The sequence below is a fragment of the Ovis canadensis genome, chromosome 1, assembly GCF_042477335.2.
Source record: "Ovis canadensis isolate MfBH-ARS-UI-01 breed Bighorn chromosome 1, ARS-UI_OviCan_v2, whole genome shotgun sequence".
NCBI lineage: Eukaryota > Metazoa > Chordata > Mammalia > Artiodactyla > Bovidae > Ovis > Ovis canadensis.
Window position 1 is genome coordinate 187,898,795 of NC_091245.1, and position 288,358 is coordinate 188,187,152.

Genomic DNA, 288,358 nt, shown 5'->3' on the forward strand with positions numbered 1-288,358 from the left:
CAGGCTTTGTTAAAACACAAATAAAAAATATGTGTCTAAAAATTAAGAGGACTTTAAAAAAAGGACACAACATGTTGCTAGAAAGAAGGTGCAGTCTTCTGCCTTGCTGGAATGAACACATGATATTTCAAAAATAGCAAGCTTTGGTTTGGTAAAGTTTTTTTTTTTTTTTTTTTTTCTTCTACTTGAGACATCTTATATGGAGTACTTGGAGGCAAAACAAGTAATTTTGATTTTTTTTTTCTTTCAAAAAAGGCCTTCATGATGGGCACACAGTAAGAAACAGATTTTTTAAAAAGATAAATTAAAATGACATTTCATTGAACAGGGGTAGAGGTGACAGGGGGGAGGAAAGTTCCCTTGTGAAAACAACAGTCCCCACCGCGCAGGCGGCAATCGTGCAGCGGCCGCTAGTAATTGCACCACAGCATTTTAGACCACTCGTGTATCAAAACCGATACAAGTATTAAGAAACATCGATTTACAAAAACCAGTTCTCTCTCTCTCTTTTTTCTCTCATTTGGGAGGGAAGTAGATGAAATGGAGAGAGAGAGAGAGAGAGAGGGCAGAAGGCTCCCGGAATCTGCTGTTTGTAAGACCCATGGTTAGGGTTTGGGGGAAGAGACGAGCAAAATCTACTCTATCCCATATTCTCCGGCTCGAGGGCTCCCTGGCACTACACTAAGTCCCTGGGTGAAATGGAACTGGTCACTGCTACTGAGGAGGAAACAGATGTTCAGAACCAAAACAAAGGTAGGGCTTGAATGAAATGAGATTATGAAAATGATTATGGTTTCCTCTTTCCACTCCTGAGCATGGTAACTGTGGAAGGGGCAAAGACACTGTTATGAGTGAGCCATTATTTCAAAGGGAAGGGGGTGGGACAGGGAGACATGGATATTGAGACCAATTAGTATCTGCAAAATGAAAAACAGAAACGAAAAAACACACACATGGAAGCGAAGGCACTCCAAACTATATAGATACACTATACATTGCTAGAGTTATTGTTACAATAATACAGGCCGGTACCTGCTGTACAGAGTTAAAACTATATGGCTTTAAAAAGCTCGTCTACAATTTGTCTGATTATTAAACAGAATCACTGCCCTGAACAGTAACTTTTTGCTCATTAATAACAGTTCCTGGGTCCACATATTTACATACAAAACAATAGAACTTAAATTTAAAAACATTGAAAGAAAATATAATGTACAAGCTTGAATTTGGTGAGGAGCTTTTATTATTATTATTTACAAAAAACATTATTCAGAGACCTGGATCCCACTTGTATAAGAGTTCTGTGATCCCACCATGATCCTTGAGAAAGAAAAATCACGAACCTCAGCCCTCACACATACACAATTAAAATGAGAGAAAAACTTGACTTTTCTCTCTTCTCTTATCCCATTTACAGCGGGAAGTGTTTCCTAAAAGAAGCACAGATTTTTGCATTCTCCAGCAAGTATATCAGTTCAGAGCACTGTCTGTGTCCACATGTCTGGCTGGGTAGTTTGGTCTCAAAGTAGGTCCACTTCTCTGTCACAGACCTGCCATCCAGCTTCTTTATCAACCCTTTCTGAAATGGTCTATCAAAGCCATTCCCTTTAAGAATTAATGCTGTCAAATACTTTGATTCAGACTTCTTTCAAATCTTAATTTGCTCTCAGAAGCTCATTACGAAAAGTAAAATGCAATTTGTTTGATTTGGTTTGAGTGAGTGTGTTTCCTTTCTCATGAACTCTGATATAACCAGAGGTTGGAGAAACCCTTCTGTGGCTTAAGAGCTTAGCTAGACAGTGAGTGAAAACCAGGATGGCTCACAGGTGCCTCTCTGGGTACTGGTTCACGTCAGCAGGCAGTACGACTCTCTTGGAGAGTCACACACACTTGGTTAAGAAGCAGGACAGGGTGCTGGGACCTGCGTGAGGGCTGCCAAGAGACTCCACTTCCGAATCACCTGGAGGGCAACGCCCCTAACATGACCTAAGGTGACAACAAGGAGGGTGAAAGGTTACAGTCTGGGGCTCAGCTCTGCAGCCCAACAGTTATCAGCTAACCTTGGAAAGGTGTGTGGGGAAGGAAGGTAGGCGGGAAAGGCGGCCATCACTCAAGTGATCTTTAAATGTAAAGTACAACTGATTGTGCCTTAAAGATTCATAGGTCAAGTAATGGCCCATAAGCACCAAGGTGTCTAAGGTTCATTTTAGAGTATATAAGGCCCACATAGATGTCAACCTTAAAAATATAAAACAAACCAGCTGTGAAAATCTATTTCCTTACTGCCAACGTAATCCTTCAATTCTCCTTGCTTTCCAAGGAATATTGCTTTTTCTTCAAAAACAGAGACTGAGTCTTACACTGTTCACTGATTATATGAAGAAAACAAAAACTCTTAACTAGGTGTAGGGGGAAACATCCTCATGCTTCAACTAGTCAATTTTGATATTGTGGACAAAAACAGAAAGACAGAACAAAACAAAAAAACCCCAAACAAAAGGCAGCACTGAATCTATGTATATAACACATATACACACATTTATATAATCAGCTTTCCTATAAAGTCAGCAGGTACAAGTGACTGTTTATGTCATTTTCATGTGTAGTTTTTAATATTCCTACCATCTAAAATCATCACGGCCTATCTCACATGCATCAATAAATAAAATTTAAAAAGCTTGAGGTTAAAAAAGCTGAAATTAAATACAGATTCTGGATTTGGAGTTAAAATTAGAACTATATGCAGAATGTGGCAATTTCTGCAAGCTCAATTTGCAATTAAAAAATACGAAAAATAAACCAGTAGACTGTTACAATTCACATTATTTAACTACAATGTCCTCTCAAGTGTATCTTTCCAAGGGAAGCAACTTTAGAAAATAAAATCTGGACAAATTCATTCACAGTGGTGAGATCTGCCCGGCCCACCCTTCTCCTCCAGGTTTATCAGCTTTTGACCTCTGCAGCCAGAGTGGCCAGCTCAACACCCTTCTCAGTCTTCTCCTAGGTCACGAGATTAAAACTGTACTAAGTTTTATAGAGAACCTTTGGTCAGGCAAACAAAGACCCACACAAAGAGCACACACGCTTCTCCCCTGACAGCTTCGGAAGTTTCTTTACCTACAGAAGTTTCTTCACTACTAGCACTGATTAAGAGTAAAATAAAACCTTGACATTAATTAAGAATTTTCCCCATATAGATTCAAACTTTATTGACCTCCTGGGTTACAAATGACACACATTTCCTTTGTCTGCCACACCTGCCATTGACATGCCAAAGGCAAGTCTTCAAGTACCCGAGGATATGGATTAATTTTACAAGTGACATTTAAGTCCCCAATGAGTTACACCTGCTAAGCTCCCAACCAATTTCAAGCTGTGCACTATACCCAAGTCTTACACTTGACTTTAAAAGAAAACAAAGTTCAAAAAAACTTCAGCACAGAACAAAGTCTTCTTTTGTGGAAGGGGCATGAGGCAGGAGTCCTGTTTTTAAAGTATACAACAGCAGACTTTTGATAAAAAAAGATTGTCGTGGGAGAGAGATTGTGTGTTCTAGTGCTCCGCTTTCCCCCTCCCCACAACCCCTCCCACCCCCTGGATCTCCCTCAAGTGAGAATACAATGAAACTGGTTTGTATTTATAGATATTTTACAAGGTTAAATAAGAACAACAATAATAATAAAAAAATTGAACACTAAAATGAATAGGTTTTTTTTTCTCTTTTTAATTTTCTTTCCAATCGTGACCAGTGTTGCTGAGTGACACTCAAGTAAACTGGTGGTTGTTCCTGTGCAGCTGGCTGCTCGGGACTGTTCAGGAGGAGTCGGAAGCTGATGCAGAAGCGGCATTATTGGTCTGTCCACGGTCTCCAGCATTAGCATCTGCAAATTGAAAGCCCCAAGAGAGAGCATGAACAGTGCTGTAATACACCAGAGAGAAAAGAATGTGGCCTCAACTGTGGACTGAGAGCAGTATCTGGAATGCTGTTTTAAATATGGCCAATACTATGATATTTCAGTCCCTCTGCTGGATCCTCAGGTTGGGAAATCTGTTGTGGGCCCTAGAACTTTTGCAGCAGTGCGAGAACTTCTTTGGTATAATTGTTCTCCAGTTTGTGGGTTGTCTGCTAGGCAGTCTACGGTGGGGCTAATGGTGACCTCCTCCAAGAGGATTTATGCCACATGCTGCACCTCCCAGGTCTGCTGTAGCCAGAGTCCCTCTCTCTGTGGCAGGCCACTGCTGACCCGTGACTCCACAAGAGGCGCTCAGACACTCAAAGACAGGTCTGGCTCAGTCTCTTGTGGAAAATTCTTAAAGAGTTGGGAATACCAGACCACCTTACCTGCCTCCTGGGAAACCTGTATGCAGGTCAAGAAGCAACAGTTAGAACCAGACAAGGAGCAATGGACTGGTTCCAAATTGGGAAAGGAGTACGTCAAGGCTATACATTGTCACCCTGCTTATTTAACTTATATGCAGAGTACACCATGCGAAATGCAGGGCTGGATGAAGCACAAGCTGGAATCAAGACTGCTGGGAGAAATATCAATAACCTCAGATAAGCAGATAACACCACCCTATGGCAGAAAGTAAACAGGAACTAAAGAGCCTCTTGATGAAGAAAAGAGTGAAAAAGCTGGCTTAAAACTCAACATTCAAAAAAATTAAGATTATGGTATCCGGTCCCATCACTTCATGGCAAAGAGATGGGGAAACAATGCAGTGACAGACTTTCTTTTCTTGGGCTCCAAAATCACCGTGGACAGTGACTACAGCCGTGAGATTAAAGGACATTTGCTCCTTGGAAGAAAATGATAAACCTCAACAGCATATTAAAAAGCAGAGATGTTACTTTGCCAACAAAGTTACGTCTAGTCATAGTTATGGGTCATAGTTTTTCCAGTAGTCATGTATGGATGTGAGAGTTGAGATATAGAAGGCTGAGCACTGAAGAATTGATGCTTTTAAACTGCAGTGTTGGAGAAGACTCTTGAGAGTCCCTTGGACTGCAAGGAGATCAAACCAGTCCATCCTAAAGGAATCAGTCCTGAACATTCATTGGCAGGACGGATGCTAAAGCTGAAGCTCCAATACTTTGGCCACCTGAAGTGAAGTGTTGACTCACTGGAAAAGACCCTGTGCTGGGAAAGACTGAAGGCAAGAGGAGAAGGGGACAACAGAGAAGATGGTTGGATGCCATCACTGACTTGATGGACACAGCTCCAGGAGATGGTGAAGGACAGGGAAGCTTGGCATATTGCCATCCACGGGGTTGCAAAGAGTCGGAGTCACGACTGAGTAACTGAATGACAACAACAATGCTATGAAATATGAATTTCTTTCTGCATAGATCTAAGTATGTGCCTTGGATGAGTCTCAGTGCAGGGAAGATGGTGCCTCTGCATAAGCTACAGACTTATGCCAGAGAACATTTCTATCAAAGCTCTTGCCATAGCTGGGATTAGCACAGGATGAATATGCAATTGGAATCCAGCTTACCTGAAAATAAATGAACAGTGCACAGCTTGGAAAGCTTGCTAGAAATTCTGAATGGTGTTATAATATGCCATCTGCTTAAGTGGGTGAATGAGTGGAGGCAATGAAAGCAATATGGGTCAGTGTTGACAGGCAGAAGCACTAAGCGTAAATCAAACTCAACTGCTTGCTTTCTAAGTATAGTCCTTCTCCATTATTCACAGAAATGGAAGACACAACCAGCAAAGAAATAGCCACTGAAGGACCAATTTCATTATTCAATTCAATAAAGCATCTTAGAGTGAAACGTCAGAGAACTTGAGCTTACTTTGCCTAATACTCTGGGAATACATATATCTTTACTACTTAATCCACGCCCTCCCCCCAACACATATACTTTTTAAGCTTCACTATTATTTCATAGCCTCCAGTAACATTTAAAAAGGTATTTAACTGTGTCCAGATTGGCTCTCCATCGTGGGTAGGCAACATACTGCTGTTTCAGTGGCTAGTCAAGTTGCGTCTGTCTTACACACATGACTGGGATATATGGCTAGGCAAATTTCCTCTCAAAAACTTCACACTAAACCCTGATCAAGATGAGAGGTGGCCTGACTGAGATGGGCAACTTCCAAGAGCCACCATCCTAGAAGTCCGCCACTCTTGGCCATTCAGGCTGGTGACACCAACAAAACAGACTCGAAGTTCTATCTCCCTCTGGAGACTGTAGCTCTCTTGTATCCTGAGTAAATTTTATGGCAGAATGCAACATTTGGTCCTTGAATCTTTCTACTTTGAATTTTTTAGCTGAACAGGAAACGGACCCCAAGGACACACAGCAATTCTAGCTTAAGGAACTCTTGCTGTTCAGTTGCCCAGTCGTGTCTGACTCTGCGACCCCACGGACTGCAGCACACCAGGCCTCCCTGTCCCTCACCATCTCCTAAAGTTTGCCCAAGTTCATGTCCACTGGATCGGTGATACCATCTTGCCATCTCATCCTCTGACACCCTCTTCTGCCCTTAATCTTTCCCAGCAATAGGGACTTTTTCAGTAAGCTGCTCCCATCAGGTGACTAAAATACTGGAACTCTTAAGGATTAGATACTCAGCTTATCATTTTGATAGCTACTCTTTAAAAACTATACTTCCTTCCAAAGTATCTGATTATTCCTTTAAACAATCTGCCCTTAAACTTAACTCAACCTTTGGGGAAGAAATGTTTCCATCTCTTAATATGAATGGTTGTGTCCATTCGTTTTATTTCCTTCAAAACAGCTTCTAATCCTCTTTTCATGCAAGTAAGTGCAGGCATTATGACATGAGGGTCCATCCATTAGGTCCACATTGCCCATGGCATGGCATCACATTAATTTATCTGTATGGCTCAAGGACAGGTGGGCAAGAAAGGATACATCTTATTTAACGTAGAACCTATGTTCCAAAGGCAGGTAAACAGTCTCTCACATTAACCAGTTAGTAACTGTACCTAATACTTCATTCATAACCCCTGTTTTTTCTTGTACATGCCCTGTTTATCAGGAGTTTTGTTCTCAATGATCATTCAAATTCTGTGTCTCAATAACCTAACATCAATTCCTATTCAGGCCACAGGTTCCTATAAGGCTTCTGCAGGAAAAATGTTTGTTTTCATAATTTAGGCACAGGCTGTGTTAAAAACTCCTGAGAAAGCCTGGAAGGCACGAACGTATGTCAGAACATAACGCTCCTCACAAGCCCTGCCATTGCAGCATCTCTCATGCTCTGGACGGCACTCAGAGCCTATGCATGATTGTCATCAAACAGAACTTCTCTCTCCTTTTTAACATGTAAGGGTGACAGGTGAAACTGTCAGATTACGGTCTTCCTCAGGTCTTCGAGATCCACCAGTCATCGGTAATTTATCAGCACACATACTAGCATCGTCACACCCCTGGCCATGCTGGTCATTAGCTATCGGCCAGCACTCACCAGGACTCATCCACGTTTCCAGCCAGCCCATTATTACTCTTTGGCAATATCCTATTTAGCTACTAATCTGCCAATGACCTTGCATTAGCTATTACCTATGACTTTATGACATTCCCAAAACTAGTCTCCTCTTCCTTGGATAAATCCAAAGACCTGCTGAAATGATTATAATAAAAAGCACAAGCCTTTTAAGTGGACATATAATCAGAAACAAAATCACCTTCTGAATGATAAAATTTAAGACATTCATATTCCTCAGGTTTGTAATTTAATGATCTCTTATTTTTCTTTGAGTCATTTCCAAATCATCTGATAAGTAAAATTTTAACAGCTAATTACTTTGATTAAATTATTCCTGATATCTAAAATCACAGCACTGAATTCATTCATCAAAAACAAAACCGAAAAAAACCCCCAAAATCTTGGCCCAGTGCAATGAACTCTACTTAAAACCAGGTTATAAAAGTCTTTGCTGAGAAAAAGAACAGAGTTCTCTATTATTCAGAGGGATATAAAACAAACATAGGGAGGAGAAAAGCAAAACAAAAAAACGATGTGAACTTCCGTAAACTCAACAGTAGCTCCAACAGATTGTCTGGTTTATTGAATTAGCAAAGCTATGTTTTTAAAGTTCTTCTTGGTATATGCTTATTTTGATCCCACTGTCAGTTTTGTATATTTGTTTACAGAGTTGAATCTGAATTAACATGGACCCTCTATAATTTAAATGTTCATTAATTTAAAATTCTGATAAACGGTCACTAGACTTTGTTTACTGAAATTTCTATAACTTTTCAAACATTTAAATAGTAACTATTTTTTTATATTCTTTTCTAAAAATATTCTTTTCCACTATGTTTAATCACCGGATACTGAATATAGTTTCCTGCGCTGTGCAGGAGGACCCTCTTGTTTGTCTGTCCTGTGAAAGAGTTTACATGTGCTAATCCAAAACTCCCAGTCCTTCCCTCCCCTCCCCTCTTCCGCTATGGCAACCGCAAGTCTGCTCTCTATGTCTAAACAGCAACTCTTTAAAAGCAACAAAACTCATCTTGATTCTTCATTCCCTTCCCTTTACATATGTACTGATAAAAGTGATGAAATCTGGCATTATGATTTTAAAAAAGGCTAAGATTGTTTATCTTCCTTAAGTCGTATCCAATTTCACAAATGTTTTTTCACAAATATTTACTAAGTATGAAACTCCACTGTACAACTTAATAGCTGTGTGATTATGGAACAAGTTATTTAACCTCTCTACCCACAATTTCCCCATATGTAAAATGGTGATAATACTACCGTCTATGTAATAAGGCCTAAGAAGTGCTTAGTAATTGTGCAATAAATGGAAAGATAAAAGAGACATCTAGAAATACACAAATGTGTAATTTAGTGTGACTGCAATAACCACCACCATCACCACAGCATCAGTGATGGCAGCTGCTGACATCTGGGTGCTTATCAATGTGCCAGATACCATACCAAGTGCATGGCAAACATGTCATTCAGCCCACACTATAAGAAATAGGCACAACTGTTGCACTCATTTTGAAAACGGGAAAACCGAATGCACAAAGAAATGATATAATTTGCCCAAGGTTACAGAGGTAACAAAACTGGGAGAGCAGAGCACAGAGGGAACAGAGGAACAGAATGATTACCTTTAAGGGCTGTAGGAGACAAGCAGAAAAGATTTCCTATCAAAGGGAGAAGAGAGGGCTTTTATTCAGACCTAACCCCTATGTAATCCAATATAATTTACAGAGTCTACTTCTATTAACCAAAGGGTTATTACATTAAAATAGATCAGTGAATTTATAATAATAAAAATCACCAGTATGGTTATTTTATTATCTAATTTTCAAATAGTTTGAATAGGATACACAGAGATAAAGGTGTTTTGTAAACTATAAGTGCAGTCACTCACTCTTTGTGACCCCATGGACTGTTGCCTACAAGGTTCCTCTGTCCATGGAATTCTCTAGGCAAGAATGGGTTGCCATTTCCTTCTCCAGGGAATCTTCCCAACCCAGGGATCAAACCTGGATATCCCACATTGTAGGCAGACACTTTACTGTCTGAGCCACTAGGGAAGATTATTTACTGATTTCCAACATTCCTAGAAACCAATGCTCATGACCAGCCCTCTGATATACCATAAACCAACAAACCAATGATGGATTTAAGGGTGAAAGGTGAGAACAGTCAGCTTTGGGGGAAGAAGGGATAAGATCATTCTTTTTACACTGTGGTAGCCACCCTCCAAGATAGCTTCAATGAGGCATGCACCTCTTGATATCTATATCCTCATGTAATCCCTTCCTCTAATAAATAGGGCCGGCCTATGTAACATACAGGATATCAAAGAAATAATGGTGTGTGACTTCCAAAAGTCTGGACATAAAAGACACTGTGGCCTCCACCTTGTCCTCCTTGGATCACTTGGTCTAGGGGAAGCCAGCTGCCACAACATTAGAAACTTGTATAGTGCTATAGAGAGGTTCACACAATGACGGGCTGGGCCTTCTGCAAATGCCAGCACAGATTCACTCCCCACAGGAATGAGTCATCCTGGAAGTAAAGCTTCCAACTCCAGGCAACAATCCTTCAGATGCCTGCAGTCCTGGTCAACATTTTGGCTACAACCTCATGAGAAACCCTCACCCAGAATTTCACAGCTAGGCTGCACAAAAGCTGTGTGAGATAATAAATGTTTACTGTTAAGCTGCTAAATTTGGGGGTATCTTGATACATGGCAGTAGATAACTAATGAATACATTTTCACAAGCCAATGAGAGCACTACCAAGCAAGTTCCTCTATATTTGGTATGCTCCTGATAAACTGTTCAAGACACGAAGACTGCACCAGTTGTTCATTTGGTTTTCCCCTAATCCTGAGAAGAGTCTATGGTTCTATGGCTCTGGTACTGGGTATGGCAAAGGGAGCTTGTACATGTATTGAGACCCATTTTATTCTGTATGACCTCAGAGGTAAAAATGACAAGTTGGGCAATCCTATAGTGAAACTAAGGGCAAAGCTCTAAAGTATTAGGTTCCCCCAAGAGTACACCAGGCTGTGACTTTTGTCCTAGAGTAGATTTTTATGTACAGAATTCCATATCTGATATACATATTTTCCAGGAGAGGAGTCACAGTTTTATTTTCAGAGTCTTAAGAGATCTGTAAGAGCTGCTAGATAATTGAGTCATGGATTTGATGGGCAGCTGTCTCAATACTGAGGAAACTGCACCATCTGGTTGCTTAGGTGGTAAACCAAAAGTTCTCACTGTGATCCTTTACTCTTACACTCCTGCCAACGCATCACCAAGTCCTGTCCATTCTCCCTCCAAATGTGTCTGATCAAATGTGTAAAATGGGGAGGGGAAGGAGTGTGAAGGGAAGGTCCCACATTTATAAACGGGCCAAAAGGTTTAAACAGAAAAGCAGAAAATCAAGGAACAGGTCAGGTGGAAAAGGACGGAGAACAAACAAGGGAGCTGGGGTTCCAAAGGTTCAATATTCCAGAACTATAAGTCTATAAAAGTTAAACCTAACTGATACAAGTGTTCACTGTCTGGCCCAACAGTAATAATGGAAATGTTCTATCTGTACTCTCAAATAGGATGACTGCAAGCTACATTTCGTTATTTAAATTTAACTGAAATTAAATAAAAATAAAACAAAGTTCCTTATTTACTCTAAACATGTTTTCAGTTTCTCAAAAGCTATAAAATCATTATTGGCATATCAGTGAAAGAGCATATTTCAGATATATCAAATCCTTTTTTGTGCTTTATGTGTAAAATATACTTGGGAACTTTAAGTATACTTTACTTACTTTATTATGCTCTCCTAAGCCCATTTTGTGCATTTCTATTCATGAGCCATCCTAGTTTTATAATTTAGAACTGGCTCATGACAGCTCAACTCCTCTAAAAGATAAAGTTTTGGAGCCTTGGGCTATGTTGTATGTACTGTTTACACCCTAAGATCCTAAGCCTCTTGATGAAAGTGAAAGAGGAGAGTGAAAAAGTTGGCTTAAAGCTCAACATTCAGAAAATGAAGATCATGGCATCTGGTCCCATCACTTCATGGCAAATAGATGGGGACAGTGGAAACAGTGTCAGACTTTATTTTTGGAGGCTCCAAAATCACTGCAGATGGTGACTGCAGCCATGAAATTAAAAGACACTTACTCCTTGGAAGGAAAGTTATGACCAACCTAGATAGCATATTCAAAAGCAGAGACATTACTTTGTCAACAAAGGTCTAATCTAGTCAAGGCTATGGTTTTTCCAGTATGGATGTGAGAGTTGGACTGTGAAGAAAGCTGAATGCCGAAGAATTGATGCTTTTGAACTGTGGTGTTGGAGAAGACTCTTGAGAGTCCCGTGGACTGCAAGGAGATCCAACCAGTCCATTCTAAAGATCAGTCCTGGGTGTTCTTTGGAAGGTATGATGCTAAAGCTGAAACTCCAGTACTTTGGCTACCTCATGCGAAGAGTTGACTCACTGGGAAAGACTGATGCTGGGAGGGATTGGGGGCAGGAGGAGAAGGGGACGACAGAGGATGAGATGGCTGGATGGCATCACTGACTCGATGGACATGAGTTTGAGTGAACTCTGGGAGTTGGTGATGGACAGGGAGGCGTGGCGTACTGCAATTCATGGGGTCGCAAAGAGTCAGACATGACTGAGTGACTGAACTGATAAGGTCCTAATCTTAGATGTTCCCATTCAAGCCTGTTCCAAGTGGAAATGCCTCTACTTAAAACTAGGTCTCACATTAGTGTTATTAACTGACACATGAACAAGCAACACTGTTACTCACAAAGAAAGGTATATCCCAATGTTACATTTAAACTAAAATCATACTCTACACTAATGAAATCAAAGTATCAGCAGTAAGGAAAAGGATTTGATTTTTGTTTTTTCTCTTTATAATGTCTATCATGATTTTGATAATTTTGTGTGTATCATAATGAGGAAGCACTTCTCAGCAAAATTATCAGCACCTCTCTTATCATAATAATATTACAAGGAAAAGGTGTGGCATGAGATACCATGGTGCATCCAGTCATTTAAAAAACAGAACCGAAATTCAGGAACCAGTGAGGCAATCAATCTAGCAGCAAACCTGGAGGGCTTATCAACAATACTGTTTATACTTGGTCAGCTGGCAGCAGAGAGATCTTAACTGCTGTTGTGTTCAGGGGCAGAACACTTAATTAGGAGGCTTGGTTGTTCAAGGTAAAAAACTGAAAGCCATGGAGACAAAGGATGTGTTTTCTATCTTTTAAGTTAAAAAACTTAGTTGAGGAATGAAGAATAAGAAAAGGCATATGAATATAAACAGGTGACTTCAAGTAAGGAACTGAGGAACACTGGAAGAATACCCAGAAGAATGTCTGATAGGATATTCACCAACTCAATCAAGATTTTACAATACTTTTGGAGGAAGGAGGAAAAACCCAGGTAAAAGTTTTGACTTAACAGGAAACAACATGTTTTACATTAAAATAAGCAATTTCCTAGAAGTGATACTTAGTACTGCTGTGGTGAAAATAATACCAAGATGGTATGACTCTAGGTATCTATATGCAAACTCAGTAAGTGAACTTGAAATCCTAACAGAGGGTAGATACAGTCTTAGATACAGTCTCATCAGTGTCAGTGACATATGGATGGAAGTCTATACTTCAAAACTTCAAACACAGAGCCAATAGGAGGAAATGGGCATAGAACTGTCCCTAACAAAGATACCCACCTTCTTCATCTACTAAGTTGGAAATGCATAAAAATACAGATGTGCTCATGTACATGCTGTCCTCCCACCTCCCTCACCCTGCCCCCCACCACTCTGGGCCGGCTAGTGCTGAAGTAATGGAGAAATGAAAAAATATGTGCATTACCAGTATAAAATGGGACAAGCTTTCTGGACGACAATTTGACAGTATGTACTAAAAATTTTAAACTTCCTTACACCTTTTGACTTAGGAATTCCTCTAAAAACTGAGGCACAACTCAAATGTCCATTAAGGAATTAGTTAAATAAATTATGGTATAGGCTTAGAATACTAGCTGAATACTGTAAAGTCATATATCACCTTCCTCCATATACTATAAGCCCATTAAAAAAAAAAAAGCCAGTCTCTGTCCACTCATAACTAGACTAAAATATACAATATAGTGTTACCTTTGATTTTCTTTGGAAGTGAGAATATGGAGAGTCTTATTTTCTACAATAACTAGATATTATGGGTTTTTTTTCATACATAACTAGACACTATGTTTTTAATAGAGAAAAATCCTTACATTCAGATTAAGATAAAGCGAAAACAGACAGGAAGAGTTCCGAAGACCACTACCTGAGGGCATGCACTGTGGATTCCACAACTAGACAGGAGATGGGTGCAGCTTTCCCAGTGCACATTAGGAAAGTGCCACAGGCCGCGATACTTGGGGAGGGGGTGAGGGGAGGGGACTGTCACTTCAGAAAAGTAGATATTCAATACACTGACTCAACGTAACACTTTATTTGTCAAATGCAGTGGAGACAAACAATCGGAGAAATTATTCTGGGTTTAATTCTGTCCAGCTAGAAAAAAACTGGCTGGTGATGGAGAAGGTGGCAAGGTGACAGGAATTCTGTGGTAAAAAATAAGTGTAACAGAAAAAGGGACCACTAGTCCTGGCTAAATCTGAACCATGACTTTAGCAAAATGCATTTCAAAAAGTTCAGGGAACAGATAAGTATGATTTTGTAGTTAGAATCTTCAAAAGGGGCTAATACCTGACAGGAAATAGAAAATTATAAAAAACAAAATTCTGACCAACCAAATAACTGCATACACTCTCTCTGCAAAGTAAAACGAGAAGGACCAAAGAACCCAAATAAAAGGGTTTTTCTTGATGAGCTCATAATTTATAAAGTAGGGCACACATCCCAGGAAGAATAGAAAAATAAAACTGTGAACCTGTCAGAACAAGCCAAATTCAGTTTAAATGAGGTTAACAGTAAAAGGTTTTCAAAGCAAGACCAAGAAAAGTTAAGCCCCCTGACCAGGTAAAAAGACAGAGAAGACAGACCTTGTCCAACTCTTATCATGATTCCCTTTTCTGTTAGAAGGGTTTTCAACCTGGAAAGGATATAACAAAAATCCTAATAAACAAAATGCAGCCCAAGGAAGGTGAGGGAAATCTATACATTTTAAATGTCTTTAAACCCAGAATCTATAGTCTAAAAACACATTCTAAAACGAATTACAGAAATTCAATTTACAAATATTTAAGCACTAGAAATTCCCTGTAAGTCTTCAACAAAATTTTTTCATTTCCATCTTTGACACAGTTTCTTTCTTGATGGAAAAAAATCTGAAAGTTTTCTTGACAAAAACAAAGATTTTTTTTACTAATTTCCATAACATTAGTATATAAATGAATATTGTACAGTTGGTCTCTAGTTAAGCAAACAACAAGAAGGGTAATTTAGAGTTATTTACAGAGCATTAGAAGAATAATCCCTAGTAAGCCTTGTCTAGTCCCATTTAACATCAGTAACCTTGGTAAAGGCAAAAAAAAAAAAAAAAAATCTAGTAGGCTCTACCTTGTCCTCTTTGATATATTTTATTAGTTGCTTAGAGACAGGCCAAAAATTGGTATGTTTATAAAAATGTGCAGATGACAAATAACTATATAGAAAATCTAACATTCTGATATTTTAGAACATATTCAGGATTAGGATTTAAAATTCTCATTAGTATGGAGAAGATGCTAGCCATAGCCATTATTAAAATCTGAAGGACTTTTGCAAATAAGAATTGGGTTGGTTTTCTATAATGCCAGAGTAGGATCATTGAGTGGAAGAGATATATATAAGGGAATAAATTTCTAACAAAGTGATATAAAGATCGAATGTGCTACTGAATATTCTAGTTTCTGAATATATACAAGTATGGGACACTAGCTTTCAGTAGATAATAAGGAGAGTAAAATGAAGTCAGTGGTTTTCAAATTTCTTTTAATAGCAGAACCAATGCACTGGAAGAAACCTTACCCAGAGGACTAATACGAAACAGAGAGAAAATTGCTTCAGCTGAAATTCCCAACTACATCTTACACTCATCTGGCACTGGATCAGATGATCTCTAAAGTAATTCATATATGATCAGTAAAACTATAACTCCTGAAGATTTACTATTCTACAGGGTCCAGATGAATGGTCTCCCAAATGGAATGAATGGGAGGATCTGTTGGGGGTGTGGAGAAAAATCAGATAGATACAAACACTGAAATCAGAAATTATACCTTATGGTCTGAGAACAGTGTGTACACTTTTCAGAAGTTTCTTGTGTCAGTCAGAGCCATGGTCAGATATAATGCCCCCAGGAACTGACATGTTTTAAAAACGATTTAAACAATGAAAGTTTTTGAGAAAAAAACCACCTCCATATCCACTGATTAACCACAACTGTTTTAATATTTGTATATTTCTATCTAGTCCTATCCACATGCAAATACACATTTAAGTCCAGTTACCAACATGGTACGTAGGATTTTAAACTTTTCTCCACATAATTTAAGATGAATACTTCCACAAATCTAAGTTTTATGATAACTGTCTTTTATAGTTACATAAAAATGGAGATTTCATAATGTATTGAATCATTTTCCTACTGCTGACCACTCAGGTCATATTTGCTCTCCTTTTTGTTATTATGTAACTTGTTTACTCACTAAGTCTGACTCTTGCAACCCCATGGACTGCAGTGTGTGTCCCATGTCGGTAACTGCCTAAACATATATTTGCATGTGGACAGGACTGGATAGAACTAACTACTCTTATTTAGTTAGAGGTACATATTGCAATTCATTCACCCAAATGTGAATTACTGTGATGCTGTAACTAGGGTGGGTGATTAGAAATTCTAATTTTGAAAATTCCAAATTAGAAAAACTTCCAGGTTCAGATTTTCAAGGTCAGAGGCTTTGGAGTTTTTTTTTTTTTCCCATGGCTTTGGAGTTTAATATTTCACTTCTTCATACCTTGGAGCAGACCTGGAAATGCTTTGTCATGTCGGCAGGCATTCACTTCCTCCCTGCTTGGGTGGAGATGGGATGTCCATTTATTCAGGTGAAGCGAGTCATATATTCTTTTGTCATAAAAGGATGGATGTCAACCCTGTCTTTCACATGGTTGGTTTTTAACATTTACGAATCTGTCCTTACTTGGCAATAACAATAAAATGGTGTTAACAGTTTCCTTTCACTGAAGGCCCACCATGTGACCAGGCAAAGTGTTAAGCAGTTTGTACACTTTATATCTTACTTCTCATAACTCTATGTGGTGGCTATTTACTATTCCTATTGTACAGATAAAGAAATTGATGCTAAGAGAGACAGCAAACAACATGTATATTTTAAGATCTTACTAAAGAATGTAACTTATACTACCAAATACTTATTTAAAATATGTATACATGCACATACATATGTATTTACTTAAATCTGGGCCATTAAGGCCATTCAGTCAACCCCTTCATCTAGATGAGCATTTCCTAAGTTATGTTAGGTGACATTACTTGGCTCCCATAACTTTGGCCCCAAAGAAAACTGTTTTGCTTTAACCATATTGTAGTGTTGTGCCTTTAGCTCATACTGAGGGGCATTTAAAAGTTTCCAAATGGAGTCACCATTACATTTACTGCTGAAATAGTGACAAGAGTTTCATTTACTCTCTCTTGTGTGTGCACATGCTCAGTCGTGTCCAATTCTCTGAGACCCGGTGAACTCTAGCCCACCAAGCTGTTCTAGCCATGGAGATTTCCAGGCAAGAATACTGGAGCGGGTTGCCATTTCCTCTTCCAGGGGATCTTCCTGACCCAGGGATTGAACTTATACCGCTTTCGTCTCCTGATTGGCAGGCGGATTCTTTACTACTAGCTTATAGTACCAAATTTGCAGCCCTAAAGGAGAACTACTTCTCAAACAGCAGGGTCAGAAATACTGTGCTTCTCCTAAGCCACCAGTGTGCTTTTCATCTAATGAAATATATGGGAAATTTTAAACAGATAACACTTTTTTATTTAGCCACTAGGAAGCTTACTGAAATATCTGAAATCCTTCCTGGTATTAAGATACACAAGGCATGTATTTCTTTAAACTAATTTTAGCTCTGCCCTTAGTCTACTATTCCTATAAAATTCCTCATATCCTGATCTACTTCAACTTTAAAGTAAACCCTCAGGATCAAAGCCCAATGCCAGTTTCCATATTTATGTTGAAATCTGATTTCAACAGCTATAAAAATGTATATACAGCAGTAAAATTATTTTTTGATGACTGCTGTAACTTGTATCAAAGCAACATCAAAATCAGATTATACTACGCTCCTACCAGGCAGACAATTTGCCCCAAATCTTAGCTATAATCATTAACTAGTATTTCACATTAAGAAAATGATTTAAAATTACCCAAAACTTACCAATCATAATTCTTATTGTATTCATAGTCTAAAACAATTCCTATAAACTAGCTCAACAAGTCAATGTGCTAGTTTGGGATTAGGGCCTATTCAATGTTTTAAATAATCAACACAATCTATAACCTAGGCCAGTGATTTAAGTTGATTAATAGCTCACTGAAGTAATTCTGTTTTCCTTCTAAATACAGGTCATAGTTAAAAGCAAAACAAAAAACCTCTATTTTTTCATTTAAAAACTTCAAAGCATATTTCAGTACATATTTGATTTGTACCATATTACTTGAGGAGAGCATTGCCACTCACTTTATAGATTGAGAAAATGAACAGGATATTACTAAAATTAATGAAGTTCAAATGACTTTCTCAAGGTAGCATGTGCTGATGAAACTAGAACTAGAAAAGAGACCTTTTTTCCTAGACTTTTTCTGGAATGAAGATGGGCCACAGATTAGAATGAAATGTTGTCAATCTTTATTAGCAACATTCAAAAGATTGGATAGGAACAAACAACTCTGTCAGACAACAGGAGGTAGATTTTGACTTCACTGTTGAATGCTAAGAACTAGTAAAAGTGAAGTGGCTCAGTCGTGTCTGATTCTTTGCAACCCCATGGACTGTAGCCCATCAGACTCCTCCATCCATGGAATTTTCTAGGCAAGAGTACTGGAGTGGGTTACCATTTCCTTCTCCAGGGGATCTTCCTAACCTAGGGATTGAACCCGGGTCTCCTGCATTGCAGGTAGATGCTTTACCATCTGAGCCACCAGGGAAGCCGTAAGAACTAGTTAATGCAAGGTTTTATTTCCTGGAGCATAAATGCCCCTGGGCAAACATTAATCTGATCCAACTAGGTTAAATGCAACAGATGATTAAGTAAAAATGGAGTCAGCTCCTGACATCTGCATTTTGGAGGCTGTGGGGGGAGTCCAATTGTGCTACCTATTTCTAACTTCATTTTAGCTGTCCTTCGGAGGACCTTCAGTTCACTCAAGGGTTGAGTATTTTCAGAACATTGTAATGCGAGTAATTTTAATTAAATGAGGTCCCAACATGAACCAGCTCCAGGACCAGCAGTATGCTGCTGCTGCTGCAGTATACCTGAGCTCTAACCTGGGAGATCATTTGGGTATTTTTGGGGGGCAGGGGATAGAAAAGATTTAGTCATATTCTGATCTAAGTCTTAGCTAAATGAATTTGCATTGCAGTTTCAGCCCTTTAAATGATTAAATTACACCAATCTACATTCCAATTTCTTGAACATTTGCCTCTTTAGTATATTAATATAATTTACATTCAGGGTAATGGAATTAAAGTGAATTATCTTCAATAAGATTACATTTCTGAAGACCATTTTCTGCTATAAGCATCTCATTTAATATATTAATCAAGAAATTATACAGAAAGCATGACTTTTAAAATAACAAAGTGACATCACTTATATTATAATAAGATATTTATACCTTATATATAAAGCATTTATGGGGTCCTTTCAGCTTTTTGGAAATTAAAGCAACACTTTATTCACATTTAATCATTTGGCTATGCTATGTTTTTGATAGCTGAAAGGTACTAAACATTCACATTCAACAAATGAGATAAAATGGAGACAAAACCAAATCATGTGTTTTTAGAAGAGACTTCTGTGTCCTCACCTGAGGCTGCTGTGGTATTTGAAGGAGTTGAAGCAGCTGCTTGAATCCGAGCATGAGGAGGAATAAGGATGGTAGCTAGAGGTGGATTACTTGACAGTTCTAGAGAAAAGGTAAAACATATGTGTTAGAGTCCATTCTTAACCCTGTTGTGAAACTATTTTATTGGTATCACTAAACAGAAGACACGGCATTACAACACTGGCTTAACAGAAAAAGACACGGTAAACCTGCATCGGAAACTGAATCATGAGCTAGTAATTGGCCTATAGAGAAAGGCCACCAGTATGTTGTGATACACGACAAAAGCACTGTCTGCTAAAATATCCGTGTATCTCTGAGAACTAAAGATAGGCTGGGGGAAGATATTGGCCAGAAGTCTGAGGATAAGCGTATTAATAAGCTATATTTCCATCGTTCATTAACTTAAATATACTAGGTTTCCCCCCGCTACTCTAACAATATTTGACTGCAGGAGTTGACAGTGACAGGGTCACAGAAAAGAAAATATAACTGCAGTCTGTACACTGGCATGCACAGACCAACTTACTTGATGGCAGGTATGATTTATCCAAACAGTAGTGGAAACAGGATTTAAGAAACATGTTAATACTCATTGCTTTTATTGAAAACAAAAATGTCTACTGAATCCTATTTTGCTTTTTAACTTACTGAGACTGTTACTTTTTAAAAGTTAAAAGTAGGCTTTTATCTGCATGTGAAAGTCTTTGTCAACTGTGTACAAACTGGCTTTCTTTAAAGAATCAAGTGCTGTATATGAATCTTGAGAAATAATTTTAAGATGATATTTGATCTAATAATGTAAACAGTTACTGAGATGTGGTGGTGAGCTTGTACATAAAAGCATCTGGTGTTAATTTCAGGTAACATGATTGTTCTTCCAGTCTGCCTGGGATAACCCTGGTTTGTTCTGGCATTTAACTAGTGAGCGCTCATTTCTACTCTAGTAAGTGTTATTATAAACAATTCTACCTATTATTCTAATAATTTAAAGGAATAATTATACAACCATACTAGCTACAGGAAGGTGTTATCCTCTGAGCTACAAGTAATAATTACAGCATGAACTAAAAAAGTTAGGAAATAGTGTTTTCTTTAAAGCAAAATTCATAGAATAGAATTAATAATTTTAAAGTATATAATTTTGTTGCCAACCAGTCCATCCTAAAGAAGATCAGTTCTGGGTGTTCACTGGAAGGACTGATGTTGAAACTGAAATTCCAATACTTTGGCCACCTGATGCGAAGAGCTGACTCAACGGAAAAGACCCTGATGCTGGGAAAGATTGGGGGCAGGAGGAGAAGGGGACGACAGAGGATGAGATGGTTGGATGGCATCACCGACTCAATGGACATGGGTCTGAGTGGACTCCAGGGGTTGGTGATGGACAGGGAGGCCTGGTGTGCTGCAGTTCATGGGGTCGCAAAGAGACAGACACGACTCAGCAACTGAACTGAAATGAACTGAATTTTGTGGCATTCAGTACATTCACAATGTTGTACAACCATCACCTCTACCTAGTTTCAAAAAATTTTTATCACCCTAAAGGGAAACCTTTAAGCAATTACTCACCATTCATCCCTCCCGCCAGCACCTAACAAGGGGAATATCATTTTAATGCAGAACTTTAAAAATGTTCTGGTACAAAGTCCCTGGAAATATTGACTTATTCAACTTGGTGCCTAAATATCTAAATTTTGTACTAAATCTGATACTCAGATTCTGGTAAAAAGAAGCAACATGCTGATGTCAAGATATACGGAAAATGAATGGCAGGAAAAGCTCAAAACTGAGAGAAGACTATTCATTATCTTTTCCCCTTCAAAGAGAAGACTTAGGTCATCTCATCAAATAATAACCTTCTCTGAGTTGGAAAACCACTGCCTTAATGATCAGGTTTGAAGAAATGCTGTTTTTCTCATAATCAGCTGTAGTAGCTATTTCACTTCTCACTGAGATACAGAAAGAAGCTATGTAGTTTTACTTAAATCAGTCCAATTTTAATGCATCTCACACCTACAAAAACAGGAGAATCCCTGATAATTGTCGGGGCTGATGACTTTACGGTTCTAGGAACAGAAATTAGTGCAAGATGTGGTAATTACTCTTTGGTAATCTAAAAGACAGTCAGACTTACCATCCCAATTAAGACTAAAATTTCCTAAAATAGCTTCTTTAAAGTCCACCCATCCATCTACCCACCCACACCCTCATCCAACTAACAATACTGAGCATGAAAGACTGTTAGGTCCTGGATAAACAGATAAAAAGATAGTTGTCTCTGTCTATTCAACAGAAATAGAAAAATGGAAGGACAATTATACAAATAAGCTGGCAAGAAAGGTACTGAATCAATTCAAGACAGGTGCACTTTTAAATTAAGAGATCCCTATGGCCATGTACCCAACATCTAAAAGAAAATCCAGGGACTTCCCTGGTGGCCCAGTTGCTAAGACTTCATGCTCCCAGTGCAGGGAGCACAGGTCTGATCCCTGGCCATCAGGGAATTAGATCCCACATGCCACAACTAAGACTTTACACGCCGCAAGTAAAGATCCCACCTTTCGCAAAGAAGACCGAAAATCCTGTGTGCCACAACTAGGACACAGCACAGCCAAGTAAAAACATTAAGAAAAAATAAGAAACCATATTATCTTCATTTAAATATTTTTAAAAAGCATATACAGCCTTTTAATTACAGTCCTGTTGTTGACTTTGGGGCACAGATGCTGTGAGGCTATTTTCTTCCTTTTGTAAAAGTATTTAAATTTATTTACTTTTAATTGGAGGACAGTCGCTTTACAGTATTGTGTTGGTTTCTGCCGTATATCAGTATGAATCAGCCAGAGGCATATGTATGTCCCTCCACTCAAGCAAAACATTTGAAAAAAAGTAAATGCAAAAAAAGAAAAGATGACCAGATATTTTAAGAGCTACTGTTGAGATAATCTTTAAAATAAATTGAATATAAGTGGTTTGTGGTCACACACTGCCCACTTTCTCCCATTCACTCACTCATTTACCAAATCATCTATTCTTGTGTATATGCATATCCAATTGAGGGCCATGGTGGTTCTGCATCTAATTCTGGGTAAGGGTGTATATATGCGTGTATGTGTACACACATACATGTGCAAGGCTTGAGAAAAACAATCTTCTTTTTCTCTAGATAATATAGGAAACAAGGAAGCCCATAATAGTACAGTGGGGCTAGCCATGGAGAAGAAGTGGGAAGAATGAGACTGTGTTATCCCAGAGACATGGATCAAAACAAAATGGAAACAGGTTCCAGAAGGTTTTAGAAAACTTAATGTGTGATAAGGATTTCTTCAACCAACTAAAGATGCCATAAAACTACTCATTTAAAAAAATCACATAGTTTATCAGTAAACATTATGAATGCTTTGACGGTGAATTAATCATTATATGGTCCACCATCAAAACACAATGCACAATTTGAGCAAGATCAAAATGAATTTAAAGATAGCTATCAATAAGCCAACCAAGATAGGTATCAACTGACCAAAAAGATAACCAAACTCATTTAACTAAAATTGGCTGCACAGTTTATATTAAAAACTATAGAAGAAAAATTCCCATGAAAAGACCACCATTAAGTTAAGCAATCTTTTTAAATGTTAAAAACAACAAAACCTAAATCTAGTTGCTGATAAAACCTGAAGTTTTCCTTAAAGTCTCATTTCATCTAAATGTAAGATTTCCAAATTTATTGATAAGGCCAGGTTTTTTATTTTTAATTTAAATTTTCAGGGGTAAGGGGTAGGAGTAGGTGTAGGAAGAGGTAACATATATATGTTCAAACTGTGTTGAATGAAAACTGAGGATAAATTTGAGAACAGTAATCAATGTAGAAACCAGAAGGAAGAAATCAACCCTTTAGTAACTAAACCTACTCTTACAGTAATAATAAAATACCAGGCATAGGGTAGAAGGGGATCTTCTTTCTTTGTTAACTTTGAAAGGGCTCAACCTGCAAACCCCCAGAAAGAGTCACTAAGAGAGGCAAATTTTCTTTTTCCTCTACAAAGAATTTGAGGCTTTCATGTGTGTATGAGGTCTCTTAAGTATAGATGAAAATGGCCAGTGGTTGTCTATATAGTCAAAACTGCGATTTTTTTTTCTATTCACAAAAAGGTTTAAATGATTTAACAATGGCATGCACATTTTATTTGTACTTTTCTGAGGGGTAATTCAAATGTTAGGATGGTACACTTTGATCTTACACATAATGAATTCTAATGTTGCTTATCTGAATATATACTGTTTAGATGAACAAGTAACTCCATCACAACTGCTTCTCTCCTAACAATTGTGCCCAGGAAACCTCTCAGGTTTCTGTTATTGATGACATACTCCACACTCACCCAGAAAAGTAAACACTAAACTAAACAGAGGATCAGACAAATAGTCAACAAACTGCAAAGCCTGCTCCTGATGCTTGATAATACTGGCAATGTTTCATAAGCGGACTACATGATAGCTGTATAATCCCATGACTACTTTGCCTTGGAACTGCCCAAGAGGGAGGGTCACAATTTATACTAGTCATCCAAATATGTGTGAATGTATTTTGTACTAAATTAATAGTAATGATTCACTTAGAAGTTATCTGGCAAAATGTTAGTATTTTTAAAGTCCTGGTGATTAAAAAGAATAAGCTTTAGTAACCTGAAAATGTTATATTCAGAACCCCATTCTTTTTCTTTTTAATTAGAGGATAATTGCTTTACAAGGCTGTGTTGGTTTCTACTGTACAACAATGTGAAGAAGCCATGTGTATATATAAATCCCTTCCCTCTTGAGCCTCCTCCCTCACATCCCATCCCTCTCGGTTGTCCCAGAGCATCGAGTTGAGCTCCCTGTGTACACAGCAGCTTCCCACTAGCTCTTTCACACATGGTAATGTATATATGTCAATGCTTCTCTCTAGAGAATGGACCCATCCATGGGCACAGTGGGGGAAGGAGAAGGTGGGACAAATGGAAAGAGTAGCAGAACTCATTCTTAATGAAATGTAATTAATGTAACATTACTGTAAGTTCTTTTATCCAACTAAATATAACCTTTTTGAGCATTTAATAATACCAGGTACTGCTAATACGTTGAATTCTATAGGAATTATCTTTCTTTGGTATCCATTTATACCATAATTTTACATATCACATGCTTTCAAGCTCTGTGTTTTTAGCTTCATTTCTCATTTTTTCCTTTGTCTTTCTGGAGTCAATTCATTTTTATAATCAGAATTCTGGAGCTATAAGTGTACTTAAATATCTTTTAATCCAACTACCTTATTTTTGTTAAATCAGGAAACTCAGAAATAGTGCATGGCCGAGGTCTGCACCTAGAGAGAGACTAGGAAGGAGACTTTAGGTCTGACTTATTCTATATGCAATACTGCATCTCTTTATTATTGCATCTTTATTACCTTGGCTATAAATCACATACCACTAATATTCTGATCTTCCTGGAAGTGTATCTGTCCAAACTACCCACAGAACTTTAAGTCAAGATATTAGTCTTTCACCGTTTGTTCCTACACCATTCCACATTCTCTCTAGTAGTACAGTTAAGGCAGCAGAGCCACTCAAACTTCTGGGAAAGAGAAAACAATTCTTACAAATAGTTTGATAATTTAGATCCTAAAATTCTGAGTACATTCAACGTTATACATCAGTAATACTCTGGCTGCCGCTGCTGCTAAGTCACTTCAGTTGTGTCCGACTCTGGGCGACCCCAGAACTAAAACTAACTTGCCCACCTTTAGCAGCACTCATGACTTTCCTAGGCATTCCCTGCAGTGTATTTCCTTGGTTTAGTTTTTAATAACCTAGAAGAGTATAGCTTACCTAGAAATTTTACTCTTCTAAATTGACTCTTACTCTAAATTTTACTCTTCTCTTCTTTAGCTATAGAGTATGAAAGAATAATTCTGACACCAAATCCTCTGATAAGTATAAACAGCTCTTATCAGAATATCCACTTATACCCAGATTTCCTGAAGTCCATTTATAAAGATCTTTTATAGATATTTTTCGTCCAAAAGACCACAACAGAGAAACAGGGATAGTCACATTAAAAGTCTATAGTTTATTTATTTTTAAAAAGGGACTTCCCTGGTGGTGCAGTGGATAAGAATCCACCTGCCAATGTGTCAATGGAGGCAACACAGGTTCAATTCCTGGTCCAGGAAGATACTACATGTCGTGCAGCAACTAAGCCTTTGTGCTACAATTACTGAGCCGATGTGATTCAACCACTGAGCCCACGCCCCACAACAAGAGAAGTCACCACAAGAGAAGCCTGCACACTGCAATGAAGAGTAGCCCCTGCTCGCTGTAACTAGAGAAAAGCCTGTGTGCAGCGATGATGATCCAGCACAACCAAAATATTAAAAATAAATATTTTTTAAAAATTAAAAAAAAAATTTTTTTAAGGAGGGGCATTGTAAGTTAAAGCAGTGCATGAGTTTCTGTTCAGGATTTGATTTATTTGTTGTTGTTTAGTCTAAGTTGTGGCCGACTCATCTGTGACCCCATGGACTGTAGTTGGCCAGGCTCCTCTGTCCATGGGATTTTCCAGGCAAGAATTACTGGAGTGGGTTGCCATTTCCTTCTCCAGGGGATCTTCCTGTCCCAGGGATCGAACCCACGTCTCCTGCATTGGCACGGGGATTCTCTACCACTGGACCACCAAGGTAGTCCCATTTGACTCATATCCCACATATTAATATAAATCAAGAGCCCCTATCTTATGTAGACTTATTCTTGCTATTATCAGTTCAGTTCAGTTCAGTTACTCAGTCATGTCCGACTCTCTGCGACCCCATGAACTGCAGCACGCCAGGCCTCCCTGTCCATCACCATCTCCCGTGTTCACCCAAACTCACGTCCATCGAGTAGGTGATGCCATCCAGCCATCTCATCCTCTGTCATCCACTTTTCCTCCTGCCCCTAATCCCTCCCAGCATCAGTCTTTTCCAATGAGTCAACTCTTCACACGAGGTGGCCAAAGTACTGGAGTTTCAGCTTTAGCATCATTCCTTCCAAAGAACACCCAGGGCTGATCTCCTTTAGAATGGACTGGTTGGATCTCCTTGCAGTCCAAGGGACTCTCAAGAGTCTTCAACAAATAAATCTAACCCCCAAAAGCCCCTACTCGACGTAAGAATATCAGAAGACATTTTACAATCTCAAGGTGGTTGAAGTACTATATCTACACTTTAGATGTGGCCTAGGATAAAGTAGGCTAGAAGAAAATGCCCAGGATATAGAAAACCTGATAAGCAGGCGGGCTGATGGTATTTCTGTGTATCTCTATTTCATAACAGAAAAACTGATTTAAAAATCATTGCCTTAAAGATATGGAGCCTCCAAATCATCAATAATGAGTCACAATAGATTTTATCAACAAGGAGTCTACTACTCTCAAATGAAGAAGCGCAGCACTCTCGTAAGCTGGCCTTCTCTAACACTTGCTGTGTTGCTACCTCTAACATGTCCTCAGCCCCCTGCTTTCATCACTTCCTTTAACACAATCCTGCACTCATCTAAGACATCTTTCTTTGATCCCTTCCCCATTTCCTTTTGTTTTCTGTCACTCTTCCTTTACTGTCCTTTTTTTATTTGTCCTGGAACTCGTCTGCTATCTCATCATCGCTTTCCTCATGTCTGGACACTCCTGTTCCTGTATTCAAAGACATCCGCAGCCTGCCTGAGTTTCATGTTGCTTTCCAGATGCTCCAAATATCCTGCTTTAACTTGCATTTAAGCAGCTGCCCCTTCTTCTGGTCTAACCAATAAGCCACTATTCCTCCTACTTCCCCACAAATCCATCCCCTCAGATAATCCAGCTAATTGGTAGAGTGGTAGATTCTTCAAACTAAGTCACACTAATGTAAACAGTTGATAATCTTTACTTGTATCTGCCCAACACCCATCCTATGATATGACCTTGGAGGGAGCAGGGAGACAATGTTTTACTGGATAAAAATCTCATAAAAATTGGACAGAAAATTTGAATTGAGGATGTGTGTGGTGGAATTAGTTGGAAACTCATCTTTAAACACACAAAATCACCTATTTCCCTATACATTTCAGCCTTGGAATAGTAAAGAATTGGTAAACAAAGAAAATTGATTTCTGTTGGGAATTCCTGATTCTATTTGCTTCCTAAGGTCTTACTCAGTCATGTCCAACCTTTGAGATCCCAATGACTGAGGGAAAGCAAGAGAATGGTTACTTTACAGTATGCTGAAGGTCTGTGCTGGCCTCCAAGTCCTGGAAGTAGATAACACAGTCAGTCAGGGGATCCTAGTACACTGAAGCCCTAGTTCTAGAAAAAAGAGAGGTGTAAGAGTCTACGAGTTATAGATCCAGAAGGTCAGAAAGATCTCAAAGTTTTTTTGTCTGGTATCTGTTCACCTCTCTTCTCCCTCTAGTTAATTACAGAAACACTTGTTTTGATTATATGAAAGTAATATTAATTACCATTTATGGCTATTTACTTATGGCACAGTAACAAACATCAAATTGTAGTTAGCTATAAGCTTGACTATATTTTGGGGCTTCCCTTGTAGCTCAGTTGGTAAAGAATCTGCCTGTAATACAGATCAGGGTTTGATTCCTAGGTCAGGAAGATCCTCTGAAGAAGGAAATGGCAACCGACTCCAATATTCTTGCCTGGAGAATTACATGGACAGAGGAGCCTGGCAGGCTACAGCCCATGAACTCGCAAGAGTTGGACACGACTTAGCGACCAAACTACTACCAACTTACTATATTTTACTCAAATGTTTGATCTTTGTAGTTCTGTTCATATGGTAGTTTGCTTTACTAATTAAAACAACAGTTCCAACAAGAAAAAGGAAAATTAGAAATGCCCAACAAGTACTGGCTGAATGGATTAATAAATATTGTGTATATTTAAAGTGGGTATCAACTGCTCAAACATTGAGCAACTAGTATATGTAGATCAGGGACTACCTTTGGTTCATCTGGGGAAAGTAGTACAGACTTCACTGAAAATTTGCTGAGGATAGAGAACGGTTTTATTCTACCTACAGTAGGATACCCACTAATGACACCCACCATCCCTCTATTCTCTCTAGCTATACAACCAACTGGAAAGTTAGTTCTCTTTCTTTAACGTCTTATTCTGATCATCCATTAATTGTTATTCGTATGATTCAGTAATACCCCCCAAACTGAAAACGTGTAATCAAATGAATTCATACTTGTACACAATAGTCATAGGAGAACTATTCACAATAGCTGGAAGGTAGTGACAAACCAAATGTCAATCAACAGATGAATGGATAAACAAAATGTGGCATATCCCTATACGGCATATTCCATGGACTGAATGTTTGTGTCCCCCATGCAAAGAGTTGACTCATTGGAAAAGACTTTGATGCTGGGAGGGATTGGGGGCAGGAGGAGAAGGGGAGGACAGAGGATGAGATGGCTGGATGGCATCACTGACGCAATGGACGTGAATCTGAGTGAACTCCGGCAGTTGGTGATGGACAGGGAGGCCTGGCGTGCTGCGACTCATGGGGTCGCAAAGAGTCGGACACAACTGAGCGACTGAACTGAACTGAACTGAAATGAAAACTTCATATGCTAAAGCCTAAATCCCCAATGTGACGGTATTTGAAGGTGGAACCTTTGGGAGGAAATTAGGTCATGAATAGGATTAGTAAGAAGAGACACAAAAGAGGTGATCTGTCTCCACCATATGAGCAAGAAAAGTAGCTGTCTGCAAACCAGGAAGCAGCCCTCATCAAACACTGAATTTGTCAGCATCTTGATCTTGATGTTCCCAGCCTCCAGAACTGTGAGAAATAAATGTTTGTTGTTTAGTCACCCAGTTCATGGGTGTTAGAGTTGCCTGAACTAATTAAGACATGATATAATGAAAATTATATTTGTTGTTGCTTAGTCACTAAGCTGGGTGACTCTTTTGCAACCACATGGATTGTAGCCCACTAGGCTCCCGTCCATGGGATTTCCCAGGCAAGGATACTGGAGTGGGTTGCCATTTCCTTCTCAAGGGGATCGTCCTGACCCAGGGATCAAACCTATGTCTCCTGCGTTGGCAAGTGGGTTCTTTACCACTGAGCCACCTGGGAAGCCCATAATGAAATATTATTCTGCCATAAAAAGGAATGAAATACTGATACATGCTACAACATGGATAAACCCTGAAAACATGCTAACTGAAAGAAGCCAGACACAAAAGGTCACATATTATGTGGTTCCATTATATGAAATATCCAGAAGAGGTAAATCCATAGAGACAGAAAGCAGACTGGTGGCTGCCAAGGGTCAAAAAAGGAGATAGTGGAGACTGAATGCTTAATGGGTATGGAGTTTTCTTCATGAGCAATGAAAATGTGGAATCTGAGAGAGCTGATAGCTGTATAACACTGTGAATGTATTAAACACCACTGGATTGTTTACTGTAAAATGGTTTATCTTATGCTACATGAATTTTATCTCAGTTTTTAAAAAAGCTTAGAAATTCATAAAATAACTTAGTTGTTTTAAACTTTATTTTCTTTAGTAATAATGGAAAATTATTAGTGAGTGACTAAAGAATCAAATGTGATTACTTAAGAAATGATGTATGTGAACAGCGAGACAATCTTGATTTTTAAAATCTGAACAAATACAAGGTTTAAGCAGTATCTCAGTTGCAATGAATACAAACAGGTGTACACACTCATTGAAGAGTATGGATCAAAATATGTCTCAATTTAAGGAGAATTATTTTCCAAAATATATCCATCACAAATATCACAAGATGCACCATGTGTATGCATCTGAGTTTCTACCAAGTTGTTTACTTAACAAGGGGCTGTCTTGATTTGTACATTTTGAGAAACAAAGTGCTTGCTGGAGGAAATCCTTACCGTGGGAAAAAAAAGATCAAGATACCCTTTAAACTTTGGGAAACTTTAGTTATCTGACAGAAATGGTAAAAAATGAGGCCAAAAAAAAAAAAATCTAGCACTGACTTAGTAGTTTCTCATTTCAAGATCCACGGTTTTACTGGATGTCACCGTATTCAAATGAAATGCAGTGAGTGCAAACCCAGTGCTCTATGACAACCTAGAGGAGTGGGATGGGGTGGGAGGTGGGAGGGAAGTTGAAGAGGGAGGGGACATATGAATGCCTAGGGCTGATTCATGCTGATGTATGGCAAAAACCAACACAATATTGTAAAGCAAATATCCTCCAATTAAAAATAAATAAAAATTAAAAAAAATCTCATAGATACTACTTTATAAAGCAATCCACTAGTTATATTATGCATAACATGATACATTTATGTAAATAAATAAATGTAGATTTTCCAACGGTGGTCTGAGATTCAAAAAGAGCTTCATATCAAAAAATTTAGGTAATATAAATAAAAAACTATATAGATGGTTCAAAAAGTAGCTCTACTGATTACAAAGACACAGATGTGAAAGATGCATATAGAGTTTGAAAAAAATTGTTCTATAAAATTTGAGATATAAAAAACAATTCTTAAAGTACTGTGTGTGTGCTCAGTCTGACTCTTTGTGACCAACCCCATGGACTATAGCCCACCAGACTCCTCTGTCCATGGATTCTCCAGGCAAGAATACTGGAGTGGGTTGCCATTTTGTTCTCCAGGGGATCTTCATGACCCAGGGATCTCTTGCCTCTCCTTCACTGACAGGTGGATTCTTTACCACTGAGCCATTTGGGAAGCCCAAACTAATATTAACTTTGTATAATATATAATTTAAATCTATTTGAATTAACAGAAAGAACCCTTCTGGGATCTTCTAAATGGGAAAACAGAAGATCACTTTATATTCAAGGGTTATCAGCATTAGCATTAGAAAAGAGCTACACGATAAAATCATAAAGTGATTTTGAAAGCTAAAAGTAATTCTTTCAGGACTGTGATTGATTAAAATTTCTCTACACTTCCTCTATATTTTAAACATTTTCTTCCATCTAAACGTATCACTCTTGATTAAAACAAAAGCAGTTAAGAATTAAAAATAAAATTTATTTTAAGATCTCTAAAATTTTTATGACACAGAATTAATGAATTTCTGTTGTGGAAGAGAACAACAGTCTCCCAGTCAAACCTTCTGCCAAACTGGAATAATCTTACCTACAATATTTGACATCACCCAGCTTTTCCCTGATATACAGATCAGTATTTTGAAAACATCTTGTTCCACTATTATCAGTTGAAAACATCTTTATTGATTCCTAAATATTTATTTAGTCTCTCTTTATTTGAGGTATTTTTCTCAGGAGTCCCTTAAGTCTTCACTTTCCAGGCTCTATATTTAATTCTGCCCCTTTGCATACTCTACCTGGTGTTCATTAACATCTTAGAGGCACAGCCAGGACTTAAAACAACATTCCAAATGATTTCTGATCAGCCCAAGTTAAAATTAACAGTCGCAGGAAACCTGCAGATTTTCTTTGATGAATGAGATTACATAAGCATTGTTAGTAGCTACATAATATTGACAGTTAAGATTATAGTCAACTGAACCATCCTATAGTCAACGGAATCATCCAAATCTAGTCTACTAGCAACTCACATCTTCCACATCTAAAGTTTAAGAAATGCATTTTCCCACAGTTTTAGAAAAGCTTAAAAGGGGAAAATTTTTTACTTTATAATAAAGTAAATTATATTTATTTCCTGATCACAGAAAGCTTTCTATCCCCCTTCTATATTTTTAGCTTGACTAATTAATCAAAACAAGCAATCTATTTACTCCTTGTTTTATCCATAGGGAACTGTACATGTTTAATGTTCATCTAAGGAAGAAAACCACAGCATCAGAGGCAAGTGTGGCTGATGAATGAATGAAAAATGACCATCCCTGGGCTTTTTAGAAATCACCAATACACAAACTCAGTTTTCTTATCAGTGTTTTCTTAGCAGCAGCAATGATGCCAAAGCTCAAAAGGGAAGAAAATTTCTCTTCTGTATCCCTTATATAAGTGCTAAGATGGGCTTTATAAGACTTCAGTTTTCTCTGTCTGTATGGCATCTAAAATTACACAAATATAGCTACCAATTTACTTCCGGGTTAAGAAAACTTGATATACATCCTTGGGAAGCAAGAAATTTTAACATTCTAGACACAAATCTGAAGATTAAATTGTACGTCAATCTTATTATTAAACCTTACTCAGGGAAATCTCTGTAACTTCTCCAGTACCAAGATTTATCAGAACCTGCTAAAAATTAGAGACGCTATGCCTATTTGAAAAATTTAATCTGCTTTTATTTTGTTCAAAACCATGTAAGTGTGGTAGCCTAGTAAGTGGTTATATAGGATGCTCCCTTCCTGTATAAGTACTTAATATGCCTACTTTTACCCTACAAAGATTTAATAGAAAATTAAAGCTACACATGGGTAACTTTCCCAGAAAATGGTAAAAGGATTAAGTGTTAGGAGCTACCTTGAGTGGTGAAGTTGAAGAGTGCAGGTGTGTCTCGCCCATTTGGTAGTTTGACATTTGGGTCCCGTAATTCATCAAAAAATGAATGTGCACAAGCTTCCAGTGGTGTCAGTCGGGCAGTTGGTGTATACTCCAGCAGACGGCTACAAAGTGCAATCGCCTCGGGTGGAGTTCGGGGTCGGAAGACCTACAGAATACAAAAAAAAAAGAGAGAGAGAGAAAGTACAGTTAATGTTTCATGTAAGAATCTTTGCAAATTATCGTCTGAGTACTGAGTTAATTCCCACCATGTACAAAAACATGGTTGCATTTGTGAAAGAAACCTTTTAGAATGAAAGGAGTTAACTGCATACAATTTACCACATTGGGGTGAACTGCTAATTAAAGACTATATGAAAAAGGCTCAGAGAAAAAACTGGGGAAAATAGGGGGGAAAAATCTATACAAGCTAATCATAAGGCAGTACAATCAAACATGCACACAAAATATGACGAGCACAAAAGAAAGTCTCGTTTCTGGGAGCAGTCACAACTAGAAGAATGCGAAGTTAATGTTAAAGTTTTGACTGCTGTGGTAATAGTTATAAAGTTTGCCTCTTTGGTGTGACTTTTCTTTTTAGCAGAACAATTGTTGATAATCAACAGCACTGTACAAACCTGGCAATTAATATCTTTTAAAAAGGAAAAGCTGTTTATTCTTCATGATTTGGTATTAACTTTTCAATAAACAGAGCCTATTATTATTTGAAGAAATTCTTGAATATCCAGAACTTCTCAAAATGTCCAAAATTGTTTTCTCAGGTAGCTGTTATCTTAACACGGCCAGTTTACCCCTCATTTGAATAAATATTCTAGGGTTTTAATCAGGAATAGAGAAACTTATTTTTCATTAAGAACATTAACTCACAGAAAAAGTAAACTGAAAGCTATAATGAGGCAAAATGCAAATAAATAAACTTATTTAAAGGAATAGAAAGCTTTCTACTCATCTATGTCTTAAAACTCTGAATAAATACACAGAACTATGAAAAATATACTTTGTTCTAAATTATGGATAGTTAAAGAATAAAAGCAGAAAGGGAAAAACAGAAATAAACATAAACATCTTGGCAGAAAGCTTTTGAAATGAAAGAAAAATGAAATACATATCCCTTGACAGAAGAACACAGACTCAAATAGAAGGTTAGTAGTGGCAATGGTGGAAGTTGACAGACACAAAAAGGAAAACAGAGGCATAAAAATGGAGGGAGAGAGACCTACAGGTGAGGAAAGGACATGCAGACTGTGACAAGGCACAGAGGCGTCTGAGAGGCTTAGGTTTCCTAATGAGAAAGGCTCATATAACATTTGGCTATCCACCTAGGCTGAAAGCAGGAGAACTGGTTACTACTACAGAGCTCATTCGATTATGAGACTATTTGTAAGAGTACTTTCTACACTGAAAATCCTTTTTTCATTCTGAAACAAAGTTTATTATTAACAAAGATATTTTCCTTGGAAATTGAGAAATTTTGGCTTGAGTAGGATATTAGAAATTTATTTCTGAACATTAAAGATCTTAGTTAATTTATTTGGTTGTGTTAGAAAACCCTGTCCACAGTTACAAGTTGCTTTATCTTTATTCTTTTGAATAATCTGACTTGCCTCAGTCAAAGAGCTAACATACTGTATTATTTGAAATGTTTAGATCTTTCACTGTTTGTGGTCATTTCCCCCGTCTCTTGCTTCCCAGCCAGAACCATAATCAAACTCAAAATGTAGAAGAAAATAATCAGTGGAAATATTTAGAAAAAATTTTATGAAAATACTAAGCACTACTGACTTTCCCCTGAGGGAAATTTGTATTTATTTGACAGCATATGGATTTATTTTGTTAGCTAGTCTAATAAAAATGCCTCTGACCAATATGGGAGCACAGAAGTAGAATTAAAAGTACCACCACCAAAAGTGGAAACAAGAATCTTTTAACATTCAAATGTAGGATAGGTGGACAGTGAGTATATTTTAAATGAAAAAATTCTGTGTTACGTCTATTAATAAACCACTATTGTAAGCTTACTTCCGATTACTAAGAAGAAAATCATCCACATCTTTTTTGATTTCTCACTGACTAAAAGTCACCATCCATGTTGGTACTAAGATACATAATAGCTTATTCTGCCAGGGAACCCTAACTCACAGAATCAAAGAGTTAGAAAAATAAGGATAAGAATTCATTTTAAGAACCTACATTAAAATCAAGACTTAACCTGCCTTTTAAAAAAGTACCCATTATTATTTCTAATCCTTGAGAGATTCCTGATGAGAAAAGCCTTGGTTCTGTAATATACAGATAAAGGTTAAGAAAATTATGTGGGTCAAATCCCAGCATACCCAAAGTCCAGATTTCTGACTGTAAGACAGGGTGTGGTAGCATGCAACTTTCAAAAATTGTAGGCCAAACTAGAAAAAGGTTTTCTGAATTATCTTTGTGTCTAAAGAAAAGGAAAACAATAACTACTGTCACTTGGCTTTTAATAATGACGTTTCTACTGCTTTTCATTCCATACCAAATTGTTTAACACTCGAAATCTTGGGTTCTGTGGGGTTTTGTCAATATTTATTCTTGTAAAAATACTTTTCAAACCCCACTCCTAAACTTCAGCTTAGTTATCAATAAATCATTCAAGAAACTGAGAGTCTAAATATATACCACAAGCAAAACCTATACCACACAGCTACCTACTTTGTTTTTATCATTAATTTCAAGAATGAATAACTCAGCTTTTCAAAAAAGTTTTCCCCCCGAGTTTTATCGACCTGCCCTGAAATTTTGGGAAAAAAAAATTAAGTACATACCCGCACTCCTGAGGTGAAATGTCCTGTTCCTGACGAATCCTAAAGATGAGAATGCAGTGAAATAATCCAAACAGGGGAAGTCAATCCAAAAGAGAATAGTCCAGCAAGGAAAAATATATCCAATGTTATAAGAAATCCATGGTGTGGAGGGGGGGACATAGAAAATGTTTATACAGTTATAAACTTTAAACATCAGTCTGCACAGTAGCAAGTCCAAGTTTTAAAAATTATTTCACCACAGTGTATGCAAAAAAAATTTGATTGCGCAATGGTGAGGCACAGTAAAGAAATTAAATTTTAATTTAATTATGTTCCAATGCCAGTGCATTTATTAAAAAAATACAAAACCAAAAAAAGTTAAAATCAAAATGAAATCTAGAAGTAAAATTCCCAAAGTAAAGTGTTTGGTCTTCTACGACCTGGATTCATTGTCCATTGACATGGCTGGGAGGGGGCGTATCAGCCTGCTTGTCAAGATGTGAGTTCCCAATATGCTAATATTTCTCTATTAATGAATTCCAGTAACACAGTATAAACATTTTTGCTAAATTATTAGTGATGAGAGTAAAGTGATAAATTTATTTAATTTATAGATTTCAAGCCAGATATTTTAAATTTGTGTGAGCTAAGAAGGATCAGGCCACCGCGGATTATTCTCCATTTTGGATTGACTTCCCTGATAAAAGATATTTACTGACATTCTCATTATCTTAGGACTCTTCAAGAAACTGACATATCACCTCAGAAGTGCGGGTATAAACTTACTTTTTCTACTGTGGGCTTTGCCCCCTCATACCCGTTCCTTTTTGGAAAAACTCACTGAAAAAAATTCTGTACCTCTGAGCACTATAAATTCAACACAGTTCCATCTGCAAATATGCCCAATTCACCCACCAAAAGCTAAACAAAAATATATACAATGAACAATACAACTAAGGGACAGTCACAGTTATAGGTGACATGCATAGTAAGTAATGTAAACCAACACCTAGGCACAACGGAGCCAAATATGCAAAAGGGAGGTAGCAGGGTCTATTATGTCTAGGTATTGAGAACAAAAAATGGCAGAACTCACCAGTAGCTGTGAATTCCCTTGGCTATTCTAAGAGAATTTAACATTCTTTTAGGATAGTTTCCAGTGGGGGAATTAAATATTTTGCAAAAATAAATAATCCGCGGATTACTTTTAGTCTGCAGACTAAAATTTAGTTCACGGATTAAAATCCGGCCCATCAGGATAAAAATCTCTCATGAACTTAAAACACAACCAGGTGGACAAAAATAGAAAACCAGACTAAAAAAAATGAGAGCACAAAGTAAGACTCAACTGGGCCAACTAACAATTAGTGCGCAGACTAAATATGGCCAGCCAAGAATGTTAGCAAGGCCATGAAGAGCCCGCCCAAAACACTCCCTGTAAAAACTAAAACCAGAAGTAAATAAATAAAACAAAACAGAACAAAGCAAAAAATAAAGAAACAAACAAAAGGAAGAAAGAAAACAAAAGAGAAAAGAAAAACTGAAAAGAACCAAAACACTGACATGAACTTTTAGGTGATTCAACTTCTACCTCACCTGTGCAGCAACTCATTTTCTTAAATTGCAACAAACTCTTATCACAAATACTAGTCTAGAGAAGAAACTAGGAGGAAAAATAATTTTTTCCCCCAAAAATAAAGTCTCTGTGGTACTGAACAAATGCAAATGAGTTCTTAACGGAAGAATTATTCAAAATAAATTTGCATTTGGATAACTCAGAAAGGACACAGGCCATTTTCTCCTTCACATGTCCTATAATAGACTTTTGCCATCAGACATCAAATTTCAACCTGGAGCTAACTGTCATGACTGAATCTTAAGCCCCTTAAAATTACCATTTATATACCACATCAAGGCTTATGGTTGATTTTCATAGCATCAGCTCTCAACAATTCCACTATATTAAACAGCCAACCAGAGCAATGTAAAAATGCCTATGGGGCAATGCTAATTAATCTAAGTAGAATGGAGAACAAGTACTGTGCCTTGTTCAGTAGCTCAAACAGCTATTCCTCTTCAAGTTTTCATTGTGATAAATGTTCAGTACAGACACTGTTCGCTGGTCATACACAAAATACACAAGCATTCAATGTTAAAAACCGATAAACCATGAACACTTCTGAAGAGCAACCCCAGTATATAAAATTATTTGCAATTTGTAAGGCTATATGCAGGACTAAAAGTGAGACAATGTCATGGATTTGCTGACTAGTTAATTAACTGAGTTAATTAACTAAGAAAAGAATTTAAGTCTACTGAAGCGCTCATGTACAGCACATAATTCATAAGAAACACAAACACCCTTTCCTTAGCCACAATTCAATAAATTTTAGCTTCACTAATTAAAATACACATAAGAAATATAATGTTGGTATCAGCATTAAACTATGCCACAAATTCCTCCCTCTAATCTCATTTGCTCATAAAATACTACAGAAGTATGATTTACCAAATGTCTACTTATCTAACTTAATCTTTCATTGTTCATAAAATGGTTACTATAGTCAGGTTGATCTCCCTAAGAATATAGAAATATTTCCTTTTCATCCATACCTCCTTATCTTAAGGGATAGTCCCCTAAGCTACAATTCCTAACTTTAGCAGCACCTAAGCAAACCCAAGGGCTTCCCAGGTGTAAAGAATCCACCTGTTAATGCAGGAGACACAAGAGACGTGGGTTTGATCCCTGAGTCAGGAAGATCCCATGGAGCAGGAAATGGTAACCCACTCCAGTATCCTCGCCTGGAAAATTCCATGGACAGAGGAGCTTGGTGGGCTCTAGTCCATGGGGTTACAAAGAGTGCGACACGATTAAGCAACTGAGCACACAGGCACACAAGCAAATCTAGACTGTCTGTCAAAAGGACCCACCCTCATCCACCAGTCCTATCGCCTTTAAAGGAGGCCCCTTTTCTCCTCCACCACCCACACTGAAGATCCTCCCAATGATACCTATAGTACGTGAAACACCTTGGAACACCAACCGCACATAATCAAGGATATGGTTATTATTCAGTACTTGCTTCAACTGACTCAGATATATATCACCCTTAAGTGTTTCAAAGACGGAGACTAAATATTTCAGGCGTTTTTTTTTTTGGTATCCTTTATGGTGTCTAGCACAGCACTGATACACAGGAGGTTAAGTGTTTTAAAGAACAAATGTTAAGTCACAAATTTTTTCCTTCTTTTTTAATTCACCCTCAACCCTATCCTCTGCTCCCCACAAGTGATCCATTCTTTCCTTTTTACCTTATTCTTCTCACATATAGATTCACCACCTTAGTAGTTGGATTTTAATGTGCAATAGTTTCCAAAGAAGTAGGGTAAAGCCAGTATAAACAGAAAAGTGAGGAGGTCTATTCACATAGCAAAATAGTTGTTAGAGAAGAAGTGATTATTCTAGCACTAATGAAGATGGAGGTAGAAAATTCAGTAGGGAACACAGTGCATTTATGAGACAAGTGATAATGTACTAGTTGGCAGATGGGTTGAATAGTAATATTGAAATTGATTACCTGAACAGCAGACAAAACAGACAAATGACAAACTTAGGAACCAACAGAAATCCCCAACATAGTTTCATGCTTCCTGGAATACATGAGCAAAACAAGGCAGAAAGGCCAGAAAAGGTAGAGTGGATCAGCAAAGCAACAACAAAATGTTTGACAGGGATTTTTGCTTTGTGCTAAGACCTTTTGAGAAGGCAATGGCACCCCACTCCAGTACTCTTGCCTGGAAAATCCCATGGATGGAGGAGCCTGGTGGGCTATAGTCCATGGGGTTGCTAAGAGTCAGACACGACTGAGTGACTTCACTTTCACTTTACACTTTCATGCACTGGAGAAGGAAATGGCAACCCACTCCAGTATTCTTGCCTGGAGAATCCCAGGGACGGGGGAGCCTGGTGGGCTGTCATCTATGGGGTCGCACAGAGTTGGACATGACTGAAGCGACTTAGCAGCAGCAGCAGCAGCAAGACCCTTTGAACGTATTTTTGGTAATGGATGAAACTAGTTAAAACAGGTAAGTTTACCAAATGAAAATTCATCTTCTAGTCAAAGACTCAGGAAAAAACATGAAGAAAGTCATTAAAAAAAATTATAGTGCACCTTTTGGTTTAGCTTTAAGCATAGCGAATAATACATGTAATAACTAATTCAGCTAGTCTGATTCCTTTGATGGCTGAAATGACCTCAATTTTTTGCTTACTCTGTTAGCTAGTTAGAAACACTAGTATTCACTCATTTCACAGCATGTGGACTGTGTTCTAAGAAATCAAGTATGTAAGGATTGATTTTTGTGGATAATGGTTTCTGGGATACTTAAATCAATGATCTAAGGTCCCTGCATATCCTACGGACAATTAGCTATTAATCATGTATACCCAAGTCTCAGCAACAAACATTTTGAGGTAACATATTCATTTTATTATTAACAGAAGAGAAATGAGAAGCTGCTATGGTACATATACGGTATGACTTAGAAGGTACTACAGGAGTTATACGGTAGGAATAATCACGTAAGAGCTTGGATAATTAGATGTTTCATGGGAGAAGGAGATCTGAAGTCTTGACAAAGGTCAAGACTTAGTAAGCAGAGAGAAAGAACAACACTCTAAGTGTTCACTAGTAAGAGGTAGAAATGAATGTGGTTTTTCCGGGGAACAATCAGGAGAACAGTTTGATCAGATCAAGAAATTCAGCATGACTGCATGATCCCTTCAAAGTGAGCAGGACAACACTCTCACATGTAGCTAAGTTATTAAACTACTCAGTCAGTTGAAAGAAACCAAGGCCCTTGGGATTCTAATCTACTTCCTCTGCTAACTAGATATGAATTTCATTACTCTGAAAGAATATACAGACATCTGCGTTACCTAACTCAGGGGTCCCCAACCTCCAAGATGTAATGCCTGATGATCTGAGGTGGCGCTGATGTAATAATAGAAATAAATTGCACAGTAAATGTAATGCGTCTGAATCATCCTGAAACCATCCCACCCCTGGTCCATGGTCTTCTCTGAAACCGGTCCCAGGTGCCAAAACGGCTGGGTACTGCTGATCTAACTGACCTCACAGGATTATTTAATACTGGAATAATATAGGGGACTATCTGCTTTAACTTTAACAGAAAGTTAGCACAATCAGATACTCAAAACAGGGAATAAACATATACAACCATTACAATGTTAACTTTATTAGAAATCCTTAATCTATCCTAACCGAACACTAAACTTTTAAATTCACTGCCTAATTACATGCATTTAAGGGTGAGGGAGCTGGAGAACTTGGGAAAGATTAGGTTTAACTGACTAAATGCCTCAGGAAAGGTTAAGAGCAGGACAAAGAACTAAATTTCTCGTTTTTCTGGAAAGAGAAGCAGAAATAATTAGGAAGAGAGTGACTGGATAATCATCTGAACTGGGACAGTGAAGAGTGTGAAGAACATGCCATTAATAATCATATTGGGCAAACATAAATTGGGACATATAAGCACTCTTCTCATTATATGTATGGCATATAAAATTTTTCCTATAGGCAAAGAGGAATCAGCAATTTCAAACAAGAGAGACAGTATCACATGTGCTTTAAGGAAGATGACTTTGACAGCAGTGAGGATGTGAAAGATATAAAGGGGGGAAATCAGGAGGTAGGAGGTTGTTTCAGCAGTTCTATGACATGATGTTGGGCTAAAGTCAGGGCAGTGGAGATAGAGAAGATAAATCCTCTATATGCATATTTGTTTTCAAAAGAACCTGAAGAAAAGACACAACAGCTAACTGCTTTCCTACAAAAGCAAAAAATAACATGAGGGACAAAGAATGGGAGCAATGCTTATACTAGATCCTTACTTCATACCTAAATAGACTGTCATTTACCCAAATCTCCATGTACCAAATGCAGAATTTCAGCTTCTTCTCTTCTTCCAACCGACCTCCACCTCTATGTAATTCTCAATTTGCTTTCGCTATCATTTCCTTTTGTGTCCCATCTGGCTTTTATTCTTTTAACTGTATAACATACACCAAAAAGCAAGTATTTATCTTCCCCACCATCACTCTCAATACTGGTCCTCTTTTCAAAACATTACTATATATATATATTTCCTTTCCAACTTAAGTCACAAATGCTTATTCAATGAATTAGGTTGTTCTGACTATCAGGGAATAGTCAAGAGTATCTTACAGGATTTCTGAATTCTCAAGATCCCTGCAATATATCACACTAGGATTATTTCATTGTTTTGTTCTTCTGTTTGCTATCTTTCTTATACATCTGAATACCCTCACTCAGTGCTTCCAAGGAAGACATTTTCTCCCTTTAACTTTTTGTCTGCCTACTTTTTTTGAGAACAGGAGCTCCCAGTTCTGAGGATATAGCTGTACTACACTATAACATGGTAGGAAAAAAAAAAGGGTTTCAGCAAATGGGGCTAAAGTAGGTTTTAACAGAAGACTTCGATAAAGGCAAAGCAGATTTTGTTTCCAGACTCCCGTTTACCTGCCTTCCAAAGGCAAAAAGCTTTTTCCTTTAGAGAACAACATTATGTACATTAAAAAAAAAAAAACAAAAAAACCCAAAAAACTCCACTGGCTGCCTAGCATAAAAGAGTATTTCTCAAGCTGACATTCACTATCACAAAGGGGGAGACTTTCCTCTAGAAATTTAAAATTTTGTATTCTTATTTTGACAATAACCTACTCTTAATAATCAATGTAAATATATTCTGGATCATCTGCAAGACAGAGTACTGCCACGGAATTTCTATGTCTGAATTTGGTTTTGTGTTTACAACCACAGTAACAGCAACCTAATGGTGTGCACTAATGAGAAATTAATGTAAGTGTCCTATTATATAATAAATGCATTTGTACCAAGTGAGAACCAAATTATGGCACATATATGAGTGAAGAATTCACAAGAGTGTGAAGACACAAAATAGGTGGGAGAATTGAATTATTATTCTATATATGGTACAAGAATGGAAGCCTAAATAAAACAAAAGGGCTTTGTGTATATTATTCAAGTTGGAAAAGCATCAGTGTGAGCTACAGAAACATCTGGAATTCACAAGGGTAAAAGATGTAAAGTATGCAAATTCACCATTAATCTTCTATTGCTCGCATGGTAATTATAATGAATCATTCCTCACATTCCATCCTGGCTAATACTTGAAGAGATATAATCAAGGGGAAAACGTACAGAATATGACACACACTAATACTGGTGGCAGTCTTGATTTAAAAGAAAAACGAGGACAAGGACTACTAAATAAGATCTCATGACCTCATTTCAGCACTGTATTGCTTAGAAACTCTATACACAGGATGAACACTTAGAACAGATTTGACCAAAAAGAATTTTACTTTTCTTTCTACCTTAACATGCTTATTAAAAAAAAAAATATGGAAATGCAGAACAAAGAAAATAAAATCACCTATACTCTTCTTATTCAAACTACCATTAGCATTTTGGAATACTTCCCTGTATTAATCCAATACACAGAATTCTCTTTGCTTCTTGTTCTTTAACATGGCTGAAATCATAGTATACTACAAATCACTTATTACACTGTAACTTGGAATGACTTTGTGGATTCAAACTGCAGCTCGATTCTAAATCCAAATAGGGCACCTACGATTCTCTGAGTTTAGTGAGAGAACCTAAATATCTTCTGACTCAGATTCAAAATTAACTTTAAATACCAAGACCAAAGGATGACTTATCTCAGAACATTTAGTGTTTACTGAAAACTTAAAAAGAGGGTAGGGGAGAGAGCAATATCTTGGTCAGTGAAAGCTACAACTTATAATTCTGGCAGTAAAATTATTACTGAGGTCTTTGTTTTTAAATAATGAATAATTGGTAATAAGAGGATTTTCTGAAGTGAAGAGATGTGAAGATATTTGACGAGTTGAAGTAAAGAAACTTGAATAATACAACTTAGCAAGAGACCTACTTTGAATCTGGAAATGTAAATTATTTCACTTAAATTACTTTACCTCTTATTATAAAAGATATATAACCAATTAAATGAACTTGTTAATGTTCAAAACAAACTGTTCTATGTACATTTTTAAATATACAAGATCTCTGATTGAAATATGTATTAAAAAGTTGAATATGTCCAACCCACAAAATATATAATGAAATATAAGAATAAACTGGGAAGGGGGATATATAGATGGCACATAACTAGAAGGTTAAAAAACTTGGTATTAAACACACACACACACACACATACACACACACACAGAGAAGAAGCTTAATCCTGACTTTGTCAGTCACACATGGAAACATGGATAAATCATTTGGCATGTTTAGCTAGAGTTTCAGAATCTATAAAACAAAAGAGTCACTCTAGCTCTAAGCCTTATTGAGATTTTTTTCCCCTCTGCATACAATCTCACAAATCAGACATGAAAAAAACTTAATAAAATCTCTCTACAATCATTTCAATTAACTATCAAAACAAAAGCTAAAGTCTTCTCATAAGTTAGTACTTATGCTCTTAGAATGGGCTCCAACTAAAAGTTGAAGTTAGGCTTTTCCAATGGCTAGTGACATCCTGTGAGTATTATCAACTGCTTTCAATGTATACTATTCATGAGACCAAATCTTCATTTTACTATTGCTCCCAAAACACCAACAGGAAAGTAAACAAGAGAAGAACACAAAATATAATCTATATATTAGTAGTTTAAAAAGAATAAAAATATATGTGATACTGAATGCTATATGATACTGAATGTATGTAAGTACCCCTAACTATGTAAAGAAATTACTTCTGAATTTTAAAGAGTAAAAATTTACATATAAGATCCTGCACTTAACGAAATTCTTTATTTGAATACTATGCATATGTACTGTCCTCATCCTACAAATAAAAACCCAGACTGGAAACTTTCTACAGGAAATCAGTGGGAATGAAGCTATTTACAATCAGTGAAACACTGATGTATAATTATCCAATTATTTTTACATGCAGAAGTCCTGTTGTACTTTGTATTCTAATAGCCACCTAGTCTCAAAATAGTTTAGTTCAAGAACAATGAGAAATCCAACTTCTAATTAACTACTGGTTAATGTATTTTTTAAAAAACTCTTTTTGACTCACCTTAGTCCAAGGATGTGCCTTAATTTGAGGGAATTTGAATTCCGTGTAGTTTGGGTTCATTTCTCTAATTTGCTCCCTTGTTGGTGTTCCCAGGACCTAGATAAAGAAAGAAAGAAATTGCCGTAATTTTCTATATACTTATAAATATAGTCTTTATGTTTTAATGTACTGGTTTCACTGGAAAAAGGAATTCCAAAGTTATAAAATATGTAACTCATTAAACAGAGCAGACTTTATAAAAAACTTCAATTTCTGACTAGAGGACCCAAGCTATAGGTAGTATACAGACTGTTATGGTAACAGTCATCAAGTTTGTATAAGAAAGGTCACTCAAAAATATTCAACTAAAAATCAGGCATCTTCGTTCTGTCTAGAAAAACAATCTATTGTGATGGCATCTGAAATGAGAGTATCTTTTATTCATTTATTCATCAGTAAAGTAAGACAAAGGTTTTATTATCAAAAAGCTAATTAGGAGAACCTTAGTCAAACATGGTCATCAATAATTCCATTCAATCACTGAATATTAAGTGAATGTCCCCGTGTACTAGGAACTATATGAAGAATACTAAGAACAAGAGAGATTCTAACTATGAGAAACTTACATATTTGTGTGCAAAAAAGTATAATACAAGATGAAATTATATTGAGCACTTCATTACCTCCAGAGCTGTATTAGGCATCAAAAGAAGGAAAGTATACGGATTTGACTGCATAAGACAGATGATGGGAAGAGACATTAAGTACTAAAAGGAGTACTTTGAAGAAAAATGACACTTATTACGTATCTTTATAACTCTAGTACCCAATATAAAACAAGTCTGTTGAAATAAAATGTTAATCCATTTAATTCAAGGACAGTTGCACAGAGGAGCAGAATGTAAAGTACTTGACCAGTGGTGAACAAACAGGGCAAACTAAGAATTTCAGGTGTTTGTTGTTATTGTTTCTAATTCTCTACTTCATTAAAACTTTCAGAACTTAGGCAAATTTTTTAAAGTTTTATTCTTCAAAAGACACTCATATGAAAACAAAACGTAAGCTAGACTGAATAGGTACTGTATAATTTAATTAATATAGAATTCTAGAACATCTTCTGCCTACAGTGACAGAAGATTCATGGTTGTGAGGAGCTGGAACAAAGTATTACAAAGAGGTACTAGGAAATTATTAGGGGTAATAAATATAATACAACTTCCTTTCCTTCCTGTAGTAGAATTCCAGCTTTACAAGAAACAAAGAGTATTGAGAAGGAAAATATCTGGTCTTTGTAACTGTAGCTATCAGATTATTTGTAAATTGGACTCTTGATGAAGGGTGTGTATGTGTACATGTATGGGAAAAAGGGGAAAGAGTGAAAAAGAAGAGAGAGTGAACTTATTGATAATTCTGCCTTCCAAATCCAACTCCTCTGGATTTTTTTAAATGCTAAAGAAAAACAACAGCAATGTTAAAAAATGAGTATTTAAAATGCATCCTTTTAGTGATGCTACAATCCACTAATTTCATTTTAAGACATATACTCTAATCTAGAGAAACTCTTTATAATGTATATTAGTCTGTAATAGGGGCCTCCCTGATGGCTCAAGCAGTAAAGAATCTGCCTGCAATGAAGGAGACATAGGAAACGGGGGTTTGATTCCTGGGTCGGGAAGATTCCCTGGAGGAGGGCTTGGCAACCCACTCTAGTCTTCTTCCCAGGAAAACACCATGGATAGAGGAGCCCCGTGGCTAAGGTCCACGGGGTCACAAAGTGTAGGACACAACTGAAGCGACTGAGCACACACACAGTCTGTAATAATACAGCACTGCAGGCAAAAGCAAAAATCCAAAAGTGGAATTAATAAATAAAGTGTGGCACAGTCATACAATGATATACTAACTGGCAACGAAAATAAATGAACTAGAGCAACACATACCTTATTGGATGAATTTCACACAGTGGTGAATTTTCACTCAAGAATAGCTTTATGTAAAGTTTAAAAACTGGAAACACTAAACTATGTTTTAATTTACATGAAAGTGAAAGGGAAGTGAAGTGAAAGTTGCTCAACCATGTTTGACTCTGCGAATCCATGAATTCCATACACTCCATGGAATTCTCCAGGCCAGAACACTGGAGAAGGTAGCTGTTCCCTTCTCCAGGGGATCTTCCCAACCCAGGGATCAGACCCAGATCTCCCACACTGCAGGCAGATTCTTTAACCAGCTGAGCCACTAGGGAAGCCCAAGAATACGGCAGTGGGTAGCTTATCCCTTCTCCAGGAGATCTTCCCAACCCAGGAATTGAACTGGGGTCTCCTGCATTGCAGGTGGATTCTTTACCAGCTGAGTTACCAGGGAATCCTTTAGTTTACATAGTTAAACTAAATCAAAAGCATGGGAATATTCACTAGAAAAATCAAGTATAGATTATTTAGCTTACTAGAAATAATAGAGGAGGAGGGACTATGCCTGGGGTGGGCATAAGTAGTTCTCTAATTCTAATTCTTAGTATGAGTGGTACTTACATGGATAGTCATTTTATTATTATGCTTTAAACTTAATACATTTTTATATATTTCTGTATTATGATATATTTCACAATAAATAATAATGACACTTAAGAAATGCCCACTCTCAAATCAGTATTTTTTGTGCAGTCTCCCCTTATTTATTCAGCACTTTGTTAGCACAAGGCACAGTCCTAACTCCCTACAAGCTGGTAGAAATGCCAAAAGAAATGAAGGGTTGTATATAGACCATCAGTAAATCCATCTTTTTACTGTATGAACATAGACCATATGAATTTATCGGCTATTTGGCTGACTTTTCCATATTGCATAATGGAAAATGTATAATACTGTATAATGAAAAAGGCAGGATGCTCCTTGAAGTGAATGTTTCAATTTGTATATGCTTTTTATTATAACCTAAGAATATTCCTGGTGGAAGTAAATCTGTGAAATACACAACAAACATGTGTGAGAAACACATGACATGAACACAAGGTTTGCTTAAATAAACATATGTTACAATAACTTATTTTATGTGAAAGCAAGAAAGTATATTATATGTGTGCATATGTGAAGTCACTCCCATATTCTCCCTAAACTGTCTCACAGCCACTTAGATCTAAACATTTATCCCAAATTTTATATGTGAAAAATTTCACATATGAAAAAGCTGCATCTTTTTTAAAACAGTGAAAATGTCTTCCCTTTATACTACCAATTCTCTAATATTTTTCAATACTACATTTGTTTCATCACATTTCCACTCCTCCATGCATATATCAATCCACTTTATTTTCTGATGCATCTGAATATCAGTTGCAGACATTTAATTATGTAGTATATATATAATTAACTAAGGTTCAGTATTTCTGACCTTTTCATCTAAGCATTTTTTATATAACTAGAATTCTCACTCAATATATACCAGTGCATGGATGTGGAAAAAATCTTTTATCACAATGGGAGATTATCTGCTTAGATGAATAGTTATGATACAAAAAAGATTCTTAATTATACTTCTGATTGATGGTCAGAGTTTGTGTTCTTTATCTTTAAACTGTGGATATTTGTGACTTTTAAGAAACTTAATTACTATTAACATCTAGTAAATGGAATCATTGATATATTCACTATTAATTACTTAAAAGCAATTAACCAAATAAACTAGCATATCACCACAAAATGGCAAAGGGTATCTTATTATTGTTACAGCCACATGACCTTGAATCACTAGAGCTATTTGATGGACAAAGTGAAATTCCAATGTAGTTATCTGTTTTATGTTTAATTTCTCCTGTCAAATATACAACTATTGTAATAATTTTTCTATTCTTTTTCTTGTCATCTTGAAAAGCACATTCTCCCCAGGCTAGCTAATAGAGATGAAAAGTAGATGGGAGATCCAGGGATTAGCCAACTTTTTTTAAGGGCCAGAAAGTAAATACCTTAGGCTTTGTGGGCCAGAGAGCCTCTATTACTAGTCACTTCCACTACTGTAGCACATGTGATTATTTCACATGTAGAATTTTGATTGGAATGTTAAATGGCAGGAAGTCCTATGGATGTGCACATTGTAAGTAATGTATTGCCTAGAATTTTTAAACTCAGGGCCTAAGTTGTAGAACATCCTTGTTATAGAATTACTTTGTGTATAAATACTGTGCTAACTAACAGCCTTACATAATAAAGTATAATTCTGTATAAGTTGGCATCAGTAGCTCAATAAATCTGGAATATCATGCAAAAGTTTGCATTATTTTAAAAAAAGACATCTCTTTTTAGTAATTGCTAAGTAACTGATATTAGAATTATTCTCTACAGTAAAACAATTAGAAAACTGACTGACAAAATATTCTTTAAAGGAGAAGGTAAATATGATTCAAAAGAAGGGAGTAGGAAACTCGTCAACAAATATAGGTACAAAAATGACAAAGGGCAGAATTGACAAATGAGGGCATAAAACAGCTATTATAATGAGGAGACAAACAGAGGATTAAAAAAGAAATACAGTAACTGCACAGTTGAAAAGTATGATATGTGAAGTTAAAATTTTCCTGGAGGTCTAACAACAGATGAGACATCACAGAAGATAATCAGTGAACTTAAAAAACAAAACAAAACAACAGAAACAATCAAAGCTGAAGCATGGAGGTACAACAAGCTAGAAAAACATAGGTACATGTGACTGGAGTCTAAGAAGGGGCTTGGGGGAACAGATGTCAAAAAAATATTTGAAGAAATAGTGGCCAGCATTTTCCCAAATTTGATGAAAATGCCATGAAATCTAAACAGTATAAAAGCCACTGATAAAGGGAAAGTTTTCACCAAAGCAAAGAGATACATTTTATACAGTCAACAATAATACCAGCCAACTTATCAGAATCAATGCAAGCCAGAAGAAAACAGAGACCCCTCTCAAAAAAAAAAAAAAAAAAGAAAGAAAGAAATGAGAAACTGGAAACCAAGAAATTCCATATCCAGTAAAAATATCCTTCAAAAGAATGACGGGAACAGAACCAAGATGTCTTGATTTCCAGTTCTCTCCATCAATCAAACCACATAATAAAACTCAGGGCTACTTCTCTCCTTGAAACAGTGAAAAAAATAAAATAAGACATTGTTAAGCGAACAAAAGCTAAGAGAGTTTGTCTCCAGATTTTCACTACAAGAAAATACTTTAGGATGAAAGAAAACGAATGGTCATTCCTATCTACACTAAGGAATAAAGACCACCAAAAATTATAAATATGGACTATATGTATGACATTTCCCTTTTGCTTTTATTTTTTTGAGTTGGTCACTACTGTATTCATTTGTTTTTTATTTTTAATTGAAGGGTAATTGCTTTACAGTATTGCATTGGTTTCTACCAAACATCATCATGAATCTCCCCCTTGCTTTTAAACTGGTTTAGAAGAAAACAGTGTTTAAAGCAAAATAAAGTATTATAGAAGTAAAATGTATGACAACAAGAGCACAATGGACAGGAAGGGGAAATGGAAATACACTATTGTAAGGTTCTTACTTTATATGCAAAGTGGTATATCTGTATACTGTGGTATATTTGTAGACTGTATCTGATAGAGTAGGATGCCTATGTTCAATCTCAGAACAAATTTTAAAAAATGTAACATGGCAATCAATATAGCTTAAAAAGCCAACAGGGAAAATGAAAAACACTCATTATAAGCTACAAGATAGCAGTAAAAAGGGAGAGGAAGAAACAAACAACAAAAAGAAAACAATTACCAAGGTGGAATACTTAAACCCAACCATATTAATAATTACACTGAGTGTAAATGGTCCAAACACTCCAATTAAAGGCAAAAATGATCAGACTCAATGCAATATCAGGAAACTGTAGACTTCAGTACAAGGAAATTAAACAAAAATAAAAAGGGACATTTCCTAATGATAAAGGCAAGTTTAAGACTAAATTTAAAATTATTATAAATACTGTATGTTGATGAAAATGTAAAACACTGAAACTCTTATACACTGCTGGTGGAAGTGCAGAACAGTGAAACTGCTCTGGAAAACAGTTTGATGATTTCTTACAAAGTTTACACACATTTATCATACGACAGCAATTTCAGTCCTGTTCTTTATTGAAGAGAAATGTAAACACAGGTTTGTTTAGACAAAAAGAGAAGCTTTACTCATAACAGCCAAAACAGAAACAAGTCAAACACTAATCCACAGGTAAATGGATAAACAACTCTTAGAATAGGTAATACAAAGATGGAAAAATCACAAAAACATGATGTTGAACTAAAAAAGCCAGATACAAAACACACACACACACACACGAAACCATTCATATGAAATTCTAGAACAGGAAAAACTAACCTGCAGTGACAGAAAGCAGACTAATGGTAACCTGAAACAAAAGATGGGAGACTGCAAAGGTACACAAACAGGGTGATCAACTGTCCCAGCTTACCTGGGACTATCCTGGCAGATCCCTCAGTCTTGAGACATTTGGTTACCCTAGGTTGTACACAAGAACATGTTTGGGGATGACGGAAATGTTCTAAATCTTGACCAGGACAGTAGATATGTCTGTCAAAACTCATTAAACTGTACACTTAAAATTGTTATATTTTATTGTATGTAAACTATATCACTATGAAATTAATTTAAAAAGTAAAAAACAGACCATTATGTAATTCGTGATGCCATTACTATACTAAATACAACCATGTTTATCTTTCTTCTGTTGCTATTTTAAGCCTAGCATTAAAAGTATCAGAGTCTGCCAAACCTTAAAATCAGAATTATTTTATATACAGTACACAGTCTTTAAGAAAGCAAAGATGTGAGTTAAGATGCAAAGGAATGTAAGGATGCAAAGGTAAGACATAATTGAAAGGCATTAAAAAATTTTTTTCAGTCTAAGTCACTCCACTCAATAAAAATATTTACTGAGTGCCCTTGCTCAAGGAACTATAGGGCAGAAAGACTTGTACATTATAGTTAGTTGTTCAGTCATATCTGACTCTTTGCGACCCCATGGACTGTAGCCCTCCAGGCTCCTCTATCCATAGAATTCTCCAGGCAAGAATACCCACTGGAGTGGGTAGCCATTCCCTTCTTCAAGGGATCTTCCCAACCCAGGGACTGAATCTGCGTTTCCTACATTGCAGGCAGATTCTTTACCACCTGAGCCAACAGGGAACCCCCGTACATTATAAATCAACTTCAAACAGCCAAGATCAGTACAACAAAATAAGCACAGACATCTATGAGGTGAAAGTGCTACAATGAACTGGAGTAAGAAAAAGTTTCAGGAAAGGATGCTGGAAAGAGAGACAAGAGCTAATTTTACTAAAGGAATCTAGGAAGCAAATGAATCAGATGCACGTTCTATGCACTCTAGATATGAGGTAGGAAATAGCATGATTTGGGTAACTGTATCAGTTGAGTGTTGACAGAGAATAAGGATTAGATAATGGATGAATGGCAACATTAAAGTCTTAAAGGTTAACAAGTGAAAGATTATGAAGAGCAAAGATTCTGAATGCATCATAATCTGCAATCAATAATAAACTACTACAACAAAAAACAAGTCAACTATCCCATTTCTACTTCTGAGTATATCTTTCATATATTAAGCTTCTACTAGGTTCAGAGTATATTTCTACTTGATTTATTTCAGCTGATTTATATTTGGAAACCCTGAAATCATATACTTAAAACTTTTCCATTTTACAGATTAAAAAAAAAAATGAATGTTTGACATGGACCTTAACACTTCAGACACAAAACAAGTCTCAGGGTTCCCTCAAATTTTAAGAGATGGAAGCTTAGTTTTTCCCCAGAAACTTTTAAGACTAAAGGTACATTTAAAAAATAATTATTATTTCTGGACTTTCTAAAAACTGAGTGCCCACAACTTAAAGGAAATGAAACTGCACATAATAGTTTTACGTACTTTTCTATAATTATGGTATCTCTTACATAGTAAAAGGAGGGGGATGTTCAAAATAATCACACTATTGGAAAGAGTATGTACTCTGAGTTATCTGCTAATTAGAATATGATCTTTCCATTTATTGCAAAAAAGCATTTTTTAAGTCTACTATCCTAGAACGTCAAGGGGGGTAGGTGGTGCAAAGACTCAAAGATCAGAGATTAGCCTGTCACAACCCTTTGGGAAGTTGCTCATCTTTTATGATTAAATCAATTATTCCAGTCCCATCACATTTGTTGTACCATTTTTTTTCATTCATTTAGCTTCAAGTTTATCTAGACACCAATAAATATCAAGTGATGAATTACGATTCATGTCTTCAAAGAAATAAAGCCAAGAATCATCTGACAAAAGCTCTGAAATACATTTCTTTCACAGCTTTGCGTTTTAATAGCCCAACACCAGAGGTCGCCAAACTTCAGCAATAGAACTTCACATGTGGCCTTTAAAACAAACGTGAAGCCAAAGAAATTCTATTAGAAATCTCTGTTACTCCTCTGCTTAAAATCCTTCAGTGGCTTCCAAGTGCTTACAGGCTAAGTGAATGAAAAAAAATGGTACAACACAATAGACCTGACTTCACTAAGCATCCTTGTCCAAATTAGCATGTACGCCCTCCATTCCCTTCCTTTCTCTCAATGGTGAGTATCTTTGCATGTTTCAAGATTCAGTTCAAGAATTTCCTCTTAAATGAAATCTTTCCAGATAGGATTCTCTTCGAATAGCATACTTCTGCCTCTGTACTCTGATCGGACTTCTGGGGTCAGACCTGCCTTACCTCCCCTCAATAAGTCTCTGAACTCCTTGAGGGCAAATAGGCCCAAATGGTTCACTAAATCAACATGCTGTTAACGTGATGTACCCTGAAAGACTGAAAGGATACATGGCCATAATGAACTAAATCAAAGCTTTTAAAATAAGCAGATAAAAAATTGTATAACAGAGGCAAGAGGGATTTCTGCATAAAAGAAATGTTTATTCAAATTGGATAACTGTCAGGTTGACTGTCTATATCGTAAATGTGACAATGTGAAAATCAAAAAACATGTCACTGAGCTACTCTATTTCAAAATATCAGTACTCTACTGACATTCCTGGAATCACCACATTTTCACTTCCAAAGGACTGATATGATATATTATGCTCTCTGGTATATCCCTACAAGTTACAGGTTTTAAACTTGTTAAATACACTATAGGTAGGCAGCTAAAATCCATCAAAACAAGACAAGTGAAGTCGCTCAGTCGTGTCCGACTCCTCGCAACCCATGGACTGTAGCCTACCAGGTCCTCCAACCCATGGGATTTTCCAGGCTAGAGTACTGGAGTTGGTTGCCATTTCCTTCTCCAGGGGATCTTCCCAACCTAGGAATCGAGCCTGGGTCTCCCACATTGCAGGCAGATGCTTACATGCAGATTTTATACAGTTTCTATCGACCTCTCCTATAATAAATGAGTGAGATTTTGGTATAAGGATTTTTTTGTGAGGTTTGCAATGTTTCTTTCTCAGGGTTTTCCTCTGATTTCCAAAAGGCAAGGAACCCCCCCCCCCCCCCACCCAACCCATCCCCAAAGCTATAGCAGCAGCAGCAGCACAATCATTAAAATCCCATTAGGAATATCAGTGAAGAAAAGAACATCAAGCTGTCATGTTATTTTGAATACAACAAAAGTATCTGAATAAATTATTCAAAAGTATTTGAATAAATACTTTTGGCTAAAGTATTTATTCAACCGAAACTAGTACAGGAGGGTCCCTTTGTGTGTCCATGATTTACTCTATTTACCCCCATGCCACCTGTCACTTAACTGGATCTGAGTGCTTTGCAAAGCTATGGTCAGTTTACTGCCTTTCTTAAAATATGGTGGAAACAGCAACACACCCTTATTGGAAGTTCTGCAGGTAGATGTCTTCAAGCTTGTCTTAAAAAACAAAGCTTTGAGATTTACACCCCTCTACAGAACTTCCTTCTTTTTTAGTATATTCAGTGCTGTACAACCATCAACTGCTATCTGATTTCAGAACATGTTTTCATCCCCAAATTAAACCCTGAACCCATGAGCAGTCACTTCCATTTCTACTCTCCCCAATTACTGACGACCATTAATCTACTTTCTGTCTCTACAGATGTGCTTATTCTGGACATTTCATATAAATGGAATCACATTAACATGTGTTCTTTTGTGTTTGATATTTTCTGTGATAGTGTCTGTATCTGACACTTTTCATTCATCAGCTGATGGACAACTGAAATGTTTATACTTTTTTGGCTATAAATAATACTGCACAAACCTTTATGTATAAGTTTTTTTTGCAGATAAATGTTTTCAAATTCCTATGAAGGGAATTGCTGGGTTGTGTGGTAACCCTATTATTTTGAGGAAGTGCAAAACCATTTTTTGTTTATAACATTTTACAATCCCTCGGGCAATGTATCAAAGTTTCAACTTCTCCACATCCTTTGGTAAGGGTTCCCAGGTGGCTCAGAGGGTAAAGATTCCGCCTGCAACGCAGGAGACGCAGATTGAATCCCTGGGTTGGGAAGATCCACTGGAGGAGGGCATGGCAACGCACTCCAGTAATCTTGCCTAGAGAATCCCATGACAGAGAAGCCTGGTAGGCTACAGCCCATAAGGTTGCAAAGAGTCAGACACAACTGAAAAACTAAGCACGCACAGTACCAATACCAGTCATTGTGGGTCTTTCCAATACCAGTCATTGTGGGTCTGTATCTTGGCCACCCTAATAAATATGACCTAGTACTCACTGTGGATCTGACTTGCGTTTCCCTAATGACCAACAACGTTGAGCATCTTTTTGTGTGTGTCCTCACTGGTCACCTGTATGTCTTCTTTCGAGAAATGTTAATTCGGATCTTTTGCCCATTTTTCTCTTGGGCTGTCTTTTTATGGTTGAGTTGTAAGAGTTTCTTATCCTAGATACAAAGTCCTTATCAACAACATTCTGTGTATTGTCTTTTAATTTTCTGGATGGTAGCCTTTGGGAAACAAATTTTTAAATTTTGATGGAGTTCAATATGCACATTTTTTCTATTGTCACTTGTGCTTTTGGTTTTGTATCTAAAAAAAAAATCATTTACACTTATGTTTCTTTCTAAGAGTTTTACAATCTTGGCTCTAGGCCTATACATTTTGAGTTAATTTGTGTACATGGTGTGAGACGTAGGGGTCCAACTTCATTCTTTTGCATATGGATATCCAGTTGCCCAAATATAATTTGTTAAAAAACTACTGTTTCCCCATTGAACTGCCCTGAAACCCTTGTCAAAGGTCATCTGACCATAAACATAAAGATTTATTTGTAGACATTCAATTGTACTGCATTGACCTACATGCCTACACTCATGTCGGGACTAAACATTCTTACCCCCCTTTCTTGAGGTTTAACTGACAAAACTGTAAGACATACTAAATGAACACAGTGGTGATTTTATATACATACACATTGTGAAAGTATACTTATCATCTAGTTAATTAACATATTCATCACCTCACACTTTTCTTTCTTCTCTTCCTTCTTCTGGTGAGAACATTTAGGTCAACAGTGTTATCAACTATAACCACCATGTTTTACATCAGATTCTCAGACCTCATTCATCTTAGAAAATCTGTCCTCTTTACCAACCTCTCCTCATTTCCTCCACTCCGTAAACCCCAGGGACAGCCACTTTTCTACTCTCCATGATTGACTTTTTTCCTTTTCCTTTTAGAATCTACATACAGGTAGATGCCATGGAGTAGTTGTCTTTCTCTGTCTGGCTCATTTCATTTAGTATAATGCCCTAAGGTCCATCCATCCATGTTATCAAAAATGGCAGAATTTCCTTCCTTCTAGTGGCTTAATAATATTCCACTGTAGATGCACTATCTTGATTACTGCAGCTATAAAATGAGTTTCAAAAGTGGGAAGTATGACTTTTCTTCCCTAATAAAATTTTATATTTGGCAACAAGTACTTTCCTTCCCCCAAAAAGTTGATTACTGTTTCGATTATGCAAATTATTCACCATAAAGTAAAATAAAGTCATTCTTGGTTAATACATATTCATGGTGGTCATTTTTTTTCCCCCTAGGTGAATGACAGCTATAGTTGTATGTTCAAGGTAAGGGTATAGAACAAAAAGAGGGGTGGCAGATGGGATGAGAATCCCTTGGGTTAAAAAAAACAAACACCTCACTATATTTTCCAAACTTGTAAAAAAAAACATCACACTCCCGTTTGAGACACGTAAACATTTTATACACACATCCCCCAGCTCTTGCTTCCTCTGAGAATCACTAACACTATAGTTCTTAGTGTTATAGCTTTTGTGGTGGTACAGCACCACAAGCCAAGATTTTCTTTGTGTTTTCCTTCTATTATACTTATCAATAAAATAATAAGAATTATGTTTTTTAAATATGAAATATCAATCAGTATGCTTTTAACAAAATAAATGCCCCTCTACAAGAGTCCAGTGTTTCTTTATATTGAACCCTGAAAATAAACAAATATACAGAGGAACTCAAATTGCCACCATGGAGAAGAATCTACAGTTGGTAAGTAAAGTGTATTATATTCCTCAAAGAGTAATTTTGTGGATGGTCTTCTGACTCAGGTTCTAAAATCTAACTATTAACACAACAGTTTTGAGGTGACAATGTCATGAAACTTAGGTTTATGAGAAAAAAGTTTCTTTGAATAAATAAAACATATTCTGGCAACTTAGTAAATCATTTTATACACTTATTTTGGGTAAATTAATTTCAAATGAATGTCATTATTCTCAAGTCAAAAGCTAACTAGATCACATTGCCATGACACCACTTTTTCATGCCTGGGCACACTTACATAGAAGCATATAGCGATTTAACCAAGTATGAGTAAGTTACTACAGAGTCAGTAAAGTTTCATAGTAGCAACATAAAATTGATGTTTCTTCTGGCCTATATACAACATATTAATGTAAAGATGCAGTTGAGAAATTTTACATTAAAATGATTTTTCTAACACTCATTTACTTATTTTTAAAATGTTGACATTATGTGTGTAGTATTTATACTGCAGGAAGTTACTATAAACTGTAACCATTATCCTTTGCACTAGTATAGGGATATTTAATCTAGATATTAGAGATGAGCTTCAGGAAGTCCAAGGGTCACCTAATATCATATGCCAAATTTGGCATATATGTTTTTCTGGGGGAGAGTCCATTGCTATGAAAGATTTTCAAAGAGGTCCATGATGCAAAAGTGACTAAAAGTCACTGCTCCAGTCAGTAATAAACACAGAAAAATGTAAACAATAAAACAAGAATGAAAAAAGCAATAAAATATTTACATATATATTGCATATTATATATTACAAGTAAAAATCTGTACCATGTGGTATGCTTACTAGTTCTGGGGAGTGGAAAAGGAAGAGAGAACTAAGTTTAATATGTTGTCCCTGTAGTCTGTTAACAAGAAGAGCTCTATGACAACAAAAGAAATACCATCAGGTAACATATGCTGCTGCTGCTGCTGCTGCTCCAAATACATGTTAGCAAAGATACATCATGGATCCATCAAAAAACTTGGGAAGAAAAGTATTTTATACTTATTAAATTCTCATTAAATTAGTCTCTTAGACCTCTCTCTGAAAGACTATTTGATGGTGAAAATGTCAAGCCAGGAGACAGGGCATACACAGGTGCTAAACAATCCATAATATGGAGATAACGGAAAGCTAGTGTTTGCAAAGCAAAGTGATGAAGATAACACTGAGCTGTACTTGAAAGCAAAGGAATCCACTTTTACAACCTTGATTAATTTAGATGAAGTACAATTAAACAATCCAAAGACATCATAAACTGATTTAGTATATTCATTACAATAGGATTTAGGAGCATTATCCTTTATTTTGTGGTCACACTTGAAAAACACTAAATTAAGTGGGTTCTAGATAATAAGCTGACATTAAGTATTATATTGTTTCTCCTAGAGCTACAAAATTCCATGAATAGAGGACACCAACTTAGCTAAAGATGAATCAGACAGGATTTTCCTACCACCCAACCCTTCCCAGATATGGCAGTCATAATATTCATCTTCATCATCATCATCACCTTGCTAGGATTAAACGGTTAAATGTGTAATATGTGTAAAGTGCTGAGGTCAGTGCCTGGTGCAGAGGAAGTTCTCACTGAGTAGCAGCTTTTATGATTAGCAGTATTTTACCAATATTTGAAAATGCAGACTTCTGAGGGGGCAGATAATCACTCATCTATTTGTCTAAATTATCCTGCAAAGCCCCTGGTGGCTCAGACAGTAAAGAATCTGCCTGCAATGCAGAAGACCTGAGTTTGATCCCTGGGTTGGGAAGGTTCCTTGGAGAAGGCAATGGCAACCCACTCCAATATTCTTGCCTGGAGAATTCCATGGACAGAGAAGCCTGGCAGGCTATAGTCCATGGGGTTGCAAAGAGTCACAGAGGACTGAGTGACTAACACATACTGCAAAGAGCCATCAGTCAAATCGAAAGACCAGGAAAACAATGATTTAGATAGATATTTGTAATAAAATGCAGCCCTCTTAACTCTATGTAACTGTATTTATTTGTTTACTAACAAAAGATTCTGGCATAAAACAACTGAAAACATCTATTTTTTTCAGTTCCTGGGATTACAAAAAGATGATTTTTTTTTTTAATCAGTATCACAGAACAGTAAAAAATGAACCCCCCGACTCTCTTTTAAAAATAATTTTATTTGTTTTTGGCTGTGCTTGGTCTTCACTGCTACATGCAGGCTACTCTAGCTGCAGCGCATGGGCTTCTCACTGTGGTGCTTCTTCTGCTGCAAAGCATCGGCTCTAGGGTGCATGGGCTCAGTAGTTGTAGAGCACAGGCTTAGTTGCCCTGTGGCGTGTGGAATCTTCCCAGATCAGGGATTGAACCTAATCCCCTGCACTGGCAGGTAAGACTCTTAACCACTGAACCACCAGGGAAGTCCCTCTCTCTCTTTAATCTCACTCTCCACTGCTAAATCTTTTTCTTTCTCAAGCTTTTTAGGTACCACAAGAAATGAAGTTCACCTACTTAACTATAATAAAATAATCAAAAGATTATTTGGATCTCACTGTTTTCCAGAAACTTTCAAATTCCTAAAGTTTCTGCTAGAGGTAAGATTCTGCTAGTTCTTACCTGTCTAAGAACCATTTATGTAAATATCTAAAATGAGATTTAATTACTACTAAGAGAAAAGTATGACATGAACTTATTTACCAAAGAGAAACAAACTCACAGACTTTGAAAACAAACGTATGGTTACCAAAGAGGCAAAGGACAGGGGAGGGATAAATTAGGAGTTTGAGTTTTGAGATTAGCAGATACAAACTACTATTATATATAAAATGACATACAGCAAAGTCCTACTGCATAGCACCGGGAATGATATTCACTATCCTGTAATAAACTATAATGGAAAAGAATACACACCCACACACACCCACCCGAATCACTTTGTCCTACCGGGAACGATATTCACACACATACCCACACACACACACACATCCACACACACCCACACCCAAATCACTTTGTCCTACCGGGAACGATATTCACACCCCCCCCCCAATCACTCTGTCCTACCGGGAATGATATTCACACACACACACACACCTGAATCACTTTGTCCTACCGGGAACGATATTCACACACACACACACCCCACCCGAATCACTTTGTCCTACTGCATAGCACCGGGAACGATATTCACTATCCTGTAATAAACTATAATGGAAAAGAATACACACACACACACCCCCACCGGGAACGATATTCACACACACACACACACACACACACACCCCCGAATCACTTTGCCCTACTGCATAGCACTGGGAACAATATTCACTATCCTGTAATAAACTATAATGGAAAAGAACACACACACACACACACACACACACACACACACACACCGGGAACGATATTCACACACACACACCCCCATATCACTTTGTCCTACTGCATAGCACTGGGACACACACACACACCCACACCCACACACCCAAATCACTTTGTCCTACTGCATAGCACCGGGAACGATATTCACTGTCCTGTAATAAACTATAATGGAAAAGAATACACACACACACACACACACACACACACACCCCAGAATCACTTTGCAGTACATCATAAACTGACACAATGTTGTAAATCAACTATACTTCAACAAAAATTTTTTAAAAGCATCTACATGCTCAATGTCATGTTTTTCTAAAAGACATCTATCCAAATCTAAAAGGCTAGTTACTATAGCTATGAAGGCTATAGAGAAAGTCTATTATCAGAGAGGTGTACTCTAACTACTTCTGCCTTTAAAACTTCCATTAATTAGAAAGAAATGGTCAACTTATTACAAAGCGTAAGTAAATATTTATGAAATAAATTATATCTCTAGGAACATTTATACATTTAAAATTAGAAATTCTACAAAATGACTGGTTTCTATCAAACATTCAGTTCTGTGATATTTTAATCCCAAAACTGAACTCTAGACTGAAGCTCACCTTTCCTTACTTGAAATTTGTGTTTTAAAATTTGGAGGGGGAAAAGAAACTATTAGTAAAAACTACAGCAGTCCCAGTTCCAGAATTTCTAGACTGCATCATCTTCAGTTCATCTGGGGAATTTGAGGGACATCTTACATTTATGTAAGGAGTTAATCAAATCTTTGAGAAGCTAAATATATAATTTTTTTAAAGCAATCATTTATCACTGTACTTTCACATTATTCTTCTCAGAATCAATTATGTAATTCAGAATAGAATCTACAGTCAAATCCATGCAGTCAAAAAAAAAATCATTTCGTCAACATGCACTTCTTCACATGAGAAATACAATTAATTATTTAGTAAAACAAAAAAGTCCACAAAACAGATGGCACTTTTGTTTCATCGTACATATGCACAGAAAAGAGTATAAAAATATTCATAGAAGTTATTTTTCATGATGTACTAGAACAGTGATTACTTTTGTTCTTCTTGTATTTGTGTCTGGGTATGTTTTCTGCATTGAGCACATAAAATTATAGCATACATAATGATAAAAAAAGCAATCAACATAAAAAAAAATACTACCTTCTTTAAATCTTCAGAAGACTTTTTCTAAATAACCCCATTGGTATGACTGACGACAGAGGTGCCAATGGACAATGCTATATCACTGAACCTATGCTTGTGAAATTTCTGACAGATTCTCCCAAAATGTTTTATTTTCCCCAGGTATCTGAAACCACATCAGATATTTCTTAAGATTATTTTAACTAGTATGTTAAGGAATAATTTAAGAAATCTTATTATCTGAGCCTTCCCAAACAAAATCTCTCTTATCTACAAAAGCTTTGAAAAGTTAAGAACTTTTTGATACTCGGAGATTAAAAGGTAAATGAGATTCTAATTTGATAAGCCTCTGTATGAAATCAATCTCAGAAAGCTAGGTGTTTTTCATGCTTAAAAATGATTTTTCATGACTTTCAATGCCATATTGCCCTATACTTCAAATTTACTCTGAAGATATTTTAATTTTACTCTTAATATTCTGCAAAAGCGTTGTTTGAGGATAGACAGGGAGAAGACTTAAAGGTTATGCTAAGTTAGCTCAGTTTATAATACTCTATGTTACTTATTCTATGAATTATTGGCATTGACATCCAAGTCAATGAAGTTTAATAAACAACATATACAATAACAATCACACTAACTTTTCTTATGAATTCCTAGATAATTCCAAATTCATGGATGAACACTAATCTAGCAGCTTAATTTAGCTTAAATATTCCTTCAAAACTATTGTGGTGCCTCTGGATATTAAAATGTAACAATAAAAGAAAGTTCCTGCTCAGAAAGTTTGTCGTTCAGTCACTAAGTCATGTCTGACTCTTCGTGACCCCATGGACTGCAGCACGCCAGGCTTCCCTGTCCTTCACTATCTCCTGAAGTTTGCTCACACTCATGTCCATTGATTGAGTCAATGATGCTATCCAATCATCTCATCCTCTATGGCCACTTTCTCCTCCTGCCCTCAATCTTTCCCAGCATCAAGGTCTTTTCCAATGAGTCAGTTTCTCACATCAGATTAGAGCTTCAGCTTCAGTTCAGAAAGTTTATAATTAGGCAATTCTATGACTTATAAAATTTATAAGTATGATTGTTCCTTTTCTGAATAAACTCAAATTCAAAGAAAAGAGTGACTATTTTATGGGCTTGGGGGTATATCAGCTACCTCCAGATACTCAAGAGGAATATGCTCATGAGGTTTTCAAGAAAGAAAATGGACAGAGAGCAGAGAAGAACAGTAACATAGATTCCCTTGTTTTCAAAAGAACTAAGGGCTCATGACTAATATCTCAGAAAAACTGAGACTGGAGTTGGGCACCTGAGAGATCACTTTTCACAGAAAACTCAGATTTATTCTTGAAGTCCTGATTAGCAGAAATGGCAATATTTGCTTAAAATATGAAACGTCTTAATAACATTTAACTTTGAAAGCTAACCTATACAACTCTTTTCTGACATACAACTTAGATCAGGAAAACTGGAACAGTTACATTAGAATTAGTTATGCATTCTTATTTCAATGAAACATCATAGATATTCAATATGTAAAGTACAAATGTACAGATAGGATCAACAAGATTTAGAGCTATATTAAACACATAAAATTACACACACAAAATTCCTACAATGTTTATTAACTTCCATGCAGTAAGATTTAAGAGCTATACTACAATGTTTATTAACCTCCATGCAGTAAGATTTAAGAGCTATACTACACACACACCACACCCTTACAATGTCTATTAATTAACTTCAATGAAATGTATAACTTCAGGTCACCAAATGGGTGGTAATTAATACTGATATTTTATCTACTCTGGGTGGTATTGCTTAAAAACTGTAAAAAGGGCTGAGAAGTTTGATATTTCAAACTGCCCTGGGATGTTGTTTAACATCCATTATAACACCTTCGAAGTATCTATAGATAGTGATCTTGGAACTTATCTAGGTGATGACAATGTATAAGTGCAAGATGACAAGATAATATATAAATGAGAAGTGTTTTGTTTTAGAGTTGTCCTACTACAACAAATTAATCATGGACAACCTGCAACAAATAAGCCCTAAATAAAAATGAAGTCATAAACCATCAATAACAAACTGACAGTGTCTACTAAAATTAAATAAGAACAGATATTAGTAGAAAACAGAATTAGGAAGGCTGACAAAAAGTGGTAAAATAAGATTTGGACTTAAAGGTTTGTAAGATATGATGGCAAGCATGAAATATATGACTTGTCACAGTTATCCAGCTTAGCTTCTAAGCAATTTCATCTGTGTTAATCTCATGTATGAATTCATCAAAATTAGTGACAAAGAATAAACCATCACACGGTTCTAAACTATAACTGGTAGAGAAATGACACAGTTCTAATAAGCTAAATATAAATGCCAAATTGAATGGTGATATGTACAGAGAACTGCAGTGTGGTAAATTCAAATACATCAAACTGAAAGCCTAGGGATAGAAGAAATGCTGATTAGTTGTGCTGACTTGATTGGTCAGTAAACTATGGCCCAATCCTGTTTACATAGGACCCATGGCTGTGTGGACCACAATAAATTGTGGAAGATTCTGAAAGAGATGGGCATACCAGACCACCTGACCTGCCTCTTGAGAAACCTATATGCAGGTCAGGAAGCAACAGTTAGAACTGGACATGAACAACAGACTGGTTCCAAATAGGAAAAGGAGTACGTCAAGGCTGGATATTGTCACTCTGCTTATTTAACTTATATGCACAGTACATCATGAGAAACACTGGGCTGAAAGAAGCACAAGCTGGAATCAAGACTGCCAGAGAAATATCAATAACCTCAGATATGCAGATGACACCACCCTTATGGCAGAAAGTGAAGAAGAGCTAAAGAGCCTCTTGATGAAAGTGAAAGAGGAGAGTGAAAAAGTTGGCTTAAAGCTCAACATTCAGAAAACTAAGATCATGGCATCTGGTCCCATCACTTCATGGCAATTAGATGGGGAAGCAGTGGAAATAGCGGCTGCCTTTATTTTTGGGGGCTCACTGCAGATGGTGATTGCAGCCATGAAATTAAAAGACGCTTACTCCTTGGAAGGAAAGTTATGACCAACCTAGACAGCATATTAAAAAGCAGAGACATTACTTTGCCAACAAAGGTCCGTCTAATCAAGGCTATGGTTTTTCCAGTAGTCATGTATGGATGTGAGAGCTGGACTATAAAGATAGCTGAGCACCGAAGAATTGATGCTTTTGAACTGTGGTGTTGGAGAAGACGCTTGAGAGTCCCTTGGACTGCAAAGAGATCCAACCAGCCCATCCTAAAGGAGATCAGTCCCGGGTGTTCATTGGAAAGGCTGATGTTGAGGCTTAAACTTCAACACTTTGGCCACCTGATGCAAAGAGCTGACTCATTTAAAAAGACCCTGATGCTGGGAAAGATTGAGGGAGGGAGGAGAAGGGGATAACAGAGCATGAGATGGCTGGATGGCATCACCGACTCAATGGACATGGATTTGGGTGGACTCTAGGAGTTGGTGATGGACAGGGAGGCCTGGCGTGCTGCAGTTCATGGGGTTGCAAAGAGTCAGACACAACTGAGCGAATGAAATAACATGAACTAAGAACTGATTTTAAAGATAAACATTTGCCATCAATTCGAGGCTATGAAACACTGACTTTGAACCATGATTAAGAGAAATTTCACAGGCTCCTCAAAAGAAATTCATTCTTCTATCAGTAGACTTGCATTACTCAATTATTACATTAATTTGAATTTCATCAATGAAAAATTTATGAAAATTTGTTTTTGTTTTCTGTTCTGTATCTCAGACATCCTTGACTTCCATTTTTGCCGACAAAGCCTAAAACGTTTTATCTAGCCCTTTACAGAAAGTTTGCCAACTCCTGTATTAGAATACTAATTTGAATAGTAACAAAGAATACAAAGGCTTTTAGGAAACAAGAAAATCAAACTATCTGAACTTAGATCTGAGTGTAGTGTAGGCATCAGAAAGGAAGCAGATCTGCTGAACTAAGCTGAAAGCTTCAATTTGAAACTGAAAGATGAGTTACTGAAAAAAGACGGCAAATACCAGTGATCTCAGGTTCAAATCATAAGAAACTATATGGATAGTAAGGAAGATTCTTGATCACACATGGTGTTTTCAATCACACTTGCACAGAGTGATACCTAGCAAAATCATTTTTTCAAAAATATTTTTGCAAATCAGGTACAAGGATTTTAAAACAACTTAATCACAGTCCAGGGAATAACTAGCAAAAGTTAAAAAGAACCAACAAGGACATACTGTACAATACAGGGAAATTTGTTCAATATGCTGTAATAACCTAAATGGAAAAAGAATTTGAAAAAGAATGGATACATGTATATGTATAACTGAATCACTGTACCCGGAAATCAATGCAACAGTGTTAATCAACCACATGCCAACATAAAATAAAATTTTTTTAATAAAAAAAATAAATACATAAAAACAAAAACTTCTGAGGCTCACTCAGCACAATAAAAACTAAATTCAAGCTGTCCAGATACAGAACAGGCTGCATTCCAAAACAATGCTATGATGCTTGAAGTATTCAAGAAAACACTGAAACACCACCTCCCAGGAATGTAACTAAGTAGGTTCTTTCAATGGATAGAGAATTGGAACTATAAAACTGCTAAGGAGATTTTCAATTTTCCACTTCCATGAAACATTTGGAAAATCAAGACTAAAACCCAATAGAAGGTAGGTGTTGCTTTAGACAAATTAAGCTTATAATCAACCATCTAGTGGTCTAAATATAGAAACACTGCTGCTGCTAAGTCACTTCAGTCGTGTCCGACTCTGTGCGACCCCACAGGTGGCAGCCCACCAGGCTCTCCCGTCTCTGGGATTCTCCAGGCAAGAACACTGGAGTGGGTTGCCATTTCCTTCTCCAATGCATGAAATTGAAAAGTGAAAGTGAAGTCGCTCAGTCATGTCCGACCCCCAGCGACCCCATGGACTGCAGCCTTCCAGGCTCCTCTGTCCATGGGACTCTCCAGGCAAGAGTGGGTGCCATTGCCTTCTCCAAATATAGAAACACTAGATATTTCTAAAGGGGGAGGTTTAAGAACTTATTTAAGATATCAATATTAAAAGCTTTAAAATCTTAGTGCTGGTATTAAGAGATAATATCCAATATCCAAGATAATAATACTTTGCTATGATGTTGTTAACAAAGGTTTTGATAGACCTAATAAATAAAATTATATTAAACCCATATGTAAAAATTCTGCTTCTATCAAGTGGTCTAGTAATACATACTCATTTTTTCATTTTATAAATATTTAAATACTGACTAAATATAAGCATCTCCTATGTGCTCAGCAGAGTATTACGAGCAGAGCACATGATGAACAAAAACAGAAAACAGACAGTTTCTCACCTTGATTATTTCCACCAATTGATCCACACCACTGTCTCCTGGAAATATTGGCTGTCCTAGCAACAGCTCAGCCAACACACAGCCTGCAGACCATACATCTGAAGAGAAAAGAAAATAAGAGCTTATTAATATTATACTTTGTAGTTTACATTGTGTTAAAAACTGTTTGATACATTTTTAAATTTTACTTTGATCAGAGTAAATACCATAAGGAAAAGACGGTATAACCCAAAGCAGAGGGGAAAAGTCATCAAATAATAGATTTTAAGACTGTGTTCAACTTACTAAACAGGAAACAGGGCAATAAGAATATTTTAATAAAGGGTAATATCTTTATTATATGTAATATCTACATTAATTATCCAGTATGAGATGTTCAAGTCTTCAACAACCAAGACAGAGATTATAGTATGAAAGCATAGAGCATGATTATTTACTCATTATACTTGAAAATAAGTTAAAGTAATACAATCTCTGCACATTAGCAGGTGCTTATAGAGAGTAGCAAGAAGGGTTCAATCTCCTATACACAGGAGAGTAAGCCAAATGCACATTTCAGAAAAAGAAAATTTTAATATTTTAAATGGCTAACTTTTGTCTTATAACTGACAGAAAATGTGCTTAAATATATGAATATTTTAAAATGCAAAGACAGAAGAATACATTGCATTTTACAAATTATAAAATATAATTCACTTCTGAGTCAACAAGAAACCTCAATCTTGACAGAAAACTTAAATAAATGAATTTTAATGATTTATAAATAAATTTACAAAAGGAAAAAATAAAGCATATATCCTGGCTTACCCACAACAGTCAGTCCTGGTCTAGATGACTTCCTGATAATAATGAAGAGCATCCCCTTTATCTCTTAAAAGTATTACCAAATGGAAAGATACATTTTATGGGCACTTTATTTAGAGCCCACTACTTAAGAGTTCCTGCCAAAAAAAAAAAGCTAATTTTCTGGATTCCTCGGTTTTATATGAACCAACAAACATGGCTTTAGGGAGATGAACATAAATCGTCGCTGGGCTTTCCATCTATCACTAGGGAGGGAGAAAAATGACTAATGGCATGCGTGACAACAAATAATTTAATCAGTTTAATGCAACAAGATGCACTATCATGAAGAATTGGAAGCTAACACAATAATGTAAATCAGCTATCCTCCAATATAAAAAAAAAAAGAATTGGAAATCCTTGCTCCAATAACTACTTTTTACTGGCCTAGACAAATAATGACACAAAATTCATTTAAGAAATTTAAGTTGATTTTGCCCAGCAACTCTTTTAACATCATTGTTAAAAAATATTTCTAAAATGTATTTGTATTAGTACACTTTTAAATATCTTTTTGTTTATTTACAAATCTTTCAGAGTCTTAAGAAGCAAGTATCCTAAATCTAAACAGGGAGGCCAAATCTTGGCTTGAGAGGGTTCAATGGCCCCAGCTGCGTCAGGAGACTATGGGGAATCCTAAATTTAGCAAGTCAGAATCTGGTTTTAGGAGATTTACTTTACTTTAGACAAGTAAATGTGAAGGTGACTGCTGGAAAGCAGGTACTCATCCAAAAAATGGATTCCTAATAGAGAAAACACACTACACTGGCCCTTCTTCTGTGAGAAGATTCCCAAAGAACTGCTAAGCACATGGACATTTACAGAAGTAATAAACTCTTAAGAGGGTCAAAGGTTTATATAAACATGCCTTAATACGTCAGATGATACTGTCATGACTTTTTAGAAAGAAGCAAACCACATTTATTTTAGGTGAGGTTGGCAAAACTCACCCCAGTATGAATCTCATTCCTGGTATGCAGATGATTAATTTCATATATGCGAATAAAACATAAAGCATCTAGAAAATCCAAAGACTGTCCAAAGATAAAGGGCTGAAATTTGCTCTTTGGGAAGAGTCAAGTTAATAAATACCACAAAAAGAACACCACTTTTTCTACAGTACTTTCACTAACATTTTATTTAATCCTCACGGCCACTCAGAAAGGTAAGCAAAACTGTTACTAATCTCTTTTACAGTTTAGCTAAGTAGTAATAAACCTGGAATTCAAATTCAGGTCTCCTCTTAACCAAAATATCCCTTTCACTATTTCTCATTTGTTCCTGAACAGAATAGGCCATATAACATAGCCATGATGAAACTCTAAGCATTATAAACAACACACACTCTCTCTCTCTCTCTCATATTCTCTATCCAGGGGAGCGGGACACACAAATACTCACTCACTCTATTATACTCTCTATCCAGTGCAGCAGGTCTCAAAGTATGATCTGCAGAGCCCTGAACCTCCTGGACTTTTTCAGAGCTACTGAGGGCAAAGTTATTTTCATAAGAATACTCAGATGTTATATCTTTTTCACTATGCTGACATTTGCACTGATGGTGCAAAAGAAATGGTGGGTAAAACTGCTGCCTCTTGGCACAAATCAAATTGTTCCTTGGCATTTAGCCCTTTGGCAAAAAAAAAAAAAAAAAGGTAATATTAGTAATATATATTTCTGTGTAGAGGTCTTTGTTCATATTAGAGAATTTTAACTTGTATAAAAGACAAATGGTCCAAGTTTTGATTTTTCCTTGACTTTCTGTTATTATGGGTTTTTTAAAAAATTTTTTGTTTGGTCTTTGTATGCTTTGTTTGTTTTTAGACTAAGGAATTCTCTTCAAAAACAACATATAACAATAAGGTAAACTACCTGCATGCCTAAGATTGTTCCTTTCTTAGCTTCTTATTCACATCCAACTGTTCACACTCTGTATGTTCACTCCTACTAGTGGGCTAAAATGAGGTAGAAGAGGTGATCAACAAAGAATGAAGCAAACTGTCTCTATTCAATGCCTTCTATCCTTAAAGATCTTTTGTGACAACTGCTGCAGAATCTGAATTTATTCAAACCACTAATGAAAAAATTAGTGAATTTTTCAAAGCTGACTTAAAATTAAATAATCAATTGAGTCAGCACAGTATGAGTGTCAGTAATATCATAATCCTATCACTTTAATCATAAACTTAATGGATGAAAATTCTCCAACTGGTGATCAAGCTCAGAGAGAACTATTTCAGGGGAATTTTTTAAGTGAAGAAAAGGTATACTTAGAATTTATTTAAAATTTTAAGTTTAAAATAACTGTAATCTTAAATCATACAATCACAGAAGAGTAGCTTTATTATTCTCTCATAATCCAAGAAACCTAAAAGTAGAATAGTAAATATATTTTAAATTCTGTATATTTTTACAGAATAAATCTTCAGGAAGAAACATATTTCAGGGCATATTTATCTTTATATTTAAGTATAGATTGGTACTACTAAATTACTAAAAACAAGATATAATGCATAATTATAAGCTATTATATTCAGATACAGTACTTACCTATACTAGAGGTATAATCAGTGGCTCCAAAGATCAACTCTGGTGCCCTATAGTACCGAGAACAGATATACGAAACATTGGGTTCTCCACGGACCAGCTGCTTTGCACTAATAAAAAAAAAATCAAAAGCAGAAATTCCTTAAATTAAATCTAAACCATTAAAGAATCTTAACTGCTATCATTTGCAATACAATATTTAATCTAAGAGTCTCATAATTCTAATCATGCAATATATAAGAAAAGAAAATATGAGCCATAACTCTCTTATAACAAAAGAAACATAATTTTAACATATCACTCCGAAAAAAGAATAGGAACTTTTAAAGAATGCATTTGTCAACTATCACTTGAAGAAAGAGTTTAAAAAAAGTTTAAAAATGATAAATGTTGAATTTCTTCTGCTATTTTCCCCTGAATTTCACTCTAAAATACAAAGAAGGAAGGTCAGAAATATAAGAGGTACCTTCCCTCACCAAAAAGCACTATAATTGATTATAAGAATGAATATTGCTTACCCAATATGTTTTTTAAATGGGTAAGAAATTGGCCACTATTAAAATTTGACTTCTGATTCACAGCGAGTATCCCATGGCTTGCAGACCCAACCTACTTTATTTTTTCCACCATTTGGTCAATTTATTAGCTGTCTTAACATCTGCTATCCAATAAAAAAGATAGGTCCTTTCCTGTAGGGCAGAGATAATTCACAGCCTATGAATTCTAATTCCATTGTTGTAAATTATTAACAAATCACATATTCTCTAATTCAACGTTCCTTTCCAAATATTTTGTGGCATGTATTTTAAATATTAAATTAAAATTAGTTTCTTTTGAAATGTCTCAAAATAACTTAAAGATACACTGAAATAAACTGCTATAGAAGCTAATCATTTTGACATACAATAACAGGGAAGATAAATACAGCAAATAAATACAAACAACAAAATTAAAATAGTAAAAAATAAAGTAACAAAACAAGTAAAAAAAAATCTTTTTAGGTAAAGGTACACGAAAATCAGAGTAGAGGCAGATGAAAATAGTCACAAAGGTTTCAGTTTGGGCGTTCTTTTCTTCCATTTATTTCTGTTCACTGATAACGCTGACCATAACCTGATCTTTCTTCATCACAAGTTTTGAAGGTGGGAGACAGTTTATCCACATACAGCAACCACTTCATAAATTAATAAATACTAATCCCTGTTTTAGGCTGTATGAAAATTAAGACACTTTCATAGCATAACTGATAAAAGTTTCTACCTTATAAAGGATTTATTAAATTAACAAGACAGATTCCAATTACATTGTCAGAAAATTCACTATAAGATAAAGGTAATATTAGAAATACCACAGCCTACAGATTTTTTTCACTACTTGATGAAGCTGCCTTCAAAGTGTGTCCCAAACTCTACTTGCTCAAATCAGACGTTAACAACAAAACAGTAGCTCTGTTATCAGAGCCATTAAAAGTGAACTCTTCTTACCACAGAAATGAAATCCCTATTCCAAACATATTAAAACAAAGTGATGTCTATGTCCCAATAAAAATCCCATAGCAACAGTGTTCTAAAACTATGGTGAGAACAGAAACTCCACTAACTTGGTATCTCAAAAGCATTTTTACAGTGCACACAAGTCACTCTCAAGCAGGGGAAAGACATCCCATAACAATAAAATTCATCTGATTCGGGCGTTTTATCCTACAGATGCTCGTTTCAAGCACCAAATAAAGAGTTTTTGATTTAAAATCCTTTACCCATTTCTTACAGTCGAAGGAACAGTTAAGAGCCCTGCAAAATGAGTTGGATCCTGTGATAGATGTCTGAAATTAGAAAACTGTGAAAAGGAGATGATCTAAAAGGACACTTTTGTGAGACTAAGAATTAACTCATGACAAAACAGATGTGTATTTTTTTTAAAGACTTTTCCCCAAGAGACAACCTGTGGAAAATATATACTGTAATAAAACCAAAATTTAATCTGTGGGTTGACATAAAAAGCATTACAAAGAAGGAATACCAATATTAGCAGGTGTGGGTCAACATTTATAAGCAGCTGAGATAGAAAGCAAGAATTTGTGAGGATAAAAAACTGGTGAGAATTCAAGGCATATGATGTCTTGGGGATTACAAGAAGAGAGAGTGCTAAAGGTAATTACACTAGAGAGGAAGTGAAAGTTTAACTGCCTGAGTTACATGTGGATACAGGCTTGATTTCATGTTGAAAAGTCAGATCAGAGAGGCACAAAATGCTCAATACTATAAAGATGAAAAAGATTAATTCTTATTACACTGTATATTTTACCAAGCAATACATTTAAGAAGACAGAAAGAAAACTGTAACCTGCAATAAAGAAGAGAAAAATAAACTAAATTGTAGAGGAAAAGGAAGAACACACAGCTACTAAGCCTTTTACCTAATCTCTAAATTGAGGTTAACTCAATAGAGAGTAAGGTATAATAATATTTTTTAAAAAATTAGTTCTTACAGAAAAAGGAATATATACACATGATAAATGGGAACAATTTCTAGGAGTTAAATTGCTGGGTGAAAGACTATATACATGTATAATTCTGAGAGAATTTACCAAAACTATCCTCACAAGAACTGAACTAGTTGATACTCCCTAAGTAAGTATAACAAAAGGTAACTGAAAGAACAGATAGGGTAGAAGGGTGGGGTTGAAGATTACAGAAAGGAAAAGAGAGCTAGTTTACCTTCCAAAGTCACAGAGTTTCAAGACAGCTGTATCAGGATCCAACAAGAGGTTCTGTGGTTTAATATCCCGATGGCAGATTCCAAAGGAATGGATATAGGCTAAACTTCGGAACAGCTGATACATATACAACTGGAATAGAGAGTAAACATTAAATGAATATTTATTTTCTATCCCAAACAACTCAGAATCCTTAAGCAGGAAACAAAGTATTCCAGAAAAGAATAAGTGAAATGCTGGGGATTGTTAGCACTCACTCTTTCTTTAACAAGCTTCATGGCATTTCTCTATCAACTAGCTAATTATAGTTTAGTTACCCAATGTTATATTTGTAACATTTATATAAAACATCTTCTAACAAGTTAAAAAAGGACATTTTACAATTTGCTTTCATAATTTTTTATTTTACTAACCACAAGACTGTTTTTTTCCCCCTAAGCACAAATTTAAAAACTCACAGGGATATTTCAAATCATATGACTACTAAGTAACAATTAGATCATAAGCTAGTCTTCTGTTTTGTTTTGTTTTCCAATTTATCATCCTTTGTCAGGCCCAGAGGTTATTGACACAGAGGTCTGGGAAAATTCATAAGTGAACTGAGAAAATTTATAATCAATGATCTATTAAAGACATCAGTAAATCTATTAAGAGCATCACCACTCTTCTGCTAATATCCTTCAGAATTAGGTAGACTTCAAAATGCCATTTAAAAGCATATCTGAGATGACAACTGACATCAGTCAAAAAAAAAGTCAATTTTATTACAAAACAAGATACACCGAAAAACTGGGTCTGTGTAAAAGAAAGAATTAAGACTCTTGACTGGTGAAAAGGGGGTTTTTGTGTAAAGCATGTGAGTGTCTCTTAAACTTTCTATTTGTTTCAAGGTCAGTGTTTTGATTCACTTATAAATTTTTCTGACTACTCACCTTCTGACTTCTAACCCAAAGTTATATACCATGAAAAGAACTTTGACATGATTCAAATCAAAGATACCAGTGTCTTGGTGAAAAATAACAAAAGACAGTTAAAGGTAAGATAAAGCACTGAAATAAGGTATCATCTATAAATGAAATGTTCTGACTTCTACTAAAATATATCTCATCACCAATTAACATGAAATACTTAGGACAGAGGAACATACTAACAATACTATAGTAATCTCATCAGAAAAATCCATTTTATTATTATAAAGCTTAAACTGTAACTACTAAGTGAATCTTTTGATACTCAAAACATTTACAGTCAATGCCATATAATTTTCTAGAGTTATTTGTATAAAAGGTAAAATGCAAAAAATTGTACTTAAGATATCTGAACTTTTAAACTTAGTGAAAGTCACTCAGTCGTGTCCGACTCTTTACAGTCCACAGAATTCTCCAGGCCAGAATACTGGAGTGGCTAGGCTTTCCCTTCTCCAGGGTTTAAACTTAAACTCCTAGTTAATTTTCACAATGTCATAGTTAAACAAATAATAATCTGTTTCTAATAATCTACTACAACTTCATAATTCAGTTCAGTTCAGTCGCTCAGTTGTGTCTGACTGTTTGCGACCCCATGGACTGCAGCACGCCAGGTCTCCCTGTCCATCACCACTCCTGCAGTTCACTCAAACTCATGTCCACTGAATCAGTGATGCCATCCAGCCATCTCATCCTCTGCTGTCCGCTTCTCTGTCCCCTCCAACCATCTCATCCTCTGTTGTCCGCTTCTCTGTCCCCTTCTCCTCCTGCCTTCAATCATTCCCAGCATCAGGGACTTTTCAAATGAGTCAGCTCTTCGCATCAGATGGCCAAAGTATTGGAGTTTTAGCTTCAACATCAGTCCTTCCAATGAATATTCAGGACTGATTTCCTTTAGGATGGACTGGTTGGATTTCCTTGCAGTCCAAGGGACTCTCAAGAGTCTTCTCCAGTACCACAGTTCAAAAGCATCAATTCTTCAGCGCTCAGCTTTCTTTATAGTTCAACTCTCACATCCACTCATGACTACTGGAAAAACCATAGCCTTAACTAGAGAGACCTTTGTTGGCAAAGTAATGGCTCTGCTTTTAATATGCTGTCTAAGTTGGGGATAACTTTTCTCCCAAGGAGTAAGCATCTTTTAATTTCATGGTCGCAGTCACGATCTGCAGTGATTTTGGAGGCCCCAAAATAAAGTCTGTCACTGTTTCCACTGTGTCCCCATCTATTTGCCATGAAGTGATGGGACTGGATGCCATGATCTTAGTTTTCTGAATGTTGAGCTTTAAGCCAACTTTTTCACTCTCTTCTTTCACTTTCATCAACTAAAGAGGCTCTTTAGTTTTTCACTTTCTGCCATAAGGGTGGTGTCATCTGCATATCTGAGGGTATTGATATTTCTCCCTGCAATCTTGATTTCAGCTTGTACTTCATCCAGCCCAGCAATTTGCATTATCTATTTGGCATATAAATTATATATATATTGATATTTCTCCCAGCAACAACTTCATAATTATGCTGGATCAATTACCAGCCACTCTTAACATGGGTTGTAGGCTTCCCAGGTGGTTCAGTGGTAAAAGAATCCGCCTGCCAATGCAGGAGACCCGGAGACATAGGTTTGATCCCTGGGATGGGAAGTTCCCCAAGAGGAGGAAATGGCAACCCACTCCACTATTCTTGCCTGAAAAATTCCATGGACAGAGCAGCCTGGCAGGCTACAGTCCATGGGATCACAAAGAGTTGGACATAACTAACCATAAGCACTATTAACATGAGTTACAGCAAAGAAATAAGATTAATATTGTTATCAGGTCCCCCAAATTAAATAACACCTCAACAAAGTCTCTGCATATTTAAAATCACCAAAAGTTTAAACTTTAGCTAAAGACACACTAATCTATAAATGGCAATAAAACACTGAATTTATTAATGTTTATAACCATATTTTTATAATTTTATATGATATGCTTGCTCTGCACAATAAGGGATTTAAGAAATTAAATAAAAAGGTACTATGGGTATCTAAATTAAAATCCATAATTATCTGTGAAAAAATTCATTTCTCAGAAAGATTACAAGTATTTTTAGTACCTGGGTCATGAAAGTTTAAAAGGTAAAAGCTTCACACTTAAACTGTAAACAATTATAATGAAACTCTAGAAATACCTACTTTGCAGCTTTCTCCCCTCAGTATGATGCAATAATATAGTTAAAACACACCCAGCACTCTCCTCTGCTCATAATAAATACCTCTAAAATGGGAAACTGCTCCATTTTTACATACCTTGACATAGATCACAGGGAGCGTCTGTTTGGCTCGACTATAGTGTCTGGCAACTCTGTAGACTGTTTCCGGAACGTAGTCCAGCACCAGATTAAGATAGACCTCATCTTTCTGAAAGAGTTTATTAAAAACAAACCAAAGAAACAAAATTAGGAACTAGTCTTTAAATATTCAAATTAGAGTAAATTCTCTACACATTCACTTATTTGGATTTTTAAAGCAAAGATTTATGTGGTCAATTTTAATTATAAAAAATAAATTCAGAATATAACCATAATAGCAAAAACAAATCTACTACATTTTTTTAAACTAACAATTTCATGGCAAAAACACAGTCATTTCAATACTGGTACAATTTCTAATCACATTTAAACTATTATTTTGGTTATACGATTTTAGAAGGTATCATCTGTCATAAAATTTAGTATTTTCTAGTTTGAGAATCATGGCCCTCACCTCATCCTATCAGGAAAGGTGTCACGGTAGGAGAGCAAGCACAGACCGGGGATCTAAGAGATGTGCACTGCTGCCCTCACTCTGCTGACTGACGCATCAGTGCAGTGCAGTCCAGTCGCTCAGTTGCATCCACTCTTTGCGACCCCATGAATCGCAGCACGCCAGGCCTCCCTGTCCATCACTATCTCCCGGAGTCCACTCAGACTCACGTCCATCGAGTCCATGATGCCATCTAGCCATCTCATCCTCTGTCGTCCCCTTCTCCTCCTGCCCCCAATCCCTCCCAGCATCAGGGTCTTTTCCAATGAGTCAACTCTTCGCATGAGGTGGCCAAAGTACTGATGCATGCAAGGCATTTAATCTGTATATGCTTCCATTTCTTCAACTACAACATGAAAAGCGGGACTTCAAAATTTCTTTACCCTTACAAAAAGATTTTATAGTTATCTGTAGCCTGTAATTAGTAAAATAACCACTTGTATTCTACAATTAACTGAACAAAAAGTAAAGAATAACTTATAAGGCACTGAGTTACCATACTCACAAGAATACTACAAGTCTTAATGTTTAAACATCCATTCACAGCAGCATAAAGACACCAACCCAAGAGCAGGGGAAAGAAAGAAGGGAATTCCAACTAAGCACCAAGGAGGAAAGAAGAACAGAGTGCTACCTTCACCATGTTCATGTGAATATCAGATAAGAAAACTGAAGCAGAACACAAAGCTGAGAATCCCTGTGTTCAAGTCTAGAACTGGTTACTGAGTGGGTAAATCTGGAGGCAAAACTTCACAATCGTCCCAGTTTGAAGTCATCTTATCTAACAAACTAAATTGGAGAATTTCAATTTTCAGCATTTATTATGGCAGCAGTCACTGCAGAGGAAGTAAGGAAGTAAGTTCAGTTCAGTTCAGTTGCTCAGTCCTATCTGACTCTTTGCAACACCATGAATCACAGCACGCCAGGCCTCCCTGTCCATCACCAACTCCCGGAGTTCACTCACACTCAGGTCCATCAAGTCAGTGATGCCATCCAGCCATCTCATCCTCTGTCGTCCCCTTCTCCTCCTGCCCCCAATCCCGCCCAGCATCAGAGTCTTTTCCAATGAGTCAACTCTTCCCATGAGGTGGCCAAAGTACTGGAGTTTCAGCTTTAGCATCATTCCTTCCAAAGAACACCCAGGGCTGATCTCCTTCAGAATGGACTGGTTGGATCTCCTTGCAGTCCAAAGGACTCTCAAGAGTCTTCTCCAACACCACAGCTCAAAAGCATCAATTCTTCGGCGCTCAGCCTTCTTCACAGTCCAACTCTCACATCCATACATGACCACAGGAAAAACCATAGCCTTGACTAGATGGACCTTAGTCAGCAAAGTAATGTCTCTGCTTTTGAATATGCTATCTAGGTTGGTCGTAACTTTTCTCCCAAGGAGTAAGCGTCTTTTAATTTCATGGCTGTAGTCACCATCTGCAGTGATTTTGAAGCCCCCCAAAATAAAGTCTGACACTGTTTCTACTGTTTCCCCATCTATTTTCCATGAAGTGATGGGACCGGATGCCACGATCTTCGTCTTCTGAATGTTGAGCTTTAAGCCAACTTTTTCACTCTCCTCTTTCACTTTCATCAAGAGGCTTTTTAGTTCCTCTTCACTTTCTGCCATAAGGGTGGTGTCATCTGCATATCAGAGGTTATTGATGTGTCTCCCGGAAAACTTGATTCCAGCTTGTGTTTCTTCCAGCCCAGAGTTTCTCATGACGTACACTGCATATAACTTAAATAAGCAGAGTGACAACATACAGCCTTGAGGTACTCCTTTTCCTATTTGGAACCAGTCTGTTTTTCCATGTCCAGTTCTAATTGTTGCTTCCTGAGCAGCATAAAGATTTCTCAAGAGGTAGGTCAGGTGGTGTAGTATTCCCATCTTTTTCAGACTTTTCCAGTACCCAGCTGTTGATGTGACTGGTGATAGAAGCAAGGAAGTAGGGTACAGGTAAAAGACATATCATCTAAAGTCAGTATGAAAGGGCATTTCAGTTCAGTTCAGTCGCTCAGTTTTGTCCGACTCTTTGCATCCTCATGAACTGCAAGCACGCCAGGCCTCCCTGTCCATCACCAACACCCGGAGTTCATCCAAACCCATGTCCATCGAGTTGGTCATGCCATCTAACCATCTCATCCTCTGTCATCCCCTTCTCCTACCCTCAATCTTTCCCAGCATCAGGGTCCTTTCCAATGAGTAAGTTTTTCGCATCAGATGGCCAAAGTATTGGAGTTTCAGCCTCAACATCAGTCTTTCCAATGAACACCCAGGACTGATCTCCTTTAGGATGGACTGGTTGGATCTCCTTGCAGTCCAAGGGACTTTCAAGAGTCTTCTCCAGCACCACAGTCCAAATGCATCAATTCTTCGGCTCTCAGCTTTCTTCACAGTCCAACTCTCACAGCCATACATGACCACTGGAAAAACCATAGCCTTGACTAGACGGACCTTTGTTGGCAAAGTAACGTCTCTGCTTTTTAATATGCTATCTGCTGCTACTGCTAAGTTGCTTCAGTCGTGTCCAACTCTGTGCAACCCCACAGACAGCAGTCCAACAGGCTCCCCCATCCCTGGGATTCTCCAGGCAAAGAACACTGGAGTGGGTTGCTATTTCCTTCTCCAAATATGCTATCTAGGTTGGTCATAACTTTCCTTCTAAGGAGTAAGCATCTTTTAATTTCATGGCTGCAATCACCATCTGCAGTGATTTTGGAGCCCCAAACATAAAGTCTGCCGCTGTCTCCACTATTTCCCCATCTAACTGCCATGAAGTGATGGAACCAGATGCCATGATCTTCGTTTTCTGAATGTTGAGCTTTAAGCCAACATTTTCACTCTCCTCTTTCACCTTCATCAAGAGGCTCTTTAGTTCCTCTTTTCTTTCTGCCATAAGGGTGGTGTCATCAAGACAGAAAACTACATTCAAGATGTGTGCATCAAAGAACACAGCAGATGTCAGCAAACAGTTATTAAGACAGGATGCCATTGACGCTACTACCTTTACACTTTTCCCCAGTCTTTCATGGTCTCCTCTCCTTCCTCCATACCTAGCTTAAATTCCCCGATCCAGAATTACCCTCACTTTCTAACAAGGGATTTGGTAAAGAACAGCAAAGCCCTGCTCCCTGTTTTTATAACTCTTTTTTCATCCTCACCCTCAGTTTGTAACCTTGCTTGCACCACTACATGTACCCATTTTCCAGCTTCTGTCCCTATATACTTTTCTTCACTACTCTAAGTAGAGATATGCTGACCAAGCCCCTTTCTAAGCCAAACTCTACTGCATGTAAACAAACTACTCTGCTCTTCCTACTCATACTCATGGCTTTAGTAATTTTTTTTTCTGTTGATTATTTTCTTTTTCTGAGAGCATTATGTGCTATTATTTCGATAAAACAAACAAACAAACTCTAATCACCCTGATAACCACCATCCTATTTTCTGGCACCTTTTAACAGCAAAATTCTTCAGAAAAGGGGTCTAAATTGACTTCCTCCAATACCTTGTTCTTCTCCTTCTCTATAAAACTTACTCCAGTAGAATTTCACCACCACTATTCCCTCAGAATTATTCATTAAGGTCAATAATCTCCTTGTTGCTGTATTCAATGCCAATTTTCAGACATCATCTTTCCCCTCTCTTATACCTGACTTAGCAATGATCTGAAATAATCAATCATGTTCCCTTCTTTGAAATACTTGCTTCAGTTGGATTTTAGGACACTACGCTCTTTTGGCTTTCGTCCTATCTTAAGGACAGTTCTCTGGCTCTCTATTTCTTCTATGCTTTATCTCTTAAGGAACAGAAGATTCTAAGGCTCAGTCCTCAGATCTCTGTTCTCTGTGTAAGCCCACTCATCCAGTCTAATGGCTCGGTATTACTAAACACTGATGACTTCCAAATTCATATGTATCCTGGATCTCTGCCTTTAAGGATATACTCTCCAGGCTAGTATATCCAATATGCACTTGACACTGTTCAGGCGAAAAAGCTTAGAATCATCATTTCTTCTCCACTCTCTTTCTCCCAAACATATACATACATTCCCATATCAAAAGAGTCTAATAGTTCCATCTGTAAAATTTATCCAGGATCCAGCCACTACTTACCATCTTCACTGCTCCAACCCTGGTCTGAGCTACTCTGAACTCTCACCTGGATTACTGCAATATCCTCCTAAACAGTCTCCCTGCTTCCAACTCCAGTCCTTTACAATCCAACATCAATAAAATATAAAGTAGCTTGTATCTCTTCTACTCCACTTCATTAAGATTTATTCTTACAGATAAATGGTCTACAAACTCCTACACATACACTTCCTTACTTCCCTCTGCTCACTCCTCTCTGGAGACAAGAGCGTCCTGCTGTTTGTTGAACACATTTGGCAGGCTCTGGCATTCAGGGACTCTGAACTGATCAGTCTTTCAGTCTGGAATGTTATTCCCCAGATATACACACAGCTCACTCTATTCAACTCCTTCAAATTTTTGCTCTAGTGTGACTTTTAGAGTGGCTTTCCCTAGTTCTCCCATTCCAAATTGTAACCCATTCCTCTACCCCCAGTTCCCATCAGCATTCATCATTTTCCCAGGGATACGTATCACGTTCTAACCAGAGTTTACTTTTTATTGTTGGCTTCTGCCCCATGAGGACTGAGCTCCACGAAGGAAAACTTTTTTTTTTGTTTTGTCCTCTGCTCTATTTTCAACTAGAATAGTGTCCAGCACACAGTAGGTATTCAAAAAACACTTGCTGAATTAATGAAGATCAGAGGGAATGGATACTACCTAAAAATTAGGATGATGGTCTGCCAAGTTTTAACTAAACAACACTATGAAAAGTGGCTATGGAGAAGAGGGAAATTGGGAAAATGAGAATCAAAGTAGCATGAGCAGCTGGAAACCTATAAGAATCCAAGGCCTGGACCAGGACATAGGCAATAAGGATTTTTTAAAAATGAGCCATGGGGCAGGTATACTGTATACTGGCTAGTTAAATCAGACAGTAATAGAGAACCTGGGAAACAAAGAAGTTTGGATTAATTTAGCAGTCTCTAAACTTGGGCAATTAGGTAGGTAATGAGACAAGGAACATAGAAAGAGCAAAAAGGTGTGAGGGGGAAAAAGTTAGTTGAACTTTTACTTAATGAATATGAGGACATTTTAGGTAGCTATGTTTTGTAGGTGACTGGAAATACCTAGATGGTTGGTCAAGTCAAATTCAGGAAACTAGAGTAGAGCATAGTTAGAGACTCAGGCAGTAGCTGAAACTATAAGAACAGAACCATTCACTTAAAAGCGAGGAAAGGAGTATAAGAGCCTTGAAATTTAAGAAGCAGGAGGCCTTAGGGGGAAAACTCAGCAACAAGAACTAAGAGAAATAAAGGTGTAAGGGACGACTAGCACAGAAAGACCCAAAGCTGAGTTTTAATAATCTTGAGATGGGGAATGGCAAAGTGTTTCAACAGCAGGAAGGATGCAACTGAAAAGGCTTCTGAATCTGGTATGAAGTGGTTCAGTGATGGTGCTGGAAAGAGTAGTTTCAGTCCATGGTGCCAGCAGCAACCAACCTGTACTGAGTTCAAGAGTGAGCAGATGGCAGGTGAGAAATAGGAGGCAGTTAATCTAGTTTGTTCTTACAAAATCCCTAATAGTACAAGTAAGGAGAGAACTGGTAACTTGAGGGGAAATAGAAGTCAAATTAAAAAAAAGTTAATGTGCTTTTTGTTTGTACTTTTTAATGGCTAAGAGAACCAAATTTATTCGTAAGATAAAAATAGAATAAAGTTTTAAGAAAGGAAAGGGATAACTGATGAACCAAGGTTCTAGAACATGACAAGAAGAGGAAATCAAAAACGCAGAGAAGGTATACTCTGTAGTAATTAAGAGGCAAGGTTAGCATGAGTCACACGAATTACACAGAAGTCCCAACTCTGCTACTACCAGTTATGTGACCACAGCAGGTTACTTTACCGCTTGAAGCCACAGTCCACTGTAACACAGTACTGCTAATGATACATACTTTAAAAGACTGTCATGAAATTGTAAGATATGATCCATATACAACTCTTGAAGCATATTACCTGGTACAGAATAAAGATTTAGCTTTAACTATCAATTTTAAAAAGAAACAATACCGTATTTTTTTCTGTACATCTAAAATAAGTGATTAGGTGTTAGGCAGAATACGTAAAATGAATGCTATGTCTGATGACCCCATTTCTTATAAAAAGGTGATTAATACAGATGTCAAAATTATCCTTTTTTAACTATTATATGATTACAGGTTTCTTGATTTAAAAAAAATCTTTTGACAAAGCTAATCACAATGAGTGACCTGGAAATATGTATGGTAATTTAATTCATTTGCTAAATAATCATACCAAAAGTGAAGAACAAACAGACTAAAAAATGAATACCAAGTTCAAGGAAGATTGAACTTGGAGGGTCCAATTAGATTTGGAGCAATAGTTTACAGATTAATATAAGTCTATTTTTGTACATGTTTTCCTTTATTAAGGGTTGCAAAAGCCTAAGCAACACATGTAGATGTGTGAAGCCAAAATGTTTAACACAGTAAGAGGTGGTAGCTGGTAAAAATAGATTAGATTAAGATATAATTAAAAGCATGTTACTTAAAAAAAAAAATGTGCCTGTCAAATAAAACATATCAGGGGATGGATCTGGCAGTCAATTTATAATTTACTGACTTTAACAAACCACCTAATATCGCCACAAACCTAGGGAAAATGCCTTAAAATGGAAGACCAAATTAGAATTTAAAGACGCTAGTAGTCTAGAATGCTAAGCCAAATCAACAATAAAAAATTTAAGAAAGATAAATACAAAACCCTATGATTAAAATGAAAGTATCAATTCATTACATAAAAAGATAAGACTTGATAGTAATTCATCTGGAAAATAAATGATAGGTGTAACTGAATAGAGCTCAAAAGGAATCAACATTGAGATGTAGCTAATGAAAAAATTTGACGCAATATTAGGTGTTATAGAAGTACCGTGTTCAGATCAACAAAGATAATTCCACTCTACTTTGCATAATTCAGGCTTTATTTGATGTATGAATGATATCCATTTTTAGGCGCTATATTTTATTCATAATATTAACAAAATACCACAAAGGAAGGTTACTAAAACCAGGTCAACTGTTTTCATTTATTACACTCTGAGAAATATGGAGATTCAAATTATATTTGTAGTAGTACTTTGCAGATTAATACGTCTATCTTTTTGCTCAAATAAATTCTATTTATTCACTCTATTAATTAATCAAAAGCTTGTCAGTTTTCTTTAGAACCACAGTGGAGGTCTGTCCATTTTTTGTAGGTATAGTGTTAACTGTCCCTTGACATTCAAAAGTTCTTGTTTTAACTATCTTCATTTTCTGAGACACAGGAGGTATCTTATATTCAAAGGCTCTTTGAACAACCTTTCACTTTTCATGCTTATATTCAAATCAAATCCACTTTAAAAAATGTATATGTAACTGGGTCCTAAGACTAAAACAAACAAAAAAACAAACCAAGAAATACTACCACCAATAGTGTTTTGAAATAAATGGGCTCAAAATCATATTCTTTAAATGCTCTTGTTACACCTGGAGATGTTCTGCCATAAATTAAACAACCTCAGGAATAATCCTCCCTGAGGGGAAAGTGCCCATTCCTAGGAAATGTCATCACAGCAGAGATATAATATTTTCATGTTCCCGAAGTAGTTTTGTAGCAGTTATCTTTTTATCAAAAGATAATTTAAGAGACTGAGGATACTTAATATTTGAAGAAGAAAGAAAGACCAGGATTCCGCATTCCTATCATTTCTAATTTTTTGGAAAATCTCAGGCCTGTTGTTTTCTTAACACAATGTCTTTTGAGTTATCAAACAGAATGCCTGAATATTCATAGATTAGCAGAAAATTTTAAAAATAAGTGCAAAACACAACATATAAAGAGTATCATTTAGCTGGAGACACTGAAAACAGTCTCCTAACATAATAAGAAAGTAGATTTCAAAAAACAGTTACTAGGCTTCCAAACTACATGATGTATAATTCTAAGAATATTTCTCTCCATGGTTCAGTTATCATTTTTGTTAACAGAGTATTAACAGAATACTCTAACCAGTCAATCCTAAAGGAAATCAACCCTGAATATTCACTGGAAGGACTGATGCTGAAGCTGAAGGTCCAAGACTTTAGCCACCTGATGCAAAGAGCCGACTCACTGGAAAAGACTCTGATGCTAGGAAAGATTGAGGGCAGGAGAAGGGGGCAACGGGGATGAGATGGTTAGATGGCATCACCAACCCAATGAACATGAGTTTGAGCAAACTCTGGGAGACAGCGAAGGACAGGGAGGCTTGGCGTGCTGCAGTCCATGTCACGTCCAGTTAAGAGTCATGTCTGACTCTTTGCTTGAGTCGCAAAGAATCGGACATGACTTAGTGACTGAACAACAACAAACTGCTGATAGCTCCTCCTCTATGAGCTCCACTCTAAAAGTGTTCACTTTTAAGTTAAGAAATTTAGATGACAAAATCTCTGCAAAAGCTGGGATAATTTCGTCCACTGGAAAACAGATACAACTTACTATGATGCTCTTACCCCAAGTTTTCAACTTGAGCAAACAAAGTTGCTTGAAGATGCAGTTGTAAGTAGAACTGCATTATCATTCTAAAAATTTGATGGGATGCAAGAACCCAGTAAAAAAGCATCCAGCAAACTATCATGGTGACCCAGGGTTCTCCTCAGAGTTGAGTTTAGGGTACCTGCACTGCAGAAAAATCTTCAAAGCAGATGCTTTTCCTCTGATGAATGTGCCAGGCTGGTTAAAGATGGAAATAATACTAACAGGAAACGGTATGGATTAGGAAAAAGAGAAATATTCTTTTGCCTGGGAGACTGGGGGAGGGGATGGGGAAGGTGCTGAGCACCTAGCATACAACAATGATTAAGGCAAGCTTCATCTTTATCTCACTCCTTCAAAGAAAAGAAATACTAAAATGATACAAAATCTTGAAAAAAACTGTACCAGAAGAAAAAAAATATGTGTGTTTGCAAATACTGGAGGACAAAATATTTATATGCTATTAAGGAAAACAATGCCAATCTGACTACATAAAAATGTAAAGCTTAAAAAGAAACAGAACCAAATAAAAATATGACAATTTGGGGAAAAAACTGTTTACACATCGTAAAGAGCTTACTTGTTTTTGTTTAAAATACAAATAGCTCCTGTACATCAGTAAGAAAAGACTAACATTCTAATAGAAGAAAATGGAAAGGGGCACAAATATATGGCCATACAAATGGCAAACAAAAATGTAGAAAGATGCTCACTCTCATTCATAATTAAAGAAAGGCCATAAGATAACAATGAGCTACCGTTTCTTACATATCAAATTGGAAAAGAAATTAAACCTGAGAAAACTAAGTATTGGAAAGCTGTCTGTCCAAAATGCACCATTATACACTTCTGGTGAAAGCCCCAATTCTTGCAATCTTTGGGGAAGTCAGTGGGCTAAAATATTCACCCCAAAGTGAAGATGAACAGACACATCCAATTTGACTCAGCAATGCCATGTCTAGGAATGAAGTCTATGAAAACAATTCTGTGCCTGTGCCTCTGTGTATGTACATGCACACACACAAAGATGACTAAAGATTTGTGAAAAGAAATTTAAAATAATCTACATGCCAGAAAGTAAAGACATGTTCAAAATCCAAAACCAAAGCAAAACTGAAGCCCACAGTAATTGAGTTATGACAAAGGAAAACAGACGGTTAGCCACAAAGAGCTGCCAACGACCAAAGCAGGAGCATTTGATTAATAATAATAATAAAAATAGAATGTTTAAAATTATGAATGAGACTGAGCATCTTTCTACAATTTTTTTTAAATTTTTCTAATACTACAAAAAAGTACTATTACATTACGCTGCTGCTACTGCTGCTAAGTCACGTCAGTCGTGTCGGACTCTGTGTGACCCCATAGACAGCAACCCACCAGGCTCCTCTGTCCCTATTACATTATAACTCAAAGTATAAAGTAAATATGCATGAGTCCACACTGATATAAACAACAGCTTAATAAAGAAACAATCATCACCCAAAAGAAATCCAAATAATTTACACAGCGACTTTACCCTTAAGGAAAATAACTGCCCTCTTCTTAGGTGTGGGCTGTGGATAGCGACTTCCTTTCAAAGGATACAGCATGGAAGAGGGGAGAGAGTAACTTTACAGTAGAGAAAACTGAAAAATACAAGGTCAGCCAGGTGATGAAGATTAATAGCAAATCGTGTTGACAGCACATACCCTTGATGTGATATGCTGAAAATGGCACTCTGTGGTCTTTTTCCAAATAACCTATAGCTCTAGTTTCTTATGAGAAAAATTCCAATAGTGAGGCAGTCTACAAAATATCTACCTACCACTACTCAAAACCGCCAATGTCATCAGAAACAAAGGAAGTCTGAGAAACTGTCATGGCCAAGCGGAACCTAGGGCACATAGTAACTAAATGCACTAAGATAGCTTCAATGGGGTTATGGAAGAGAAAAAAGACATTAGGTAAAAACTAAGGAAACCTGAATAAACTTTGGACATTAGTTAGTAATTATCTATCAGTAATGGTTCATTAATTGTAATAAATGTACCATACTGATATTACATGTTAACAATAAAGGAAATTGGGTGCAGGGTCTAGGCACACAGACATAAAAGGCCATATTATTATGCTATTATGGTAACATATGCTATGCTGCTGCTGCTGCTAAGTCGCTTTAGTCGTGTCCAGCTCTGTGCGATCCCACAGACGGCAACCCAGCACGCTCCTCCAGCCCTGGGATTCTCCAGGCAAGAATACTGGAGTGGGTTGCCATGTCCTTCTCCTACATATGACATATGTGCTCATATATGCACATAGGAAATTTGCCTATGTGGAAAGAGATTTGGGGATTTTAAGGATTAGGGTTAACATCTTATTTTTGTCTTCTACCCCTCTGTTATTTCAATTTTTTTTTTTTATAGTATGAATGTAGAAATATTTTAGTTTCACTAAAATATTATGATAACATAAAAACAAGGTGATAATTAATAATAAAAAGGAACTTATAGATTCACATTTTCAAGCAGATGATAGTCGGCATCTTACTGCTGTAAATAACATTTATAACTCAAGAGGAGGTCTAGATAATTCATCCACTTCAGGGAGTTTTACATTACCTATATATTTATTCTTTAGGTCACACTCCAACAAAAATGTCAGCATTTCTTCACTAAAAGTTTCATCGGATTATCTATTTCTATTATACTGTAAGATAAATCACCATGAAACTTAAAGAAAGATACAAAACTGGTCTTATTTAGGCAACCTCTCTATTTCAGTGAATAAAATTCTTGTTATCAATCATTTTCACACAGTAAAAAGGTGAGAATGAAAAAAGCCAGAGGCATTAATTTTGTAAACTTGACTACATATATACTTAGCCACAACTCTGTATAACATTTCTGCATGTATGTCATTTCTGTAACAGGATTTCATTTAATTTAAAACGGCAACACACCAAAAAATCCTTTTCTTATAGGGAAGTTGACAAACAATTATGAAACTACTTTTACTTTCTCAGCTTCACATCCCACTACTGGCCCCATAACTCCCTACTTTATATATCTGAAATATTGAAATACCTGTATCTCCTCTACATAGACTATGCTGTTTAACTCCAACAAACTTTCCAAAAATCCTGTACTTCTAAACTTGACACATACCTATTCTGCACTATATATCAAAATAGCTCTTATTTGGGCTTCAAACCCTGAATAACCATCACCTCTCCTATGTAATTCATTTGCTGATCCCTCTGTATAATTTATTACTTTCCTCCATACTGTTTCTACTCCTAATACAAGTAAGTGTCATTCCATGTATCATTTTGCAGTATATTTCCCTCCTGTCCTCCTTCAAATTCAAGATTTTACACTTTGTACCTAAAACACTATACAATGCAGGCAAATTGAAGTAAGTTTTACAATTTGAAAAGAATAGGTGGTTGGAAAGAAAACACACTTTACAGCTGAAGAATCTACGTTTGAAAATGGTTCCTATGATTACTAACTATACAACACCAGGCAAATTCTTTAATCACACAAGACTTCCATTTTTCCAATGATAAAACTAACAAAATAGAATATTAGCTATCTAGTAGTACTACATGATGGAGAAGGAAATGGCAACCCACTCCAGTATTCTTGCTTGGAGAATCCCAGGGACGGGGGATCCTGGTGGGCTGCCGTCTACGGGGTCGCACAGAGTCGGACACGACTAGAGTGACTTAGCAGCAGTACTACATGATTTTTAAATGAGAAAAATGTATTCCAAAAGCAGTTTATAAATCATAAAATATTAAGAAAAATTGCATATTTAAGATTTAAGACATTATGTAATTCCAGTTAACCAAATGAATATCTCTAGGAATTTGAATTTGATTAAATTATACATAAAGTGTATTTATCTAATATTTTAAAATATTTATTTTTGTATATGTTTAATAAAGTATTAGTAAAATGGTGCTAATTTTTTGTGTTTGCTTAAACTTAAAATTAATGAGGTAAAAAGACATAAGATGATTAGCATATGCTCAGTCATTACTTTTTAAATTTATCCCTCTACAATACAGTATGCACCCACTACAGTTGGAGGCCTCTATTTTATTAAACGTTTCTACCTAGAATAACAATTTCACTAAGTAGTCCACAAAGTGAGGAAAACAATAAGAGGGGGAGCAAGACTTCTGGAACAGCAGTACAAGGAGTGTAGATCTTCTCCTCAGCAAAGCAAAATGATAAAATGCTTAGCCAGCAACTGTGAAATGTCTGGAAATTGTTCTAAGGGCACACAGCAAGTAAGAAACAAATCTTGATAACAACTGCAGGAATCTATGGCATTTTAGCAAAGACCTGCACCTTTACCCTGTCATCCTATCTCCATGTATGGGAAGCTCTATTCAGGACTCTCTCTGCGAAAGAGTTGAACATGACTGAGCGATTGAACAACAACAATCCAGCACTCTACTCCAGACAGCACTCTCTCCTCTCAGCTCCTAGTCAAGGACTACGGTTTCACCCCAGGAGGGACAAGCTGCACCCCAAGTTGCAAAAGATTTATCCTAGCCAAGAGAACTGTCTCTCCCTTCCCCCACTCAGCCCCCACAAGTAAGTCAGAGAAGCCCTACTCCAGGCATAGCAGGCTGAAGCCCTTGACAGTCTCATCCTCAATTTGCTCACAGGAACAGCTACCATGCTGGGAGGGCCAACTTGTGAAGACTAGGGGGTGCAATCGCTACTGCCCCTCTTTCGGTGCCTTCTCATACAGTGGGAGTGTAACTCTGGGAAAAGTGAATCCTCATCCAGTTCTAGGGTATGAGCGCAGGGGTTCTATCCAGGGAGAAAGGCAGGCTATGTGCTCTATTGCAAGACATTAACTATTTGTAATACAGAAGAAAGAACTCTAGCCTATAACTGTTGCCTGAAACCAACGGAGATCTTTGCTGTTGTTCAGTTGCCCAGTCATTGTCTGACTCTTTGTGACCCCATGGACTGCAGCACACCAGGCCTCCTTGTCCCTCATCATCTCCTGAAATTTGCCCAAGTTCATGTCCATTGCATCCATCCATGGGGATGCCATCCAGCCATCTCATTCTCTGATGCCCTCTTCTCTTTCTGCCCTCAATCTTTCCCCTTCATGGATCACTGCCTTGTCGTGGCAAAGGGGCTTGCATAACTCAATGAAGCTATGAGACATGCCATGCAGGGCCATCCAATATGGACAGGTTGTAACAGAGAGTTCTGACAAATGTGATCCACTAGAGGAAGGAATGGCAAACTATCCCAGCATATTTGCCGTGAGAACCTCATGAACTGTATAAAAGGAGATCTTTGTAGACAGCAATTAAGAGGAGGCTGGTAGGCTCATGGCACAAACAAGGCAAGGCATCATTAAGTTTAATAGAAAGAACCAAGGGAAAATATAGTCAAGAAGAGCCTACTTGGAATTACAGTCATCTCTGTAAGTTGATAAGGACGTGCACAGCTGCTAGCTGAGCAGGATGTGGGACAAACCTGAAGCACTCCCTGAGTTGCCCAGATACATCAACATACAGCAGAAGTACTATTGCCACAAGTGGCTTACAACCTCTGACCATACACTTGAGTAAACAATAAGCCACTCTGAGGCAACAGCAACTCCCAGGAAGTAAAATCACATTCATCCTGGCAGAGAAAAAGACTGAGTGTCCAAGGCTATAGCCTCTCAGGAGCAATGAGAGGGGAAATTCCGATCTATCAGTCCCTAGTTCAACATGTGGCAAACAAATAATGAACTTCCTGAACTATGACAACAGCATTCAAGCCAATCACACATCCAATGGTAAAGGATAAAAATATAACTATGTTTCAAGTCATAGCCTTTGACCAATATATGACATTTAAAAGAGGAATGATCTCTAATCAATCTCTAATCAAACTGATCTCTAATCAATAACCTTAACTTCTACTTGAAAAATTAGGGGGAAAAAAGGGCAAAATAAAACCATAGGAAGGAAATAATGAAGACTAGAACAGCAATAAATACACTGGAGAACAGAAAAGCAATTAAAAAATTAATGAAACCAAAAGTTGGTTCATTGGGGAAAAAAAATCAACAAAATTGATAGGCCTTTAGCTGACTGACCAAGAAAAAAAAAGAGAGAAGACTCAAATTATCAAACCAGGAATGAAAGCAGAGACATCACAACTGACCTTACAGAAACAAAAATAATTCTAAGGGAAAAGTATTAACTTTATGTCAATATATAAGACAATTTAGATGAAATGAAAAAATCACCAAAATGGACAAAAGAAGAAATGAAAAATCTAAGTATACTTATTACAAGCAGAGTAAGTGAATTAGTAATTTTAAATTTACCACAATAAGTCATCTGTTGTAAATGGCTTCACTGGAGAAATCTGCCAAACTTTCAAAGAAACAATACCAATTCTTCAGGAAATTTTTCAAAAAAATAGAAGAGGAAAACACTTTCTAACTTATTCTATGAGGCCAGTATTACTCTGATACCAAAACCAGACAAAGTCATCATGAACTGGGAAAAGAAAGAAAGATGGCTAAAGAACATGAATAAAGATGCAAAAATCCAGAGAGAGTACTCTATCCCAAAACAGAAGAATACTTATTCTTCTCAAGTGCACATGGGATATTATCCAGAATAGGTCATATATTAGGCCATGAGACAAATCTCAGTAAGTTTTAAAAGACTAAAATTATACAAAGCATCTTCTCTAACCACAATGAAATTAAAACCAGAAATTAAAAAATTCAAAACGTGTGGAAATTTTAGCACAGTGTTACAGCAAACTGTTACAGCAAACTTTTAGCACACTGTTAACAACCAAATGGCCAAAGAGGAAATAAAGCGAACACATCTTTAAACAAGAAAAATCAGAAAACACTTAAGAGATAAATGAAAACAAAAACAAAAACTCAATGGAGGCAGCAAAGCAGTACTCGGGAATATACAGAGAGAAGATCTTAAATCAATAACCTAACTTTATACACTAAAGAACAGAAAAAGAAGAGAAACTAAACCTAAAGCTACCAGAAGAAAGAAAATAATAAAGATTAAACCAGAAATAGGTAGCTCAGTGGTAAAAGAATCTGCCTGCCAATGCTAGAGACACAGGTTTGATCCCTAGGTTGGGAAGATCCCCTAGAGGTGTGGAAATGGTAACCCACTCCAGGATTCTTGCCTGGAGAACCCCACAGACAGAGGGAGCCTGGAGGACGACAGTCCACTGTGCTGCAAAGAGTTGGACACGGCTGAGCGCACACCTAAAGTAAGAGAACAGAAAAAACAACAGGTTTGAGGAAACCAAAAGTTGGTTCTTTGAAAAGATCAACAAAACTGACAAACTTTCAGTTAGACTGACAAAGAAAAAAGAGAGAAGACACAAAAAACTAAATCAGAAATGAAAGTAAGGATATTACTATCGACCTTACAGATATAAGGACTATAACAGAATATGGTGAATAAACTGTATACCAACAAATTCGATAATGTAGATGAAACTGATAAATTACTAGAAACACACCAATCGATAAAGTGACTCAAGATGAAATACAAAATCTCAACAAACTTATTTAACAAAAGAGTCAATCAGTGGTCAAAAACTTCCCCAAAAGTAAAGGCCAGTGCCGAATGGTTTCAATGATAAATTCTAACAAACATTTAAAGAAGAATTAAGAACAACCCTCTCAAAAACTCTTCCAAAAATACAGAAAAGAAAAAAACTGCCAAGTGTTTAGGTTAATTCCTATCATATAGTAAGCACCATGTAAGTCTGGGCTATTATTACTATTTATTTACTATTACTATTATTATTATTGGGCTTTCCCAGTCACACATTGGTAAAGAATCCGCCTGCAATGCAGGAGATGCATGTTTGATTCTGGGGTCAAGATGATCCCTTGGAGAAGGAAATGGCAGCCCACTCCAGTATTCTTGCCTGGGAAATCCCATGGACAAAGAAGCCTGGTGGGCTACAGTCCATGGAATCACAAAGAGTCAGACACAACTGAATGAGCACATATACACTATTATTATCATACAGCAAAAGGCTGCTGCTAAGCTGCTAAGTCACTTCAGTCGTGTCTGACTCTGTGCGACCCCATAGACAGCAGCCCACCAGGCTCCGCCATCCCTGGGATTCTCCAGGCAAGAACACTGGAGTGGGTTGCCATTGCCTTCTCCGAGCAAAAGGCTATTTGCTTCTAAAGGTTCCCCAAAGTAGACACTAAATAATCTCCCCTTGCCCAACGATCATTACTAAGATACACTGCTTCTAGTGCTAAACTGTATAGCAATAATACACAAAATCTGGAGACAGACTGTGGAGTTGACTCCTAATTTTGCCACTCCGTAGCTGTATGAGTCTTAGGTCATACAGCTTACTTAACTCTGACTGCCTTAATTTCTTCTTCTATAAAACAGGAAAAGTAACCCATTCTTTACTGGGTTACAGTAAGGGTGAAGTGAGGTATAAAGTATGTGTAAAAGGGCTTAGAGCAATGTCTGGACACACAGCAAGTGCAATATATATTTGCTATTACTTAGTAATTTGTAAGCTAATGTGTTAATTATATACCATGTGCTACGATAAGCACTTATATTACATTTTTTTCCTTGCAAAATCCCTACTATACAGATGACAAGGGTTGAAAAGGGCTTTCAAAGGTAATACTACCTGTCATACTGCTATGAAGTGACGGAAACAGGATGCAAACCCAAGTATTTCTGGATACAAAGCCAGAGCTCTTTACTTTTCATAATGGATTCACCTCAACCGTTTTCTCGCCAGGGCTAGTGACAAACAGGCAAAATCAAGCATACCATTCTTCTCCCTGATCCCAGAAGAAGTTGTACAAACCTCCCTTTCGGAACACAGCCCTCTGCACAGTTACTATCGATAGCAAAGTTGGTATGAGGAATAATATCAACTGGACGTCCTCGCTATTTATAAACCGTCTCTCATACAAAAAGAGGGGGAGTCTTATTTAAGGAAGATAGCTTTTATTACTCCATAATCAAACTATGATGAACCACAGGTAAAACAATTTTATATGTAAGGTTAGAGAAATATTTCTTAAAGAAAACTATTACTTGATTTAAATAAAATCTAAGTCTCTTGTAAAAACAAAAAACGGTTTCCATACTTCTGCAGAGTCCCAGGCTTCTACAAACATGAGCTGCAACTCAGAGAAGGCAAAGTCAGTTGCCTCATACTCCAGTTTCAATCAGGAACAACTTTGCTTTTTATCTTTTCTACCGGTAGAACAGAGGTTCTTCATAAATTTCATTTAGGAGGGAAAGGTTTCTACTGCTGAATACTGACACTAAGAAACACTATTCTATAAGATACTTGGAATTCACTAAAGTATTATAAACCCAGAGTTTCAAAACATTGAAAAAATGTTTCTCTATGATCAAGGACAAAGTACTATTTATTCTGAACTAAATCAGAGTCAATAAAATCTATTGGGTAACTTGGAGTATAATAACTGACTACATGATGCTCCAATTACTGAATACTAATAATTCCAACCAGAAGACTATCTGCCAGAGACTAATCTGGTCACATCTCTAGTCCCTGTCCTGACTTAATTCCTCCTTCTAGTTATATTGGCTACTCTCTTCCACTACCATAGGCTAAAAGTATATTCTGTTTAACTCCCAAAGACAGCTTTTAAAATGGCAGGGTGGCACAAAGAGACAAGGTCACCAAGATGGCTATTTCTATAACCATTCAGTCAAACTATGGTCAGTGGAAATATCTGTCAAACAAAATAACCACCCTACTTGAACTTTACCCAGAACTAGAAAGTGCTTATGGACAAAAATTATGATACAGTCTTTGGGTAGCTTAACTATATTCTCAAAAATAATAATAGGGGAACAGTTAAGAATATTATGTAATACAAAAACTCAGTGGAATATTACATAACCAATAACTAAAAATATTATGAGGCAACAAGGGAAAGCTTTTGAAATTCTGAATTCTTAATAAGGTTATAATTAATTATTCATACAACTATGTAGAACGTGAACATACAGAATAATATATGTAGTACTGAAGTAAAACGCCAGGATAGTGAGTGAAAATTTTTCCTTCTTTAAAAATTTCCCCCAAAGTAGTAAAGGCTCAGAGAGAAGAGACTCCAAGAAAGAGAGAAAAAGAAAACGGCTCAGGACGGATGGAAATCCACACAAAAATTTAGAAATGATCAAATATTCAAAGAGAGTAGGATGAGTAGAAATCCAACGAACGATGGGTACACAAACCCAGAGAAAGAGGTTGAAATCCACAGAGTAACCAACAGAGAGAGAAACGGACCAACAGACACCAGAGTTATAAAGGGAAAATAAATTTGAGGGGTTGCCAGACAGGTAAGCCTTTGGGTGTTACCATAAAAGGTTTGTTTGAAAGATTTGTTCTTCCCTTTCTGCTCTTTATCTTTGTGAGAAGTAGATGAGTTAGTATTTGTAAAACACTAAAACAGTGCCTGGCATATAGGGAAAGCTATATATATATATATATATATATAATTTTTTCTTTTCAATTATGGTTTATTAGTAGGATATTGAATGTAGTTTCCCGAGCTATACAACAGGACCTTGTTGATTATTCAGGGAAAGCTACATCAATTAAGCAATCAAAAGATGTTCAAGGGGTTTTGTAGGGAGGCCTGTGCAAATGAATCCCCACGCAATTCAGTGGTTCATGGAACAAATAATCCTGACCTTTATTTATTCTCCTCTGTGGGGTATAATAATGTCTAGCATCTAATAACAAAACCCATAGGGATGCAAAATTCCATTATAATGGTGCTGTGAACATAACAGATGCTCCATAATTTTATTTGGAAAGGGGCAGGAAAAAGAAATGACATGTCAAAACAGGTAAGATCAAAGATGTAACAGGCAGTTTGTAGGTTAAAAAAAAAAAAGGTAGCATGAACCAAGTAAAGGGCTTAGGAAATAAAAGAGCTCAAATACTTACGAGGGCTTATAATCCCTAAAACAAGCAAATGGATCATTTAAACTTGGGGGAAAAAATTGAGAAAACACCTAAGAAATGAGAGTCACTAAAGGGCCAATTTGCTAATTATGGTTGTTAAAACCTTAGCTATGACACACACACACACATACATACATACACATGTAACAATTATATATCTGTAGGTATGTACATCACAATCCTGGCTTAATACACAGGTACTTTCCCATATTATAGGCTCTGTCATGGAAAAAAAAAGATTTCTAAGGAAATAATCTAAATAAAATTCAATGGAAAATAACTAAATGGTACACTAGGAAATACGTGAAGTAAAAAAGAACTGGGCTAGAAATCAAGAGGTATTATGAATCGAAGGAATTTGGGAAGTATATGCATGGTATGTGGGCTTCCCTGGTAGCTCAGAGAGTAGAGAATCTGCCTGCAATGCAGGAGACCTGGGCTGGATTCCTGGAAGATCCTCTGGAGAAGGGAATAGCTACCCACTCCAGTATTCTTGCCTGGAGAATTCCATGGACAAAGGAACCCGATAGGCTACGGTCCATAGCGTCTCACATGACTGAGTGACTCAAACACACATGAAGAAACACATACACGGAAGGGTCTAAAATATTAAATGAACTTATTCAAAGTGATGTTAATTTAGCCAAAGAGTTTAAGTGCTTATTACTTGTCTTCCCTCTTCACCCAAACCAGTGAAGGAAGAATGTAAAGAAAAGACTGAATCTGGGAAGGAGGAACAGTGAACAGACAGAAAGAAAAAGACCATGGCAAAACTGAGGAAAACGATTTTCTATGATTCCAACTCCAGTGAGTATAAGGTATTAGTCACTGTATCTTTTAAAGAGAAAATCCAAGGGTAGGAGGCTAAGGGGAGTTCAAAGCAGATCTTCTTTCCTTATCCTTTGCTTTTACTAAATTAAATGTGATAATAAATAGTGATCACTTACAAGAAGTTCTGTAATATTACATCTTTTCCAACTTTTTAATGCAATCTATCCCTAGAACAGGTTAAACTTGCTCCTAATGTTTAAGTCTCATTCCGGTCCAAAGTCTTCCTGCTTCCTATTCCCCTGCAATACTTCCAACTTCAACAAACTGACATCATTTTCCTCCCTCCAACAAACACGTAAACTATCACGGGCTCTGGGAGCACGTAAGAAAGACGAAAGTTTTTGAAATATAGAACTTTAGAGCTAAAGAAGAAAATTCTTAAAAATTATTCCCCTCTATCATTTCATTAGGGATTTCCCTTGTGGCTCAGTGGTAAAGAATCCATCTGCCAATGCAGGAGACATGGGCTCGATGCCTGGGTCTGGAAGATCCCCTGGAGAAGGAAATAACAACCCACTCCAGTATTCTTGCCTGGGAAATCCCATGGACAGAGGAGCTGACGGGCTACACTCCATGGGGTCACAAAAGAGTCAGACATGACCTAGTGACTAAACAACGACATCATTTCATGAACATTTTCCTGTAAAGATATTCAATAATCATATTGTGAAGTTAGAAAAACTAGGACATGTGTTTTGGAATTCTTCCATTCAATAAGCAAAGCTGTTTTGATGGGAGGACAGGATACAAACTTTTCCTAGAAGACTATCAAGTCAATCACAATATTCGGTAAACACATCCTAAAGACCTACCTTTTCACCACTTGAGTAGAAGAAATAACGCAATCGGACTATGTTACAGTGATCTAGCTTTCTCATGATCTGGAGCTCTCGGTTCTGAAAAGGAAACACATGAAAATATTTTTTAAAGGCTACCTGCTATTCATATTGACTAAGATACTTCTGAAATAACATTAAGCACTTCAAAAAGCAGGCCACAAATATGTTACTAAAAGGTAACATCCATATATTACTAAAAAGTATCACCAGTCGGACCATTGCTCTGCAGTAAGATAAATACAGAAATAGAAAATAAGTGTTCAGAATCTTTTATTGCAATTTGAAAGAACAATTTTACAACCATGAGTCTTGCAGTTAAAAGTAGGGCCTATATTTCCCTAAGTTTCACTTTTCTCATAATTCATTTTTATTGTATTGCATAAAAATACCAATCGTCAATGAACTGAAAAATTTTAAAACTGTTACCTCACTACAAATAGCTTTAGAAGGACTGGTTTATGTATGCAAGAGATATTTGAAATGAGTTGTTATTACCATAATTTTCTGCAACTATAATAATAATCAATTTCTCATCAAACAAATGAGTAATGGGTACAAAGAAAACTCTCACATGCCCTGTTTTCCAAAATGCAGTGAAAAATCTAAGTTAGCCCTATTAGAAGGGCTCAGTTGCTAGAGTTAAAATATGATATACTAGAAGGTGTACAGTCTGGAAAATTTATAGATAACACAAATAATTTTTCCTTTGGGGAGTTTCAAAGTTATGCTTCAAGAAAATAAAACATTAAACAATATGACAACTTTCCCAACACAGCAACACAAATTTGAGGAGTACATATTAATATATATATATATAAATAAAGACATTAACTGTCAGAAATCTAGTTAACAAAGTCCAAAATATATAACACAGAAAAAGAATACCAAAATACTAGCTAAATGGACAGAAATATAAAATCTCTGTTAAAACGATGATTTAGAAGAACTACAATCATAAAGTACATACCTGGGAATTTGGAAGGTAAATGCTATTATGTTTAGAAAATAAGGCCAAAATAAAGGGGCTGGGGATGTATTATAGCCAAAAGGTCCAATAAGCAGAACTGTCTTAGAGCAGAGTGGGCTCCAGCTCTTGGAAGATGACAGTACAAATAAACAAACATTCCTCTTCCCTAGAAACTTTCAGTAAACTTCATGATGGTTCTAGCATGTTCTCTAAAAGGAAATAGGAAACTTAAGATGACTCTCCTTCTGACTCTTTAAACAGAGTACAAGAGCTGGGCTTATGTATACAGTGATACTTAAAATACTTTTTATAAAACATCAATCTTTCATTCCATTACTTGTTACGTTTATAGCTGAAAGCAATAAGCAAAGAAACTCAAGACAGTGCAGGATACTCACTTTAACAAGGATAACACATAGTATCAGACTCTGAGTTCTATTATAGATGACAGAAAATTTTACAAATTTCAAAACTGTCCATTTTCTATTCCAATTGAGCTGTTTTTTGAAGTATGTCTATACTCTGTCAATTCACATCTAGGTAGCTACTTTTGTGGGAGAACTGCTACTAAGTTAAGACTCCTCTCAGATATTGTTTTTTTAACATCGACGGATATATTAAAATAAGCTATTTTCCCAGACCCAGTAACCAAGGTAACAGAGAACTATTAAATGAAATTTCCACGTAATGGAATTTGTATTAAGACTATGCATATAGGGCTTCCCCGGTGGCTAAGCAGTAAAGAATCCGCCTGCAATGCAGGAGATGCAAGAGACGTGGGTTCCATCCCTGGGTTGGGAAGATCCCCTGGTGGAGGGCACGGCAACCCACTAGAGTATTTTTGCCTGGAGAATCCCATGGACGGAGGATCCTGGTGGGCTACAATCTAAAGGGTCACAGATAATTAGACACAACTGAAGTGACTGAGCGTGTACACATATACTATGTATATGATCCTTTATCCAAAAGAATATAACTGAAGAAAGTATAAGGACTCAAATATTTATCTACCCTTACTTCCTGTTCATATTCTACTATTTTTGAAAGGAGGCTTAAATTTTCTCATTTTACAATTGCACTCATCTCACATGCTAGTCAAGTAATGCTCAAAATTATCCAAGCCAGGCTTCAGCAATAATGAACCATGAACTTCCAGATGTTCAAGCTGGTTTTAGAAAAGGCAGAGGAACCAGAGATCAAATTGCCAACATCCACTGGATCATGGAAAAAGCAAGCGAGTTCCAGAAAAACATCTATTTCTGCTTTATTGACTATGCCAAAGCCTTTGACTGTGTGGATCACAGTAAACTGTGGAAAATTCTGAAAGAGATGGGAATACCAGACCACCTGACCTGCCTCTTGAGAAACCTGTATGCAGGTCAGGAAGCAACAGTTAGAACTGGACATGGAACAACAGACTGGTTCCAAACAGGAAAAGGAGTACGTCAAGGCTGTATATTGTCACCCTGCTTATTTACCTAATATGCAGAGTACATCATGAGAAACACTGGGCTGGAGGAAGCACAAGCTGGAATCAAGACTGCCGGAAGAAATATCAATAACCTCAGATATGCAGATGACACCACCCTTATGGCAGAAAGTGAAGAACTAAACAGCCTCTTGATGAAAGTGAAAGAGGAGAGTGAAAAAGTTGGCTTAAAGCTCAACATTCAGAAAACGAAGATCATGGCTTCCAGTCCCATCACTTCATGGCAAGTAGATGGGGAAACAGTGGAGACAGCGGCAGACTTTATTTTTCTGGGCTCAAAAATAACTGCAGATGGTGACTGCAGCCTTGAAATTAACAGATGCTTGCTCCTTGGAAGGAAAGTTATGACCAACCTAGACAGCATATTAAAAAGCAGAGACATTACTTTGCCAGCAAAGGTCCATCTAGTCAAAGCTACGGTTTTTCCAGTAGTCATGTATGGATGTGAGAGTTGGGCTATAAAGAAAGCTGAGTGCCAGAGAACTGATGCTTTTGAACTTTGGTGTTGGTGAAGACTCTTGAGAGTCCCTTGAACTGTGAGGAGATCCAACCAGTCCATCCTAAAGGAAATCAGTCCTGAATATTCACTGGAAGGATGGATGCTGAAGCTGAAAACTCCAATACTTTGGCTACCTTCTGTGAAGAACTGACTCATTTGAAAAGATCCTAATGCTGAGAAAGACTGAAGGCAGGAGGAGAAGGGGATGACAGAGGATGAGATGACTGGATGGCAACACCGACTCAATGGACATGAGTTTGAGTAAACTCTGGGAGTTGGTGATGGACAAGGAGGCCTGGTGTGCTGCAGTCCATGGGGTTGCAAAGAGTCAGACATGACTGAGCGACTGAACTGAACTGAACTGTCCTCCATAGGCTGAAAGTTTCATGAGGTTAAAAACTTTGCTATTCTTATTCACTGCCATATCCTTAATATTGCAAATGATGCTTGGCACAGAAAAGGTACACTATATTTATAGAATAAATTTTTTCTGTAGAATTAGGATGTCATCATACACTAATAAAGAATGACTCAGTAAAAAGTTAGGCTTGGGATAGTTGTGTATTAAATGTATCTTAGGCATAAGGTTTGTCTAATATTGGCTTGATTAATACTTTAAAAATTGCTCTGTGAAATTTATCTTTTGGATCTTTTCAGTTCAGTCACTCAGTCATGAAGTAATGGGACCAGATGCCAGGGAGGAATAAACAATATATTTTCATGTAAAGTAAAAGGACAGATCATGATAGAGAGAAGGGGCTATTATTTTAGATAGGAAAGTCAGAGCAGATCTCACAAAGAAGGTTAAGATCTAAAGACAAATCTGAATCATATGAAGATGAGAACCATGTGAGGCTATTGGGGGGAAGCATTACAGTTATAGGGAACTTCAAACACAAATGCCCAGAGGTGGGCTTGAAAGTGAAAGTCACGTAGTCGTGTCCGACTCTTTGCGACCCCTGGACTATACAGTCTATGGAATTTTCTAGGCCAGAATACTGGAGTGGGTAGCCTTTCCCTTCTCCAGGGGCTCTTCCCAACCCAGGGATTGAACCCAGGTCTCCCACATTGCAGGCAGATTCTTTACCAGCTGAGCCACAAGAGAAGACCAGAGGTGAACTTGGCATATTCAAAAATAGCTAGAAGAATAATGTGATTTCACCACTGAGTAAAGGAAGAGGCAGGAAACAAGTACGGAGAGACAGGCAGGACAGTATGTCATATTAACTCTAATGAAACTGAATTCTAAACTAAATGAAAGGAAAGCCAAAGCGGGCAAGCAAATGACATAATCTAATTCACCTTTTTAAATGATCATTTTAAAACTAAAAATAAATTTGGGGGAGAAAGTGGATCACAAGTTGTTTTTTGTTTGACAGTGTATCAAGAGTTCTATTTGAAATCCTAATATTAGACATCCAAGTAACAATACTGAGGCTCAAGGCAGAAATCTGAGCTGGAAATCTGTGTCTAGGAATCATTTGTATAAAGGGGACTCAAAGCAAGAGGACCTAATAACATCACCTAGGGAAGAAGTTTAGACAAATACACACACACACTCATATATCTGTATCTCTCTGCCAACCTATCTATCCATCTATCCATCCATCCATAGGTATGAAAAGGAGTATATCAAGTGGAGCAATCGATAAAGTAGTATAAAAAACAAGAGGTTACCATACAGGCCAAATGAAATAAGTTTTCAGAAAAAGGCACTGACCATTTATAGCAAAAGCTGCTAAATAAGAAATTAAGATGAAAACATGACAAATGGATATGGCAAATGCAGGATGTTAGTGACTCTTACAAGTGTGATTTCAGTGGTGATAAAAGTCTGACTAGAGTGAATTAAATTGGGGTTGGGAAGGAGACACAGGGAAATAACTAAAAAGTCAGAAGGTTCAAAAAGAAATGATTTTCAGCTCTAGCAGAATGAACAGATCAGCAAATTTGCTCCCAAAACACATATAAAAAGAACTGTATTGTAGAAAACAATCATTTCAGGGCTCTGGAAACCAACCAAAAGCAACAACAAATCAAGAAGCATTTATTCAAGAAACATAGCTAAGACACTGGAGTTAAGACAGTGGGGTCCGGTGATCTTCTTGCTAGTGACCTCCCCTCTCAATCACCTCTCAGCTCAGCTACAGCTCTGCTACCCTGAGAATGCAACACCAGGTGGGGAAAATGACAGACTGGCAGAACATTAAGGAATACAAAGGGAGATCTTAGAAATGAAAGAGGCTAAATAAACTCTCTACATAGCCCTGTGCTGATTTACAGGCTGTGCACACATGGGAGATCCAAGAGGGCCTTCAAGAAAGTAAATGCTGAGGCTGACTTAAAAACTGTCTGAATTTCAAATGTATTTCCCAACCCATGAACAGAATCATCTAATAAATGATGGAAGCTTTATAAATTCAAAATATTTGAACACAATCTCTAACCAATAACTGGCTGGTCACTAAGCAATGCAGACAAAGAGTCAAATCCTAAGAAATCAGGCTAAAAAATGAAAACTTGAATAAAAATTTAACACAGATTTCAGGGGTTTCAAACTGGCAGAAAACGAGTCTAGATTAGATGCAGGTAAATTGCAAAAAAAAAAAAAAAAAAAAAGGAAAAGAAAGAAAACTCCCAAAACAACAAGTTTCAGGAGGATAAAAAAAATGTTAACAGAATCCAGAGTTCTACAATATATTATCTAAAATTTTTCACTGTCTAAAAAAATTGTGAGACATGCAAACAATAGGGAAAGCTGATTTATACTCAAGTTAAGAAAGAAAAGGAGCCAATAGACATTGACTCTGGGTGGACACAGCCATTGGATTTAGCAGACAAGAATAAAAAACTGTTATTATGTTCAAAGAATATTAAGCTTCTCAACACTAGACTAGCCTTGACAATGAGTTTTTATATTTGACACCAAAAGCAAAGGCAATAAAAACAAAAGTAAGCAAATGGGACTATCTCAAATTAAAAAACTTCTGCAGAACAAAGGAAATCATCAACAAAATGAAAAGACAACCTATGAAATGGGATAAAACATTTGCAAATCATGTATTAGATAAGGGGTTAATATTCAAAATGTAAAGAACTCATACAACTTAATAGAAAAAAAAAACTTCAAATAATCTAATTTTAAAATGGTTAAAGGACTTGAACAGACATTTTCCCAAAAAAGACATACAGATGGCCAACAAAACATGAAAAGATGGCTTAACATCACTAATTATCAGGGAATGTGAATCAAAACCCCACCTGTTAGAATGGATATTATTAAAAAGGGGCAAGAAATAACCAATGTTGGTTAGAATGTACAGAAAGAGAACCCTGGAAATGTACACTGGTGCAGCATCTATAGAAAATAATAGTACACTGGTGGACGTACTATTGGTAGAAATGTACACTGGTGCAACCACTATGGAAAACAGTATGGAAGTTTCTCAAAGTACTAAAAATAGAACTACCATAGGATCCGGCAATTCCATTACTGGGTATATACCCAAAGAAAATGAAATGACTAACTCACAGAGATACCCGTATTCCAAAGTGAACTGCAGTTATTATTTACAATAGCCAAGACATAGAAATAATCTAAGCATGCATCAACAATTGAGTGGATAAAGAAAATATGGTGTGTGTGCGCACACACATATATGTGTGAGAGAGAGGACTATGCCACAATTAAAAAGGATACCATGCCACCTGCAGCAACATGGATGGATTTTGAGTGCATCATGCTAAATGAAATAAGTCATACAGAGAAAGACAAATATTGTATGATAACACTTAAATGTGGAATCTAAAAAAGCCCAACTCATATAAACAGACTAGAAAGGTGGCTACCAGAGGCTGGAGATTGGGGAAAAGGGGGAGGTGATCGAAGAATATAAACTTCAAATTATAACAGAAACAAGTTCTGAGAATTTCATAGTATGGTGACTACAGTTAATAAGTCTATACTGTATATGTGAAGGCTGCTGAAATAGTAGACCTTAAATGTTCTCACTACAAAAAAGTAATAATAATTACAAGCTGTGATATGTTAGCAGATGCTATGATGTTAATCATTTTGCAGTACAAAACTGCATGAAATCAAAATGTTAACCTTAAAGTTACACAATATTATACATCAACTATATCTCAATAAAGCTGAAAAAATTAATATATACTAAATAAATATGTTCAAAGAATTAAAGAAATTGTCGATGACCACCTCACAACAAGTAGAAAATTTCAGTAAAGAAATATTAATATTGAAAACCTGGAAATACTAGAGCTGAAAAGTGTAGTAACAGAAGTAAAGGACTCACTACGGGCTCATAAGATTTAAGGTAACATTTTAAAATATCACACCTACTGAACAATCTAGAAATATGTATAAAGTTAATCAAAAAAAGACCTACCAAAAAACGGATACAGGCAATATCATCAGAAGAGAGGAAAAAATAAAAGAAAATATATTTGAAGAAGTAATTGTTGATAAGTTACCAAATCTGATGAAAAGCACTAATCTACTGAACCATAAAGCTTAATGAACTCCCAATAGGATAAATACAGAAAGATTCACACTGAGGAACACCCCTTTTGAACTGAAACCACAAAGGAAAAATAATGAAAGCAATAACAAAAAATGATTCATCATATACATGCAGAAAACAATATAATTAACAGCAGACTAATCATCAGCTTAACAGAGGGAAAAAAAGCAGTAAAATTAAAAAAAATTCAAAATGCAGAAAGAAAAAAAAAAGCTGTCAACCAAGAATGCTATATACAGAAAAATTACTTTTTAAATAGGAAAAGATTTTTTTTTAAATTTCAGGCTAAAAGAAAAAGACACCAGAAGGTATTTCAAATACACAAGCACAAACAGGACCACTAGAAATGTTAAATATAAATGGGAAAATAGAAAAGATTATACATTTTCTCATTTCATCAAAGACACAAACTGTATGAAACAATTATGATAATAGTGTGTTATTACGCTTATAACAGAAATATGACAATAACAGCAGGAAGGAGAGAAGAGAAAATGAAGCTATATTGGAAAAAAAAAGTACTATATTACTCTGGAATTAAGTCAGTAACTAACCAGAAGCAGACCGTAATACATTGAAATGTACATTGCAATTCCTAAAGCAGCCACTAAGAAAATAATTATTTTAATATTAAAAATCAACACTGGACCCAAAATGGTACACTAAAAAACTTGTTCAACACAAAAGGAGGAAATAAATGAGAATGGAGGAACAAGAACAACGTGAGAGGACTTCCCTGGCAGTGCAGTGGATAAGAATCTCCTAAGCCATTGCAACGAGAAGCAACGAGAAGGCTACTGCAACAAAGAGTAGCCTTGCTTGCTGCAACTAGAGAAAGCCCGCCCAGAGCAACAAAGACCCAGCACAGCCAAACATAAATAAATAAATAAATAAATTTTAAAAATACATGAGAGATAGAGAAAACAAAAAGCAACATGGCAGGGGCAATTTCTTTCTATTTTTTGGAGGCTAATTACTTTACAATATTGTATTGGTTTTGCCATACACTGACATGGATCCACCAGGGGTGTACTTGTGTTTCCCATCCTGAACCCCCCTCCCCATCTCATCCCTCTGGGTCATCCCAGTGCACCAGCCCCAAGCACCATGTCTCACGCATCGAACCTGGACTGGCAAACCATTTCACATATGATAATATACATGTTTCTCCCAAACCATCCCACCCTTGCCCTCTTCCAGAGTCCAAAAAACTGTTCTATACATCTGTGTCTCTTTTGGTGTCTCGCATACAGGGTTATCGTTACCATCTTTCTAAATTCCATATATATGCGTTAGCATACACTTTGGTGTTCTTCTTTCTGGCTTACTTCACTCAGTATAATAGGCTCCAGTTTCATCCACCTCATTAGAACTGATTCAAATGCATTCTTTTTAATGGCTGAGTAATATTCCATTGTGTATATGCACTACCGCTTTCTTATTCATCTGTCTGCTGATGGACATCTAGGTTGCTTCCATGTCCTGCCTATTATAAACAGTGTTGCAATGAACATTTTGGGGTACACGTGTCTCTTTTGATTCTGGTTTCCTCAGTGTATATGCCCAGCAGTGGGATTGCTGGGTCATATGGCAGTTGTATTTCCAGTTTTTTAAAAAATCTCCACACTGTTCTCCATAGTGGTTGTACTAATTTACATTCCTACAAACAGTATAAGAGTGTTCCCTTTTCTCCACACCCTCTCCAGCATTTACTGCTTGTAAACTTTTGGATCGCAGCCATTCTGACTGGTATGAAATGGTACCTGATTGTGCTTTTGATTTGCATTTCTCTAATAATGAGTGATGTGAGCATCTTTTCATGTGTTTGTTAGCTATCTGTATGTCTTCTTTGGAGAAATGTTGGTTTAGTTCTTTGGCCTATTTTTTTATTGGGTCATTTATTTTTCTGGAATTGAGCTGCAGGAGTTTGTATATTTTTCAGATTAATTTTTTGTCAGGTGCTTCGTTGGCTATTATTCTCTCCCATTCTGAAGACTGTCTTTTCACCTTGTTTATAGTTTCCTTTGTTGTGCAAAAGCTTTTAATTTTAATTAGGTCCCTTTTGTTTATTTTTGCTTTTATTCCCAATATTCTGAGAGGTGGGTCATAGGGGATCCTGCTGTGATTTATGTCAGAGAGTGTTTTGCCTATGGTTTCTTTCCTCTAATACTTTTAGCTTCTGGCCTTATGTTTAGATCTTTAATCCATTATGAGTTTATTCTTGCATATGGTGTTAGAAAGTGTTCTAGTTTCATTTTTTTTACAAGTCGTTGACCAGTTTTCCCAGCACCACTTGTTAAAAAGATTGTCTTTTCTCCATTGCATATTCTTGCCTTCTTTGTCAAAGATAAGGTGTCCACAGGTGCGTGGATTTATCTCTGGGCTTTCTGTTTTGTTCCATTGACCTATATTTCTGTCTTTGTGCCAGTACCATACTGTCTTGATGACTGTGGCTTTGTAGGAGAGCCTGAAGTCAAGCAGGTTGATTCCTCCTGTTCCAGTCTTCTTTCTCAAGATTGCTTTGGCTGTTTGAGGTTTTTTGTATTTCTATACAAATTCTGAAATTATTTGTTTTAGCTCTGTGAAAAATACCATTGGTAGCTTGATAAGGATCACATTGAATCTATAGATTGCTTTTGGTAGTATAGTCATTTTCACTATATTGATTCTTCAGATCTATGAACACGGTATATTTCTCCATCTATTTGTGTCTTCTTTGATTTCTTTCACCACTGTTTTACAGTTTTCTATATATAGGTCTTTTGTTTCTTTAGGGAGATAAATTCCTAAATATTTTATTCTTTTCATTGCAATGATGAATGGAATTGTTTCCTTAATTTCTCTGCCTTCTGTTAGTGTATAGGAATACAAGGGATTTCTGTGTGTTGATTTTATATCCTGCAAATTTACTATATTGATTGATTAGCTCTAGTAATTTTCTGGTGGAGTCTTTAGGGTTTTCTATGTATAGGATCACATCATCTGCAAACAGAGTTTTACTTCTTTTCCAATCCAGATTCCTTTCATTTCTTTTTCTGCTCTGACTGCTATGGCCAAAACTTCTAAAACTATGTTGAATAGCAGTGGTGAGAGTGGGCACCTTTGTCTTGTTCCAAACTTCAGGGGAAATGCTTTCAATTTTTCACCATTGAGGATAATGTTTGCTGTGGGTTTATCATATGTGGTTTTTATTATGTTATATTCTTTCTATTCCTGCTTTCTGAAGGGTTTTTTTAAAAAAAATCATGAATGGATGTTGAATTTTGTCAAAGGCTTTCTCTGCATCTATTGAGATAGTCATACGGCTTTTATTTTTCAATTTGTTAATGTGGTGTATTACATTGATTGATTTGCAGATATTGAAGAATCCTTGCATCCTTGGGATTAAGCCCACTTGGTCATGATGTATCATCTTTCTAATATGTTGATGGCTTCTGTTTGCTAGAATTTTGTTAAGAATTTTTGCATCTATGTTCATCAGTGATATTGGCCTGTAGTTTTCTTTTTTTGTGGCATCTTTGTCAAGTTTTGGTATTAGGGTGATGGTGGCCTCGTAGAATGAGTTTGGAAGTTTACCTTCCTCTACAATTTTCTGGAAGAGTTTGAGTAAGATAGGAGTTAGGTCTTCTCTAAATTTTTGGTAGAATTCAGCTGTGAAGCCATCTGGACCTGGGCTTTTGTTTGCTTGGAAGATTTCTGATTGAAAGTGAAGTCGCTCAGTCGTGTCTAACTCACTGCGACCCAGTGGACTGTAGCCCATCATGCTCCTCTGTCCATGGGATTTTCCAGGCAAGAGTATTGGAGTGGGTTGCCATTTCCTTCTCCAGAGGATGTTCCCGACCCAGGGATCAAACCCAGGTCTCCCGCATTGTAAGCAAGACGCTTTACCGTCTGAGCCACCAGGGAAGTCCTGGTTACAGTTTCAATTTACGTGCTTGTGACAGACATATAGATCAACGGAACAAAATAGGAAGCCCAGAGATAAATCCACACACATATGGACACCTTATCTTTGACAAAGGAGGCAAGAATATACAATGGAGTAAAGACAATCTCTTTAACAAGTGGTGCTGGGAAAACTGGTCAAATACTTGTAAAAGAATGAAACTAGATCACTTTCTAACACCCCACACAAAAATAAACTCAAAATGGATTAAAGATCTAAATGTAAGACCAGAAACTATAAAACTCCTAGAGGAGAACATAGGCAAAACACTCTCAGACATAAATCACAGCAGGATCCTCTATGATCCACCTCCCAGAATTCTGGAAATAAAAGCAAAAATAAACAAATGGGATCTAATTAAAATTAAAAGCTTCTGCACAACAAAGGAAAATATAAGCAAGGTGAAAAGACAGCCTTCTGAATGGGAGAAAATAATAGCAAATGAAGCAACTGACAAACAACTAATCTCAAAAATATACAAGCAACTTATGCAGCTCAACTCCAGAAAAATAAACGACCCAATCAAAAAATGGGCCAAAGAACTAAATAGACATTTCTCCAAAGAAGACATACGGATGGCTAACAAACACATGAAAAGATGCTCAACATCACTCATTATTAGAGAAATGCAAATCAAAACCACAATGAGGTACCACTTCACACCAGTCAGAATGGCTGCGATCCAAAAATCTGCAAGCAATAAGTGCTGGGGAGGGTGTGGGGAAAAGGGAACCTTCCTACACTGTTGGTGGGATTGCAAACTAGTACAGCCACTATGGAGAACAGTGTGGAGATTCCTTTAAAAATTGCAAATAGAACTACCTTATGACCCAGCAATCCCACTGCTGGGCATACACACCGAGGAAACCAGAATTGAAAGAGACACATGTACCCCAATGTTCATTGCAGCACTGTTTATAATAGCCAGGACATGGAAACAACCTAGATGTCCATCAGCAGATGAATGGATAAGAAAGCTGTGGTACATATACACAATGGAGTATTACTCAGCCGTTAAAAAGAATTCATTTGAATCAGTTCTGATGAGATGGATGAAACTGGAGCCAATTATACAGAGTGAAGTAAGCCAGAAAGAAAAACACCAATACAGTATACTAACACATATATATGGAATTTAGGAAGATGGCAATGACGACCCTGTATGCAAGACAGGGAAAGAGACACAGATGTGTATAACGGACTTTTGGACTCAGAGGGAGAGGGAGAGGGTGGGATGATTTGGGAGAATGACATTCTAACATGTATACTATCATGTGAATTGAATCGCCAGTCTATGTCTGACGCAGGATGCAGCATGCTTGGGGCTGGTGCATGGGGATGACCCAGAAAGATATTATGGGGAGGGAGGTGGGAGGGGGGTTCATGTTTGGGAACACATGTAAGAATTAAAGATTTTAAAATTAAAAAAATAAAAAACTAATCTTAAAAAAAAAAAATTGACGTGCTTGTGATGGGTCTGTTAAGATTTTTCATTTCTTCCTGGTTCAGTTTTGGAAAGTTGCACTTTTCTAAGAATTTGTCCATTTCTTCCAAGCTATCCATTTTATTGGCATATAGTTGCTGATAGTAGTCTCTTATGATCCTTTGCATTTCTGTGTTGTCTGTTGTGATCTCTTCATTTTCATTTCTAATTTTGTTGACTTGATTTTTTTCCCTTTGTTTCTTGATGAGTCTGGCTAATGGTTTGTCAATTTTATTTATCCTTTCAAAGAACCAGCTTTTGGCTTTGTTGATTTTTGCTATGGTCTCTTTTGTTTCTTTTGCATTTATTTCTGCCCTAATTTTTAAGATTTCTTTCCTTCTACTAACACTGGGGTTCTTCATTTCTTCCTTTTCTAGTTGCTTTAGGTGTAGAGTTAGGTTATTTATTTGACTTTTTCCTTGTTTCTTGAGGTATGCCTGTATTGCTATAAACCTTCTCCTTAGCATTGCTTTTACAGTGTCCCATAGGTTTTGGGTTGTTGTGTTTTCATTTTCATTCATTTCTATGCATATTTTGATTTCTTTTTTGATCTGTTCTATGATTTGTTGGTTATTCAGCAGCATGTTGTTCAGCCTCCATATGTTGGAATTTTTAATACTTTTTCTCCTGTAATTGACATCTAATCTTACTGTACTGTGGTCAGAAAAGATGCCTGGAATGATTTCAATTTTTTTTAATTTACCAAGGCTAGATTTATTGCCCAGGATGTGATCTATCCTGGAGAAGGTTCCATGTGCACTTGAGAAAAAGGTGAAATTCATTGTTTTGGGGTGAAATGTCCTATAGATATCAATTAGGTCTAACTGGTCTATTGTATCATTTAAAGTTTGTGTTTCCTTATTAATTTTCTGTTTAGTTGATCTATCCATAGGTGTGAGTAGGGTATTAATGTCTCCTACTATTAGTGTTATTATTAATTTCCCCTTTCATACTTGTTAGGGGTGCTCCTATGTTGCATGCATATATATTTCCAGCCCTTCACTTTCAGTCTGTTGTGTCCCTTATTTCGAGGTGGGTCTCTTGTAGACAACATATATAGGGGTCTTGTTTTTGTATCCATTCAGCCAGTCTTTGTCTTTTGGTTGGAGCATTCAGCCCATTTACATTTAAGGTAATTATTGGTAAGTATGATCCCATAGCCATTTACTTTGTTTTGGGTTCGAGTTTACACACCCTTTCTGTGTTTCCTGTCTAGAGAAGATCCTTTAGCATTTGTTGGAGAGCTGGTTTGGTGGTGTTGAGTTCTCTCAGCTTTTGCTTGTCTGTAAAGCTTTTGATTGCTTCTTCATATTTGAATGAGATCCTTGCTGGGTACAGTAATCTGGGCTGTAGGTTATTTTCTTCCATCACTTTAAGTATGTCCTGCCATTCCCTTCTGGCCTGAAGAGTTTCTATTGAAAGACCAGCTGCTCTCCTTATGGGAATCCCCTTGTGTGTTATTTGTTGTTTTTCCCTTGCTGCTTTTAATATTTGTTCTTTGTGTTTGATCTTTGTTAATTTGATTTATATGTATCTTAGGGTGTTTTGCCTTGGGTTTATCCTATTTGGGACTCTGGGTTTCTTGGACTTGGGTGACTATTTCCTTCCCATTTTAGGAAAGTTTTCAAGCATTATCTTCTCAAGTATTTTCTCATGACCTTTTTTTTGTCTTCTTCTTCTGGGACGCCTATGATTCGAATGTTGGGGTGTTTAACATTGTCCCAGAGGTCTCTGAGGTTGTCCTCATTTCTTTTAATTCTTTTTTCTTCTCTGCTTCATTGATTTCTACCATTCTACCTCACTAATCCTATATTCTGCCTCCATTATTCTACTGTTGGTTCCCTCCAGAGTGTTTCTGATCTCATTTATTGCATTATTCATTATATAGTGACTCTTTTTTATTTCTTTCAGGTCCTTGTTAAAACATTTCTAGCATCTTTTCGATCCTTGTCTCCAGGCTATTTATCTGTAACTCCATTTTGTTTTCAAGATTTTGGATCATTTTCATATCATTATTTGGAATTCTTTATCAGGTAGATTCCCTATCTCTTCCTCTTTTGTTTGGTTTGGTGGGCATTTATCCTGTTCCTTTACCTGCTGGGTATTTCTCTGCCTTTTAATCTTGTTTATATTGCTGTGTTTGGAGTGGCCTTTATCTTCCCTGTGTTGTTGGAGCATTTACATGGCATGTCTTTCTCTGGAACTTGTTGGCCCTTGGGTGGTGCTTGGTTTCAGTGTAGGTATGGAGGCATTTGATGAGCTCCTATCGATTAATATTCCCTGGAGTCAGGAGTTCTGTGGTGTTCTCAGGATTTGGACTTAAGCCTCCTGCCTCTGGTTTTCAGTCTTATTCTTACAGTAGCCTCAAGACTTCTCCATCTATACAGCACCGATGATAAAACATCTAGGTTAATGATGAAAAGTTTCTCCACAGTGAGGGACACCCGGAGAGGTACACAGAGTTACATGGAGAAAAGAGGGAAGAAGGAGATAGAAGTGACCAGGAGGAGAAGAGGGGGAATCAAAAGGGGCGAGAGTAAGCTAGCCAGTAATCACTTCCCTACGTGCTCTCCACAGTCTGGATCCCTCAGAGATGTTCATGGAGTTACACAGAGAAAAGAAGAGGGAGGAAGGAGACAGAGGTGGCCAGGAGGATAAAAGGGGGAATCAAAAGGAGCCAGACAGATCCAGTCAATAGTCAGTTCCCTAGGTGTTCTCCATAACCCGGAACACACAAAGAGATTCAGAGTTGGGTAGAGAAGAGAAGGGGGAGGGAAGAGATAGAGGAGACCTGATGGAGAAAAGGGAGAGTCAAAGCGGGAGAGAGCAATCCAGCCAGTAATCTCACTCCCAAGTAAAAATGTGTACTGAAGATTAGGTTCTTAAAGGTACAAAATTGATAACAAATATCAAAAAGCAAAGATTAAAGATCTAGAGTAGAGGTTCAGTTCAGTTCAGTTCAGTTCAGTCGCTCAGTCATGTCTGACTCTTTGCGACCCCATGAGTCGCAGCACGCCAGGCCTCCCTGTTCATCACCATCTCCTGGAGTTCACTGAGACTCATGTCCATCGAGTCCATGATGCCATCCAGCCATCTCATCCTCGGTCGTCCCTTTCTCCTCCTGCCCCCAATCCCCCCCAGCATCAGAGTCTTTTCCAATGAGTCAACTCTTCCCATGAGGTGCCCAAAGTACTGGACTTTCAGCTTTAGCATCATTCCTTCCAAAGAACACCCAGGGCTGATCTCCTTCAGAATGGACTGGTTGGATCTCCTTGCAGTCCAAGGGACTCTCAAGAGTCTTCTCCAACACCACAGCTCAAAAGCATCGATTCTTTGGCGCTCAGCCTTCTTCACAGTCCAACTCTCACATCCATACATGACCACAGGAAAAACCATAGCCTTGACTAGATGGACCTTAGTCGGCAAAGTAATGTCTCTGTTTTTGTATATGCTATCTAGGTTGGTCATAACTTTTCTTCCAAGGAGTAAGCGTCTTTTAATTTCATGGCTGCAGTCACCATCTGCGGTGATTTTGGAGCCCCAAAAAATAAACTCTGACACTGTTTCCACTGTTTCCCCGTCTATTTCCCATGAAGTGATGGGACCGGATGCCATGATCTTCATTTTGTGAATGTTGAGCTTTAAGCCAACTTTTTCACTCTCCAACATTCTCAAAAATACAATATTAAAGGAAAAAACAAAGTCACAAACATTATAAAATATATATCTATGAAGTTTTTGCTTTAAAAACTGGGTCTTTTTTTTTCTGCAAAGTAATAGTAGGTTATAAAAATGAAAATTAAAGGAGTAATAGTTAGTGACTAAGTGAAGTCGCTCAGTCATATCCAACTCTTTGCAACCCCATGGACTGGTAGCCTACCATGATCCTCCATCCATGGGATTTTCCAGGCAAGAGTACTGGAGTGGGTTGCCATTTCCTTCTCCAGAGGATCTTCCCGACCCAGGGATCGAACCCGGGTCTCCCGCATTGTAGGCAGACACTTTACCATCTGAGCCACAAGGGAATAGAGGACTTTAAAATAAAAATTAAAAATTTTTTGATTAAAAAAATGACGATAGTAAAAATACATCTAGGACTTTCTCTGGTGTTGTTGTGGACAGTGTGGGGTCAGTTCATTTTCAGATAGTTCCTTGATCTGGCTTACTCTTCTGCAGGGGCAATTCCAATCAAATGAAAAACTATATAAAATACGATTAAACATACAATCAAAGGCAGGTTGTCGCACTAGATTAAGAAAAAGCAGCAAGCTCCAACTATATTCTTTTGGTAACAGGCATGCTTCATATTCAGATTCAAAGACAACAGCTTGAGCATAAAAATATGGGAAAAGATATATCATGCAAACAGCAACAAATGAGATCTGGAATGGCAATGTTATTAGCAGACAAAGTAAATTTTAAGAGAGCTAGAAATATTCCCATTTCTTGTAAGATAAAGCCTAAATCACTTCATAATCCAATCCCTCTTTATCAACTCAATCTTTTCCTCCATTCAAGGCCAATGTGGTAACTAGATCCCACTTCTCACTCTCTGAGTGTATCATTTCACTCCCAGTTCTAAGCCACTCATCACATTTAGCATGACTGGAATGTCTCTACCCTCCCTCCCTCCTACACACATGCTATCCATCCTTTAAGTTCCTATTAAACTCCCATCTCTTTCACAAGGCCATCTCCAGCTGCCCTGACTCACACTAATCTTTTCCAACATCTAAATTACTTAGCACCTAAGAATTATTTTGGAATTTATTATATATAATCTCTTGGCTTTGTTTTACTTTACAACCATAGTTCAATACTATTATATAACATACTGCTTTTCTAAAAGTAGCTTATGAAAATCAGATATTATATCACTGGAGACATACACACAACTTGCCCAACTAGCTTACTCTAAGTGCCTGTAGAGCAAAATATGAATTTTGTCTCTATTAATACATCACCCACAGGGCTCTCAAGGCCTGGCCAAATTCACCTTATTTTCTAGACAGTGAAGTAGCCAGGGCTTCGTCTCTCACCTCTTTTCAGCTATCTCAATTACCTCTTCCAGTGTCAGGGCTTCAAGGCTGATGACTCCCAGTGCTATACTGCCAGACCAGACCATCTCTCCTGCGTACTCCAAAATCTTTGAGCCAACTGCCTACTTGACAGTTCCTCTAATGCACATCGTAATGTGACCCAGCATGAGCAGAATCCCTCATCTTCCTTAAACCCGTTCAACCGGTCTTGGTGTTGACAACTCTACCATTCCAGCTGTGCAGGCCCAAAATTCTGAAGTCGTGATTCTTCTCTCTCTCTCTCTGACCTCACCTTCAATTTGTCAAGAAATACTGTTGACTTCACCTACAAAATATATTCAAGATCACAACAACTGTAGTCTGAAGCATTTAACATAAATGGAAATTTACATTTACACAAAAACCCTGCAGCTGAATGTTCACAGTTTTATTCAATAGCTACCAGATGTCTTTCAATGGGTGAATGGATAAACAAATTACGGTAAACCCATACTATGGAATACCAGTTAGTAATTAAAAAAAAAGAGAACTAACCATCGACACATGCAACAGCTTTAGTGAATCTATAGAGAATTATGCTGAGCAAACAAAGCCAATCTCAATAGGCTGTATATTGTATATGATTTCATTTATACAGCACTCTTGAAATAACATTAGAGAAATGGGGTACGGGTCACTGATCGTTGCACGGGGTTAAACTAGAGTTTAGGAGTGGAGAGATGGTGGGAGAGAAATGAGTATGGTCATGAAAGGGCAGAACAGGGTCCTTGGTGGAATTGTTCCGTATCTTGACGTCGGTAAATACACAAACCTACACATATAATAAAACTGGGTAGAATTAAATACACACACACACATACAAAGTAGTATACGAAAATATGGAGAATGTGAACATTCTCCATATGGAGACTGCTGGATCACACTAATATCAATAATCCTGGTTGATACTGCACTATAGTTTTGCAAGATGTTATCAAATGAGTAAAACTGGGAAAGAGGTACAGTACTGTCTTAGTATTAACTGCATGGTTATCTACAACTATCTCAATATAAAAACTATGTATGTATGTGTACCTCCAGGATTTGATCATTTCTCAACACCTCCCTAGTGCAAGTCTATTTGGAGTCTTTTGCTTAAATTACTAAATAACTTCCTAAATGCTCTTTCAACCTCCTGTTACCTTCCATATGCTCAACAAAGTAGGCAGAGTGATCTTATATTCTAAAATGTAAGGTAGGGGATTTCCCTGGTGGTCTAGTGGTTTAGAATCTGCCTGCCAGTGCAGGGCACACAAGTTCGATTCCTGACCTGGAAATATTACATGTGACATGAGGCAACTAATAAGCCCATGCACCAGAATCCACAAGCTCTAGCTACTGAAGCCTGCACACCTAGAGCCTGCACTCTGCAATGAGAGAAGCCACCAAAATGTGAAGCCCACGCACTGCAATTAGAGAGTAGCCCCTGCTCACCACATCTACAGAAACCCGGAGCACAGCAAAGATCTAAGTCAGACAGTGGTATCTCTCTGATTAAAATCTCCAGTAGCTCCCCAGTCTGAACAGAGTGAAAGCCCAAAATCCTTACTATGGCTAACAAGGCTCCTACCAACTGCCCCCTCACACCCCTCACTATCCTCACTCAGTGACTTCACTGCTTGATGCTCCCTCATGCCCCACCTACTATACTGTCTCCCTGTTCCTCATGTACTTTAGAAACCCTGTAAGTTTTTGTATTTGCTATTCCCTCCATGTGGAACCACCTGCTCCTTAGTATCTAAATATCTAGTCCCTTTCACAGACTTCACTGTTTCCTCAAATACCACGTTGTTACACCTTAAGTACTCATTCTTAGCATTCCTTCTCTTTGCTTTTCCTCCTCTCCAGAACAGCAAACCATTGAAAGTATTATATCTATTTCAGATATTTATTCATTATTGTCCACCTCTTCCCATTAATAGATTTTTGTTTTATACAATATTGTCTTATCCCCCAAACCTAGAATAAGACCCAAGACAGAAGAGGTACTCAATAATCAACTGTTGAATGATTTAAATTGATGACATAAAATAATACCTCTACTGACAAAAATGATACATCACAATGATGCAATTCATTGTAAGAAATTTCACGGCCAGTCAAAATAATGAAGGAGGAACTACAAAGATGAGTAAATTCTCAAATTATGAACCCCTCAACCCCTCACATCACAAAGACTCCGTCCCAATTCAGGAGGAAAAAGCTGTGATATCTACCTTCTTTAAAAATCACTCACCAACTTAACATTCAAGACAAGACATAGTAAAGGACCCCATACTCAAAGGGCAATGATGCAGGCCTGAAAATAAGCCCATTCGGCCAGGCTCTAGCCCATGAAAAAGTATATACATATTTCTTCATTGACATATACTCAATGAAAAAATATACTTATGTGTCAATGAAAGAAATATTCTTAAGAGTATATGTCAACAAAAGAACTCAGGAAGCTACAATTACCTTAATAAAGCCTTGCAAGATGCACTAATGTGCATGGAATTCTCCAGGCAAGAATACTGGAGTGGGTTGCCATGCCCTCATCCAGGGCTCTTCTCGACCCAGGATTGAACCTGGCTCTCTTGCAGTACAGGCAGACTCTTTTTACTGTCTGAGCCACCAGGGAAGGATGAGGTTAGAACTGGTTATTTCCCCTTCCTCTACTTGGAATTCTAGAGAAGGGTAGAGGTGGGCATTTTTTTCCTCCCAGTTCAGTTAGCTCTGATAGAATAGTTTTTGGTTTTTTTTTTTTTTTTAAGGGAAGTCTTAAGGAGAAGAGGGCTCTAGGTCCATTTTTAAATTACTACTTTTTTCTTCATCCTGCTTCCAGCAGATATTTTGTAGCTCTTCACTGGGAGAACCTGGTAGGTCTCTCGGAGGTAAAACTGAAAAAAGTGTGATGGTGGCACAGAAATCTCTGTGACCCTGGGTTAGGCAAAGATTCTTAGGTATTAACACCAGAGTGCACGCACGCACGCACACACACACACACACACACACACACACACAGAAAAATTAGATAAATTGGGTTTCATCAAAATGAAAAACACATGTGCTTCAAAGGAAACTATCAAGAAAGTTGAAAGACAACCTACAAACTGAAGAAAACATTTGTAAATTATACACCTGTAAAGAAAGGGCCAGTATCCAGAATTAAGAACTCTATTCAACAATGAAGAGATAAATAAATCTATTCTTAAATAAGCAAAGGAAGGACTTCTGGTCTCCAGTTTGGCATAGAAGCTTGGAATTTGTCTCTCCCACCTTCACAAGAGCGGAACAAACTGAAAACCAAAGCTCTTCTTAATTCCATCAGAGAATTGATGTCACAGGCAAGCTGCTTCCCTAAAAGCTGCAGACAAACAGGCAGAGATAATCACAGCTTATTGGAGGAGAAGCCCAGGAGCAGAAATTGCCTGTGGAACCACTCCAGCCCAGGAAACCTTTAACTGTATTGGACAGAGGTGCAAGTGTGAACAAAACTCAGAGTTTAAAAACTCCAGTGGGTAGACCACACTTTCTTTAGTTTTATCTTCAGGACACCTAGACAGTGTATTAAAAAGCAAAGATATTACTGTGCTGACAAAGGTCCATATAGTCAAAGCTATGGCTTTTCTAGTGGTATGGATGACAGAGTTGGACCATAAAAAGGCTGAGCATCAAATAACTGATGCCTTCAAACCATGGTGCTAGAGAAGGCTCTTCAGTGTCCTGTGGATTGCAAGGAGATCAAACCTGTCAATCCTAAAGGAAATCAACCTTGAATGTTCATTGGAAGGACTGATGCTAAAGCTCCAATATTTGGTCACTTGATGCAAAGAGTCGACTTATTGGAAAAGACCCTGATGCTGGGAAAGACTGAAGGCAAAAGGAGAAGAGGGTGGCAGTGGATGAGATGGTTAGATAGCATAACTGACTCAATGAACATGAATCTGAGCAAACTCCAGAAGACACTGAAGATGAGCGAAGCCCATGCTGTACCCCACAGGGTCACAAAGACTTGGTCACAACTTAACAACTGAACAACAATATGATAGCAGAGAAATATAATGAAGAGACATGCATGCCTCAAGCTTTATTTAAGAATTTTCTAAGGAAACCCAAAGAAAAAAGGAGAGACAAAATAAAAGACACCAGAAAAAATTTTAACTTCTGACACCTATAGCTATAGTAAACAATAATAATAAATCTAACTCAGGCCAGATAAACACAAATTCTCATGCTAAAGGTCTATTTACTTAAGTGACTTTTACTCAGTATATCATGTTCAGTTTTCATTATAACATTGCAAAGAATACTAAAAGACAAAAATCAGTGTGACTACATAGAGAGTAGGCATTAGAACCAAACAACAGAGATTTTGGAATTATCAGACTAAGAATTTAAAACAACTATGAGTATTATGCTTAGGGCTTTAATTTAAAAAGTAGATAATACACAAGAACAGGTGAGTAATGTACACAGAGAAATTTAGAAACCCTAAGGAAGATTCAAAAGAAATAAAAATGTCTGTAACAGAAATTAACAATGCCTTTGATGAGTTCATCATATACTGGACATGGCCAAGTAAGGAATCAGTGGGCTTGAAGAAATGTCAATGGAAACTCACAAATATGAAATGCAAAGAGAAAAAAGAATGAAAAAGACAGAACAGAATATCAAAGTACAATGCAGGACGATTACAAAAGGTATAGCATATGCGTAATAGAAATAACACAGGGAGGAAAAACAGATGAAAAAAGTTATCTGAAGGGATAAATTGAGACTTTCTCAAAAATTAATGTCAGAAACTAAACCACAGATGCAGAAAGAGGACAAATACCAAAAAATCTACACCGAGGTATATCATATTTAAAATGCAAAAGATCAAAGACAAAGGGGAAATCTTGAGAGAAGCCAGAGGAGGGGAAAGAAAACCTCACCTATTGACAAGCAAAGATAAAAATCACACTGAACTTCTCTTCAAAAGTCATGCAAATAAGAGTAAAGTAAAATATTAAAAGTGTTGAAAGGAAAAAAAAAACCCACAGGAATAATTTTGCTTTGTACCCAGGAAAATTATTCTTCAAAAAGGATAAATAAAGATTTTTCTCAAAAAAACAAAAATTGACATAATGTGTCAACAGTAGACGTGTCATCCAGGAAAGGTTAAAATACAAAATTCATCAGAAAGAAAAATGACACAGGTAAGATAGGGTCTGCAAAAAGAAAGAGCAATAGAAAAAGTTGATCTTTTCACCTGTTAGTTGATCTAACAAGTAACCATTTGTTCAAACAAATAATAGTAACAATGCATTCAGTGATGCTATCTTATAAACGAGTGATATTAATGACAGCAATGTCATAAGGAATGGAGAGGAGGAATTAGGAATACTGTGCCATCAGGTACTTTCACTATCTGTGCAGCAATATGGTGTTGATTGAAAATGGATGTCAAAAGGTGTAACATGTACAACTGCAGACTCAAGTATAACCATGAAAAAAGGTTTAAAAGTATAAAAAATATGCTGAGGGGAGAAAGAATTGTATAAAATGCTCAGTTAAAAACAGAGTAAGAAAAAAAAGACAAAAGAATAAACAAAGAACTAACTTCAATGAATAGAAACAGTAACAAATATAACAAAAATATGATTCAACTATATTAATAATCTCTTTAAACATCAGTGCCATAAATGTACCACATGAAAGACAAGAGACTGTAAGTGGATTGAAAAAAAGCAAAAACAGAAAAACATTTAAGTTGCACAACTAGCTATAAATCAATTATACCACAAATTTAAAACATAAAAAAAGTTTTTAAAAGCCCCAATTCTATATTAATCAGAAAGAAATCCATTTAAAATTCACTAATTTTAAACGACAGAGATACATTAAAAGTAGAGATGGAGGGCTTCCCTGGGGGCTCAGTGGTAACGAACCTACCTGCCAACACAGGAGACACGAGTTTGATCACTGATCTGGGAAGATCCCATATGCCAAAGAGCAACTAAGTCCATGTACCACAACTACTGAACCTGTGCTCTGAAGCTGGGGAGCCACAACCACTGGGCCCACGTGCTGCAACTACTGAAGCGCATACATCCTAGAGCTCATGCTCCACAAGAGAAGTCACTGTAATGAGAAGCCCACCCACTGCAACAAGAGAGGAGCCCCTGCTCACCAAAACTAGAGAAAAGCCCATGCAGCAACAGAGACCCAAGACAGCCAAAAATAAATTAACTCATTAATTCCTTTAAAACAGCAGGGATGGAAACATCAAGAAAAGTTCAGACCAACATTGCTGGCAGATACTGATGCAAAAACTGTCAATAAAATGCTAGCAAACAAAACTCTAAAACTCACTGAAAGGATTATATACCATTACCAAAATTTTAAAACTTTTTATTTTATATTGGAATACACTTAATTAACAATGTTGTGATAGTTTCAGCTGTATAGCAAAATGATTCAGAAGATCTTGTACGTCTTTGTCATTTTTGGTATTAGTGCTTGGAGCACAGACTTGGATTACTGTGATCCTGAATGGTTTGCCTTGGAAAGGAACCAAGATTATTCTGTTGTTTTTGAGAATTACACCCAAGAACTGCATTTCGGACTCTTTTGTTGAATATTAGGGCTACTCCTTTTCTTCTAAGAGATTCTTGCCTGCAGTAGTAGATACAATGGTCATCTTAATTAAACGTACCCATTCTCGTCCATTTTAGTTTCAGTTCAGTTGCTCAGTCGTATTCAACACTTTGTGACCCATGGACTGCAGCACGCCAGGCTTCCCTGTCCATCACCAGCTCCTGGAGCTTGCTCAAACTCATGTCCATCCAGTCAGTGATGCCATCCAACCATCTCATCCTCTGTCGTCCTCTTCTCCTCCCACCTTCAGTCTTTCCCAGTATCAGAGTCTTTTCCAATGAGTCAGTTTATTGTATCAGGTGGCCGAAGTATTGGGAGTTTCAGCTTCAGCATCAGTCCTTCCAATGAATATTCAGGACTGACTTCCTTTAGGATTGATTGATTTGATCTCCTTGCAGTCCAAGGGACTCTCAAGAGTATTCTCCAACACCACAATTCAAAAACATCAATTTGTCGGTGCTCAGCTTTCTTTATAGTCCAACTCTCACATCCATACATGACTCCTGGAAAAACCATAGCTTTCACTAAAGGGCCCACTGTTGGTAATGCCTCTGCTTTTAATATGCTGTCTAGGTTGGTCATAACTTCTCTTCCAAGAAGCAAGCATCTTTTCATCTCCTGGCTGCAGTCACCATCTGCAGTGATTATGGAGCCCAAGAAAATAAAGTCTGTTACTGTTACCACTGTGTCCCCATCTGTTTGCCATGAACTGATGGGACCAGATGCCACGATCTTAGTTTTCTGAATGTTGGGTTTTAAGCCAACTTTTTCACTCTCCTCCTTCACTTTCATCAAGAGGCTCTTTAGTTCTTCTTTGCTTTCTGCCATAAGAGTGGAGAAGGCAATGACACTCCAGTACTCTTGCCTGGAAAATCCCATGGACGGAGGAGCCTGGTGGGCTGCAGTCCATGGGGTCGCTAGGAGTCGGACAAGACTGAGCGACTTCACTTTCACTTTCCACTTTAATGCACGGAGAAGGAAATGGCAACCCACTCCAGTGTTCTCGTCTGGAGAATCCCAGGGATGGGCGAGCGTGGTGGGCTGCTGTCTATGGGGTTGCACAGAGTCGGACACGACTGAAGTGACTTAGCAGCAGCAGCAGCAGCGTGAGAGTGGTGTCATCTGCATATCTGAGGTTATTGATACTTCTCCCAGCAGTCTTGATTCCAGCTTGTGCTTCATCCATCCTGGCATTTTGCATGATGTACTCTGTGTAGAAGTTAAATAAAAAAGGTGACAATTCACAGCCTTGACGTGCTCCTTTCCCAATTTGGAACCAACCTGTTGCTCCATGTCTAGTTCTAACTGTTGCTTCTTGACCTGCATACAGATTTCTTAGGAGGCAGGAAAGGTGGTCTGGTATTCCCATCTCTTTCAGAATTTTCCACAGTTTGTTGTGACACACAAAATGTTTAGCATAGTCAATGAAATAGAAGTAGATGCTTTTTTGGAATTCCCTTGCTTTTTTGATGATCCAACGGATGCTGGCAATTTGATCTCTGGTTCCTCTGCCTTTTCTAAATCTAGCTTGAACATCTGGAAGTTCTTGATTCATGTACTGTTGAAGTCTAGCTTGGAGAATTTTCAGCATTACCTTGCTAGGGTGTGAGATGAGTACAACTGTGTGGTAGTCTGAACATTCTTTGGCACTCCCTTTCTTTGGGATTGGAATGAAAAGTGACCATTTCCCATCCTGTGGCCACTGCTGAGTTTTCCAAATTTGCTGGCATATTGAGTGCAGCACTTTCATAGCATCATCTTTGAGGATATGAAATAGCTCAACTGGAATTCCATCACCTTCCACTAGCTTTGTTCATAGTGATTCTTCCTAAGGCCCACTTGACTTCCCACTCCAGGATGTCTGGCTCTAGGTTAGTGATCACACAGTCATGGTTATCTGGGTCATGAAGATCTTTTTTGCATAGTTCTTTTTTTTGGGGGGGGGGTTTAATTTATTTATTTTTTTACTTTACAATACTGTATTGGTTTTGCCTTTTTTTTTTTACTTTACAATACTGTATTGGTTTTGCCTGCATAGTTCTTCTGTGTATTCTTGCCATCTTGTATCCTTGTATCTTTTGCTTCTGTTAGGTCCATACCATTTCTGTCCTTTATTGAGCCCATTTTTGCATGAAATATTCCCTGAGTATCTCTAATTTTCTTGAAGAGATCTCGAGTCTTTCCCATTCTACTGTTTTCCTCTATTTCTTTGCATTGATCACTGAGAAAGGCTTTCTTCTCTCTCCTTGCTATGCTTTGGAACTCTGCATTCAGATGGATATATCGTTCCTTTTCTCCTTTGCCTTTCACTTCTCTTCTCAGCTTTTGGAAGGCCTCTTCAGACCACCATTTTACCTTTTTGCATTTCTTGGGGACGGTTTGATCACCGCCTCTTGTACAATGTTAGGAACTTCTGTCCACAGTTCTTCACGCACTCTATCAGATCTAATCCCTTGAATCTATTTGTCATTTCCACTGTACAATCGTAAGGGATTTTATTTAGGTCATACCTGAATGGAGTAGTGGTTTTCCCTATTTTCTTCAATTTAAGTCTGAATTTTGCAAGTTCACTAATTCCTAAGATGGTGATGTTCACTCTTGCCATCTCCTGCTTGACCACGTCCAATTTACCTTGATTCATGGACCTAACATTCTAGGTTCCTATGTAATACTGTTCTTTACAGCAACAGACCTTACTTTCACCATCAGACACATCCTCAACTGAGTGTTGTTTCCACCCAAAAATCATCTTCATCTACAGGTTCAATCCAAATCCCTATCAAAATCCCAATATGGCATTTTTTTTGCAGTAATAGAAAAGAAAAACCCCAAAATCTATAGATAGTCCCAAAATACCCCAAAGATTCAAATCTATCTTGAAAAAGGAGAACAAAATCTCACACTTTCTGATTTGAAAACAAGCTACAAAGCAACAGTAATCAAGACAGTAAATCTAGCATAAACACAGAATAGAGAAATTAGAAATAAGCCCTTTTGTATACTTTAAACAAGAGTGACAGGACTACACAATGGGAAAAGAATGCTTTCTGAAGCAAAAGGTGTTGGGAAAATAGGATGTTCACAGGCAGCCACCCTCACACACATAAAATACAACAATATCTCAAGATGGATCCTTACGGTACACCACACACAAAAATTTAACTCAAAATACATCAAAGCCCTAAACATAAGACCTAAAACTACAAATATCCTAGAAGAAAACACAGGAGAAACAATTCATGGCATCAGCATTGGCAACATACTTGACATTTGGTGACTAGCTTATTTCACTCAGCATATTTTTTGAAGCTCATTCATGCTGTGGCAGGTAACAGAATTTCTTTTTATTGATGACACCAAAAAGCTCAAGTGACTAAAGCAAAAACAGTGACTATATCAAACTTTAAAACTTCTAAGTGTCAAAGAAAATTAAAGCATAAGCTAACTTGTATGTGAAATCAAAATTAAACTCAAATCAAAGAGAGTAGAATGATGGTTACAATGGGTTGGGGTGTGGGAGAAATAAAAAGACACTGATCAAAGGTACTTATGTTTAGTCATGAGATGACATAGTTTTGGGGATCTGATGTACACCATGGTTATTAACAGTACCGTACTGTATACTTGGAATTTGCTAACAGAGTAGATCTCAAGTGTTCCTGCCATGCCCATATTAAAAAGGTAATTATGTGAGGTGATGAATATATTAACTTATTAGGGCAATCATTTCACGATTTATACATATAATTGATTATAACACATTGACCACTTCAAATATATACAATTTTGTCAATTTATACTCAATAAAACTGGGGAGAAAAAAGAGCAAAAAACAATAATAGTTAAGTACAGAAGTTTAATGTTACTTTTTTAATAAAATAAAGAAAAGTAAAAGGATGGAGAACAATATACCATACTAAGACTAATCAAAAGCTGAAGTAGTTACATTAATTTTGGACAAAGAAGACTACACAGCAAGAATAATTATGACGGATAAAGACTGGCATTACATAATGAAAAAGGACAACTCTTAATGGGTATGCACCTAACAACAGAGTATCAAAATTTTTTGAGGCAAAAACTAACAGAATCACAAGGAGGAGACAGATTTACTACTTAAGAGATTTTGACACCCTTTCATTAGTTATCAGTTACTGAAAGTTACAGTAACTAATATCCAGATAACTTAACTGATATCTGGAGCCAAAAACCAGTAAGGACATAACAGAACTGAATACTATTAATCAACTGGATCTAACATATTTACATAAAATTTCATCCAACAGCAGCTGAATACATATTTTCCTCAAGCTCATATAGAACATTCATCAAGATAGACCTAATTCTGGGCCATCTAAGCAAATTAAAAAGAGCAGATATTACAGAAAATATGCTCTCAAACCATAGTGAAATTAGACTAGAAATCAGTAACAGAAAAAAACGCAAAATATTTGGAGCATAAACAACATACTTTTAAATAACATTTTGGTCAAAGAAGTCTCAAGAAAAAAATAAAAAGTATTTTGAGCTAAATCAAAATTTGTGGATGCTGTGAAGCCAGTGTCTAGTGGGAAATTTACAGCAGTGACTGCATATATTAAATAAGAAAATTCAAAATCAATCTTTAGCCTGCAACTTAGAAAACCAGAGAAAGAACACATTAAATTCAAAGCAAGCAGGGGAAAAAATCTAAAGCAGAGACCAAACTGAAAAAAGAAAATCAATAGAGAAAAATCAGAAAACTCAAAAGATAGTTCTTCGAAAGATCAATAAAACTGATAAGCTTCTAGCCAGGTTAACTGAAAAAAGGAGAGAGTAGACAGAAATTACTAGCATCAAAAGCAAAAAGATCCCATCACCACAGATCTCATGGATATTAACAGAAAAAATAAATGGATATGATGATAAACTCCATACTTACAAATCTAATAACCTAGATAAATGGACCAATTTCTTGAAAAATACAATATACCAGAGCACACACAAGGAGAACTAAATAAACTGAACAAGCCTGTATCTGTTAAACAACTTGACATACAATTAATCATCTTCCAAAATAGAAAACACCACACTTAGATGGGTTCACTGGTGAATTTCACCAATCACTTAAGAAAGAAATTGTATCAGTTCTCTAGAGTCTTCTCTAGAAGACAAAAGCAAAGGGAATATAGTCCAATTCATTCTATGAGACCAGCATTATCCTAATACCTAAGACAGATGTATTACAATGAAAACTACAAACCAATATCTCAGCAAACTAATTCCAGCAATGTACAAAAATAAGATACACCAAGACCATGTGGGATTTATCCTAGCTATGAAAAGCTGGTTCAACATTTAAAATTAATTAATACAATTCATCTCATCAACTGGCTACAGAATTATCTGACCATATCTATAGAGGTAGAAAATGTATTTGACAAAATTCAACATCTATTCATGATTAAAAAAAAAAAAACCTCTTGGCAAACTAGGAATAGAGGGGAACATCTTCATCTTGATTAAGAACATCTACAAAATATTCTACAGCTAACTACGTACTTCATGAGGAGAAATTGTTTGCTGCTGATATCAAAAACAAGCCAAGAAAAACTAGACTCTCACCACTCCTATTCAATACTTCATATGCATTAAAACAACCCCCCTCAAAAATAAAGTGTATACAGATTGGGAAAGAAGAAGTAAAACTATCTTTATTCACAGATGACATGATTGTTCACATAAAAAAATCCCAAGTCATCAAAAACGGAAAACAACCACCATAGCAAGATTGCAGGATATAACATTAAGGTACAAAAGTCAACTTCCTTTTTACATACCAGCAATGAACAATTTATATTTGAAACTAAAAAACACAATACAATTTACATTAGCACTCAAAAAAGAAAAATAGAAATACTCAGGTACAAAGCAAATAAACTATATACAAGATTTATAGGAGGACAACTATAAAATTCTGAAGTAAGAAATCAAAGATCTAAATAAATGAAAACATATTTTATGCATTAATACATGGACAGTACTGCATATTGTCGAGATGCCAGTTTTTCAACATAAAATATAAATTTAAAGCAGTTCCAATCAAAATACCAGCAAGTTATTTTGTGGATATGGATTAGTCAACACAATATTGAAGAATAGTCAAAAGACTGATACCAACTGATTTCAAGACATACTGTAAAGCTAGAGTAAAAACAGACAATGTTAACAAATGGTGCTGGGAAAACTGGTCAACCACTTGTAAAAGAATGAAATTAGAACACTTTCTAACACCACACACAAAAATAAACTCAAAATGGATTAAAGATCTAAACGTAAGACCAGAAACTATAAAACTCCTAGAGAACAGGCAAAACACTCCCCGACATAAATCACAGCAGGATCCTCTATGACCCACCTCCCAGAATATTGGAAATAAAAGCAAAAATAAACAAACAGGACCTAGTAAAAAAGCTTCTGCACAACAAAGGAAACTATAAGCAAGGTGAAAAGACAGCTTTCAGAATGGGAGAAAATAATGACAAATGAAGCAACTGACAAAGGACTAATCTCAAAAATATACAAGCAACTCCTGCAGCTCAATTCCAGAGAAATAAACAACCCAATCAAAAATGGGCCAAAGACCTAAATAGACATTTCTCCAAAGAAGACATACAGATGGCTAACAAACACATGAAAAGATGCTCAACATCACTCATTATCACTGAAATGCAAATCAAAACCACAATGAGGTACCATTTCACACCAGTCAGAATGGTTGCGATCCAAAAGTCTACAAGCAATAAATGCTGGAGAGGGTGTGGAGAAAAGGGAACCCTCCTACACTGTTGGTGGGAATGCAAACTAGTACAGTCACTATGGAGAACAGTGTGGAGATGCCTTAAAAAACTGGAAATAGAACTGTCATATGACCCAGCAATCCCACTGCTGGGCATACACACTGAGGAAACCAGAACTGAAAGAGACACATGTACCCCAATGTTCATCACAGCACTGTTTATAATAGCCAGGACATGGAAGCACCCTAGATGTCCATCAGTAGACGAATGGATAAGAAGGCTGTGGTACATATACACAATGGAGTATTACTCAGCCATTAAAAACAATACATTTGAATCAGTTCTAATGAGGTGGATGAAACTGGAGCCTATTATACAGAGTGAAATAAGCCAGAAAGAAAAACACCAATACAGGATACTAACGCATATATATGGAATTTAGAAAGATGGTAATGATAACCCTGTATGCGAGACACCAAAGAGACACAGATGTACTGAACAGTCTTTGGACTCTGTGGGAAAGGGAGAGGGTGGGATGATTTGGGAGAGTGGCATTGAAACATGTATAATATCATATATGAAACAAATCGCCAGTCCAGGTTCGATGCATGATACAGGATGCTCGGGGCTGGTGCACTGGGATGACCCAGAGGGATGGTACAGGGAGGGAGGTGGGAAGGGGGTTCAGGATGGGGAACACATGTATACCTGTGGCAGATTCATGTTGATGTATGGCAAAACCAATACAATATTGTAAAGTAATTAACCTCCAATTAAAATAAATAAATTTATATTAAAAAAAAATAAATAAAAGAGTGCTGCCAAAAAAAAAAAAAACAGACAACGTGATATTAGAGAAAGAAACAAACAGATCACTGGAAGAGAACAGTAAGCCCAGAAATAGCCACCAGATATAATCAACTGAACTTTGTCAAAGGAAGAAAGGCATTTCAAAGGAGAAAGTATAGTCTTTTCAACAAACAGTGCTGCAACAACTGAAAAACAAAGAAATTAATCTAGATACAGATCTTACATCTTTTTCAAAAATTAACTCAAATGGATCACAGACTTAAATGTAAGAGAAAAAACTATAAACACTACAAGATAACATGGAAGAAAATTTAGGCATCCTTGGATTTGACAGCGTCCTTAGTTTTTTAGATCCAACAGCCAAAGCACAATCCATGAAAGAAAAAAATTATAAATTGGACTATTCATGAAAATTAAAAATTTCTGCTCTAAGACACTAATGAAAACACAAGTCACAAACTGGGAGAAAATCTCTGTAAAACACTTATCTGATAAAGAATTTTTATCCAAAATATACAAAGAACCCTTAAAACTCAACTGCAAGAAAACACTCAACCATTTGAAATGGGCAAAAGACTTGAAAAGACACCACACCAAAGAAGATATACTAATATGGGCATATTAACAGATGCTCAACATGGTATTTCATCAGGGAACTGCAAATGTAAACAACAGTGAGATATTACTGCTCAGACTAGACATTAATGTCTCACTGTTCAGTCAGAATTACTTTGCCAACAAAGATCCGTTCAGTCAAAGCTATAGTTTTACAACAGTCATGTACGGATGTGAGAGTTGGCATAAAGAAAGCTGAGCACTGAAAAATTGATGCTTCTGAACTGTGGTGTTGGAGAAGACTGTTGAGAGTTCCTTGGATAGCAAGGAGATCCAACCAGTCAATCATAAAGGAAATCAACCCTGATATTCATTGGAAAGACTGATGCTCAAGCTGAAGCTCCAACACTTTGGCCACCTGATGAGAAGAGCCAACTCAGTAGAAAAGACCCTGATGCTGGGAAAGATTGAAGGCAGGAGGAAAAGGGGATGACAGAAGATGAGATGGTTGGATGGCATCACCGACTCAATGGACATGAATTTGAGCAAATTCCGGGAGATGGTGAAGAACAGGGAAGCTTGGCTTGCTTCAGTCCATGGGGTTGCTAAGAGTCAGACACAAATAAGTGACTGAACAACAACTGCTCAGATGGCAAAGAATCTGCCTGCAATACAGAAGACCTGGGTTTGATCCCTGGGTCAGGAAGATCCCCTGGAGAACGGAATGGTAATCCATTCCAGTATTCTTGCTGGAGAATTCCATGGACAGAGGAGCCTGGTACATCCCATGGGGTCTCAAATAATCTGAAAGGCTGAGCAATTAACACTTTCACTTCCACTGCACTCCTCTCAAAATGGCCAAACCCCCAAACACTGACACCACCAAAGGCTGGTGAGGATGCAGAGCAACAGGAACTCTCATCAATGCTAATGAGAATATAAAATTATTTTGCACTGCCAAGTCAGAATATAGATGGGCAGTTTCCTGCAAAACTGAACCATACTCTTACCATACAATCTAGCAACAATCTAGCAATTGTGCTACTTAATATTTACCCAAATCAACTGAAAACTTATAGTCACACAAAAACCTGTACAGGAATGTCTAGAAGAAACTTTATTTATAACTGCAAGAACCTGGAAGCAACCAAGATGTCCTTCAATAAGCAAATAAAAGAACAAAACGTAGTATATGCATACAGAGGTATTTGTTCTGAGAGAAAAAGAAATGAGCTATCATGCCAAGAAAAGCTAAGCAAGTACATTAAGTGCACACTGCTAAGTGAAAAAGTCAATCTGAAAAGGCTGCAGTGTATGATTCCAAGCATATGACATTCTAGAATAGACAAAACTGTGGAAACTTTTTTTTTTTATAATCAATGGTTGCAAGGGTTGGGGTGAAGGAGGGAGAGATGAATAGGTGGAGCTCAGGGAATTTTTAGGACACTGAAACTATGCCACATGACACTGTAATGATGGAAACATGTCATTATACATTTGCCAAAGCCCACAGATTATACAACACAAATAATGAACAATAATGAAAACTACTACTAGTTTAGGACTATTACTAGGACTTTACTACTAACACATCAATACTGCTTCAACTTTAACAAATCTACATTCATCCAAACGTGCTACATTAATAGCAGGGGGGACTGATGAGAAGAAGAGTACATATAAAAACACTGTACTTTTCATTCATTGCTCTGTAGAACTAAAACTTCTTCACAGTTATCTGTTAAAAAAGGAAAATTTTAAAGTTTTAGTGGGCGAAGAAATTCAACAGAAATTTCTTCAAAGAATACACACTAAAGGTCAATAAAAGAGAAGATGAAATGATGTTCAACCTCATTAGCCATCAGGAAAGGTGAAACAGTTCACTCTCAGACAGATATCATCAAAACTCAGATAATAACAAGTACTGGCAACAATGTGGAGAAACTGCAGTGTTTATCCAGTGCTCACAGACTAAAATGGTACAGTGGCTCTGGAAAGCAAGTTAGTACTTTCTCAAAATGTTAATCCCAGAGTCACCATAGGATCCACAACACTTCTAAGTATATACCCAAGAGGGGAAAGTACCCGCAAAAACTTGTATGCAAGTAATGTTCACAGCAGCATCATTCATTATAGCCAAAATGTAACGACAACGCAAATGTTCATCAACTAGTGAGCTGATTAACAAAATGCAGTATATCCACAAAACGTAGTATCATTCAGCCACAAAAAGGACTGAAATACTGAGACATGATAAACATGGATGAACTTTGAATATTTTTTCCAAGTGAAACAAGACAGAAACAAAAAGGTCATATATTATTATTCCATTTATATGAAACGTCCAGATGGGCAAATCCATGAAGATAGAAAGCAGGTTAGTGATTGCCAGGGCATAGGTGAAGAGGAGGATGGGAAGAGACTGTTAATAAGAATTTAATAGAGCACTATTTAAAAGTTTCTTTCTGAGGTGATGAAAATATTCTAGAATTAGTAGTGACCGCTACACAACTCTGTGATTATATTAAAACCAATGGGTTGTATACTGTAATAAAAGTGTGAAATTCATGTTATAGACATTATATCTCAATGAAGCTCTCATATAAAAACAATCAAGCAGCTGACCATCCACAAAAACTGCAAAGGCTTTAGAGAAACCAGTCAAAAAAGCAAACCTAACTCCTAATGCTAAACACTTATTTGGAACTTACCACAGACATACAGGATTTTAAAAGGTATAAACATAATAATATAAAAATTATTATAATATAAAAATATAACTAAAGATAATAAAAACTTTTTAAAAAGTAAGAAAATTTAGAAGCGTACTGTGACTCATATTGAGGTTTTTGTTTTGCTTTTTCACCCACTTCCCCTATTTCTCCCACCTCCTGTTTTCTGTATTTACAAGTTTGTTCTTTGTTGTTGCTGAGGGTAGGATTTCATACATAAGAGAGAGCATGTGCATTTGTGTTTTTCTGTCTGGCTTATTTCACTTAGCATAATACGTTCAAGGTCTAGCCACGTAGCCACGATATCAGGATAATCTTCTCTTATAGCTGAATAATGTTCCATCACACACACATACACACACACACACACACACACATACTCACTCACTCACTCACTCCACGATTTCTTTATCCACTCATCCATTGATAAATTCTTAGACTGTTTCTGCTGCTGCTAAGTCACTTCAGTCGTGTCCGACTCTGTGCGACCCCATAGACGGCAGCCCACCAGGCTCCCCCGTCTCTGGGATTCTCCAGGCAAGAATAATGGAGTTGGTTGCCATTTCCTTCTCCAGTGCATGAAAGTGAAAAGTGAAAGGGAAGTCGCTCAGTCGTATCCGACTCTTAGCGACCCCATGGACTGCAGCCTATCAGGCTCCTTCGTTCATAGGATTTTTGAGGCAAGAGTACTGGAGTGGGGTGCTATTGCCTTCTCCGTAGGCTGTTTCTATATCTTAACTAGCACAAATAATTCTGCAATGAGCGTGGGGTACATATATCTTTTTGAGTTAGTACTTTGATTTCTTTTGATAAATACCCCGAAGTAGAACTGATGGATCGTATGTGTTAGTTGCTCAGTTGTGTCCAACTCTTTGCAACCCCATGGATTGTAGCCCACCAGTCTCCTCTGTCAGTGGAATTTCCCAGGCAATACTGGAGTGGGTTGACATTTCCTTCTCCAGGGGATCTTCCCAACCCAGGGATCGAACCTGGGTCTCCTGCATTGCAGGTAGACACTTTACTGTATGCTAGTTCTATTTTTAATATTTTGAGGAACTTCCATACTGTTTTCCACAGTGCCTGCACCAATCTACATTCCCACAAACAGCACACAAAGATTCTCTTTCTCCACTTCCTTGCCAACACTTGTGACTTTTTGCCTTATGAAAAATCAGCCATTCTAAAAGGTATGAGGTGATACCTCATTCTGTATTGTTTTTTTTTTTTTTTTTTGCTGTATCAGGTCTTAGATGTGGCACATGGGATCTTTGTTGTGTCATGCAGGATCTTTCATTGTAGCACCTGGATGCCCTAGTTATGGCACATGAGCTCAGTAGTTGCAACATATAGGCTTAGTTGCACATGGCATGTGGGATCTTGCAATGCAGGTCACCAGGGATTGAACCCACATCCCTTGTACTGCAAGGAATATTCTTAACCACCGGACCACCACGGAAATCCTTTGTTGTGGTTTTGATTTCCATTCCCTGATAATTTGTGATGTTGAGCATCTTTTCAAGGACTTGTTGGCCACCTGCATGTCTTCCTCAGAAAAATGTTCAGGTCCTATGCCCATTTTTAAACTAGAATGTTGGGGGTTTTGATATTAGCCCCTTACCAGATACGTGATTCACAAATATTTTATCCCATTCAATGCGTTGCCTTTTCATTTTGTAGATGGTTTTCTTTACTGTGCAGAAGCTTTTTAATTTGATAAGTCCCACTTGTTTATTTTTGCTTCTGGTGCTTTTTAAAATCTGGTCAGATTTAAAAAATCATTGCCGAGACCTATGTCAAAGCATTTACCATTTACATTTTCTTCTAAGAGTTTTATGCTTTCAGGTCTTACATTCAGATCTTTAATCCATCTAGAGTTAATTTCTGTGTACAGTGTAAGACAGTTGTTGAGTTTATTTTTTTGCATGTGCTATCCAGTTTTCCCAATACCATTTATTGAAAAGGCTGTCCTTTCCCCCCTGTATATTCTTGTCTCCTTTGTTGTAAATTAACTGACCATAAATGCATAAGTTTATCTCTGGGCTGTCTATTCTGTCTCACTGATCTATGTGTCTGCTTTTATGTCAGTACCATACTGCTTTAATTACTGTAGCTCTCTAATATAGTTTGAAATCACGACGCATTATGTCTCTGACTTGGTTCTTTTGTTTTGACTATTTGAAATTTTTTGTCATTCCATACAAATTTTAGTGCTATTTGTTCTATTTCTTTGAAAAATTTCTTTGAATTATTAGAATTTTGATAGGAATTGTAGTGAATCTGTAGGTTGTTTTGGGTAGTATGGATGTTTTAATAATATTGATTCAGTCATGATTCATCCAATAGCATCTTTTCATCTATTTGTGTCTTCATCAATTTCTTTCATTAATGGCTTTCATCTATAGGTCTTCATCTCCTTGGTCAAATGCATTCCTAGATAATTCTTTTCAGGGTAACATTAATGCGGTTGTTTTTTTTTCTCTTTCTGTAGTTTGTTTCAAGTGTATAGAAATGCAAGAGATTTGTGTACACTGATATGTATCTTGCAACTTTGCTGAATTGGTTTTTCTAACATTTTTTAAAAACGGAGTCTAGGATTTTCCATACATATCATGTCATCTAACATATAAAATAGTGACAGTTTTATTTCTTCCTTTCCAATTTCGATGGCTTTTTATTTTTCTTGCCTAATTGCTCTTGCTACCTTCTATTAAGTTTTATTTCTCCTTCTCTCAAGCCATTCAAGTCACTGAGAAGCAGAACGGAGGCATTCAGGACCACAAACATCATGCCACCATATTTCTTCTCTCTGGAATAATAGAGGTAATAAAACTATATATAATTGTAAAAGCAAAATCAAATAGAATCCTTACTCACTAACCTCTGTACAGTCTTTGAAAGTTTAATCCAGTTAAAAGTAACATTTTACCAGTCATTCTACATGGCTTGGAAAGGTAGCATAAAACAGTCTGTATCCTTAGGAAGTTTGGCATGTTAACTATGAAAATGTTCCTCTCAGATAACCCACTGCAGGAAACATTATTGACCAGGGGTCCTAGCTGCTGAGCTCTCAAAACCATTTTCTTCTTTGGTGATAAGCCAAGCTTCCCATGAACTGTTCCCTGCCAATGACTCAGCACAGCATGGCAGACATATTTAATGAAGCCCTTTTCCCAGGAGACTACTGGACTCTTCTGATGGTTCAACCTTGGACTGATGATTCTCTGTTGGTTTTTCTGTAACTTTCTTAGAGCTACACTGAAGTACAAGGCTTTTCCTACTCAGCATGCCATTGTCCTAACCTCCTTCCCCCACAGCGGTTAAGCCTTGGTTTTTACCTTCCACTTGATAATTACAAGTTTTCATGACTCAAAGAAATAGTTCCATATGACATAACTAAAGATTAATATTTATTTTAAGCTGTCTATAAGTTTTATCTAGAATAGATTTTCCACAATGACTTAAAACAGCTATGTAAGTACAAATAATTAGGTATCTCAGAATAAGACTACCAAATAAAAGAGGAAGCAAACAAAAGAGGAAGCAAAACAAAAAGGTGGAGAAGGAAATGGCAACCCACTCCAGTATTCCCGCCTGGAGAATCCCAGGGACAGGGGAGCCTGGTGGGCTGCCGTCTATGGGGTCGCACAGAGTCGGACACGACTGAAGCGACTTAGCAGTAGCAGCAAAACAAAACGGAAGAAATCCAAAGTAAATAGCAGTTTGTAGTAATTCAGATCTAAAATTAAAACCAATAGAATTTAATTATAAAGAGTTTTAAAATTTACTGGATGTTCTCATATTGTTTCATTTGATTCACACAACCTTGGAGTAAAAAGAAAGCACAATACTTACTGAGTTCCTTTACACACCAAACACTGGACTGGGGTACCACTGTAATAACCGTATTTCCATCTTACACATGATGAAATTGAAGCTCATAAAGTTAATGGATATACTTAAGCTCACAAAACTACTAACAGTGGACCAAGGTCTTATTTCCCCTATGTCGTCTCCAAAATATCATATAGAGAATAATCATATCCCTAAAGATTGAGCCCATACATTTATCCCTTCTCACTCTCCAAAACAGTATATATTAAAAGCAGGGCTCAAAAATCACTCTCCATCCACAACAGAGCAGGAGTGACACTTCACTTCTCTACTCTCACATTCTAGCGACAGAAAAAGTGAAACCAAGCAGGACACCTGAAACCTATGACTTAGTTCAAAGGAGAACTGAAATTAATAGTTAATGAAGCTAAGATCACTAATTAATTTAAAATGTAGCTTACTGATTTTCAACTTGGAAAAGCCACCCTCAACAACGATCAGTATTGGGATTGATTCATCTTCCTGATCTAAGACCAAAGGTATCCTACATAAGGTACCTAGCTGGACTCTACTGTTAGTACCACAACAGCATTTTCTATCACCAGCACATCCAAACTGGCCAGTTGAGGTTAGTTTAATTTTAGTATGATGAGTACAGAGGGAAAAAGGCATTCAAATTGTAGGTAAAACACCATTGAAACTTGTTGTACCAGAAACAACTTGAAAATATACAGTTTTTAGGACTAATGAGCAGGGGTAATTAGTTACTCTTGGTATTCTTCCTGTCTCTAACCATTCTTTCTCTTCTTATTTTTTCACCAAAACAAACTGCCTCTCACTGACACCAGTAGGTTTAGCATGCTGGTTTACAAAACAATGCAAGGAGAAGACCCTATTCTAACTTCTAAAAATATATCATTATTTAATGCAAAATACATCCTTGGTAGCAGTGATGTAAAAATTACAAATGTGAATAGAATTTTAAGTTGTCAGAAAAATGCCTATTTTATCACCATCAAAGGAAATGGTCAATACATCAATTTTTTTTTTAATAGCTAACATTTAGCAAGGAGAACAAAGAATACTGAAGTTTCACAAAGAAAAGGTGATATAATGGAAAGAACTGAACTTTGTCTAAGACAGCCTGCCACTTTTCAGCACTTTTAGGAGAAAAAATAAAAATAAAAACAAAATTATGTAATAGCTACAAAAACAATTAAAATACTTAGGAATAAGCTTAACAAGAAATGTCAAATCTATATAAGTAAAACTCCTGAAAGTTTACAAAAGTAAACTTGAACAAATGGAAAGCTATCTCCTATTTCTGGATAAGGTAACTCAACATCATGGAGAGTTAATTAACTCCTTATAAAGTTGATGAAATTCCAATTAAAAATAAACAAGTTTTCTCAAGGAGTTAGTCAAAATGATACCAAAATTAATAGTGAAAAATATACATCCAAACATAGCTAGAGTAACATGAAAAAGAAAAGCTACAAGGGCAGACTAGCCCTACCAGACACTGAAACATATTACAAAATGAAATTAGAACAGTGTGGTTACTGACTTAGGAACATGCAAATGACCCAGCAGAACAGAACAGAAAGTCCAGAAATAGACCAAATTCCATGTGGAAATTTAGCATATAATAACAATAGCATCTCAAATCATTCTAACATAGACTATTTAAAAAACTGTATTAAGACAAATGATTAATGCTTTAGAATGGATAAAATTAGATCAATAACTCATACTATACATAGTTATAAATAAACTCCACACACAGGAATAAACTTCAAATGGATCAGGGGTCTAAATGTACAAAGGGAAACCTTACAACTGCAAGAAAATATGAATGAATTTCTCTTTAACTTGAGGAAAAGGCTTTCTAATCACAACTAAAATCTAGATAGGATAAAAAATGGAAAGTGAACACATGAAAAAATATAAATTAAAACTATAATGAGATACCATTTCTCCCCTATCAGATTGACAAAAATTGAAAAAGTAAATCAATTCATGTTATCAATGTGAATAAATAGGCATTCATATATTACTGGAGAGAATATAAATCTATATAAGCTCTTGTGCAGAGGAATTTAGCAATATCATATAAAACTTCATGTGTTTCTGTTTTGATTCAGCAGTCCTATCTAGTTCTCTTAGTTTATATGAATATACCCATCTAATAAAAAATACTTATGCACAAAGGTTTTCATACCAGCCCGCTGGGAGATTACTAAATATTGAAAAGTAATTCCATATCCATATATAGAAGAGTGGTTGGAATCAATGCTGAAATACTATGAAATTCTAAAAAGGATGAGAAAAATCTCTGAACTGATATGCAGTGACTTTCAGGAACTATAGTTAACAGGAAAAGCAAAGTATAAAGAGTATCTCTCCCTGTTATATTTTGTGTAAGAAAGAAATCAAGAAAATTACAGTTACCCTCTGTGTCCCTGGGTTCCACAGCCAGGGATTCAACCAAGCTGGAATCAAAAATACACAGGGGAGAAAAGCTCCAGAAAGTTTCAAACATCAAAACGCCACATCATCAACTATTTACATAGTATTTAAGTTGTATTTACAACTATTCACATAGCATCAACACTGTATTAGGTATTATAAGCTATCTAGAAATGATTTAAAGTATATGGGAGACTTAGTTATATGGAAATACCATGCCATTTTATACATGGGACTTGAGCACCTGCAAACTTTGGTATCTACTACAGGTCCTGGAACCAGTCCCCTGTGGATAACAAGAGATGATTATACACTGACTGTTCATTTGAGCAAAAGAAACCCAGAAAAAGTAAAGTACAACATAAAGAGATTGGCTATCCAGAGGGAGTGAGAGAGAATAAGACAGAGGGAATGACATCTGTTGTATCTGACCTTTAGAACCACATTACACAGACTGAAAATACAATTTTTTCAAAAAATTCAAAAAGAATGGAGATACAGCTCTATGAAGGGATACGAGCAAAAATAGATGAACCAAACTGTATTTCAGATGAGTAACTATGATAAAGGAAAAGATTAAAACTTTTTTAAAAAGCAAGGAAAAGAACTCACCCAAGTATCTACTGGACAGAATGTACTGGTTCGATACAGCAATGACAAACTGTAATAAAGCACTCTGAAGTCAGACTGCTTGGATTCAAATACCTGACCATCTAACCACTTGCTAACTGTGTGACTTTGGACAAGTTAATTTATAATCTCTTTGTTGTGTAGGTTTCCTTATCTAAATAATAACAGTATCAATATCACAGTACTAACAGGAAAACTCCTATAAAACTGCTCACATAAAAACTTTAGATTACTGATGATATTTTCAGGATTTGATAAGTATCTGTTATCGTGCATGCGTGCTAATTTGCTTCAGTCATCTCCAACTTTTTGCAACCCTGTGGACTGAAGCCTGTCAGGCTCCTCTGTCCATGGGATTCTCTAGGCAAGAATATTGGAGTGGACTGCGATGCCCTCCTTCAGAGGATCTTCCCAACCCAGGGATCAACCCTCATCTCTTATGTCTCCTGCACTGGCAGGTGGGGTCTTTACCACTAGCACCACCTGGGAAGGATATTAATTTGAAAACACATTAAGTGTGTGGATATCAGGAGACACACATAATAAAAATCCAGTTCTTATGAAAGAAAATCAGAGAGACCATAACACCAGTATGTCTCAAATATAGTGATACAAAAGGATTATAAAAATTAAGTATTTGGAAAGAAGGCAAGACTATGGAAGCTCCTGAATGCACAATTAAAACTGGGCAGGCTTTATTTTCTAGACTATGAGGAACCACAGAAGACGTGTGTGTAGTAGAAACAATATGACCAAAATGAGCTATGGGATTATTCTAAAGTTGGAATGCAAGATTTTAAGAAGATCAGATGTAGAGTTACTAGTGATAAAGCCAAATAATGACAAAGGTCTGGCTAGAACAGTAGTGATGAGAAAAGGAAATGGTGGTGGGGGGGGGGGGGGGCAGCAGGCAGCACAAAATTAACCAAGTTTGGTAATGACTAGATATGAGGTATGAGAGAACAGAAGAATATGGATGACAGTGAATGAGAAAACCGTTAGAAGGGAAGAACAAGAAGGAATGGGAACCAACAGAAAGAATTTCCTTTAAGACTGACAGTTAAGTCAGAGTTACATAAGAAGACGTGTCAATTGGAAAATAACGGTATCTGCAGATATCAAGACTGAGTGGGCGTTTGGCAACATGGGACTAGTGCTCAGAAGAGAATAAACTGAAGACAAAAACTTTAGATTTTTTTTTTTTAAACCTCTTTAGAATGTTCAATGTTGGAGAAGGAAATGGCAACCCACTCCAGTGTTCTTGCCTGGAGAATCCCAGGGACGGGGGAGCCTCGTGGGCTTCCATCTATGGGGTCACACAAAGTAGGACACAACTGAAGTGACTTAGCAGCAGCAGTAGCAGCAGAATGTTCAAAACATCCTTCAGCATACAGACACCAGAATGTGTGCTATTTCAGAGCAGTGATAACCTCTTAATTTTTCATTCCTTAATGTTAAGCACAGTTCCTAGAACACAGGAGACTCTCAGTAGAATGCTGCAGAGGTGGGCAGAGTAGAGAAGGGAACAGAGCTGCATGGCCTGTTAATGGCAGAGGCTCGACGAGAGCCCAGGTCTCCTGACTCTCCACTGTATCGTGATGAAGAGATGACCTCTGATTAGCCATACACAGGACACTTTAAGGGGATCTTGTAAGAAAAAAAAATGAACTGTGGGAATTATCGCTTTCAAGGGGCAGATGGAAGGGAGATATAAGAATATAGCAGGAAAGAAATTTCAGTTATGGAGGAAAAAAAATGACAGTGTTGTATCATAGACTCGAAGGAAATTTTTCAAGAAAGGAAGCATAGTCAACTGTATCAAACGAACATATGCTACAGGCACTGTTTCTCTGGTCTCCTATAACAACGAGACCCAAGGCAGAGAGAGGGCACATTTTAAAGTAAGGAACTAATAAATTTTAATCTATCTTTCACAACATTTTAAATACATATATCACTCTTAGCTACAGTTCAAAAAAAATCTTCAGTAAATTTTATCTCCACATGATACACAATGCAAAGGTCACTACAGCAGTTGAGCTGAACAAACGCTTGTGCAATAAATGAAATCTGAAGCAAAAGGAAATGCCTGAGAAAGTGTATTGGCAGCAACAAAAACATATGAACTACTGAAGGTCTTACCTTAAATCTCTTGTCCTGCAATACTTTCTTGATGGCAACCAGTTCTCCTGAATCACAAAGTTTGGCTTGATACACCACACCAAATGACCCATTTCCAATCACTTTAGTGTCTGTATAGCTGACTTCTTGTGGCCTGTCTGGACCCTGCCCAGGAGTTGCCACCACTGTGGTTACCTTGCTGCCATCTTTGTCTCCTAAAAGAAAAAAGGGATAGAAAAATGAGAACTGCAAAGAATTCAACCAAGAAAATCGCCAAGTATACCAAGTAAACTAGGTGCGTTTTAAGCCCCTTCAGTTGTGCCCGACTCTTTGTGACCCTATGGACTGTAGCCACCAGGCTCCTCTGCCTATGGGATTCTCCAGGTAAGAATAATGGAGTGGGTTGCCATACCCTCCTCCAGGGGATCTTCTCAACCCAGAGATCGAACCTGCATCTCATGTCTCCTGCACTGGCAGGCGGGTTCCTTACCACTAGCGCCACCTGGGAAGCCCAAGTATTCTATAATTATTTTTAAATGCTCAGGTTAGTTTATCATAACTATCATCACAGAATTATTTCAACTATTTGTTTCAATTATAAGTAATTATTTTAACCACCATTTATTCAGTCACTCTATAGAGCAGGCACCATACTTAGTTTATATCCATGACTTCATTTAATGAAAAAAATCCCATGAAGTAGATAGACTGTTCCTATATAAACATAATAAGAAAAATGCTAAATTTGTCCAGTCAAAAAGCAAATGATGGACTCACCAAAGAATCCTTATCTGTCCAACTCTAAAAGCCCTAATTTTTTCCTCAGGCTTTCTTCTTGTACTTGAAAATAAGATACGTGCAACTGAAAACATCTAATTCTGTTTCTATTCAGACCACTCTTCCTTTAGGAAGGTAAAGCTTTAAGTTTTTGCTTCTCCACATCTTATTTCTTCTTAAGAAAATAGTGATACATTTCCAAGAAAAGTCAGATGGAAAAAAGAAACAGGGGAATGTTAATTTGGGGGTAAGAGACACAAACCTTATAAGAAAAATCAAACCCATTCTGAACTGAGCCTCATTCATAACTAGCTCACCAGCACTAGGGTCTCTGCCCACTCATGGCCATCTCCTTATTTCTTCTGCCTTCATTTCCCACCAGTAACAATCCAAAGACTATTTCCAAGTTCAAGAGCCACCTCCTTTCTTGACTAAACAATCACCTTACTCTCTGAATTCTTAAGCTATTTGAAATCATTCTATACCACTGAGCACTCGATTTTAAAAAGCTTTAAACTGTTCCTTTAGTGATTTCAGAACACACACAGATTCTAGCGACTACAATCTTTGCAAAGCAGCAATTATGACTTGTACTTCTTTTCTCTTTGCTGCCATTTCTAAAACCAGTTCTCACTGACAAAACTGCACATTTGTTCTAACTGACAAAACTGCACATTGCTTTTTTTCTCTCATACTCTTCCATTATAGCAATTTTAAGATGTTAGTTGAATTCCTTTGGCCACCTCATGCAAAAAGTTGACTCACTGGAAAAGACTTTGATGCTGGGAGGGATTGGGGGCAGGAGAAGGGGACGACAGAGGATGAGATGGCTGGATGGCAGCACTGACTCGATGGACGTGAGTCTGAGTGAACTCCGGGAGTTGGTGATGGACAGGGAGGCCTGGCGTGCTGCGATTCATGGGGTCACAAAGAGTCGGACACGACTGAGCGACTGAACTGAACCTCATAAAAGAAAAATGATGCAATATTTAAACCCAAATCCCAAACCAAGATGATGAAATATGTATTCATTTGTCTTGCATATTAAAATATATATATAATAATCTGATTTTCCAATGGTTTGAGACTTTCCTCTACTCAATTTAAGACTGCCAGAAAAACGAATACCAAATGTTAGTGGTATATTGTAAACAATATTTACAGCCATTTAAGCTCACAGAGTTAATATATACAAAAGCCAAAAAGCAGTATCTGCAACTGATTAACTCTCTTGTGTGTAAGGCAGCCTTCATGACAGATACGAAAACAATGCATGATTCCTACATACAACAGCTAGGTGGATTATAGGCAGTCTATACTGTATCACAGCCAGCTATCTGAAACGCATATGTCTTTAGTTTTAAGGTGAAACACCCGAACAGATATGATTTAGTTAGCAAAAATCCGATATGACTTGTAGAAAGAATAAATCAAATATTGTCAATACCATGATTTTATTTCCAACAGTTTTATATATGCTTTAAATGTACATAAACTTCAGCACAAGACAACAACATACATAAGTTTCCTCTCACCTCTAGTTATCTAGTAAAACAGATCTTAAACATACATGCTAAAAACTTAATTAAATCTAATCTGAGTACTAAATGATCATGCCTCACTCCCCCTAAATATCCCACAGAACTCATTTTTGATCATGTTAATCAACCTGTATGCAGATCAAGAAACAATCAGAACCAGACGTGGAACAAGGGACTAGCCGAACACTGGGAAAGGAGTACAACAAAGCTATATACTGTCACCCTACTTATTTAACTTATATACAGAGAACGTCATGCAAAATCCTGGGCTGGGTGAATCACAAGCTGTAATCAAGATTGCCAAGAGAAATATCAATAATCTGAGATATGCAAATGATACCACTCTAATAGCAGAAAGTGAAGAGGAACTGAAGAGCCTATTGATGAGGGTGAAAGATGAGAGTGAGAAAGCTGGCTTAAAACTCAATATTCAAAAAAACTAAGATCAGGGCATCTGGTCCCATCACTTCATGGCAAATAGATAGGGAAAAAATGGAAACAAAAACCATCTGGGCATAACCAAAAATCATGATTTCCTACTCTATAATCATATTTCAGGCTGCCCAGGTGGCCCAGTTGTAAAGAATCCACCTGCCAATACAAGAGACATAAGAGATCCAAGTTCGATTCCTGGGTTGGGAAGACTCCCCTGGAGAACGAAATGGCAACACACTTCAGTATTCTTGCCTGGAAAACTCCATGGACAGAGGAGCATGGCAGGCTACAGTCCACGGAGCCACAAAGAGTTGGACACGACTGAGGGACTGAGCACCATCTACTACTGTTAAACTTGTAAATGTTTATCCCAACATTATGATTTGCCTACAGAAAGAGGCACAAATAAGAAGGTAATTCTACAGAAATATTAAAAGCAGACTTGAAAGATCAACAGGTCCTACAGAGGCTATAGCTGAAAGAGAGTCTTGAAGCCTCAATTTTAAACTGAATGGATGTGGACAGAGACCAATCTTTTCACCCTCTTACACATCTAGTAAAAACAACAACAAAAAAAACCCTGCTTACTATCTTAGCAAAAATTAAAAGGTTTACTCTCTTCTCTTTTGAGCAGTGAGAGAAACCGCTGAGAACTCTTACAGGCTAACAGGAATTCTTCCTCCACTAGCAGGAAATCCTGGGTATACAAGCAACAATGAATGGCTCTAAGACCTTTTGCCCAAGCATCCTGGAATTTTTATTCAAAAATCATTCAAGCTCTTCAAGACTGTTCCATCAGATACCTGAAATAGCAGAGCTGTAGAGAATGGCACGATAACACTGGCGGTGACTTCGTATGAGCATCAGTAGTGCATGGGACGGTCAGCAGCTAGTGCGCCAGGGAAAAGCATGTCACCATTTGGCACTGCAATTTGCTGACTCGGCAATAAGGTAACAGCTGTATAAAATTTCACTGTACAAAAAGAACTTTCTGATTCATTGTTTCATCTACTCTAATATGATAAATGGAGGGAACATATTTATTATGCTTCAAATGCAAATAAGAAAAATAAGAGAAGCAGACTTGTCCAATATAACAGAGCTTTAGGTGACAGAACTCTTCACTCGCCTCAGGCTGCCTCTGCCATATTTTACAACCTTCCCACTACTACTGAGAGGCCAACTTCATATACCATCACCCACTCCATCCCGTCCCGACCAAAGGAGGAGATGCTTCTGAAAATACAATGTGAAAAGGTCAGCTCCAGACTAACAAAAGAACAAATAAGTAATCTTCTGTAGTTCAGTCCTCAAACATTCATTTATTAATAGCTGAAGAGCTATTTCCAAAGATGCTTTGGCAACATTAAGAGTTTGAAATTTATCCTAATTGGAAACCAAAATATGGAAAGCAAAAATGTAAAACAACTGATTCTGTGATGTTCAATTTAGAAATTGGTTAACTTTGAATCTTAACAATAGAGCATCATTTTAAACACTACTACCAAAAATCCTCATGAAAAGCCAGAATTCATAACAAATGTGCCTTAAAAAAAAAAAAACCCACCACTTTGTCCAATATTAAATTTCCCAGAATGCAGGGTATCATGAGTCTCACATCAACTACAATAAAATTGTCTCCAAAAAATGCCACTTTATCTCAGCAGCAACAACAGCAGAGCAGTGGGAGCAGCTCAGGTTCAGGCCTCTCTTCTGGCCAGAGAATTCCTAGGATCCTCTATTGCAATCAAAATTCACTCAAGTAGTATGAATGTCCCATTCTAATTAAACATAGAATTAAACTCCCTACTCTTCACCACAATGGTCAAATCTTAAAAATACAAACCATAAAACAGTCCTCATGAAGCAATGCAAAGGTGGTATGCAACAGAACAACCACTTTCCATTGAAGGCTGTTAAATATAGAATACAATTTTACAAAAGCCTTACATGTATCCATAATATGTGCAGCCTAGTTCTCAATCTCTCAAAGTTGTACCTATAAACTATATCTTGTGGTTACATTTTTTTCATCTTCTGAAATCAATCCTCAGAATGGACCCTGAGATGAACAAATGTTACAGGGTAACACAATCCATGTCTAAAGTGTGGACTGAGCAGCCAAAACCCAAAAGGCCACTTCAGGGGTACATAAAGATGTTGGAGGTATCTGACACTGATACTCTAATGTTTCTTAAGATTCAGAGCTCAGAGGACGCAACAACTGTGATACTGCTTAACTGGGAGGCTTTTAGAGATGTCAGTAAGTCATACTAACATAAACTGAGCAAAGTTAGCAATGACTGCTGCTGCTGCTGCTGCTAAGGTGCTTCAGTCATGTCCAACTCTGTGCGACCCCATAGACGGCAGCCCACCAGGCTCCCCTGTTCCTGGGATTCTCCAGGCAAGAACACGGGAGTGGGTTGCCATTTCCTTCTTCAATGCATGAAACTAACTCTATAAAATCTCCCTTTACCTCAAAAATAACACCTCCATGTAGAAATAACAGAAAAAATCAAGTCTATAAATTCCAGAGAAACCAGCACATCAGGTATGATACAAGATACAAGGTATTTTTTATGAAGCTTTTCAATCTAACAATAAGGATTTGTAGGGAAACTAGCTCACACTATTGCTTCTCATACAGAGAAATAACATCTATTTTTTATGGATGCCCAATAGCAATATAACACTCTATTGAAAAATATTACATAAATTTTTAAAAGAACAACAACAAAAAAATCACCTTATCAAGCATGTAAGATAGTCTGAAAGGGAACCACTGACACTGTCAAATTTTCAGGTTTTTAAATTAAAGTTCAAACAACTCTTTATCCTAAGTAAATGGCTAAGAAACTTCTATTAACTTCAATATACTTCCAAAATAAACACAACTTAGAAACATGAAAACAATACAAAAATAAGTTAAAAAAAAAAAAAGCAATGAACTGAGGTCCACAGAAAATCAGACACAAATTCTAAAATAAACTCATTGCTGTCATGAAATAGGGGCTTTACTCAATGATGTGGAAGCTCTAGCAAGAGTACAATTGCTCTCATACCTTGAAGTAAAACTATTAACAAAGCAAAGGAACGCCAACTAAGCACCTCAATCAGTCACCTCAAGCCGAATGGTCAATAGCCTCATTAAAATTTTTAGGGCGATTTCTATGTAAACTTGTGGTAAAAATATTTCCAGCAGAGTCTTTTCCCTTAGATGTCTATCTAAAAGACTGGACACACAAAACAAAAAATTACTAAATTCCCTTTGGGGATAGGAAAAGTAAACAAAAGGAGAAGCAGGGAAAACAAAATGGACAGATGTCATACATGAGCTAGCCGGGGGAGATGTTTTCCTGTATTTCACTTCTAGAAATAAAAGGAAAACACATGGTGATAGAGGATAACAATGAGACAGGAAAGATTCTAGAGTCCTGGACAGCACAATAATACCACACTTTCAATCACAGGCAGATACCACCCCAGTATTCACAAGCGTTGATTCTGAAGAACCATAAAATAACCTTAAGAAAAAAAGAAACCAGTCAAGGGCTTGTCCTTAGATGCAGAATGGTGTTAATATTTAAGTACATGCCACACAGTGAGTGCTCAACAAATTAGATTCTCTGAACTTGAATTATTGGCAGTGGCAACAGTTTACAAACAACAACAACAACAACACATTCTTCTGTTCTGCTATGCTCTTTTACCACCAGGTACATACCCTACTACAGTGCCTACTGCAATGTCTGATAACTATTAAGAGCCCAAGCCCCTCACTTGACTATGAGCTCTTAGGAAAGCCAGACATTATTAAATTATTAAATTCATTTCCCTAGTGCTTATTAGCAGAGGGTTCAGCATAACGCAGGTGGTCAGCAAATGTCTAGTCTTGAATTTATATAAAAGTCAATCAAGCAGAATTATTAGTATTTGGGAATTGACTCCTCCCTGCTAAACATTTAGCAGTGTTTTCACTTCTTATGCTTGCCATTGATCAGATACAAAGCCCTAGGATAAGGTATGCAGAAGCCTTACAAATAGCAAAGCAGAATGGTGGGTTTACTGAAAACAAGGCAACAACAAGTAGCCAAAACAAAAAACACAATTTGCCACATGTGAATCTATTTACAGGTAGAATTACTCTACTTCATAATCCTTTTCCAACTAATTCTGGTTTCTCTGGGGCATCAATATGTAGCAATGGATAAGAAATGGACAGGGACATCGCTGAGGTCTTAAGTTTAATTTACATCAATATATATGTAAGTGTATTTCTTACCTACTATTTTATGTAAGCACCACTCAAACAGTGGACTTAGTTATCTAGGAGAGTTTATTAAAAATAAAGATTCTAGAATCTCACCATAGAAAGACTCAGTAGATCTGCAGTAAAGCCCAGGAAACTGTATTTCTAATAAGCCACCCACGTGCTTCTTAATGCAGTTTCAACTTCCATACACTGAGAATCATCAGTTCAGTTCAGTTGCTCAGTCATATCCGACTCTTTGTGACCCCATGAATCGCAGCACGCCAGGCCTCCCTGTCCATCACCAACTCCCGGCGTTTACCCAAACTCACGTCCATTGAGTCGGTGATGCCATCCAGCCATCTCATCCTCTGTCGTCCCCTTCTCCTCCTGCCCTCAATCCCTCCCAGCATCAGGGTCTTTTCCAACGAGTCAACTCTTCTCATGAGGTGGCCGAAGTATTGGAATTTCAGCATCAGCATCAGTTCTTCCAATGAATACCCAGGACTGATCTCCTTTAGGATGGACTCGTTAGATCTCCAAGCAGTCCAAGGGACTCTCAAGAGTCTTCTCCAACACCACAGTTCAAAAGCATCAATTCTTCAGGGCTCAGCTTTCTTCACAGACCAACTCTCACATCTATACATGACCACAGGAAAAACCACAGCCTTGACTAGACGGACCTTAGTCGGCAAAGTAATGTCTCTGCTTTTGAATATGCTGTCTAGGTTGGTCATAACTTTCTTTCCAAGGAGTAAGCGACTTTAATTTCATGGCTGCAGTCACCATCTGCAGTGATTTTCGAGACCCCAAAATAAAGTCTGACACTGTTTCCACTGTTTCCCCATCTATTTCCCATGAAGTGATGGGACCAGATGCCATGATCTTCGTTTTCTGAATGTTGAGCTTTAAGCCAACTTTTTCACTCTCCTCTTTCACTTTCATCAAGAGGCTTTTTAGTTCCTCTTCACTTTCTGCTACAAAGGTGGTGTCATCTGCATATCTGAAGTTATTGATATTTCTCCCTGCAATCTTGATTCCAGCTTGTGCTTCTTCTAGCCCAGTGTTTCTCGTGATGAACTCTGCATATAAGTTAAATAAGCAGGGTGACCATATACAGCCTTGAAGGACTCCTTTTCCTATTTGGAACCAGTCTGTTTTTCCATGGCCAGTTCTAACTGTTGCTTCCTGACCTGCATAATACCACTTAATTCATACAACAACTCTGTGATGTACTCATAATAATCACTTAACAAATGAGTGAAACTAAGATGTTTGAAAGGTTTACTGGCAATATGCCCAAAGTAACCTCTTCAATAAAGTGTACCCATGGGATTCAGATCTAACCATTTACTCTAAAACTTGTACCCTACTACACTACATTGCTTAAGACTATGCCTTGAAAATAATACATAGGGGTCAAGGTCCTAAAATCAACCTTCTATTTTCAGCAAAATTGAAAATTTTAAATACTTTACAGAAGGTTCTGATGCAAAATTCTTACTCTAAAATATCTAGTCTCCTTTGAACTAATTTTAATTGACTCTATTTTAAAATCTTGTCTTAAAACCCAAATTTTACTTTAAGCCAAAAACTAGAATGAACCATGCTAACTTTCAAACGTCTGAACCTAAATATTATTTTACTCCTGGTCCTTTCTTCTAACTTGAGTGAACTGGAATAAAATCAAACCAAAACCAAAATGAATAAATATTTTACTTGGTCTTAAGCCCTCACTTGAAACACTATCAAGATGTATTTTAGAAACAGGTTTATTTCCCATAAAAGTAAAAGGCTTGCAGCATGTGTGTAAAGAGCTTTGGCTTTCAGGAATTAACATCAGAATGTAAGTCTTAAACATGCTTATCTGTTTGATTTACCAAAACTACTTGACATGGGCAGGGAGAAAGTAGACAAATACACCAAATTTTTCTTAATGAAGAGGTTTACCATATCACCAAAGAAAAGAGTACGCCACACACAAGTATAAAGAATAAATGCTAGACAGACTTAAGAAACAGACGTGTCTGTGTGTTCTCAGTCCCTCAGTCATGTCCAACTGTTTGCAACCCCATGGACTGCAGCCCGCCAGGTTCCTCTGTCCATGGGATTCTCCAGGCAAGAATACTGGAGTGGGTTGCCAAGCCCTTCTCCAGGGGATCATCCCGACCCAGGGATCGAACCCAGGTCTTCTGCATCGCACGCGGATTCTTTACCATCTGAGCCACCCCAAAGAAACAAATAATTACTTTAAAAACACAATGACTCACTGATCAGGGCTCACACTTGTGGCAACTTCAATCTTGAGCCATCGTGAATCCTCAAAAAATAGCTCTCACAAAGCTGATATATTTTACTCTAGCTTTTAGTGAGTATAATGTTAAAATTAAGACTTGACAATTTTTTTTAATGGATTTCAACTGTTCCTGGCCTGATATACATCCCCCTCAATCCTCTCAATACTACCTTCTGACAACCCAAATCTATGCAGTGGGACAGCTGATTCATCAGTCTTGCTTTCCCCTGAATTACTCACCAAAGTTATCACCACTCCTAAATCCACACTGCTTTTCCAATATCACAGCGTACAAACTGACATACATTTTACATGCATTTCAAAGTGGAGGTTATTAACCTATCATTTTCTGCTATATTTCAAACAGTAGTAAAGGAGAGAACGGGAAGGATGGGATCTGTTTTATCCCATTAGACCTGCTTACTCTAGGTTGACCCCGTATGCTTTATTAGTTACAATTTAACAACTAATATCCAATCCATGAGGGCAACCATGACATTTATCACACATTTATTGCGGTAGCTCATTTTATGCCTATGCACATAGCAGGCTGTAAAATATCTGCTCTTGTAAGTGAACAACTTCCTCTAGGACTCCTCTAAACACTGAAGACTGGTAAAAGTCTTAAGGTCACTAAAACAAGTACCTCTAACATGATACAATACCATGTAATCTCAAAAGGGCTGAGTCACTCGAGAGACTGAAAAGAAAACGCAAAGACAAAACTCAGTGATTTGACAGTCTTCCCGAGGCCAGCTTTGATCACCACACAACATTATCAACAATAACATATTTGTGGAGCACTTCTTAGTTTACAAACATGTTTAGACCCATAACCTCACTTTATCTAGGCAACAGTCCTACAAGCAAGGTAGAACCAATAATGAACTGTAGAACTGAAGCTCAAAGGTAAGCAAAACTGCTCAAGATTACAGTAATATTGAAACTACAACCCTGGGTCATCCAATATCCAAGTTCAATACACTTTCTGATGCCTAAGAAAAAAAAAAAGTTAACCAATCCATTTCCTTCTATTCCAAAATAAATCCATAAAAATAATTCTGCCAAGAGAAACATACATTTTAATATAAACTGCAAAAATACTTTTAATAAAAAAATTGCTTCATTTTGCCTGAGCTATAAAGCTACCTGAGAGACAAATCATCTAAAATGAGTAAAATAAGTGAATATTCCCCTGAGGAAAATCAAATCAGTGACCTGACAGCAAACATTTATGTATTTGAACAGATTTATCACAAAATAACCATCCAGTGATTAGCAATAGCTGCTACTTTAGCAGGAACACATTTCCTGCCCTTTTTGTTTTTCTTTTGCGGGGTGTGTGTACAGGGACAAGGGGACTGGTTAATTCTAAATAAGAAACCTACTGGGGACAGAGAAAGCAGGGAAGCATGAGTTTTCCAATCAAGAAACAAAAAAGAAATATGAAGACTACAGCTCTCTACATACACAGCTTTAGGAATCTCCTACTGACCTGGCTGAACTATAGTATGTTGCTTTTATATGATTTTTTATGTGCCAGGTTTTAGCTGTGGCACTTGGGTTCTTCAGCTGCAGCATATGGGATCTAGTGGCAGATTCCCAGGTGGCGGAGTGGTAAAGAATCTGCCTGCCACTGCAGGAGACACAAGACAAACAGGCTCCATCCCTGGGTTGGGACGATCCCCTGGAGTAGGAAATGGCAAACCACTCCAGTATTCTTGCCTGGAAAATTCCATGGAGAGAAGGAATCTGGTAGGCTACAGTTGATTGGGTCACTAAGAGCCGGACATGACTGAGCGACTAAACACACACACGGGCTCTAGTTCCCAAAAGAAAGAAAGAAAGCGCTAAGTTGTGTCCGACTCTTTCAATCCCATGAACTGCAGCGTGCCAGGCTCCTCTATCCATAGGATTCTCCAGGCAAGAATACTGGAGTGGGCTGCCATTTCCTTCTCCAGGGAAACTTCCCAACCCAGGAACTGAACCCAACTTTACTGACTGAACTACACGAGAAGCCCCAACCAATGATTAAACCTGAGCCCCTTGCATTGGAGGCACAGAATCTTAGCCACTGGACCACCAGGGAAGTCCCCAGTATTTTAGTTTTCATAAATATAAAGATAACATATTTCCTTGATAATAATTTAATTTATGGGAAGATGCACCCATTTGAATGCAGAATTCCAAAGAACAGTAGGGAGAGATAAGAAAGCCCTCCTCCGTGATCAATGCAAAGAAACAGAGGAAAACAACAGAACGGGAAAGACTAGAGATCTCTTCAAGAAAATTCAAGATACCAAGGGAACATTCCATGCAAAGATGGGCACAATAAAGGACAGAAATGGTATGGACCTAACAGAAACAGAAGATATTAAGAAGAGGTGGCAAGAATACACAGAATTACACAAAGAAGATTTTCATGCCCCAGAGAACCACAGTGGTGTGATCACTCACCTAGAGCCAGACATCAAGTGAAGTCAAGTGGGCCTTAGGAAGCATCACTACGAACAAAGCTAGTAGAAATGATGAATTCCAGTTGAGCTATTTCAAATCCTAAAAGATGCTGCTGCTAAAGTGCTGTATTCAAAATGCCATCAAATGTGGAAAACTCAGCAATGGTCACAGGACTGCAAAAGGTCAGTTTTCATTCCAATCCCAAAGAAAAGCAGTGCCAAAGAATGTTCAAACTACCGCACAATTGCACTCATCTCACAAAGTAAAGCTTATATTGCCAACATTCGCTGGATCATTGAAAAAGCAAGATGGTTCCAGAAAAACATCTATTTCTGCTTTATTGACTATGCCAAAGCCTTTGACTGTGTGGATCACAACAAACTGTGGAAAATTCTTAAAGAAATGGGAATAACAGACCACCTTACCTGCCTCCTGAGAAATCTGTATGCAGGTCAAGAAACAACAGTTAGAATTGAACATGGAATAACAGACTGGTTCCAAATCAGGAAAGGAGTACATTAAGGCGGTATATTGTCATCCTGCTTATTTAACTTATATGCAGAGCACATCATGTGAAATGCCAGGATGGATGAAGCACAAGCTAGAATCAAAATTGATGGGAGAAATATCAGTAACCTCAGATATGCAGATGATACCACCCTTAGGGCAGAAAGCGAAGAAGACTTACTAAAGAGCCTCTTGATGAAAGTGAAGGAGGAAAGTGAAAAAGTTGGCTTAAAACTCAACATTCAAAAAACTGAGATCATGGCATCTGGTCCCATCATATCATGGCAAATAGATGGGGAAACAATGAAAACAGTGAGAGATTTTATTTTGGGGGGTTCCAAAATCACTGCAGATGGTGACTGCAGCCATGAAATTAAAAGACACTTGCTCCTTGGAAGAAAAGCTATGACCAACCTAGACAGCATATTAAAAAACAGAGATATTCCTTTGCCAACAAAGGTCCGTGTAGTCAAAGCTATGATTTTTCCAGTAGTCATGTACGGATGTTGAGAGTTGGACTATAAAGAAGGCTGAGTGCCAAAGAACTGATGCTTTTCAACCGTGGTATTGGAGAAGACTCTTGAGAGTCCCTTGGACAGCAAGGAGATCAAACCAGTCAATCCTAAAGGGAATCAGTCCTGAATATTCATTGGAAGGACTGATGCTGAAGCTGATACTCTGATACTTTGGCCACCTCATGCGAAGGGTCTTTAAAAAGACCGTGATGCTGGGAAAGATTTAAGACAGGAGGAGAAGGGGACAACAGAGGATGAGATATGGTTGGATGGCATCACTGACTCTATGGACATGAGTTTGAGTAAGCTCTGGGAGTTGGTGATGGACAGGGAAGCCTGGCATGCTGCAGTCCATATGGTCGCAAAGAGTCAGACACAACTGAGCGACTGAACTAAGTTTATTTTTAAAAATACCCCAAATGTGTATAATATTTGGTTGGTAGATGCTGAAATATGTACATATATAAATAGTAAATTAGCCACTGTTTCTCATTCCCAGTTCTAAACAGCTTCCGAAGATATTCAGCACCAGCCACTAATTAACACAGGGATGTCTAACTTAATACAGTATCTTATCATCACCTTCTCTCTCGTGGAAAAGGAATCATCCACATTGTTATGCTCTCCTCCACTCTGTTAAACTTGGATTATTCTTTGGACAATTAAATCCACCTCAGACGACAGACATTCTAAGTTACTTTGCCTTTTTCTTTTAAATTGTAGTTAACAGAAGAAACTTTCTCTCCCTTTCTTTTCCTTATCACTTCATTCCATTCAAAAACTAAAAGAAGCAACCTTAACCACAGCTGGTAAGCAAAAGGAGAGCACTTTTGTGCTTACACCAGTGTCAATAGAAAATAAAGCCATGAGCTAAAAAGCCAATTCTATCAACCTATTAAACTCCTGAAACTACCCAGAAAGATTTGTCAGCCTCCTATAGTCTCTATTTACTCCTTATCTCCCTCAGATTAAATCCCTCTATCAATCTAGTAATACCAGAATTCGGAAGAAATTTTTGACACTAATTAGAGGGGGGTTTAAGTTTTGCTTACTCTTAGTAGTAATATAAAATGATACGTAGAAAATATTATTATTCTCTATTATTTTTCACTGTAGTATGTAGATATTTGAGTTAATTATGGATTTTGTAGAAAAGCCTAGGAATCTAATTATTATAGTACATATTTGCAAAATTTTCAACGGAAAATCATGTTCTCAGTTCCAAAACTACCGATGAAATTTAAGAACACAATCTGTTTTTATGGGATAAGGCTATTCTGTATAACCTGGGAGGAAAAGAAACATAAAATATTACAGTTTTTTAACTTCTTACACTGGGGGTACCTCCTAAAACCTTTAATAATTAGGTAATAAGAGTTCTGTCAATTTCATTCCTATAAGGAACACCACACACTTTCAACTAGTGATTTTTACTTTACATTTATAACTACATGAGAAATGACACTATATTTAGCTCAGACAGTAAAGAATCTGCCTGCAATGCAGAGACCCAGGTTCGATTCCTAGGTTGGGAAGATCTCCCTGGAGAAGCGAATGATGATCCACTTCAGTATTCTTTCCTAGAGAATTCCACAGATAGAGGAGCCTGACGGGCTACAGTCCATGGGGTGGGAGTTGGACATGACCGAGCCATTTCACTTTCACTTTGTCCTGCCTAAGAGAAAAATACATTAAAACAGTATTGTACCAACTTCAGTTCAGTTCAGTCGCTCAGTCGTGTCCGACTCTTTACGACCCCATGAATCACAGCACGCCAGGCCTCCCTGTCCATCACCAACTCCCGGAGTTCACTCAGACTCACGTCCATCGAGTCCGTGATGACATCCAGCCATCTCATCCTCTGTTGTCCCCTTCTCCTCCTGCCCTCAATCCCTCCCAGCATCAGAATCTTTTCCAATGAGTCAACTCTTCCCATGAGGTGGCCAAAGTACTGGAGTTTCAGCTTTAGCATCATTCCTTCCAAAGAACACCCAGGGTTGATCTCCTTCAGAATGGACTGGTTGGATCCCCTTGCAGTCCAAGGGACTCTCAAGAGTCTTCTCCAACACCACAGTTCAAAAGCATCAATTCTCCAGCGCTCAGCTTTCTTCACAGTCCAACGCTCACATCCATACATGACCACAGGAAAAACCATAGCCTTGACTAGACGGACCTTAGTCGGCAAAGTAATGTCTCTGCTTTTGAATATGCTATCTAGGTTGGTCATAACTTTTCTTCCAAGGAGTAAGCGTCTTTTAATTTCATGGCTACAGTTACCATCTGCAGTAATTTTGGAGCCCAAAAAAATAAAGTCTAGCACTGTTTCCCCATCTATTTTCCATGAAGTGATAGGACCAGATGCCATGATCTTAGTTTTCTGAATGTTGAGCTTTAAGCCAACTTTTTCACTCTCCTCTTTCATCAAGAGGCTTTTGAATTCCTCTTCACTTTCTGCCATAAGGGTGGTGTCATCTGCATATCTGAAGTTATTGATATTTCTCCCTGCAATCTTGATTCCAGCCAACTTCAGTTACTTGAATTTAAATCCATATTGGTTTTTACTTTTGCCCTTTCCTCCTTTCTCTAAGAGCTGACATCCCCCAAAACTCTCCCCACAAAAATAAACTTCACAGAATTGAGCAATGCCATTCAGATATGACAGGCCCAGACCCATCTCTCCATGGAGAAGAGCACTGATAGACCAACTGGGTGAACTCACAGAGCAGAGTCTGCTTTGCCTTTCTTCTGACGAAACTGAGCTACAAGGGAAGCTAACTGGACCCTGTTAAATAGAGAGCCCTGGAATGACAGTCCAATACTCACAGTGGGACTACAGTAAGACTTGGCTCCAACTGCTACTGCCTAAGAAGTAGGGCTGATCCTCTTCTAGCGTCATAAAGAGCATGCTTGGACACCCCCATTCCAGGGGAAAGTAATTCTCATACTGTTAGCTGATAACTTATAATGTAAGAAGCGTTCTGCTGTTGTTGTACAGTTGCTAAATCGTGACCCTTTGTGACCCCATGGACTACAGAAGACCATGTTTCCCTGTCACTCACTATTTCCCGGAGTTTGCTCAGATTCATATCCAATGAGTCAGTGATGCTATCTAACCTTCTTATCCTCTGTGGTCTTCCTTTTCCTTTTGCCTTCAATATTTCCCAGAATCAGGGTCTTTTCTCATGAGTTGACTCTTCACATCATGTGGCCAAAGTATCGGAGCTTCAGCTTCAGCATCAGTTCTTTCAGTGAATATTCAGGTTGATTTCCTTTAGGACTAACTGGTTTGATCTCCTTGTAAGTCCAGGGGATTCTCAAGAGTCTTCTCCAGCACTCCAATTTGAAAGCATCAATTCTTTGGCACTCAGTCTTCTTTATGGTCCAATTCTCACATCCGTACATGATTACTGAAAAAAACATGGTTTGACTATAAGGACATTTGCTGCCTAAGTAATGTCTCTGCTTTTTAATATGCTCTAGGTTGGTCATAGCTTTTCTTCCAAGGAGCAAGCATCTTTTAATTTCATGGTTGCAGTCATCATGTTGGAGTGGTGATGTTGGAGCCCAAGAAAGTAATCTATCACTGCTTCCACTTTTCCCCCTTCTATTTGCCATGAAGTGATGGGACCAGATGCCATGATCTTAATTTTTTTGAATGCTGAGTTTTAAGACAGCTTTTTCACTCTCCTCTTTCACCTCCATCAAGAGGCTATTCAGTTCCTCTTCACTTTCTGCCACTAAAGTGGTATCTATGTATCTGAGGTTGTTGATATTTCTCCTGGAAATCTTGATTCTAGCTTGTCCAGTTCAGCATTTCGCATGATGTACTCTGCATATAAGTTAAGCAAGCAGGGTGACAATACCTTTCCCAACTGTGAACCAGTCCATTGTTTCATGTCTGGTTCTAACTGCTGCTTCTTGATCCGCATACAGGTTTCTCGGGAGACAGGTAAGGGAGTCTGGCACTTTGTTGTGATATACACAGCCAAAGCTTTTAGCGTAGTCAATGAAGCAGAAGTAGATGGTTCCCTGGAATTTCCTTGTTTTCTCCACGACCCACCAAACATTGACAATTTGATCTCTGGTTCATCTTTTCTAAATCTAGCTTACACATCTGGAATTCCTTGGTTCACATACTGCTAAAGTCTAGACTGAAGGATTTTAAGTGTTACTTTGCTAGCATGTGAAATGAGTGCAATTGTATAGTAGTTAGAAAATTCTTTGGCATTGCCCTTCTTTGGGATTAGAATGAAAACTGACCTTTTCCAGTCCTGTGGCCACTGCTGTTTTCCAAATTCACTGGCAAATTGAGTGCAACACTCTTAACAGCATCATCTTTTAAGATTTGAAATAACTCACCTGGAATTTCATCACCTCCACTAGCTTTGATCTCAGTTATGAATCCCAGGGACAGAGGTGCCTGGTGGGCTACCGTCTATGGGGTCACACAGAATTGGAAACGACTGAAGCAACTTAGCAGCAGCAGCATGCTTCCTAAGGCCCACTTGACTTCACACTCCAGGAGGCCTGGCCCAAGGTGAGTGACTGCACCACCATGATTATCCAAGTCATTAAGACCTTTTCTGTATAGTTTTTCTGTGTATTCTTGCCAACTCTTCTTTATCTTTTGCTTGTTAGTTCTTTATCATGTCCATTCTTGCATGAAATGTTCCCTTGATAGCTTCAATTTTCTTGAAGAGATCTCTAGTCTTCCCCCATTCTATTGTTTTCCTCTTCTTTGAACTGCTCATTTAAGAAGGTCTTCTTATCTCCTTGCTATTCTCTGGAACTCTGTATTCAGTTGGATATATTTTTCCCCTTCTCCTTTGCCTTTCACTTTTCTTCTTTCCTCAGATATTCATAAAGCCTCCTCAGAAAAGCACTTTGCCTTCTTTCTTTGGGGGGATGCTTTTGGTCACCACCTCCTGCACAATGTTACAAACTTCTGTTCATAGTTCAGCAGGTACTCTGTCTACCAGATCTATTTATTACCTCTGCTATATAATCATAAGGAATTTGATTTAGGTCATACCTCAATGGTTTTTCCCTACTTTATTCAATTAAATGCCTAAATTTTGCAATACGAAGCTCCTGATCTGAGCCACATTCAGCCCCTGGTCTTGTTTTTGCTGACTTCATAGAGATTTGCCATCTTCGGGTGCAAAGACTATAATCAATCTGATTTTGGTATTAACCATTTGGTGATATCCATGTGTAGAGTCATCTCTTGGGTTACTGGAAGAGGGTGTTTGCTACAACTAGTGTGTTCTCTTGACAAAACTGTTAGCCTTTGCCCTGCTTCATTTTGTACTCCAAGGCCAAATTTGCCTGTTACTCCAGGTATCTCTTGACTTCCTCCTTTTGCATTCCAGTCCCCTGTGATGAGGAGATACACACACACACACACACACACACACACTTTTGGTGTTAGTTCTAGAAGTTCTTGTAGGTCTTCACAGACCGGTCAATTTCAGCTTCTTCAGCATCACTGGTTAGGGTACAGACTTGAATTACTGTGATAATGAATGGTTTGCCTTGGAAACGAACCAAGATCCTTCTGTCGTTTTTTTTAGATTGCACCCAAGTACTGCATTTCAGACTCTTTTGTTGACTATGAAGGCTACTCCATGTCTTCTAAGGGATTCTTGCATACAGTAGTAGATATAATGGTCATCTGAATTAAATTCATCCATTCCCATCCATTTTAGTTCACTGATTCCTAAAATGTCAATGTTCACTCTTGCCATCTCCCGTCTGACCATGTCCAAGAAGCCTAAGAGGCCTTAAAAAGAACTCTCATTCTTGGGAAACACCCACCTTATGGTCTTTGTCATCTCCTAGTTTTACCTACTTGACCCGACGATAAAGAAGGGTGGAACCAGCTTAAGTCTGTTAACAGTAACTGCTGGACAAGTCCCTTTTTATACCACACCGCCAAAATCTGCAGAAGCACTGGAACACATACGCTAAAGTCAGTGCAAAAGTTTGCTCCATTTAAAATAACAGCAAGAGAGAGAGAGAGAAATGCAATCCTGTACTTCAAGTACTTGTATTTTAATAAATATCTGGGTGTGGTTTTATAAAATACTAACTCTCATATGTGTTTATGCTATATGCATCCTTTCTATTTTGTAAGTATTCTCATACTAATGGCACACAGTAGTCTATCTGTACAAAGTCTCAAAAATCTTGAGAACAAAAAAAGAAGATACAGTTGAAATTTTGGTTCAAATACACTATTACTAATGAATTCATTACATGCTTAATAAGCATTATCTGTGTATTAAACAGTTACTGTGCTAAGAAATGGAGTCCCCCAAAATGAAAAAGATAAGCAAGAACCCTTCCTTGATGGAGCTTTCTGTCAAAGAGAATTTATTTATTAATGAAATCTCGATACAATATGTATTCAAAATCTGAGTTCAGTATTTCCTATAACATAATAGAGCCAAATACCTCACTATTAACATTCTTAATAATAATATATATGAGCATGTAATCTATATAATAATATAATTATATATTATTATATAATATTATATAATAATCTTACTTAATATTAATCCTATGAAAGGTATGAAATTACTTTCACCTCACAGATGAAGGAACTGTGCCTCCAGGAAATCAGAGATTCACTGGAAATCACAAACTATTAAAAGAGGCCACATTAAAACTGCTATACTAACTCCAAGTAATGACTCTGTTATTACTATAATCAATCTGCTTCTAAGAAAAGGCCAACAGGAAAAGGTACTACTGGCTGCCCAGATTATGAAATTAACTTTAACTAGAGACAATGTTCTAAAAATCTTTAAAAACATTCTGGTGCAAATATATACAAATTAACAGGACCAAGACTGCACTGAAGACTTCTCTAAGTTGATTCCCTCTAAGACTCCATCCAATGTAATCATCTAGTATATGTACACTCATGCTTCACTGATGAAATATATTGTAATAGTAATTATAAAATATATATGTGTAGAAACATCATACTTTCTCACCAGTCTCCATTATAAAAAGTGAAACTATGTAATCACAGAAGGGCTTAACAGTAGAGTTTAAAGTTTCAGAGATTTTATCTGGTGAACACTCCTGTGCTACTTGTGATCTGGTAGATCAACAAGGTCAACCAGAAGTCATGTGAACTACTACTTTTAAAATGTTACTTTAAATCTTATCAAGAAGAACTATACCATGTCCCCTATTTTTGAGACACCAGTACATACAACCCATAGTCACATATCTTTCTCCCAGATCCCTGCATTATCCAAAAGGAGCAAGTAAACCTTAAGGGAGAAAAGAACAAATGTACCAAACAATCCACGTAACAAGAAAAATAGAGGAAAAACAGTGGACCTCAGAGACCAGTAAAAGCCGTTGAATCCAAATTCATTAATACATCCATCAAAGCAAGTGAAGCAATACCCTCCTGCCACAAACTCTTTCCCAAGTAGACAACAGAACTCATAACTTTGGAAAACTGAAATGTATGAATTCAAATTTTATTTAGTTGGGTTATTCCACTTGTAGAGTAGGATAAATAGTCCAGACAATCTTGTCAACAACATGCATGGGCTCCAGAAATTAACCAACCACTGACATCTTAAGTTTTCCTTCAGTGATAAATTTTCTGGAGTCGTATTTCTGACAGAGTGTACTAAACAATTCTTATGTCCAAAACATATACATCAAGTCTAATTTATCACAAATTTTGTAATTTTTCATCTTACATTTTCAACTACAAGTAGTGTTCTTACATTAAGAGTTAATACATACAATTAATTAATACCCTCTCACTCTTCTCTAAAAACTTCTCCCCTCCCACTGGGTTGAGCAAAGTATTCATCCATAAATAAGTACTTAAATAAGCCCATAAATAAGTACTTATTTATTCCTAGACAGTGGAAAATCAACAATAAACTCCATCCTGTCATGGACCTAGAGCTTAGTGAGGAAAGCAAAAATTATTTATACAAATAATTGCCCTGCTATATGAGGTGAGGGTACATAAAAGAAAATTACAGGATGCAAGAACCTAATTGGGGTTGGGTCACCTAGAGAAAGTGATATATTCTGGTTTAAATTTGAAAAGCATGAAGACGGGAGGGGACAGCTGGATGGGAAAAGCAAATAAAGCCTTGTCAAAAGACACTGAAGGAGTTCAGGAACACAGGAATAAAAGAAGGGGGTGTGTGCTTGGTTCCTAAGTCATATCCAACTCTTGTGACCCCCTGGACTATACCTCACCAGGCCTCTCTGTCCATGGGATTTGCCAGGAAGGATACTGGAGTGGGTTGCCATCTCCTTCTCCAGGGGATCTTCCCAACCCAGGGATCAAACCTACATCTCTTGCATTGTGGGCAGATCATTTATCGCTGAGCCACCAGGGAAGCCCTCTTACCTTTGAGGTTTCAGCTTAAGTATCACCTTCTTAGACAAGCTTACTCTAGGACCATCCTAACAAAGTATTTTCCTTTGTTATTATCCTCCCAATGTAATCACCTCTTTTCCTTTAAAGCAATTATCACAACTTGTAAATACACAAAAAATGTCCTGATCACATTAAGTATCCAAACTAAGTCTTTCAAATGAATTAAAAATCAGTGAATGCATGGACTTAGCCACAGCCATATAGCTAACACACAGGAGAGCAAGATCTGCACAACCTAAATCCATTGTTCAAGATACAATAAAAATGTCACTACAACTCATCTCAAACTTGACATAACTTTAAAATTAAACTAGATTTAATAATACTTGGGCTTCCCAGGTGGCTCAGTGGTAAAGAATATGCCTGCCCAATTCAGGAGATGCACGTTCAATCCCTGAGTCAAGAAGATCCCCTGGAGAAGGAAATGGCACCCCACTCCAGTGTTCTTGCCTAGAAAATCTCACGTACAGAGAAGCCTGGTGGGCTACAGTCCAAGGGGCCACAAAGAGTTCGACACAACTTAGCAACTGCTGCTGCTGTTGCTAAGTCGCTTCAGTCGTGTCTGACTGTGCGACCCCATAGATGGCAGCCTACCAGGCTCCCCTGTCCCTGGGATTCTCCAGGCAAGAACACTGGAATGGGTTGCCATTCCCTTCTCCAATGCAGGAAAGTAAAAAGTCAAAGTGAAGACACTCAGTTGTGTCCGACTCTTCGCAACCCCATGGACTGCAGCCTACCAGGCTCCTCCGCCCATGGGATTTTCCAGGCAAGAATACTGGAGTGGGGTGCCATCGCCTTCTCCAAATTAGCAACTAAACAACAACAAATAATACTTCCTGTAATAAAAAAAAGAAAGGTATTTATAAGTTTCTAGATATCTTAAAATGTAAAAATTACAAAGACCAAAGTGCTCAGAAATGTAATGGGAAGTCTGAATTTGTGAAAAAGTAATAAAATAGTTTTACTTTAATACTTCTCAAAATATTTCTAAAAGACTATCTGAATAAGCAAGAGACTTTAATGAATTCAGCAGATAGAACTTCAAATTTTCAATAATAGAACAACTGCTTGGAATGAAACACAGATTAAAATTTCCAGAAAAAGCAATAATTTATATTCTTAATTCAGTACACAAAAGAATATTTAACACTGGTTAAACAGACACCGGGCTTCCCTGGTGCCTCAGACAGTGAAAGAATCTGCCTGCAATGCTAGGAGACCTGAGTTTGAGCTCTAGGTTTGGAAGATCCCCTGGAGAAGGGAATGGCAACCCACTCCACTACTCTTGCCTGGAGAATTCAATGGACAGAGGAGCCTGGCGGGCTATAGTCCACAGTGTCACAGAGAGTCAGACACAACTGAGTGACTAACACTTTTAAACACCTTTCTGACAAAGGTTCGTATAGTCAAAGCTATGGTTTTTCCAGAAGTCATGTACAGATGTGAGAGTTGGACCAATAAGAAGGCTGAGCTCCGAAGAATTGATGGTTTCGAACTGCAGTGCTTAAGACTTGTGAGAGTCCCTTGAACAGCAAGGAGATCAAATCAGTAATCCTAAAGGAAATCAACCCTGGGTATTCAATGGAAGGACTAATGCTGAAGCTGAAGCTCTAATATTTTAGCCACCTGATGTATAGAGTCAACTCACTGAAAAAGACCCTGATGCTGGGAAAGACTGAGGGAAGGAGGAGAAGGGGACGACAGAGGATGAGACGGTTGGATGGCATCACTGACTCAATGGACACGAGTTTGGGCAAAGTCCAGGAGATAGTGAAGGACAGGGAATCCTGAAGTGACGCAGTCCACAGGGTTGCAAAGAGTCAGACATGACTTACTGACCGAAAAACAAAACAAACCTTATACTAATAGTACAAAGCTGAGTTCTGTTCCCCAAAAGCAGGACCATGTAGTGAAAGAAGGTTGAGGATAAATGAAGGGAAGAGCTCATCAAAGTCCCTGGGTAGCCTACTTGTTTTCTGACTGCCATCTCCTAACCTTCTTTTCCCCATGCCCTGATGCATGCATTCAACAAGGGACACAGGATGAAGTGAGAGGAAATAGAAGAGCAGTATCTATTAAATATTTGACAACAAGTACAGTATTGGGCATATCGTATTTCACTTATTCCCACCAACCCCCACAATGCACTTATCATCATTCTTTGTTTCACGGGAAATAATTAAGTCTATATTCTTTCTACTATCTACTTCTTAAACTATTCTAATAAAATAATTGTATAATTAACTGTTTAATGTACTATCCACAAGGAGATGAGACAGGTCTGCATTTTATACCAGCTTTCATAAACAGTAAGAGCTCAAAATTACTTGGACAAATAAATGAATCGATAAATAAATAAATGAGCAAAATAAACTAAAACTCCATCTCCTCCGAGATCTGCCCTAACCATTCTAAACTACAATGATTATTCCTCCTCTGGAGTCATACTGAGTGTCTCTACCTATGCTGTCCAACCCAACAGTCACCAGCTCTATGAAACTATCGAACACTAGAAACTGGTTAGTCTGAACTGAAACAGGCTGCCAATAATAACACAATTTGAAGACTCAGTATAAAAAATAGAATGTAAAATCTCTCAAAAACTTTTATATGTATTACATGTTAAAATGTTAGTATCTTTATATACTGGGTTAAATAAGATATATTACTACAATTAATTCCATTTGTTTTTTTTAATTGGAATTGACCATTAGAATTTTTTATTATACATGTGCCTTACAACATATTTTTACTGAACAACACTGGTAACTTACATATTTCTATTTTATAGCATCTCGTTATGTTACAGAAGATGAGATGGCTGGATGGCATCACTGACTCAAAGGACATGAGTTTGACTGAACTCCAGGAGTCGGTGATGGACAGGGAGGCCTGGCGTGCTGCAGTCCATGGTTCGCAAAGAGTTGGACGCAACTGAGCGACTGAACTTAACTTTATGTTATTTAAACAGTTATATGTGATGTTTCCTTACAATGAAGTGCCCCTAGCTTTATAAAATGACAGTAGGAACTGGAATGCACTTTTTAAAACCGTTTTATTAAACTGTACTTTACATACACATAATTCACCCACTTACAGTGTACGGTTCTGTGACTTCTAGCATATTTACAGGCTTCGGCATCCATCATCTCAATTTCAGAACATTTTCATCCCATCAAAAAGAAACTGTACACCCCTTAGCTGTCCTCCTCCAGTCCCTCCATCTCTACTAGTCCTAGGAAAATATTAACCTACTTTCTATCTCTACAGATTTGCCTCTTCTAAACATGCCATACCAATGGAATCATGTGGTCTTTTCTGACTGGCTTCTTTCACTTTCAGTGTTTTCCAAGTTCTTCCATGTTGAGGTACTTTGATTTACGTATATATATACATTTTTTATTACTGAATACTATTCCATGTTATGGGTATTCTCCATTTTGTCTGTCCATTCATCAGTGGATGAAAATTTGGGTGTTTCTACTTTTGGCTACTATGAATAGCAAAGCTATGAATATTCATATACATGAACATATGGGTATATATTTGTTTAATGTCTACTGAGGAGTGGAACTGCTAGAGCATATGGTAACTCTGGGCTTCCCTAGTGGCTCAAACAGTAAAGAATCTGCCTGTAATGAAGGAGACCCAGGTTCAATTCCTAGGTCTGGAAGATACCCTGGAGAAGGGAATTGCTACCCACTCCAGTATTCCTGCCTGGAGCATTCCATGGACAGAGGAGCCTGGCAGGCTACAGTACATGGGGTTTCAAAGAGTAGGTATTTTGAAGCATAAATGTTTGTTTTTAATAATGTTCAATTTATTTATTTTCTCTTTTGTTCCTTGTGCTCTTGATATCATATCTAAGAAGTCACCGCCTAATTCAAAGTCACAAAGAGTTACTCCTGCTTTATTATCCTAAAAGTGTCACAGTTTTAACCCTTGCAGAGGTTTGTAATTTATCTTGAGACAATTTTTACATTGGTGTGAGGTAGAAATTCCACTTTACTCTTTTTACATGCAGTTATCCAGTTGTCTTAGACCATCTCTCAAAAATACAATTCTTGTCAAAATCAACCGACCACAGATATAGGGGTTTATTTCTAAACTCTCAAATCTATTATACTGATGTACATGTCAATCATTATGCCAGTACCATGATGTGTAAATTATTGTACCTTTGTAGTAAGTTTTGAAATTGGGACGTCCTCCAACTTTGTTCTTTCTCTTTTCAAGATATTTTTGGTTATTGAGGGGCTGTTATGCACTGAATTGAATCCGCCCCACAAAAGACACGGGACAGACTGCGAAAGAAAGAGAAGCCTGGCGTGCTGTCATTCACCGGGTCACAAAGAGTTGGACACAACTGAGCAACTGAACAACAACAAAAGACGTACAGAAGTTCTAACCCTCAATACCTCAAAATGTGACTTTACAGAGAGGGATTTTACAGAAGTAATCACATTAAAATGAGGTGATTCTCATGGCCCCTAATCAGTCCCCTCTAGGGACTGGTGTCCTTATAAAAGAACTGAATTTCAGAAACAGAAATGAACACATACAGGGCAGACAATGTGAAGACTCACACGGAGAAGACATGCAGGTGAACCGAGTGATTCATCTGCAAGCCAAGGAATGCAGAGGATCGTCAGCAAACGCCAGAAACCACAACAGTCAGGGGGGATTCTCCCAAGAGCTGCCACAGAGCATGGCCCAGCCAGCATCTTGATTTTGGACTTTTAGCTTCTGGAACGTGAGACAATAAATTTCTGTTCTTTTAAGCCACCTGGCTTTTGGTACTTTGTTATGGAAGCCATACAACACTAATGCAAGATCACTTGCATTTCCACTGAATTTTAGGGTCAGTTCATCAATTTTTACACAGAAAAGCAGTTTTGATAGGGATTGCACTGAATCTGCAAATCAATTAGGAGTACTGTCACCTAAACAAAATTAAGTCTTCCAATCCACGAACATGGAATGTCTTTCCATTTATGTCTTTTTTAATTTCTTTCAACAGTGGTTTCTAATTTCCAGAGTGTAAGTTTTATATTTCTTTTGCTAAATTTGTTAAATAATTCATTAAATTTACTGTTAAACTTACAGGTATTTTAATTCTTTTGATGTTATTGTAAATGAAATTGTTTTCTTAATTTCATTTTCAGTTCACTCGTTTCTACTGCACAGAAATACAACTTACTTTTATACAGTGATTCTCTGTCTTGCTAACAAACTCATTTATTAGCTATAATAGCAGATTAACAGTGGATTTCTCAGGACTTCCCCTAAAGGTGAGCAGTAAAGAAACTGCCTGCAAAGCAGGAGACACAGGTTTGATCCCTGGGTCAGGAAGACCCCCTGTAGGAGGAAATGGCAACCCATTCCAGTATTCTTGACTGAAGAATCCCATGGACACAGAAGCCTGGTGGGCTACAGTCCATAGGGTTGCAAAGAGTCCCACGCAACTGAACATACACAGTGGATTTCCTGGACTTTCTGTACCCATCTGATCTGCAAATGGAGACAGTTTGACTTCTTCCTTGCCAATCTGAATGCCTTTGATTTTTTTTTACTTGCTGAACTGCCCTTGTTAGAACCTCCAATACAATGTCAAATAGAAATGACAAGAGTGGACTTTCTTACCTTGCTCCAGATGTTAAGGGAAAGCATTCAGTCTTTCACCAATAGGCATAATGTTAGCTCATGGTTTTTTCACAGATACTCTTTATGTGGTTGAAAGAGTTCCTTCTTATTCCTGATTTGCTGAGTATTTGTATCATGAATAAAATTTTACATTTAAAAGTCTCTATATTTCACACAACATGTAGCTCACTGGTGCTCTATGATATACTGAATGACTGAAAGTGGTATCAAGTACAACTTGCCAAAAAAAAGGTCTTGTTTTTTAACATATAGCAGAAAAATACAAATACTACCTTATTCTGATAATTCAGAAGATATCCTTATGAAGAAAATATATATTAAACTAAATCCAATCGTAATTTTGCTGTTTTTCTTTTTTTTTTTTTCAAACATCCTCAGTATATTCCCAATTAATGTATTCTAAGATAAGGGGTTGTTGTTGTTTAGTAATTAAGTCCTGTCGGACTCTTTTGAGACCTCATGGACTATAGCCTGCCAGGCTCCTCTGTCCATGGGATTCCGCAGGCAAGAATACCAGAGTGGGCTGCCATTTCCTTCTCCAGGGGATCTTCTGGACTCAGGGATGGAACTCAAGTCTCCTGCATTACAGGCAGATTCTTTACCACTAAGCCACTGGGGAACCAAGACTCATTTAACTGCCAAATGACTCTGAGAATAAAGATTTAATTTCAAAAGCAAGTCTATGCCATGTAGCAGTTTTAGGAAAGGATATAGTTACAGAAAGATCAAAGTAATAGTATGTCTTAATAAAAGTTTATAAGTTTAGGACACATTTACAAATTCCTTATCATAGAAACAAAGTTAACCTAAAAATCAAATCTCCTTTAATCAACAAAACTTAAAACTTTATGGTAACTCAGCAGGAGAGCAATTTCTATCAGTGCATTAAACAATTATCATCCCAGTATCTTGTTTAGTTACTAAACATAGAATAATGTTTAATATGGTAGTATAGAAATACTCATCATCACTAGAAATTACTTGCATCAATAAAAAACTTCATGGTTTTTACTCAAGGTATTACCCTAAAGAATTCTTATTTATGCCTCTAGTTGATCCAGTCAAAACTTTAAAAACAGGCAAGCATTTCTTAATTATACTGTAAATGGTTCCTTCATCCACGTTTTGGAATAAATGATCAAATCATAAGAAAAAAGGTAAAAATATTTTAGAAGTAACAGCTTACCCACCACAATTAAGAAACATATACTCTATCCAGAAGTTTCATAACATTGAAGAGCTAAAGATGCATTACCTTAAGGAACTTGTACTCCTCTTAGAAAGATTAAATTAAACATAGGCTAAAATAAATCATTCCAAATATATAAGCAAGCAGACAGTGTGTAATACATCATATACAAAGTAGTTATGTTTTCATAAACACTACAGCTTTTGTTTCAACATCACCTTTTACATGTAACTTACTTCTGAGCAGTTGAGTATTTACTGAGTTTAGAAAACACTGAGCTTATAGAATGAAGCACCCAGTTTTTTATACTTTATGCACTTTAAATGATGATTATACTAGGTCAATCATTAAACTCCCTTATGTAAACCTGCTTCTGCCAGAAAGTCATCAGCAACAACAGAAACAGCCCAAGTATAATGTTTATTCTCACCCAGATTAACACATCATTTCCCTAGAATACCCTATAGGAAATAAAGTAACAGATTAGTAAATTAAAAGTATGTAAAGAATTTGGGGATTCCTTATTATTATGAATAACCTTCTATAACTACAATATAGGCAACATACTGTACTGTTTTATATTAGTATTTTTCATTTAGTGTAAGAATAGTTTTTATACATGAGGATACTGAGGTACAGTTAAGTAACTTGTCCAAGGTCACGGCTAGTAAATGGCACATTCAGAATCTGAATAAAAGAACTGACTGTCTTAGAGCCAAGCTCTTACTCAATATGCTACTACCTCCTAAACGATTTTTAAGCTCTATAAATCAAAATAACGATGATAATCTCAAGTTTCTTATTTTAATAATCGTAATTCACACGAGCACGGTTTCATGGAAAGAGGACATAAAAAAGGCATGACAGGTTTTCAAAAACTTGTGGTAGATCAATTAGACATCTACATGCAAAAAAACTGAATATAAACTGAACTTACACCTTTCAAAATATGAACTTAAAATGGATCACAGATCTAAAGTAAAAGTATGAAACTTTTAAGAAATGTAGGTGACCATAGGTCTGGTGATGACTTTTTAGATACAACACCAGTATTAAATTCCATGAAGGAAAAACTGGTAAGTTGACTTCTGCTCAACAAAAGATGAAAAGCCAAAAGCTGGGAGAAAATATCTGCAAAACACATATCTAATAAAGAGTATGTACCCAAAATGTATGAAGCGTTCTTAAAATTCAATAGTAAGAAAACAATCCAATTAAAAACAAGCAAAAGACTTAGACACCGCAGCAAAGAAGATATACAGATGGAAAATAAACTATGGAAATACGCTCAACATCGTATGTTATCAGGGAATTGCAAGATTAAAATAAAGATACTACTACAAATCTATTAGGATGGCTAAAATCCTACAAGATTTTAGATTGAAAGATTGAAGGCAGGAGGAGAAGGGGATGACAGAGGATCAGATGCTTGGATGGCATCACCGATGCCATGGATGTGAGTTTGAGCAAGCTTCAGGAGCTGTTGATGGACAGGGAAGCCTGGCGTGCTGCAGTCCATGGGGTCGCAAAGAGCCTGACACGACTAAGGTGACTGAACTGAACTGAAAACCCTAAATACTGACAACACCAAAGGCTGTTGAGGCTATAACAGGAAATTTCGTTAATTGCAATGTTAACTGCAGTAACGAATTGAGAATGCAAAACTGTACAGCTACTTTAAAAGACAATTTGGCATCTTCCTATGGAACATATTCATATCATACATTCCAGCAACTGCATTCAAAGATATTTACCCAAATGAGTTGAAAACATGTCCACTCGGAAACCTGCACACAACTATTTACAGCAACTTTATTTATATTCACCAAAATGTGGACAATAGAACCAAGATGTCCTTCGATAGGTGAACAGATAAATCTAGGTATAATCAATACAATGGAACAGTACTGAGCAACAAAGATACATGAGCAATGAAAGCCACCGAAGACATGGAGGAACTTAAGGTGAATATTGCTGTGTCAAAGAAAGAAGTCTACAAAGACCACAATACTATATGATTCCAACTACATGGCATTCTGGAAAAGACAAAACTGTAGAGATAGCAAGATCTGCTGGAGAAGGAAATGGCAATCCACTCCAGTACTATTGCCTGGAAAATGCCATGGATAGAGGAGCCTGGTAGGCTACAGTCCATGGGGTCACAAAGAGTCGGACACGAATGAGCAACTTCACTTACTTACTTACTTAGGAGTTAACAGAAGAGCTCAAACTAAAGGCAGTGAAACTATTCTGTATGATCAAGTAATGGTGGATGCATGACATTATGCATTTGTCAAAAACCACAGAACTATCCAACAATAAGAGCAGGCCCTAATGGCAATTATGAATAATGAACTATGGATTCTGCTTAATAATAATGAATAATAATGTGTCAATATTGGTTCATCAATCTTAACAATGCAAGATGTTAATAATGGGAAATTGTGGGTGTGGGCAGGAGTATATGAGAATTCTCTGTACCTCCTCTGTACAGAATTCTTCTGAAAACCTGAAACCACTCTAAGAAATAAAATCTATTAATGTTTTTAAAAAGGCATCACAACACAATGGTTCTAAGCCAACAGAGCATGTATTGCTTGGAAAATTTATTCTTTATTAAAAATTTGAGGCAACAGAGTGGTTTGAGTTTTTGTTTGCTTTGTTTTGTTACCTTATTACACATGCCTGGTACCTATCCCAAATCTAATAAAAACTAAAAGCTTTTGGGAGTAGAACCCTAACATGTTTACATTTATAAAACTCCCCCAAGTGATTCTATTAATATGATGCAAAAGAACTGGGAATTTTGAGTTAAACAGACCAGTCTGACTGTGGCTTTGTACTGAACTAGCAGGAACGTAACTTCTGTGCACCCCATTTCCTCAAATGTAAAATGAGAGGATTAAATCTGACAAACGAGTATGAACCAGAACACTAGGGTCACTTTCAGCTCAAAACTTCCTTCTCCTCTACATGAACATAAGTTTGAACTAAAATGATTTCTAAACTACGTACTCCTTATCTTAATCAAGATAGACAATTTTTATTGTTTTAACTGAAATAATACAAAACACCTATAAACTACACCTACACTGCCTTACCTGATCAAATAAACCAATGCTTTTTCTATCCCAATTCTCTCCCTACAAGAATAAGAGCATTTAGTCTCCTGCAACTGTATGGGGTATTCAAAAAGATCATCAAGAGTGTAAGTTAAGAATTCGAGATAATGAGATAACTAAGAAATCAGATACTGTCAAGAAGGCAATCCAAGAGATAGACCGCCATTATCTCTCACTGGTAGCAAATTTCCCATATTCCCTAACATTCACAAGAGCAAAGACAAGCACACTATATTCAATGTCACCACGGTTCAATTTCTTTGTTTTAAAACACTGGCCTAAGTATTGCACTGTACATCAAAATCCTCTTCCGAGAAAACAAAAGGACTTTCTCAGGTGGCTCAGCGGTAAAGAATCCGCCTGCCAAAGCTGGAGACCTGCATTCAAGTTGATACCCTGGGTTGAAGACCAGCTGGAAAAGGAAATGGCAACCACGCCAGTATTCTTGCCTGGGAAATCCCCCGGAGAGAGCAACCAGGTGGGCTACAGTCCAGGGGGTAACGAAAGAGTCAGAAATGACTTAGCGACTAAACAACAACAAAGGAAACTGAAACTTATCATCTACCCTCAGCAGTAAGTGTAAACAGCACCTGTGTGCCATATAATACACACACAGTTAACAATAATGTATTTTTCAATTTACAGTTAGCAAATACTTGTTGAACATTTACGATATATCAGGCACAATGAACGGAACAGCGAGCAAAATCAAGTCTCTGCTCTTGTGAAGTTTACACTCTAAGTAGAGGCCAAGCAGTAATAACTCCAATGTTTAAAAACAAAGCAAGGTAATGGACGGGGCATTTATTGACTGGGAGGGGCCACAAGAGTTTTATGGAATGATGAGGAAAATGCTGTGTTCTGCACTTGATCTCTGTGGTAGCATATTCACTGAATTGTACACTTAGGCTCTGAGTAACCTGCATCTCCAGGTGGGTTTTCTTTGTTTTTAAGCCTGCTAAAAGCAACACCTAGGAGACCAACTTTGCCAAGCTCCAATGATGATTTCCTCTTGATCACCACAATTATGAATGTATTTCCAGGTTGAAGGACTACATATACTCAGCTAAATAAAATTATACTTCCTACAGCTACATACCTGAATTTGTTTCATGATATATAAACACAATCATTTAGTAAGCACTTATTGTACATATACAAGGGTTCTGCTTTCGTTGTTGAGTCACTCAGTCATGTCCAACTCTTTTGTGATCCCATGGACTATAGCCCACCAGGTTCCTCTGTCCATGAGATTTCCCAGGCAAGAATACTGGAGTGGGACGCCATTTCCTTCTCCGGGGGATCTTCCCAACTCAGGGATCAAACCTGAATCTCTCCATCTCCTGCACTGCAGGTGGATTCTACACCACTGAGCCACCAGGGAAGCATCCACACCAGTTAAGCCAAAACAAAACCAAACTCTTGCCTCAACTTCCAGAAAAGGCAAAAGCGATTCTACAACTAATTATGATAATATAAAATAGGATATACATGTCCTTTTTAAAGAACGATTTTTAACCATTTAGTACTTCCTCCTCTCCCCATTAGCCCCAAATCCTAGAATTTTGTTTTAAAGAGGAAGGCAATGTACACAAGAATTGTGCACTCAAATCATTCCACGATCCATAAGAAAAAGTCCAGCATACTGACCAAGAGCACCTAGTCTGGGGCCAGAGGGCTGGGGTTAAATTCTGGCTTCATCATTTATTAGCTGTATTATCTGAGCCACGTTTATTTGTGTCATTTTCCTGTGCCTCAGGCCCCTCATCTGTAAAATCAGGGTAACAATTTAATTCACAGGTTATAAATGAGCTAATTTATACACGTGCTTAGAACAGTTACTGATACATAGAAAGTATTAGACAGGCGTCAACAATCACAACTCTGACTCCTTCTCCTCTTTCTACTTCTACTGGTAGGAATCTTACCAGGACCAGCACCCAGGTCCCACAAACAGGTATTGATCTAGAAAAGAAAAAGTTTAAAGATAGCTAACAGCAAACGGCAACAGTAACACATTCCATTTCTGCTCCCGTCTACACCCAGGCTAACTTAGTACTTTTAGAATGACTTTGTCCTGTAATAATGCATCTACTGAGCAAATTCTAATAACCCTACTATGCAAAACAGACCATATAAATGCTTAATTAATGGCCCAAAATATTAAATTAAAATCTATTAAATTCCCCAGAAGAAGAAAAACATGCCAATAGAAGAAAAGGGGGAGAAGTTAGTAATTAGAGCAAATCAAGTCCCCTTTTAATGGGTTTAGCCAGATAGCCTCTCTTTGATAATGTCCATTCTCTCCAATGGACTTTCCTTGTGGCTCAGACAGTAAAGAATCCGCCTGCAATGCAGGAGACCTGAGTTTGATTCCTGGGTCAGGAAGTTTCCTTGGAGAAGGGATAGGCTATCCACTCCAGTATGCTTGCCCAGAGAATCCCCATGGACAGAGGAGCCTGGTGGGCTACAGTCCACGGGGTCTCAAAGAATCGGACACGACTGAGCAACGAAGCACAGCACATTCTCTCCAAAAGGAATCTTTTGATTCATCACTTTATCTAGATGACAATTAAAATCAAGAATTTAACCGAGGACTTTCCTGGTAGTGCAATGGTTAAGAATCTGCCTGCCAATGCAGGGACACAGGTTCGATTCCTGGTCCAAAAAGACCCCACATACAGTGGAGCAACTAAGCCTACACCCCACAACTACAGAGCCTGCACACCACACTACTGAAGTCCAAGCCTAGAGCTCCTGGTCCACAACAAGAGAGAGCACCACAATGAGAAGCCCAGCGCCACAACTAGAGTATATAAGCCCATGCATAGCAATGAAGACCCAGAGCAGCCATAAATGAATCAATCTTTTAAAAAATTACTTAGAGCCTTATGGTCCCCAGAAAGCAAAATATTTAAGAAAAAAAGAATTTACCAATAATTGTACCGTAACACTTCTCTAGATATAATCAGAGGTCATAAAACTTAAGATATAATTCCTGCCAGGACAGACTAGTGAGGAAAAATTTAAGACAAAAGCAATCAATTCATTTCGTCAACAGACACTTCTTGAAGAAGTGATTCAATATCTGGCTCCAGGCCTGGCCCTGGGATGGTTTTAAAGTCTACTAGAGGAATACTGACAAACTGAGATAGCAGGTTGAAAAGCAGAGACATCACTTTGCAGACAAAAGTTCATATAGTCAAAGCTATGGTTTTTCTAGTAGTCATGTAGGGATCTGAGTGTTGGACCAGAAAAAAGGCTGATTGCAGAAGAACTAATGTTTTCAACTGTGGTGCTGAAGAAGACTCTTGAGAGTCCTATGGACTGCAAGGAGATCAAACCAATCAATCCTGAAGGAAATTCATTGGACTGATGTTGAAGCTCCAATACTTTGGCCACCTGTTGTTAAGAAAGACCCACTGGAAAAGACCCTGATACTGGGAAAGACCGAACGCAACGTGAGAAGCGGGTAACAGAGGATGAGATGGTTAGACAGCATCACCGACTCAACGGACATGAATTTGAGTAAACTCTGGGAGACAGTGGAGGACAGAGGAGCCTGGCGTGCTGCAGTCCATGGAGTCGCAAAGAGTAGGACATGACTTAGCAACTGAACAGCAACAGGAAAGCTGTAACCATGGAGAAAATAATATAAAAGCTGTTTGGAGGTACAGCACAGCTACTCAGTGGAGTGGGCATGTGCTTTATCACTAACAATGGCTAAAAAGTATATGACTGGGTAATTAAAAAAGATCACTATACTGTATGTGGGAGATTTTTTAAAACTGGAGTACAGCTGATTAAATGAGGGAGACTGATTGCAAAAGTTCCCCCAGTTTTCCAGGTCTCCCTACATTACACACTTCACAACATTACTTTGTAGTCTCTCCCCACCTCTTGAATTGGAATTGGACTAATGACATGCTTTGGCAATTAGTGAAAGTCGCTCTGTCATGTCCGACTCTTTGAGACCCCACAGACTATACAGTCCATGGAATTCTCCAGGCCAGAATATTGGAATGGGTAGCCTTTCCCTTCTCCAGGGGATCTTCCCAACCCAGGGATAGAACCCAGGTCTCCTGCACTGCAGGTGGATTCTTTACTAGCTGAGCCACAATAGACGGCAAAAAAAATGACAGTCTGCCAGTTTTAAGCCTAGGTCTCAACAATTCCTGCATGTTTCCATATCTCTCTCTTGAAAATATGCTCTACCACAGTGAAACAAGCCTAAGCCAGCCTGCTGGATATCTAAAACATGTGGCCCAGTCACCCTGTTACCCCAGCTGAAATGCAGCCAACCAACCACCAGACATAAGTAAGACTACACTAGAAAAGTTATTCTTAGCCAATCTACTGGGTATGTTATGAGAAATATGAGCAAGCCCATGTAACATACTTAAGCCTGGCCTAGATTAGCAGAACTACGTAGCTGATCGAAAGACTCACAGAAAATAACAAATGGTAATTCTTTTAAACCAAGTTTTCAGTGATTTGTTATACGTCAATAGCTAATATACACTGAACATAGCAGTGATGACATTAAAGGCCATTAATCTTGTGTAAAAACTAGATTTATGTCATCAAATATTCATTTGTTCCTTGTGGTTTAGGTTTTCTAGATATATAACCTACATTTTAAAGAGAAAAAGAAAATCTACCTATTAAGTTTTTACAATTACTTTGTGATTGGGAATCTGAAAACCAATCCACTAAGCCACCACCAATCTTTTCCCTAAAATTTTAGCAACTTAAAACCATTAAAAACATAATGCAATTTTTGATAACATGACATGTGTTTGGAAAACAACTAACACATAATGGCCTCTGACTGAAATTAGAGGGGAGGTATTTTGGCTAAGTGAAATTGGAGTTTTTTTCCTCTTGTTTAAGTAAGGAAATTCTCCAAGAGTTTCTAAATTTTCCAGAAGAACTGTATCATGAGAGCAACTTTTTAATGCAAGACAGTTAAATCTTACTTTGACAAGTCAAAAATACTAAACCTTTTTAATCCAATACCTCCCACAAATGGTACAACAGTTTTCCCAACAGGCAAGCCCCTAACCCATTTCAGCAGAGGACAGAGAGCTCATCTCCCCTTCAATGAAAAGGCAGCAGTGCTTCAATGGTCAAGTCACTGACCCAGCACTGCCAGCGCCAACAAGCCCTACCTACTGCCCAGAGTTAACTTTACACACAAAGCAAGAACCAAGGCACTCATGATTCATTTGGTATGACTGCAGATATGGAGAGACTTGCAAATAGGAAGTACCTTTTTTTGAAAAAGCAATGAAACCTTTAACAATTTCTTAAATCATTCCTGAATTTAACAGTCTTTTTACTAAGCCAGTTATCAATAAAAATAAAACTTGTTTTTATGGCTTTTAGCAAAGTGAAAATTTCTGTGTGGGTTCAGCAGCTTTAAATTTTCAACTCTATTAACACATCCAGAGATATTCTCAGAAGGCAACAATTTAGTTTACTATTTTTAAACATCATAAATGCTCCTCTCCTTTATAAAGGCGGTCTGTGGGTGTGAGAGAAGTTCAATGGCGAGAGCTACCTTACATGCATACTTGTACATTCACCAAAGCTAAAAAACAGGATTTTCCATCCATCAGAATCTATACCAAAAAAGGTATAGGTTCTCAAAAGAACTCTTAAATGTTTAAAAGAATAGTACAATGTATGTGACAGAGGTAAGAAAAGAATGACTAAACTGACGGATATAAATATTGGATAATTTCATTTTCTGTCTCTTTTAAGAGCTCAAGTCTCATATAAAAAAGGTGAATAGACACTTTCTCAGACCAAGGCACAAACTGTAACTTCCTGCCCTCCAAGGATTGCCCTGGGTTAAATTACAGGTTACCCAGTAGTTTTGATACTAAGCCTGCAATATTCACAAGTCTCACCAGGTTACATTAACTTCCTGCCCTAAAATAGCAACCTACAACAACCCCTGTTCTACACAAAGACACACACACTCTCTTTCCAAGTAAAATACCCCATAACATAATTCCAGGTCATTCTTAACTCCTTTCTCATTTTAAAATACTTTTTAGTATCCGATTCAAAAATAAATAAATAAATAAAATTACAGAACCAATTTAGAGGTATACAGAGTTTCAAATATGTCTAAGAACAACTTGCCCTGAACAGGTATAACAAGCAACCTATCTCAGGATATAACCCTTCTTGTTTATATATGCTGCAAATTCTCATTGCCTTCCCAGACACATAAAATCTACATTATGACTCTATTTTAACCTATCTTCTTTTTAAATAAGTAACACCCTTCTAATCAAGATGTTCAGAAACGTCAAGCTTAGAGAATAAAAACTCTGGAGACAAGAGAAAATAATTACTAACAGCTAACAATTGCTGAATCTACCTGCTCTGAAACAAGCTGTGTTTATCATACATTATATCATTTATCTTTCATAATGGTTCTGTAAGTACTATTATCATCATTTTAAAAATAAAGTCAAATTTTGAAAGCTTTTTGTTCAAGTCCGGAGTTAGTAACTGTTGGAGTTGGCATTCTAAAGCAAACTAACTATAGAGCTCCACATCTGTTAAGTGAAATAGCAGTAGAAAACCTTGCTATATAGATAAGTGAAACAGCAGTAGAAAACCTTGATAAACAGATAAATTAAGTCACAGATTAAGGGAGCTTTTATGGACGCAACCTCCAGATCTTCCTTGCAATCTACTAAAATCAGTAATCTCATTCAAAGCACAATTTTTAACTATTGATTAATAGATTTTCCATTCCAGCTACTTAGGAACAAGTGGTATTACTGCCAGCACCAGTCATATTAATGAGTTGAGGGGAGTGGACACATAAACATGCAAGGAAAAGATGAAATTAACCATCAAAAAGCTACATGATTATATTAAATGGCCCTAAGCTACTATATTTTAGAATGCAGTTCTAAGTCCTTCAGTAGAACAGAAGATTAACTCATATTCATGACAACTGAACTATCATAAAAAGGTATCAGAAACCACAGTATTATCTAAAATATATATTTTAGAACAATTTTAACAAAATAGCAAAATGTTTAAAATAATTTCTCTACAAAGCTTAAGACCACTGTACTTCCCCAGCTCTTAGTTCAATCTTATTCTCTCCTCTCTTCTTCCTTAGAACATAAACACTCTCAAATCCGTTTTTGTCCACTTCTAATTCACACTCCCCTAGCTTCATAGGCAAGCTTCTCAAAGAGCAGCCAACACTATCTTCCACGTCTTCACCTTTACCCTCTTTGCTATAACTTCTGTTCCTAGCACCCCAGTTAAGCTGGTTTTGCTTTAGTCAATAATGCTTCCTTATTCCTAAACCTAATGAACCGTTTTCAGTCTTATCTGTCCTTTTTAAATCAGGATTTAACATTTCAGATCCCCTTCTCTCCTACCCTCATCCTTCTTTAAATTCTGGTCAGGTGCAGTCTACACCACCAACTCTTCCATTTCCTCCTCTTCTGACTACTTTTTGCTGGATTCATTTTCCTCTGCATCTCTCAAATGTTGGAGGGTCCCTATCCTTCTCTTTTCCTGTTAAGAAGTCTCAAAGGATGATCTTAATCCTCATTCAACCACTTACGCTACACTGCCAACTCTAGCCCACACACTCTCCTAGCAGCTTTCCAATGCCTCCCACACCTCTTCACCTGAATATTTCCTGGCCTAACAAGGCCACGATTGAACTCATCTTGGAAAGCAAGAGAACAGAGCCTTGGAAAGTGCAGAGGTGCTGGGAGTTTTATTTTATTGGGAGCAGAGTATACTCCCTATTTTAGTAAACATCAGTATCCACCCTGTCTTTCAAGCCAAAGAGCCGGGAGTCACTCTTTTGATTCCTAGCTTCTCTGGACCCAGACAGTCAAACAAACCATCAAATACTAAAGAAAGATTACACAACCTTAATCTTTTCAAGATCACTCCCTACTCTTCACTTTCTCATTATTTTTCAACAGCTTGCTTAGGTTCTCCCATAATATTCATAATTGCTTATAGCTATAATAATACTTATATAATGTTTATTATTTCATTAACCTGCAAACTTAGTGACAGAGGAAACAATGCCTTGTTCTTTTTATCCAAAGTACCTAAGAATACACAAAAAGTAATATACGTAAGTCTGGTGAGCAAGGGATTCCAAGAAGCTAAGCAGCACATCAAAAGATGTTCAATTTATTAAGAGTGGAAGAAGAATTTATGTATAGTTCAACTTGCTAGCATTTTTCAATACTGAAGTAATTTTCATTACAGGACAGCAATAATAACACGTCTGCAGCGCTCTGCATATTCAAAGCAACAGAATATTCTTTTCTTGTTTATGCTTCCAACGCACAGTTCAGATTTCCTACAAGGATTATACATCACTTTCATAACTGGTAAGCAAACAATACTATTTAGAGCAATATGCCACAATCGCTGACAGAAATAAAAAGTTTTAGGACAATATGTGCGAAATGGAAAGTTGAGGTTGGGAGAATGCATCGGGAACCTAGGAGAATACACCGAAATAGAGATACAACACTAAGCAAAGATTGCGAAGGACTACAGTTTTTGATCCACAGTTAAGCTCACGTAGTAACATCTGAGACAGGTGGACAGGTTTACAGCTTCATTCCAGGCAGTCAGTCAAAGATTTACAAGAAAATGGGACTTTCAAAAGATGTTGACTAACAGCTAACGGCCTGGGGTGGAGGCAGGGGTGGGGGGTTAGGGATGGGGACGGGGGTGGTTTTAATCAAATTCATTCCAGATTAAAATTGGGTCATAAAAATACAAATAATAATAATAATAATTGAATACTTATATCAGCAGTTCTCAAAGTGTAGTCCACATCTCTGGATTTTTCAGGGGGTCCATGAGGCCAAAATTATTTTCATAACAATAATATTTCACATAACAATGCCTTTTTCATTCTCACTCTCGTTGCAAAGAGATTTGCAAAAATGTAAAATTTCTCAATTTTCTGATTTGATTTTATTAAAACATTACTGCTAAATTTAATTAATTTAATTTTTAATTTCTCAATTTTTAATTTAATTATTAAAAATGGTGTTATGTTAACATGTAAAGGATTTACTGTTTCCTAATATTTCATGAGTTTCTCAGTTTTCTAATGTGGCAAATATCTATAGATGTAATTCACATGAACAAGAGCTCTTCGGTGTCCTCAATCGTTTTTAAGAATTTAAAGGGGTCCAAAAAGGGCTGATTTATATAGTCTGGGGGAAAGGTAAGCTTCTCTAATAATGACCCCAAAGCTAGGAGACCAACAGATATGTCGACATAATTATTTCAAACGTTCATACACTCAAACATAAACATAAATAAAATGACAAGAAAAATTGAACTGGGGGGAAACAACATAAAATGAGTTCACAGTATTCATATACAAACAGCTCTTTCACATCACTAAGGAAAAGACAAATAAATGCCCTACAAACAAGCATGAGGACAAGGAAACTAATGAATTAACAGTGTAATAACCAAGGAGCCAATATGCACGCAGGAAAAAAAACCCTCAAAGTTATTAGTATCAAAGCTATGTAAAAATTAAACCTGATCAGATCAACAATGTTGTTTTAAATTTATAATATCTAATTTAGTAAGAGTGCAGGAAAAAACATAAATAGTTACAACCTCTCCAGAAGGCAATACAGCAACATGGATCAGAAACTACCTGTACATATTCCTCTCAACCTCCAACTCTAAAGAAATAAAAATACACACAAAGGTGTCCTACAAGAGTATTTATTGAGGCATTATTTATAATCGCAAAAGAGAAAATTAGAAACATTGACCAAGAAGGACGTAGCTGAATATATTATAGCATCTTATTGTGTGAATTAATCAGTATCTAATGATTTAAAATGTTTGTGCTTTATATGAAAAGATATCTCTGATATATTAGGTTTTTAAAAAGGCAGTTATAATTTTTTGGTGATTCATTTCAGTAGGAGATAGTATATCTCTGTGCAAAAGAGCTAGAATGTGCCTGGAATTATAGGTATGTGTTAAGAATCTCTCATGCGTTAAATCTTCACAACTGTATGTGCAGGCTGCCCTCTCTAAACTTCAACTCTTTCATCTGCAAAACTGAAATAATTACCTTCAAACCATGAAAGTCTCAAATCACAAAACTATTAGATGGCAGAGCCCAGAAACTCTGGAACCCAAATCACACTATGTTAAACATCACCTGTACACTGAAATGTTATGGCTTCCCAGGTGGCTCAGTGGAATCTGCCTGCCAGTGCAGGAGACACAGGCGACAGGGGTTCAATCCCAGGGAAGACACCCTAGAGGAGGAAATGTCAACCTACCCCAGTACTTCTTACCAGGATAACCCCATGGACAGAGGAGCCTGGTGGGCTACGGTCCACAGGGTCGCAAAGAGCTGGACACTCCTGAAGGACCGAGCACACACGCATGAGCACACACACATGCGCAAGCATGCACGCACACCTGAAGGCCAACAACGGACTGACAGCACTGCTCTCCCCATCCCAGCTAGCTTTCTTCTTTCTGTCTTTTCACTTCTCTGTAGTAGTGTATTTTTTGCCATAATGAGTATGTTTTATTTTTTAATAAGAAAAGCAAAGGATTTTATTTTGAAATACTCTGACTGAAAAGGCAGAGATTTGAGAGAAAAAATTTGTGGAAGAGCTTACAAATTTAGTACATTTTTTTAATTTTACATTACTGACATCCCCCTTTCCTGCCCTGCCCTCCTCCTCCCCCCTCCAAAAAAAAGCACATTCCTCCGGGGAAGTGTAAGTTTATGGACTTCAACACCAATGGGCCTGGTTGAAAATCCACAACTTATAAGCTATGAACCCTAAGCAAATGACTTAACCTCTCTGAAACTCAATCTTCTTATTTGTAAAATACTGATAATAACTCCTATCTCCCAGGATTGTTATAAAGACATTAAAAGAATAAAGCAGGTAAAAAGTATGCAATAAATTATAATACCTTCAAAAAGACATTACATTTATACAAAGTCTAGCTCAACAGCAAATTGATATTAGAATTATGCTGTGATTACACATCTCTTCTCAATACTAGTTAATGCCTCAGTTTCTATTTCAATTTAAATCAAAACCAAAAATACCCAAGAAACTAAATCTCCTGCTCTTGGGAAACCTCACACCTAGGAGAAGCACTATGAAACAAACATTTCTACTGTCTCCTCATTATCTGTATGCTCAGTAGTTTCACAGAGTGCCCAGAATATAGCTGACCTTAAGTGTTGGATGAATAAATGGAACACCTTATACTCTCTAATAATGAGTCTCATTATCACACAAGTCTAAAAGCCTTCACACAAAGCTGTGGTGCTAATTAACATTCAGCAACAGTTTTGATTTCAAAAAAGCAATCATGCAGCAGTTTCATCCAACTCCTCTCCTCACAACTTGTTACTTCCAAAGAAATAACTAAAAACACAAAATCCCTGGGATGAATCTCAAAGTCAAAGAGAGAGCTAGCAAGAAAGCTCTTAGACTTCAGTCCAGTTTCCTCATAAGGACCAAAAAGACCAGACATTCACCACAAATGAAAACGTTTTTTTCCCTACTCGTTAGCCTTTTTGGTATTCATTTCCCTGGTGGTTCAAAAGGTAAAGAATCTGCCTGTGATGCAAAAGACCAGGGTTGGATCCCTGGGTGGGGAAGATCTCCTGGAGAAGGGAATGGCAACCCCCTCCAGAATTCTTATCTGGAAAATTCCATGGACAGAGGAGCCTGGTGTGCTAGAGTCCATGGGGTTGCAAAGAGTTGGACATGACTGAGCAACTAACACTAGCAATAGTTAGTAAACAATATCATAAAGTTAAATTAATAATTAAAGAATAATCCCTGTTCTGGAATTATTCAGAATTCAGAAATTTCAACTTGTCTATAAATTTATTTATTACTAGACTGACAATGAAGCAACCACACTATAAAACAACTATGAAATCCTAATCTTTAAACACTTAGAATTTCACCTCCATCAACTAAACAGAACATTCAATCGTTCTACAAATACAGAGTACTCTCTATTCATTGTTCAATACATACTGTATTTACTGAAATTCTATTATCCAGGCATTGCTCTGAGCTCTGGAAATACACAAAGCACTGAAGAAACAAAAATCTCATACTCACTGTAACATATTTTAAACAGGGGAGGAGAGAAGAGTAGACACAAACAAAACAAATCACATATAATAAGGTGATAAATGCTATTTTTTAAAAGTGCAGAGAAGGGGAATGCAAAGTGCAGAACTGTGGAGTGGCTACAATTTTCACAATAAGGGTCAAAGAAGACTTGACTGAGAAAAACATTTAAATAAGGTCTTCAAGATGAAACCAAGTAAAACTAGCACAAGCTCTAGTCCTACACACATCAGATGCATCAGCAGCAATGTGGTGAACTAATTTTCTCAAGTCCTCAAAAGAGTGGGAACAAGACTGAAACTATAAGACTTGGATGATTTCAAAGAAACCAGTACTTAAGAAGAAGAAGCAAAAATTATAAGAATTACTAAATTCCTACTGGGAAAGAGTATATTCCAGATTATAATACCACGAAAACATAGCTAGTCTCTTTCTATTTCCTTCCTTCTTTCCTTATTTCTCCCCTCCTCCCTTCCTTCTTTCATTATTTATGGTAAAGCTTCACTGCCAGCAACCACAAAACTAACATTTAAAAAACTTTGTCATTAGGCCATTGTCAGGTTTCAAATTTTATTTGCTTCTGTTACAATAACTCTCTACTCTTTCCATTTCTAATCCCCAGAAAACATCAGCAAATTAACAGAAATCAAAAGACGAAGCTTCATTTTGATTTCTATTTTATGTGTTCACCAGAAGTAAGTTACAGATTTAAACTGTTACTAATGGATTTCTATGTAGAGAATTTACTGTTCAGGAACCCTGAATTAAACTCTTCTGTAAAATCAAAGAATATTTTAAAAATAACAGGTTTCATGGTAGACAATATATATTCTCTGTAAAGAGAAACTTAGAAAAATTAAGATTAGCAAAAAGAATAAAAGTGACATATTTGAACAGGATTCTAATTGTCTTATAAATCAAATAAATGATTACAAGCATAAATATTTGGAGAATATTCAGTTTTCTCTATTTTGTTGCAGTTAATGCAATCACACTGCATATACTCCTTTGCAATGCATTATTTTCACTCATTCCTATTATGAAAGCATTGCTATGTTAAATGTTCTTGTACATCATCATTTTTAATCCTATTTTATAAATACTATAGGATTGCTGAGACAAGTAAATAAATGTATGGCATGGATGAAGCACTATTTAGGTAGTATTACTGTTACTAATACTGGGATTAAATTTTTCATAAACATTCATATATATCTAAATTTACAAGCATAGCCTTAATTTTTTCCTTAAGTCTCAGAATTAGAACTTCTGAAACTCTCCAAACAGCCCTCCAAAAAGAATATATAAATTTACTTTCCCTCAGCAAAACATCTCCCAAAACCACTGTCACCAACTAAATATTATATTTCTAATCTTTGCCAATTTCAATGGGGAGGAAAGGGTACAATTTTGTCTCTATTTTGTGTTTCATCAGCATACTATATTGAACACTTTTTTCACACACTAACTTTTTATTTCTCACTATGTGAATTGCTTATCAAAATCTTTTGAAGTGACTGAATTTAATATTCATGATCAAAACACTCGGATCTGTTTAAAGCATGTTAACTCACACTGGCATTCTCCATAAATATTTGCTTATGTTATGTTTTAAGAAAGGGAGTTATACACGTTCATTCCAGTCATCATAATCCTCTACCTGGTATCTTTCAGTAATATCTGAAAAACAGAACACCAGTATCAAAGTCTGGGTGGTGAGGAGAGGTCAAATGAAAAACTACCTAATTATGTAATATATAGTAGCCCCATTAAAGCATTCATTTAAAAGAATGAAGTAGATACTTAAATACTGACAAGGAAAAGTTCTATGATATATTAACATATGAAAAAAGGATACAGAACATGATCCATTTATAATTCATGGCAAAACAAAACAAGTACAGAGTAAGAATACCAGGTAACCAGTTGCTGTCCGAGGTGCTAAGGACCCAGTGATGAACAAGATAGGCTTTCCCCCCCATTTTTACAAAGATCACTAGCTGTTAGCAGATACTTAAATTTCCTTTTAGTGTTAAGCCACAATAGAATACAATAAAATTTTTTCTCAATATCTTTCCAAACATAAGTTTGAGGGGTATATAGCTACACAAACTACACACCTTCTGGATTTTAGAGCAGAATTAACAACACAAAAAATTTAATAAGCTATATATATACAGGATCCCTGGTAGCTCAGAGGTTAAAGCATCGGCCTGCAACGCGGGAGACCTGGGTTCGATTCCTGGGTCGGGAAGATCCCCTGGAGAAGGAAATGGCAATCCACTCCAGTATTCTTGCCTGGAGAATCCCATGGACGGAGGAGCCTGGCGGGCTACAGTCCATGGGGTTGCAAAGAATCAGACACGACTGAGTGACTTCACTTTCACTTTCTTTCACTTCATATATATATATACATACACACAAAATATATTATTGCCTAGTGTTAATGAAAGAAAAAAGTCACAAATCATTTTTGTCTTATACTCCTGAGTCTTCTTCACTATCCAAATTAAAAGTTCAATTGATAATATTACACTAAAAAAAATCAAGTTACAAAATATTCATGACACGATCCCAATTTTGTCTGAAAAGTGTTCATAGTATATTAAATCCTATACACTTCTATAAAAATATCTTGAACTCACTCACTAGTAGTAATTTCTGGAGACAGGAATAAAGGGAAAGTGAGCAGATGGGAAACAAATTGTACATATTTTATTGTGTACACTTCTATACTGTTCTGATTATATGTGGTAAAATAGTATCTTTATTTCACAAATAAAATACTTTATAAAGTTTCACTACCATATGAAGAACCAGGAACCTGGGTCCCATCAAAATTTCTCTATGTAATATATTAATGTCATCAATATGGAACTGCTTAAATTAAAATATCAGAGTGTTAGACAGGTATAGAAAGCAGTAAGGGAGAGCACTCTATACTATGAGTGATTTCTGGGATTTTCATTAAGCAAAAAAAAAAAAAACACAAGGTGCAAAACTTTATCTAAGAAGGAAAGAGAAATATGACTAAGTATTATACATTTTTTTGGTTAAAAAAAAAGATCAACTACAGGGAAGGAGAAGATAGAACTTGATTTTTCTGACTATACTTCATACTGTAGCTTTGGAGCCATGAAAATGTTTTATATAACAAAAGTAATCAAAAGTAAATCAAAATGAAAATATTATTCCCAATAACTGACAGTAAAATGAATAAACCAAACTAGTATCAAAAGGGCAGCTTAAACCTGAAGAAAAATCATTTCAAATGACTTTTAAAACATGACTATAAAAAAAAAAGACTGTAAATGTCTAGTAGAATTTGTATTAATTATAAGAATTCTTAGACTGTTTTTGCCATTTTCTAAAATAGGCTCAAAATAATAACATTAAGAAGCATATGTATACATAAAATAACATAGCAAGTAATTCACTATTCTCCAATACTTGCAGCTTAAAAGAGCTATAAATTTAAATAAAGTTAAAGGGAAAATATTATAATCCTAAGTGCTTAAATTTGCAACAAAATCTTATTTGAAAATATTGGTATGAACTCATGGTGTATTTTCTCATATTTAAATGAGAAATAACAGGACAAATATAGTCAAGTTGTAGAATATAAGATCAACACAAAATTCATTTGCATTTTTACACACTAAGCAATGAACACTCAAAAAAGAGTATCAGGAAACAGCTCAGTCCACAATAGCATGAAAAAATTTAATTTAATAGTATGAAATACTATTTATGAATAAATTTAACCAAAGAGGTACAAGACCTGAAAACTACAAAACGTTACTGAAAGAAATTAGATAACACTTAAATAAATAGAAAGAAATGCCATGTTCATAGATCAAAAGACTTATTAAAATGTCAATACTACCCAAAGCAATCTACAGAAGATTGCAAAATTCAAATGAAACTGCAAAGGACTCTGAATAGCCCAAACAACCTTTCTAAAAACATAAGACTACCTAAACTTTCCAATATCAAGACTTATTACAAAGCTATAGTAATCAAGAGTGTGCATACACGCTAAGTCACTTCAGTTGTGACCCTCTGCGACCCTATGGAATGTAGCCCGCCAGGCTCCTCTGTCCATGGGATTCTCCACGCAAGAATACTGAAGTGGGTTGCCATGCTCTCCTCCAAGGAAATATTCAGTCCCAAGGATTGAACCCATATCTCTTATGTCTCCTGCAATGGCAGGTGGGTTCTTTACCACTAGCACCACCTGGGAAGCCCCCAAGACAGTACAGTACCTAAAGACAGAAATATAGAGCAGTGGAACAGAACTGAGAGTCCACAAATAAACCCATGAATCTATAGCCAACTGATCATCAACAAGGGTGCCAAGACTTCAATAGGAAAAGAACAGGCTCTTCAACAAATGAAATTTTGTTATGACCCAGCAATCCCACTGCTGGGCATACACACCGAGGAAACCAGAATTGAAAGAGACACGTACCCCAATGTTCATCGCAGCACTGTTTATAATAGCCAGGACATGGAAACAACCTAGATGTCCATCAGCAGATGAATGGATAAGAAAGCTGTGGTACATATACACAATGGAGTATTACTCAGCCGTTAAAAAGAATACATTTGAATCAGTTCTGATGAGATGGATGAAACTGGAGCCGATTATACAGAGTGAAGTAAGCTAGAAAGGAAAACACCAATACAGTATACTAACACATACATATGGAATTTAGAAAGATGGCAATGACGACCCTGTATGCAAGACAGCAAAAAAGACACAGATGTGTATAACGGACTTTTGGACTCAGAGGGAGAGGGAGAGGGTGGGATGATTTGGGAGAATGGCATTGTAACATGTATACTATCATGTAAGAATTGAATCGCCAGTCTATGTCCGATGCAGGATACAGCATGCTTGGGGCTGGTGCACGGTGATGACCCAGAGAGACGTTATGGGGAGGGAGGCGGGAGGGGGGTTCATGTTTGGGAACGCATGTACACCCGTGGTGGATTCATGTCAATGTATGGCAAAACCAATACAGTATTGTAAATTAAAATAAAGGAAAAAAAATTAAAAAATAAAATGCAAAAAAAAAAAATGAAATTTTGGACAACTAGACCCTTACACCTCATACCATATATAAAAATATACTCAAAAATGGTTCAGGGGCCAAAAATAAGAGAAAAGATTATTAAATCCTTAGAAAAAAACATGGGTAAATGTAGATCTTCATGATTTGGGATTTGGGAATACTTTTTCAGGTATGACACCTGAAGCATAAGGAAGAAAGAAGTGGTATATTCAACTTGATCAAAATGTAATACTTTTGTGCATTTAAATACATTGTCAAGAGTGTGAAAAGATTATTCATAGATGACAGAATTTATTTTCAAATCATGTATATGATAAAAGTCTAGTATCCAGAATATTAAAGAAGCTTTGCAACTCAACAACAAAAAGACAAATTCAATTTAAAAATGGGAAAAGAAGTTAAATAGACATTCCTCCAAAGAAGATATACCAATGATAGCAAGCCTACTAAAAGATGGTGAACATCATTAATTGTTAGGGAAATGCAAATCAAAATCACAATGAGATATCACTTCACACTAACTAGGACGGCCATTACCAAAACATGGAGAATAAAAATGCTGCACAAGATGTAGGAAAATTAGCACCCTTATACACTGCTGGTGGAAATGTAAAATGATGCACCCACTACGGAAAACTGGCAGTTCCTCAGTTAAATACCCAAGAAAACTGACAAGTGTTCAGAAATGATCTGTACACAAATGTTCACAGCAGCAGTATTCACAATAGCCAAAATCTGGAAACAACCCAAACCTCCATCAGCTGAATAAACAAAATATGGTACATCCATACAATGGAATGTAATTCAACCCTAAGAAGGAATGAAGTATGGATACTTGCTACATGTATGAACCTTGAAAACATTATGCTAAGTGAAAGAGGCCAGACACAAAGACCACATGTTACATGAACACACTTATGAACGGTCCAGAACAAGCAAGTCCACAATCAGAAAGCAGATTAGCGCCAGTGTCTTGCAGGGTGGCAGGGAAGGAATGCAGAGTGACTACTTTGCAGAGTTTCTTTCGGGATGTGAAAAAGTTCTGGAACTAGATAGTGGTGATGGACACACAACACTGTAAACGTCCTTAATGTCAAGGAATTGTATACTTTAAAATACAAATGTTCAATTTACATTGTTTATTTTACCACAAAAAGAAAAATCACTCACACATACATATCCTGGCTCTGTCCAATAAAAGGGCCTACAAAAAACTCAACAGTAGCAACAAAGATAATGGTCTTTAAATATTATTTTATACTATAAAGAATCAGAAACCCCTTAGAGAAATAACTGGCTCTAGATCTGAGGCAGGTGATGTACAAGATAAGCCTGGAATACCTTTCTATACTAGAAAACAAGGTTATCAACTGTGGTTTTATGGAGGAATACAGGAGCCAAAAGGAAGGGGCTCCCATTAGATGGGACAATTTGAGAATTTAAAAGAGCAATCACAATGGATTAAAACAAACACATTCAAAATCAGGTGTTCATATTCATACTAAAAAACAAAAACCCACCTCACTGGCCACTGCCTGCCTGCGTCAGATACTGGGAAAAGAAAGGGCATTTATTCTGCTGTACCTCAGAATAATCATACAATTGACTGAGGTAAAGAAGTTCTTTTCTACAGAAAAACTCCAGCAAATAAAACAGAAGGAATAATAAAATATCACCACTATCAGATACTGTGATCTATTAATAGATCAGGGTCAGCAAACTTTTTCAATGCCAATAAAGAACTAAGTGGAAGGGAAAGGGAGAAGAGGAGAATACGAGAAAGGAACCTATGACTCATTCTTCCCTTCCTTCAGCCTAGTTAGTGACAAGGCAGTGAGGTGCTGCTACCAGCTGTTTCTTTAAAAATGTCCTGGCAAGGACAAAGAGGATTTTATTTTATAAAAAAAGGTTTCCCAAGAAAATTACTCTGCCTCAAGCTGTGAAAACTATTTGGTGTTCTTAGAGCCCCCAAGGATCTTGGCTATTTCAAAGCAGGAAATAAAAAGCTAGGAAAACAAAAAAATTTTCAGGGTGGGGTGGGGATGGGGAGGCTTTCTCCCTCATTTCCTCAGAACTGGAGGAGGAATAAAAATTGAAGGAGGAAAAAAAAAAATCTCTCCTTAACGTAATCCACTGTTAATAGTCTTGGTGGTTTTCAATGGTTCTAAACAGTTATCCAGATTTTCAGAGGATACTTCACACTATTTAACTCTACTGAACAAGACCATTAGACATTCAAGTTGGAAGAAAAACATCTTCACGTTCCATAGTAATCTGGTCTTTCCATCACAGTTAAACATTTAGCAACTGATGATCAAATACAAACCAAAGTGTCACCACATACAAACTAGCCTGAAAACAGTTTTCAAGAGAAAAATAAGCAGTATAAAAAGACTGAATCACAGACATCAGATCTACTCAAAATACATATCTCGTATTAAAAACAAATGGAAAACTTTATGGACATTAAGTCAACACCTGCTAATTAAACAGTACTCACTAAAAAAAGTGCCGCAGATCCCTAACAGGAATTGTAGCTGTCTTAATGCCCTGTATATTCAAGATTCCATTACAGACATACCTCGGAGGCTACTGCAGGCTCAGTTCCAGATCATCACAATAAAGTGAATATTGCAAAACAGTGAGTCAGATGAAATTCTGGTTTCTCAGCACACATAGAAGTTATGCTTACACTGTACTGTAGTCTATTAAGTATGTAATACCCTTATGTCTTTAAAAATTGTATATACCTTAATTAAAAATACTTTATTGTTAAAAATGCTAACCATCATCTGACAATACAAGGTTGCCACAAATCACCAGGCTGAAAAGAAAAAAAAAAAAAAAGGTATCTGCAAAATGCAATAAAGCAAAGTGCAGTAAGGTACAACTGTACTTTATAAAGGCATCTGATGATTTTTCCTCAAATAAGTTTAAAGAAAGACTGGAGGCTTTCCTTATGACCACCCTACACATACTCATTAAAAAACAAAACAAAAAAACAGAACAGAGAGGTAACCTACACCTAAACATTACTTATTTTTATTAATACTAATAGCAGCTAAGGTTACTCTGTGCCAGACACTGTCAAGCACCCTACATGCATAATCACCTCCTTTAAGCATCACAATTACACAAAGGTTGGTATTAATATCACCATGTCCAGATTATGAAAATGAAGCTATAAAAAGTTAGTAATTAAGCCCACTATAGCTGATCAAAGAGGGGGTCCTGGTCTTATAATCCCAAAAATAGACATAAAGACTACAGGTAACTAAAGTGAAAGAAAGTGAAGTCGCTTAGTTGTGTCCGACTCTTTGTGACCCCATGGACTGTAGCCTACCAGGCTCTTCTGTCCATGGGATTCTCCAGGCAAGAATACTGGAGTGGCTAAAGATATTATCAAATCTCACTCCAAAAGCACTTTAATCTACCCAGTATTCTCTGAAGCTTCCCCTCTGGAGCATCGAGTTAGCAAAGAACACACGTCATGTGTCAAGTAGTAAATTTATTATCCTTTCTTTCTTCCCTAAGTCGGGCACAGCTTTAGTCTCTTTCCTAGTATTACTGCTAAACTGCTGCTTCTAAAGTGTAAAACCCAAGTAGGTAGTTCATTACAATTATACAGTAGCACAGTAAAGTCAAAAGAGGAAAGATATAGGAATCAGATTAAAGACCCATTCCTAGTTTTGCCCTGCTACCAGTTTTGTGTTCTTAATCCTCCAGAAGGGCCTCAGGTTCCTTGTCTGTTAAATGGAGATATCACCTAGGTTCTACAAAGTAATGTTCTTTAAATGTTGGCTCCGCTCCCTTCTCTGCTAATATAAAAGCAAGGTACAAATACCTTAGGCAAAGACTCCAAAGCGTGATTCAAGGAATACAAACCCTTAAGAGGGATCCAGTAAATAGCATTTCCTAAAATTCTATAGTCACAGAACAGTTATTACAGTTTAACACTGATTAGAGTGACTAGTGTAGGAAATGTTGACCAAAGGACCTTTATGTAGGTTAAAAAACAAAATGACACTTTGCTTCAGATTCTGTGATAGCTCTTTTGGGTCTTCAGTGTTCATTTTTATCCACAATCTAGTTCCTGCCTGCATTCTGGATAGTTGAGCTGGCAGGTAAGTGTCCTGTGCATATACGAATATTCCAACTTGAAGTGATGCAGTCCATGGGTCGCAAAGAGTCAGCTATGACTTACTTATTGAACAACAAAAATTTATAAACTACTATACATTAAAACCCAGACATCTTCTTATAAGTGTGGTCTGAAAAATACAACAGAGCCTGTTCCTGCAATGTTAACAAAAAAATAAAACAGTTTTCCACTCGTCTTCCAGTTATAGAGTAGAGGGGACAGGGAATAAAAAGTTCATTTACCAGAATTATAGGAAAAAAACCCTAAATTATTACAAACAATGTATACCTAACTTCATCTGTAGAGATAAAAAGCAGTAGAGAGAATGGGAGCCAATTATACTGTATCTGAGTTTTGTATCATCAAAGGATTTTATTGTAATCTGACACTTAAAAGACAACTAACAGAAGTTCCTCAGAAGCACAGAAAATTTACTCCAAGTCATGAAAACTGTAAATCAACCTTTAAAAATAATATTTGCTGCTGCTGCTAAGTTGCTTCATTCATGTCTGACTGTGTGCGACCCCACAGACAGTAGCCCACCAGGGTCTCCAGTCTCTGGGATTCTCCAGGCAAGAACACTGGAGTGGGTAAAAATAATATTTAACTACCCTCAAAAGCTAGAAAAATATTCCTTAGTAAAACATGATTATGAACTGATGTAATAAAATCTGGTCTCTATGTTCAAGATTCAACACTTTATATTTCTGATTTTTCAACATTCAACATTTACTTAAGCACCAACTAGATGAAGAGGATCTTCATGTGCAAGAATAATGAAAAGAAACAACAAAAATTATTGAGACAAGTGATCTTAGGAAACAATAAAGACTGAAACAGGTGGCTGAACTCTAATGCCTGTCTTGAGTCAAGCTACAATGCGTTAAACTAGAAATTGGTGTCTTCAAGTTACCGGAGGTAGCAAGGCTCCATTTCTGCACATCATTCACATTCACTTAGGACAGTAAAGTAGTTAATAAGAGCTCAAGATTAAATTACCTTGGTTGGAATCCAAGCTCTGCCATCTGCTGGTTATGAAATCTTGGCAAAGTGACCTACCCTGTCTAAGCCTCAATTTCCTCAGTGATAATGGGATCTGGCTTATAACTGACTTTGCAATATGGATTTCAACCAAATTTGTTACCCATCTCTTATAGCCACTAATTCATAGACAGCTTGTATTAATTTTAAAGCAAGGTATTTGCTCTTAAAAGTTTTACTTCAAAAGGATACAACAATTTACTTATATATGACTGACAATTTACTTTCTCCTTGGTAAGCAAAATTAACAAAAAGTAAAAGTGTCAACACCTTACCCTAGGAAACCTTAGTACAACCAATTCCCCAGAATTTTCCTATTCTCTTTCCAAATTATAAACAGCATACAGAGCAGCAGTTAAAAGTATAAATTCAAAGTATGACTACAATATTTCCTGGCTGCGTAAGGCCCTCTAAGCCTCAGTTTCCTCATTTGTAAATTATATTTGCCTTTCCAAATTGTGGTAAAGATGAAATAAGATAGTAATGAATTGTTTAGTATAGTGTACTGACCTACCAAGTACTGAAAAACTTTTTGTCTTTCACTTAAATGTCTGGTGGCCTGAGTTCAACATGCTGAAACTATTGCCTACTAGCTGTGAGTTTCGGAATAACTCAAATAAAGTGTTTTTAACTCCATTATCCATTAAATGAAGAGACTGTTACCTCAAAACATATGAAAGTTAAATGAAGTAATAGTGCTTGGCACACAGTAAACACGCAAAGGGTAGCTGAATCTGAATTATTCTAGTTCTAAGATCTGAGCTACCATCATTAGCATTTAGGGATGCTAGATGCTACTGAGTTAGCTAATGCTAACTCAATACTCGTCATTACCATAAACTTTTTTCTATTAACTTCTTCCCCAACTCTCACTCCTATGGTCAAACGCAGCATTTAAAGTACACAGACTTTCCCAAGTATATGTGAGAAACAAAAATATGTTGTTGTTGTTAATTGGGACACAAAGTAAAGATACAATTTTAAACAATATCTTACTCTCAAATTAACATGATAGTTGAAAAGCTGTATACTTTACACTGATGTCATATAAAGACAATGGGATCAGAGATCCTCTGCCTCTGGGGATCTTTCTTCTCTAAGGACCCCAGGAACTGGCCCACCTGCTCCTACTTTAGAAATCATACCATTTGTTTCTTACTAAGTACTCATTCACCACTATGGCTGAAATATAATACTAGAACATTTCCTCTATCCTTTGAAAGTGCAGAACCATTCTTTAATTTTCTATAACTTAACAGGAGGTAAACATATACTGTAAAGTCTCAAAACCCTCCCAATAAAGGTTATCCCTGATATTCAACTGAATTTAAATTATTCTTTCTTCATTAGTAACTCCTACTCTTAGATTTCAATGGCACAGCAAACATTTGGTACTTACAGAGAAAACAGAATCTCTTCCAAGAATCATGCCCTAGTCAGCCAAATATCTCACAATGTATACAACCAGTCAAAGAAGCAGATAGAATGTTGATCAGTAAAAACCAAATTATTACCCTGACAACATGCTTTCTCAAAACTCAATATAGACAGCTAAAATTTACAGCTATTTAAGAACTGGATTATTTAGTAAAGAAAGCCCAAATTGTTTACTAATATTTCTTACTTTCTCTGGGAAAGCTCTTCAATTGATATACTAATAAACACTAGCATATCAGACAAAAAAATTACTGAGAGACATAAAAAGAGGCCCTGTAAAAATTAAAGTTTTCATAAATCCCTACAAGATAATTACATGTCCAAGTATACCTAGGGTGAAAGGGCCGGTTCATATATAAATAGGCCTGTTTACTTACTTTGTCTATTTACTTTGTCTCTCACAGAATAAACTATTTGGTAAAAATAAGGAAACTGACATCACTTTTCATCACTCTAAATCTCTCTTCTACCCTCACCCACTCCAAATAAAATTCTGGAAGGCTTGGGGGTACTGCACTAGCTGGACAAGCTCAATGTTTCTAAGGTATTATGGTGATCAACCAGTGCAACCAAGCACCTGAGCTCTTTCATTCACTCCATCCAGAATTCACACTCCTCTTGTACTAAGCACATAGTATAAAACAGTGTCTATCTCTCTCTTTTCTTTCCTTACTATTGCTCCTTTGTGCTTAAACAAAAACCTAGGTTTAACTTCATAAACTAATTTCTTATATCAAAGCTTTAAAATGTGTCTAAAAACCTCAGTGATCGTTTGATGATTTAGAAACTCTAACATCATGTAACTAGCATGTATAGTATTCAGGTAACTATCACAACAAATTGCCTTCAACTCAAAATATGTGTTAACTAAACTACTATAGAAAGCACTGTGTTCCACACTGAGGAAATACAAAAGTGACTAAAATACTGTTACTGCCATACTCAAATTTATACTGACCTGGGAAAGACAAAACAAGGAAAGTAGATAAAGCAGAACACAAGAAAAGTGTGCCATAGGAGGTACATGCAACTGACTGCATTTCATGCTCTGGGGTAAAATGTGTGGAAAACTAAGTAGCTGAGGTGGTATATGGAACTCTGAACGCTGAGTGAGTCTCCAAAACAGCAAGAGGAGAGAATTTATGCCAAAGAATATTTAGACAAATAAGAACCCACTGGGACCAGGTCAATCATGGCAGTATATCTAGCAAGTATATCAATAACAGTTTTAACATACATTTTAAGTGTACCAAAATAAGGGGAAAAAATCATTACCTCCTACACCAAGCAACTTTCTGAAGAACATAAATCTCTCAACCTCTTTAATGTGGCATAAAATTTCAAAAATCTGAAGACATGACTAAAAACAAAACAAAGCAATTAGACAAATCAATGAAGTGTTTTTAAACTACATATATATATCTTATCTATTCCTTATTTATTCCTTTAGAATAAGTAGACTATACACATATATATGTATTTGAATATATGATTAGACAGATTGACAACAATATTATACAATAACATAATTCCTGAAAAATTCTAAACTGCTCAACCTGTGGCTACTAAGCACTTAAAATGTGACTACTCCAAATCAGGATGTGCTGTAAGAGTAAAATACCCACTAGGTTGTGAAGTCAGCAAAAACAAGACCAGGAGCTGACTTTGGCTCACACCATTTTCCTTATTGCAAAATTCAGACTTAAATTGAAGAAAGTAGGGAAAACCACTAGACCATTCAGGTATGACCTAAATCAAATCCCTCACGAATATACAGTGGAAGTGACAAATAGATTCAAGGGATTAGACCTGATAGAGTGCCTGAAGAACTATGGACAGAGGTTCGTGACGTTGTACAGGAGGCAGTGACCAAGACCATCCCCCAAAAAAGAAATGCAAAAAGGCAAAACGGTTGTCTGAGGAGGCCTTACAAACAGCTGAGAAAAGAAGAGAAGCTAAAGGCAAAGAAGTTGTGGGGAGGGAGGTGGGAGGGGGGTTCATGTTTGGGAACGCATGTAAGAATTAAAGATTTTAAAATTTAAAAAATAAAAAACTAAAAAAAAAAAAGAAAAGGAAAGATATACCCATCTGAATGCAGAGTTCAAAACAATAGCAAGGAGAGATAAGAAAGACTTCCTCTATGATCAATGCAAAGACCAATGGAACAAGATAGAAAGCCAATAAATAAACCCATGCACCTTCGGGTAACCTTAGTTTTGACAAAGGAGGCAAGAATATACCACGGGGCAAAGACAGTCTCTTCAATAAATGGTGCTCGAAAAACTGGACAGCTACATGTAACAGAATGAAATTAGAACACTTCCTAACACCATACACAAAGATGAACTCAAAATGGATTAAAGACCTAAACGTAAGACCAGGAACTATAAAACTCAAAACATAGGCAGAACACTCGACGACATAAATCAAAGCAAGATCCTCTATGACTCAACTCCTAGAGTAATGGAAGTAAAAAAGTGGGACCTGATTAAACCTAAAAAGCTTTGGCACAGCCAAGGAAACTATAAGCAAGGTGAAAATGCAACCCTCAGAATGGGAGAAAATAATAGCAAATGAAACAACTGGCAAAGGGTTAATTTCCAAAATATACAAGCAGCTCATACAACTCAATACCAGAAAAACAAACAACCCAATCAAAAAGTGGGAAAAAGATCTAAACAGACATTTCTCCAGCGAAGACACATAGATGGCTAACACATGAAAAGATGCTCAACATCACTTATTATTAGAGAAATACAAATTAAAACTTCAATGAGATATCACCTCACACAAGTCAGAATGGCCATTATCAAAAAGTTCACAAACAATAAACGCTGGAGAGGGTGTGGAGAAATGGGAACACTCTTGCACTGTTGATGGGAATGTAAACTGATACAGCCACTATGGGAGACTGTATGGACATTCCTTTAAAACTAGGAATAAAACCACCATATGACCCAGCAATCCCACTTCTAGGTATATACGCTGAGGAAACCAAACTGAAAAAGAATGTATCCCATTGTTCACTGCAGCACTATTTACAATAGCTAGAACATGGAAGCAACCTAGATGTCCATCGACAGATGAATAGATAAAGAAGCTGTGGTACATATACACAATGGAATATTATTCAGCGATAAAAAGGAATGCATTTGAGACAGTTCTAACGAGGTGGATGAATCTAGAACCTATCATACAGAGTGAAGTAAGTCAGAAAGAGAAAGACAAATATCATATTCTAACATGTATATTGGAGAAGGCAATGGCAACCCACTCCAGTACTCTTGCCTGGAAAATCCCATGGATGGAAGAGCCTGGTAGGCTGTAGTCCATGAGGTTGCTAAGAGTCGGACACAACTGAGCAACTTCACTTTTACTTTTCACTTTCATGCATTGGAGAAGGAAATGGCAACCCACTCCAGTGTTCTTGCCTGGAGAATCCCAGGGACAGAGGAGCCAGGTAGGAGGCCGTCTGTGGGGTTACACAGAGTCAGACACGACTGAAGTGACTTAGCAGCAATGCATATATACAGAATCTAGACAAATGGTACTGAAACATTTATTTACAGGGTAGTAATGGAGAAACAGACATAGAGAATAGACTTATGGGCACGGGGAGAGGTGAGGAGACGGTGAGATGTGTGGAAAGAGTACCATGGAAACTTACATTGCCATTCGTAAAATCGATAGCCAATGGGAATTTGCTATATGGCTCAGGAAACTCAAACAGGGGCTCTGTATCAGCCTGGAAGGGTAGGATGGGGAGAAGATGGAAGGGAGGTTCAAAAGGGAGGGGATATACGTATACCTATGGCTGATTCATGTTGAGGTTTGACAGAAAACAACAAAATTCCGTAAAGCAATTAGCCTTCAATTAACACAAAATGCAAAGAAATAAAGGAAAACAACAGAATGGGAAAGACTAGAGATCTCAAGAAAATTAGCGATACCAGGGAACATTTCATGCAAAGATGGGCACAATAAAGGACAGAAATAGTATGGACCTAACAGAAGTAGAAGATATTAAGAAGAGGTGGCAAGAATACACAGAAGAACTATTAAAAAAAAGATCTTCACGACCCAGATAACCATGACTGTGTGATCACTCACCTAGAGCCAGACATCCTAGAGTGTGAAGTCAAGTGGGCCTTAGGGAAGCATCACTATGAACAAAGTTGGTGGAGGTGATGGAATTCCAGTTGAGCTATTTCAAATCCTAAAAGATGATGCTATGAAAGTGCTGCACTCAATATGCCAGCAAATTTGGAAAACTCAGCAGTGGCCAAAGGACTGGAAAAGGTCACTTTTCATTCCAATCTCAAAGAAAAGCAATGCCAAAGAATGTTCAAACTATCACACAATTGCACTCATCTCACACGCTAGCTAAGTAATGCTCAAAATTCTCCAAAGCAGGCTTCAATAGTACATGAACTAAGAACTTGCAGGTGTTCAAGCTGGTTTTAGAAAAGGCACAGGAACCAGAGATCAAATTGCCAATATCCATTGGATCGTAGAAAAAGCAAGAGAGTTGTAGAAAAACATCTACTTCTGTGTTACTGACTATGCCAAAGCCTTTGTGACTGTGTGGATCACAACTGGAAAATTCTTAAAGAAATGAGAATACCAGACCACCTGACGTGACTCCTGAGAAATCTGTATGAAGGTCAAGAAGCAACAGTTAGAACCGGATGTGGAACAATGGACTGGTTCCAAATGGGGAAAGGAGTACGTCAAGGCTGTATACTGTCAACCTGCTTATTTAACTTACATGCAGAGTACATCATGCAAAATGCCAGGCTGGATGAAGCCTGGCATCAGATTCCAGCTTGAAGACTGGCAGGAGAAATATCAAAAACTTCAGATATGCAGATAACATCACCATTATGGCAGAAGAACTGAAGAGCTTCTTGATGAAAGTGAAAGAGGAGACTGAAAAAGTTGGCTTAAAGCTCAACATTCAAAAACTGAGATCATGGCATCCGGTCCCATCACTTCATGGCAAATAGATGGGGAAACAATGGAAACAGTAACAAGACTTTATTCTCTCAGGCTCCAAAATCACCGCAGACAGTGACAGCAGTCATGAAATTAAAAGATGCTTGCTCCTTGGAAGAAAAGTTATGATCAACCTAGACAACATATTAAAAAGCAGAGACATTACCTTGCCAACAAAGGTCAGTCTAGAAAGCTGTGGTTTTTCCAGTGGTCATGTATGGATGTGCGAGTTGGACTATAAGGAAAGCTGAGCGCTGAAGAATTGATGCTTTTGATCTGCGGTGTTGGAGAAGACTCTTGAGAGTCTCTTGGACTGCAAAGAGATCCAACCAGCCCATCCTAAAGGAAATCAGTCCTGAATATTCATTAGAAGGACTGATGCTGAAGCTCCAATACTTTGGCTACTTGATGTGAAGAACTGACTTCCCTATAAAAGACCCTGATGCTGGGAAAGACTGAAGGCAGGAGGAGAAGGAGATGACAGAGGATAAGACTCGATGGACATAAGTTTGAACAAGCTCCAGAAGTTGGTGATGGACAGGGAAGCCTGGCGTGCTGCAGTCCATGGTGTCACAAAGAGTCAGACACAACTGAGCAACTGAACTGAACTGAGGTTGTGAAGATTTAGTACCAAATAAAGAATGCAAAATTTATCATTAGTAAATTACATGTTGAAATAATACTTTGGGGATACACTACTCTTAAATAAAATATACTCTTAAAATTAAGTTCACCTGTCTTTTTAACTCTTTTTTTTAAGTGGCTCCTAGAAAATTTTAAATCACACATGTGATTCACATTTGTGTCTTGCATTATATTTCTGTTGAAGAGGTCTGGTTTAAACAACTACTTAACATTTATATTGTTCTGTACTTGCTTCATATTGTTCCTTCATGTTGGCATAGTAATCACTTGATCGTGATACAAATAACCTTCCAAACATCTATGCCTCAATGTCTAGACACTAAAATGATGAGACACCTGCCAAAAGAGTGTGTCAGTTTCTTAACTACTCTTTTGGAGCAAATGCGAAAAAAACAACTATAAACTTTTCCAGATACATTTACCAAACAGTTAATACTCCAGGCACTGCTGGCTGATGTCATGAAACTATGTTAGGCAAGAACTGCTCAGAGATGCAAAGACATGGGATCCAGGAAATAAAGAGCCACGAAAGAAGTTAGAGGATGACAGCTGTACAGCAGGGGCCTGGAGAGGAACCAGGCCAGATCCCAGTAGGAGAGGACTCTAGGAAAAGGGACACTCCAGGAAAAGAAAGTAGGGTAGGGCAGTCTAGACAATGCTTAAAAAATTTGAGGGGGAAAAAAAACCAAAACCAAGTCTGTGATCTTTGCCAAGCTGTGCAAGAATAAGAAAATGTCAACCAAAAAGTATATTTAAACAGTGAAAGAAAACAAAGGAAATGTGATTGTCATTCAAAAACAACATAACTCTTTAAAATGTTAAACAGAGTTCCCATACCTTAGCAATCCCACTCCTAGGTATATACCCCAAAGATCTGAAAACATGTCCACACAAAAACTTGTTCACAAATGTTCATTTCAGTATTATTCATAATAGCCAAAAAGCAGAAACTATCCAAATGTTCACTGATGAATGGATAAACAAATATATGCATATTATTCAGCAATAAAAAGTAATGGAATAACAATAAATGCTATAACACAGATCAACCTAGCAGACATTATGAAAAGTAAAAGAAACCAGTCACAAAAGGCCACATATTTTATGATTCAATTTATAAGAAATATCAAGAACAGGGAAATTCACAGACAGAGAGTAGATTAATGGTCGCCTAGAACTGGGAGGAAGGGAAATATGACTACTACTGGATACAGGGTTTCTTTTGGAGCTGATTAAAAATATTCTAAAATTAGATTGTGGTGACAGTTTCATCACTCTGTGAGTACTGGATACCACTGAGCTGTATACCTTAAATTAATAAATTTTATGGTATGTGAATTACATCTCAATAATGCATTTTTAAAAAGGAAACGTAATCACTGTACACTGTTCACTTTTGCAAAGAATACTGCTTGATGTCTAGATAGAGTATTAATCATTTAATGATTTAAATAAAATAACTAAAAATGGTGGTATAGTTATGTTAGTAAGATAATAAGAGGAACAATGGAAAAGGCAATGGCACCCCACTCCAGTACTCTTGCCTGGAAAATCCCATGGACGGAAGAGCCTGGTAGGGTGCAGTCCATGGGGTTGCTTAGAGTCAGACACGACTGAGCGACTTCACTTTCAATTTTCACTTTCATGCATTGGAGAAGGAAATGGCAACCCACTCCAGTGTTCTTGCCTAGAGAATCCCAGGGATAGGGGAGCCTGGTGGGCTGCCGTCTACGGGGTCGCACAGAGTCGGAAACGACTGAAGCGACTTAGCAGCAGCAGCAGGGATGACAATGAATAATATCAAGAATAGTTTTAAGAAGCAGAGAAATATCATACTATTAAAATTATGATAAAATTACTAGAGGCAATAGTTATCATAGCTAAGAGTGCCTCTAAGAAACAGAAATGAAGTTAAAATTCCATAATAAGACTTTCTGCACTATTTGATTTTTTAAATCATATGATACAGTGGATTACTGAATAAAAACATTTTAATTTTTTAAGACTAAGGAATGCTTGGTTTAGAAGCAGAATGAAACCGTGCGCTCTTAAAGAGGTAAAAGGCACAGGCTTCATTGACATTGACGCACTCTGCGCCTCTGATCTCTCAAGAGAACAGGTTTACTCATCTAAGATGTTCAAAAAATGGCAAGTTAAAGGAAGAGTATCAATTACCTTTTGTCTTTTTCTTTACCATGAAACAACTATTTCCAGCAAGAAAACATATAACATCTATATGACACTATAGATCACTTCTCAAATACACACAGAGTAGCAAATAATTTAAATGTGCCGCTAAGTATTCACGGGTCATGACTATTATTTCACCTCTTATGAAGAGAAGCACTCTCTCGTTTTTGTATTTACTCTCCATCTAACTCATACTCAGAAAAATTAGAGTTTGGTGATCTACTAGAATGAAAAACAATGCTAATTTTCTAGAATAACTGATTTAAAGTTTAACATCTTATGCTAAAGGAAACGTTACTTTAGGTCTGTATACACAAAATATAATTCCATAGCAGAAATAACCTGTAAAAGTGGCTCAGCTGGTAAAGAATCTGCCCGCAATGCGGGAGACCTGGATTCAATCCCTGGGTTGGGAAGACTCCCTGGAGAAGGGAAAGGCTACCCATTCCAGTATTCTGGCCTGGAGAATTCCATGGACTATATAGTCCATAGGGTTGCAAAGAGTCTGAGCGACTTTCACTTTCACATGGAAGGATACCTAAGAAATTGGAAGGCTGACTCTCTAGGAAAGAGAACTGATAGTTCCTTACAGAGCAGGAGGAGGAGAAAGACATCACTAAATACTTTTAAAATTTTGAATCATGTGAGTAAATCCCATTTTTAAATGCAAAATATGTAAATAAGACAAGCATGGAATTGTCTATCATACAGCATCCAATTAATACTATTATTGTGGTTGTTACTATACATTATGTAAATATGAAATACATATACATATTATTGTTAAAACCCTACAAACTCAAAGTTTCCCTCTTTCCTTCAGAGTTTAAATACTGTGTAAAATGTGAAAGCTTTGAAATTCCAATGAGATACCAAATGCACCCACAATACTGTCAGTCTGGTGCCAAAAGCATAAATAACTCCAGCACTTCTTTAGGTGCTGCCTCTACAGACTCAAAAGTCTAGTAGTAGCAATTTGACTCAGCTCAATAACTTCCACACAGATCATGAAGACAGTGCTTAATCAATTAAAAAGAATTAGCTGATTTTATGGAATAAGGGAAGTAGAGGGAGCTACATTTTTAAAACATAGGTTAGCCTGCCTTGGAAAGAAATCTGAAACATCTTCTCACTTATATTAGTCAATTAAGCCCTTAAGAATTTCTTCCCTTATAGCTCAGATGGTAAAGAATTTCTTAGACCTTCAAAAGAGAAAAAAGTACTTGATCATGACTGTTCTTTTTCTTCAAGTTAACAACTAAGATATCCACCTTTTCAATTCCAAAAGTGTGTTTGGTAAAATTACTCTAACAGCCAATCATAAGAAAGATTACATGACTCTATGCAGTGCTTTCTAAGTATTCCACAAGGATCAACAGAAGGTATGAGCATATCAAAATCCTAACAGCAACTCCATATATACAAAAGAAAAAATAAGACAACAAATCTTAAATCACATAAAATTCTGTTGCTGAGAAATAATATATAGATGGACAATGGAAGAAAGAGCAGGACATGATAGTCTGGGGTAGCATACTGAAAACTTCAGTATCTTTAGCCGTATCACTGAAAATCAACCAGAGTTGGTCAACCAGACAGAGATGATCGAGTTCTCTTCCTCATCACGTCAGTAAAAAGAAATGAGAGGCTGTTTAATGCAGTGAGAACTTATTAGAGAACCCCAGCTAACCAGAAGAGACTTTTCTGCCTTTCGTCCTTTTAAAAGAGTGAAGTTACTATAATGTGACCTTCTTGAAATCAAAATTTTGAACAATTATCAGAGTGATCTCCCCAAAGTTTTATAAGGCTACACCAAGTAATCCCAATAGTCTAAACTTTTCAGGTGTAATGCTTAATACCAGTGTAATTCATTCCCTTCTAATTTGCACTTAAAAAAAAAAAGACAACTGAATGATTCAGAACTATGTGTTAAATGAAAAATGAACTCAAAATAAAAGCCGAAAAATAACTTATAAGGAAAAGTGCATGCACCATTTGTGGGAGGCTTTTCACTGCTCAGGAACCTTTTTGGTTCACTTCCTGACTGTAAAATACCAAACAATTCCAACAAGGTGATACTCCAAATAACCCAACTGAACACTGATGCATAGCTGTTATTCTTTAATAACAATAACAAACTGTGAAGGTTCACAGTTCCAGACAAAACAAGTGTCCAATTGATACTTGAATAATTGGTTGTGTACATACAATAATAAAAAAAGTCCTCAAGTTTGCTGTCAAATATTAAAAGGACGAGTAGAACACTTCACAATCTATAGGAAGAGATGGAGAGAAATAATAATCCTTAATAATGGCTAATTTGGAGAATCACATTTTAATATTACCTGGAAACATCAAATTTACTGTGGACAATCAGTACTTTTCAATAAAAACTAGTGCTCCAACTGAACATTAAACAAAAAATATACATATACACTACTTATTTTTCTTTTTGTGCTGCCATAAGCCTTAACATTTTCAATTCAACCTTTGTCTTAACAAGTTTTCCCTGAAATCTTAAAAGAATTGAGAGGTTTTTTCCCCAATATAAGTATTGAAGTACTATATTTGCTAACAGGCATGCCCGAAACTAATTTCAACAGCATTACTAATCATGTAAGTCTTACACAATCACTGCTAAATTATCAATGAAAGACTATCCTAAAAGCAAAGGTAGCTTATCTCTGGAATCCAAGTGTTAACATAACCGCAATCCATTCTCTATAAAATATACAATAAAGGAAAATCTAGAATCAGAATGCTTATATTTGAATTCCATTATAACAGAAAAATTTTCCGGCGAGGTAATCTTGGACAAGTTGCTTCCCCTCCCTAAATCTCATTTACCTATCTATAAAGTGAGAATAAAGGTACTAGCTACTTTTTGAGTTGTAATGATTAAAGTGAGCAGCTGCATTTGGTAGAGTGCTTATTAGCACATAATAAACATTCAATAGGCATATCACATGTCAATCATGTATTATTCATGGCCCCTTTTAATTAAAGCAACCTAGTTATTTTTGGCTTCCTGAGACAAGGAATTCAACATGATACAATTAATGGTAATGAAAAATGAAGTACTACTGTTAATGCTTTGCACCAATGTTACTAATATTTTTGCCTGCCTTCCTACCTACCATCTCTTTGGCTTTAGGGCATACTTATTCAATACTAGGCCTGTAAATTCATTTAAATTATATCACCATCTAAAATGTAAGTTCTGTGGGAGCTCCCTGGTGGCCCTAGCAGTAAGAATTCTGGGCTGTTACTGTCATGGCCCAGGTTCAATCCCTGGTCCAGGAACTGAGATCCGGCAAGCTACACAGAGCAGCCAAAAAAAAAAAAAAAGGTTTAATTTAAAAATAAAATACAAATTTCTAGGAAAATAATATGTCCTTCGTCAGGAATGTTTACTTTTCATTATTAAACTGATCTGAAAGTACAATCAAGAAATTAACAACTCCAGACTATGTTAATAAGGGAAATGTTAAAGGTTCATATTTGTGCCATTGTTGGTCATGGTATCCTGAAGACATGGAAAAGGAAAAGTTGGTTTGACAAAATTAGTTTCAAAATAACCAAAACATCACTGCCTTAATACAACCAAATTAAAATGCTTCTAAGGAAAGTATTTAATCCAAAAATATAAGATACAACCATTTATGGAATTTCAACTTGCATTTCAACTTTGAAACTAGACCTTTCTCCCCAAAACATAAGCACAAGTGAGAAAAGCGACTGTAAATTAAGAATCCAAATCTACAAAGTTATGTCCTTGTATCTTAGGCCAGACCAAGTATACTACATACATAGATATAAACTGAAATAATTTACTGAATGTCCATTGTGTGCTGACTATTAACTCATTTAAAAAAAAACCTAGAATAAAAACTGTAATAATAAATAGAAATAAACACCGATTTTTATCAATTTAATGATAAGAAACTTCTGGGGAAACAAATTGTTCTCCTTTATGTCAGGTTTTCCTTGCTTTTCTATTCACATGAGAGTATGTGCTCAGTCCTGTCTGACTCTTTGGGACCCCATGGACTGCAGCCCACCAGGCTCCTCCGTCCATGGACTTCTCCAGGCAAGAGTGCTGGAGTGGGCTGCCGTGCCCTCCTCCAGGGGATCCTGCAGACTCAAGAGATGAACCTGTGTCCCTTGCACTGCAGGCAGATTCTTTACCATCTGAGTCACCAGGGAAGCTCTCTATTCACATAGGTCTTCACATAAATAAACATTTCTATATCACACTCAACCGAAGTCAAAGACAATTATATAACTAAGGATGATTTGTACAACCCAAGATAGAAGCAAAGATTGCAACCTCTACTTTAAAATCAATGAACCATGAAAACATTTCTATCCTCGCAATCATGCAAGATTTCCCTCCTCTCCACACCACTCCCTTCAACTGCCCCCCCCCTCAAAATAGGCTACAAAAATGATGCTAAACATACCAATAAATTTATTTACTCATGGTGATTATGTTCTTAGTAGAACAATATCTGGGAAATCAGGTTGGTCCTGTTAGTAGCAGATATAATCCCATCACACCCACATGCTCTGCCCCTCCATTCTCCTCTTGCAGGGTGGAGCATCACAAGAGACTCCACAGTCCCACAGCCTGCCCACTATCCCATGAGTGTTAAGCATGGAACTGTGGCACAGCCTTCTCTATACATAAAGAAAAAACACACACAAAAGCAGACCTCCCCTGATCTCAGAATCTGCTGCTGACACTTAAGCTGGCTTCCCCAGCCTGCCTGTCTCTCCAAAACAGTGTCTCACACTGGCAACCCAAGTCCACAACACGGGGCAGACAGCACAGGGTACAAGTATGTGATGATTTCCAGCTGAAGCACACAAATGAAATGAGAAGATGTCACCTCGTTTTCTAAACGCAATTCCCAATCAGTCGTGAATTGATTTATGAATCTCTGGGTTCCCTTGTGCCTTTAAGTCATTTCACAATTAGCACTCTAGGGGTACATTTAACAAGACAGCATGCAATTCTTATACGAGGGTCTAGTTTTTTAACAACTCTGGAAAGGTCTGGTTGGGAAGGGAATGAAATTTTAACGAAGATAAAATTCTGGTTTTCAGTTTCACACATGAGCTCTCTTTCACATTGGAAAATCTAGAAACTAGTGAAATTCTAATAACCTGATTTTTATATGACACAAAGAGATTAAACTCTCTCAGGAATAGAGTAACTCTAAGTTGCCACCTACTCTTTGGCTTTAGCCACCATGCAACTAAATACTGCACAGCAATATGCAACTACTATTATTCTCTTCACTAAAGAAATTTGATATAAAAAATCCTGTATGAGGAAATAACTTCTCATGACTTAGCTAGGCAACTAGCTAAATTTTCACTAACAGTTTATCAAAAAGACTTATTACTAATATTTTAATAAAAAAATCACCATAGCACCTTACTGCCTCCATTTTGAGTAAAATATCATGTGACTCTACAGAAGAACTGTCTAGCTATTAACATTTATCTAATAACACTTGAATATGAATGCAGACCAAAAAAAAAAAAAATAGTTACACAACATTGAGGTTTAAAAAAAAAAATCAAATATACTCTTCTAAACCGGATGAACACTTAGCACAACCAAAACAAAACACAAAAAGTAAATAAATGAATAAATCAACTTTTAATTTCTGCTGAAGTCTGCATATTAACATTATTTTAAACAGCAAGGTTTACCTAAAATAACCATTATTTATGAAACTAGTTTTAAGAATGTACCAAAGATTGAAGGCTGTATAAAATACCTAAAATGCTTATGTTACAGCTTAGTCCAAAAAATATTTTCATTGTTTTCAAATAAATTACCATCGGGTTATTATAACTAGGTTTCAAGTATGAGGTCTTTTGAATTTACATTAAAAATTATTTTCTTTTTGAGAAATGGAAAGAATATAAATAAAAACTTTCAGTTTACTACTCCTGAAAATAAATCCAGCATTTCTAGACATAGAAAAATTAGAGACAGTGCAATAAACAAACTGTTAAGTTAAATACGATAGCCAGTAACCAACTGCTGTCTGCTGAATTTCAAGAAAATCTAAATATTAAATTTTTAAAAAGTGAACTCATCTATCCTCCCATCTCAGCACTTTCTCAACTTTCCCATTACAATCAACAATATAACTTGGCGGTCAAATCTTCCAGACCAGTAACATCAGAATTTATTTTTAACTCCTGACTCCTTCCCAAATACTCCCCCCTTCAATCCAATCCAAAGTCCTACCAGTTCATTCACGCTGTCTCTCAAATGTGTTCTTTTCATCCGATTTTCAATTTTGCTTTATATTGCCTCACTATTCACAACATACTCTACTACTCCCTAAAAGGGCTCTGACGTCTGGTTTCTAATTCATCAACTTTGCTGCCCAAACCATCTTCAAATATTTTGTTCAGCAACCTATAGTAAATTCCAAACTCTCTTGAATCTCAACCATAATCATAAGCCCCCTCTGCTTTCCATCAGTTAACATATTTCTCAAATTCCATCTCTTCTTATTTTCCTATTTAGGCCCCTTTTATTCAGATTTACTAACCTGCTTTATAAATACAAAAATACAAAAGTCACCATCTCTGTGCCTCTGTCCATTCTGTCCACCTAGAATCCTTTATGCTTCTCAATATAAGTTACTGCCTCCTTTAACACCTGCCTTAAAACATACCTCTGTAAGAAGTCTTCTCTCCAAGCCATCTACCTCATGCCTTTATTTTTTGTTCCTCTGAACAAAGTATTCTATTTGCATTTATAATCTTGCAGTCATCATATTACTGTTTTCACGTTTTGTCCCATAATCTGCCTCAAAAACTGATAAGCTTTTCAAGGCAAGGACTATAATTTCTTATCGCTTAAACAGGGGTCCCTTAGAACACCAGCATTCCAACAAAGGCTTTCTTCCAAAATGCATTTAAAGTTACGGTTGTCAAAAACACGTAGTCAACACTGAACTCCAATCTTTTAAATGTTAAGCTGACCTATATGGTAACAGAAAAGTCAACATTTTCACCTGCACTTTGCAAGAGTTACTCCATCTTCAGTCAACATCCACAAAGGATTCATAGAAAATCCTGTGAACTAAATGAAAAGTCCCCAAATTTAATATTATTAGGTATCCCATTCTGCTCTCTGAATAAACTAATCACCTAAAATTGATTTCAAGTGGTCTTTAAACCAAGATGAAAAACATCCTAACACTCCAGTACCACAAGAGGCTCTTAAGGAGCTATTATAAGATTTGCTTCATCATAGCTGAAAATTACCCCAGAATTTTAAAATATTCCTCTCAAATGACCCCATGAAGTGCTTAGAAAGCTTGACCATTCCCTGAAAGATGCATCATCAGCTTCCCTCTTCACATACTCTGCATTCTGAACTAGCTAGTCACCAAAAAAAAAATTTAACTCTCAAAAATAATCTCCCATTCAGCTATTACCTTAGACTACCCTGTTTCAGACAAGTTCCAAAAGCCACCATGAACTGAAATCCTGAGTTCAAGTAAGAGTGTTCATTTTATAATCAATTTCACATAACAGCATATACCTTTTTTAAAAAAATCTCAATTCAATTCTCTCCTTCTTCTAAGCAGTAAAACAGTTTTTCTTTGCCCTCATTCATGCCCCTTTCTGAAGGAATAAGGAAACTATAATAGATATTTTTGTCTAATTCTTTAAGTATATTTAAATAAACTGACATTAAATATCACATAAACATATCCATAACTAGAGATACGTTAAAACACTGGATACTGAGTATACCAAACACTCAAAATAGACTTTTTGAGCACAAATCTGGGAAGAGAGTATAGACGTCTAGCAACAGCCTTGAACAAAGCCCAAATACCTCTATTAAATCTGGGACCACAACCTTCTGCAAAACCTATGATGATAAAGTCTAAATCCGTATTCTTCTAACTTCATAGCCTTATCTGAATTCGAAAGGAAAACAATGCGAGAGTATTGTAAGCAGTCCTAAGAAGGAACATCTGAACTCTAGATCATTTAGCAAGTACTGAAAGCAATGGCACCCCAAAGCTGAACTTTAATGATGAGTCAGTGACAATTAACATTCAACTTACTATTTAGCAACATGACAATATAAGCCCCATTCAAAACTCGGACCTACTTTCAAGTTACCTTTTGATTAAACATTAACTCTATAGTGGTAGATTGGCAATGTCAAAACGGTAAGGTTAAGAGATAACATATTAAACCGCGTATCCAATTTAGAACAATGCATGTTGAGATACTACTGCTACTGAGTATCTATCAGCGGTACCCGTCCCTTCTAAAGAGACAAATCAAAGCTCGCCTTCCAACCGAAATGTGGTTACTTAGCGAGTTCATCTCTGGATTAAGAACAAACACTTTGTATAGTCACACAAGTAAGAAAGAAATGTTAGGAGACGGTGACATTCACCTCTTCCATTAAGTATACAAAACTATGGTAACCCTCGAGACCTGAGCGAACTAAACTATCCCTCATTCCAAAAGACACACTCTGGAAAAGCACATAATGGTTTATGAGTCTTGTCCTTCGCTTTAATCAAAAGGATGAGCAAGTAAACACTTCCATCACTATTTTAAGGTGGAAACACTCAACCACTTAATAAAGCTGACTATCAATTGCTAGAAAACTGTAAGAAAAGAACTAAGTTTCAGACAGAATCATCTAAATAAAAATCCCATTCCCCCGATTCAAGGTTAATGAGACCGGAGAAGGGATATGGGAGGAGGAAAAAAGGAAGCTGCCTCATCCTTGACTGAAGACAGGTTTTTGCCCTTTCCCATTACCTCTGTTTTATCAGCAGGTCTCGTATTTTAAGATCCTGGTATTTCAAAGTCTCTTATTCAAAGGGGAGGTGGAGAAGGGGTGTAAAATAAAATCAATACTCACTGCTAACTTTCATGCTGCCAAAAGCTGAAGGCTGCTGCACTGGCTTGCAGCTCTCCGCAAAGGAGGTGGTTCTGGGCCGCCCTGACATGATCACTCTTTTACCGAATCACCTTTTTTCCTTCCTTCCTCCTTTTCTTCCTTTTGTTTTATGTTGGGGTGTTAGGTTAATGATAAATGCAGCATTAAGTTTTCCCACAGGAAAAAGACTTCGTCCTCTTGCCTTTTCACTCCTTTTGTACAGCTATTTAAAAAAGCGAGCGATGTATTTCTCCTTGAAGACAGATCAGTACGGATATTTAACATATAGACGATCCGGGGCTGGGAAAAAAATACAATTCTTTCCCCTCCTTTTCCTTGGAGGGCAGAAATGGGTGGGAGATCCTAAAAAATATATATCACGTGAAACGGGGACAAATACTGGATTGAAAATAAGTACTCTGAATATTATATTTTCCTCGGGGATTTTTTTTCCGAGTCAATGAAGAAGGGAAGCGGCGGAAGGATCACGAGTCTCACGCTTGAAAAGAAGGGGGGATGGGAAGGAGGGAGGGAGAGAGAGGGAGGGGTGGCTCGGAGATGCGTCGGGAAACGCTGCGGCTCCGGCAGCGGCAAGGATCCGGCGGGCTGACGGTGGGGGCCCGGCGAACTGGAAGGCGGCGGAGTCGCGAGTCAGTCAGAGTCGGGCGGTGGCGGCGGCTCTTCCCCTCATTGCGCCAGGAGCAGCTGCAGGCGGCGGCTGGATCCAGCGGCCATGGCGGCGGCGGCGGCGGAGGCAGCTCCCTTCAGACCCCAGGCAGCGGCTCCTCGACTGCTCCCCATACGCCGGGGACATGGGAACCCGGCAACCGCTTCCGTCCCTCGGGGGCCCCCTCCCCCGTCCAAGGCACCAGCGCGGCCGCCCTCCCGCCCCTCGCTTCTGCACAGTCCCGCTCAGGAAGTGTCCGCGCTTTGCCCCCAGTCCGGAGCCCTGTCAGCGGCTGCGGGGTCGGCTCCTCCTCGCTTCCTTCCTTCCTTCCTTTGTCACTCGGCCCGGGCGGCGGCGGCGGCGGCGGCGGCGGCAGCAGCAGCAGCAGCAGCAGCAGCACGAGCCCGCATTCGCCCGGGTCGGGGGCTGCTCTCTATGAGGAGTGCCGTCTGCGCAGCCGCCTAGCTCTTCCCCACTCCCCCTCCCCCCTCCTACTCGTCCTCCGCCTCCTTCCTCCCCCACCCAGCCTTACACCGCCCAGCGCCCCGCCGCCCGCGTAAGAGGCGTCTGGGAATCGCCGGCCGAGCGGGGCGTCCGCCCCCTTCGACAGGGGAGCCGAAACCCGAGCGGAACCAATCACGGATGTCGTTTGTTTGCGGATCCTCCCGGAAAAAGCCGATCGACCTGAAGAGCCAATCAGAAAGTGTCGCTGGAAATTCACGCCCAAGGACGGAAAATGCCGAAGATAGCCGACCGAGGAAAAGGTGGGTTCGCCTTGTTCTGTGGCTGGCTGGAGGAGAAATTCGGCAGTGACCAATCAGAGTCGCTGGCCCTCAGGAAAAGCTTGAAGAGTTAAGGACAGTGAAGCCCGGAGTCGCTGGCGAAACCGCACGGCTGGGCGCCGTGGCCGCCTTGTAATTGGCCGAAACTCCGCTGGGAGTGCAGCACCCTCGGTGATTGGTGAAGGGAATGGGGCTTCCGAGGACAGTCTGGCCAGTCAGGACGCCTCCTCCCTCGCCGAGGTGGGGAGAAGTAGAGAGCGAAGGGAGGGCGTCTATAAAGCGCTTTTTCATTGGCCTGAAGCTCAGGAGCTGGAATGGGGGCAAAAGGGAAAGGGAGGGAGGCCGAAACTCGTAGCAGTAGCCAATCTGCACTCGCTGCTGTCTAATCGCAAGACCTAGCTGCAGTATGATTGGCCTTCAGCCTCCGGCGGCAGTCCTAGGAGCGGGGAGAAGCGCGACTGGGGTCGTGGCGGACGGTCTGACGGCCTCGCCTGCGGCTACTCGCAGCTGGTGTGGAAACCGCATATAGGGAGCGCGAGGCGGTGCGAAACTGGTGTGGTCGGTGGCGCTGGGTCCCTCGCTCCAACAAACTGATTGAGGGGCTTTCCCCACCCACTGGAGGCTCTCGGTGGGGCGGGGCTAATTCTGCGCGCCCGGGGTTCCCCTCCGCCCGGGAGAGCGCATCCCGAGTACGGGCGTCTTTCCCGAAACGGTCAGACAGATCCAGGGCGCTTCTCAGGCCGAGTGCGAGTTTTCAGACATTAAACTGAGAACAAAGCTTCTAGAGAGGCAGCGCCCCTGGGCGACCGCGCCCCGCCCAGTCGCGGAGGCCATTGATAAGAGTGAGGGCGACTGCGCCTCGTGCGCGCTGCCAAGCCCAGCCTTCCAGAAAGGCCCCTGAGAAATGAGCTCATGCTGGCTGAGCGCCCTTCTGGGGTGCGACCAGTCGGCGCAGAACGGCCCCCGAAAGCAGGTGAGGGGAAGTGCAGTCAGGCCGGATATCCCGAAGCCTCTGAGGCAACGGGGAGCCAGAATAGCCCTTGATAGTTTTTAGTTTTTTGGAACGAGGGTGATCTATAAAAGTACTATTTAAGTAGGTTTCGCACATAGGCCAGTGTTCAGATTCCTGGGGTGTGCCCAAGGACAGTGAGTTACGGTTACAGAAAAAGTAAAATGAACAGTTGCCATCCTAATTGTAATCCCATGGTGCCTGTAATTTCCACCTGCAGAGTCATCCCTTTCTATTCAGATACCATCTGTAGCGAGCACATATAAAAATTACTTGATCAGGTTAACTAGCTATTGCTTTGGAAAACTGATGAGGAACTTAGGACAGAACAGAGTAACCTTTGATGGAGGACAGGAAAGGTCTAGATAGGGTTTGCAAACTCAAATGTTTTTAGGGGCCAGAAAAGTAAAGTAAATGAGTGAAACTGGCCTGGTGTAGACAATGGGGAGTGACAAGCAACGTGGCAAATTGGAGTGTCTGTGCTGTAACTGAAAGGAGCAGCTGTTCGGCTCCAGCAGATTGTTGCCCTGAAGAATGTGGATACAGTGGTCTGAGATATTCTGTCCCCTTCCCCCCATCCCCGCCAGGAGAAACCCTTATAAAGCACGATTTTTGTATGAAATCTCTCGATTTTTACACCAATATTTCCAAACTCTGCAGGCCAAACTAAAAACATTCCAGGGTAGATGTGACCAACCTGCAATCAATTTGTAATCTCAAATCTGGACATAGGTTTTTGATAGTCCAGGAGTGGTAGAAGCTCTTGTTCTTTGCAGTGAAGACAGAACATGAGGTCTCTGGATGTCATGGAGAAGGGTAAAGAATGTTGAAAGCAAACTCAGTGCATGGCACCTTTGTCAAATGATTGTTGCCTCTCCCTGCAAACTACCATGTAGACCTTTGCCACTAGTCCCTAAACTGCTGTGAGGTAAAGCTAGAAATCCTGCCTTTACTCCCCATCTCAACTCCCAGTTATACTGGCAGGAAGCTGAATGACAAATGTTTAGGTTATACAAATTGGAAACAGCTATTCTATTTTATATAATAAAGTACAAAAATAGTCTACCTTGAGGTTATGATTAGTAGCTCTACTGTTGCTGCCTTCAAATATTTTGAACTGACACTTAAAAAAAATCTGATCGGGAGATAGGGTGGGGAGGTGAGTCTTATAGGAAAACAAAAAGTAGTTCAATTTAGAACTAGGACATAAGGAGGGGAGAAATTTATGAGAAAATACAGTATCACTGAAAGTAACATTCAATGATTCTCTGACCTTTCAAACTTACTCTGCCTTCTCACTTGCTGTTAACCACTTATCAGTTTATAGTAATTTTAATATTTAGGTGTTTATAATGTGCCAGACACTGTTCTTAAGTGTTTCACACATGCTATCTCAGGTTATAATCATACAGTATAAGTACTGTTATCACCTCCACTTTAAGGAAACTAAAGGTCAGAAATATATACTGACTTACCTAAGGTCCACAGAGCTAAAGTAAGCAGACCTAGGATTCAGGTTCCTTGTACTTCTCTCAAACACAGTCCTCACCTTCCCTGGTCTTGCTTTATCTTAAAGTCTAAGCCTTATGTCTTCAACTGTGTGTGCTTTGGGTTCTGTTAGGGCTCATCAGTTGGTCCCTTGGAGAGATCAGTGATTCCGAGCCAAAGTAACCAGAGGGCTAGAAAAAGACAAGAAAGCTGAGTGACACAGAACAGGTGAGTATTGTAGTTGGGGGAAGGAGGTGGGTAAGCCTGTCCAAAGGATAAAATGCACAATGAACTGGGTTCTAGAGTAATAATAAGTATTTGTATAATATGTTAAGTTTACAGAGTACCATTATGGAACTATTATTCTGTTTTTACAGATGAGGAAACTACAGATGTCTTGCTCAGAATAAGTTAGCTACATTTTTAACTGAAACTAGAAGAAAGTATAGGCAGGTGTAATAGGAGGATAGCAAATAGAATATGAGATGCTGTTTATTTAGATGAACCCAGGGCCTGTCAGTTCACACACAAGCCCACAAGCAAACTCCTAGGATCTCCTTTACTTAGCCAATGTATATTAAATACCTAAATGATGTTGGGTGCTGGTTTTCAAAATTTAATAAGTATGGTCTCTGCTCTAGATACTTGTACTCAGATACTATGAGATACAGAAGTTGTTTAGTAATAAACCCTAGGAAAGCCTTCCAGTATCAAGGTCAATGTGAAGATTAAGAGGAAGGAAAAATAAATGTGCATTTACTGAATGCCTGTTCAGTGCTTCCCTAAACCTCAAGAGACAGGCATTATTAACTCCTGTTAACAGATGTGGGGTAAATGAGCAATAGATACGTTGCACAAGGTCACACAATTAAAAAATGGCAGCACTGGGATGAAATCTATAGCCAAGTATATTTGATCCAGCCTCTTTCTATTAATACTAGATCTCTGTCTTCCATCAACAAATAACATTGTTTATCCCAATTATGTAAAACGGCATGTGTGTGTGTGTCTGCCCACACACAGAAGTCTAGAAATACTAATTTTGATGGCATTTTGGATGATGCTTATTGTATTAATGCTTGCCAGTATTTTCTTCATTTTCCACCTTTACATAAGAAACAAAATACTTAAAAAGAGAAAACAAAGATAAGACTGCAAAAGAATCAAAGAAAAGAAGTAGCAGTGTGAAACTACTCAGTGTGGTTAAATCAATTTGATTTACAGGATGCTGTGCCAAATTTTAGGAATATGGGAGTGTGAGGATGAATAAAAGTCATTCAGAGATGACTGTCTTGCTCCAGTCTTAGAGGAGCTCTTATAGAGTGGAGATGTGTAAACAGAGAACACCATAATGTCATCTGAACAACTATGGAAGAATAGTGGCCCAGAGATCATTTTCCAAGCTGGATTTAAATGACTGGTCTCCAAAGTTGACTGTATATACCCAGAGGTTATATAGGATGATCATTTGGAATGCTGGAACTACTAGATCTTATTTTTACCTTTAAAAGTAAGAAATTACCTTTCTAATGGTTAATTTACTGGTAGACACTAATGCCCTCTCCTCAGTCCCTACATCAAAGGAAGAGGTGTCACATGGTCCATAATACAGGGAAACAATACAGGAGATGAATCCACAGCCTAGAAGGGACTGTGAATATGATGTATGCTCCTGCTTTTTAAATTTTTCAGCAACATATGACACTTTGCTGCTGCTGCTGCTAAGTCACTTCAGTCGTGTCCGACTCTGTGCGACCCCATAGACGGCAGCCCACCAGGCTCCACTTGTGCTTAATTAATTGGATTTCAAGTCCTGTTATTTGACTTTTAACTAACTTGACTCTCATGCATCGAAAATGATTTTCTACAATAAAGTATAGATAAGTGAACATACAAAAAGCAAAGCTGACATTCTACTGTCAGTAGGAACTCTATATCAGTCGCATCAATAAAGTCATTAGGTTAAAATCAATAATGAGCTAATCAAATCTGACAAGATACAGGCCTGAAATTTTTGGAATTCTCAAGAATTTTTGAAATATGAAGATACTATCCACTGATTTTGAGTCAAAGGCTACCCTAAGTATGAGGTGTAGCTAATGCTGATGTGAAGTTACATATATATTATTATAATATAGTAATAATGACAATATTTTAAAACAATTCTTACTTTATTTAAGGCCCTAAACTTTTTATTCTTCTAACACCCTCACCCCACCGTCAAATTATTAACTCTCCAAGAGTTAATAATTACCAATGTTTTGGTAATTGTGAAGATGTCACACTGGCATAAGCTACATCTCAATCATACTTAGGGTAACCTTTGACAAAAACGAGTGGATAGTAACTTCATATTTCAAAAATTCCTGAGACCAAAAATTTCAGGTCTATATCTTATCAAAGTTCACAATCAATAATGATTGATTTTAACCTATTGATGTGAAATGCCAGGCTGGATGAATCACAAGCTGCAATCAAAATTGCCAAGTGAAATATCAGCAACCTCAGATCTGCAGATGATACGACTCCGGTGGCAGAAAACAGAGGACTAAAGAGCCTCTTGATGAGGGTGAAAGAAGACAGTGGGAAAAGCTGTTTAAAACTCAGAATTCGTGGGGAACACATGTACACCCATGGCTGTACATGTCAATGTATGGCAAAAACCACTACAATATTGTAACTAGCCTCCAATTAAAATAAATAATTTTTTTTAAAAACTCAAAATTCAGAAAACTAAGATCATGGCATCCAGTCCCATCACTGCATGGCAAATAGAAGAGGAAAAAGTGGAAACAGTGACAGGTTTTATTTTCTTGGGATTCAAAATCACTGCAGACAGTGACTGCAGTCACAAAATTAAAAGATTCTTACTCTTCAAAAAGAAAGCTATGACAAACCTAGACCGCATATTAAAAAGCAGAGACATCACTTTGCCAACAAAGGTCCATATAGTTAAAGCTGTGGTTTTTCCACTAGACATTACAGATGTGAGAGTTGGACCATAAAAAAGTATGAGTGCTGAAGAATTGATGCTTTCGAACTGTGGTGCTGGAGAAGACCAGATGTTTTATAAATCTGTTTTGTGGTGCTGGAGAGGACCACATGTTTTATAAATAGGCATAATATTTGAGGGCTGATATTAAAATATTTTGCTAGTAGAGTAGAAGAACAAAAAAGTTTGTAGACCACTGTTCTAAACAAAAATTCGTTTTTTTAGATGATGGAAGGGAAGAACATTCTAGGCAAAAAGAAATTATGCAGTGGCAGAAATGTATGTATCAAGGTATTCAGGGAGCTGGAGTAGTTTGAAATTATGTGGCAGAAAAGATCTGGATGAACAGAAAGGGAAACAGTTTCAGATAGTAAAGGTATAGTTAAGTAAATTACGTTCTATGAAATCCATATTATGCAACCAGAAAAAAGAATAAATACAAAGACTAGGAGCAACTCAAACAATACTAATTTTTAAATATAGAACTTCAGATTGTATGTTACCATATTTCCAATTCTGCAAAATATATGAACATTTTGGTCAAGATTGAGAAGGAAGACAAAAATTAGAATAATTTTGTTAATACATTGGCATATTTAATTATAAATGAAAATATTCACTTTAAATGTTTTCATTTCATTTTTACAATAAATTTTCTACAGTTACTGTGATCCACACAGTCAAAAGCTTTGACATAGTCAATAAAGCAGAAGTAGATGTTTTTCCAGAACTCTCTTGGTTTTTTCAATGATCCAACAGATGTTGGCAGTTTGATCTCTGGTTCCTTTGCCTTTTCTAAAACCAGCTTGAACAACTGGAAGTTCATCTTTCACGTACTGTTGAACCCTGGCTTGGAGAATTTTAAGCATTACTTTGCTAGTGTGTGAGATGAGTGCAGTTGTGCAGTAGTTTGAACATTCTTTGGCATTACCTTCTTTGGGATAAGAATGGGATTGGAATGAAAAGTGACCTTTACCAGTTCTGTGGCCACTGCTGCATTTTCCAAATTTGCAACACTTTTCACAGCATCATCTTTTAGGATTTGAAATAGCTCAACTGGAATTCCCTCTACTAGCTTTGTTCATAGTGATGAACAAAGGCCCACTTGACTTTGCATCCCAGGATGTATGGCTCTAGGTGAGCGATCACACCATCATGATTATCTGGATTATGAAGACCTTCTGTGTATTCTTGCCACCTCTTAATGTCTTCTGCTTCTGTTAGGTCCATACCATTTCTATCCTTTATTGTGCCCATCTTTGCATGAAATGTTCCCTTGGTATCTCTCATTTTCTTGAAGACATCTCTAGTTTTTTCCATTCTATTGTTTTCCTCTATTTCTTTGCATTGCACTTTAGGAATGCTTTCTTATTTCTTTTTGCTATTCTTTGGAGCTCTGCATTCAGATAGGTATATCTTTCCTTTTCTCTTGTCTTTTGCTTCTCTTCTTTTCTCAGCTATTTGTAAGGCCTCCTCAGACAACCATTTTGCTTTTCTGCATTTCTTTTTCTTGGGGATGGTCTTGATCACTGCCTCCTGTACAGTGTTACAAACCTGCATCCACAGTTCTTCAGGCACTCTTTCAGATCTAATCCCAAGAATCTATTTGTCACTTCTGCTGTATAATCGTTAGAGATTTGATGTAGGTCATAGAATGGTCTAGTGCTTTTCTCTACTTTCTTCAATTTAAGTCTGGATTTTGCAATAAGGAGTCCATGATGTGAGCCACAGTCAGTTCCTGGTCTTGTTTTTGCTGACTGTATAGAGCTTTTCCTGTTTGACTGCAAAGAATATGATCAATCTGATTTTGGTACTGACCATCTGGTGATGTCCATGTATAGAGTCTTCTCCTGTGTTGTTGCAAGAGGGTGTTTGCTATAACCAGTGTGTTTTCTTGGCAAAACTCTTAGCTTTTGACCTGCTTCATTTTATATTCCAAGGCCAAACTTGCCTGTTACTCCAGGTGTTTCTTGACTACTTCTTTTGCTTTCCAGTCCGCTATAATGAAAAGGACATCTTTTTTGGGTGTTAGTTCTAGAAGGTCTTGTAGGTCTTAGAACTATTCAACTTCAGCTTCTTCATCATTACTGGTCAGGGGGTAGACTTGGATTACTGTGATATTGAATTGTTTGCCTTAGAAACAAACAGAAATCTTCTTTCATTTTTGAGATTGTATCTAATTACTGCATTTTGGACTCTTTTGTTGACTATGATGGCTACTCCATTTCTTCCAAGGGAGCTTGCCCACAGTAGTAGATACAGTGGTCATCTGAGTTAAATTCACCCATTCCAGTCCATTTTAGTTCACTGATTCCTAAAATGTCAATGTTCACTCTTGTCATCTCCTGTTTGACTACTTCCAATTAGCCTTGATTCATGGACCTAACATTCCAGGTTCCTACGCAATATTGCTCTTTACAGCATCAGACTTTAGTTCCATCACCAGTCACATCCACTACTGGGCGTTGTTGTTGCTCTGGCTCGTCATACTTTGTGGAGTTATTTCTCCACTGATCTCCAATAGCATATTGGGCACTTACTGACCCAGGGAGTTCATCTTTCAGTGTCCTATCGTTTTGCCTTTTCATGCTGTTCATGGGGTTTTCAAGGCAAGAATACTGAAGTGGTTTGCTATTCCCTTCTCCAGTGGACCACATTTTGTCAGAACTGTGCACATTTTGTCACAACTTTCCACTGTGAAAAATTCTTAAAGAGATGGGAATACCAGACCGCCTAACCTGCCTCCTGAGAAATCCACATGCAGGTCAAGAAGCAACAGTTAGAACTGGACATGGAACAACAGACTGGTTCCAAGTCAGGAAAGGAGTTTGTCGAGGCTGTATATTGTCACCTTGCTTATTTAACTGATATGCAGGGTACATTATGTGAAATTCCAGCACAAGCTGGAATCAAAATTTCTGGGAGAAGTTATCAATAACCTCAGATATGCAGATGATACCACCCTTATGGCAGAAAGCAAAGAAGAACTAAAGAGCCTCTTGATGAAAGTGAAAGAGGAGAGTGAAAAAGTTGGCTTAAAGCTCAACATTCAGAAAACGAAGATCATGACATCCAGTCCCATCACTTCATGGAAATTAGATGGGGAAACAGTGAGAGACTTTATTTTTATGGGCTCCAAAATCACTGCAGATGGTGACTGCAGCCATGAAATTAAAAGACGCTTGCTCCTTGGGAGAAAAGTTATGACCAACCTAGACAGCATATTAAAAAGCAGAGGCATTACTTTGCCAACAAAGGTCCGTCTAGTCAAAACTATGGTTTTTCCAGTAATCATGTATGGATGGGAGAGTGGGACTATAAAGAAAGCTGAGCATCAAAAAATTGATGCTTTTGAACTGTGGTGTTGGAGAACACTCTTGAGGGTCCCTTGGACTGCAAGGAGATCCAACCAGTCAATTCTAAAGGAAATCAGTCCTAAATGTTCGTTGGAAGGACTGATGCTAAAGCTCCAATACTTTGGCCACCTGATGCAAAGAACTGACTCATTTGAAAAGATGCTGATGCTGGGAAAGACTGAAGGTAGGAAGAGAAGGGGACGACAAAGGATGAGATGGTCCGACTCTATGAACTTGAGTTTGAGCAAGGTCTGGGATTTGGTGATGGACAGGGAAGCCTGGCATGCTGCAGTCCAAGGGGTTGCAAAGAGTCTGACATGACTGAGCAACTGAGCTGAAATTAATCTTTATTTGGTTTTAAAAATACATTGTGCTTGCTGAGTCACTTCAGTTGCGTCCCAACTGTCTGCCACCCCATGGGCTGTAGCCTTCCAGGTTCCTCTGTCCATGGGATTCTCCAGGCAAAAATAGTAGAGTAGGTTGTCATGCCCTCCTCCAGGGGATCTTCCTGGCCCAGGGATTGAACCCACGTCTCTTATGCTCCTGCATTGGCAGGTGGGTTCTTTACCACTAGCACCACCTGGGAAGCCCTTAAAAGGAAATTGGCTCCCCAGTAACTCATTTCTTCACTGTGATTCACATATTCCTCAGAAAGTCTCTCTTTATATGGAATTCTTAACAAAAATTCCAAATTTCTCAGCAACCGTTTCAACACTAAACATTTTTACTGATAATCCTTTGTAGTATGAGTTAAACTGTATTAATAAGACTAGGCAATATTCATTATATGCAAGACATCTGCTAGGCACCTGATATGAAGTACATGAGCCACCTGAGTGGCTCTGTGCCCTTAAGGAGCTTATCCTCTGGTGAAACAACCTCATGAAAAGCTAAAAAATAATTATTTTAGATAACACTTGAGTCCATTAAAAAAAAGGCAGAACTTAATTTGCTAATATAACTGTTGTTTGGGAGGTGAGTGCATGCTCTGTCATGTCTGACTCTTTGTGACCCAATGGACTATAGCCCACTAGGCTCCTCTGTCCATGGGATTTTCCAGGCAAGAGTATTGAAGTGGGTTGCCATTTCCTCCTCCAGGGGATCTTCCCAACCCAAGGATCGAATCTGCATCTCTTGCATCTCCTGCACTGGCAGGCAGATTCTTTACCACTGCACCACCTGGGAAGCAATATGGTTGTTACTTGAGGCTCAATGAATTGCTCATGCTGTTCTAAATATAACAGGTAAACGAAGGACACTTTGATCTAAAGTGAAACTTAAAGGATGAGTAGTAAGATTTGGAAATGAAATAGAGAGGAAGTAAATTATTTTCTACCACTTCATCTCCAACCCATCAGACAAAGCCCCTTCTTAGTAAATGTAAGTTGGTCAAGGTGTCAGAGCAATTAAGGACAATGTAAGTCTCTTCATTTGACTTTAGGAAAACCAGTTTGGCTAAAAGAGAAGCTGATAGAGGAGGATAATGAAAGATAAAGCTTAATAGGTGGTTTGGGGCCAGATTTGAAAAAGCATTGAATGTTACACCAGGAAATTTGAGCTTTGTCTTGTAGATATTGCAGAATAATGGGAGGTATTTAAGCAGGTATAAGACATTGTCACTGCAGGAGAGCCTCTGAGATAACACACATTGTTGTTTTTTTCCATTGCTTAAAATGTGCCCATGGTAACAAGACAGCATATTTGGTCATGCTTCTTATAACCAACAAGAGAGTGATAGTTGCTCAGTTGTATCCGACTCTGGGACCCCATGGACTATAGCCTGACAGGCTCCTGTGTCCATAGGATTCTCCAGTCAAGAATACTGGAGTGGGCTGCCATTTCCTTCTCCAGGAGATCTTTCTGACGCTGGGATTGAACATGGGTCTCCTGCATTGCAGGCAGATTCTTTACCACCTGAGCCAGCAGGGAAGCCTTTATAACCAATGAGGTATGTCCTAAAGGGAAAATAGAGGACTACTTGAAAAGGTACAGTTTTTGAAACATTGCCACTATGAAGTAGACTCTGGTTGTATTATAAGTTTCATGATCAAGCCTTTGGTAGATCATGTAAATAATTTTAACATGTAAAGGAACATACTATTAAAAAGGAAGAAAACTCTCAGTGAATGCTTTTAGTTTTTTATGCTTGTCATACTTTTGCTCCAGAGAGGGTATAATCATGTGATTAATACATTATAACTGATTAGATTACTTTGGGCTGTTTCAGTTTTCTTTCTTGCACTCCATTTCTATTCACAATCTTAAGAAAGAGCTTCTTTAGACAAGAGGGTAAATATTTCCACATTGAATTGGGTAAGTGAATTCACATGAATTGAAAATAATATGTATTGATCGAATTCTTTGACTTAAGTATACCTCTTTACAATGTTCTAGGTAATTCAACCTTGTGCATTAAATGTATTAAATAAGGGTCTGCAAAATTCTCAGTTGAAGCAAATACTTTAAGAACTCATTGTCGTTCAGTCGGTAAGTTGTGCCGACTCTTTGCGACCCTATGAACTGCCTCTTGCCAGCTTCCCTGTCCTTCATTAGCCAGCAGTAAATAAAAAATGGGTCATACTTTCTTTTTCACATAGAAATAGGACTCACATCTCAGAATACAACAAAAATCGTTAGTTCTTTATATCTGGTTGATGGTGAGTGTGAAAGTTACAAGAAAATTGTCCTTCTGTTTCTTGGCTATTGAATAGCTTAACTTGGAATAGAGGGAAAGACTTGAAGAGAAATCAAGTCCTGTGGATTATTTAAGAAGGAATCCAGAATGCAGAGAGAGCCTGTTCCTCAGGCCACAGTTTTTATCTGAGTTGTGGCCATCAAGATGCATCATTGTTCTTACTTCATTCCTGTGTCCTGTGGGGTGGAATTCTGAAAGGGGATGGGAGAGAATGCACAAAGCGCTTAAGTATGTGTGTCCCTGTATAACATCCAGATCAGACAGTAGTAGGAAGTACCACAAATCAGACCAGCAAGGATTCTTGGCAGAGAGGACTTATAGCTCAGTTTTTTAAATCCATTAATATTTCACTGTGCCTGTTGTTCATTATTGTTATAATTTATATTGTATATGCATTGGTAGTACCCAGTAGTTGAAGATAAAAGTAATAACTTAGGAAGAAGAACCCTAAATCTTACTTTTTTAGGAAGGTCAATAACACAGATTTTTTTCCCTTTTTAAGGAATCATCATGTCTGAGACAGCTGAGTACCTCCTCTTATCAGTACTCTTCTACTTTCTCAAATTATTTCTTTACAATCTGAGTACAGTTTTCACATAAAACTGTAAATTCCTATCAAAAGTGATCCACTTACTCCAAATTTTATCATAAATACTTTGACTGTGGTTCTATAAAATTTTTATAAATCTTGTTTATTTGTGTCAGAAAACAAATGAAAGGCAATACTGAATATCCTGATTCCATTACTATGTACCCAGCTGAGCTATTTCAAGTCCAAAAAGATGATGCTGTTAAGTGCTACACTTAACATGCCAGCAAATTTGAAAAACTCAGAAGTAGCCACAGGAATGGAAAAGGTCACTTTTCATTCCAATCCCAAAGAAAGCAATGCTAAACAATGTTCAAACTACCGCATAATTGCACTCATCTCACACGCTAGCAAAGTAATGCTCAAAATTCTCCAAGCTAGGCTTCAACAGTACGTGAACCAAGAACTTCCAGATGTTCAAGCTGGATTTAGAAATGGCAGAGGAATGAGAAATCAAATTGCCAGTGTCCACTGGATCATAAAAAAGCAAGAGAGTTCCAGAAAAAAAAATCTATTTCTGCTTTATTGACTACACCAAAGCCTTTGGTCATAGCAAACACCTTTTTCCAACAACACAAGAGAAGACTGTGCACATGGACATCACCAGATGGTCAACACTGAAATCAGATTGATTATATTCTTTGCAGCCAAAGATGGAGAAGCTCTATACGGTCAGCAGAAACAAGACTGGGAGCTGACTGTGGCTCAGATCATGAATTCCTTGCTGCCAAATTCAGACTTAAATTGAAGAAAGTAGGGAAAAGTACTGGACCATTCAAGTATGACCTAAATCAAATCCCTAACAATTATACAGTGAAAGTGACAAATAAATTTGAGGGACTAGATCTGATAGAGTGCCTGAAAAACTATGCACGGAGGTTCGTGACATTGTACAGGAGACAGGGAGCAAAACCATCCCCAAGAAAAAATGCAAAAAAGGCAAAATGGCTGTCTGAGGAGGTCTTACAAATAGCTGTGAAAAGAAGAGGAGCAAAAAGCAAAGGAGAAAAGGAAAGATATACCCATTTGAATGCAGAGTTCCAAAGAATAGCAAGGAGAGATAAGAAAGCCTTCCTCGGTGATCATTGCAAAGAAATAGAGGAAAACAATAGAATGGAAAAGACTAGAGATCTTTTCAAGAAAATTAGAAATACCAAGGGAACATTTCATACGAAGATGGGCTCAATAAAGGACAGAAATGGTATGGACCTAACAGAAGCAGAAGATATTAAGAAGAGGTGGCAAGAATACACAGAATTGTACAAAAAACGTCTTCATGACCCAGATAATCACGACGGTGTGATCACTCACCTAGAGCCAGACATCTTGGAATGTGAAGTCAAGTGGGGCTTGGGAAGCATCACTACGAACAAAACTAGTGGAGGTGATGGAATTCCAGTTGAGCTATTTCAAATCCTGAAAGATGATGCTGTGAAAGTGCTTCACTCAATATGCCAGCAAATTTGGAAAACTCAGCAGTGGCCGCAGAACTAGTAAAGGTCACTTATCATTCTAATCCCTAAGAAAGGCAATACCAAAAAATGCTCAAACTACCACACAATTGCACTCATCTCACATGCTAGTAAAGTCATGCTCAAAATTCTCCAAGCCAGGCTTCAACAATACATGAACTGTAAACTTCCAGATGTTCAAGCTGGTTTTAGAAAAGGCAGCGGAACTAAAGATCAAATCCAGCCAACATCCACTGGATCACTGAAAAACGAAGAGTTCCAGAAAACATCTATTTCTGCTTTATTGACTATGCCAAATCGTTTGTGTGGATCACAATAAACTGTGGAAAATTCTTAAAGAGATGGGAATACCAGACCACCTGACCTGCCTCTTGAGAAATCTGTATGCAGGTCAGGAAGCAACAGTTAGAACTGGACATGAAACAACAGACTGGTTCCAAATAGGAAAAGGAGTACGTCAAGGCTGTATATTGTCACCCTGCTTATTTAACTTATATGCAGAGTACATCATGAGAAATGCTGGGCTGGATGAAGCACAGGCTGGAATCAAGATTGCCGGGAGAAATATCAGTAACCTCAGATATGCAAATAGCACCACACTTAGCAGAAAGCAAAGAAGAACTGAAGAACCTCTTGTTGAAAGTGAAAGAAGAGAGTGAAAAAGCTGGCTTAAAACTCAACATTCAAAAAACAAAGATCATGGCATCTGGTCCCATCACTTCATGGCAAATGGATGAGGAAACAATGGAAACGGTGACAGACTTTATTTTCTTGGGCTCCAAGATCACTGCAGATGGTGACTGCAGCCATGAAATAGACACTTGCTCCTTGGAAGAAAAGCTATGACCAACCTAGACAGCATATTAAAAAGCAGAGTCATTTCTTTGCCAACAAAGGTCCACATAGTCAAAGCTATGGTTTTTCCAGTAGTCATGTATGGATGTGAGAATTGGACTCTAAAGAAAGCTGAGCACCAAAGAATTGATGCTTTTGGACTGTGGTGTTGGCAAAGACTCTTAAGAGTCCCTTGGACAGCAAGGAGCTTCTAAACCAGTCAATCCTTAAGGAAATCAATATTCATTGGAAGGACTGATGCTGAAGCTCCAGTACACTGACCACCTGATGCAAAGAACTGACTCATTTGAAAAGATGCTGATGTTGGGAAAGATTGAAGGTGGGAGGAGAAGGGGATGACAGAGGATGAGATGATTGGATGGCATCACCGACTCAAAGGATATGAGTCTGAGCAAGCTCTGAGAGTTGGTGATGAACAGGGAAGCCTGGCGTGCTGCAGTCCATGGGGTTGCAAAGAGTCAAATACGACTGAGGGACTGAACTGAAACGTGTGCCCAGAACTACCAGATACGGTGGGAAACCGCTTCCCATGTTTTTAAAACTAGCTATGTTCTGTTTAAGTGCATTTTAAAATATATTTTCAAGGACAAAGGTTATGGGTTCCTTCAGAATTTAAAACAAATCTCTTATAGGGTCAAGTCAGCTGGAACTCTATGTAAGTAAGCTATTCTGTGGAGGTTAAGCTTTTAATCTAGCATGAGAGGAGTTAAAGTAAAGTACTTCTAAGCACCAGGGGAATGATCAAGTGAAAAATTCATCAACAGGAGTTGCCAGAAGACAGACAGTTTACCTTTATATCTTTCTTTCCACTTCAGTGAATTATGTGAAAATGTAAAGCATTTCTCTTGATATCAGTTGATGCTGTGCACATAATAGGAACTTGCTAAAGACTCTTGAGAGTCCCTTAGACTGCAAGGAGATCCAACCAATCCATTCTGAAGGAGATCAGCCCTGGGATTTCTTTGGAAGGAATGATGGTAAAACTGAAACTCCAGTACTTTGGCTACCTCATGCAAAGATTGACTCTGGAAAAGACTCTGATGCTGGGAGGGATTGGGGGCAGGAGGAGAAGGAGACGACAGAGGATGAGATGGCTGGATGGCATCACTGACTCAATGGCCATGAGCCTGAGGAACTCCGGGAGTTGGTGATGGACAGGGAGGCCTGGCGTGCTGGGATTCATGGGGTCGCAAAGAGTCGGACACGACTGAGGAACTAAACTGAACTGAAATGCTGGCAAAATGAGCAATATGATTACAACTGTTAAAGTGAAACCTAATTATAACCATTAAAATTACAACTTTATATTTGCATGTGGTGAAGGACGCTGAGGAATTGTCAGAATAAAAACATTTGTTTTATTCATTTGTTGGTTTTCTGAAAGTTTTTTCTTACATTAAATTTTCCATTATTGTTGCTGGAATATTACTTTGGTATCAAATTTTATAAAGATATTCAGATATTTAACAGAGTCACAGCTTGAGACAAACTTTTCTGTCCACCAGTGGGATTCAAACATATCTTGGCATATCTGGCAAATTAGGTTTATACTGCCAAGATGGTGATTTACTGAAGGGTTTTGGCAGAAAGATTGTCAAGAAGTACAGGTACCATCAAGGAGAAGGGTTGGCGCCAGGCTACTTTTTTGATCACTTTGCACTGTTAGAATGTACTAGCCAGTATTTCAGAAGGTTACTCTTGGATTGAGTGGACAAAGCTTACCTATCTTAAAGATCCATATTCTAATGCAGTCTTGTGGACTCCTGGAAAATACCATAACCAGGAATAGGAGTGCACTAAAATCTTCATTACATCAAAAAATACAATTTAGAGATGAGTAAATGGGCCTTGTTTCTACCTCTGCAGGAAATATATATAATTAGCTTTTCTGGCTCAACTTTACCACATTGATCGGTAAATATTCACTGAGTAGTCACAGTTGTATGACATTCCACTATGTTCTTGGAATAACACTTTTTTAAGGCATGAAGGTATTCTTTGAGCAGGCAAGAGAAGTCACTCATAAAATGAAAGTAGTATGTAACCTGATATTCTTTAAAAAATTTTTTCATGGGCCTTCTTTTTCTCATTGGTCTGTTTACTCCCTTTATGTGTTATGGTAAATTGGTGGCTTTTTTAAGAAAAAAATATTTTAATGTATTTATTTTTAATTGGAGGATAATTGCTTTACAATCTCATGTTGGTTTCTGCCATATATCAACATGAATCAGCCATAAGTATATTTGAACCTACTTTCTACCTCCCATCCCATCCCACCCAGTAATTGGTGTTTAGTAACTGCATAAAAATAAACAGACACCTTGAAAGCCAGTACTCTAAGAGTTCAGAAGAATATTCATGGATCAACCATGTGAATCAGAGATTTTTTTTTTTTAAGGAAAGATGTACGTGCAGAGTTCTACCAGATTTGAAATACGGTTTCAATTGGAGTTTAACTAGTGAATACACTAAATACTATGTATAAAGTACTTTTCTTAATGAGAGTAAATCAAGAAGATGAGACATGACCACTGCCTTTGGTAATTTTTAATCTGGCTAGGAAGGGATGAGACAGATATATAGAAAATAAATAGATGAACAAAGTCCTATTGTACACCACAGGGAACTATATTCGCTATCATACAAAAACCCATAGTGGAAAAGAATATGAAAACAAATATATGAAAAAAATGAATCACTATAATATATCAGAAACTAACACATGAAAAAAGCCTCAATAAATATTTGCTGAATGGATACGTGCTAAGATAATGAGAGAATGTCATAAATATATATATACATATATTCAGTGACAGTTGAACTTGGAGAATGGAATACTCTACTGATCAGACCCATCTTGCATATTCACTCCTGCATACATAAAGTTTCCACGAGAGAAAGAAAAATTCTCTTGTCAAAAACTTTTAAGTTAAAAGGCTAGAACAGCACACTGACGAAACTATAGTTACCCCTAGTCACTATAATCATATTACATTTAAAATTTTCAATAGGATATTTGCCATACCCAGAAAAGAAGCCAGAGGTGTAAGGCCAGCATCTAGAAGGAAATCTGGACATATCAAGAGAACAAGGGATTATCCACTGACTCTAGGATGAGTGAAGCATCTGAAAAACAGTAGAATTCGAGAACAGAGTTGAGATGCTGACTCATATTTAAGGATTACAAAGGTATGGAAATAGTAGAACAGTTCAAGAGGATAAGCACTAGACCGTTATATCATTTTTTTAAAAGAATGCAAAATGATATATTTATCATTAGAAAGTCATTAGAGTCCTTTATAACTAGAGTCAGAATTATGGAGGTGAAGTCAAGTTGCAGATTAATTTTGAATAAATGAAAGAATAAGCTAAGGAAATCAGGGAATAGAGGCAAATTAAGAGTATACTAAGAAGATATAAAGATACTAATATTTATCTTGGAAGCAAAAGAGAAACTATCCTGATACCAGGAGTGTCTCAGAGGAGCAACTTGAGATCAGCATGATCACTCTAGAAGCCACGAGTCGGCCCACAGACAGGTGGTCTTCTGAGTCAAGATTTGCATTACTTGCTAATACAATGGAAAATTGAGCATAGTTTGGAATCTCCTTCATGGAAAAGAGTACAATTTTAGATAATCCACATTGATATTTTGTACATTTGCAGGGAACTTAATACTCTATAGGATTTGTGAAAGTGAAAGTCTCTCAGTTGTGTCCGATTCTTTGCAACCCCATGGACTATACAGTCCATGGAATTCTTCAGGTCAGAATACTGGAGTGGGTAGCCTTTCCCTTCTCCAGGGGATCTTCCCAACCCAGGGATCAAAGCCAGGTCTCCTGAATTGCGGGCGGATTCTTTACCAGCTGAGCCACAAGGGAAGCCTGGATTTTGGGAAAAGGACACACTAAAATTTATCTCCAAAGTGAGTGAGTCAAAAGTTGCAAATTTTAGAGACTGGCTAAAGCATCATCAAGCATTTCGATAGATTTTTTTTTTTTCTTTTGGAAAGTGGCTCAGGACCCAGTGAATCTGGGGACAAACTTGAGTGCTTTTGCCAGGTGTCCATTTAAAAGACCAGTAGCTCTCCTTGAACTTCAATGTTAAGGCCATAACATTGGCATTCAAATGACAACTTATGAAAGAGGCCTCCTCATGCTGCCTAAAGAAACAACGTGTTCCCTGCCAAAATTAGGATTACCTTGTTTTAGGAAGAGGGTGCATTCTATGCTGACAGCCAAAGGATGATTTGCCAAAAATATCAAACTGCCATCATGGATGGCAAAGGAGCCTCATATAACCCAGAAAGGAGAGAGCCTTAGGGACTGGTCTTCCAGACAGTTGATAAGGGACTGTCTGAGGCCTGTGCTGAAAGCAAAATAGTCATAACTGGGCATGGTGCTAACTTAATGACCTGGCAAATCAAAAACTACATTGGTAAAGGTAAATCATTGAGCAGGGATTTTAAGCCCCAAGAGTTAAGGCCTAGGGCAGGCATAGCAAAAATGAGGACCTGTGGCACAACTTATTCCATTTCGATACATGTGGAAGACATGGATGATGGGTAACTGAGTCTCAGGGTCCTTCTCAATAGATACAGCATTCTATTTAAGTAGGCACTGCCTGCTAGTAGGAACTGTCAGGTCATTTGAAACCTACTTCCTTGCCTCTGAATTGCTCCCATATGACAGATGCCTGGTCTACCCTTAGATGAGAGGACAACAGTCCCCAAATGCAGTTGGCTGTGGGAGGGGCTTTCATCTACCAAGAGGTTGGACAACACAGCCTAGTGAATGTCTACTCATGAGGATGTCCAGGAGCTCAGGGATACTCAGTGGACCCCAGGAGGTAAACTGCCATGTCTCATTACTTATGGCCCACTGCCCAAGAATACCTGCTCTGAGTAGACATCAGCTGAGCAAACCTTTCCATAAAGAAACACTAATGAAGGGAATGACTACCCACTCTAGTATTCTTCCTGGAGAATTCCATGGACCTTGGAGGGCTACATTCAAGTGAATGGCAAAGAATCACACACACACACACACACACACACACACACACACGGACCTTGGAGGGCTACATTCAAGTGAATGGCAAAGAATCACACACACACACACACACACACTACAGCCAGGTTGCCTAAAGTCTCTGGTTGGTTTCTTCTTGGCTTTGGCTGAGGACTGCTTCTGTTGTTGGGAAATACTTGGTTTTTAACAGGGATGAAATGTAATGGTACCTGTGAAAATATTTTGAAAACTTTAAAGGCCTGAATTCAAGTAGGGAATGTGGGTGAGGATGTTTATTAGAAGATAACAAAAAGTTAAGCCCAGAATTTTTCTTCAGTTCAGTTCAGTTCAGTCGCTCAGTCGTGTCTGACTCTTTGCGACCCCATGAATCACAGCACAGGTTTGCTATTTCTTTCTTATTAGTTCTTTTCCACAAGACAGGAGTGGAATCTTTTCCCTTCTGGGAGGCAAAAATAATTGGATGAATGCTTGATTTTGTTATTATTGTGTATGTGTCGTGTCTTGTCTTGTTCAGTCACTCAATCATGTCTGACTCTTGGAGACCCCATGGATGGCAATACACCTGGCTTCCCTGTCCTTCACCATCTCCTAGAGTTTGCTCAAACTCATGTCCATTAAGTCGATGTTGCCATCCAACCATCTCGTCCTCTGCCATCCCCTTCTCCTCATGCCTTCACTCTTTCCCAGCATCAGGGTCTTTTCCAGTGACTCGGCTCTTCGTATCAGGTGGAAAAGTCTTGGAGCTTCTTTAGCATCAGTCCTTCCAATGAATACTCAGGGTTGATTTTCTGTAGAATTGACTAGTTAGATTTCCTTGCAGTCCAAGGAACTCTCAAGAGTTTTCTCCAACATCATAGTTCAAAAGCATCAGTTCTTTAGCAGTCAGCCTTCTTTATGGTCCAGCTCTCACATACATACATGACTACTGGAAAAACCGTAGCTTTGACTATGTGGACCTTTGTAGGCAAAATTATGTCTCTGCTTTTTAATACGCTGTCTAGGTTTATCATAGCTTTTCTTCCAAGGAGCAAGAGTCTTAATTTTATAGCTACAGTCACCGTCTGCAGTGATCTTGGAGCCATTTGCCATGAAGTGATGGGACCAGAATGCCATAATCTTTTTTTTTTTGAATGTTGAGTTTTAAGCCAGTTTTTTCACTCTCCTCTTTTACTTTCATCAAGAGGCTCTTCAGTTCTTTTTCGCTTTCTGCCGTAAGGGTGGTGTCATCTGCATATCTGAGGCTATTAATACTTTTCCCACTAATCTTGATTCCAGCTTGTGCTTCATCCAGCCCAGCATTTCACATGATGAACTCTGCATATAAGTTAAATAAGCAGGGTGACAATGTACAGCCTTGACGTACTCCTTTCCCAATTTGGAACCAGTCCGTTGTTCCATGTCTGATTCTAACTGCTGCTTCTTGATCTGCATGCAGATTTCTCAGGAGGCAGGTAAGGTGGTCTGGTATTCCCATCTCTTTAAGAATTTCCCAGTTTGTTGTGATCCACACAATCACAAAAGCTTTGGTGTAGTCAATAAAGCAGATATTTTTCTGGAACTCTTGCTTTTTCTATGATCCAACAGATGTTGGCAATTTGGTTTCTCTGCCTTTTCTCAATCCAGCTTGAATATCTGGAACTTTTTGACTCACCTACTGTTGAAGCCTAGCTTGCAGAATTTTGAGCATTACCTTGCTAGCATGTGAAATGAGTGCAATTATTTGATAGTTTGAACATTCTTTGGGATTGCCTTTCTTTGGGATTGGAATGAAAACTGACCTTTTCCAGTTCTGTGGCCACTGCTGAGTTTTCCAAATTTGCTAGCATATTGAGTACAGTACTTTAACAGTATCAGCTTTTAGGATTTGAAATATCTCAGTTGGAATTCCATCACCTCCACTAACTTTGTTCATAGTGATGCTTCCTAAGGCCCACTTGACCTCACACTCCAGGATGTCTGACTCTATCTGGGTCATGAAGACCTTTTTTGTATAGTTTTTCTGTGTATTCTTGCCACCTCTTCTTAATATTTTATGCTTCTGTTAGGTCCATGCCATTTCTGTCTTTTATTGTGCCCATCTTTGCATGAAATGTTCCCTTGGTATCTCTCATTTTCTTGGAGAGATCTCTAGTCTTTCCCATTCTATTGTTTTCCTCTATTTCTTTGCATTGCACTTTAGGAATGCTTTCTTATTTCTTTTTGCTATTCTTTGGAGCTCTACATTCAGATAGGTATGTCTTTCCTTTTCTCCTTTGTCTTTTGTTTCTCTTCTTTTCTCACCTTTTTGTAAGGCCTCCTCAGGCAACCGTTTTGCCTTTTTGCATTTCTTTTTCTTGGGGATGTCTTGATCACTGCCTCCTGTACAATGTTACAAATCTCCATCCATAGTTCTTCAGGCACTGTGTCTATCAGATCTAATCCCTTGAATCTGTTTGTCACTTCCACTGTATAATCATAAGAGATTTATGTCATACCTGAATGGTCTAGTGGTTTTCCCTACTTTCTTCAATTTCAGTCTGAATTTGGCAATAAGGAGTTCATGATCTGAGCCACAGTCAGCTCCTGGTCTTGTTTTTTGCTGACTATATAGAGCTTCTCCATCTTTGGCTGCAAAGAATATGATCAATCTGATTTCGGTATTGACCATCTGATGATATCCATGTTTAGATTCTTTTCCTGTGTTGTTGGAAGAGGGTGTTTGCTATGACCAGTGTGTTCTCTTAGAAAAACTGTGTTAGCCTTTGACCTGCTTCGTTTTGTACTTCAAGTCCAAATTTGCCTGTTAATCCAGGTATCTCTTGACTTCCTATTTTTGCATTCCAGTCTCCTATGATGAAAAGGACATCTTTTTTGGTGTTAGTTCCAGGTCTTATAGGTCTTTATAGAACTGTTCAACTTCAGCATCTTCAGTGTTAGTGGTTGGGGCATAGACTTGGATTACTGTGATGTTGAAAGGTTTGCGTTGGAACAAAGCAAGATCATTCTGTCATTTCTGAAATCACCTCCAAGTACTGAATTGTGTATGTGTAACATCCTTAAATCTATTCCAACACATCCTAAACATTAGTCAGATTGTTTTAACTCTCACACCCCTGTCATCACTTCACCCAGCTGCTCAGGAACTGAAATTGATTTCCCCTGCTTGTTGTAGAAAATTTAAGCTCTTCTGTGTTGCATTCAAAGTCCTCCTTCAACTATGCACCCTTGCTACTCACCCACCAGGCTCCACCACCTTTCCAGTCTCACCTCTTCCTGCTTCATATTTTAGAAGCAGGTACTGTTGGACCTGGCAGTCATCAAAAAGATGGTGCTCCTGATGTTCATAGCAGTATTATTTACAATTGCCAAGATATGAAAGCAACCTAAGTGTCCATGAATGGATGAATGGATAGAGAAGATGTCGTGTGTGTATATATATATATATATGTGTGTGTGTATATATATATACACACACACACACACACATATATATATATATATGAGACAGACATATATACAATGGAATTCTATTCAACCATAAAAGAGAATGAAACTTTTCTCCATTTGTAGCAACATGGATGGACTTGGAGAGTATTATGCTAAGTGAAATAAATCAGACAGAGAAAGACAAATACTGTATCACTTATATGCAGAATCTAAAAATATATAACTAGAGAACATAACAAAAAAGAAGCAGATTCACAGATATAGAGAACAAACTAGTTTAGTGCTTACCAGTGGGGAGAGGGAAGGCGTGGGAAGCAATAGCAGTAGGGGAATAAGACATAAAAACTATTAAGCATAAAATAAGCTACAAGGATATATCATACAACACAGAGAATATAGCCAATAGTTTATCATAACTATAAATGTAGTAAACTCTTTAAATTGTGATGCTTATGCAATATTGAGAATTAATGACATACACAGCAGTATTGAGAATTAAAAACCGAATGTGCACGACTTCCCTGGGCATCCAATGGTTAAGAATCCACCTGTCAATGCAGGGTAATGGGTTCAATCCCTGGTTCAGGAACTAAGATGCCACATGCTGTGAGGCAACTAAACCTGAAAGCTGCAACTACTAAACCCACACATGCTGGAGACTGTGCTCCACAGCAAGAGAAGCCACCATGAGAAGCCTGCAGATCATGACTAGAGAGTAACCTCCACTCTCTGAAACTAGAGAAAGCCCACACACAGCAACAAAGATCCAACACAGCCAAAAAGAATTAATAAAAAAAAATTGATTTTTTTAAAAAACCAATGTGCTTGCAACATACTGTGTGTGCAGCCAATTTCCTTCATGTAGAATTTGCCATTCTCTTAATTGGGAATTCTATAAAGATGGAAATTAAACTGTAAACTTTGTTTTACTGGCTTTGGCAGGAATATTTGTGACAATTGTCATCTGTCTAAATAGAATGACTTGTTCAGGGCTACAAATGATTAAAGGTTTCCCTGGGGAATGGCCTATTGGGTTATTATTTGCCAAGTTTTTTCTCTGAATTGAAGCTTACAAGGTCATTCCAAGGGTAACTGTATTGAGGAACCTCAGTACAATAACCCTGTTACAACTTGCCCAACTAGAAGCTAGGAAACCACACCTTCTTTAGAAAGTTTATGTGGTAGAAAATGGGAGGTGGTTGGTGATTTAAACGTTACTGATTATCACGAATGGCAGGAAGAGAAATAAAGTAAAGGAAAAGCCCTGATTACAAAAATATTGTTCAAGAACATCAAAGGAAGTTTTATAAACATTCAGAAACATAATGTCATTCAAAATGAGACTGATGAGATTTTTACATTTGCTTTGATGGGTAGATAAGAATACTTATAATCCATGTATTAAGTATTTGAATACAAATTGCTCCTTATAAAGTGTTTGTGGGTGTTTTTCGTAAGCTTTTTTTACTATTTAAATCAACATCATGAAAATTAAATGAAGTAGTTCTCATCATCATTTTTATATATACATAGACTATAGTACTTCTGCATATTATTAAAATTCCAAATAAATGGAGCCTGAATTAATGAAATTTTAATATGCCTATTGCCGGGAAAAATATCAATAACCTCAGATATGCAGATGACACCACCCTTAAGGCAGAAAGTGAAGAGGAACTAAAAAGCCTCTTGATGAAAGTGAAAGTGAAAAGTGAAAAAGTTGGCTTAAAGCTCAACATTCAGAAAACGAAGATCATGGCATCTGGTCCCATCACTTCATGGGAAATAGATGGGGAAACAGTGGAAACAGTGTCAGACTTTATTTTTGGGGGCTCCAAAATCACTGCAGCCATGAAATTAAAAGATGCTTACTCCTTGGAAGAAAAGTTATGACCAACCTAGATAGCATATTCAAAAGCAGAGACATTACTTTGCTGACTAAGGTCCATCTAGTCAAGGCTATGGTTTTTCCTGTGGTCATGTATGGATGTGAGAGTTGGACTGTGAAGAAAGCTGAGCACCGAAGAATTGATGCTTTTGAACTGTGGTGTTGGAGAAGACTCTTGAGAGTCCCTTGGACTGCAAGGAGATCCAACCAGTCCATTCTGAAGGAGATCAACCCTGGGATTTCTTTAGAAGGAATGATGCTAAAGCTGAAACTCCAGTACTTTGGCCACCTCATGCGAAGAGTTGACTCATTTGAAAAGACTCTGATGCTGGGAGGGATTGGGGGCAGGAGTAGAAGGGGACAACAGAGGATGAGATGGCTGGATGGCATCACTGACTCGATGGACGTGAGTCTGAGTGAACTCCGGGAGTTGGTGATGGACAGGGAGGCCTGGCGTCCTGCGATTCATGGGGTTGCAAAGAGTCAGACATGACTGAGTGACTGAACTGAACTGAAGTGCATTAATGGGGCTGTTCATCCACCTGCCAGTGTAGGACATGCAGGTTCAAACCCTGGGTCAGGAAGATCCCCTGGAGAAGAAAATGGCAACCACTCCAGTATTCTTGCCTGGGAAATCCCATGGACAGAGGAGTCGGGTGGGCTACAGTCCATGGGGTCACAAGAGTTGGACACAACTTAGTGACTAAACAACAAAGTGCATTAATCTGAACATTTATGTTAGGATTTAGTACTTTTCACATTTTACCACTAACAAAAAAAGTCTCTATTACACTAGAACCTGCCCGCAAAGCCCAAAGAAGCAGACTCTGTCCTCTACTCCACAAAACAGAAAATGGTTGTTTTAATACAAAAATTCACCCTTCACCCACACTTAAACACACATACACAAAACCTCAAGTAATTTACTCCTCAGGAAGATGCTTCATTTCATCCATGGCTTCCCTCTTTCATGGCAGAGCAGCCTCCATAACCTAGAGTGAGAAGCAGGGCATGCTTGATCCATATTTAGGAAAGACTTTACAAATCCTGTCATCCCATTTGAGTGGGGAGAAGTGGTCACACTTTGCATAAGCAAAATCTCACTAAATGTTTATTAATTGGAATATTGTTGACTATTGAAATAAGAGCTCGTTGTAGCTGAACAAGTGCATTTAGACATAATGTATTAATAATATAAAGATCAATATTAGCCAGTTATTCTCTTGTTACATAATTCCTTTAAGGTCATGATTCAAGAAAAATAGCAAGATGTGATTTACCCTTTCTCCTCTCAGTGGGCTCTCGTCTCTTCTCTCTGTTTATTCTCACTTCTGCAGCTGAACATTCCCCTGCTTAAGATCAGAGTAACTTTACCTCTTTTCACATTTTGTTAGCATCCACCACTTCTCAAAGAGCAAGGGGATGAGAGCTATCCTTCCTGATTTTTGCTTCCTGCTCTAGGCATAGATTGAAAATCCTTTTCTTTTTTTGGCTGCACAACATGTGGGATCTTAGTTCACTGACCAAAGCACAGAGTCTTAGCCACTGGACCATCAGGGAAGTCCTGAGAATCTTTTTATTTTAAATGGAAGCACAGTTGATTTTAAATGTGTTAGTTTCAGTGATTCACAGAACATATATATATATATGTGTGTGTGTGTGTATATATATATATATATATTCTTTTTCAGATTCTTTACCATTATAGTTTATTGCAAGATATTGAAAATAGTTCCCTGTGCCGTATAGTAGGTCCTTGTTATTTGTCTATTTTATATATAATATCTGTTAATCCCAAGTTCCTAATTTATCCCTCTCCACTTTCCCCTTTGGTAACAGTAAGTTTGTTTTCTATGTTTGTAAATCTATTTGTGTTTTGTAAATAAGTTCCTGAAAATTCTTTTTTTGCTTGGGTTTGGCATTATGGGTACATCTTGATCCACTCCGCAGTTTGTCTTCCTGACACACTAGATGCAGAACGGTGTAGTGCTGTCTTTCTTTTCCTGGGTTAAATGCACATCAGCTCAGATCTTCTGCCTTTGCCATGCCTCCAGCCTTTCATGGGAGCTTCCCAGGTGGTACAGTGGTAAAGAATCCACCTGCCAATCCAGGAGACACAAGAGAGGCGGGTTCGACCCCTGGGTCAGGAAGATACCCTGGAGTACAAAATGGCAACCAACTCCAATATTCTTGCCTGGGAAATTCCATGGACAGAGGCGGCTACAGTCCAGGGAGTCGCAAAGAGTCAGACAGAACACACACATGCAGGCTTTCACAGATGGAACCCTAGATAACCTTCACCTGCAGGCTCCAGCCTGTCTCAGCCATGAGTCAGTTCTCCCTAAGGCTGGAAGAGTATCAGCAGCCTCAGCTCTAACAGTATGAAATTAGGCGTGCTGCCCAGAGAATGCTGGCAGTGAAGAATTGAGGCCTGTGAGGCTTTGGAGTAACATCATCTCTAATCTGTGTCGGCCTCATCCACGTAGCTGAGAGGCAGCAGGGTGCAGTAGAAAGAGCAGTGGCTAAGGAGCCAGGCAGACCTGGAATGTTACAGTTAATCTGCCCCTTAGCTGTGTGACCTCAGGCAAGTCACTGAACCTCTCTGAACCGTCTATTTCTTTTTCATAAAGAGGAAGTTGTTTCTAATGCCCATCCCCTATAAAGGCCCTTGCTGGTAAATGTATTTAGTTTTTCTTTTATACTATTTAACAATTCAGTATAAGTAGAAGCTTCCTTCTTAATTGTCTGTCTCACATTATCTTTGCCTGATAGGATGATGGAAATTTTCCCTAATATCAAACGAGTATTTAAACTCTTTAAACCAGACCTTTAAACCATAAAACTATTGGAGGGCAGGATGCCTAATCTTAATAATAATTGTTAATATTTAATGAGGACTAATTATGTGGTAAGTACTGACCTAGGCACTTGACTTGGACTGTTGTACTTAATCCTTACAACAATCTTCTTGGACTATTATACTTAATCCTTACAACAATCTTAGAAGTAGATACTATTTTTCTTGCCATTTTGTAGATGAAGAAACTGAGTCTTAAAGATGTTAGGCAACCTGCTCATCATAGCTAGTAGGCAGAGAAAGATACAGAAGAGACTGAGAGGGAGAGTCATTAGCTAAACCCAGTAAGTTCTTCTTTTCCTACTTAAAGCAGTCTAATTCACTCCAGATAATAATGAATACATATATTGCCTATGTCACATTTATTTGTTGAATATCTTCTTGATGCTAACCAATGACTGGGAAATTTGCTCTACAGAACATTATAAAAGGAGGAATATATGGTTCCTGCCCTCAAAAAAATCAGAAACTAATAGGGAAGTAGACAGATATAGTGAACTATGATACAGGTAAAATACAGTAAGTGCTTTAATAGTGCTACAAGCTATTAGCCACTGGGCCCAGAGCAGAGAACAACATATCTCAGTGGTATCCAGAATGCTTGGTTATAAGCTTATCTTTGAGTTGAGCCTTGATGGGCAAGAAGAATTTTGAGAGGCAAAGAAGTGAGAGAAAGACATTCCAAGCAAAGAAACCACACGGGCAAATACTCACACTGAGTCACTGTTGACTCACTAACCTCAATGCAGGGCTTGTTCCTGGAATAGCAAGGAGTTTGGGGTTTCTAAGCCTCAGGGTATCTGTGAGGAAGTCCTAGTTTGGTAGCTGATAGTAGAAGGGAAGAACCATAAAATCTTGGAGTTGAAGGGTCCCCTAAGGTCATCTATTCCAATGCCTAACTTTCTTCTAAAATCTTCCTGCCAAATGATCATAAAATCTAGCCCACACCATCCTAGCAAAAGATATATTATTATTATCCTAAGGCAGCTGATCCCATCACTATCTGAAATTATATTACTCAATTATTTATTTGTTTACTCACTTATTTTCTGTCAGACTAGAACTCAGATTCCATCAGGGTGTGGCCTATCTCGTCTATCAGTGCCTAGCATAGAGTAGGCTTACAATAAATATTTGTTGAAACGAATGCATTCAATTTCAAGACAACTCTGACATTCACAAAGTTCTTAGATGATTTCCACAAGATGGTCTTTTACGTATGTGAAAACAACTATAATAATTCCCTTATGTTTTCTCTAAGTTGAATATCTTCAGTTGATATCTAAAATGCCAACAGTTCCTCAGGGCCCAGTTCCTTTAGGGCCCTTCACTATCTTAGTTACTCTCTCAAATAGACTCCACATCATCCCTGTAATGCATTGTTCAAAGAAAAAAAGACAGTAGTCCAATTTTTGTGACACGCTTCAACTGGAGAGGCCCAATCACCTCTCTTACTCTAGGTCTTCCAGACTGACCCAAGTTAGCCTAACTTTGCTGAGGCCCACGTCACACTGTTGTCTTACGTGTCTAACTGCCAGCTAAGCACCCTTCTTTCCACTCCCTCTGCCCCTACTATGTCCTGTTGCTTGCTCACATCAATCCTGTTTTAACTTGTACAGGTAGATTTTGAAAATCAAGCCCAAGGCCTTACATTTAGCAGGCTATTACAAGAAGCCAGGACAAAAGACACAAATTACTGAGCCAGTGCAGTGTGGCCAAAAAGGAAGAGACAAAAAGAGAAACATACTCGAGGCATTATCCGTGGAACTTGCAATCCACTGATTAAGTGACTGTGAGCACGCTTTCTCAATGGGTTCCTCTCCCTCCAGCCCACTTATGAATTAGGAATTCATTCCCAGTTTCTCCCTCCCTCACTATCCCTGAAGCAAGCATACAGTTCTTTATTACTTTACTACTCTTTATAAGGCCTTAATATAGTTTTCCTAGTTATCATATAGAAGCATATTGGAAAAAGTCAAAGGCAGAAAGATTTCTAGCCTAGACAACTAAGACAATGATGGTCTCATGAACAGAGTTAGGAAAATTCAGGGTTGGACTTTAATTGGTTTGGAACATACTGAATTTGAAGATAGATATCTGAAGATATCGAGGAGCAAATGCTTTGGAGCACAAACCTGAAGTGTTGGTTTGTTAGTCATCAACAGAGGTTCTAGAAGGTTTCTCCAGAGAATAAGGATGTTGAAGATCATTTAGACTAAAAAAAAGACTTAGATAAGAACAAAATCTTTACCAGTGGCCATATATAATTAGTATTTGGAGAAAGAATCTCCAAGAGAGAGAAGAGTGCTCAGAAATATGAGGAAAAGTTAACGAGTTTAATATTGGGTCAAAGCTGGACATTATTGCAGGAAGGAAAAGACAAATCAGGCACATCAAATGCGTCAGAAAGCTCGCGAAGAACAAAAATTCTTAAAATGTTACTGAGTTTATCAATGAGGGAGTAGTTTGATAACCTTGGAGAAAATAATTCTAGTGAGGTTGGACCCATGTTGCAAGTAGTTAAGAAATAAGGAGTAATTTATAGCAATGAAGTCAAAGCAGTATACATAGATTACTATTTTGAGAAACTGATGCATGTAAAGTTAAAAGGAATAAATCTTTATGAGGTTCATCTGATCCACATATTCTAAAATATCATACAAGCTTAGTTACCGCTGGGCTTCCCCAGTGGCACAAACAGTAAAGAGTGTGCCTGCAGTGCAGGAGACCCGGGTTCAATCCCTGGGTCAGGAAGATCCCCTGGAGAATCCCATGGACAGAGAAGCCTAGTGGACTACAATCCATGGGATCACAAAGAGTTGGATTCCACTTGGTTACCATTTCACTGTAATTTCTAACTGATTCTAGAATTAGGCACTTTATAGGCCTATGGCACGCAACAGATCTACTATATAAAAAAGAAAAATGGAAGTAGATTGTTATGGATAGATTTCATTGAATCTAAATAGGCCTGTGTGTATTTTCTTGTTTTTTAACATATTCCCTTTTACTCTTTTTCAAAACTTGATTTTCTACTGGAGTATAGCTGATTAACAATATTGTGATAGTTTAGGTAAATAGCAAAGGGACTCTGCCATACTTATACATGTATCCCTTCTCCTCCAAACTCCCCTCCCATCCAGGCTGCCACACATCATTGAGCAGAATTCCCTGTGCTATATAGTAGGTCCTTGTTGGTCCTTCTTCCCTTTTAGATATCAAGTGACTAGATGCCCACTAATTTTTTTAAGATCAGTTATCACTTAATTCTGTCTGGGGTGAATACCAGGTCAAGCTCTTTAGACTTTAGTGCAACATATATTCTGTTGAAATCACCAGTAGGTCCAGTGAACTTCTGAATCTCTTCTATATTGTCTCTTAAAACCATGTGGTGTAAATCTCTAGAAGTCCCTTTCACCTAGGTTTGGCCTCCAGAGCACATCAACTCACAGGGTATCAACTCTGGAAGCAACTTTATGTTTCTTCTAGCTCCTCTCCCTAAGTTTCACAGGTGAATGAACTGAGGCCCATGGTGGGAAAAAGACTTGTTCAAGGGAGTATTCTCACAGAGTGATTGCAGCATGGCTTTACAGTCAGAACTGGAATTAAATCTTGGATTTATCATTACCTATTTGCATAGCACACAAACCAGGCCCTTTATCTCCTGAGCCTCAGTTTTCCCATTTAAAAATGGGCCTAATGATCATCCTATCTATAGTTGCTGTGTGTAGTGAGTGGTTAACATGTGAAGCATATTATCAGTGCTTGGCACATGGATAAAAACTAAAAAAAATGTTGATTCCCTCCACTTTGCATCAGATTCCATAGCTAATGTGACAGAAACAAAATTCAAAACAAACCTAGGTCTTCTGACTTCCAGGTCAGAATCCTTTTCATACACAGGGATCTTCAAACTCCACTCCTGGGGGTATGTGGAGACTTTCCAAGGGGTACAGGGGCATAGACAGTTTTAAAGGAATTGATTTCCAGATCCTTAAGTTCCACATGAACTCTTTCCTAAAACTGATCTGAGTATTCACCTGCCTTTGAGAGGTTCTTTTTCTCATTATCATAATGATTCTTCTACTTTGTAAAAGAAAGACATTTCAAATTTTATTATAATTGTACATCACCTAGAAGAGTTAAAGCTACAAACAAAAGGACATGTGACAATCCCTTTAATCAAGATACTATAAACTGCATCTTGATCAATCTCATTAAGAGGGACTTCCAAAAAATCATACTTTTTCCAACTCATCATCTCCTAATTTTTTGTTTTGAAAAATACTAAGTCTTCAGAAAAGTTAGAAGACTAGTACATGAGCACCTAGATTCACCAATGGTTAAGAGTTTGCCATATTACAGTATCACCTTCTATCTCTGTGTGCCTCTCTTCATATTCATCTATTCCTTTTTAAAAATATTATATTTGTATAACTTTTAAATGTTACTTTCCATTAGTTTTACATTTTAGATTTTAAAAGACTTAAAATTTATACACTGTTCTGCTCAGTTGTGTACTCCTAATAATTATTTCAGTGTTAAGTGCAAAAGAAACTTTTAAACACTTAGAGCTTTAGGGAAATGTTTTAAACTTGTAACTTATACATGTGTATATTTTTATGAAGAATGATAGGATGATCAATAAAAGACTTCCAAACGTAGAAATATGTTACACAAGGTTAAAATCTCAAGGAAATGGAATGGAAATGCAAGTTCAAGCAGGAAAAATGAGCCATGTGAAATTTTCAACTGTGAAAGAAGAACTTGTTATAAACTTTCAAAATGAATGATGTGGGTATCAAGATACTCTGGCATTTAGGTGTCACTGGTAAAACTTAAAAGCAATGAAATAGATTTATTTATAAGATGCTGGAAACTATATCCTTTTTGAGCTCTTTTATTATGAAACATTTAAACATCAACTTAAAAATATATCAAGAAGAACATAACTTTTCAAAAAAATTTTAGAGGTTACTGCCTACAGTACCACCTAAGAGTCTTACCCTTACTCTTCCTGGCTAAGGGAGGTCGTTCTCTTTCTGGTTTTCAGGCAGTAGGCACACACACATGCATGCAAGCATGCATGTGCAGACACACACCATATCCCTAGGGCTTTAGATCCTTTTCCTCTGACCTCACATTCTCTCCTTTGCCCTTTAGGGATGTATCTTTGACTCCAAGCCCTGTAAGTTTACACATTACCTTTTTTAACCCCCTTACCCCCATCCCATACACACTTTCTCCTGAACTTTTTATTTACCTTCAACATGGCTGAATTGGAGAGTTATTATGAGACAGTTGACATCTTCGTCTTTTGCTCCAGCGTTAATTCTCAAGCTTTAGCATGCATCGGAATTACCTGGAGGGCTTGTTAAGACACGGACTGCTGAGTCCTACCTCAAGAGCTTCTTAGCTAGTATGTCCAAATTAGGGCCTAAATTTTGCATTTCTAATAAATTTCCAGGTATTGTTGATGATGGTGGACTGAGGACCTCAGTTTGAGAACCACTACACTAAGTTAAATCTGGTCTGTTCACCACAGATCATGTGGCCTAATTGCAGGTAACATCATGTCTGAAGCTAAGAGTGGCACCAAAAGAGATATACCAGGCAAAAGTATACGAACTTTCTCAAATAGATTTCTCATACCATCTAAAAATTATTCAGAATTAGATTGATTCAGAGCAGAATTCAGAAAAAGGGCCACTAGTAGGGAGATACAGACAGTTTCACAGCATTCACACCCCTATCCCCCCGAATAGAGGAAATCATATTCATGGTGGATCTTCTACATGCCAGGTATTCTGTCAGGCAGGTTCTGAAATGCTAACTCTCTTAACCCTCACAAATTCTTGTGATCTAAGTTTTACTAGATGAGTGAAAGTTGTTCGGTCGTGTCTGACTCTGCGACCCCATGGACTATACAGTCCATGGAATTCTCCAGGCCAGAATACTGGAGTGGGTAAACTTTCCCTTCTCCAGGGGATCTTCCCAACCCAGGGACTGAACCCAGGTCTCCCACATTGCAGGTGGATTCTTTACCAGTTGAGCCACAGGGAAGCCCAAGAATACTGGAGTGGGTAGCCTATCCCTTCTCCAGGGGATCTTCCTGACCCAATAATCAAACTGGGGTTGCCTGCATTGTAGGCGGATTCTTTACCAACTGAGCCATGAGGGTTTATTATTTATTATTAAATATAATAATATAATATTATATTTAAGTAATACATAAGATTTATTATTTATTCTTTTTACCCATAACAAAATCAAAGATCAGAAAGGCTAAATCTATTGGAAATTCTCCTTTAAACTATGTATTAATTTCAGGTGACAGTATACAGAAGGATGAAAAAAATCATCAGTTTGTCAACCTGCTACTACAAATAAGTAAATACTTCAAGAAAACCATGGGAAGTTACTTAACAAATTAATAAAATGAATAGGAAGATTTCTACTAAAGTATAAACAGTTGATCCTATTCATCAGTCAACAGAGAAGAGATTCTAGAATCTCATTCCATCTACCACCCTATTGATTATTAAAAGAGGCACTTGATTCCATCAGCCATAACTTAATTCTTTCAGCGTTATTGTCCAAAAATAATAATAATACTATATGATTTTAAAACTCAACATATATAAGCCACAAAAGAACCTGGTTATCAGAATATTCTAGTATCCTACAGAATAAGCTGATGGACACTAATAATTACAAAAAATTAGGAAATGTTTCCCTTTGTATGGAGAAATTACACGTGTGTGTGTGTGTGTGTGTGTAGTGTGTTCTCAAGTCATTATTATTCTCAATTTCTGGAATCCGATGAAAACTTACCAGGAAAGGAAAAAACCAGAATATTGTGAAAAGATGTATCAATCAATAAAAACCAACTCAGGATTGACATGTATTTTAGGATTATTGGATAAAGATATTAAGATGGTATTCCACAGGTTCAAAACTTAAGTTGAGACATGAAAATTATTTTAAAAAAGATCAAATATTAAAGATCAAAAATACAACATGTGCGAAGAAAACTACCATGGATATGATTAACAACTGAGTAGACATTGCAGGAAAAAAGATCAGTGAACTTGAAGACAGCAATAGATGCTACCCAAAATAGAACAAAAAAGAAAAGTGAATTGGAAAACAAATTTGATGGAGCATCAGTGAGCTGTGGGACAACTTCAGTAGTAATTGGACTTCCTGAAGGAGAGGAGAAGGGTGTACAGGAAAAATGTTTGAAGAAATAATGGCTACAATTTTTATGAAAACTGTAAATCCACTGCTCCAAAAAGTCTGGCAGACCCTAAGCACAAGACGCATAAAGAAAATGACATGAAGACACCAATAAGTTGTTCAAAATATGATAAAGATAAAAGCTTAAAAGAAGTTAGACTTTGTTTAAACAAAGATGAGAATGATAAGAAATTTCTGTTGGAAACAATATAAGTGAAAGGACAGTATAATAACATCTTTAAGGTACTGAAAGGAAACAAATATCAACCTAGAATTCTATATCAGGGAAAATACCTTTCAAAAATAAAGGTGGAATAAAGAATTTCCTCTAGGTAGTAGGCAAATAAGAGTCACAGCGGCTTCCCTGGTGGCTCAGTCAGTCTGCAATGCGGGAGACCTGGGTTTGATCCCTGGGCTGGGAAGATCACCTGGAGAAGGAAATGGCAACCCACTCCAGTACTCTTGCCTGGAGAACTCCATGGACAGAGGAGCCTGGTGGGCTACAGTCCATGGGGTCACAAAGAGTTGGACACAACTGAGTGATTCACTTTCACTTTCAAGAATCACAGGATGGAAATTACAAAAGACAGTGTCTTGACATTGCAAAAACAAAAACCACTTTCTAATAGTGAGAGAATCATCAGGAAATGGAAATTGTTGCCTTGGGAGAGAAAGTACCTGTCTAGAATTTCTAGGGGACCCTCTGCTATGAATAGGGTGGCAATGATTTTAATCCTTCATGGAAGAAGAAACAAGCTGACCTCTACAGTTTTCTTATGGCTTTGTTATGTGATGCTTCTGTAATAAAATGAGGTGTTTCCTCAAATAAGGGAATTATAAGCAAACTATATATTTATAGGCTTATGGACAGTGTTACATACAGGCAATTTAACATATCACAATTTTTCCAAGCATTTTTTTTCTGTATTTTATTAAACCCTCAAATTTCTGTAGCTTTGTTTCTCAACTTATTAATTAGATTCTGTTGGGGTTTCTTTTTAAGATATTTTTTAAAGAGCAGTTTTAGGTTCACAGCAAAATTGAGAGGAAGGGATAGAGATTTCCCATCCACTGCCTACTTCCCCCACATGCATAACCTTCACATTGTCAACATCCCATACAGAAGTGGTACATTTGTTACAATTGATGAACCTACATTGACACTCATAATAACCAAAGTTCAGTTTATATTACAGTTCACACTTGACGTTCGTTGTACCTTCTACAAGTTTAAATATTCCATTATTTTTACATATATATGTTATGTTCAAATTATGTTTTAAATTCACTCTTAAAATCTTTCTCAAGGAATCTTAACCAGTCATATTTCATTGTAAACCCCCAACACTTCATTGCTCAATAAAGATGTTCCATCTCACAGAAGTATTTGTATTTGGTAGGCTTCACACAGCTTGCTAGAAGAAATTCTCCTTGTGAAAAGAAATTCCTAACTGGATGAAACCGAAAGGAAACATGGTGCTGAGTGTTCTGATGGTATTAGATTCTGGGATGTGTTTGCTTGCTTTGTTGGGTATCTCTCTGACTTTATTAGGTCAGCAGAAAAAGAACAAAGGCCTCTTCTCTTGCTGATTACACCACCAGGAAGCCCCAGGTAGTTGAAATGAGAATGCTTTAAAATACAGGAATAGATACATTCCCAGAGAAAAAATAGGACAAACACTAATTAAGAGCTGACCACCGGAAAGAAGACCGACAGAACAGCCCTAGAAACCAAAGCAGTAATGTGAATTAGGCCTGCAAAAGATTTGCAGTGAGTGTCACACTTAGATCTGGGTTGACATCACAGATAATTCGGCAACAATTTAGGTAGACTGGGATTCCTTTTGAACCTATTCATATTTCATTATTTAAAAATGAATAAATGCAAAAGTGTATAAAGAAAAGTCAATCTACTCTTTTACCTAATCTCTGTAACCTCAATCAACCAAGCCCAGAGGCAACTTCCAGAGATAATCTTTGAACATACAAACTGGGGAGGAGGGGAGGCATAACTAGCACAATGTATCTCACATTTATATTTTAATAATATATGTTTGAGACATTTTGTATTTGTACATAGGGTTCTGCCTCATTAAAAAAGAAAAAAACAGCAGCATGGTTTTCCGTGTGAAAGTACAACTATTTGATCAGTCTGAAAAAATGGTGAATATTTAGGTTCTTTCTCAGTTCAGTTCAGTCGCTCAGTCATGTCTGACTCTTTGCGACCCCACGGACTGCAGCATGCCAGGCCTCCCTGTCCATCACCAACTCACGGAGTTTACTCAAACTCATGTCCATTGAGTTGGTAATACCATCCAACCATCTCATCCTCTGTTGTCCCCTTCTCCTCCCACCTTCAATCTTTCCCAGCATCAGCGTCTTTTCAGAAGAGTCAGTTCATCGCATCAGGTGGCCAAAGTATTGGAGTTTCAGCTTCAGCATCAGTCCTTCCAATGGATATTCAGGACTGATTTCCTTTAGGATTGACTGATTTGATCTCCTTGCAGTCCAAGGGACTCTCAAGAGTCTCCTCCAACACCACAGTTCAAAAGCATCAATTCTTCAGTGCTCAGCTTTCTTTATAGTCCAACTCTCACATCCATACACGATTACTGGAAAAACCATAGCTTTGACTAGACGGACCTTTGCTGGCAAAGTAATGTCTCTGCTTTTGAATATGCTATCTAGGTTGGTTATAACTTTTCTTCCAAGGAGCAAGTGTCTCTTAATTTCATGATTGCAGTCACCATCTGCAGTGATTTTGGAGCCCTCCCCCAAGATAAAGTCTCTCACTGTTTCCACTGTTTCCCCAACTATTTGCCATGAAGTGATGGGACCAAATGCCATGATCTTAGTTTTCTGAATGTCGAGTTTTCAGCCAACTTTTTCACTCTCCTCTTTCACTTTCATCAAGAGGCTCTTTAGTTCTTCTTCACTTTCTGCCATAGGGTGGTATCATCTGCATATCTGAGGTTATTGATGTTTCTCCTGGCAGTCTTAATTCCAGCTTGTGCTTCATCCAACCCGGCATTTCTTATGATGTACTCTACATATAAGTTAAATAAGCAGGGTGACAATATACAGCCTTGACATACACCTTTCCCTATTTGGAACCAGTCTGTTGTTCCACGTCTAGTTCTAACTGTTGCTTCATGACCTGCATACAGATTTCTCAAGAGGCAGGTCAGGTGGTCTGGTAGTCCCATCTCTTTCAGAATTTTCCACAGTTTATTGTGATCCACACAGTCAAAGGCTTTGGCATAGTCAATAAAGCAGAAACAGATGTTTTTCTGGAACTCTCTTGCTTTTCCTATGATCCAACAGATGTTGGCAATTTGATCTCTGGTTCCTCTTCCTTGTCTAAATCCAGCTTTCTAGTTGTTCACTAACATTTTTTCTGCTTTTTAAAAAGTATGTATCTTAATGGTACCTTTTAATGAATATGTTCTATAAACATTATTAACTAGGAAGTAACATTTCATACTTAACAAATTGGGATTCCCAGGTGGTTCTAGTGGTAAAGAATTCGCCTGCCAATACAGGAGAAAAATCCCTGGTCAGGAAGATCCCCTGGAGAATGGCATGGCAATCAACTCCAGTATTCTTGAGAACCCCATGGACAGAGGAGTCTGGCAGGCTACAGTCCATAGGGTCACAAAGAGTTGGACATGACTGAAGTGACATAGCACATACCTAAAAATTAGCTGAAATAAAAGATTTTATTTAGTAGTTATGGAAAACAGACAAACTGTTATTTTATTCATTTGTTTGTTTTCAAACATATCTATTTATCACAATTTCCTAGAGTTTCTTTCTTTTTTTCCTGAAAATACAGATGATACTTGGGTCACTTTCCTGGAGATTCTGATTTAGAAAGACTGAATTAAGTTCTCTATATCAAGAAGCAGGGTTGAAAGACCTTTCTATTATCCTAGCACCAGGCTCAGATACGCACATATATATTGGCAGGTACTAACACTCTAGAATTGGTTCTCAGAGGAAATGACCTTTATAGACCTTGCTTCATGAATTTGGCCTTATTAAGGGATGATATAATCACTGTCCCTGTTATTACACATTTTTTAAAATTTTAAGGAAATAAAGCACAAAGATTTTATTGTGCTAACAGAGCTAGGGGAGGAAAAGGGGATGACAGAGGATGAGATAGGTGGATGTCATCACCAACTCAATGGACATGAGTTTGAGCAACCTCCAGGAGATGGTGAGGGACAGAGAAGCATGGCATGCTGCATGCAATCCATGGGGTCGCAAAGAGATGGACATGACTGAGCAACTGAACAACAACAGCAGAGCTAACCATTTATGTAAATCTCTTGGTCCTTATCTGCTATAGCAAAAGTATAACATCTAATTTAAATGACTGTGTATGTATTGGTTTGGATCTTTTTCCACTTAAGATTCTATGCACATTGAGATACACAAATGTAGATCACCAAGTTATCATTTTAGTAGTTATATGCTTACATTATTTTACTTTATATTTTGCCAAACCAACCCTCAAATCAGGGCATTTGCATCATACTCATATTGTTTTTGTTATTAATGGTACAGATATAAATATTTAAACAACCTTTTTGTTTAAAATTATTTCCTTGTGCATTACTAAAATAAGTTGTATATGAAAATATAAAGTTCTAATACTTTTTGCCTGTATAGACTACACTATAGAAAGATTCTTAGTTGCTGTGTTCCGAAGACTGGACTAGTATGCCTGTTTTTCCATTGCCACTCCAGCAAGGGTTTTACTCCTTTTATTTTAATCTGATGTATGAGTGCATGCTAAGTCTCTTCAGTTGTACCTGAATCCTTGTGACTCTACGAATTGTAGGCCACCAGGCTCCTCTGTCCATGAGATTCTCTAGGCAAGAATACTGGAGTAGGTTGAAATGTCCTCCTTCAGAGGATCTTCCTGACCCAGCAATTGAACCTGCATCTCTTATCTCCTGCACTGGCAGGCAGGTTCTTTACTACTAGCACCATTGGGAAGCCCTTTTTTAATCTGAAAAATATTGTTTTATATCATTCCTGATGAATTTCTTAAATATATTTATTAAAAGGAAATATCATGGCTTAAGTTGACTCTGGCACAAGACTGCCAGGGTTCAAATTGTTGTTCTGATATATGACTTTCATTAATTTACTTTCATTCTGCCTCAGTACTCTATGTTTAAAATGGCAACAATAATGGTACTTACCTCAAAGGCATATTGTGAAGATAAAATGAGTTAAGCCCTTAGAATTCTTCCTGACATTTGGTAAACACTCCTGGTAAAGAATCTGCCTGCAGTGTAGGAGATGCAGGTTCAATCCCTGGGTCAGGAAGATCCCCTGCAGAAGGAAATGGCAACCCACTCCAGTATTCTTGCCTGGAAAATTCCACGGACAGAGGAGCCTGGCAGGCTACAGTCCATGGGGTCTCAAAGAGTAGGTATTTTGAAGCATAAATGTTTAACTACTGTATAATTCTGCAAAGTAGTATGAACTCTAGTTTATTCAGTTTTTCTTAAATAGTTTTTCTTAAATCATTTGAATGATTTCTAGTTTGTTGCTATCACCAGCAATAACATGTAATAGCATATCTATCTTCATGTAATTGTGGTTTTTTGATAGAACTTAAAATTTATTTTAAGTATTGAGATTCATCCATTATATTTATTGCAAATATTTGTTTATTGCTTATATTTCACTTTCTGCATGTGTCAAAACCTCAAACTGAAAATGAAAATACATCTCTCTCTCCCCCCATCCACCACTTCCCCTTTACTCACATATCTCACAGATAGTACATGTAAAGTTTATATAATGGAAGGAAAAGTTACAATGAAACATACTCTTTACCACATTCCATATACTTTGATACTTTCTGTTCTAGCTTATCTTATGCATTTCATTTCATTTTTAAAAATGCTTATAGAGACCCTTTAAATTGATTTCAAATTACTAGTTCATTGAGCCCACAGTCTGAAAAGCTCTGCCCTCTTTCTCTCCCACCCTGTGGTGAACTAATCTATAGATGCTGGCACCCATTTGAGTTTCCCTGTCTGGCAAACTGGTAGCCTATTAGAACTGGAGACTTCCCTAGAACCTCAGGCCAATTAAGTTCTTATCCATCTTTCATTGAGTTAGACAAGGCTGTGGTCTTAGTGTGATTAGATTGACTAGTTTTCTGTGAGTATGGTTTCAGTGTGTCTGTCCTCTTCTGCCCTGTTGCAACACCTACCATCTTACTTGGGTTTCTCTTCCTTGGGCGTGGGGTATCTCTTCACGGCTGCTCCAGCAAAGCACAGCCGCTGCTCCTTACCTTGGACGAGGGGTATCTCCTCACGCTGCCGTTCCTGACCTTCAACATGGGATGGCTCCTCTAGGCCCTCCTGTGCCTGCTCAGGCATCACTCCTTGAGTTGCTCCTCCCGGCCGCTGGCCCTGGCCCTTGTCTAACTCAATGAAACCAAGCCATGCCTGCAGGGCAACCCAAGACGGGCAGGTCATGGTGGAGAGGTCTGACAGAGCGTGGTCCACTGGAGAAGGGAATGGCAAGCCACTTCAGTATCTTGCCTTGAGAACTTTTGAACAGTATGAAAAGACAAAATGATAGGATACCAAAAGAGGAACTCACCAGGTCATGAGGTGCCCAATATGCTACTGGAGATCAGTGGAGAAATAACTCCAGAAAAATTGAAGGGGTAGAGCCAAAGCAAAAACAATACCCAGAAGCAAGATCTGATGCTGTAAAGAGCAATATTGCATAGGAACCTGGAATGTCAGGTCCATGAATCAAGGCAAATTGGAAGTGGTCAAACAAGAGAGGGCAAGGGTGAACGTTGACATTCTAGGAATCAGCGAACTAAAATGGACTGGAATGGGTGAATTTAACTCAGATGACCATTATATCTACTACTGCGGGCAGGAATCCCTCAGAAGAAATGGAGTAGCCATCATGGTCAACAAGAGAGTCCAAAATGCAGTACTAGGATGCAATCTCAAAAACGACAGAATGATCTCTGTTCGTCTCCAAGGCAAACCATTCAATATCACAGTAATCCAAGTCTATGCCCCAACCAGTAACACTGAAGAAGCTGAAGTTGAATGGTTTTATGAAGACCTACAAGACCTTTTAGAACTAACACCCAAAAAAGATGTCCGTTTCATTATAGGGGACTGGAATGCAAAAGTAGGAAGTCAAGAAACACCTGGAGTAACAGGCAAATTTGGCCTTGGAATGCAGAATGAAGCAGGGCAAAGACTAATAGAGTTTTGCCAAGAAAATGCACTGGTCATAGCAAGCACCCTCTTCCAACAACACAAGAGAAGACTCTACAGATGGACATCACCAGATGGTCAACACCGAAATCAGACTGATTATATTCTATGCAGCCAAAGATGGAGAAGCTCTATACAGTCAATAAAAACAAGACCAGGAGCTGACTGTGGCTCAGATCATGAACTCCTTATTACCAAATTCAGACTTAAATTGAAGAAAGTAGGGAAAACCACTAGACCATTCAGGTATGACCTAAATCAAATCCCTTATGATTATACAGTGGAAGTGAGAAATAGATTTAAGGGCCTATATCTGATAGAGTGCCTGATGAACTATGGAATGAGGTTCATAACATTGTACAGGAGACAGGAATCAAGACCATTCCCATGGAAAAGAAATGCAAAAAAGCAAAATGGCTGTCTGGGGAGGCCTTACAAATAGCTGTAAAAAGAAGAGAGGTGAAAAGCAAAGGAGAAAAGGAAAGATATAAGCATCTGAATGCAGAGTTCCAAAGAATAGCAAGAAGAAATAAGAAAGCCTTCCTCAGCGATCAATGCAAAGAAATAGAGGAAAAGAACAGAATGGGAATGACTAGAGATCTCTTCAAGAAAATTAGAGATACCAAGGGAACATTTCATGCAAAGATGGGTTCGATAAAGGACAGAAATGGTATGGACCTAACAGAAGCAGAAGATATCAAGAAGAGGTGGCAAGAATACATGGAAGAACTGTACAAAAAAGATCTTCACGACCCAGATAATCATGAAGATGTGATCACTAATCTAGCGCCAGGCATCTTGGAAAGTGAAGTCAAGTGGGCCTTAGAAAGCATCACTACGAACAAAGCTAGTGGAGGTGATGGAATTCCAGTTGAGCTGTTTCAAATCCTGAAAGATGATGCTGAGAAAGTGCTGCACTCAATATGCCAGCAAATTTGGAAAACTCAGCAGTGGCCACAGGACGGGAAAAAGTCAGTTTTCATTCCTATTCCAAAGAAAGGAAATGCAAAAGAATGCACAAACTACTGCACAATTGCACTCATCTCACATGCTAGTAAAGTAATGCTCAAAATTCTCCAAGCCAGGCTTCAGCAATACTTGAACCGTGAACTCCCTGATGTTCAAGCTGGTTTTAGAAAAGGCAGAGGAACCAGAGATCAAATTGCCAACATCTGCTGGATCATGGAAAAAGCAAGAGAGTTCCAGAAAAACATCTATTTCTGCTTTATTAACTATGCCAAAGCCTTTGACTGTGTGGATCACAATGAACTGTGGAAAATTCTGAGAGAGATGGGAATACCAGACCACCTAACCTGCCTCTTGAGAAATCTGTATGCAGGTCAGGAAGCAACAATTAGAACTGGACATGGTAGATATATTCCTAAGTATTTTATTCTTTTCGTTGCAATGGTGAATGGAATTGTTTTCTTAACTTCTTTTTCTACTTTCTCATTATTCGTGTATAGGAATGCAAGGGATTTCTGTGTGTTGATTTTATATCCTGCAACTTTACTATATTCATTGATTAGCTCTAGTAATTTTCTGGTGGAGTCTTTAGGGTTTTCCATGTAGAGGATCATGTCATCTGCAAACAGTGAGAGTTTTACTTCTTCTTTTCCAATTTGGATTCCTTTTATTTCTTTTTCTGCTCTGATTGCTGTGGCCAAAACTTCCAGAACTATGTTGAATAGTAGCGGTGAAAGTGGACACCCTTGTCTTGTTCCTGACTTTAGGGGAAATGCTTTCAATTTTTCACCGTTGAGGATAATGTTTGCTGTGGGTTTGTCATAGATAGCTTTTATTATGTTGAGGTATGTTCCTTCTATTCCTGCTTTCTGGAGAGTTTTTATCATAAATGGATGTTGAATTTTGTCAAAGGCCTTCTCTGCATCTATTGAGATAATCATATGGTTTTTATTTTTCAATTTGTTAATGTGGTGAATTACATTGATTGATTTGCGGATATTGAAGAATCCTTGCATCCCTGGGATAAAGCCCACTTGGTCATGGTGTATGATCTTTTTAATGTGTTGTTGGATTCTGATTGCTAGAATTTTGTTGAGGATTTTTGCATCTATGTTCATCAGAGATATTGGCCTGTAGTTTTCTTTTTTTGTGACATCTTTGTCAGGTTTTGGTATTAGGGTGATGGTGGCCTCATAGAATGAGTTTGGAAGTTTACCTTCCTCTGCAATTTTCTGGAAGAGTTTGAGGAGGATAGGTGTTAGCTCTTCTCGAAATTTTTGGTAGAACTCAGCTGTGAAGCCGTCTGGACCTGGGCTTTTGTTTGCTGGAAGATTTCTGATTACAGTATCAATTTCCGTGCTTGTGATGGGTCTGTTAAGATTTTCTACTTCTTCCTGGTTTAGTTTTGGAAAATTGTACTTTTCTAAGAATTTGTCCATTTCTTCCACGTTGTCCATTTTATTGGCATACAACTGCTGATAGTAGTCTCTTATGATCCTTTGTATTTCTGTGTTGTCTGTTGTGATTTCTCCATTTTCATTTCTAATTTTATTGATTTGATTTTTCTCTCTTTGCTTCTTGATGAGTCTGGCTAATGGTTTGTCAATTTTATTTATCCTTTCAAAGAACCAGCTTTTGGCTTTGTTGATTTTTGCTATGGTCTCTTTTGTTTCTTTTGCATTTATTTCTGCCCTAATTTTTAAGATTTCTTTCCTTCTACTAACTCTGGGGTTCTCCAACTCTTCCTTTTCTATTGCTTTAGTTGTAGAGTTAGGTTATTTATTTGACTTTTTTCTTGTTTCTTGAGGTATGCCTGTATTGCTATGAACAAGAAATCAAAGAGGACACTAATAGATGGAGAAATATACCATGTTCATGGATTGGAAGAATCAATATAGTGAAAATGAGTATACTACCCAAAGCAATTTACAAATTCAATGCAATCCCTATCAAGCTACCAGCCACATTTTTCACAGAACTAGAACAAATAATTTCAAGATTTGTATGGAAATACAAAAAACCTCGAATAGCCAAAGCAATCTTGAGAAAGAAGAATGGAACTGGAGGAATCAACTTGCCTGACTTCAGGCTCTGCTACAAAGCCACAGTCATCAAGACAGTATGGTACTGGCACAAAGACAGACATATAGATCAATGGAACAAAATAGAAAGCCCAGAGATAAATCCACACACATATGGACACCTTATCTTTGACAAAGGAGGCAAGAATATACAATGGAGTAAAGACAATCTCTTTAACAAGTGGTGCTGGGAAAACTGGTCAACCACTTGTAAAAGAATGAAACTAGATCACTTTCTAACACCGCACACAAAAATAAACTCAAAATGGATTAAAGATCTAAATGTAAGATCAGAAACTATAAAACTCCTAGAGGAGAACATAGGCAAAACACTCTCAGACATAAATCACAGCAGGATCCTCTATGATCCACCTCCCAGAATTCTGGAAATAAAAGCAAAAATAAACAAATGGGATCTAATTAAAATTAAAAGCTTCTGCACAACAAAGGAAAATATAAACAAGGTGAAAAGACAGCCTTCTGAATGGGAGAAAATAATAGCAAATGAAGCAACTGACAAACAACTAATCTCAAAAATATACAAGCAACTTATGCAGCTCAATTCCAGAAAAATAAATGACCCAATCAAAAAATGGGCCAAAGAACTAAATAGACATTTCTCCAAAGAAGACATACGGATGGCTAACAAACACATGAAAAGATGCTCAACATCACTCATTATTAGAGAAATGCAAATCAAAACCACAATGAGGTACCACTTCACACCAGTCAGAATGGCTGCGATCCAAAAATCTGCAAGCAATAAATGCTGGAGAGGGTGTGGAGAAAAGGGAACCCTCCTACACTGTTGGTGGGAATGCAAACTAGTACAGCCACTATGGAGAACAGTGTGGAGATTCCTTAAAAAATTGCAAATAGAACTACCTTATGACCCAGCAATCCCACTGCTGGGCATACACACCGAGGAAACCAGAATTGAAAGAGGCACATGTACCCCAATGTTCATCGCAGCACTGTTTATAATAGCCAGGACATGGAAACAACCTAGATGTCCATCAGCAGATGAATGGATAAGAAAGCTGTGGTACATATACACAATGGAGTATTACTCAGCTGTTAAAAAGAATTCATTTGAATCAGTTCTGATGAGATGGATGAAACTGGAGCCGATTATACAGAGTGAAGTAAGCCAGAAAGAAAAACACCAATACAGTATACTAACACATATATATGGAATTTAGGAAGATGGCAATGACGACCCTGTATGCAAGACAGGGAAAGAGACACAGATGTGTATAACGGACTTTTGGACTCAGAGGGAGAGGGAGAGGGTGGGATGATTTGGGAGAATGACATTCTAACATGTATACTATCATGTGAATTGAATCGCCAGTCTATGTCTGACGCAGGATGCAGCATGCTTGGGGCTGGTGCATGGGGATGACCCAGAAAGATATTATGGGGAGGGAGGTGGGAGGGGGGTTCATGTTTGGGAATGCATGTAAGAATTAAAGATTTTAAAATTTAAATAATAAAAAATTTAAAAAAAACTGGAAAATCAAAAAAAAAAAAAAAAAAAGAACTGGACATGGAACAACAGACTGGTTCCAAATAGGAAAAGGAGTACATCAAAGCTGTATATTGTCACCCTGCTTATTTAACTTATCTGTAGAGTACATCATAAGAAATGCCGGGTTGGATGAAGCACAAGCTGGAATCAAGATTGCTGGGAGAAATATCAATAACCTCAGATATGCAGATGACACCACCCTTATGGCAGAAAGTGAAGAGGAGCTAAAAAGCCTCTTGATGAAAGTGAAAGAGGAGAGCGAAAAAGTTGGCTTAAAGCTCAACATTCAGAAAATGAAGATCATGGCATCTGGTCCCATCACTTCATGGGAAAAAGATGGAGAAACAGTAGAAACAGTGTCAGACTTTATTTTTTTGGACTCCAAAATCACTGCAGATGGTGACTGCAGCCATGAAATTAAAAGACGCTTACTACTTGGAAGAAAAGTTATGACCAACCTAGACAGCATATTCAAAAGCAGAGACATTACTTTGCCGACTAAGGTCCATCTAGTCAAGGCTATGGTTTTTCCTGTGGTCATGTATGGATGTGAGAGTCGGACTGTAAAGAAGGCTGAGCGCCAAAGAGTTGATGCTTTTGAACTGTGGTGTTGGAGAAGACTCTTGAGAGTCCCTTGGACTGCAAGGAGATCCAACCAGTCCATTCTGAAGGAGATCAGCCCTGGGATTTCTTTGGAAGGAATGATGCTAAAGCTGAAACTCCAGTACTTTGGCCACCTCATGCAAAGAGTTGACTCATTGGAAAAGACTCTGATGCTGGGCGGGATTGGGGGCAGGAGGAGAAGGTGACGACAGGATGAGATGGCTGGATGTCATCACGGACTCGATGGACGTGAGTCTGAGTGAATTCCGGGAGATGGTGATGAACAGGGAGGCCTGGCTTGCTGTGATTCATGGGGTCGCAAAGAGTCAGACACGACTGAGCGACTGAACTGAACTGAACTATCCATCTTTTCCCAAGAGTTGAGACCCAGCTACTGTACCTGCCCAAAACAAACAGATGGTCTCAAAGTAAACCACTGCCCTAGATGTCAACCACCTGTCCTTGAATGTCACTGTCTGCTGCCATGCCTAACCCACCAGACTGATATTAGCCCCACTTGCCCCCATCTGCCTAAGATTAACAGGGAAATAATTTTAAGACTGTTGGCTCACTTCCATGTTGACACTTAAGGGAGGTCACTCTGTCAGAAGGGAACTGTTTCCAGGCAATGCTAGCACTTAAAATCCGGTAGGGACAGGATCATGGTTTTCCAAGTTCAGTTTATTCAAATCTCTGCCCAGCCTGAGTTTGGGAGTACAGGAATGGGGGTGGGGAGATGGAACTGTGTTACTAAGATCCAGGTAGAATTGGAGCTCTAGCCAAATGGACTAGAATCCAGGGCAGAACTCTGGGCAAACAAGAGGAGGTCAAGTACAGATGACTAAGCATAGCATGTTGAGGTATGCAGTACTATAGTGACACTTGGGTTGCTAAGGCCCACCTGAAACTCGCAACAAATGACAAGATTGCATCTAGGTCCCACCAGGTGGTGGAGCTAGGCTCCTGCCTTGATCAAGATCAGCTCAGGAACAGGGTGACCCTAAGCATGTAGATTGGGGGCATCCAGGCCTTCAGCTGAGAGTGCCAGGGCAGGCAGGGACTCATAGGAAATAATCATGAAGAAAAATTCCTTGACTGCTACATTAAAGCTGGGAATATAATTCTTCCCCTGGGCATTTGACTCAGGACCTGTAAGGAGACCATACTGATTAAACAATTTAAATGATATGATCAAGATTGGAGGAGCATATCAGATCAGCAGATTTTTCTCAATTAGGAAAAGAAGGAAAGAAACTTGTTCTACTCTTGAAAAGAGTTTTCTGACAGGTAAGTTTACTCATTCACTCCCTCCTCCGCCCATTCATTCATTTATAATGTAGGACACACTTAACTGAGGGATACCTGCTTTCATTTACTCTTGCACTGTCAGATGTGCACACTCTCATCTTTTCTTGGTATCATTGGATGTTACAAACAGAAGGGCCAGGTGTAAGGTACTTGTATTATACAACTTAAATGTGCAGATTTCTCAGGCAACATTGTTTGACTTTAGTGTCAGTGGGCCACTGATGACAACTGAAAAGTGCTCAAAAGTCAGTTTTACATGAAAAGTAAGTTTATGTTTTTCCTCTGTTGGTAGGTAACTCCCTATATAGCAGCGAAATACAGATAGTAATGACAAACTCCTGAAAACAAACTGTAGGAGGTGGAAATATTCAACACCTAAACCCAGATGTCAGCAGAGATGACACCTCTGCTTATGTCCTTTAAGATTTAAGAAATCACTTGTCCCTTACTCCGTCCACTTCCTGCCTGCATTTCGAGGAGGCAGCACTGTGCTCTGCCATCCTCGGGTAGCAAGGCCAGGGAACTCAGGTGGTCAGGGTCACTAGGCTTCAGTTCTGGTTTTCAGTGTCTCGTTTTCATCTCCCCTTAGCAGCTCTTTCTTCCCCATGTTCTACTGTCTGACCCAATGTAAAGCTCAGTTCTCTTGTCTCTCCCCTCTTCTCTTTCCCACCTCCCAAATGTCACATGAGAGATTTGAGTATACAGAGATCTAATTGCCAGCATCCGCTGGATCATCAAAAAAGCAAGAGAGTTTTAGAAAAGCATCTATTTCTGCTTTATTGAATATGTCAAAACCTTTGACTGTGTGGATCACAATAAACTGTGGGAAATTCTTAAAGAGATGGGAATACCAGACCACCTGACCTGCCTCTTGAGAAATCTGTATGCAGGTCATGAAGCAACAGTTAGAACTAGACATGGAACAACAGACTGGTTCCAAATAGGGAAAGGTGTATGTCAAGGCTGTATATTGTCACCCTGCTTATTTGTAGAGTATATCATGAGAAATGCTGGGTTGGATGAAGCACAAGCTGGAATTAAGACTGCCAGGAGAAACATCAATAACCTCAGATATGCAGATGACACCACCCTTATGGCAGAAAGTGAAGAAGAACTAAAGAGCCTCTTGATGAAAGTGAAAGAGAAGAGCAAGAAAGTTGGCTGAAAACTTGACATTCAGAAAACGAAGATCATGGCATCTGGTCCCATCGCTTCATGGCAAATAGTTGGGGAAACAGTGGAAACAGTGAGACTTTATTTTGGGGGAGGGCTCCAAAATCACTGCAGATGGTGACTGCAATCATGGAATTAAAGGATGCTTGATCCTTGGAAGAAAAGTTATAACCAACCTAGATAGCATATTCAAAAGCAGAGACATTACTTTGCCAACATAGGTCTGTCTAGTCAAAGCTATGGTTTTTTCCCGTAGTCACGTAGGGATGTGAGAGTTGGACTATAAAGAAGCTGAGTGCTGAATAATTGATGCTTTTGAACTGTGGTGTTGGAGGAGACTCTTGAGAGTCCCTTGGACTGCAAGGATATCCAACCAGTCCATCCTAAAGGAAATCAGTCCTGAATATCCATTGGAAGGACTGATGCTGAAGCTGAAACTCCAATACTTTGGCCACCTGATGCAAAGAACTGACTCATTTGAAAAGATGCTGATGTTGGGAAAGATTGAAGGTGGGAGGAAAAGGGGACAACAGAGGATGAGATGGTTGGATGGTATCACCAACTCAATGGACATGAGTTTGAGTAAACTCCGTGAGTTGGTGAGAGACAGGGAGGCCTAGCATGCTGCAGTCCATGGGGTTGCAGAGTTGGACATGACTGAGCGACTGAACTGAACTGAAAGTTCACTGAAAACTTGGGTGAAATGGAGTTTTATAAAAACATTATATATTGCTTATCCTGTATCATTTCTTCCTCCTTCCTTTCTCTTCCTCCCAAACCAAAACTCATGGACTTTTAGTCTGTAGGTAGGGAGAGGGTGGTGTCTGCTTGATATCATAAAAACTCCCTAAAATCTAAAACAAAGGGGCCCATTCTGCAATTAACAGCACCCAATAAACTGGTAGATGTTTTGACTTCTCAGTCTTTCTTTCTATATATCAATTGGAACAATTAATGTCACCCTGTAAAAGGGAGGGTAAAGGTCAGTTGGGTTTAAAATATACTTGAAAAATCATTATGCTAATATGGAGTTATTAATATAGACAAACCCTATGTTAGCTTTCAATGGATTACATGTGATCATAGTTATTACACTGTTTAAAAATACATAAATTTTTAGTATAGACAACTGCAAAGAGGAAAAACATAGCCATAATTTTCCCAGGTTGCCTCTGATGATATAGTACCCAGATTTTGATGATTTTTTTCTGCTACCTTTCTGGCTTGTTGGAATTAGGTACTCATACCATTGAGTACAAGGGGAAATGATACTTTGACCAAGAATCCTCACCTGGATCTGTCAGTGGGACTGAAAACATCAAATCACAAATCAGGAACTGGCTGGGCTAAGGCAATGGAACAATTGATGGTAGAAAGTCTCTGTGGAAAGGGTGAAATTAAAGGTGGTCCATGGCTAGAATTCAAGGCAACCATAGATGATGCCAGACCCAAGAAAGACATGCATGGAAATCAAGATCCAAGGAAAACTCTTAGATCTGAGCAGGAAAGGTTGAAAGAGACTAGGGAGGAGAACAAGAGTGAGTGTCACAGATTCAGATGCTGTGGTCTAGGAAGTGTTTGTCACCACAGAGCTCTACTTAGAGGCCCTTGGGTGTCCCCTATGGGTGAGCCTCTGCTGTTCCATAAAACCTTAGCCTTTGTAGGTAGGCAGCTGCTGGTTCTACACTCAGTCAAGAGGCAGTCACTGTAATTAGTGGAGTCCAAGATCTCCTGGCTCTATGGAATGATATTGGTAGATTCATAATAGGATTAGGACAGTCAGAATCATTAAGGATAGCTAGGAGGTCAGTCTACTCTTCAGTCTATAAGGCCTAGGTGAGGCTGAAGGTCAGGAAACTAAGAATAGCAGCTGTGTTACAGACAATTTGAGTTGAAGTTTCTGTCACTTGCATCTAAAAGCACCTTAACTAATTGCATGTATACACACATGCACATGTGTGTAGTTTAATACATATGGATGTATGAAACAAATTATGAATGCCTTTATAAATAAAATGTTAAAGGTTGTTATCATAAAGGAGCTTATGTGTGGTTTTATTTTTTGCCTTTTCTAAACAATAAAGTTATACATATCAGCCAAGTTTCTTACAAACAACAGAGGATGACCAAGGCTGATTTTAGGGGAAAAGGAAATTATTTAAAGGACATTGGGAACTCACAGAACTCACAGTCTGTAAGAACAAGTTTGTAAGAACAGTCTGTAAGAACTAAAGAAAAGTCACTCAGTCGTGTCCGACTCTTTGCGACTCCATGGACTGTAGCCCACCAGGCTCCTCCGTCCATGGAATTCTCCAGGCAAGAATACTGGAGTGGGTTGCCATTTCCTTCTCCAGGGGATCTTCCTGACCCAGGGATCGAACCCAGGTCTCCCGCATTGCGGGCAGATGCTTTTAACCTCTGAGCCACCAGGGAAGCCCCAAGAACAAGTTTAAGAGGAAGGAAATAACCAGGGAACCCCAACCTGAACCAGGAACTGTTCTGATAAGGACATTGGTGTTGCTGCCACTAACTCCTGGTCACCACGGCTCACAGTGCTGCCCAGCTTTAAGTGCTGGATACTACTGCTGCTAACTGGAAGCTCTTCTGCCTTCACCTGTCACCAAAAATGGACACATGCTTCTTTGTGATAACCCATTCTTCAAGGTCCAGTGAGTTCACATTTGTTTGACTGAGCTTAGGGCATTCTCCCACACTCAAGGACAAAGAAACTGGAAAGTGAGAATCTGCAAGATTTGCTCCCATCAAGACTCATAGATAGGGAGTTCTCCAAATACAGAAAGGCAAGATAATAATAAAACATTTTCTTTACTTTTGTAATTGTTTCAAATGGAGAAGGAAATGGCAATCCACTCCAGCACTCTTGCCTGGAAAATCCCATGGATGGAGGACCATGATAGGCTAAAGTAAAAGTAATAAAGCAAAACAAAACAAAAAACCCCAACCCATACAAAACCAAATCAAACTAAACCAAAACAAGAGTGTAACATCCATGTAAGCACTTTGAGAAAGATCATTATTTTTGTAAATAAGAAAAATAGATGCACACATATTTTACACATTTGAGGGAAAAAAAATTCATGAAGTCATCTGAATGTGTATACCTTTCATATTTGAAACATATTTATCTCACATTTTCTGGTTTGCTAACCAGAAGTTCAGCCCTAAATACATGCCATTTTTACACTCTCTCTGATGAATTTATAGTTACTAAAAGCTATTTATTCTAACGTACTAACAGGTAAATTATATATAGTCTGATGTTTTAAGCAGCTGACCTTCCTATAAGTATGGTTAAGGGAATAACAAAGAGTGCTACTCTACTCAGTAATTTTTTGCCATCAAAAATAGAAATTTTTAAATTGTCAAAGAATCATATGTACTTGGAATATTCACTAGAATTAGCAATAACTATATTTAAATAATCAATTTAGAGCAAGATCCAAAGAAATCAAGTTAGATTTATTCCAGTGATGTAAGGATGGTACATTCACAAATCAGTGTGCCCCACCACATTAACAAAAGGAAGAATAAAAATAACATGATCAACTCAATAGATGCAGAAAAAGAGTTTGACAACATTCAACAACACTTCATGATAAATACTCTCATCAAAGTGGATATAGAAGGAACATATCTCAACGTAATGTAGGCTATTTATAACAAACCCACCACTAAACTCACACTCAATGGTGAAAAACTGAAAGCCTTTCCTCTAAATTTGGAAACAAGATAAGAATGCTCACTCTTACCACTTCTATTTAACAGAGTATTGGAAATCCTAGCCGTAACAGTCAGACAAGAAAAAGAAATAAAAAGCATACAAATTGGAAGGGAAGAACTAAAACTGTCACTATTTACAGATGACCTGATACTTTGTATAGAAAAATCTAAAGTCTCCAACCACAAAACTATTAGAACTAATAAACAAATTCAGTAAAGTTTCAGAATACAAGATTAATATAGAGAAAAAAGTTGTATTTCTATATACTAATAATGAACTATCAGAAAGAGAAAGCTAAGGGGAATTCTCTGTTGGTCCAGTGGCTAGAACTCAGTGCTTTTCCTGACAGGGCCTGGGTTTGGTCTCTGGTTGGCGAACTAAGACCCCGCAAGTGGCAAGATGCAGCCACGCCCCTTCCCCCCCCAGCCCCAAAAATAGAAAGGTTGTTTAAAATCATGCTAAAATTACATCAAAAAGATTAAAATAGAAATCAGTTTAACCAAGGAAGTGAAAGAAGTATAATTTGAAAAATATGAAATATCGATGGAGGAAATTGGAAGATGATACAAATAAACGAAGATTATCCTGTGCTCTTGGATTGGAAGAACTGATATCCTATGTCCACACTACCCAAAGTAATCTACAAGTTTAGCGCAATATCTCTCAAAATAGCCATGACATTTTTCACAGAACAATAAAAAATAATTCCAAAATTCATATGGAGACCACAAAAGATCCTAAATTGTCAAAACAATCTTGAGGAAAAAAAGCAAAGCTGATGGTATCACCCTTCCTGACTTCAGACCATTCTACAAAGCTACATAATCAAAATATAGTGGTACTGACACAAAACAGACGCATGGACCAATAGAACCTAATAGAGCATGGAAGTAAACCCATGCACCTGCAGTCAATTAACCTATGGCAAAGGAGGCAAGAATATGCAGTGAAGAAAACAATCTCTTCAACAAATGGTGCGGGGAAAACTGGATGGTTACATATAAAAATGAAATTAAAACATTTTCTCAAACCATACAAATATAAACTTGAAATGGATTAAAGACCGAAATGTAAGATCTGAAACTATAAAAGTCCTAGAACAAAAATAGGTGGAAAACTCTTTGACATAAACCATAGCAATATATTTTTGGATCTGTCTTCTAAGGCAAAAGAAATAAAACAAAATAAACAAATGGGACCTAATTAAACTTAAAAGTTTTTGCACAGCAAAGGAAGCCATTGACAAAATGAGAAGACAACCTATGAAATGCAAAAAAAAAAAAAAAACAAAAACACACCACCAAAACTGTAGATGATATGGCTGCCAAGGGGTTAATATCCAAACCATAAATAGCTCATATGAAAAGTGAAAGTGAAAGTGAAGTCGCTCAGTCGTGTCCGACTCTTTGCTACCCCATGGACTGTAGCCTACCAGGCTCCTTTGTCCATGGGATTCTCCAGGCAATAGTACTGGAGTGGATTGCCATTCCCTTCTCCAACCCGGGTCTCCCACATTGTAGACAGACGCTTTACCGTCTGAGCCACCAGGGAAGTCCTAAATAGCTCATATATCTTATATACCTTAATACTAAAAATTCAAACAACTTAATCAAAAAATAGGCAGAAGACCTAAATAGACATTTCTTCAAGGAAGATATACAGATGTTTAATGCACATGAAAAGATGCTCAACATTGCTAATTATCAGAGGAATGTTATTCAAAACAATGAGATATCACCTCACACCTGTCAGAATGACTATCATTAAAAAGATTACAGGCAACCAATGTTGGAGAGAATATGGAGAACCTAGCACTTTAAAAAACAGAGACACCACTTTGTTGACAAAGGTCCATGTAGTCAAAGCTATGGTTTTTCCAGTAATCATATATGGATGTGAGACTTGGACCATAAAGAAGGCTGAATGCCAAAGAATTGATGCTTTCTAATTGTGGTGCTGGAGAAGACTCTTGAGAGTCCCTTGGACAACAATGAGATCAAAACAGTCAATCCTAAAGAAAATCAATGTTTAGGATTCATTGGAAGGACTGATGCTAACGCTGAAGCCCCAATACTTTCATCACCTGATGCAAAGAGCTGACTCATTGGAAAAGACTCTGATGCTGGGAAAGACTGGGGCAAGAAGGAGAAAGGGGCAATAGAGGATGAGATGGTTGGATGGCATCATTGACTCAATGGACATGAGTTTGAGAAAACTCTGGGAGAAAGTGAAGGACAGGGAAGCCTGGTGTGCTGCAGTTTATGGGGTCGCAAAGAGTTGGACACTACTTGGCAAGTGAAACACAACAACGTGGAGAAAAGAGAACCCTTGTACATTGTTTGTGGGAATGTACACTGATGCAGCCATTATGGAAAACAGTTTGGAAGGTCTTCAAAAAACTAAAAATAAAATTACCTTATGATCCAGCAATTCTACTTCTGAGTAGATATCTAGAAAAAAAATGAAAACACTATTTCAAAAAGATACATGCACTGCAATCTTCACAGCAGTACTACTTACCATGGCCAAGATATGGAAGCAACCTAAATGCCCATCAACAAACTGAATGGATAAGGAAGATGTGGTATATATAGACAGACACACACAAAGAAATATCATAAAAAAGAATTAAATTCTGCCATTTACAGCAACATGTAGGGCAGAACTACAGAATATTATGCTTAGTAAAATAAGTCAGACAGAGAGAAATAAATATCATAAGAGTCATTTATATATGGAATCAAGAAAATAAAATAAACAAACATAAATAACAAAACAGAAACAGCCTCACAGATGTGAAAACAAACCAGTGGTTACTGAAGGGGAGAGAGGAGGGGGAGAAGCAAGTTAGGGTATGGGATTAGGACATACAAACTACTATGTATAAAATAGATAAAAACCAGGATATATCGTATAGTGCAGGGAACTGTAGCCATTATCTTGTAATAATTTTTAAGGGAGTATAATCTGTAAAAATACTGAATCACTATGCTGTCTACCTAAAACTAATATTATAAATCAACTATATGTTAATTTAGAAAGTAGCATTTCAAAAATTGTGAAGAATAATTTGTATCCAAAGCATTCACTGGAATTAGCAATAACTATATTTAAACAAGCAATTTTTTAAAAATTATTTTTATATATTCATTATTTATTTATTTTTGGCTGCATCTTCGTTGCCGAACTCATTGCGGCAAGTGGCGGCTAATGTCTAGTTGCAGTCTGCAGACTTCTCATTGCAGTGACTTCTCTTGTTGTGGAATATAGGCTCTAGGGCACAGGCTCTGCAGTTGTGCCCAGGGCTTAGCTGCCTCACAACATGTGGGATCTTCCCAGGTCAGAGATTGAACCCACGTCCCTTGCATTGGCAGGTAGATTCTCAATGTTTGGACTATCAGGGAAGCCCTAAACAAGCAATTTAAAGCAAGATTCAAAGAAATCTAAAGACCTCAGTACAATAAGAATATTTGTCTTGATCTCCGTCAGATTTTCTCTCCTATGTTTTCTGAATCCAAGCACTAGAACGATTTTCTTTAAAATGCCAATTTCATCATGTCATTGATGTGCAGAAAATCTTTTGCTGTCTCTCTGTGCCTTTAGGAAAAATCCAGACACCTGTGCTGGCATTAAGACTTCTCTTCAGTGTGGCAGTCCCTGTATCTTTCCAGCTACATGTCTCACTCCCATAGTTAGAGCCAAATAGATCACTGAACTAGCCTTGTGCTTTCCTGCATCTGTGCTCTGTTCATATGGTCTTCTCTACACAGTAAGCTTTCACCAGCTCCTCCTACCCACATCGATTTTACTTATTTCTAAAAACTGGACAGCAAGAAGATCAAACCAGTCAATCCTAAAGGAAATCAACCATGAATATTCATTGCAAGGACTGATGCTCAAGCTGAAGCTCCAATACTTTGGCCACCTGATGGGAAAAGCTGACTCATTGGAAAAGACCCTGATGCTGGGAAAGATTGAGAGCAGGGGGAGAAGTGGGCAACAGAGAGATAAGATGGTTGGATGGTATCACCAACTCAACGGATAAGAGTTTGAGCAAACTCTGGGAGATAGTGAACACAGGGAAGCCTGGCGTGCTGCAGTCCATGGGGTCACAAACAGTTGGACATAGCATTGTTTGAACAGAAACCGGGCTCATATCTCATGTTCTGTGTAGACTTCTCTGACTCTCAGCCTAGTTGAATCAATCCTTTGAATTCCAATAACAAAACCCATCCTCCTTTCCAGCTTTCCAGTTCTTAATGGTGATGTCAGGTTGTGAATTGTATCTCCATTTGTGCCCACTAAGAATTAAAGCAGGAGATTGCAAACTTTAATTGAAACAATTAATTAATTGAAGCAATTTTAAGGTTCTTTCCTACTTTAACACCACCCTCTATCACTTGAGTTCTGATGGACTTGCTAGATGGGGAGCCATCTCTGCAGCACTGGCAATTACACACAACCATACCCAGAAACCGATATGCAGGTCAGGAAGCAACAGTTAGAACTGGACATGGAACAACAGACTGGTTCCAAATAGGAAAAGGAGTACATCAAGGCTGTATATTGTCACCCTGCTTATTTAACTTATATGCAGAGTACCTCATAAGAAACGCTGAGCTGGAGGAAGCACAAGCTGGGAGAAATATCAATAACCTCAGATGTGCAGATGACACAACCCTTATGGCAGAAAGTGAAGAAGAAGTAAAGAGCCTCTTGATGAAAGTGAAAGAGGAGAGTGAAAATGTTGGCTTAAAGCCCAACATTCAGAAAACTAAGATCATGGCATCCGGTCCCATCACTCCATGGGAAATAGATGGGGAAACAGTGGAAATAGTGGCTGAGTTTATTTTTCTGGGCTCCAAAATCACTGCAGATGGTGACTGCAGCCATGAAATTAAAAGACGCTTACTCCTTAGAAGGAAAGTTATGACCAACCTAGACAGCATACTAAAAAGCAGAGACATTACTTTGTCCACAAAGGTCCATATAGTCAAGGCTATGGTTTTTCCAGTGGTCATGTATGGATGTGAGAGTTGTACTATAAAGAAAGCTGAGGGCCGAAGAATTGATGCTTTTGAACTGTGGTGTTGGAGAAGACTCTTGAGAGTCCCTTGGACTGCAAGAAATACAATCAGTCCATCCTAAAGCAGATCAGTCCAGGGTGTTCATTAGAAGGACTGATGTTGAAGAGGAAATGCCAATACTTTGGCTATCTGATGCGAAGAGCTGACTCATTGGAAAAGACCCTAATGATGGGAAAGATTGAAGGCAGGAGGAGAAGGGAATGACAGAGGATGAGATGGTTGGATGGCATCACCGAATCAGTGGTCATGGGTTTGGGCAGACTGCGGCAGTTGGTGATGGACAAGGAGGCCGGGTGTGCTGCAGTTCATGGGGCTGCAAAGAGTCAGACACGACTGAGCGACTGAACTAAAACTAAAAAATGGGTCTACCCAGGCACTGGGAAAGGGCATGGCAACCCAGTCCAGTATTTTTGCCTGGAAAATCCCATGAACAGAGGAGCCTGGCGGGCTACAGTCCCTAGAGCCGCAAAGAGTCAGACACGACTAAAGCAATTTAGCACACACATGCATGGTCATGGGTCTGCCCAGGAGTATATCTCACTGTGTGATTCTAAGTGCAGCATCCCATCATTCACTCAGTGTGCCTTTTCATCCAGTACTCAGGGATCACGGTGGAGACCCGAAGTCTTTTAAGACATTGAGAGCCTTGTACAAGGATAAAGGCTGGGGGGCACAGCTATCTCCCGGGTGCAGATATTAGGGAAGAAGTTACAGTTTGAGAGGCGTGCAGGAGGTAACACCAAAACTCGTTCAGAACAGGAAGGGAGAGACAGATGATAGTAAAGATCACTTTGTAACTGAAAAAACCTTCTTTGGGAAAACACAAGAGACCTCCCCCACCCCACCCTTGGTTAGGGACTCCCAGAAATAGGTGGGTGGAATTTGAGAGCGGTCAGATTTCCCAGAATTGAAGATGACAGCAGAGCCAGAGAAATGCCTGTTTCACCATTACTGTGACCCTGTTTTATTTCAGACAGGTATGGCCTCGGACAACATGGGTTCTATTCAGCTGTGTTTATTTGTCATTCTAAGGCACACAGGAATGACTGAGAAAAATGGTTTTATTTAGGTGAAGGGGTTATGGGTAATTTTTGTGGTTTTATAACAAACAAAGTTTAAATAAAGTATAAAAAATTTAATAACAACTATATATAGTTATTATTAAGTTGTTACCATAAAATTAAGAAATATTTTTAAATGAAAATATTATTAAAGTTACCATAAAATTTTATATGTAAAATATAAAATATTATATATATGAGGCTTGATGCTAGTGGTAAAGAACCCACCTGCCAATGCAGAAGACATAAGAGCCACAGGTTCAATCCCTGATTTGGGAAGACTCCCTGGAGGAGGGCATGGCAACCCATTCCAGTATTCTTGTCTGGAGAATCCCACGGACAGAGGAGCCTGGTGGGCTACAGTCCATAGCGCTGCACAGAGTCGGACACCACTGGAGTGACTTAGCATGCACACAGCACACACACACATATGTATGAAATGTATAGTTAAAGACACACATTGTTCACATTGGTCTGGGAACAGTTTCTGACCAGATACTTCATGGGTCAATGACAGCTTCCATACCAGGGGCTGTTGGCAAATTGTTAGGAAAGCCATTGTGGTTGGAAATAGAGGAACAAAGGGCTCTATTAGGACCTGAGTGGGAGAAAAGGGGCAAAGAGCCTCTTCCTGCATACCGAGAGAAAGGCAAAAAGAAGAAACTGAATGATACAAGCGTTCTACACTCAAGGTCAACTCAGGGTAAAATTTGGGTTGTAACAGAACAGGTCTTAAGTTTCAATTCCATCTTACTTTTTATCTCCTCTGACCTCATTTTTTTTCCATTTCTACTTTGAATCTTTATTAAAGTCTTTGAAAGTATGCTTCCTTTCTTTGCCTCACTTTGTTCTGTTTCTTGGAACTGTCTTAGTACAACAGCTCAGTCTCTGCCTGTCTCCTGAGCACCAGCTCTGGCTTTATTGTCAAGTCCACACAATGCCTTTCAGATCCTCAAGCAATTCCTCACATTAAGCGAGCCATGCACACTGGCTGCCTCACCCACAGGCTGCCACCTGCTGTCTGCCCTGTGGATGTTCCTCCACCAGGGATGCACCCTGGGCAATCTGCACACTTATGTGAGTGGCACGCCCTCCTTTCCCAGGTGGACTCAATTCCTATCATCCCTGAGAACATGCTCAGCTCTGATCCGTAACTCATCTGACCTCAAGAAGTCCTGGGAACAGTGTCCTGCATTACAGAAACCAGAGTGTGGCTGAGGTCAGTCCCAGGCCATCCTTGCTGGGCCTACTGACCTGCAGAGGATTCCTGGGGTTGACCACAGTTTAGCTCATGGACTTCTTCAGATTTTGTGAGTATCACTGAAGTAAGTCCAGGCTGTAAAGCTCCACAGGTCATGTGACTCCCTCACTCCCACCCCAAGTGGCTTGCTAATTCTTAGATTTGTCTGATGCAGTTACTAAGAAAACCTCATTGGACTGCAATGGTTCTCCAACGCTTGTCAGAAAACCTTCATTTTGTCCTTACCTTGTCTATACACTTCCCCTCAGTGACCACAGGGATTATGGCCTGGTTAATGCTGAAGAATATTTTGAGAGTCTGGCGAGAGACTATGGTCTGGGGTATAGGTTGCCACAAGTTGGGGCTTTATGGTTAACTCCCAATAAACTAAAAATGTGCCAGCGCTGTTTAATGCCTAAACATTGCCAAATAACAGGCCCTCTTAAACACCTAAAGTGTGCAGAATTTGACTTATCCCACTGTGACCCTGACTTTCTGCAATGAGATAGAGCACCCCAGAGTTTACAGAGATACCACACCCACTATGAAATACTGTGGCTTCAAGGTACATTGTAGATCAGTTCTCTTACAATTTATTGTGCATATGAATCACCTGGGGATTTTTGTAGAAATGTAGATTCTGATCCAGTATATCTGGATGGGGCCTGAGATTCTGCATTTCTAGCAAGTTCCCAAGTGATATTAATACTGTTGTTCTGAGGACCATACTTGGAGTAGCAAGACTCTGAAGGAAGCAGAGCAGGTGGAAAATATTCCAGGACATAATTCCGAATTGTGTCCTTCTATGGACAATTTTCTTGTAGCTGGAAAGGAAGTCAGCTTTGAGACAGACGGAAATGGCCTTCATTCAGTTGGCCACTTTTCCCAGACAGATGATAGTTCTTTGTGAGCAAGAAGAGATAAGGGAGCAGATTAGTGTCCAAAAGGAATCCAACCATATGTCAGGCACTTCCACACCACCACACATATACCTCCTCAAATCCAACCTAAACACACCCCATTCCTCACCTACCCACCTAGTGATTCAGCTCTTTAGGCCCTAGGACAGGGCAGATGATGTGAAATTGCTCAGCGACTGGATAATGGTTAGTTCTGACAGCTGGCATTTTCAGAGAGGTAACAGGCTTCTTTTTGATCTCCACCTGCTCTCCAGGTGGTGGATGGCAGCTTGCTGGGCTGGGCACTATGAGGATCAGAAATAAATTAAGACTATCTGTTGCTCTCTAGACACTTGCCGTTGAGTGAGGAAGACACATTTGGACAAATAACAGTGGAATGATATGTTAATGCTTGAGAAGTCTCATGACAAATATCTATTTTGATCATATTTGGTGAGAAGGTGGGGCTAAGGTCTGGGAAAGGACTCAAAAAAGGCTTCACAGAAGAGTGGCTGGGGAGCTAGGAGTTTTCCAGGTGCAGAAGGAAGCATGGGAGGGTAGTCTAACCAGACTATCCCTGACAGCCCACCTTGAAAGGAAGGCTAGCATGAGAGGGCATCTCCAAAGAGGAATCCCCAGGACCCAGGTTTTCCAAAGCACACAACATAATGAAGGCTCTTCCTTAATATCAGAAAAATATTTGGTCAGATAGAATTCCTACTGAGGTATGAAGGTTTTCTCTTTTCCTTTAAAGGTTTCTCTGAGTGATTTTAGAAGTATTTTCCAGTGAAGTTAAAAGTAGATAAGAAAGAGTCGGTTGCTGTAATGAAAGGGTATTTATGAGCATCTCAGAGATCTTTGCCCCAGAAAGATACACAGGTCAGACCTCGGTGTTCCAGGGACAGGCCTGTTGTCCAGGGCCAGCTGCAACACTGAAAGGGGGGATGGAATTGTCACCTAGTGGCCCAAACCCACAAGTGTGAGCTCCATTGAGGTATCTGGAGTTGCTTCAGGTGTGGAATCATGTCTTCTACAAGTCACTTAGCCTAACCTCCTCTATCCACTTTCAGGGCCTGAACCTTAGTTTGGTTACTGGAGAATATTGATCCAACTCTGAAAATGTCAAATGGGCCATGTATACAAAAAATTAATTCATGGTAAAGTGTAAAGAATCACTGAAAAAATGTTGGTGACGGATGCTGCACCTGTGTCTAATTTGACGGAGGAGAGGAATTGATGGCTGAACCGTGGAGAGTAGGAAAAGCAGGGGTGGGGGTGGGGGAGTGGGTTGTCCCTGAGAGAAGAAACAAATACAGGAAGAGGCTGCTGGAGCAGCAGCTGCCTTTGATTTTACTTGTTTACCTTCTCCTGGGATGGGGCAAACAAGAGCTGCTCATGATATTATTTTTAGAGCTATTTTCAAACAGTGTGGCTAGAAAGGGTTGTGCTGCTGTTTGGCTATGAAGAATGTTTAGCATGCCTAATCTTCTTACAGAAGGGCTTTGTTCCCAGGTGCGCCAGCATGTTAAATTAAACAGCCTGAAGAAAGAATCCTATATTAGTGCTCCCAAATGATGTTTGGTGACTCCTCTAGCACCATGAGGGGCCCTGCCATGGTCTTATTCTGGTGCCAGCTGGGGGCGGTCTGACTTGCTGTTTCCCCCAGACTCCACTTCTCCAGGGTCCCTTACTATTTTCCAAATTCTTACATTACTCAGAGAGAGCCCAAGGGCTCCTTTTCGCCTGGGAAAAGGGTAATTTCAGATAAGGAGGCTGTAGCGAGGCAGAGCCGTTACAGAGCAGGTGAGAGCAAGGCCAGGGAGGCTGCAACAAGGAAGCAGGAGGGGCGGGGACCAGGGATTTGACAGCCAGGCAGACCCCATTCTCATCCTGGCTTCTTGTGACCTGTGTGACCACTTGGGCAAATTAGCTCATCTCTCTGACCTTAGTTTCCTCTTCTACAAACCGGAGATTAAAAACAGTGAGTGTTATTGTGAAGATTTAAAAGAGAAGAATGTAAAGTCTAGAATCTAGCACCTAGAGTGTACGAAATCATTTCCTTTCAATGCCTACCTTCAAATCTCCCTTCTCATCGCCCCATTTCCTTCACTATTTGTTTCCACTTCTTGTTGGAAGGGTTCCTCAGTCTCCAGCATTGCATCAAGATCCCTGTCTTCTAGGAGTTTTCATTTGGTATGAAACAAAAAGATATGTTACAGCTGAAACTTCTGAGTGCCTCCAGGTGGAGGCCTTCTCCTTTTAGAATGCTCAGCTCCTCTCCGGAATCACTTCCTCCCTCCCAGGCTCTGGGGCTTTCAGGGGCCCCTTACCAAAAAGGGTGGGTGGCTTAGGCTGAGAAACAGATGCTCTTTCTCAGGGCCCTGATTCTTTGGTGCCATTTCCAAAGGACCTCTTTTCACCTTCTGAGTGTTCAAACCTCGAGAGTCTAGGTTAAGCATCTTGACTTGAGGGAAAGGTCCCAGAGACATCCTCAGCTACTTTTAGTTTGAGCTGAGATTTCTCATATTTAAGTAAGGTATAGTGCCCCAAGAAAGGGCGCTCCCCTGCCCTTTCTTGTTCAGTTGCTAAGTAGTTTCTGACTCTTTGTGACTTCGTGGACTACAGCATGCCAGTCTTCCCTGTCCTTCAGTATCTCCCAGAGTTTGCTCAAACTCATGTCCATTGAGTCAGTGACGCCATCCAACCATCTCATTCTCTGTCACCCTCTTCTCACCCCGCCCTTAATCTTTCCCAGCATCAGGGTCTTTTCCAGTGAGTTGGCTCTTTGCATCAGGTGGTCTAAGTGTTGGAGCTTCAGCTTCAGCATCATCCTTTCCAATGAATATTCAAGATTGATTTCCTTTAGGATTGACTGGTTTTTATCTCCTTGCAGTCCAAGGGATTCTCAAGAGTCTTCTCTAGCACCACAGTTTGAAAGCATCAATTCTTTGCTGCTCAGCTTTATGATCTAACTCTCACATCCGTACATGATTACTAGGAAAAGCACAGCTTTGACTATATTGACCTATGTTGCCAAAGTGATGTCTCTGCTTTTTAAAATGCTATCTAGGTTTGCCATAGCTTCCCTTCCAAGGAACAAGCATCTTTTAATCATGTCTGCAGTCACCATCTGCAGTGATTTTGGAGCCCAAGAAAATAAAATCTGTCACTGTTTTCACTTTTTCTCCATTTGCCATCACTTCTCCATGAAGTGATGGGACCAGATGCCATGATCTTACTTTTCTGAATGTTGAGTTTTAAGTCAGCTTTTTCACTCTCCTCTTTCACCTTCATTAAGAGATACTTTATTCCTCTTCACTTTCTGCCATTAGAATTGTATCATCTGCATATCTGAGGTTATTGATATTTCTCCCTGCAATTTTGATTCCAGCTTGTGCTTCATCCAGCTTGGCATTTCTCATGATGTACTCTGCATATAAGTTAAATAAGCAGGGTGACAATATACAGCCTTGACGTACTCCTTTCCCAACTTTGAACCACTCTGTTGTTCCATGTCCCGTTCTAACTGTTGCTTCTTGACCTGCATACAGATTTCTCAGGAGACAGGTAAGGGGATCTGGTATTCCTATCTCTTTCAGAATTTTCCAGTTTCTTGTGATCCGCACAGTCAAAGGCTTTAGCATAGTCAACGAAGCAGATATTTTTGGAATTCCTTTGCTTTTTCTGTAATCCAATGGATGTTGACAATTTGATCTCTGGTTCCTCTGCCTTTTCTAAATCCAACTTATACATCTGGAAGTCCTCAGTTCACATACTATTGAAGCCTAGCTTGAAGGATTTTGAGCATTACCTTGCTAGCATGTGAAATGAGTGCAACTGTATGATAGTTTGAACATTCTTTGGCATTGCCCTTCTTTGGGATTAGAATGAAGCATGACCTTTTCCAGTCCTGTGGCCACTGTTAACGTTTCCAAATTTGCAGGCATATTGAGTGTAGCACTTTAACAGCATTATTTTCTAGGATTTTAAATAGCTTAGGTGATGGAATTCCATCACATCTACCAGCTTTGTTTGTAAGTATGCTTCCCAAGGCCCACTTGACCTCACTCTCTATCATGTCTGGCTCTAAGTGAGTGACCACATCGTCATGGTTATCTGGGTCATTAAGACCTTTTTTGTATAGTTCTTCTGTGTATTCTTGCCAGGTCTTCTTAATCTCTCCTGTCTCTGTTAGGTCCTCACTGTTTCTGTCCTTATTGTGCCCATCTTTGCATGAAATGTTCCCTTACTTCTTACTGTCTTTAATTTGGTAAAATAGCAATAACAAAAAATCTACCATTTTAACCATTTTAAGTGTTAAATTCAGTAGCAGTAAATGCATTCATATTTTTGTGCAACCATCACCACATTCCTCTCCAGAACTTTCTCATCACCTCAAACTGAAATTTCCTACCCATTAAATAGTAGCTCCCTATTCCTTTTCTTACAATCCCTGCTAACACTATTCTACTTTCTGTCTCTATAAATTGGCTTATTCTAGGCACCTCACATAAGCATGAAAGCATTAGTCGCTCAGTCATGTCCAAGTCTTTATGACGCCACAGACTGTGGTTCATTAGGTTCTTCTGACCATGGGTTTCTCCAGGCAACAATAGTGGAGTGGATAGCCATTCCCTTCCCCAGGGATCTTCCTGATCCAGGAATTGATTCTGGGTCTCCTGCATTACAGGTGGATTCTTTACCGTTTAATGTCTAAGCCACCATAAGTAGAATTATAAAATATTTGTCCTTTTGTGTATGTACAGGCCTCTTTTAACAAAAAATGATACATTACAGATTTACTCTGTTGCCTGTTCTGATGTTTCAAACGCACTCACGCATACATATATGTATGTGTAAAAGCAGGTATAGGATTGTATGTATACAGCTCTATTTACAGGTTAGACAATTAGAAAACCAAATCTAAAAATCCACAAAATTTTATACAATTAAATATAATATGAAAGATGATATTCTGCTAAAACAAAACCCCAAAGTTGTTTAAAAATAGAAAAATGTTGGGTTTGGTTCTGTTTAGTCTTTTTCTGCATTTTGACTTTATCTTAATACAGAGAATATCTGTTTGCCTAAGTATGTTATAGGGAATGTCACTAGTAACATCAAAGCTTGGTTTGATAGTTCAGAATAATCAGACCACACACTTCACAATAATGATGCCAGCAATCAAGTCTTGAAGACCAATTTTAATGAAGTTTTACTGATAATAATGTAAAATTATCTTTTCATAGAGATAAAATTAACATTGTGATGTTATTGAAATCTGAATTAAAGGAGGCATCTAATCTAACTCTTAGAGTTGGGAACCAGAAAAAAAAAATCTTTATTGTAATTAGCTACTATACTTGAAGCTAAAGAACTGTTGCAACTTGGTACATACAAAGATAAGCTCTGAGCAGTAGAATCTGAATATGAAATCATCTGCTCTGGCAAGGACCTCTTGAATCTAGTATGCTTTTAAAACTGTTTCAATCATCTATTGCTACAAAATAAGCTGCTTTTCTGGTGGCTCAGTGGTAAAGAGTCTGACTGCCAATGTAGGAGACACAGGTTCAGTCCCTGGGTTGGGAAGATCCCCTGCAGAAGGGAGTGGTAACCCACTCTAGTATTCTTGCTTGGAAAATTCCATGGACAGAGGAGCCTGGCGGGCTACAGTCCATGGGGTTGCAAAGAGTTGGACGTGACTGGGCACGTATATAAGTCATCCTCAAATTAGTGGCTTAAGACAGCAGCATTTATTTTGTGTAGAAATCTTTGATTCGGGTTGAGGCTTGGGGAGAGCTTGTGTGCTTGTGTCTGCACCCTACGACTTACCTGGATTGGCTTGAAGACCAGGTGCTGGAATCATCTAATGAGGAGAATGGTAAACCTTTTCTGTAAAAGATCAGATAGTTAATTATTTTTACCTTTGCAGACCATAGAATTTCTGTTATAACTACTAAAGTCTGTCATAGACAAAGAAATAAGACATAGAAAGAAAACATTGACAAATAAGTGAGCATGGTTTTGTTCTAATAAAACATTAAAAGTCAATAAATCATATTTGGCCTACAGGTCAAAAATCTGCCAGTCCCTGATCTGAAAATCTGTTCACTCACATGCCTGGAATTTGACGTTGGCTTCTGACTCTTATCTGAGTCTTTCAGCCAGAATGCTGACATGTGACCTCTCCATGGGGTCTGAACTGTGTTCCAAAGGAAAGTGTTCAGAGAGCAAGAACCAGGAAGAAGCTCTATCTTTTTTATGACCTAGCCCAGGAAGCCATGCAGCATCACTTTGACCACATTCTATTTGTTGAAGCAGTCACAAAGGCCCACTGAGGTTAAAGGGGAGGAAATATAGACTCTACCTCTAGAGGGGATAGAGACAAGGTTCTGAAAGAACATGTGAAATCAGGACCATCTGCCATGTGATGATTCAATTCTCCCACTAGTTTTCTAGTTTTTTGTTTTTTTTTTACATTAAAACCATTTCAAAATTCTCACTTATACAACAAATCCTGATGTCATTTGGGCTTCATTTGTTATGAAAACATTCACTAGCACAACCTCTGGTACTGAAATTTCATGGAGCATTCTAAAAGTCACCCAGATGATTCAGAACAAGCTAAAATTTATATTATCACTAAAATAAAGAGCCAAATTTTAAAAAAAAATCTCAAAGAGATCTTGCGGTTCTCTGAGAATATCTTCTCCATTTGAGAAACACTAATCCAAGACTTAGGCCACAGGGGAAAACAAATTCCTCCCAGCCTTTACAGGATCCAGTCCAACTTCCCAGAATGAAGGTCGAAAGTCCTGTAATCATAAGCTATGTGCATTTGCTGCAAAAGTCCTCTCCCCAGAAATCCCGAGGGAGGCTGCAGTCCAAGGATTTGGTGGTGTTCCCTCAGAGACACTGCTAACAAGCCCCTCATTGTTTTTAACCATTTTCACTAGCACTGTGGCATTTCAGCAGCCTCTTCACAGCAGCATGGGGAAAAGGTTCTCTCCTTTAATATCAGTTGGAATCTGGATAGTTATGCCTCAGCTTTCTGGATCATCTTCCAGAAGTCTTTCTTCAGGTTTGCTTGGTGTCCAACCTGGAGGACTAGACACCTGCTACAGGTGGAAGAGAAAGCATGGGAACTCTTTCCTGCTTAACCATCTGACTTCTGTTTCTTGATCTGAATAAACAGATCTTAATAACACTGCCCATTCTGACAAAGCCTTGCTGAGATCTTCATTCAGCAATTTCAGTGGTGGAAGAAGACATGGGAAGCATGTCTTCAGGTCTGGAAAACCCCCATTCAGGGAATCTGAGGTGGGTGGACTGAGATGCCATCTGAAGTCCATAATAGACCTCAGTGAGCATCAGGCAAGATGGCGGTCACAGCTCACGCCTCTCCATGTATCTTCATTCTGGGTTGTTGGATGTTGAGCTTTTCACAGTTGGTCCAGGGACTGAGGAAGAGAGGCCCAGTTGGTGTGGGGCTTTGGAGACCTTTACCAAGCAGCTGGAAGGGAAGTAGTAGCATATCCTGAAGGTGAGGAGATATTTGCTGCTGCTGCTGCTAAGTCAACTTCAGTTGGGTTCGACTCTTTGTAACCCTATGGACCATAGCCCACCAGGCTCCTCTGACCATGGGGTTCTCCAGGCAAGAATACTGGAGTGGATTGCCACGTCCTCCTCCAGGAGATCTTTCTGACCCAGAGATCAAACTTGGATCTCTTAGGTCTCCTTCATTGGCAGGTGTGCTCTTTACCACTAGTGCGACCTGGGAAGCCTGGGGAGACACTTGGTCAAAACTAATTTGCTGTTTCTATTGCATTTGGTACCTGGGAGGCTTAGCTGTGGGCCCTCCCTTTCTCCTGTATGTCTCGGTAAGGGGTCTCTATCTGAAGATGCTTTCCCTCTTTCCTGCTGCTCAATCCCCTACTGAGAGTCAGACCTTTTGTCTCGGTAAGGGGTCTCTATCTGAAGATGCTTTCCCTCTTTCCTGCTGCTCAATCCCCTACTGAGAGTCAGACCTTTCTGTGACTCATGTAGTTGCTGTAGAGATAATTCTGATGTCAGAAGCAGAGGCCATTGATTTGAGAGGAGGAAAGCAAAGACTATTCAGAAACAAGTCTCCTCTCATCATGCAAATACCCCTAATTAAGGAAGCCAGACAGATTCTATGTCATGGAAACATAATTTCCTTTGACTCAGGGAGTTCCAGGAATTGCTGCAGGCTATCAACCTTTCATGATTTGGGGGGGTTAAATGTCCTTATCTTCACTTTGAGTTTTCTTGAACAAAAGTGAATTCAATCTGACATTTGTGAAATACCTCATATGTGCCAGGAGTGGTCCTGGTGACTTTAGAAATAGATATGAACAACAGAGTTCCTACTCTCAAGAAATTAACAATGGAACAAATTAATCTTTAAGTGGTAAACCCTGGGTGCTCTGTGGATCCTGGTAGAAAGCTGAAAACTTTGGACGCTTTTATGGGTTGAATTGGGATTCTTAGGAGGCACGGGTGGTAAAGAACCCTCCTGCCAATGCAGGAGCCATTCTCTGAATGTCTTTATGTTCTGAGACATAAGAGACATGAGTTTGATCCCTGGGTAGGGGAGATCCCCTGGAGGAGGGCATGGCAACCCACTCCAGTATTCTTGCTGGAGAATTCTATGGACAGAGTAGCCTGGTCGGCTACAGTTCAAGGGTCACAAAAAGTCAGACATGACTCAAGTGACTCAGCATGCACACATGCATATGTTGAACTGTGTTACTCCAAAATCTATATCTTAAAGTCCTAACCCCCAGTACCTCATATGTGACCTCATCTGGAGATAGAATCTTTACAAAGTGAACTAAGTTACAGGGAGGTCATTAGGGTACACACCAGGGAGAGAGGCCTGGAATAGATCTGTCACAACTCTCAGAAGGAATCAATCTTGCTGACATCTTGATTTTAGACTTCTAGTCTCCAGAACTGAGACAATAAATTTCTGTTTTTTAAGTCACCCAATCTGTGATACTTTGTTATCACAGCCCTAGCAATAATATAGATACTCAGTGGCCTCCTTCTGCTTTTGTACAAGCTGGTGAGGAAAACCCTGGATGGATGTGAATTAAATGTTTATAGAGATTGCATTTAACAGACATTTGATAAATTCATTCATTCATTTATTTATTCATCCATTTCCTATCTCTTCACCCCCAAGTTTATTTATTTTTTATTACACTTACCATTATCTGAGAAATTTTACCTTTTGTTGACTTGTTTACCATTTCTCCATCTGCTTCATGATAGAGGTGCAATAAATGTTTGTTGAATAAGAACATGCCCTCTCTCGTTCCCTTGCCTTTTTCTTTCCATTAATACTAAAGCATCTCTTACATCTACTGTGTACACAGCATTCCATGCTCATCCCTGTCAAAACATGAAGACGTGCAGAAAATGGCTCTTGTCTTTGAGGAGTTGTGATTTCAGATTCTTCAGAGATGAGGAATATCCACATGAGGGGCTGCACTCCTCATGTGGGTGAGTGTAAGCTGGGCGACTGCGGGATCACTGCTGGAGCAGAGAGCAGGTGCCATGGGCTGAGATGTACGGGAAAGCCTCCCAGAGGAGGAGGGACCCATCCACAGGAGATGAAGGGATAGAAAAGGAGAGAGTAGGGGAAAAGAGAATATCTATAATCCATCTATCTTCCCAACCTGTATACGTAGGAAGGCGTCGGATTACTCCAGGACAGGAGTTGGGCAGATCATAAGGATGCTCAGCTGGTAAAGAATCCACCTGCAATGCGGGAGACCTGGGTTCAGTCCCTGGGTTGGGAAGATCCCCTGGAGAAGGGAAAGGCTACTCACTCCTGTATTTTGGCCTGGAGAATTCCACGGACT

General features: G+C 37.9%; 1 protein-coding gene across 6 annotated transcripts; it reads right to left on the reverse strand.

Moving 5' to 3' along the window:
- Nucleotides 1-1,220: 1,220 nt before the first annotated feature.
- GSK3B (glycogen synthase kinase 3 beta) lies at nucleotides 1,221-216,316 on the reverse strand. 6 transcript variants are annotated; one of them, XM_069554977.1, is made up of 13 exons: nucleotides 215,135-216,293; nucleotides 143,323-143,516; nucleotides 98,721-98,804; nucleotides 76,935-77,045; nucleotides 73,684-73,814; nucleotides 70,970-71,076; nucleotides 67,577-67,674; nucleotides 45,094-45,189; nucleotides 35,935-35,973; nucleotides 33,098-33,284; nucleotides 19,584-19,682; nucleotides 14,538-14,587; nucleotides 3,708-3,884 (listed from the first exon to the last, which is right to left on the reverse strand). In XM_069554977.1, the coding sequence occupies exons 1-12, from the start codon at nucleotides 215,220-215,222 to the stop codon at nucleotides 14,583-14,585; spliced, it is 1,239 nt and encodes a 412-aa protein (XP_069411078.1). In that variant the 5' UTR covers nucleotides 215,223-216,293; the 3' UTR covers nucleotides 3,708-3,884; nucleotides 14,538-14,582. The 6 variants fall into 6 exon arrangements, with proteins under 6 accessions (XP_069411096.1, XP_069411054.1, XP_069411063.1 ...); XM_069554971.1 differs by lacking the exon at nucleotides 14,538-14,587 and adding an exon at nucleotides 16,494-16,546; XM_069554995.1 differs by lacking the exon at nucleotides 35,935-35,973 and having other exon boundaries at nucleotides 1,221-3,884; nucleotides 215,135-216,316.
- Nucleotides 216,317-288,358: the final 72,042 nt, after the last annotated feature.

Coding starts and splice junctions, on each gene's coding strand:
- GSK3B (XM_069554953.1), bottom strand. CDS start 215,222: ATGTCAGGGCGGCCCAGAACCACCTCCTTTGCGGAGAGCTGCAAGCCA. Junction 98,805..143,322: donor TGCAGGACAAGAGATTTAAG/GTAAGACCTTCA, acceptor TTTCCTTTTCAG/AACCGAGAGCTCCAGATCAT. Junction 67,675..70,969: donor TGATTATACCTCTAGTATAG/GTAAGTACTGTA, acceptor TTTTCTCTTCAG/ATGTATGGTCTGCAGGCTGT.